Source organism: Channa argus, chromosome 5, assembly GCF_033026475.1.
Source record: "Channa argus isolate prfri chromosome 5, Channa argus male v1.0, whole genome shotgun sequence".
Classification (NCBI taxonomy): domain Eukaryota; kingdom Metazoa; phylum Chordata; class Actinopteri; order Anabantiformes; family Channidae; genus Channa; species Channa argus.
The window spans coordinates 10,900,387-11,135,515 of NC_090201.1; the positions used below are offsets into that span (position 1 = coordinate 10,900,387).

At 39.4% G+C, this 235,129-nt stretch overlaps 12 protein-coding genes across 37 annotated transcripts; 5 read left to right on the plus strand and 7 right to left on the minus strand.

Annotated features, from left to right (window-relative positions):
• The first annotated feature begins 8,877 nt into the window (after positions 1-8,877).
• On the plus strand, positions 8,878-46,413 carry LOC137127297 (histone deacetylase 7-like). Of its 6 annotated transcripts, none has more exons than XM_067504104.1 (26): positions 9,073-9,214; positions 22,604-22,663; positions 24,690-24,873; positions 25,470-25,557; positions 26,076-26,190; positions 26,413-26,492; positions 27,465-27,578; positions 27,779-27,876; positions 28,956-29,054; positions 29,525-29,669; positions 30,363-30,598; positions 30,846-31,091; positions 31,685-31,880; positions 32,122-32,255; positions 32,360-32,480; positions 32,591-32,640; positions 34,057-34,164; positions 34,385-34,440; positions 35,500-35,587; positions 36,175-36,294; positions 38,810-38,907; positions 41,953-42,071; positions 42,269-42,402; positions 42,503-42,587; positions 43,748-43,895; positions 43,973-46,413. In XM_067504104.1, the coding sequence occupies exons 3-26, from the start codon at positions 24,742-24,744 to the stop codon at positions 44,022-44,024; spliced, it is 2,862 nt and encodes a 953-aa protein (XP_067360205.1). In that variant the 5' UTR covers positions 9,073-9,214; positions 22,604-22,663; positions 24,690-24,741; the 3' UTR covers positions 44,025-46,413. The 6 variants fall into 6 exon arrangements, with proteins under 6 accessions (XP_067360203.1, XP_067360201.1, XP_067360202.1 ...); XM_067504103.1 differs by lacking the exon at positions 9,073-9,214 and adding an exon at positions 14,877-15,142; XM_067504102.1 differs by lacking the exon at positions 22,604-22,663 and having other exon boundaries at positions 8,878-9,214; positions 30,885-31,091.
• Positions 46,414-46,587: 174 nt separating this feature from the next.
• Positions 46,588-52,983, minus strand: LOC137127299 (twist-related protein 2-like). Its single transcript, XM_067504106.1, has 2 exons — positions 51,806-52,983; positions 46,588-47,643 (listed from the first exon to the last, which is right to left on the minus strand). The coding sequence occupies exon 1, from the start codon at positions 52,698-52,700 to the stop codon at positions 52,128-52,130; it is 573 nt and encodes a 190-aa protein (XP_067360207.1). The 5' UTR covers positions 52,701-52,983; the 3' UTR covers positions 46,588-47,643; positions 51,806-52,127.
• Positions 52,984-62,394: 9,411 nt separating this feature from the next.
• On the minus strand, positions 62,395-68,657 carry LOC137127923 (heme transporter hrg1-A-like). The gene is made up of 3 exons (XM_067505487.1): positions 68,226-68,657; positions 64,732-64,899; positions 62,395-63,496 (listed from the first exon to the last, which is right to left on the minus strand). Exons 1-3 carry the CDS (start codon positions 68,353-68,355, stop codon positions 63,360-63,362), a joined length of 435 nt encoding a protein of 144 aa, XP_067361588.1. The 5' UTR covers positions 68,356-68,657; the 3' UTR covers positions 62,395-63,359.
• Positions 68,658-69,028: 371 nt separating this feature from the next.
• Positions 69,029-72,307, minus strand: LOC137128158 (uncharacterized). The gene is made up of 4 exons (XM_067505951.1): positions 72,020-72,307; positions 71,050-71,492; positions 70,774-70,817; positions 69,029-70,690 (listed from the first exon to the last, which is right to left on the minus strand). Exons 1-4 carry the CDS (start codon positions 72,195-72,197, stop codon positions 70,129-70,131), a joined length of 1,227 nt encoding a protein of 408 aa, XP_067362052.1. The 5' UTR covers positions 72,198-72,307; the 3' UTR covers positions 69,029-70,128.
• A 1,219-nt stretch (positions 72,308-73,526) lies between these two features.
• On the plus strand, positions 73,527-79,618 carry phf13 (PHD finger protein 13). Its single transcript, XM_067503273.1, has 5 exons — positions 73,527-73,978; positions 74,911-75,012; positions 76,603-76,782; positions 76,871-77,294; positions 77,391-79,618. The coding sequence occupies exons 1-5, from the start codon at positions 73,934-73,936 to the stop codon at positions 77,621-77,623; spliced, it is 984 nt and encodes a 327-aa protein (XP_067359374.1). The 5' UTR covers positions 73,527-73,933; the 3' UTR covers positions 77,624-79,618.
• A 92-nt stretch (positions 79,619-79,710) lies between these two features.
• Positions 79,711-88,504, minus strand: dnajc11b (DnaJ (Hsp40) homolog, subfamily C, member 11b). Of its 3 annotated transcripts, none has more exons than XR_010914366.1 (16): positions 88,331-88,504; positions 87,476-87,605; positions 87,271-87,353; positions 87,087-87,188; positions 86,753-86,881; positions 86,482-86,604; positions 86,240-86,313; positions 85,934-86,123; positions 85,677-85,762; positions 84,967-85,083; positions 84,705-84,860; positions 84,237-84,306; positions 84,018-84,075; positions 83,261-83,403; positions 83,046-83,171; positions 79,711-82,937 (listed from the first exon to the last, which is right to left on the minus strand). XR_010914366.1 is itself a non-coding variant. In XM_067503263.1 (16 exons), exons 1-16 carry the CDS (start codon positions 88,403-88,405, stop codon positions 82,918-82,920), a joined length of 1,686 nt encoding a protein of 561 aa, XP_067359364.1. In that variant the 5' UTR covers positions 88,406-88,499; the 3' UTR covers positions 79,711-82,917. The 3 variants fall into 3 exon arrangements, 2 of the variants coding, with proteins under 2 accessions (XP_067359364.1, XP_067359365.1); XM_067503263.1 differs by having other exon boundaries at positions 83,046-83,175; positions 88,331-88,499; XM_067503264.1 differs by having other exon boundaries at positions 83,046-83,175; positions 87,280-87,353; positions 88,331-88,495.
• LOC137126998 (calmodulin-binding transcription activator 1-like) lies at positions 88,483-143,060 on the plus strand. 6 transcript variants are annotated; one of them, XM_067503246.1, is made up of 22 exons: positions 91,337-91,489; positions 93,444-93,539; positions 97,891-97,994; positions 114,955-115,022; positions 117,503-117,638; positions 119,974-120,045; positions 121,894-122,047; positions 125,367-127,237; positions 128,387-128,513; positions 129,002-129,136; positions 132,288-132,436; positions 133,014-133,198; positions 133,277-133,355; positions 133,636-133,903; positions 134,022-134,551; positions 136,329-136,474; positions 136,581-136,827; positions 136,951-137,019; positions 137,600-137,745; positions 137,824-137,895; positions 138,072-138,102; positions 138,649-143,060. In XM_067503246.1, exons 1-22 carry the CDS (start codon positions 91,465-91,467, stop codon positions 138,679-138,681), a joined length of 4,743 nt encoding a protein of 1,580 aa, XP_067359347.1. In that variant the 5' UTR covers positions 91,337-91,464; the 3' UTR covers positions 138,682-143,060. The 6 variants fall into 6 exon arrangements, with proteins under 6 accessions (XP_067359349.1, XP_067359347.1, XP_067359348.1 ...); XM_067503247.1 differs by having other exon boundaries at positions 137,827-137,895; XM_067503248.1 differs by lacking the exons at positions 91,337-91,489; positions 138,072-138,102 and adding an exon at positions 88,483-88,575.
• Positions 143,061-144,217: 1,157 nt separating this feature from the next.
• On the plus strand, positions 144,218-160,576 carry LOC137126999 (homeodomain-interacting protein kinase 1-like). 4 transcript variants are annotated; one of them, XM_067503250.1, is made up of 18 exons: positions 144,219-144,566; positions 147,497-148,230; positions 148,882-149,073; positions 150,154-150,335; positions 150,495-150,618; positions 150,862-150,981; positions 151,146-151,232; positions 151,319-151,503; positions 151,588-151,738; positions 151,828-152,014; positions 152,578-152,696; positions 154,048-154,182; positions 155,410-155,567; positions 155,810-155,878; positions 156,162-156,332; positions 156,539-156,753; positions 156,838-156,920; positions 157,842-160,576. In XM_067503250.1, the coding sequence occupies exons 2-18, from the start codon at positions 147,499-147,501 to the stop codon at positions 158,307-158,309; spliced, it is 3,378 nt and encodes a 1,125-aa protein (XP_067359351.1). In that variant the 5' UTR covers positions 144,219-144,566; positions 147,497-147,498; the 3' UTR covers positions 158,310-160,576. The 4 variants fall into 4 exon arrangements, with proteins under 4 accessions (XP_067359353.1, XP_067359354.1, XP_067359351.1 ...); XM_067503251.1 differs by having other exon boundaries at positions 155,413-155,567; XM_067503252.1 differs by lacking the exon at positions 154,048-154,182 and having other exon boundaries at positions 144,218-144,566.
• Positions 160,577-160,883: 307 nt separating this feature from the next.
• LOC137127008 (E3 ubiquitin-protein ligase RNF186-like) lies at positions 160,884-162,027 on the minus strand. The gene is made up of 3 exons (XM_067503275.1): positions 161,874-162,027; positions 161,356-161,736; positions 160,884-161,233 (listed from the first exon to the last, which is right to left on the minus strand). Exons 2-3 carry the CDS (start codon positions 161,733-161,735, stop codon positions 161,143-161,145), a joined length of 471 nt encoding a protein of 156 aa, XP_067359376.1. The 5' UTR covers position 161,736; positions 161,874-162,027; the 3' UTR covers positions 160,884-161,142.
• A 148-nt stretch (positions 162,028-162,175) lies between these two features.
• Positions 162,176-170,351, minus strand: ube2j2 (ubiquitin-conjugating enzyme E2, J2 (UBC6 homolog, yeast)). The gene is made up of 7 exons (XM_067503274.1): positions 170,196-170,351; positions 168,333-168,463; positions 165,137-165,177; positions 164,806-164,908; positions 164,567-164,705; positions 164,403-164,483; positions 162,176-164,314 (listed from the first exon to the last, which is right to left on the minus strand). The coding sequence occupies exons 2-7, from the start codon at positions 168,461-168,463 to the stop codon at positions 164,024-164,026; spliced, it is 786 nt and encodes a 261-aa protein (XP_067359375.1). The 5' UTR covers positions 170,196-170,351; the 3' UTR covers positions 162,176-164,023.
• A 332-nt stretch (positions 170,352-170,683) lies between these two features.
• Positions 170,684-222,738, minus strand: LOC137127001 (arf-GAP with coiled-coil, ANK repeat and PH domain-containing protein 3-like). Of its 8 annotated transcripts, none has more exons than XM_067503258.1 (26): positions 222,502-222,738; positions 199,810-199,867; positions 195,746-195,865; positions 195,355-195,408; positions 192,223-192,281; positions 190,811-190,994; positions 190,540-190,584; positions 190,307-190,402; positions 189,951-190,025; positions 188,579-188,590; positions 181,735-181,847; positions 181,288-181,339; positions 181,009-181,109; positions 180,702-180,813; positions 180,365-180,618; positions 179,640-179,709; positions 179,356-179,450; positions 178,862-179,082; positions 178,620-178,709; positions 178,292-178,384; positions 177,809-178,032; positions 177,272-177,381; positions 176,617-176,727; positions 176,223-176,284; positions 172,449-172,498; positions 170,684-171,652 (listed from the first exon to the last, which is right to left on the minus strand). In XM_067503258.1, exons 1-26 carry the CDS (start codon positions 222,546-222,548, stop codon positions 171,584-171,586), a joined length of 2,577 nt encoding a protein of 858 aa, XP_067359359.1. In that variant the 5' UTR covers positions 222,549-222,738; the 3' UTR covers positions 170,684-171,583. The 8 variants fall into 8 exon arrangements, with proteins under 8 accessions (XP_067359359.1, XP_067359356.1, XP_067359357.1 ...); XM_067503255.1 differs by having other exon boundaries at positions 178,292-178,392; positions 178,619-178,709; XM_067503256.1 differs by having other exon boundaries at positions 178,620-178,712.
• Positions 222,739-223,695: 957 nt separating this feature from the next.
• On the plus strand, positions 223,696-234,166 carry pusl1 (pseudouridine synthase like 1). Of its 4 annotated transcripts, none has more exons than XM_067503267.1 (9): positions 223,713-223,760; positions 223,905-223,984; positions 224,058-224,118; positions 224,486-224,673; positions 227,975-228,124; positions 229,787-229,957; positions 233,390-233,444; positions 233,677-233,868; positions 233,990-234,166. In XM_067503267.1, exons 1-9 carry the CDS (start codon positions 223,743-223,745, stop codon positions 234,062-234,064), a joined length of 990 nt encoding a protein of 329 aa, XP_067359368.1. In that variant the 5' UTR covers positions 223,713-223,742; the 3' UTR covers positions 234,065-234,166. The 4 variants fall into 4 exon arrangements, with proteins under 4 accessions (XP_067359370.1, XP_067359368.1, XP_067359369.1 ...); XM_067503268.1 differs by having other exon boundaries at positions 233,677-233,839; XM_067503270.1 differs by lacking the exon at positions 229,787-229,957.
• The last annotated feature ends 963 nt before the right edge of the window (positions 234,167-235,129 follow it).

Consider the following 235,129-nt stretch of genomic DNA (forward strand, 5'->3'; position numbering starts at 1 on the left):
AAATGCCTTATTTTTTTATTTTCAGTTGTGTGTGTGAGTTTAAGGAAGTGATCGCCTTGGAAAATAATGGCTGTAAAGTCGCATTAGCAGCCAAACATTTCCTCCGTGTTTCCCCTTGTCCTATATTTATACTTTCAGCGTGCATACACAGCATGCCACTGTGTTTATTCACTTTTTTAGCTGTCTCAGTCATGTGGTTTCTATAATGGCCCTGATTTCATTATATATTGAGTTCAGGTGGAAAGTCCGAAATGCTCATTTATAATTAAGTGTGTGCAAGAGCTAAAAGACAATAATGTAATAAGAAGTAATTTCTGGTTGGACTTCACAGTTAGTTTAATGTGGTTTTTCAGCTCAACTAAAACAGTTGCAAACAAATGAAAGGTCACTAGTTTCATTCTTAGGAAGAAATGGGGAAATCTGGCACTGAAAGTGAACAAACAGCTACCAATGTGCTGCTGCTCTGGAATAGTTTTAGACCATTTACACCAGACTTTGTGAGCATCTGTGACAATCAGAGGTCCATGCACTGCAGAGCTTCTCTGGTCAAAAGGTCAGAAAATAACGATCTGCCCTAATCGGAACACAATCAACAGCCTTTTTAACATTTCTCAATTTAGGTAAAATCCCACATGAGTGAAAAACCTGCTTCTTAAACTACAGTGATGCACCCACAGGTTTTAGTTGTTTTTTAGTATGGAAATAGATGGACAGAATCAACTTGCTTTTGCGGTCTGCTCAACATTTTCTTTTGGTGTTTGAAATTTCATGTAAGTTGAGGTTTGAAAAGAGTCTCTGTAGTAACAAGTTGAGTTGTTACTTGGCTGAAAACCAGAAAAACTCTTGCACCTATTTGAAGTCAAAAGAAGCAGTGAAAGTTGTCTTTGTGTTATGAAACTGAGAGCATGAGAGTTTTTTGAGATTGCAGCAAAGTTGACTTCATATTTAACACTGTTCTAAGCATACAGTAAGGGTCTTGAGCTGAGGAGTTGTTTTACAGGAAATGCAGTCTTTCCCTCCATTCAAAGTGTACAAAATTCATTCTAAGTGCACAAACGAGAATTAGTCTGTGAGGTTTTTAGCGCTTTTTCTGTCTTCTCTGTACAAATAGATGCTGTGTATAACAGTAAAGCCTCTTGGGACAGAGGTGTATTCACAAACATTTACATTTAAAGTATTTACATTTACATTTACATTTAGTCATTTAGCAGACGCTTTTATCCAAAGCGACTTAAAAGTGAGGTACAAGGCAAGCAATTAATAATTTAATTATTCATCAATCATTAATAATAATGATTATATGTCATGCACATTCTTTGCAGCACAGCTGATGGGACGTCCATCAGTCCAGTACTTTGGTCACCACTGAAAGATCCCAACAAAACCAAATAGTTTATGACCAAACGCCTGCAAAAATATTTTATATTGCCATCTGCCTTACACTTTGGGTTTAGAGCTAAGTCATGTTAACGCACTAAACAGAGAGAGTGAACATGGTTAGGCTACTGTTTGCACGAAGGCTACTATTTGTACGAAGCATCACTGCACATTATTACAGCCTCACATATGCACACAAAGAAACATCTTGTTTATAATATGAAAAGTTACATAAGTTAAATAAAGGAGAACATCAAATGATATAAAAAACTTTTCACAGTAACATCAAATACATGTGGTAAGAAGTCAAAAATAAACATTAGCATCACACATCATATTAGTAGTATAACTATCTTTCTGCATATATAGTTTTGCAGTAAATACAAAAACTGAGTAGAAAGGCAGCCATCTGACTAGTCTGTGCTCATTGCATGTGTGTGTGTAGTGTGTATGTGAGTGTATGAATATGATCCTAAATGTCATTCTTTGGTGCTCGAGCTAAATGTCTCTGTGGTTTCCTGAACATTTCACATCTCAGGCTCGACTAAGATCACAGACACACGTATAGAGCATAGTACACATTGCTGTAAGAAGAGCCACATGTCAGATGAACACGTTTTATATTAAAGTGTGCTACTGGGTACCCGAGTGAGTCTGTGTTTATGAAGGTTTTTTTGGCTGTGTGATGCTGGTAAAGCGAGCCAGGTCACTTTGGGTCAAACGCTGTAAGTTTGTTCTATTTGTATATGTGTGTTGAGGTCAAGGTGTGTCATGTGTGTGTCCTCTTTTATTTTTAACATGTTGTGGATGTGTGTTATGTTGTGTAATACAGTATGTGCTATGCTAATTGTCAGTTAGATGGAGCGTTTAAGTAAAGCTAACAGCAAAGAAAGCTATGTGTTCACGCCTCTGCAGCGGGACATGTTCTCAGTAAAAACCACAGAAAGTGTTTCTGATCACAGCTGTGAGGCAGGGGGACACCTGCTGACCTCTTCATTAGTCCTGTGTTCACCCTGTTCTACATACTGCACAGATACATTACACAGAGTCATCAATGTCATTATTATGTAGAAAAGCATGGGAGAACATGAATTGCAGGTGCAAGGAAAATACAAATACATACAGTATAGGAACTTTTTACATATTGTTGATTCACCATTTACACAAACAGGTGGGAGTCTTTGTGTGAGTGTATGATGTGCAGGCATTTGTTTTTATAACATGGTATGAGCCAATTTTCGTATAGCTTATTTTCGTATTGCTTATAGCAAAATGTTTGAGTGATGATGTGGTTTAAGGTTAGGATTAGTTAAGTGCTGGTTATGGTTAAGGTTAGGGTACGACTCCAAAAATGAATTCAAGTCAATGGAAAGTCCCCAGAGAGTAATAAAACCAAATGTGTGTTTGTATGTGTATGTGTGTCTTACTTTCTGTGAGTCTGTGTTTTGCTGTTCAGATAATAAATTAGCATGTTTACATTCTTAAACTTATTTACACTGATAACGTTTAAGCTTTTGCAGGCAGCAGAAAGGAAGTGCAACCACTTTTAGCTGCTACACAAACACACACACATATGTAGACTTTTCAAGCTTTTAATAGGTGTATGTCCTACATTGACTCTCCTATAAGCTTCATGTTGGGCTTGATGACCCTTGAGGGAAATACACATCTCTTTAGCTTCTAAACGACCCACTAACTTCACCAGTTAGTTAATATTGTTGTGTTTCATTTGGTACAGCTCTGGTGCCTTTTTAGAGCTTTGTAAAACTAAATAACTGTTGTAATCAGGTTACTAAGACAAATGTGTTTTTAGAGTAATCAGAGAGCAAGTTCATATGCACTTAGGAAACTTGATTACTGGTAAATGATGCATACATATGCAGCACATGTGCTGTTAAAGAAAGCTGGTTACAAACTTGATCACTCATGACGAGAAAAAGTAATCTACCTGTGGAAATCCGGTTTTCCTAGTCCCTGACCCCGTTTATGGAAACCAGCTTTCCCATTTACATGAAATCAGTTTACTTGAGACATAAATTTAGTTACTTAAGTGCATGCAAACCTGCATGAACCAAAATAGTAACCATAAACAGTTGCAAGTTGATAAAATGCTCTGTAGTATATCGCACTTTCATATGTATATACATATATGTTGCATTGTTATCGAAGAAAATATCATGTAAAGCACCTTAAAAGGAAAAAATATCACTCATTTTGCACAACGATTCACAGAGCAGTTGTGTACTGTCTATCTCAAAACTTCCTTTGAAATACTACCTCCACTGAAATCACTAATTCTGTACACTGAACATTTATGTAACAGCCTGTTCCTAAAAAATCCCCTTAAGGGTTTCTATTACTCTGGATATGTTGATTTTAATTTTATGTGCACTTAAGCAATTTTAGTGATTTCTCACAAGAAAACAAACATGCATCACATTGGGACATGTGACATAGGTGCAGTCACAACAACTTGAGTATTAAGGTTACAAGACAGACAACAGGTGGCCAATGTGTATGTATGAGTGTGTGTGTGTGTGTGTGTGTGTGTGCGTGTGTGTGTGTGTGTGTGTGCGTGTGTGTGTGTGTGTGTGTGTGTGTGTGTGTGAGTTGTGGTGATGGGGGAGCTGCATTTCCGGCAGCGCACAGGTGCATTGTGACATGTAGCCCCAGCATAAACTTGATCTCATACACACACACCAACAAACACAATTGAGATGTTGTGATAAGTGTCATCTCAAACCACGGCGACGGTGGTAGTTTCAGTGGAGATACGAAGAGCAGGGGATTTCACAAGATGTGGTGCCTCAGAAGTAGAAAAGTCTCTAAACAAAGTATACACGTGTGATCCAGGTGTGAGTTGATAGTAGACTGTCGATATTTCTGGGGTAACACAAATAAAATAAATTTGAACTTATGCTGAATTATCTCTACATCGGACCGAAATATTGGGGGCAACTTTTGCACATCTGTTTTGTTTCTTTGCATGTGTCACCTTTCTTGCATGATTTCGCATGTTTGTATCTATGTTACATGTGTGGCACTGTGGTCTCTGGGCTGTATTTCATGTTTGTGGTTTTGCCATGCAGTTTTTTTTCATGCTATTTTCTCTTCCCACACTGTTGTCATGCACAACAAAAATGTAGCCCGTCTTCTGAAACATGGGAGTGGCACAATAAACCACATGCAGATGCTTTCTAGCATAAAATTATAGTGACAAAGACATGACGTACAAATGTATATCTTGGCTACGTCTCAGCTTGAAATAGGGTTTTAACAACCCGTAAAAGTGCTGATGTGTAAACTTATCTGGATAAATACATAGAAAATCAACAATGTGGAGAAGTTTTTCCATAGGCCAGTTTTAATATATGATGATGTAGCACAGTGCCAAAACCATATAACCAGTACCCTCTCAGCCAGACTGACTTCATGTTACTTTCCTCCTACCTCCTTCCACACACACAAACACACACACACACACACACACACACACACACACACACACACCACACACACACACACACACACACACACACACACACACACACAGGGATCTGCAGTTTGTTGCATCTGCTTCATTCAGCCTCTCTCAGAAGTTCAGGTTCCCAAGGCAATTTCATTACAGAGAAACCTCTTAATCAGAGGCACATCCACCCAACAGTGGATCGTTTCTGCAACAGCTGAGCAAAACATCTGCTGGGCTCACGATCCCAGCCAGGACGTTCGGGGGTTGATTTAGACCAATGTTTGACATAAACCGATAAATGTGTTGATACCACTTCCAGAAATGTCCACCCTCTCTACGTACTATTACTGTCAGAAAGGTTTTTCTCCATTTTTCATCCTCTCTTCAGTGGCTATACCTCGCCCCCTCTACTGTGAATTAACTGCCCCCCCCACCCCACCCATACAGCTGTTCCTTTGCCTCATGTTGCACATTCTTTCATTTTTAAGGCTCTGCCTGTCAGGGTCCCATTACTCTCCGTCTTGTGTGTGTGTGTGTGTGTGTGAGAGAGAGAGAGAGAGAGCAAGAGAGAGAGAAACTGAGAGAGAGAGCGAGAGAGGCAATGTAACAATTTAAGAGGGATCTAGAGCCTGAAAGACAGAGTACAGCTGCATGGAGTTGAGCCCCCTCACACACACACACACACACACACACACACACACACACACACACTCCCCCAGCTGTTTGCCTCTTACCAATTACTGCAGCCCCTGCTGGTCCTGTCCCCTCTAGTCCTCCCTCCAGTCCCATAAGCACCTTCCTATTCCTACTATTTTTAGCATGAGAGATGAGGGGCCCCTTCCCAGCTTAATCACGGCATCTACCGTGCGATTGCTGCCTTCATATTTTCAACCTCCCCCTACTTTGTCTCCCACTCTTCATGCTTCCCTCCCCATCTTTTGGCCACAGACTCAGGTAATATACTTGGGAATGCTAAACAAAGGAAAAGTGCAACACAAAAACAGGCACCAACCCGACAAACAACAAAGCAATTAGCCAGTGTTTGGTCTGGCTGGAACAACCGTGACCTTTCAGGAAACTCTCCCTTCCTGTAAGAGATTGGCTGACTTGCCGCTCAGGTCGACTGAAAGCTCAGAAGCACAACAGCCATGGATGTATGTGAGCAGGTTTGACACAGTTGGTGGGTGACTTTCTTCAACTTTTCTAACTCAACTTCAACTAACTTTTGGAGGAAAATCTGACGCTGATGCAAAGATTGAAGTTTTGAAAAGCTAATTGAAATTTTTAATAAAGGCCATGAGGGGCGATCCTAATATTGAAGCAGCCAGTGGAAAAAGATGGTCATCCACTAGCTGATAAGACAAGACATGTCCAATATTTTCCTCTTCATGTGATCTGTCTTTACTGTTCCAAAAGATAAATGTGCCCCCCCCCCCCCCCCCTTCCTCCTCCTCCTGCTCACTCTGATCTTTAGGATCCTTTAAAAGTGTGTGTGCACCGCACATTTCCAGATGATGCTGAACCCATTGTATTCCTCAAGGACTCCTAACCTGCTCCTTATCAGTGTTGACGTCTTTTGTGTGTGGGTCCTTTTCCTCTCCGTGCTCGAAGAGGAACATCTTAGCTATTTGTATCAATTCAACTACAGTCTCACGGGTGCACAGCTCCCACCGATTACGCCAGATTGTAAGAAATTTGTCTTTACAGGACTAAAAAAACTGGGTCCATCTTATTTAAAGTGTTTCTTCTGTGTATAATTAAACCCACATGCTCTCAAGTGGAAATTCTGGGAGAGGTTTGCTTAAAAATGTTGGAACACAGACAGGAATTTATTTAAATTTTTTAAATACTTGTTCTATTGAACCAAAAGATGCATCCGCTGTTTAAACTCTTCAAACATCACAATCGTATTTGCTTTATAAAGTTTGTTTGAGGAGAAACTAAGACCAGCCTCAGAATCCGTCTCACTTGCCATGAGGAAAAAGAGTCACAACCCCCAAACATGAGTTTCCTTTGGTCAGTATGTTTTCCCAAAGGATGAAGTTACATTTGAACCAGAAATCAAATCCATAGCTGCTAGCGCAGTAGCGGAGGGAGCCAGACCACACAGCAGTTTAGGTCAGGAGGGTTGTCGACCTTTGAGCTGCTTTTCTCTTTCACAGACAGAAGAAACCATGGAACATGCACTACCCAAAGCAACACAGGTTAATTCAACAGCACTAATGTGCGCTGGCTGCTCTGCTGCTGACTTTTTCTGTCTGCTGAACTATTTGTGTTGGTACAATAGGAGCAGAACACAACACTAATAATATTACTACTGTAGTATTAATCATGGTAAGTGTCATGTATTCATCATTAGTTTCCAGATGACGAATCTGTACATCTGGGTTGTCTTTTAAGCCAATGTGCTGAAGAAGATTAGACAAATTTAATTAAGTCAAATTGCTGGTTTTCAATGACACCAGATTGACTGCAAACGTTTTTTGCATCAAGGTGAATAATGGTTTAATTCCTTTACAATTCCCGAAGTTTTTAGCTGCTGCTGCTGAAGTTTTTTTTTACTTACCTCATTATCTGTATTTTTGTCCTACAATTTTGAGAATGCTTTTGCATTTTTATATTAGATTAGGGTACTGACCCTAACAGTATCACTAACTACCTGTTATTAATAAGTCTTTGTAGCTATGTGTTATGTTGCATGAAGACATACATAACCCAGACTTTCTGAGGTCTGTTATGTTATAGTTTTATATGAATGAGTGAATCTCCTGCTCCACAAAAAGCTCAGTGGTAACAAGTGTGTGAGAAAACCACATGCAGTCACTCATCTCTTCCGCTCGCATTTCCGGGGAAATTTACGTTTTTTTAGAATTGCTATATCTAGAAAAAATTTCAGTTTCGTTGCAAGTGAATTGGTTACTAGATTTAAAATGCAAACCAGGAATCCAGAAAGTACTTTGAAATATCCATCCATTGTCTTTTATTTATGTGTTAATCCCAGCTAATCCTAAAATAATCCCAGGGTGAAATTAGTCCCACTTGGTGGACCTGGACAGTCTGTCACAGCACTGACACATAGACAACCTTTCACTCCTACTGGCAATTTAGTTTGTCCAGTTAACCTCATCTCCATGTTTTTGGACTTTGGGAGGAAACCACCACAGGTATGAGGACAACATGCAGTCTCCACCCAGAAAGGGCAGTTGTATTTAAATAAGCTACCATAATTAGTGAAAAATACACAACAATGTTGAATTGTTATTTTCTAAATCAGCAACATCCTGCCTGTTTTCTCCCTTGTTAATTTCACTCAGCCTCAAATGTAATTGCCCCGGTGAAATATGTTGCCTTGTCTAAGTAATCTCACTGAATGCTCTATTTGTGTGTTTACAGAGAAGTGAGAGCTGGTCTGGGTCATAGCTCTGAGCTACATGTGTATTACAGTTACCTGACTTTAACAAGAGCCATGAGTTATTTATTTTTGAATGGAGTATGTTCATATACTATTCATATACTATATTCAATCCTAAAAATTAAATTATACCCTAAACAAGTTAAGACTCTATTTCACCTGAAAAACACAGGAACAAACCATAAGTGGAGATCTTTATATTTTGTTTTGATGATTAGTCTGCGTGTTTAAAGACTTCTTTAGAACAAGCACGAGTTGCTTACTACAAAAAGAAATTATGTTCTGGTGTCAAATAAAACACGACTGAGGGACATCAGCAACATATTTGCTTAGATTTTTCCTGTGTACTACTCTCAATTACACAGACATCAGCTAATGCCACTGTTTAGTGCAACTTTCTTATTTCAGCCCACGTACTTTATGTATCCTAGGACAATACTTCCTGCTATTGTCCTTCAGACACTCGAACTATATAATCTGTCGCTTTCTCTCTCTGTTTTCTCTCTCTCTCTCTCTTACACACACACACAAACGCACAGAGACACATCCCTCCTTCTCCCCTCCCTATCCAGAGCTTCTGGTGCAGGGGCAGCTCTGACAAAAAAATTACAGGGGGGGGTGATAGGGCAGAGCAACTGTGTCTTCTCAGAAAAAGAGATTGTGTGAGAGTGAGTAAGTGAAAAAAAAAACGACAAAAAAGAGAGCGATAGTCAAGCTCACATGAGAGGAAGTGAAAGACACAGAAAAGTCAGAGGGAGCCTGTTGTGTCAAGCAGTTGACTGTGGTACTCTGTCAGTGCACAGCCGGGCTCCAGCGCTACAGCACCACTCCCCTGTCAAAGCAGGATATATCTTCTCTCCGAACCTCTCAGCCTGTCCAACCGCTGCCTCTGTGATTGACTGGACTGCTGTGGGAGCACGGAGCGTCCTCTCCCTGGATGTCAGCACCCAAAACAGGTAGGAGATATTGCAAATTTGGATTGAGTGTATATCTGTGAATAAAAAGTGTGAAAACAGTTGCATATCTTCTTCAGTGACTGCACAGTACATAAGGTATGTCAGTCTGTTTTGTTCTCGTCTCTGAAGAAAGGATTCTGGCTGCACATGTTGACACAGTTTTGTCCAGACTGAAGGGTCTTAGTTCTGCTGTTGCTTTGGCTTGTCTTTACTTTTGCTACCTGTAGATGGTCAGCTTTGGATGGCTTTTGTTCGGGATTTAAAGTAGAAGCTGCTCTTCTCATTCTTATCAGTGTAAGTACAGCAAAACCATGCAGACTTATAAATGATCAAGAATGTTCAGAGGAATACTGTGATCCGCACCAGAAAAAAAAAAAAAAACACTGTACCTTTTTTTTATTGTTTGATTTGTTTGGTTTGGGAAGTGTTGTTTCTCAGCAATGGGAAAGGGAGAAAATTGAAAACAGACCCACCCACCCAGGAGAGCTAGTCTGTCCATGAAAAGTGCAAAGAATGAAGAGACACACAACAGTCCATCACTGCAATACCGAAGGAGGCAAACACAGAGAGCCAGAGATGAGAAAGAGAGTTCATTCCAAAAAAGGCTGGAAAGAGGTTTGGTTGATATAGCTAGCCTTAATTAAGTTGCTGTCACAGGAATGCCCGTCCTCAGTACTGATCCCTTTTTCTCCTAAGCAAGAACAGTGCAAGGCGTGAACATTGAAATTGTGTTGACATGCTTGAGTTGGTAAATTCAGTTTGAGTTGCTTAAGTTGACAATTGAATACTATTATTATTTAAAAACCCAGACAAAACACTGCCACATGTTTACAACTGATTTCTTTTAGAAAATAGACAAAAACTTTGTGGAGCAATGTGTAGCAGGTTTAGCTCTTAACCCCGCCTTATGGGTTTTTGGAGCTGTGGGCTACATAAATCTTGCTGTGCAAGATGAAATGCTTGCCTCAGCCTTTGCATACTCTCCTGTCCAAAACATTAAACTGTTGCTCTATTTTTACTCTCTCATGCTGCTCCATTTTTAGAGACTTGTCTACGTTGTTTGTTGGGCTATAAATCAGACTTCAACTGCTCTGTGTCCTCTCCAAAAATAATGGGTGTCATGATCCACAGCTTGGACTTTGTTTTTGTTTTGATTCCTTGCCTTCTCTGCCCTTAGGTCATAGTTTCACACATTTAGAGCCATCGGTCTGCCACACACACACACACACACACACACACACACACACACACACACACTCACTATCTCTCACTTAACCCCACCATGCTCCTTTCTCTGACTCCAATGTCTCTGAATATCATACCTTTTTTGAGTTGATCACTGATCACAGTTGCATATAAAGCCACAACATGTAGAAACTTGGTGCTGGGAAGTTATGTTTATATATCACATTCTTGTGTCTGGCTTCAGTCATTGAGTTTTTGCCTTGCCATATATATATAGATATATCAGATATATATCTATATATATATAACTACAAGTTATCATTTATATTGTTTTGATGCCAAAAAGGACAATCACTTTGAAAATGAATTAGCTGTAAAGCATTTCTTAAGCATGAGTGAAACAATTTATTATAGTAAAACACAATCATTCCAGGCCTTAAAATGAAAATATATTCTGGTTTTCTCAGTCCACTATGATAATAAATCTCATTCTTTATATATTCAAAAACTGGTCAGTGAAAACAACATGTAGTGACTTAGGATGGACGTTTTACAGACCAGGTGATTAACTGAATGATCAATACATTAACTGACCTATTTATTGGCAATAGCTAATAGTTGCAGCAATGGTGAGAACACTGTAATCTTAATTTATTCAGCGTTGGACAAACTCTATAAATAGTTTGAACTTGATGGTCATTGTGATAAATCATCAGACTCTGCATTTGTTTAGTTTGCAAAGGATGAGGGCAGCAGGTTAAGAGGCCAGTTAGCTGGAAGTGGCCCTGAGGGGACATAACTCTCCCAGTGAGAGTAAATCACAGTGCGGATGTCTAAATTAAACCTAGTGGGTGTCAACAAATGGCACAGAAGGCAGACAATGTTGTATATTCCAGTCCAAAAAATCCAGCACTTGTGTACAAGTCATTATTTGTCTTCAGAAAGAAAAGTTTGGCAATCCTATTAGGTCCACTCTAGTCTGAAGAGGGCTCTTCATGACAACAGGATCAGCCAAGGGAGTTGAAGTGGGCAATGTAAAGGAATGAACAAGGAACATGAAACTGGTACATGATACTAATGAATGGCCCATAGTGAGGCTGTTCATGTAACACCTACACAGGCTGCAGTCTCTGTTTGAAAAATGAACAATCCATACAGGCATTTATTAGAGTGCCACCCTCTCGTGGAAAAGTTACAATACTATAATATTTTGTAACTGTATTGTCTTGATTGTCAATTGTCATTCTTGTCTTGAAGGAAGCAGCTCAACTATATAGTTTCAGAAATTAATGTTCTGTGATGGAAACAGAACATTTAAATGTAATTATATTTTGTTCTTTGTGCTATACATTATGACTTATCATAAATGTAGTTCTCCCCTTTATATCCATGTCAAGTCTATAAAGGTTTCATAAAAACATTATGAGACCTTACCAACGTGTTTGCAGCACCTTCATGTTTCTTCAGTTTGACAAGTGTAGGATTCAAAAGCAATGTCACATACTGTAACTTTTCAAAGATCCAAACACTCTTCTGAACTCTGTGTCGAGGCCTGTTTTCCACACGTGTGCACACAAGAGTGTGAAGGCGTTGTAAAGCAACACTTTCCAGCATCACAGTCAGTTTCCAGAGAAACTAGGCGAGCGCTGAGTGCTCTCTCTCCCCTCTGTGGGTTGACATCCCTTTGCTGCTTGGAGTGGAAAGGCTTTAGAGGCAACCCGCCACTGCGAGCAGCCTTCAGCAACTTCTCAGTTCAAAGTTACCACACAGCTGCTACGGCTCGAGCTACACGGGGCCTACCTGAACAAGTGCGGTGGTCTTTATGAAAAGATGGAAAGAAGAAAGTTAACAATCTTTGCATTTCAACAACCACTATTTTACATATGAAAGGAAAGTTTCCTCTCTGTGCACTATGTGAAAACATTGTTTGTGGAATTTTAGTTGAGCTGAATTGTAGCTGTAAGTCTTTGATGCTGTAGGATAGTACTAGTGTAGTATCACTATTACTACTTCTGTTTGTTCTGTATATAAATGACATCTATTTTATGTTTGTCTTTCCTCATTTGTTGCTCTTCCTCTGAGCACTATGTAGATCATGTCTTTTCTAAAATAGGCACACGGTAAAATGATAGATGTCTTGGTATGCTGTACATCTTGTAAAGCCCTCTAAGATACATATTTCTTTTCACTATAAATACAGCTGATGTTATTTGACTTGTCAAGAAACCCAGTAGTTAGAAATTTTCAGGACAAACTGAAAGCTAATAGCATAAAATAAATGAAATGTAGGCTCTGTGTTGGTATTCTTTGTGTGTATCTGTGCGAATGATTAGGTAGGATGACCCCCTGGAGAGTAAAATCCAAATTCCTGTTTGTGGACCCCCAGCCTCAACCCGTTACCAGGAAATCTGTCCGACTGATAACTCCACACATTCCATGCGTCACACTAATGTGCTGGGGCATTTCTGTCAGTGACTCCTTCAATATCATGCACATTATGCACACTAAACATGTCAATACCAGAGAGAACAATTACGCTTGCACCACACGCAGCTACAAAGTCCTCCGCTGGGCGTTTGTTTTGGTACAGTATGTGATCATGTGAACGTGGCTTTGGAGGCATGCCAGTGTTGACTTTTGCCTGTATGTGTATTTTAATTATTCGCACTCCAGCCCCATCCACTCTCTAATCACTTTCTCACTCGTGCTATCTTGCCTTGACTCCCTCCTTTTCTTTCATTCATTTTGGCAATCTGCCTTGCAACTGCTGCTCCCTCCATCACCGTGTTGCTTGACTGCATTCCTCTCATTCCTACTGGCTTCCTGTGACTGGAAGAGGAGTAAGCCCTACTGGCCACAAAACTCCACCTTGGAGTCCTACCCATGTATGCCATATGTGTCCTTTCTGGTCTTCACTGTTCTGCCTCTTGTATTAATTCTGTCTACGAGAGGCATCATCTCTTTAAAACACTCATGTGTTGAAGGTCTAATGACTCTCCCCCACACTCTGATCCACTCAGTCAGACATGAACACGCACAGGTAGACTCGCACCCCCACAAACATTTCCTAAAATTGTGTGATTGTTTTGTTTTACATTTCGTGTAAATTCCTGTCATATAAATTGCAGAAATGTACGATAATGCAAACAAATTAGCAAAGAAACCTTCAAGTGTTTTCGATGGAAAATGGCTTATTTTCAGGGAAATTACAACATAACTAGCAACCTTTCCAGGCAGTCTCTACAGCTGAAAAATGAAGACGCTCTGTCTCAAGCATGTGTTGTCCAAACTGGAAGCTGTCCTACAAAATTGAATTTGCTCGTAGGTATCTTAAATCATTCAGACCCGCGGTTAGTCCCGTGATGTGGATGGCCTGCCAAGAGCACAAGGCAAAAGACATACTGTTGTTAGAATTAGACTGAGTGTTGTTGATAGCAGGTTTTTTCGCTCAGGTCATAATTTCCCCTTAGGTACACAATTTAACTGAACAACATCAAACCCACTAAATCATGGGACTGGCCTGGGTCACATGAAATAAAACACTGCCTCAACTAACAATCTTTTAGCAGTTGTTGTGACCTAGACTGGTTTATTTTCATGGATCCAATGATGTGGACTTTAGTGTTAGCAGAGTGTGGATTTGATCACAAGCAGATGAGGAAACAGTGAGAGTTCAGCTTGGGAGAGACCATGTGAGACCAGTGAGCACTGCGTAAATAAACTAACTTTCTGTGTGTGTGTGCGTAAATATGCACATAGAGACGGGTGACAAATTAAAGGAAAAGGTGTCTTAGTAAGATGTTGGGCCACTGCCTGCTGCCAGAACATTTTCAATGCACCATGGAGAGAAGAAGCACCAGTGTTCCAAAAAAATGCAATAAATTTCCCATATATGGTGTTTTGATGATGGCGGTGGAGAGCACCTAACACGGTGGCCCAAAATCTCTCCAAGCGCTTCAATTGTATTGCAATTTACTGAATACATATACCAAAGCATAAGATGTGTATTTCTGTAATCATCATTCAGCATCTCTCTCTCTGTACTATATGGGGGAGCTCTTCTCTTTCTCCCCTTAAACGAACCCACCACCTTCTAGTTGTGAGCGCTTATTTAATTCCACTAAATACCTGTATGAGGTTTTACAGCATAGACAATGACAAAACATGTACTGTATTGTACTACTTAGAGAAATTATGTGTTATTACACTGTAAATATTGTAATTTAGTTGACACTGTACGCAGCTGTACAAAAACAGTGTTGGAAAGGGGAAAGATGAGGAGAATCTGCTGAAAGGAGGTAGGGGACACCTTCAATAAGGGGAGCATCTGCGTCCTTGTCTCCCCTTGTCCATCCGCCCCTGACACTCACGAACACACACACACACACACAGCATCCTTACCCAGCTGGGTGCAGCAGGTGGAGCCCTCACACCAGCAGCACACACACGGATGAAAGTGAGACTTGCTTATCCGCGTTTTCACCCCCAATAGACAGACACTCAGTGAGGACGACACACATAACGTGGAGAAGAGGCTTTCAGTCCCCTCTCTTCCTGTCTTTTAAAAGTGCAGGTTTTAGCGCACTGCGTGTCTACAAGTCTCGGAACCATCTCACCAACCGTGTAGTCAGAAACACTACGCTATGACAAGGACAGGGGGTTGGACGTAGCGTTGTCTTTTGTCTTCCATCCGCTGCTGCCTCAAAGTGAAAATGCGTCGTTTTTGAACTTCACCTCCAAAAGGTAAGCGACGTTTATTAATGACTGTGAGACCTCTAACTTCTTCGACAAACCTGTTACGACTTTATTTTAACATTGTTGACGCTGTGTTTTTTTTTTTATTTCGTGTACGAGAACTCGGGTCGTGAGATAATTTACCGCAACAAGTGTTAATTAGTTAGAAAATTAGGATAAAAGATGTCAGCAGTCCTTCCTGTGTTTCTTCCTCTGGCTTTTGTTCACCTGGCTGATATTTTCCTGTCGCAATGTGATGATTCCATCATTTTCATATTCAGTAAAAAAAATCTTTTACAGAATCAGTGTAAGTAAAGATGTGAGGTCAGTGTCGGATGCTGCAGTATGAAATAGTACACGGCTCACTACCTGCCACATCTGACTGACTGGAATTTCCTCATAATGTATCCTCATCTGACAGGCTACAGGAATAAAAATGTAATTATGATTTAGGCCTTATTGTGAGGTCAAGTGTAGAATTTGCTGCTGAATATATTTCTACCCATAACGTCATTGAAAAGTTTGACTCATTCACTACTAGGCAACAAATGTTTGGTTGTTTGAGGACCATAGGGTGGGTAGCTGTGTGTGTGTGTACTGTAATATGACAGACGTCATAAAAATTCTTATTTCTCACAGAAGTTTTTTTGGTCCCTAGAAGACACACACAAAAACACACACAAACACACACACACACACACACACACACGCAGCAGCCATGTGTGGAATAATGTTCTCATATCTCCAGGTTCCCTCTCTGGACAGGATGAGGTCATAGCTTCATCCATGCTGTGTGACTACAGTTACATTAGTTTCATGTGGGCCACAAAGGAGTCAGTACCATGTACAGTCCTCTAACTCCTTTCTGTGTCCGTGTACATCTCTACACTGCTCCTTAATAATTTCCTTTCATCATCTCTGATAAACAGCAGTAATCTTTACAGTGATCATTGCATGTATAAATATCTACCTGTCTTCATGGGTTTTAGTTACAGCGTGCAAATATTGTATCCAGGTGTGTGTGTGTTTACAAAAGTACATTATACATACAAAAGAAACACCCGTGTATTCTGCATGACTGGTGTCATCTTACCCAAACTGTTGTTCACAAATCTTTCGTGCTCCTTCTTTGTCATGACAGCCTGTGGGTTTGTCTTATACGGCTGAAACATTTAGCACCAAAATAGAACATGGTTAGTTACATATTGCCACATACACTGTTTCTGTTCGGGGGATTTTCTGAATTCTACATGCTACCGCCACCTAATTTCTCCTCTAGCTGGCATCAGCTGTGCCTCAGGCACTGATCTAACTAGTTGTAAAGTAATCAGTTCTGCAGTTTGCAATTCATGCAGGCTATTTCAGAGCATTTCAGGCTATTTCAGCACTGCAATGTGGTTGCTAGCAGCCAGTGTTTTGACTTGCTCTCCAGGCATGAACCTGAGTTTCACTTTGCATACTGTAGCCGTCTAGGAGACATTCATGTTTATAAGAAACACGTAAGACGATCTGGATCGCTTAAAGCATTTTGTTAGTTTTAAAGTTTATTTGGTAAAAGTCACTGAGCCCGAACTTCACGATCTTAAACACTTTAATTGCCTACATAACTCTCTCTTTTTACAAATGTATGTTAAATCTGAGAACATAGTTAGAAGTGGAGCACCAATAAAGACTGTTGTCACTATCACTTAGACTCATTATTTAGGCAATGGCTCACCCATTTTGTGTATAAAATATCAGAACAAAGTGAATAATTCCCATTACAATTTTCCATAGCCGAATTTGATTGTAGAGGACCAAACAATTTTTTCTATAAAAACAGGGTTTTATTTATTCAAGAATGCACAAATGAACAATACTAAATTTCCAACAATTTACAACTGTCTACAATACTAATAAACTAAATTCCAAACCAAACAAAACTGTGACTGTGTTTTATCTGACATCTAAATGAGGTGTAAATCAGTATACCTCAACATGTGATAATGCTTTAGTTGAGTGCATGAAACCCTAACCTTTCATTGTGTAACTGTGACACGACCAGGGATCTATTCAATTTGCCTGGTTGATTTGACCATCAGTCCAAAACTTAAAGACAAACAATTTGCAATTACATGTTGCTCACAAAATTACAAAAAACTTAAGTTGCTGTATGTAGATGTTTGAATGTTAGATTGTCTGTGCATCAACTAATTGATTACTGTTTTGGTGAGATTAGGCTAGGACTGCAACAAATTACCTGCTGATGAATCAATTACCTATTTGGTCAGACAATAGTAAAATTAACCTGTTAAAGTATCCTAAAGCCCAAGCTGATGTGATCTGTCCAAAACGCAACAACCATTAAAAACTGTCATATAGGAGAAACTGTAGATCCACACAGCTGTGAAGCCAGAGCTAGGAAGGAAATGTCAGGTGTTATTTAAATTGTACAGATAATTATCAAAATGGTCATCAGTTATTTTAATTAACTGTCTTTATTGTATTTATTGGCTTTAAATGTTCAAATGAGGATATTACCATTTCAGTGGTTTGTTTTATTTTCACTTTGCATACTGCATGGATGACTAAGACAACCAGTAAGTGATCTTTCAACACTTGTTGATTCATCACCCATTTCCATTGCCTGTTTATTAATCTTAGTTAAGTAAACACTGAGAGAAGTAGAAGTACAACAAAGACAAACCATATTTAGTGATCAGATCATCATCAAGTATCCATTTTGGATACTCCATTGTGTTGCAGGCTAGTTGTGAAAGTGAATATTAACCTTTTCCCAGGACAGATAACCTTTAAAAGTCCCCAGTGTTTTCCCAGTGTGAGCCACAGCAGTACACTTACAATAGGGATAGTGTTCTGGATCGGCCAGAGCCCCAGATCACATTTCCTCTTCCTGATTTAACATCAACTCAGCTGACTACTGACACACTCTGCTCCTCAAAAACAGCAGTGGGATCATCACTCTCTGCATCACCCGTGTGTGTGCTTTTGTGTGAGAGAGGGCAAAAGATGAAGCGTATTAGGAAATTCTAAGTTAAGTTAAGACAGTTTAAATAATGTTTTTAACATTATCAAAACCAACAGTAAAAGCAGGCTAATAGGTGGCAGTATCCTCATTCTGACTGCAGGGTGTAACCCAATGTATATGTATGCTGCAGACACGTTGGTGTTTCAAAAAAGGAAGTGGGCTGAGAACCAGTTTACCAGTCATATCATCCTGGTGCTAGGTTTTTGAGTGTTAAAAGCAAATGTGTGTCTGTGGTGTCTTTGTGTGTGTGTGTATGTGTGTGTGTGTGTGTGTGTGTGTATGTGTGTGTATGTGTGTGTGTGTATATATATATATATATATATATATATATATATATATATATATATACACACACACACTGTATGTACTTCTCTCAGTGAGAGCTGATCATTTCAGGATCAGAGCACAGATGTGGATGTTTGTGGGAGGAGATGTGGTGCACAGATCACTGACCTGAATCAGTCCATGCTTAGATCATGAGCTACTGTTTCTTTTAAAGTACAGAAAGGAAGTCAGCTGGTGTTCCTATCAGGTTAAAGGGTAGCCCATGTCTTAATTTGCATATTTAGCACACAGGGCTATGTGAAGTTGTAAATCTGTGTGTGTTATGTCTGATTGAGAGTGTGTATTAGTGCTAATAAAGTCTCTTAACTCACTCTGCTATGAACAGTACATTAGCATCAACTCGTTTAGCAGTATCTGTTTTGTTCATCTTCAGCCAAGTCAGTTTCAGTCCAATTTTACAGTTAGTCATTTGTCAGGGTTAGGGTTATGCCAACCATATGACAGTACCATGAGCCAAATTTAGCTCTGTTTAGTCCCACCAGGAAAGATGCCTTTGGAACCCACAGGAGAAATAATGAAACAATTCAAACAATTGTCCATCTGTTTTGGCTGTGAGAAATCTAGCTGGAGAATCACATTAAAGGGCAGGCAAGCTTGTGACACTCACCTTTTACCCTCGGCACCTCAGGGACACAGCATCAAGAGAAGTCTTATATCTGTCTGACCTCTGACCTTTTGGCTGAAGAGAGTGCCAGGGATAGTACAAAACAGTACTGATGAGGAAAGAGAAGACTACACAGTGAAGGAATCTCATGCTAATAACCTCATTGTTAGTCAAGTCCGCCATCGGATAATGAGTAATTTGTTACTTCATGACAAGGAAATTAGCTGTGTGGTATGGCTCTACATACTGTAGTTTAACTGTAAGGATAAACAAATGCCAAACATCCAATAATGATAGATTGGTCTTTTTCTAAAGATTTGTATTACATTTATCTTATCATTCTTTTGCTAAGCAATTAAGTTAATGGATTCCAGCTTCTCTAAAAGGAAAATTAGCAGTTTTTCTCTCTCTTTTTTTCGATTCATTGTAGACTGATTTTCTTTGAGTTCTTGACTGGTGGAAGGACAAAATCAGTTGTTAATGCACCAAATGACTGACACAAAAATGGGCCCACATCCAAACAAACCTCTGCAGGTGCTGGATTAAAATGCAGACCATTGTCTGATATTGGCTGACAAGGATCTGTGTTATTAAACTTTAAACTTAAACTTTTAAGCTGGGACTCTCAAGTGCAGTATGCCATCGCCCCATATGATGTAAATAAAATCCATAGTTGTACAGGTTCTATAGGTAAACACCATTGAAGATGTAATTCTGAAAAAGGGGGTCAGAATTCCTAACATTATCTATATTTATCTATCATTATGGTGTTAAGTTATATACAGTCCAGTTTAAGTTCATATTTGCCTTTGTGTTTGACTTTTAACATAGATTATTATAGATATATATTATAATATTATAGAATATATATTATAAGGGCGGCTATAGCTCAGTTGGTAAAGGCAGTTGCTTCCGGACCACAGGGTGAGTGGTTCGATCCCCGGCCCTGGCTATATGTCGAAGTGTCCCTGGGCAAGACCCTGAACCCCTAACAGCCCATTCCTCCCTCCCCAGCGATGCAGTGCCGGTCCAAGCCCGGTATAAATTGGAGGGTTGCGTCAGGAAGGGCATCCGGCGTAAAAACTGTGCCAAATCAACATGCGGACAATGATCCGCTGTGGCGACCCCGCCCGCAATGGTTTACCAGCCATTTGTACATAGACAGTTTGTACTTGAATACTTCATCTGTTCCCCGTTGTTGTTAAAAACCACTGAGCTTATGAGCATGCAGGACCACACATTCAAGAACAAAACTTGAGTCATTTCACTATGCATTAAGGTTAAGCAGTGACACTGGCTGAACATCTGAACTCCAAATGTTGCTGCAGATATTAATACCAGTCCCATCAGCTGAGCACAGATGTAGATGGTCGCTAACCTTACCGTACATCTCTTGTGTGGCAGCTTTAGCAGTAGTGCATAATGACAAGGACAATTATTTATGACAGAAATACTTCAAGTATTTCAAAGTTGTAATAATATCAGATACTAATGGTTTATTAAATTGTCTCCATATAGCCTCCACATTCATTCAGGGCCGATACATTATGAGGGTGACATGTTATATTGCATGCCACTGGCTTTCACACTACGCACGTACTGAAGTATATGTTGGTAATTGGAAAGGCTATTAATACATTTACAGCCCCACACAATTGTCACACATTCGAAAACAAGTGGTGTGATGCTATTAATGTGTTGAAACAGCAATGCACAAACTGTTTTCTGAAACACATGTGCACCTGCATGATTACAAAGATGACCACATGTGTTCACTGACAGGTGACACTAAAAATAAATCAGCTGCATGCATATAGCGAAGGTTGCACAAAGAGCCACAGTGTTTTTCAAACGAAACAAATGGGCACTATTAATACACTGGCACCAACTCACTGATACACATCCACTCTCAACTGTCACACAAGCAGATCCTACTTATGCAAACACAAAGACCTGCTGTGTACGCTCAAAAGAAACAACTGCAAGCTATTAATATCTGGGTGTGCATGGGATTGACACACACAAACGAGTGCACACATTGATGCACACACGAGGAGATTGATACTCCAGCTGCTCGGAAGCAGAGACACAGAATGTCCCCAACAGCTGTGGATTCCTATAAACGTAAGGACAGAGGAGAAATGGAGGAAAGGATGGAGGAATAGGTGGTGAAGGGCTGCTGAAGGTGGCCAGCATGGAGAGAAGTGTTTGTTAATACAGTCCAGTGCCCAGCCGGATTATAAACATAATAAATTTAAAGTCTTGATATCTACCTGAAAACATTAGTTTTGTTTGTTTGTAGTCATTTTGTTTCTGAACTCTTGCTCTTTCTGCTTTATTGCTCATCTAACCAGGTATAAACCTCAAAGCTGCTGCCTACATTTGAATACACAGAGCTGTAGCTGGTGTTTGACCTGCCTCTTCCAGATCTAACTCATCTAATACTACTATGGAGCTCACTCCAGCCTAAAAATAAACAAAGCACATTTTAGGACGACACTGTGGATATAAATATTGCTAAAGGTCTATAACTCTCTCAAGCTGTAGAAGTGAGCCAGTGAAGCCATTCAACCAAAATAGCAGCTTCTGCTTGCCTAAATGAACCAAGAGGATGTTATGGTGCAGGCTAACTTTAGAAACAGGAAGTTACTGTTTCTGTATGCGTGTGTGTGTTTGTGTACATGTCTTTATTGCCTTGTGTGGACAAATTGTGTTTCAATAGCATTGTTGTGAGGACATTTTGTCTGGTCCATATAACTTGAAAGGGCTTTTTGAGAGTCAAGACTGGGTTTTAGGGGAGGGTTAGTATTAGGTTTAGGTTAGGGTGAGAAGAAGGGTTAGGGATTGCATTATGTCAATGAGTGTCCTCACACGTATAGAGAGACATGAGTCTGTGTGACTGTGTTTCTGTGTGTGTGAATGTGTGCATGGAGCTAGTGCATGTGTTCAGGCATGCCCACTATGTGTGTGTGTGTGTTTGTCAGTTCCTTGGTGTGTTGCTGCACAAGGCCCACAGAAAGAGGATGATGGTTGTGAAACAAATATGCTATTACAGAAACCAGAAGTTTGTCTCCTGCCTATTTTTAGCACCACAACGCTCGAATGAGAGACAGAGAAGCATGCACACTGATCTTATCTAGACACACTTCTCCTTATTTTTAAAATGTTCCAGATTTTATCTTATGATCATCTATTTTTTTCAATTTTAATATGTATCATTTATTTTTAGAGCAGAGTTACTTACATTACTTATACATTACTTATATGTCACTTTTATAGTCGTCACAACATCAGTGCATTACAATTAGCTTTGAACATAAGCCGATATATATTTGTTTAAAATGGTGGGTTTTTTCTCACAATTTGCAGAAAAGAAAATGGTAGTTTTTAAAGTGAGTAGCATTGAGAAACTGTACATGTGGTTGCTGCAGCTTAGTCCTCACTGTATTTTCACAGTGAAAATATTAACCACAGGTGTTTCTTTTCTGTTTAGATGAGAAGTAAGACTGACTTCCTGATCATTTCCTCTCTCTCAGGGGAGCTGAGTTGTTTGGTAAGCATGTTTTCGTATGTCTGTGTGAGAGTGTATGCAGATTATTTTAGTCCCACCTACAACCACTGTCCCACTCTTTAAGTGATTGTCTGATTTCCTCAGCAAACACGCAGACATTCTTCTGGTAGGGCTGTTCAGCTGAAACTTGTACTTCCTGTTGCACCTCTTTCTTAAAATATTAAAAAGTCCTAAAAAAAAACAAGGCCAAGTAATTTTCAATAGTGGCATGCAATCAGAGAGCTGAAACTTTTATCTGACTTGTCTTGGCTTCCTTGTGTTACCTGGAGGGGTGAGATTCCACTGACATAAGAGAGCCATGGAGAGTAAGAGGTGTGTAAATTGCAGGCATAGTTTTGACAGGAGGCTTTTCGTGGTTCTCTATTAGAAACCGTACAAGTAATCCTGCCTCTCATTGTTGTTCTCTGTCTCACTTATATAGAAAACATGAAACCACAAAGCTGCCCCCATGATCTAACAGTGTTGTTATTATGAGCTCTCTGTTGGGCTATCAAGAAGGGCAACAGAACTGAAATGACTTGGCTTAAATTGCAATGTTATTATTGTTCTTTAAATGAATCTGGTCTTATTAACCCCTTGCCACACAACTTCACACACATGATTATTTCCCTTGTTGTCAGTCTCTCTGTCTGGAACAAGGGGAAAGTAACGTAGCCTGCACCTGCATCTGTTTGTTCAGGGCAGCTTTGGGCCAAAAATTAGATGGTATAACTCATATGTAAATGCTTCATCTAAGCCAATGCACCATTTCCACTAGAGCTGCTGTTAATTTTATTGGTAGACACTGAACACGAAGCCTCCACTTACAGGAATTACAGAATATGAGTAATGTTGAGTAATATTTTGGGTTACAGTCCCTCAGTATGCAGTCATTTAGTATAAGTTCAATAAATTTCCACATACTTCCCTCCCTCCTACTGACCCTCTCGCCGCAGAAGGAGCAAGGTGTGTCTTTCTAAACTGTATCTGTCTTTTCTATTGTACTATAAGATTACTCACCGCGTTTATTGGCTTCAGGTGTCAAAAGCATCGACCCGTGAAAATAATGATCTGAGAGTTTCTATGTTGTTTTTCTAGTTGATATAATGCCCCAGTATCAGTTATTAATAGCCTTCCCGTCTGTCCTCTGTTTACTAGCTCGTACCATCAGGCCCACATTAATGTGTGCCAATGTGTGCAAAATCATTAAATCATCCATGGCAAAATGTAAGCTTGCTTGAATATATTTACACAGTGGCCTTTGGATTACATAAATGGATTAAAACTTTTTCTCACTCCTGTACACCTATAAAAAGACATATGTCTTTAGTTAGGACACTGAGGCTGGGTTCAATTGTCTCTCTCGTGCTATATTTAGCTATTTCTTTCATTTTAGTAAAACCTGAAAGGGATTTGACAGATTGATGTATCTGACCCAAATGCTGTGACCGCACAGTGTTTAAAAACTCCCTAAGCCACTTCCTCATTCTTTCTTTCCTTTGTGCCCCCTGACCCCAAACACACAAACACCACTCTCATTTGCTTTCCTCATTGCAATGTTGGACAAAGGCCAGTTGACTTCAAGCAGGAAGACTTCAATGAAATGAAATACGACTGGTGAACCTGACAAGTTCAAGTACAAGTACACATCTGGGCATACACGTAGGCCAAATAAACTGAGTGCACTCTTGATAATGTTTACTTTAATCACAAACAGTAAAGGAGTTTCCAATGATTCTATAAACTTTTTCTGTGAATATATGTTTAAAATCTACCTCCTCAGCCGTCCCTTAGTTTTAGGAACTAGACATCTAAGATATTTGAACTACTTTGGATACTCCTAATGTCTGGCGATGATGACCTAGCTATGATCATCATGCGAGACATTGACACATTATTGCATACTGTATGAGGAAGGTGTGTTGAATGATGCATAAATAATTCTGGCACCCACACGCATAGACAGTCACTGTCTTTTCACAAAGTAATGTGTTATTATCCCTAATCTCGCTCTCTCTCTCTCCTGTAGTGGATGGATCATCAGTAATCAGCTTTCAGTACCCATACCCAAGGAGCAGTCCATGGATCTAAGTGTGACCCAGAGGTTACTGCATCCTGGCCCAGATTCGGCCATGCTGGCTTCCCGTCATCATATTTTCCTGGGATCCTTAAAGTCTCAGCATTGCCCCCAGTTTTCTGGCCCAAATTTTCAGGTGAGGAAAAATCTTTGTGTTATGAGGACACGTTGCTTTACCCAGCAGAGGTGGAGGTTCGCATCATCAGGAAAAGCACCTCAGTCGTCTTGTATCACAGCATTCAGTCACATAGAAGGTTTTCATCATTGAATATGATCTGATTATCAAGGTGGTACCTCTTTTTTATTGTTTTGCTACATATGGCCCCATTTTAGAATTTAATTTAGGTGAGACACTTAGAGTGAGAGGCAGATGGACCTCCTGCAACAGCAACCGCAAGAACAATCAAGCTGCTTTTGCCACATGCCTTTACCCAGGATGAACGCTCAGCAGAAATGAATAGGATGCAGGTCAGGTTACTATAAACAGACCACCTTCTCAGCATCTGAATCTGATTGACGCAGCAATTTAGACTAGCTGAAGGATGCAACACTCTGAATACTCGAATATCTTTCTTTTGTGGAGACTTGGGAGCTTATTGAGCAACCTACAGATGTTTGTCAACAACTGTGGTAGTGGCAATGTTTGTCCCTTTTTGTATAAATCTCACACGACAGTTTGAGCTGACTAAGCTGGCCATGGATTAAAATGACTCCATTGTTTTTCATTTTCAGTACAACATTGAACAAAGACACAGAGATATGGAGGAGGAGCAAAGAGAAGAGATACAACAGCTGATTCGAAAGAGTAAAAATGAACAGAGTGAGTATATCGTAACATATATTGTAAATCTTCTGTCTGCATGTGTTTTCATTGCTTCTCTGTACTTTAAGATTACAGGGTTGTTGACATGCCCTTTTATTTGAGTCATAACACTGTATCTTTCAGAGAAAGGAAAGGGGATTTCCAACAGTACTACGATGTGCTTTCCAATTCCAAGAAAATTTGTGTTTATATCAAACAGAAGTACAAACATTCATGCTAGTTTCAGGAAACACTGTGCTGTTTTTATTTTTACCGTATACCGGAAATGAAGAGAGCATAGAGGAAGGTGATGAAAATATCCTGGATCCCACTTCTTAAGGCTCCTGTCACCTTGACACTACAGTAATATATAGCAATTTGTGAAGTAAAACAGTTTTAAATTGTAAATATTTATTATTTATTTTAAACATTTTAAATATTTGGTCATTATTTTAGATTATCACCCACTGTTTGTTTTCGGTCATTGTGCATTAGAGAAATCGTCTTTTTACTGGAGTGATTTTACTCATTGGCAGGTGCTGTAGCCAGTCCTCTGGTAAAGCAGAAGCTTCGGGAACATATAATTATGAAGAGCCAGCCAACGCCTGACAGGGTCACTCCCAACCACAGTAGTCCTGCACCAGGATACAGGTGAGAGAGAAAACAGGCAGAGCAAAGCTGCACCATCAAAGAACTCAGGCAATGAGACCTGCAAACACCCAAACACATTGTGGTAATACCGCAGAGCTCCACAAGCATATTTAGGTGGTGTGGCTCGACTTTTCGGACTTAAACATAGTGTATATTTAAAAATAAACCATGCAGCCAGACATGAGTGACGCAGTAGATCTGATTTTGTTTTTGGTTTACCAGGGTACCAGTTCCTGAAATGTCCCCAAAACCTCAGCCCTCACCCTGTGACCAGCGTAAGGACCTCGCCCTGCGCAGAACAGGTGACATGCCTCGAGCTGTTTGTGTCTGAGATGAGGTTCCCATCATGAGGTTAAAACTGTAAACGTCACTGGTGCTTTTCCATATCATGTCTGTTCTTTCAGTGAGAGCTTACAATAAAGTTGCATGGTATCAATCCCATGTGGTGCACTCTGTGTAATTTGAGTTAAACTCAAAGTCACCTAGCTACAAAAGTAAGTGTGATATTTTATGCAATTTGGTATCACAGCAAACTGTGATTGTGTTACATACTCTGGATTAGACAGTAAGAAAGTGAGGGGGGGAATAGACATACAGGATCATCCTGTCAGCTTAGATGAAGGGAACTCATCAAGCAAACAGCCTACAGGGCCAGAGAGAACCTTTACAGTCAATGACAGAGAAAGGGAGACACAAACCCCAATGCAGCTTTACTAAGGTATGTGAACAATGAACTGTGTTACAGCTCAAAGCAGGTCTGTCTCACCGTCAGAATGACAGTGGGAGTGGTCACATCTTCTTGTACACATCTTTACACTAGCCATTGAAAAAGCTTCTATTTATTTGCGTTTCCCTAGAACCCTTAAGTGTCAGCACACACACACCCTTCAATGTTTTTTCTGGCTTGGCGACAACACAAAGCTGCCTTTTATCTGCTCTGCCAGCCCCTCATTGATTGTTTTGTTTAGGGTTATTGGACCCTGACCAATGTAAACATAGAAAATTTTTATTCTATTCATCAGGGAGGAGGTATTTGCCTGCTTCAGCTGTGATGCATATTGCTTCATGTTGGTTTTATTCAGGAAATTGAGTGCATCATTATTATTATATGTGAGTCACTTGCTCATGTATGGGATGTACAGTATAAGTAAGTTCATCAAGAAGTTCTGTGACTTTCAGAGGTGTACATATGTTTCCAGTTAATAAAAGCCTATGGAGAGTTACGTCTATTGTTTTCTGTTTTTGCTTATTTGTGTAATAATTTGTGTATGCAGTCTCTGAACCCACTCTGAAGTGGAAGCTGAAGAAGCTCATAACTACAAGGCCAAACCCCCTGCAGCGTAAGATCAGTGCCCCTCCCACTGTCAAGCACAGGACAGAAACTCTGGGTAGGGCATCTGCATTTATCAATCATTCACATGATATTATGCTCCAGCCAGAGATACTTGAGAGATGTGTTTTACCAATATACACAATGTAATATAACAGTATGATTCTTTTGACAGTTTGCTATGTGTGTCCTTTCTGTGCTGTGTATAAGTGTTGGATGTGTGAGTTTATGGGTTTATCTCTCCACTCTGTCACCCAGACTCCTCCCCCAGTAGCGGCAGTACCCCAGCATCGGGGTGCAGCTCACCAAACGACAGCCTCCATTCAGATAATGGCACTCTCCCACTTGCACATGAGGTAAAGCTTTCTTCATATAATACAAATTTTGCACACTTGCTGTAGTTTTCACACTAACACATAATGGGTGCGAGTAGGTTAAGTTTCAGTGTCCAGCCGAACCACAGGCGAGGTCAATAAAGGTTAAACTGTTTTAAAATTCGTGCACCTCTACTTTTATATTCTTACTGTGGACTAAAACAGAAAATTTTTCCTGGAAAACCCTTTAATTTCTTTTCTAACAGTAAAAAAGTATAAGGTAGCAAATTAACTCCACTCTGCTTGAGCCCAGCATAGCCATGAAATTACAGAAAAAAAAACTTCAACACCTAATTAAAGCAGAAATAATCGAATTCTCTGATTGGTTAGAAGGAAAAGTCTCTCTCAGAAACCTATAGAAGCAACTATCTCTGCACTACCACCAGTGCTGTTTATTGAGTCAGTATGACAGTTTCACATTTGTCAAATAGAGATTACTCGATGAGCCATTGAAGATTAACGGGCAACTTTTTCATATTTAACTTGCAACCAATTGTTCTAGTTAGGGGAGTACATTTATGTAAATATTAAACTTCTCTCTGCTTTCCATGTATTAAAATAACTGAAGACCTCTTCAAATTGACATAATCTAGAGGAGACTTCCTTTTAAAGTGATGTCATTTGGTTACTCATAATCCTTAGTTTGTCGTCTTGGTTGATCTGTTCCTGTTGAACTTCTCCAGATGACTGGGAGATTGTCTGAACTGAAAAAATCTGCATAAAGTTGTCCAGAGGTTCTTAGCCAAGACTAGGAAAAGGTTTTGACATGCAGGAGGAAGTTCTCTACTAGTCAGTTAAATGCATATAAATAGAATCATAAGTTGCCCTTTAATATACATTTTTATTATACTATATTTACCATTATTTTTCTTGCTGGTTAAAACAGTATTGGTGGTTTGATACACACCTTGTATATTAACCATTTTACAAGAATCGCATTTATCACTTAGGTGAACCTTGATTTACCTAAAGTCGATGTAGTTATTATTAGGATTTAATTAAACACCTGTCTGATTATCTGTAGAGAAGATCTGTATAATGAACATTTGTGATTCATTCAGGCACAGAGGTTGCTGTTGAAGGATGGTAATTTAGCCCATTTCACTTTGCCTCCTAAACCTACTGCCATCCACAACATCACTGCTGGACTTCCTGCACCGGTGAGCAATACCCTCTAGGCTCCCATCAGCATCAGTGTTTAAAGTGCTAAAGTTTTATTTAACACCAGGAACTACAAATGAGTAACTGCATCATTTTAAAAGATAAATTAGGTCCATTAAAAGATTTGAGGCATGAATTTGTCTATGTGTATTTGAGATGAAATGTCTAAGATAGTGCTGAACACTTATAGCAACATGTGGTGTTTTCAGGCTTTCACTTCCCTCTTGAGCTCCCTGGTACTTTTACATCTTGTGAATAAGTGAAATGGTAGTTTACTTACATTGTTAATATGTTTGTTAATAGGTCAATTAAATCCTTACCTTATTCATTAACCATCTATTCTGATTATTTGATTAAGTAACAGTCACAACAGCTTTCCTAATTCCTGGTAACACCTCCAGCATTTCTTACTAACACATTTTCACTCCTCTTTTCTACTCTCTTGTCCTCTCTGCTCCTCTCTCCCCAGGCTGACCTGCAAGTAGCCAGGCCCCTGGCAGTATCTGCTTTGAATCAGCTCTACCTGCCCTTGGAAGGAAGAAGTCCAGCTCTGGCTCAGTGCCTGCAGCCTGTGCTTATACTGGAACCGCATGGGCACTCCCAGCTTGTCTCTCGTGAGTTGTGTAACTGTAAATGTGTGTAAAACAGAAGTAGAAACACTTCAGGAAGCATGTATACATATATATAAAGGGCTTGGATTTGGACGTCAAGGGACAACGCAAATTAAAAATACTGTATGTATACATGCGCATATAAATAATCGTAAGTGTCGTGCGACGTGACCTTAAAGGATTAGACTTTTATTACGTTTTTTTTAAAAATGTTGTTAATATTTGATATTATTTATTAGTTAATGCACATTACATTAAATGACTAAACCAAGTATAGCCAGATTTTACAGTATCTGGATTACAGTTGCAAAATTGCAGCTGGGCAATTACCTACAAATGAAACATTAGCAAATATTAGTATGTACATTTCATTAAAGTTTTACAAGTCATAAGTTTGCACAATTTTGATGTCAGGTGTAATGAAAAACAATAGTAGTAATTGTTCTCTGTGCTGCATGTGTTCTTAGTCTTGTGCACCTTTCAAGGCTCACTGAGATACATCAGTGTAACTGATTGTTAATGTAATTAAAAGAACAGTTTTTTGTCACAAAATTATTTCCAGCCTGAAGACCCCCTCTACTGGGTATTTAAAAGTAATGCAGTTTCACTGCTAATACAGGAGTTAACCATGTTTTTGTCATGTTTTGTTGTGCTTCATTATGCTTCTCTGCCTCCTCTACTCCCTTCTCTCTGCAGTTCATGGTTTGAGCTCTGTTCCTCTGCAGCAACAGCAGCCTCACCTGTCCTCCTCCACCAGAAGAGAAGGCGTTGTCACCTTGCCCTCACACAGGCCTGTAGAAAGGACTCGCTCTGAGCCCCCGCCTTACAGTCACTCACCCTTTACTTTGCATGCCAGTCATCCCTTACAACAGCACCAGCTGCTTCAGCAATACCACAAGGAGAGGTTCAAGCAGACTTCACACCTGAGCAAGGTGAGAGGAGGCAGGCATGGCCACAAGTCATTTGAGTAGCTACAATACAGATGTGAGCTGTAGATCATATGTGATTAGTTCTGTGGAGTCTTTGTGAGAACTTGATTTTCCCTTTTAACAATCCTAAAAATATAGAAATTATTTAATTTCTTGTTATCAGTTGCAAAGCACAATTATCAATTACAAATACATGTTTAAGTGAGCAGTACCAACTTGTAAACATTGTAAAACTTTTACCTTACATCAGCCAACAAGCAAGTTCATTGAGAAGCCTCGTCTGACACAGATCCCCTCGGAGGACATGGACCTGGAGGAGATTGGATCAGGATCAGGCTCAGAGCAAGGGTCCCTGTGCAGCTCAGAACCAGGCTCAGTTTGTGAGGATGGCTACCGCAGGAGACAGAGCACTGCCAGCACAGACTCAGTGTATGGCACAGAGTCTTCAACATCCTCATGGGAGAGCTTGATTGAGCCCTCACATTCCCTCAGTCAGGTAATTACAGAAATCCACTCTCAAACACATACAGTGAACCTTCCAAAGATGATGTGTCAATTATTGTCCCTAAAAGAAAAGTTGATAAGTGATCGAGTAGATAAGTAAATTCTCATAGTAGACTGCATTAACTAACTAGGTTTTAAACTAGGTTTAGCTAGGTTAGTCTAAGCTAACATAGATTCTCTGCTCATTCAAATATTTTAGTAATGACCTCAGTAGCATAGCTGATTATGTAAAGTGCACCTTGATGGTATCGGTAATCAGCTTATAAGCTCAAATATTGTCAGTTTGTTTTAATTAAAGAAATTATTGGTCTAGTATTGTACTGATGACAAATAAAAAAACTATTAAAGATATGTATCCCATGTACATAAACTTGTTTGGAAGATGTTTTTGACATCAGAGGGCGCTGTAGCTTTATTTATGAAAGATAAAAAGAGTGAGCGTTACAGTTTTGTGGCAGCAATATATTTGTGGCAGCAAATAATGAGTAGTGCAATTTACTGAAAAAAGGCACTGGGTTTATGAGCACATGGAACTGCCATTAAATGCTCTTCGCTGTTCTACACCCACTTCCTTGAAAACCACAGAGACATATGATCCTTAGACCAGGTCTTCAGCTGGACTCCTTGGCTGTACCCTCCTTAATTTGGCCTCACCAGCCACTGGTTCGGACCCGGTCCTCCCCAGCTTCCACCTCACTGCCCCCACCACATCCACCTGCCATCATACCATCTCTGTCATTATCCAGCCCTGGACCAGACACCCAGCTTCGCTTTACCACAGGTGAATGACACTTTTTGATCAGGAAAATGTATATAAAACTTGATCATCATCACCTGGCAGCATATTTCATTTAGAATTTGTGTACAACTGTATCATGAAATACTCAAAAGGTAAAAAAGTGTTAAGAGGTGATGTGTGTGTGTGTGTGTGTGTGTGTGTGTGTGTGTGTGTGTGTGTGTGTGTGTGTGTGTGTGTGTGTGTGTGTGTGTGTGTGTGTGTGTGTGTGTGTTTGTTTATTTAGGTCTGGTTTATGATGCTCAAATGCAGAAACATCAGTGTACCTGTGGCGATAACAGCCGCCACCCTGAGCATGCTGGGAGAGTCCAAAGCATCTGGTCAAGACTGCATGAAAGAGGCCTCAGAAACCATTGTGAGGTATGGTGGACACACATACTCACAAACAAGTATACACATAATAACAGTTGTATACCTCCAAAGTTAATATTGTGTGCAGTAATATATAATGTTTTTGTGTGCAGCGTATCCGCAGTAGGAAGGCCACTCTAGAAGAACTGCAGTCAGTTCATTCAGAAAAACATGTGCTTCTCTTCGGCACCAACCCACTCAACCGCCTCAAGCTGGACAGCCGCAAGCTGTCTGGTAAGAACAATAATACATATTTAATCATATTTTAAAATAAACAATAATAATACAAAAATAAAAATTAATACTACTACTAATAATAATACATAAATTATGGTCTCCTGCAGGAATCCTATCTCAGCGGTTTTTTGTGATGTTACCATGTGGAGGAGTTGGGGTGAGTGCAACACACACAGACACATACACTCACATCACAGGCCACATCTTATGGGAATCTTTTCACTTATGTAATTGCACAACTGAACAGCAAACATTACATGCCTGATTACACAACCAAGCTAATAATGCTACAAATTGCTAATGATGTTGTTTTTGGCTAAGATAACTTTTAAACGGAGTAAGACATTAGGAGCAGTGCAAAGGTGAGATGTGGAAGAAAGAGAATACAATTATGGAAGAAACAGGGCACATGCAGACAGTGCAGTGCAGGAATGCAAGGGAATGTGGATGTAGAAGAAGTGCAAAAGACACCGATGTGGGGAAACACAGAAACTAATGTGCAATGCGAATGTTGTGAAGCACTGTGAGAGGAGAGCAGAGGAGAGGAGGCAGGAAAAGCAGAATGGGGGTGGACATCAGTTGATAAGACGACTGATCTGCCCGGATTTCCGGCCCTTGGCTGTTCTGGTGAAGAGGGGTGATTGGAACAACATGGTAAAGTCGGTGATAAAAGAAATTCTTCTGATTTTATTGTTCCACTCTGACACACCACCAGAAATGTGAGTTTTGAAGCATTGTGCAACAAAGACAAATAAGAGGAGGTTTATTCCGAGAATAGATGAAACTAATAGAAAGTGGATGTGAAAACGTGAAAACATACATTTCTCAGCAGTTGTTAGCATCCGCAGAAGTTATAGGTTCAAACTAAAGGAATAAGTATTTAAGTAACTTCTTTATACCAACTAGCCACATTAAGTAACATTAAGTGGTGTTAATATAACAAAAATTGTAATAGTAATATGTAATATGAACTAATAAATGCTGATATATCATTGTGTTATTTTGTTTCATTAAATGGTTAATCATCTCCACTTTTACCAACAATCATCTTTGGTCCACATGTTTTATTAATTACTGTACATGTTTTGCCACAATCACCATCATCAGTATTGGTTAAAATACATTGTTTTCTTAGTGGAGTTTGTTCACTTTTGTACTTTCAGTAAAAGGTAGATACTATGCCCAGTACTTTGAGAATTTTTTAGGCCCATACTTTATCTTTTACTGACATAGTACTGATAGAAGTAGAAGTACTGAATTAGTACTTCTACCACCTCTGCACAGTCTGTCACATTTTGCTGCTTATAGGTCTGTGTAGCTGCAGGCTGCTCAGACTGGCCATGCTGACCCTTGTGCTCCATGACATTAAGACCACTGGTGTTAAGGTTGTGCATGATCGCTGTATTTCAAAACAAAGACAACAGCTGAACTCTTTATGGGCCAGCAGCTCAGCTAAATCGTGTGGTGCTTACATGCTTAACCTTAAATGTGCAGTGACAGTGACAACACAGAGAGCATCTTTATTTAGCATCTGTGACTGATTTTTAAACTGACTTTATATTTCTTATCATAGGTTGATATCGATACAATCTGGAATGAAGTTCACACATCAGCAGCTGCACGTATTGCTGCAGGATGTGTTACAGACCTGGCACTGAAAGTGGCACAAAGGGAGCTAAAGGTGTGTCTGTTGAATTGCTAAATATCTTAGCTGCTGTGTAACAGTTTATGGGGTAAACACTGCTTTATACACAAATTTATTCTTCAGTAACTCTACTGGATATTTCAGCCAAAGACTATAATCTTAAATGTAGCTGCAACAGCATGAATATGTCAACCCTCTTAAGCTGTTTGGTTTTTGGAATTAGCAAGGTGTTTAGGTTTATGCTCTATTTTTACAGAATGGCTTTGCAGTAGTGAGGCCCCCTGGACACCATGCAACCCACTCTTCCCCTCTGTAAGTACAGCAACATACACTAATGCACACACACACACACACCAGGACCCAAGGGGTCTCTGCAAAGTGTTTTAAATGTATTATTAGATATCAACTTCACTTCTGAGCAAGAGAGAGAGACTGTAATCTAAAAGCACCCATGTCTCTCTTTCTTAATGTTTTGATATCTGTTACTCCTGCCCTAAGTTTCTTTTTAGCTTTAAACTTCTTTTATGTATTTGTGTGCATGTCTTTGTGTCTGTGTCAGGAGGTATTATCCAAGTAACCACATTCAGCTGGGAGTGTGTGTGTGTCTGTGTGTCCATGTGTGTGTGTCAGCAGTGCTTGTCACTGGTTATTTATGGGACAATAATTACTTTTCTTGATGAGCAGTATTTGGACAGCATATAAGATATGCCGTCCACTGACACACACACGCACACGCATATTCACACAAACAGGCACTCATAGTTTACGACCCATGCTGACACTGCCACTTTCAACATTCCTCTATTGTTTTTCATCCATCAACACTTTTTATTTTGCATACCTTTACTGTAGACAGTGAGTGTTGAGGGAACGACTGTGCCAAGTTGTGAGTTCATTTCTCTGAAATCTTCTCAGATGTCCTGTTGGCAGTTCACACTATGTTATCATTTGGAAAGTGGGGTGAATTTTATGATAAGTTTGGTTTTCTGTTTGTCACAAATTCTGTGGGGCCTGCTTTTCTCAATAGGACAGGATTTTCAGACTCAGCATAATATTGCAATGTGAAATGCTATTCTTGTTTTGTCAGTAGTGTAAGATGAAATACAAAATAACTTTAAATAAAACATCCTCATTTCTCAAATACTTGCAGCAAAGGTTTGCGTGGCAATAGTTTACCTCAGCGACTTGCGCAATGGAGTCAGTGCAATGACTGTCACAACCTGGCCTGAATAGCAAAAAAATTATGCCAGATAACTGGAGACATGTCAAAGAGATTCCTGAGGTCCATATGGTGTTTCTATGATATTAATTTAGTGAAGATGTCCTGATAAACACATGTGGCTGCCTTTCTTCCTGTCTGTTTGTCCACAGGGGCTTCTGTTTCTTCAACTCTGTGGCCATCGCTGCCAAGCAACTCCAACACAAACTCAACGTCAGTAAGATTCTAATCGTAGACTGGGTAAGGACCCACTACATGACCACCTGTCACTGGTCCCCATATGGGCAGGAATAAATACGCTAACATAGTGCCAGAAGCAAAGTAGTCCTGTACAGTAGCACTACTATTTATCATTAAGTTCATTTAGACATTGTTATCTCTGGCCTCCATGTGTGATCTAAACTGTCGTGTGTGCTTAGAGTCTGCACAGTCACACGCCGAACACACATCCATACACATGTGTGCGCAGATTATTGATATACAGCCAGGTTGTCGTTTCTGTTCACCATGTGTGTATGTGTTTCTGCCTGCACCACGTCTTTACACAAATCGCTCTCTCTCACATATTATTGCATTACCCGATTCATCAAAAAGTTTTAAGGTTAAACAAAAAGCTGTGCAGGTTCTACACACGCTGCTTTCAGCATTTTTAGTTATGATGTATATATTTGTTAGAATGAAAGAGGAGACAAAACCATGAAAAGATTCTATCATATTCATTATTCAACTCTATTGAACAAATATGTAAATTCATCACAATATTTATGGGTTAAATGTCTGTCTTGAGTTTTGTCAACTTCCTCCTCTGTCATCCAATCATTGTCCAGGATATTCACCATGGCAACGGCACCCAGGAAGCTTTTTATAATGACCCAAGTGTGCTGTACATCTCCCTACATCGCTATGACGATGGCAACTTCTTTCCTGGTAGTGGACATCCCAGTGAGGTAGTTACAAAACAGTCTCCCCCAGCAGTACTGTGTTTTTCTGCTTTTTGTTTGTATCGCCATGGTGATGTCTGGGAGTTATTGTGTGTTTGTGTCTCTGCACCTACTTTTTTGTGAACACAATAACTTGAGAACAACGCATAAGAAAGCTTTATACTTACAACACAAGCTCTCTTTGTAGAGTGGATAATCTGAGTCGGTCCTGGATATATAATGGTAAATTTACTTTGACTCTTACATTCACAGAGTTCACAATAATACTACTTGTGTCTAATGTGAAGATTGAAATGTTGGCATAGACATATTTGGTAATTATCTAATTCTAGTGGGACACCAGGGAGCTCAAGAGCCTTGTGTTTAACATTTACTTGTCAAAACACAAAGAATGATTGTAACAATAAATCTAGGAATAATCTACATGATTTAAGCCCCAATTATAACCTCAATTTAGGCAGGATGACTGATTTTCATAATTGCATAGTCTGCACTGCACAGATGAAAATAGGACAGATTACTCTGGATGCATTATCCTGCTTTGTACAGGGGTTTCAGATTAACAATATTTTCTGAATGTGTTTTAGACCAGTCAGCATTTTCACAATTAGATGACAGCTCGATCACATATTTTACTATTTGTACCGGAGGAATTTGAACAATTTGATCCTGTAATTTCCTTTATAGCTTAGGTTTGGCATTATGGTTAGTGTATCATGTTATCTCATCCACTGTTGTCCATTGTTCAATGTGGAATTTCAAAATGCTGCAAGTGTGTTTATCCTCACTGTGAGATGATTTCATCTGCATTCTTGTGTATCCACTGTAGGTTTATTTCCCTAGTTCAGTTTATTTGAGAACCTTCAGGGCTTTGTATGTTAGAACTTCACAACAGGATGTGCACTGTGGAACTGCATGCTTATGTTTGCATTCAGGAAATTGAGATGCCTATGAATTCTGCCTGTGGTCTTACCAGAAACCAAGTGTGATGACTATCCACAGTCAGATGAAGTGACCCCAACCCACGGTGGCATTCACCACCCATCCTATCCCCCACATCTCCTCCGCTTACTCTGACATCCTCCCCCACAATAATGAGGATAAAATAGTCAATGTTTTCCCATAAAATCCCCTGACGAGGAACGGTACATAAAACGCTTGGCTAGCTTGGATGTGGCTTTGCCTTAAGTGGCCCCTCAACCTCCATTGAGCTGTGTGGTAAACCTCTGGAGTCTTGCTGTCCCCTGTGTAGGTATATAACACACCATGGGGTAGGGGTGTGATGTCATAGCCATAACAGAGAGTGCCGAGTACCACACGGAAACCAGCGAAGGCCTAATCCAGTCCAGCAACTCTTGAAACATGAAAGAGAGAAAGAGGACAGAGAGGAGGAGCACAAGACACTTGGAGCAATAGCAGGAACTGTATGTGTGCGCACGCGTGTGCACGTACATGTGCATGTGGGTACATTAGCAGTTGGCAGAGGACAGTAAGCCTCATGTGTTTTTTGTTTGCCCTGTGAACATCCCATCCACCGAGAGAAGAATGGAGACAGACGCTCTGCGATGCTCATCAGCATTCTTTCTCTTTAAAACATCCTCTCACACCCATACACGCACACACACACACACACATACACACAAAGGAAATTACCACGCCTTGTTGCCAAGAGCATGTCAATCACCCTCCTCGTTCTCCCCTCAAACTGACACTTTGACTGATGGTGAAGGGCTTAGAGAACAGCTAAATGGCTGCTAGCACAACTACAAAGAGAGAGGCAGGAATCCTTAGACCTTCTTTTCCAAGACCCAGGCCTCAGTTCACTCTCAAGTATGTGAGGTCAAACTGAGATGAGCTGCATCGACTCTGCCTGACACTGTGAGAGTGAACGTCAATGTCAGCTAAAAGTTCTCAAAAATTCTAGAATTTAAAGTATATGGTTAATGGGAATCAGCAGTATAGCATAGTACACCATGTTAGCAAATATATACAGTATACCGACATACTTTATAATTGTATTTATATATATATATATATCTTTTTAATACAACAGGGGCGTGTTTTATAATACACAATGTGAGATTCAGGTAGCAGTTGCCAAAAGTGTAAAAAATTTCCAGTATAGTTGTTTCGTAAAGCCAGGGAACCTTAAACGCATGTAGCTCTGCTGTGGCTCCAAGCGATTTATAAGGCCATTTGACAAATTGTATCAAAATCAAAATGGAGGGACAGGGGTGCCGAATTAATAGCCACCCGTCTTTCATTTAGGAATCATAATCAATCCCTGGTGTTGCCTTAAAGAGATGCAGTCACTTTCCCTCGATTGCTGCAATCTGAAGTTTTGCAACAGCCGAGCTTATTTTGTGAACATTCAACACAAATCTGTCACCGTCACTCAGTTTCTCAGTTTTCACTGCGACTTGTTAACTTTCTTGACATTCAAATGAGACTCTTTTTTTTCCCCTCCCTCTCTTTTTTCTCTGTCTCTCTCCGGCCTGCTTCTTTCTCGATTTTCATTCAGGTGGGCATGGGTGCAGGTGAAGGCTTCAATGTGAATATAGGATGGACAGGGGGGTTGTCCCCCCCCATGGGTGATGCAGAGTACTTGGCTGCATTCAGGTAAAGATTTTAAGTGCTCAACAATTTACTATCTAAAGTTGAAAGTTACAGTAAAATAGAGTTTTGATTTTAAGGGTTTCCAGCTTGATCACACACGCTCCCGAAGAGTCAAGTGCAATACCCCTTTAATACAACTTGACATATTCCTTTTCATAATGAGCATTTGCTTATTGCTGTAATCTCCAACTTGTCATTGACAAGCTACCATTATCATCCCAACTGTTTTTTGAGTAGATCACCTAAAGGTTCATAGAGTGTGTATTAAAGTAACAAAGCAAAGCTACACCCAGTGAACCTGTTCCAAATTTTAATTTAATCCTGCTTCCTTTTAAAATGATTATTCATGTGTCAGTTGTTAATCAAATGCATTACCCTGCTGTCGGGGTTGTTATACATGTCACATTAGTTCAGTGATGCCAGTATGCAAGTTTATCAAAGATAAATGCCAGATTTAAACATTTTATTTTGTAAGGAAAAGCAAAACATGTTGCTTTACCACTTTCAAATTAAGGTGCACATCTCAGTAAATCTTTATTTGTCTCTTCCTGGTTCAAGCCAACTTACAAATTGTGGAAGTGAAAACTTCCCATCTGCACCAGCATGTAAAACTCTAGTTTTATATTTTTTTTTTATGTTTTGTGAAGGATATATCTCAAGAAGTCTTTATATCTGATTCCGAATGTCAAATGAGAAATGTTTGGTAATAATCAGTGTTTGGTCTACACATTTTGTAGTGAGTAGGTGAAACCCTGAAAAGGGTTTTTGACACTTGTCTAGCAATGACTCTTGTTGAACTAAAAATGAAAACATGTGCAGATGTTACTTAGGGTCACCTTTGCTCTCCCCACACTTTCCATTTCATTCAAGCTATTTTTCCTGAATGAACTTGGTTTGGTTCTGCTCTATGCTGCAATGAACCCACAGTGTTCCTGTCAGTAACACTGGCTCGCCAACAGATGATTAAATAGTATGTGAGCTCTACATGGTGCTGTATGCAGCACACACAGTGGGTGGGCCCCTCATCAAAGGAAAGATACTAATGAGCTAACCCATACTTGTAAAGTCCATAGACCCAGTATGCAGACTCGGAAACACTAAGTCCAGTGTTTACCGGAGCTCTGGATGCTAATTAAGAATCAACTGGTCCTTTCCTGAGCAGGCGTCTGGTTTTGGTATTTTTCATCCAGTTTAGGAAATGGCAAGTGTTTTCATGTGTAAAACTTCCTCAGTTTACCACAGTAGTTGTACTGTAGTGTGTGTTAATTTTAAAAATGTTGAATGATAGAACTGGTTAGATGCACATACTGTGTAGCTGTAATGTTCAGAGATCATATCCAGCCTGTGAACTTTGTTATGTGTCATCATGGAGAACAACCTCCTATTTGCTGCCACTTTCAATGATCTAATTGAGGGAAATGTCATTTGGATTTGCAAAAACTGCAGCGAGACATCTTAGCAAACAAAATGCATGAAAGAGGGCGAAAAGGATTTCTGACAAAACTATACAAACGTGTTCAGCGGCCACTGGCACCATTCTGTGGATCAAGTGGTGCGAATAAATACATAACACACTATACAGACAAAATTTAATGCATCGTGCATTCATGTTTATGCAATTAAGTATCCAGTCTGGTGCCAGTTCTGTAATTCAATTTGGTTACATGATTTAGATGACAGGGTGTTCCAGACTCTCTGTGTTTCTCTCCGGGATGGAACAGAAAAACTAGCCAGAGTGTGGCTGTTGATGATGTGCGTCTCTGTTTTTGGGTGTGTGTTAGTGGCAAGCGAAATATTGTGGTCGAGAGCAGCGGTGGGATGCTAGTACATTCAGGAGAAAGCTCAGCTATAGTGTGTGTATATGTGTGGATCTAACCATCTTAAGGTGTTCAGAAATTCAGTTTAGTCTTATTATTGGTGGCACACACATTTGTACATCCAGTTTCAAACGAAGAGCATACATGTACGTATTTTGGTCTTTGCATAGTATGCATGAGTGCATGCACATAATTTCCTGTGTATTTCTAAGAGGCTACTGACGAATGAGAAACTATTATGGAGGAGAGCAGAGGAGAGGAGAAGAAGAAGTGGGGGGTGCATTGTTAGGGAATCCAAAGGCGGCGTAATTAAGCCCAATGGATCCCAGATGGCTGGCTGTCAGTGACGTGAGAAGAGGGACGAGCTCCTAATAGGAACCAGACGCACAGAAACGCCTTTGAACTGCCGCGGAGAGAGAGAGAGAATCACATACGGCATGAGCCGTGCGCTTTTGCTAAATAACTCGCAGCAGTAGATGAGAGGAAGTGAGGACGAGAGCATAGAAGCGAAAAACGTGGTCTCCCCTGAGTAGAGTATGTAGTAGTAGTAGGCATCTTAGTCCACATATGCCATCCCATGCCTCGTGTTTTTCTAAATGTGTCATTCACGAAAATAGAAACTCTTTAGTGCAAGCCACCTCCATAAAGTTGTAAGACTGTAGGTTTGCAGAGCTCATGCTTCTTTTTTCAGCGGTGCTCTGGTTCACATTTAAACAGTTGCACACATTCACACCTGGGAGCTACCCGTCCTTCTAGTGTTGGCTACTTACCAGGAGTAGGTCAAGAACACAGATTAAGGACTTGGAATGTGGCCTTTGATAATTTATCATTTTTAAATAGAGGCAGTTTACAATTGCATAAATGTTTGCAGTTAATCCAGACACAAGTCACTTTCAGATTTTATGTATGTGTCAGTTGCAGATCAGTCGTCTCAAATTTTTTATTTCTTTTTTTTCCCTTTACAGGCAACTTAAAAAATTATATCCATTACGATAACTAATTTTTCTCAGTGTATGCCGATGTTGTATTAATCCCACTTCTTGCTTCCTTGCTCACATTGTTGTATTATATCCACTCAGTTCCTAGTTCTTATTTTCTCACAAATCACAAACACCTGCTGAAGACTCGACTTCTTAAATGTATTCAAATTTTTGCTAGGCCACAGGGCTTGAATGAATAATCATGTAACAGTATTGGCTTACAGCCTGTTGTTTCCTCTCTTCGTCCTCAGAACTGTGGTGATGCCCATAGCACATGAGTTTTCCCCTGATGTGGTGCTGGTGTCAGCTGGTTTTGATGCTGTTGAAGGACATTCGTCATCACTGGGAGGCTACAAGGTCACAGCCAAGTGTAAGGCTCCCTTAGCTCTTCATTTACATTACATTTAGAGCACACATTGATGTCAACATAATCTTACACAAGACTGCTTTTCTTTAATCTTATTCATCTACAAAAAGTGTAATGCAGGAGTTTTTAACAAAACAAATTTTTTTAAGTATAACACCTACAAATTAAACCGTATCTGGTTCAACATGTGCAATGTTCAGGTTTTGGCTTCCTGACCCGTCAGCTGATGTCACTATCTGGGGGTCGTGTGGTGCTGGCTTTGGAGGGGGGGCATGACCTCAAGGCCATCTGTGATGCCTCTGAAGCCTGTGTCAGTGCCTTGTTGGGCATGGAGGTGAGATTTGCATGTGCACATACAGTACATGTCTGGATCCAAAGACACTGTAAATATATTATGTTACACTCTGTCATAATATATTTGGGTTGTGTCTCAGGTGGAGCCACTGTCCCAGTCGGTACTGGACCAGAAGCCTTGTGAAAATGCCGTCCTGTCGCTGCAGAGAGTCATCCAGGTTCAGGGTGAGAACGGAGAACCAGCGTTTTTTGCATTGTGAAAAAATACATATTGATATCTTTGAGTATCGCAAGTGTTGGAAACCCTGAGAACAACAACAAAAAAGAAAACTCCTTCTTTATCTTACCTGTAATTGCACAATTCCTCGTGCTCTCTCTATAAGGTCTTTCAGTTGGCAAGCAAAAGCCAAGTACACCTTTGAAACATCACATGAAACTGTAAACTACAGGAAACTGTAAATCAGCTGGTTTGATGCTAATAACATGCGTATGATGCACATCAACAAAAAAATATATCGTTTTTAGAAAGTTTGCGGTAGTTACTATTGGCGTTGCACCTGTTAATAGTCATATCACTATGTTTACCGCCTTATAAGAGAGAGTTTTAGGTCAAGAACCTTTGTATAAATATACCCCAACATCACAGAAAACATTACAAAGAGCTGTTCACTATTTCATCTTTAGATTCTGCTTCTCTACAATATTCTTCCTGTCTTCTCAACACTCCTGTGCTCTGGTCACCTCTCCTCCTTTACATCCCTGTCTCCCACCCCTCCCTCCAGCCGTCCCACACACAGACAGACACACACACATTCACACACACAGCCGCCCCTGGCTCCAATTATCTTCAAACACTTCTCTGGCACACGACCTTCGCAACATCCCCTCCTGATTGCACACAAATGTTATCCCAACCAAATTAGATTAATTAAAAATATTTGCAAAACCACAAGAATGTTAAGCCCATAATTTAGTACCGGGGTAAAATATATGCGAGTTGCATGCACAGCTAGAAATCACACACGCTCATAGATGAAGACACGGGCAAACACTGATCGATTTTTACTTCCACTGTGTGTCACGGGACTCAGGCCTGCAGACCCTGAGAGAACAGATTGAACTTGAGTTTATGTTTATGAAATGATCAACATGGATTGAGTCTAAGACCACAGGCTGTTTATATCACAGTCAATGCTTATATTCAGCTCAAACAGTTACAACTGGTGGATCAAACACCATGTAGTGCTTTTTATTAATGCTGCCCAGGCATTTTCCCTCAAGGAGCCATTCAGGATGAAAACAACATTGAAATACCAAAGACTAAGGCCATTAATCTTTTACCCTCTTCCTCTCTCCTGTCTCCTCCATCCCTTTGCTTCCTGCAGGTGAGTTCTGGCAGAGTGTGAAGGATTCAGCCACCACAGTGGATCTCTCCTACCTGCAGGCACAGAGACGACGGCTGAGACGAGACTCAGACAGCGAGGCCGTCAGTGCCATCGCCTCGCTGTCGATGGGATCCCTCACATCTGAAAGGTAAGAGCGATTTGCATTTCATATGCCCAGTTCTGCAACGTCATATCACTGTATGTTATGTATCATGAAATCTTTAGCTTTATTTTGTTTCTAAAGGAAACAGGCAGAAAAACTGGCAGAGAAGTGTGATTCTCTTTGAAGAAGGAGTCTCCTGACAGCGGCCTTTAACCACACACATAGACACACACACAGACATGCACTTATACACAGCAATGCATTTAGACCATCACTGGAACCAGATGTCCTTCTCAGTTCGACCACTGTATCCATTGGCTCACAGAAACCCCTCCACCTGCATTATTAATGGCTGCAGTCTGACCACTCTGGTTCAAACACACACTGAGGACCAAGAGTCACCTGGACAACATTTGTGAAGTCTTCACAGTGCTTTCCTGAAGAGGACATCACTCATTAAAGCTGAAAAGACAGACACCCAGAGGCAAATTATTAACGGACCTTCAGTCCTGTACCTTTTCGAGATGACGTAGCATAAACAAACAGCTCCGTGAATTCAACCATTTACCTTGTTAAAATCTCCCACAAGACCTACGCGAGACCACTGTTGTATCCTTGAGGACAGGTCAAAGGTCACCTCAGTTTACTGGAGCCAATCACTAAGAGCAGAAGGAGGTGTCCCCTCTTGACGTGCCTGTGAAGGAGAACAGACATATCCTGTGCACTTCAAATTGGCTGTGCTGGTGTCATTTGTTTGCAAGTGACAAAGGTCCAATGAAAGAAAAGGTCGTCTCTAATCATTTTGCACTGTATCATTCAGCAATGTGAACTGGACAAGATGGACGTGGCGCATGTCTACAATCAGACGAATTGTTTGCTTGTATTTGTTGTTCATCTAAACATACAATTATTTGACCTATGGCACACATTTTTGTGAATGTCAGATTTTTTTGTTGTTGTTTAACAATCCAGTAAATCCAGAGTGAAGCTACATTGAAGTCTGAGATACATATGTTTCATATTGTTTTGTATGTCCACATATTTTCTCTTTTTTTGTTGTTATTGTTGTTTCTTTCTTGGCCTGTCGGACGAGCACATGCAGCAACGCCCTGGACTGCTGCAATTTATTCTTATCGCTCCCCGACAGATAAAAGACGACATGTCAGTCTTTGATGAAGTGCATTTTAAATGTATAGACATAATGTAGTTTGTTTTAGTGGCATTAGTCACAATCAAGAGCTAATACCTCTAGTCATTGGAGTGTCAGTATCTCTGAGGAAAGCAGTCGCTCTAAAATAGAAGCTTTCCACAACAGCAAAGACAGACATTTCCCATGATGCCTCAGCGTAACGTGACCACTCAGAAATGATTGTACATGTGACAGTGCAGATCTTTTCTGTCAGGAGGTTGATTTGGAGATTTTGGATGAGACATCCAAAGACTTTTTATGCCAATCGCACACACAAAGTGCACTTACAGTATGGTGCCCTCAGGCTTTGAGGGTCACAACAACCTGGGTCTTTACATCTGAAGTTTTATCATGTTTGATAAATGGACCAGTGTTTCTACCTGTGGATGAGCATTCCTGCTGTGTTTTGTAAATTTCTTTTATACATTTATTTCTTTTTGGAATAAGGACAAACTGAACTGACCTTCTTTTGTAATTTATGTAGCACCATTCTGTTTCCTGCTCACGTCACGAGTATGTTTCGCTCCCTGGACCAAGTTAGGATGGAGCGAACGTACTGAGATAGTTGATGATCCACACAGTGCAATTGGACACAGGTTAAGAGCAACCAAAGTTTATGAGAACAATGTGCCGTCCCTGGAGTGGCATGGCTTTAAGAACTTCAAAGTTCTTGAGAGTTTGTGAATGTTTCTTTTTTTATCCAAACAGTTGAACAGCACCAGAAGCACAGAACAGATATATAAACAAATTCATTTCTCAAACAAAAAAACCTGAATGACTTCTATTTATACATACATCTGTGTCTTTGAAGTGCTTTTTGCATGTCTAACACAATTTTGACGGTGCTATAGATTATTTTTTTAATACAGTACGTTTTTTTTTCTTTCTTTATGTTGCATTGCAACTAAAAACCTGTCCAGTCTTTGTTAATGTAAAAAAAAATGTGAAAGCAAAAACCAGTTAGAGAAAAGGAGCTCTACATCATGCAGGACACTCCAAAAGAGGAGCGTAGCTTTTTGTAGTTTAGAGAATATTCAGTGACAGTGACCTAACTGGTCACACATCTTCACTTCTGTCTTAATTGAAGCAACTGAAGAAACTATTTTTGTATTGGATTTCAAAAATGAATCCAAGACCAAATCATCATCCTTGTGCCTTAATGTATCATGCTGACCAGCCTGTGTGAAGGTAGCCTTAACAGACTGGATGTTAATTCAAATTGAAAATCCAGTCCACTTTTATCTTAAATGATTGTCTGGTTTTGTTTCTGTACAGTTTGTACATACATTATGATTTTCTGTTTTTTGTCTGCTTTCTGTCATTTCTACTATTTGAGTTTGCAAAAACATCCTTAATAAAGGTAAATTATATACATTTCAGTAAGATTATTTATTTCTGATGGCATGCTCCTTTAAACTTTGCCAGTAATGTATTGCTTTATATAAGGTAATTCCTTTTTATAACGGAATTACTTGGTGCCGTACATGTAAAGCATTACTGCTTTGATTAAATAAATATTGCACTGACAAAATTAGACATACATATATATAGCATCAAGAAAATTTTATTGTCCACAGGATCTGACACAACAAAATGATCAAAAGCAAATGCAGAACAAGACAAAAGGAAACAATCAAACAACTATTAGACTAGTTATGGTTACAAATGGATGCTGTATAATGTGGCTGTAACCACTTCATCAACATTTTGGCACATCTTATAAGAAAGGTTTGAATTAAATTTTTGCATTATCACATCAAGTCTGCAGAGATATTTTTAAAGCTGCAAAAAAACAAAACACATAATTATTAGATTTTCTTGCATTTAAAACAACTTTCTGTAATGCTCACTAATAGCAAAAAAAAAACGAAGGATTTAAGTTGAGTAGTGGCTGAACTGTGATCAGTGATTGAAGACATTTTCCCATGGACATTCCTCTTCAAAGCCGAGTTTAATGCATAAGCACAGTTAAAATAATACAGTGTGCATACACCAAATTCACAAACAGACACGCTTAAAAAAATACACAAAAAGCTACCCAGTTACTACAGCACAACAAAGTATCTGCATCAGATTCCTCGTGCTCTTCTTTTTCCCACAAGACGGGGCTTTGAGAGCCAGAGCGATTAGCTTATTAGCATTTTAGCTGTAAACATTCATTGGCTGTGACCGCCCTCTAACCATCACTGTGCCATTATCATTAGTCATCTTAATGTCTGTCTGGCAGTGAGTCATCCGAACGTGAAGAGTGGGTTGGATGATGGTTATTATGGTGGAACCCAAGGCACTCGAACCAGCAGCCATTTTGTTTCATTGTCACGGCAGGCCAGCTGTTTGTTTGTTTGTTTGTTTGTTTGTTCTTTTCATCATTTAAACTGTTCACTGGATCGTCATGTTTCCTGGCCAGTGTTTCAGAAACACATGAGGAAAACTGTTGCAAGTCAAGCTGCAAGAACATATCTCAGTGTCAGGAGTCAAGCACATGTCCAGAGAGACACAAAAAGAGTTCTTTTAAAGAAAAAACTGGTGAAAAAATGGTGATGACTGGTGAGCCAGGAGTATATTTCTTCTTTGAGCATCGAGAATTTTCCATTTGTCAGTTTTCTGCAAAGATGACAAACACAGATGAGTTAAAGTTATAACACTTTTAGATAAGAAGGTCTTCTAATGTGTATAGTGGTCTGAGGCGGTGGCATGTTTGTACTAACAAAAAAAGAAAAAGAAAAAACTCCAGTCAATGTTTTTGAGCTGTGTGTTGAGGTTATAACATTTGTGTACAAACCAACAAACATTTCTGTTTTGTGGAAAGTGGAAAAAACCCTACAGCTCCTTAACTTCAGCTTCTCTTGTTTTAACAAGCAAACATGGGATCTGGACGTTTCTCAATTCTCGCTAATTACAATCTGCTATTCTGCGCTTCAAGGAAGATAGAGAGAAAAGTTCAGCGGGCAGAAGATAAACGTATGTTTGCGGGTGTTGTCTCATCACATGACTTTCATTATGCCATAAAAGCATAAATGTGTGAATCAACAAAGGCTTTTTATTCCTCTCATTTACAATTTTAAAGATTTAAACTGACACTAAGATTTTCACTAAAGTTTTTAATACCAGTGTTTCTGTGAGTTGCATGTGAATATTTGACAGATCCTGATGCATTTTGTTCTACTGCTATGTGATGTTTTGTTGCCTACGTGTCAAACCAGAAATCAGTCCTCCATGGCTTTCTGTACATGCAGCTGTCTGAGCAACAGAAACACATGCAAATGCACGCGCAAGTACACATGCACGCACACATACACAATGCTCCCACCTGTTCTCAGCCCATAGTTTGAATCTCTAAAAATAAAGATGATGATGATCAGAAGCCACAACTTCTGGATCGAGGCTTTTAAAAACACAGATGAACCACAAAGGACTTTACATCTGGTCCCAGATCAGTCCAGAGTGAAAGCCAGAGATTTAATACGCACAGAAGTGCATCCAAAATCAGGTCAGTCCAAAGTGTATAACACACTCACACACATACACACGGATGCAGCACATCCAGAGGTTCCGGCAGAGGAAAAAGCAGTGACAGGCATTTTGATTATAGTATAAACAGAAGAGAGAGTATTGTTTTCGTCCAAATCAAACAGAACAATCTTGAAAGCTGAAAGTCTCAAGCTGAGCCAGATGTCCACATGTCCCAAAAGCATGCTCATCAAAATGCACAAAACTGTTAGCTGTGAATTTGTGATAAAAATCCTTTGCATGCTTTGGCCTTTTAAGTAAAATATTGCAGGCATGTTGTGCAAAGAGAAATGTAGAAAATACTAGTAAAACATGTACATTTCCTGAAATATACTCAGCAAGGTAAAACTATTATTCTATCCTCTCTAATTTTATTTATATATATATATATATATATATATATATATATATATATATATATATATATATATATATATATATACACACACACACACACACACACACACACACACACACACACACATATATATATATATATATTCATATAAGTGTGTGTGTGTGTGCAGCAAGATATTTAAGCTTTTAGAAAACTTCTTCCATCTGTGTCCTGAGATATTTTTTGGGTAATTCTGCATACAACTGATGATAACAGGCAGAGTAGGCAAACTGGTAGGTAATAACTACTACGCTGCGTTCAAGGACACTCAGCTCCACATGCAGGGGCCTTGGCTTTCTATCCAAAGTTCTTACTGAAGCCTTCGACATCTGCTGCAGAGGCCACTGGGGGTTTAATAATAAGGCAGAGCGGAACACCTGCATCGAGCACATGGCCAGTGCATGTGTCTGGACAATGTGATGTATACATTACACCGTATATTGATTGCAGCCTGTTTAGTAGGATCTTGTAATATCAATGTATTTGTAATTTACTGATTCCTGCTTGTGATAATTTTGGTGTCTGCTCAAAGTGTCAGTGTATGTGTCTGTTTGCAATGTGTTTACCTTGAACTGTCATCTAGCTGATTAATAGTGTGTATTTGCTCCAGCACAGCAACACAGACTATATCTAATTATATTTCAGCCTGTTACACTTATTCCATTGAAATTCCTCTGTTGTTGTTTCAGTTTGAAGGACTTCCTAAGTATCTTTTTGCAGAAATTAAAGTTTAATTCTCAGAAAACTGAAACCAGAAGATGAGTGAAAATGAGAGTATTCCTGTTTACTAATCTGCAGATGTGTTCTCAGTAACACAGTAATCAAAGTCCATCTCAAACACATAACACACATGCACTGACATACACAAGTCCATGTGCCTGACCCTAACCCTGGTACACACACCTTCCTAATACCTCACAACTGTTTCCAATCTAAAGGTTCCTGCTTGTCTGGGCCTTGGCGGGGCCTGATTGCACGATACAAGATCCTGAAGAGAAAGGGCAAGACTGCAGGGGAGAGGGAGAGAGAGAAAGAAAGAGATAGATGTGCCTCCACTTTTTTTTTCTCTTTACACTCCCCTTCTTTCCTTTCTTTTATCCTGTACCTGTGCAGGAATCTGGTGTCTGTTAAAACAGTTGAAAAAAAAAACAGACCCTGTGTGAAGTTAATCCTACAGATTCTGGGACAAAACATTTGTCTTAAATACTTCGGAGGTTTGTTGAGCACTGGAGCTAAAGAGTTTAGATTACATTGATAATGTGCTTTAAGATAATTTTTATTATTAAAGTGAAGCTACAAACATGCTCAAAGAGAATTATTTTACATCTAAGCTGAATAATTAAATACATTGGGTGTAGGGGTTAGTGTTACTTATTATGGCTTCATATGTTGTCAGTCTAAGGAAACATAATTGTTTCTGTTGATCGAACTTGTTGGATGCACAGAGATTCATTCAGGGACTAAAAGATTTATAGGTTCAGGTTTATATGCAGATAAATTGGCACTTATGGATGTGTTCGCAAAAACTACAATGGACAAAGGTACAACATTTTTTTTTTTTACTGAGTATATTTTTTAATACTGTTTTTTGATTTTAAAATTGATTTTTTTCATTGTATCTTCATTGCTGATTACTGTCTATTGCACATTTTAAAATTTAATGGGAGACTTTTTTAAAATCTTACATTAAATATTTGATACAAGCTACATCACAAGTAAGTTAAGTTTATTTGTATCTGTTTTTTGTTTTTTTTGTCTGTTTGTTTAACATGAAAGGCCATGTGATATTCCCACTTTAAATGACACAATAGGTTGCAACACAAAACATAGACCCAACTTTTGATTTGATCTTTTAACTTTATCGGAGAAGCAGAACATATATTAACCAAATAGTTTTTACGTAAAAAAAATTATAATAACAATTAACAGCATTTTATGCTTCTTAAAAAATGATTTTTTAGTCAATCATTTCTAATGGTTACTAATTAAAAGTTATTTTGTTTCATTAAACAGTGAAATAGTGAAGCTAACCTGAAGTAGTGCAGGTGTGATATAGATAAAAATACTCACATTAAAACAGTTATTTTATTTTGAGTTAAGTGAAACACAGTTTTTAAAGTTTCTACCACAAATCAGATGAAGTTATTTTTTAAATATTATTCGATACTATAGAATACAATTTATGGATCATTCATCATTTGTTTAAAAATTAAGAATTTTGAAATGTTAAGATTATTTGTTTTTTTTACAACTGAATTTAAATTTTTTAAAACTGCTGGCTGAAAATGTGTGAGTCTAGGCCAGTTCGACATGTGTTGATATGTTGTTATCGCTCATATTTTAGCTATTAGAATTTCTGATTAGTTTTTAATAATTTATTAATAATTTTTTAATACATTTAGGTTTTATGCAAAGTTGTCTCTTGTTGAACTTCAAAAGCACACAAGAAAATTACCTAAAAGATTCGGGTCTGTGATAGAGTCTACCAGAGACATTTGGTGAATTCTATGTTTTTCACAAAAAATTTAAATACTAACATTTTGAATTTTATATGGTTGCAGTACTTAATGTTTAAATCCAATTTATTTTTTTTAACAAATTTGCTGTTGCTTTTTATCCCATTCTACTTGTGCATTTAGTACATTATCAGCATTTATTTGCTGAGCTGAAAAGCTACAAATAATGTTATGAAGAGCTATTTTAAATGTAAAATTAATATGAACAAAAATGAAACATGTTTTTAAATGTTTATGTGCTGATGACATAGAGAAGCGTGGGTATGTTTGTATGAATGGTGTCTGTGTGTTAGAGTGTTGTTGTTGTTGTGTGTGCGTTTGTGTGTGTGTATTTTGTCCATACCTGAGGGGCTGGAGTGAAGCATCTTGTTGCACGGGGACTAAACTTTGGGACAGACAGGGGAGAGCATTGAAAACAACCGAGGGGGACACAGACCCAACTATGGATGTTAACACTGATGTAGACTTGGAGTGAAGCCTTATGGAGCACAGAGATGGAGCAGGATGAGAAATGTATGCAAATGTTTGTGATAAAAAGATTAACATCAGAAAAAGAGGAAAGTATTAAGAAGTTCAGAACTCAAGAAATGGGTGCAAAAACAGACAGAAGTGGTGGGGTGAAGATGTGGACACAAGAGGGTGTAGAAGAAATGTTTGATGGGGTCCTAGTGGCTGGTGGACATGGCCCAGGCCCCCTCCATCCTCCAGACGGAGAAGGCGTAGCTGAGTCTTTCATGGGCCAGGTAGTTGCAGCTGGCCAACTTGGCATCCATTTCATCACTCTGCAGCACCTGGTAGAGGAAGTCGATGTAACGAGAGGCCAGCTTCAGGATCTGGATCTTGCTCAGCTTGTCTGAAGGTAGTGTGGGGATGATCTTGCGTAGAGAGGCAAAGGCGTCATTGAGGGACTGAGTGCGCTGACGCTCCCGCACGTTTGCAATAACACGCTGTGAGTGGAGGTCCTCGAATGGCTGCTCTGGCCTGGGGCCCAGTGACGTGGGGGCCAATGATACCACGGTCGAAGGGCTTTTCTTCAACCTCTTCGGCCCCGATGGCAGCAGGCTGTTGGGGCTGCCAGTGCTGCTCTCCTCTGCCTGAACTACCACGTCTTTCTTTGGGTAAGGGGAACGCTTTCGGTTTCCTGGCTGGAGGCTTTTCTTCGATCCTCTCTCCAGTTCCTCTTCACTGGCCCCCAGACCTCCTTCAGGGGAGTTGGTGCAGGACACCTCTTCTCTCATTGTACTGTGCACCAATGACTTTCCTCACTCCACTACAAAGACGGGACACTGTAAGGCTCTTTTTTACTATTTACCCCTAGTGACAGCTTCAACAAACCTGAAATGGACAAGCTTGTATAACAAAAGTCTTCTCCTCCGTCACAGAAAGTTACGGTTGCTGAAGCTCCATCGGATTTGACGTTCCTCTGTCTGTCCTGTTTCCAAGTTACCTTGTTAAATATCTAACTTTAGCATTTCCCTCTTAACCTGGCAGGCAGAACAACAACAAACCATCTGACAGGCAAGTCCACCTCCATCTCTTTTATACCTAAACTTCAACCCTGAGGGTTGCGGCGACTTCTCATTGGCTCTGCAAATTTCCAAAGGGCGTAGTCGAGCCTGAGAAAGGCAAGGAAGCAGGAAGTGTGCATTAGCTGTGCAGGCAATAGGGGAAGGGGGTAAGTGGCATTCCCAGCCAATGAGAAGTGCTGTGTCTAATGTTGCAGAGAAATTTGAGGCTTTATCGTTTCCAGATTTGCGCTGTAGTGTGAGTCCACATGCAGCCTCGTGTCTGCATTCTCGTTCATCAATTCATTATGCAGACAGACATCAATCTTAACCTTTTGTTTCTGATAGTTGTCAGTTTACGAATTAAAACTAAATACTCACACAGTATTTTCATAAGTACGTATTTTTAGAACATTTTGTACAAAAAAATATGCAACACAAAAGTTAGAAATCACATGATATATTGCTTAATGTTTTTGGCATTTTCTCTTTCAACACGAGAACATGTGTAAATTCATACTAACATTTGTCCGCCATGATCTTTATCATGCCAATAACCAGACACTATAAAAAGAAATCTGTTAAACCGCAGGTCCCAGTATGGACAGAATCAGCAAAAACACTGGAAATTATAAGACTGAAGGAGGACTTATAGGTTAATGGATGAATTTTATGTTGTGGGATTTATGTTTATAAATGGCATAAATTACAAATTATGCCGTGACAGACCATGAAGTCCTGCAAACCAAAAAAATTATTTTACACAAATCAGTTTGGCTGCAGGCACTTCAAGTAGATCTGGAAGAAAATGTGAGGTTGCGAAAGCATGTATCCTGGGAAGATTTTCATAGGCCGAGCTTTGTCCTGACAGATCATTGTTTCTGTAAACACTGATGTACAAACAAGGTGAACACCTGAGAATTGCTTGATTTAGAAAAGTTTGAAGTGAGCTAAGATCCATGCTGATGTTCACTTTAACAGTCATGTAAGCTGGATCAGGAAGGCAGTGCAGACAGGACCCTAAATAACCCCTGACTTCAGTGGCCCAGTGACCTCAGTCTGCAGAGGTGAGAGAGCACCTAATTGTGCCATCCATGGCCTCAAGGCAGAGCCGACACATGTTCTGAGTCTGCAGTCACTTAAACACATTTTCTACATGTTTGCATCCATGACACAGAAGCAGGTCCCCCTTGAGAAAATGACAACAAGCAGCTCGTGCATATGAGTGTTCAATCTGTGTTTTGACACCAAGGTAGAACAAATGACTAAGTGTTACGTAAAACTACCTTCCCAATCAGTTTCCCAACATTGTGTCTGTTTATACCTTCATGCGTCATGACATCAGTGACTCATGTGCGTATCACTGCAGAAAAATGTTGTGGGAGTTTTCCGCTGCTTGAAACTGAAGAAATACTGTACTTTTTGATGAAAAAATGCTAAATGGTTACCTGTAAGTATCAGCAACTCCATGAAAACATTTGTATTTCCGTCACCATCCCGAGATGTTATATGTACAGATACAATTTTTTTATAGGCTGTAACCAAAGCTTATATTATTCTCTACATTTCACTACATGCATCTTGACAGTTCCTCAAGTTGGGTGTGATTGTGGCAGCATTTGAAGGGCTATATGTGCGTAGTGTGGTTCAGAAGAGATTTGATGAGCCCCATGATTGCATAGGTTTACATTTCATTCAGAGAGCAATGTTGAATGGAAAGTAGCTCAATCTCAGTTGGGTTTAATCAACTTAAAACAACAGCAAAAAAAAAAAACCTCATCTGGCCATTAAAGTTAGGCTGTGGACAGAGACAGCACATTATATGAGATTGTATTTGCATAACAGGCCAAGTCAACTTCAGGATTATCTGGCTTATTGGGAGCTCTAGAGACAGTGGAGGGACAGGAAAGTCATTGTTGCAAAGGCTAATCTCGGGAGCTGCCACTTACTTTCAGCAAAATCATGGCTCTGTTCCGCCATCATGGAAAAAATGAGCCAACGAAGCAAGTAGGCCAATAGGAATGTCGTGGCACATTGAAGAAAAGAAGAAAGAGAAAGAGAGAGAGAATGGGGGGAGAATAAGAAAAGGGGAAAAGAAAAGGAGAAGAAAGGAGAGGGAGAAAGGGGGGGAAAAGAGAGGCTGTCCAAACAGAACCAGATGCAGGAGTGTGGAGGCTTGTTTGATCTCTATCCTCATAGGCTGATTGATGTTGCACATTTCATTTCCTTGTCAGAGTCTTGACATAATGTTTCACTAAACACTCAAACCCTGCTCGCCTCTTCGTTTTAGTTCCACGGGGGTCATAATCAACCATTTCTTGAGCTGAAAATAGATCATACACATATCAGTATATATCAATATATATAGACTTACACATGCACTGGGGGGCTTGGATATCAAAGAAGGCCAATGTATTGTCTGTTTCTGTATCTACACCATATGGTTTGGCCCTAAACTGAAATACGGCACTAAAGAGGGGCTGTGTGGATACTTTGAAGTTCAGGGAAAAAAATAGTTTCTTTTAGTTCGTAATGCAGTCAGTTCAATTACTGTCATATACCAAAAGGTCCATGCACAGCAGTGACGTACTCAGATGGTAGGAGCGCTACAGTGTGACCAATCGTAAGCGAAGTGTTTAGAAATCCGCACTGGCTCCACAAAAACAACCAATGATTAAATTCCTCCTCACCTTCACCCTGGGAGTTTCTTCACCCTCCTGGCTGCTGTTATTGATGTTTGCGCACAGCATAGTACACCCTCCTCCCCTTCTCATACCCATCTTACCATGGCTCCATCCCTCCCAAGGAGCCTATAGTGGCACAAAAGCACACATCTGGGACCCATTTCCCCCCTGGAGAAGCCCTTCCTGTGGGGTATCCACTTAGAGGGGTTCAAGAGAAGGGGGGTGTGTGGGGGTGAAGGTGAATGGTAGGTGGGGGTGGTGGTGATGGGACTGGTTTGATGAACGGTGGAGGCCTGCCAACTAATAATGAGGTGCAATAAGGGTGTGGATTTGAGCAGCAAGGTTCTTGAACAATCTATTCTTTGCCTGCCTTTTCTAGTTGATGACCAGCTGCATTAAAATGTGTTGAAATACAGCGTGGCTCAATCTAAAGTAAGGCAGGGTGCCGTGGCCTATAAATAATATTACATTATTTTTATACATGAGATATATTTCAATACTTTAAAATATTTTTTTAAAAGCTAAAGTTAAAATTTAACCCTGTGATGCATATAATCACACTTGTGTCATGATTCTTGATGAGTCCCTACAACAGATGTCTACTTCAATTGCCACTGTCTGAATCTGGATCACACTCTACTGAAAGCACTGCTGAATGTAGATCATCCACTCATCGATTATCCTTAACTGCTTATCCTGTTTGGGGAAGTGTGTGTGTGTGTGTGTGTGTGTGTGGGTGGGGGGTTGGGGTCAACCATTCACACTCCCATTCACACCTATTTTGGATTTTGTTACACACCTATAGGCAATTTAGAGTCACCAATTAACATGAATGTCTTTGAACTGTGGGAGGAAACTCACGCAAGCATGAGGAGAACAGGCAAACTCCACACGGAAAGGCCACGGTCAGTTGGGGACGCGAACCCGTAACCCTCTAGCGAGGCAGCAACCCCTTGCTGCCCCTGAAGGTAGATCAGCTGTTGTTGTTATTTTTTGTTTGGTTTTTTTCAAATAAAATACCAAATTAAAACTTTTTTTCCTAGCTTCAAAATAAATAATTGATAATTTAATTGTAATTGTTAAAGACATAGACGATTTACTGGAAGATGTTTAGTTGTCATTACTAAACAGCACCTTCTGGCACAACTTCACCTGTTGCCAAGGTGCATGAACAAAACGAGTGAAAACTCCTGCTACACCTACATAGTATTATACAGCTTTACTTTGTTGTTCAAAGAAAATGGGTGATAATGTATTATTTGTGCTGTAAGTATTGCTAAAATTTTGTCCCTCTCCAGCTTCCGGCGCCTATGACCACCATTTGATAACAGCAGGCAAACTGCAGATCAAGATCATAGACCAAAATTTGCTCAAATGGACTTTGAGATGAGATTGTTTTGTCAAATGTTTATAGCTATGTATGTCTATTCAACTATAAAACCACAATTTTGCATTAAATAACTGTTCCCTCTCCCACTGCGTGCAAGTCTGTATTGTTCTTGTTTAGCTATGACTTATCTTCCCCTATTAGACCGTAATTTATCATAATATTTAGCACTCAAGCTTCCTTCAAATGTTCCTGCTTTCATGTGTAATTTAGCCAATATCCTGCTCTGGCTCTGATTACAGTGTTTAAGTGCTGGGGTCCGTCCATGGCACATTACAAACAGTCCCAGTGGAGCTCACAGTTGAGCTGGGAATACAACATGCTTAGCTGTTGTGTGCTGAGCAGCAGGTTAGGCTGTTTAAATTCTCATTGGAGAATACCACTGTGGATTGGACACAGCTTTCCCTAACCTTTATTCAAGGCTATAGGTTCTAACTTATGTATTTATTAATTTATCAATTTTGAGGCAGTAATAAGGGCTATTGGTTCATTCATCATTCACTATTTGGCATTTATATATATATATATATATTAAAAAACAAACAGTTTCAAACAGACATAGGGTTTTTTTTAAATTGCACAAATTTGTACAATTTGCCGATAATTATAACTTATAAAAATCATTGTTTCTTATATTACAAGTGTACTTCCTGTTGTGCCATTCATTTTCACACCAGAATCTGATTATAAGTGCCACACTGGAAGACCTCCACCTGACAAATACATTAGTAAACAGTTGCATCTGCTTACAACTACAATTCTTTATAGTCTGTTATGATATTTTATTTGGAATTTACACGTGTATGTTTTTTTGCTTGATAGCAATTTAGTTATGTGGCTAAATATGACACATGTTTTGATGTTGATTAATGTTAGTTGTCCCTGATAACTATCTGAGATAAATGAAATCCTGTTTATTAATGAATAAAATGGGGGCTTCAGGGAAAAAAATGCTATCAAAGAAGTCCCTTTGGATATTGTTTGTTGCTTTTTTTCTATTAATAAGACCCCTACAAATGTTAATAATTTGTTAACAAATACTAGAAAAGTTATTAATAACTTACATTTCCTGTTTCCAGACCATCCAAGTTCACACTGGCTCATCAACCACAGCTCGCAATTTAAAACTTCTTATTAATGGTTCAAAATTTGATCACAAAGCAGCAGCAGACTATTTATTAACAATTAATTTAGAAATTAGCCAGACGAGTCTTTACAAATCAGCTTTCTTACATTTACAAACATTTAAAACTTCTAATTTAAATTTTTATTGTCCCTAGATGTGTCTGTGTCATCAAGTCTGTGAATGTGAAAGGTGGCTTGAATGTTGCGTTTTCTCATGTTTGCCTTATTGCCTAAGAATCTCTTGTACGCATGTGAAATTCTGATACAGGCACATTGCGTGATGTACAAACCAACTGACAGTCATTTCTAAAAAGACAAATAAGAGAAATGCGTGTGTTTATTAGAATCCATGCCATAGATGTAAAACTCTGAATACTTCGGTTTAAGTGAGTCAAATCAGCGAAACAAGAAGATACTGAAGTTATATGGCTATATATAGCAAATCATCACATGAAAGTCATTTTCACTGCTGAGTCAGCTGTTCAGAATCAACGTTAGTTTCATCTGTCTTTGTAAACATTAATAAGGCTGTCGATGAGTCAGGAGATCCATGCTGAACATGTGGACCCTGGGGTTGGAAATCCCTTTTTCAGCGCGAACTTCAGCAATGAGCTTATCAAACTACGAGACTGTTGCTTACGGGTGAATTTTTCTAAAAAATGTGAATGCTTGCAAAAAAATAATGACAGTCATTCACCAAAAAGCTGTATGTTGCCAAAGAGTATAAGCGAATCCACCATTAAACTACATTAGTCTTTTGCTGCAGTATATCTGAAAATCTTGATAATAAAGAGACAATGAAACACCTTTTTTGGAGCTAATAAAAACCAATACCCTCACATCGTAAAATCAGTTTTAAGATAATTTCTTCCGATAAGGAGCCCACCAGGAAGTCTAACAGTGCTGTTTCCAGCCTCACACTTCAAATGCTGGTTACTGGAAACAGTGTCAACCTGGGATCACTGGGATTAGACGCTATCACGCAGTCCTGTCAAACGTACAGAGCAGCACTGTCTGCATGGTAAAGAGGAATGCTGCCCTTCAGACAAACAGAGCTGGTGCATTGGAAACATCAACAGAACCAACTTCAAAGGGGTACTACTTCACATTGAATCAATCCCCACTTCCATTAGATTAGATGACCTTACCAAAGTTACATTGCGCTAACGTTACTTTATGGTTTCTCTCTGGTTTCCCCCACTCTGGTTCTTGTTCCCCCTGTGAAGCCACTTCAAACAGCCTCTGCCATGGCATATCCCTTTGTGCTCTAAAACAGCAAATATGTGTCTCTCTAAAATGTTTCAGATGCGAGCTCACAGTGGTCCTAGAGGCACAGACGGCATTAGACAAAAACACAAGGGGAAAAAACAATAGATGAGTAAAGGTGGGGCATCTGCAAGGCTCAAGGGAAGGAGTTTGACTGACTGGCGATGACTGATGTGAGAAGATGATGAAGATGGACAGATGCTGAGAAACTGGGGAAAAGAAAGAGAAAATTGGGTGGAAGACATCCTGCAGCAGTAAATTTGTGAGGGACAGGAGGGGTGTGTGTGGTGGGGTGCAGAGGTCTAGCAACATATGTTTCAGTTTGTAAATAAAACAGTAAATTGCTATGGATATTGCCTAAATATCTGTGGGCTTTGTACCACGCTTTGCGGAAGTTCCTCGGAAATCAGTCCGAGACTGCCTTCTTAAAATGCCAAAGAGACTTCTTAATGTCAAAGAGGCCATCTGGTTCTCCACCAATTCAAGATGTTTGGTTTTCATTTAGCTTTTTTTCCTCCTGGTGATTCTTTTTATAGATCAAATGCTTCGCTTTAGTATTATGAATACCAATGTTCATATTTTGCAATCGAAACTGTTAGCCATCACAGACACAGAGCTGTGAATCCCTTCTATCAGTCTTGTGCAGTTACAAAATGTGAACAAACTACATTTTAGCGGTTGATATTCGTTTTTACTACTCTAAGTTTTTGTGAAAGTAGAAGTTGGAGAGATTTTAGAGATAAAACATTTACATATGACCATCAGGCAAAACATTACGACCACCTGTTCAATTTAAAGCAATCCAGTATAGTGGCTCCGGCATTAATTCTACTTTTACAAGATTATAATTTATCAGTTTTTAGGTTGAAACTGTCAGTAAAATGATAATTCTACTATGTGTTTATTATTGAGGTCAGTGGGTAGTGGGTAGTGAAGTCGTACTGGAGTGCATTATAAGAAGAGGCGGTTCTAAAGTTTTGGCCGCCTAATTCTGTTTAAATAGAGTGGCCACTATACTACTATAATGCATGATCGGTGTTTGATCAGCGTGTAAATTATGGTTTACTACCAGAGCTTAAAGTAACAGTAAGTCAAGATAATTTCTTCATCTTCAAGCATCAACAATACCTATTTTTGCAGTAATGCATCATTATTAATATACAATGCTCTGAAAAGGTAAAGCTCAATGCCTAATGAGTACATTTACTGAAGTAAACTTAATAAAAATTATTATACTGAGGTATGAACTTTCTTATTACTTATTATAGAATAGCGTATTTTACTCCAGTGAGTATTGAATTAATTTAAAAGTAGAAATACAATAAAGACCCCACAGCACATGAGGAACTTGTAATTATGCAGATTGGTGTCCTCTATGAGAAAAGCTAGTGACAGGATGCTGTATAGCATAGCAGTCTGGTAACGAAAGAACAAGGAAAAAGGAGACATTCTGTAGACATTTTACTGCTAGGTGCTTCTTTCACCTCTGTTATATCAATGGTTGAATCCCCCAGCACTGGTGTAACTTCTCAGTTTAATGTGTCTGTGAGTTTACATAAACAGGCCTGAGAGTAGACAGGTGGGTATTCGCAAAGGTGCAGTGTGTTGGTGTCCGTTGCAAATTACTTCAAATACTTGGACTCTGATGTCATCTGTTAAACAAGTGTATGTGTGTAGGAATTGTTTCACTGCAGGTTGTTTATTGTTGTTCTGCAGTATCTAATTGTACAGGAGGTTTAGGATGCTTATGTTATTTCAATTTTTAAACTATTGTTTCCAGTCTCACCACATTCTGTCAGATTGCCAGTCAACACTCGAGACAACTTCCTTCCTTTATTTGAGTAGAAAAGGCTCCCATAATTGAATAAAACGAAACCCCTCCCTGTCTTTACATACCACGCAAACACACACACACACAGACGTTTTACAGGCTGGTGTATAAATTTAATAGGACACATTTGGTTCCAAACCCCCAGCTTGCTCAGTGGAAAGTGAGTCGGATTGTTTTGCAGTTTCTTACTGCCGAAGTTTATAACGGCCAGATAAAAAATGTTGCCATGGTGATTTAACCACAACATCACAATTACCTTGCACTGAGACTCTGGGGGCTTACAAACAAACGAGGGTAATGCAATTAAGAAGTACCACCAAAAATGTCCTTAAAACCCAGAGGAAGGATACAGGAAAGTAACAGAGAAAGTGAAATGATAGTCGTTTTTTCGTGGATCAAAGTCACTGACACTTTTCACTTTTCCCAGTACTTCGCACAGCAAAAGGTTTTTTTTCTGCACAAAAGCTGCAGGATAAAATAAAAACACATTTTTACACCAGGTAAAGCAATCATTAATTAGAATGCACCAAAAACTAACAGTACTGTAATATTTTAGTCCTATTTTTTTACATCAACTCCAAAGTCCTCCTATCAGTCATCTGTCTTAAAAAAAACATACACAAAAAAGCTCTCTTCACCCACCCCTCCGTCTCCTTTGAGGGACAAAATAAAAATGCGAACGGATGGAATGATTGTATAACTTCAAAGTGCAGGTTATTGGCCTGCATTTACTGTTGCGATTGCAATGCTGTGGGTGTTTTCTCTTCATAAATGTGGCTTGGGTGGGAAGAGTGGTTCATTCCTCTCATGGTGTAAATCCCACACTAATGCCCAACACTGACCCTCCTGATCCAGGCTTACTGGGAAGAGGAATGTGTAGCACCATCAGTCTGCCTCCATGACAGTTTCTCAATTTACATGAAAATCACAAGCCATAAAAAGAAATTATTAGGGTTTTTGTTTGTTTGTTTGTTTTTGTTTTTACATTTTCTTTGAAAACAAGAAAGGAATTAAAGGAACAGAAAATGTAAAAGATGCTGACACATTCCTTCCTAAAACTAAGGAACAGTCATTAGCCATTGGCATGACTGTTTTCATATTGCATTCCAAATGCACAACAGCACACAGAGCATGTCAAAAAACACATTATATTAGTATGACATTCAGACACACTTGTGTACTAACACACATTTCTACATTCAGGCAAGTCGATACAATTGGACTATCTTAGACTTCATTTCTAACATGGTCGTGTGCAAAGCTAAAGGAAATACAGCAAAAGTAATCTCATTAAGCAATGATATAAAAATATCATACGTGGATCTCATAAGGGCAATATTACCCAAAAGAATTACTTAAGCATGTACAGGCCATCCTTATGCTTATGACATCTAATGTCGCTTTCTTTTAGTTGTTTTTTCACACTGACTAAAATATTACAAAAATTATTAATAAAATTTAAATACAATTTCACAATTTTGAAATATATTTAGCCAGAACATGTGGTGCTTGGAAATGCACATAAAAGTATTCACATTAATCTTGATGCTGCAAAATGTGGGGGTTACCAACAACGCTTTGATCTACATCAACTTTAAAGCAATGTGTATACATTTCATCATTTGTATGAGCAGCTTGTGATTGAAAAATGTCTGTAAAAGAAAATATATGTAAATGTTATTCAGTTGTTGGAAAACGGACTCCCTCTAGAGGCTAGTGTGTGAAACTGCATCTAAAATTTATTTCACTGATTTATGACTAAAAATTGCCTTATTTAAATTCATATTTTCAAGAGGAAGTTGCACAGATGCATGACTAAGCAGGATGTTGAGGAACTGAAAAAGTCAAAGAACAAAATCTATCATCATAAAAAACGGACCTGGAGTTGCTGATAAAATGGGGAAGTCATCAACAAATCTTATAAAGAGGAGGTTTGGGTAAAGACACTTTTTTTAATCAACAACACAAAGTATTTCAACATTTCTCCTGTTTTCTGTTGATGTATCCTCTGTCACTTCCACACTATTGTCAAGTTGACAAGCTAGGAGATTGCAAGCATCGCAGAGTCTGTGTAGGTACTGTGAGATGTTTAAGTGCCCTCAGAAGTCACTGAGAATACTGATGTCAGCAAACTCTTTGTGATAGCGGTGAGCGCTCAAGGCGAGTACGAAGGACCACTTGAGGCTCATGACGCTCCACACACATGACAAGTAGAGACTCTGAGGGTCAGTGAGGGCTGTGGGACAGAGAGACTCGCAGATTAGCATTCAGATCAGACTTAGTGGTGCATTTCTCAAATGCATGCATTTGTCCATCCAAACTGTTAAATGTGACTTTCTAAACCATGAGATTTACATGTATGTAATCCAGCACATACTGTGTTGTTGGACACTGATGTTGTCGGATGACTCCAGGATCCACATCTCATAGCTATACACCAGAAAGCTTTAAGAGTCTAACTTATTAGTTAAATTCTATATCTACAAATGAAAAATATTGATTTTATTATTATCTTGTGATTCGTGGTTTCCTGCATATGCTTCAGTACCAATTAATGCCAATCAAATAGTAATCTCTGTAATCTTTTTAAAGGTATTACAAAAGGATAAAATAAAAGGAATTTGGCTAAAATGGAAAAAACAAACAAAAAATGAATTCAGCTGCTGACATGATATATTAAGGTGAATGTCAACACAGACAAGTGCAGACAATCAAAATCTATACGTCATAAAGAAGAAGAAAATCAGTTAAAGCTGCCAGCTTTATTTTCTGCAGACAGCGTATAAATATCATGAACTTGGTATAACACTTGTTCAAATGAAAATGGAAGGTTAACACAACCATTTTTCTTAATTACATGTAATGCTTCAGATGACATATTAATATTATTAATCATAAAGATAATACATCAAATATATGTGTGTAACAAATCTAGGAAGTGGACTGGACGATCTGTTTCTGTTTTACAGCCTCCTAGAATCCACTCTTAGCAAACTAAACACTCTTCTGGAGCATTCTTAAAGTTACAAACACTTACTGATTTTTAATCGTTTTTATTAAGCTTTTTCAGTCAGTATAAAAGTGAACCATTGAATTGTGTCTCTCACCTAACTTTAAAATAGTACATTTAGCAGTTTGAAAATATAAGCCCTGACTTGCAGCTACCATTTTCACACGTCCTAGGGTCAAGGTGATCAACATATATATTGGGAATAACCCTTTGGGCAGAAATAACAATTGCTCCATTGATAGTACCCATGAAAATGAGATTCCCCATATATGTTATGTTTTGTCTAAGAAATGAAAATTGCTATGTGAATTACTCACAGGGTTTTCAAAATCTGGCTTGTCAGGTTTATGTTGTGATCAGTTACAATATTGCAATTGTAGTATTTTGTGTTTGATATGTCTTGGCAGAGACTGTGAACACACACACATAGCATTACTGTATGAAAGAAATGTAAAACTTACACTCTTTGTTTTTGATGGCGACAGAGAGGAAGCTAATAAAGGCTATAACTGCAATGAAGGACAAAAAAACTCCAATGAAGAAGAAGAACTTGAGGCCCCTAAGCCATGTCCTCCAGTAGTCGCGTAGGTACATGATGTGTGTGATTAGGGCCCAGAGTGCCAGCACACCTAAGAGACAAAGAGATATACACAGTGATGTCTAAGTGGACAAGGCAGCTTGTGAAGCCATTTGCTGGTTATTCTAACCATACATGTTTCACCTATAAACCACACGTTTGATAACATTTGAGCACATCAGATTATTATTATTATTACCATTATTTCTATGTTAGTATGCAGTGAAAATCCACTCCCAGAAATTTTATTTCTGTTGTATTGTTTTACAGTTACAATGGAGGTCATAATGTTCTAAAAACCTAATGTTGAATGTTACAATATTGATACGAATGGGAACCAGTGGCAGCCTCAACATAATACGAACATAAATATGAAAGACTGTAATAATATATTTAAGTTTAAACAATTGGTTAAAAGAGAAATTCTATATAAATACAATAATATGAATTGAAAATTATTGATTGATTCTTGTTGCACTGAAATTTGGAATTAGTTAATTTGATGTAAATATATATTTATTGAGTAATGTACATTTTAGGTAAGGTTTCAACATACACCCTTTTCAGTTTGATTGATTTTTTTGCAGTTGTTGGTGTATGTATCCTTTTTTTCATCTGATCATCTCAAACTGACATGAAGTAACTACTTAACTAAAAAAAATATAATTTGGAAAACTAATTTAAAAAACTGATATTAAGTAAAAGGAAACAATGATATAAGATACAACAACAACAGCAATATTAATAAACAAAAAAACAAGAAATTTAATTTAGTTCATTTAATTTAATTCATAGGGGTTTTTCTCACATCAACACATTATACTTACAGGGTCAAACATACATCTACAATTTCTCTAAATGTCTCTAAGCAAATTCATCTTCAGCAGACACTTTCAGTAGCTACCAAAAAGCCTCTGACAGACCTTTGGTTAAATATTTGACCAATCTTCTTTGCAGATCTGTTGGAGCTCAATTAAAGTTGCTGGTTTTGTGGCACAGACCTGACTATTAAACACAGTTTCATATTTCATTATTTTCATATTTTTAAGATCAGGACTTAGGAAAAGCCATTCCAAATCTTTTCTTTATAAATTCCACAGACAATGTTGCATTTGGGGTCACTGTCCTATAGGAACATCCAAGCGTGTCCAAGTTTCAACCATCAAGCTGATAGTTTGAGGTTATGCTGAGGAATTCTAAGGTAATCTCCCTTTTTCATTATTTCAACCACTCTGTGCAATGCACCAGGTCCACTGGCAGAAAAACACCTCATTGTACTGTGGGTTCGTCAATCCAATGCTGTAAAACACAGCTTTTTTATGTTGGCACAAAGAAGCCACCAGCTGTTGTCAATCATTATCACAAACAGGAAATTACCAGGCCTTGGGCTTGTAAAACTAAAAGACATAACACATAATTACCACTGAATTAATAATTTGAGTATGTGTAGTTTTGTGTAGAATTTTTTTTTTATAAAGGTTTTATATTTTGATATATTTTGTCTAATAATTTTCACTCAGCAGAAAAAACTAAAAGAAATATTTAAAACCTCAATGCTGCCATGACAGTCTCGTGTATGTAAACTTATTATCACAACTGTACAAGGGCTACAAAATATAAAATGACATTTTAACGAAAAATCCTTTAAAGCTGATGTTGACTGACAGAGCACCCACTGCCTTGAGTCTGGGCTGTCATGAACTTGACTGACTGATGGGTGATTGTGCATTTTTCAGTGGCTCACACAATATAACATGACACAGCATGATGCTAAGTGATGAGTCAACAAACTCCTTGAAGTTATGTTTCCCCTTTTTTAGTTGTTTTTAGTTGACTCGTGTTTTCAACCTACAGTGTGTCTGACATTGTGACAGAAGGATCTGAACTGTAGCAATCTTAACACAGCTTCTACCCAGTTTGAGTGAAGGTGCACAACGTTGTACAGCCTGACCACTTTCTGAATATGATGATGAACATGCTTAAAGGGCGACTTCAGCAATTTCGACTTGCTTTCTATGGCTTTAGTTTACTGTGTAAATGCTCATTAATGCTTTTAAACTTCCCTCTGACTACTCTGTATTAAAATATTACTCAGCTTCTAGCTGAAAAACTGTCATCTGGAAGAGCTCTGAAAAAGCAGGTTGACCCTGATTACAAACTCTATAGTGTGAGCAATGAGACGACATAATCTGAACTGGAAGTTCCTCCAAGTGACATCATCTGGAGGTGAATTTCATATAGAAGTAGAGAGACATTTTAATGGCATTTATCAACCATCCTGTTATTTATTCAAGGGGAGTAAAACATTTGATTGTCATGTAATTTAACAAAGCAGAGATGCAGCAGCCTAGGCACATGAAAACATGAAAAGTTTTTAGCTGTCAGGGTGTATTCAGATAATATTTCAGATTGTTAGAGAATACACATTACATTACACATTCTTTTTTGTATGGAAGAATAATGTCAATGCTGCACTTGTTGTTGTGTGAATTAAAAAAGAGCTTACTCTTTGAGATGTGATTGCAGTAAAACCAACAGCTAAAACTGATTAATGCACATCCTCTGAACGGATGAGTGCAGAGGTCATAGGTACAGGCTTGATTAGTTTTAAACCAATTTCAACAGGGGCTCAAAGTTCAGATCTACCACAGGCTATTGCATAACTGCACATCAAGCAAAATTACAGGATGTCATGATGTTAATTATATTGCCACACTGTGACAATGTCATCATAAACTCCATTTTAAAAGTGTAAAATCTGATCCACATTGAGAAATGACTCCAAACTCAAAGGATCATACTATTGTTGTTATATACAATTTACAAGATTCCATATTAATAGCAACCATCAGCCTTGCAGGCAAATTGTGGTTTCTATAAATGTCTAATAAATTATTGCCTATGAACGTGCAATTGACTTGACAATGAACTTTGTCTATAAAGAATAAGTGATTTATGGCTTTCATGGATAACATGAAAAACAATGACAATGTCTATGATCGAATTCAATTATACTGTAAGAACTAGGAAATGTGTGGTTAATACCATGTGTTTGAAGGTTTTCGCACCTTATAATGCTTTTCATTACTAATATATAATTACTAGTACATTTGTTTCTTATTGATAATTCTTGGAATGTTTTGAAAACAGCCAGCTGAAACCTGAATAAACCCTCTCTCTAGTAGTCATATCCTATTAATAGAAACTAATGCTTTCACTTGAATGACACGTCCATCAGTCTCTCTGGCTTTCAACATAATCTGATCTGCGATCTCCGTCTAACTTAAGAATAATTTGGCAAAGCAGATTCAGTTAACTAGAGCTTCTCCAGTCCCAGCAGACTGCTCATGCTGTACTGTAACTGAAGACAGTGTTTACCTGACAATCCTCCCATGGCTGCGGTCCACGGCTGGTCGAACACGATGTTCCACGCGAGGAAAGCCGAAAAGCCGACGAGCACACCAAACGAGGCATAGCCGATACTGAAATATGTTTTGTTTACAGCCATTATCGCAACAACACAAGCAGTGTGGGGCAAAGCAGACACTGGCTGGACTACAGGAGACCTGTGTGTATGACAGTGTGTGTGTACGAGAGAGGCGAGCTGATTATTTCATAACTGCATCCGGTCAGTGTTTGCAGAGGGAACAAACTACGACTAAATATGTGTCTTGCTGACTAATGATTTTTAAAGCGCGAATCATGACTAAGCATTTCTAATGAGAAGTTTTCTTCTTTCCAGCTGCAACAAAATCCTCACATTGCTTAACTCAACGTCACCTTGTACTAACCAAAGCGATCTGCTCAGTCCTGAAACACACGGCGAGTGAAAACAGCGCCTTCAAAAGGCGGACAAATACATATCAACTATCGACACATGGACTCTTGAACTTTTGTACAACCGAGTGTTTTGCTGTATATATATTTACTTACTGAACTTATTGAAATATAACACGTACTAAAGTGCTAAAGCTGTAACACTAAGTGAGCTTAAACCTTTCATGAAGGTGACATTTATCAGACATCACTGTATACATACACAACTTGGACAGTACTGCTTGTTTTTAACTTAAACTTATCCAGTATCAGTAATAAGACACATTTTGAAGACAACCGAGGGGTTAGGAAAGATGCTACAACAGTACTATGCAATTTATAAAATAAATGAAACCAACTTAGAAATAAATTTTATTTTTAAAAATTCCAACCTGCTTTAAGTCATGCTCTGTTTCAGAAATACAGTAACATTAGAGCCTTGCCTTTTGAAATGCTGATTTTATGCCAACCTTTGAACCTGTGTCATTTTTAAAGTTAGGATACTTCATTGCATATTAACCAGAATGAGACAGGCCAAATCCAAATTAAAGTATTAGTGGATTTACAGGTACAGACAATACCCAGCAACAATTTTAGTCAATATTTTATGTAATTATTGTAATTATGCCCTTGTTTCACATTCTGACATTTTGTAGACTAAACTTATTGATGAATCCAACAATCAAAACGCATTGTTTAATGAAAAAGAAACATGGCTCTTGAGCAACGTTTCGATAGAGGGGTAAACATGGAAAAAAGCCATTAAATCTCAAATTATCTCAACATTCAGCTGTTTTACAAATCATCTCAAGGCAACAAAACATACAAAAGATCGAAAATGTATGCACTGCTAATGAAAACATACATGAATGAGGGAAAATAACAGTACACGTGAACACAAAGTTCCTATTAGCTAGACTCAATTTAACTGGTGTAAGTAACATTCACCAATGCCACAAGAACATCATGAATCAGGAAACAGATTGTGAACATTGTAATTATTTACAATCTGTTAAAACTCACAACCATATGACAGACCTATATGATAGACTTCTAACAATCAATCTGAAACAAGACTTGGCAGGTATTGACAGAAAAAGAAATAATGCAACTTCTTCTTCATGATATCAATGATGGCTGAGTCTCTGTAGATGCGTTGGACCAGTAGGTCTTGTCTAGAGAACACAAGCAGATCACACCACGAGGTGCCCGTCACCATCATCTCTCCTTGGATGTGCCAATAGTATGAATGGTCCGTCTTCACTTGCAAGACTCCTTTCCGACAGACAAGGAACCTGCATTCATTGAAGCTCTGGAGACTAATGAATTTAATATGCACAAGACCAAAACTGGGATTCTCCTCTGGGTCATACACCAACCCATCGGGCACTGCCCCCAACCAAGGAGCATTTGGGTGCACAACCAAACCGCAGGGCGACCAGTTGACACACAAATTCTCACAGTATTATCGAAGTACTTCAGCTTTCATTTCCTCCTCTATCTTTGCTGTCTTGCACTTAGAGACTCCTTTGCGTATCTTAGAAATCAACTGCACTGCATGGCTACATCCTGGTTTAAGTTTGCAGATCTCCCTGAAACGACAGGTCAAGCGCTGCTTCCGCAGGTCGTCTACAAGTTCCTTGTGTTCGCGTGTTGATTTCTCCAAACTGTGTGCTCCATCCCAAGTCATCTGCATGACATTCATATGTTCCTGCTCCTTGGGATTGAGGGGAAGAAAGGTCAAAACTTTCTCTAACCTGTTATCAGTAAGAGGAAGCTGTGGTCGGGGGGGAGCATCGTCATGAGTAACGTAATCCTTACTTGATGGCAAAGGGCACTGATATGACAGAGGGCAACCTTTTGGAACTTTACCAAAAGCACAGTCCACTAACTCCACGTCTGTTGTCAGGTCCATTTTGGTTATGAGAGGCTTCTTGTCATCGGGTAAATCTTTAAAGGCTTCAGTAAGTCTTGCCAAAAAGGACTTGTAATCAGGTAAAGCAGTAAAAGATTTGTCGAGCATCATCCTGTTTGAAACAGATAATTATTGGTTATGTAAATAAATTGGTAGCACTGCATCAAAAGAAACACAACCATCCACTACTCTCACCTTGGTAATTCTACCTTGGTCTTCTGCAGGCAGAGCTTTGACTTCTTCAATTTTGTAGAAAGATTTCCACCCAAGAGAGAAAAATAAACTTTATTTTATGCTTCAACTGTTAAACACAAACTAGACTCACAATGTGTATTCCAGTCTAGAGTCTCAAGATAACTGGTAAAACAGAGGGATTGACACCTTTTTTAAATATTAAAAGCTGTATCATTAATTTGCAGTTTATTTAGTAAACGTTCATAGATAATTACAATCAAACATTACCAAGTTTACCTTTTTTGTTGATGTATTGTGTTTTTGAGATTCCCGGCTTTCACTTTGCCCTTCTTCACTCCTGAATTGTGTCGAACTATCGGTGGCTGCATCAGAATCCAATGTGGAACTGTCCTCGTGTGCATGATTCTCTTCCTCAGTTGAATGATTGACTGAGAAGCTCGGGCTTTCTTCCATCACTTTTATGTGGAATGAGTCAGTGATGCAGGGAATGTTTGCGTCATTTTCTTCTTCATCTGGGTCACTTTTCACACAATTTGGAATCATTAAGTTTCTAGCTCCAGAGACTTCTTGTTTTTCTGATTCCCAACTTATGTCACATTCAATTTGTTCTTCTTTTAATTTTTTTGGCAGTGGCTTTGATATTTCCTTGTTCAGCCATGTGTTTAGCTCAGGGGGCTGCTCTCTGACATCAGCTGTAGCTCCAGTGTATCGATCCACATCTATTACAGGGCCAAAAACAAAAAACACCAATATTTATCAATTACACATTTTTGCTTTAGTTTAGAAAAAAAAAACACTACTGGAAAAAAATAGGCCCACACTGAACTCTACTATATTTAGTGGAATAAGTTTTGTATGCAAAAGCCTAGTTTCCAAAAAATCACGGTAACAAGTGACTTTTTATTGTATCATAATTGCATTTTTATGGAAATTTAAAGTTGTGTTTAATTAAAATAAAATGTTTGTGTGATCAAACAATAGTCATTGGTAAGATTATTTGGGGGCTTTAGTGACATCCTTACATTTGGAGTGATTGTTTTTTGTTTTTTTTTCTCTTTCGAAATTGTGCCAAGTATGTATGTTACCGACATAATCGCTGCTAACTACATACAGCTGGTTCACGTTGGCTTATTTTCCAGTCGATATAGAGCCACAACATAACGCCCCACTGCTTTCTGTTAAGTAATCCAGTTTCATGTTTAGCAACGCCTGATAATCAGTGTTAAATTACTCGAAAGTGACAAACCTAACCTCGACAACTTTATCTCGGGGTTAAGGACCATGTGCAATACGTTTCGCAGCCGCTTGTTTTCTTCGTGATGTGCCTCAAGCATTGCTTCAACTTCACCAAATACATCCACAGCCACGGCAGTAAATCGTTCAGTTAAAAAGTTCCGAAAGGTCTGAAGTCTGGTGTTAAACATTCTGACACTCGTGTTGTGTCCAAATATTTAGAGTTTGACTTCTTTAACAGCTGTAGAGAACGCGCGTAGTACCTCAAAATACGGGAAGGAGGGGCGGCGCATTAAAGAAGAGCTTCCGTCCAGCTTCTTTTTTTTTCTACTTCTTCACCGCCACCATCTGGATTTGAAATGTATTAAATGCTTTTTATTTTTGCAAATTTCAGTATTTTCTAAGAATTTGAAGATGGTCCTGTACCATAGATATACGGTGGTCTCTTTTCAATCCTTTGCCACGAACCTTTACTTGTCTGTTTATGTTGTCTGTATTTGGGATTATTTTAAAACATATGTTACACTGTTTCCAGTATCCCACAATAGCCACAGACTGATAAATTAATAATCGCACATTATTCAGTTATATCATTTAGTTGTATATATGACATAGTGTTTCATTTTTTTCAGATAAATTGAACAGGACACAAAAAGAGTGAATTTGAGGTCATTGGTCGACTGAGAGACGGACAGGGGCAGCTGTCTGCTCTTGCCAGAAAAAAAAAAAAAAAGAAATACAATAACAGCCTTGGTCTATTGTTTTAAAGGTAAGTGTCAGTCGGATTATTAATAAATAAATAAACCGGGATAAATAGATAGCGCTGCCACATGATCATCATAGAGGACTCATCAGTATATTTTAAAATCAGACAGCATCCTTCATAACATCTGCATTACCTAAAAAGAACGGGAAAAATTAGTCATGTTTTGGTATTTATACATTGATATGTTAAACACGAGCAAACCCCTATATTTATACCTTGCTATGTTAAAAAAACAGCAAGGGTTTTTTGGTTTTAGACTTGGGTTTTACTTGTGAAGAATGAATGCTCCGTGTATAAAACCTGAACCTAAAAGAAAAGAAAAGGCCTTTCCAATCCAGTACTTTTGAAGAGGACTATATTCTACTATCCCCCTCCATTCATGTGTTTTGGTTTTTAATTATTGCATTTGAATATTAAACGATGTGAAGAATGGCAACATGCTGAGAAAGGAAGGCTTTTCATCTGCAGATAGAGAGGAAGTTTTTTATGCTCACAGATATGACTGCGTGCCATGACACTAGTTTGGTGACCACCTGTGCTTGGAAAATGTTAACCTTCAAAGTCGGTGAGCACACTGGCAACGCTATTTTCATGTGACACTGTCTTCAGTAGTTACAATAATTTTTTGATTTAACAAAGAAATATCATGTTCGATTTATTTAGTTGTTTCTTTTTTTGGTCATTTATATAAAAACTACAAACCAAAAGGTGGCGGTAGTGCACCCTTTGGTTCACTAGCATCGACACAACCCAAAAAGAAGAAGGAGAAGAAGAAGGGCAGGTAGCTGGTGACAGCCGAAGTGCTCCGCTAACCCAGCAGCAGTCAGCAAACTGATTCTACGAAGACATCACCGGACAGCTCGATGAAAACACAGCAGTTTTCTTTATCAAACTTCAGGGTTCATGGGAGAGCCGTTTTACAACTTTAGGTGGTTAACTACTTAGTTGTTGCGTGATCGAATCCCAGCGATTGGTGTTATCGCTGGAACCGATGGCGAACTGAATGAACACTGTTGCTTCGAGTTTTAGCATAACGTTAGGTACCTGCCAAGCAAAGGCTAGAGAATTTCAGTGTTTACGGTCACGTCGAGCAGCCCAGTTGCTCTAGCCTGTCACATTCTCGACAAACCAAAACGCCAGGTGGACGCATACTAAGGAAGGATGGGTGACATAAACCCATCGACATCCAATGCATTTCAGTCAGAGGTAAGTGTTTAATGTAAGTCTATCAGTTTTGCAGTGGGTAGTTCGCGGTTATGATTATCGTTTGCAAACTTGCCCTAGGTTGTTACCACACGGCATAGCAGCTGGTGGTTAGTTAGCATTAGCGTGCTGTGCTAATGTTGACATAATATTAGCTAGTGGGGCTGAATCTATCGTTGGACAAGTTACACACGCCAAGAACTCAGGTCCAACTTCCAGTACTTAACATTGTGAGAACGAGTCACTAACATTAGCTCCGGTGGGACTTTGTAAGACCGATGTCGGTAAAGCTAGCGTTAGCTTAACGTTTTACCGAAAAGAAAACATTCCATCATCATTGCTGAGCGTGCTAACATTAACGTTGGCTAACTACCGTTAAGCATTACATTAATGTCACCTGCTTTCATTGTCATAACTTGGCCAACCCTGATGTTTTTTATAACTTTCTGCGTCTCTTTGGTAGTTTTCATTACGAAATAATTTAACGTTACTCCTTCGTAGCTTGGTTGACCACCATAACTCCAGTGACACTAGTTAGCCAGAAGCTAGCGACCTACCGCTAGCTTTAGTTAACTTATTTGCTGTCAAGCTAACGTTTCTGTTACCGTTGACGCAACCTACCCGACCTAGCTAACATTGGCTATCGTTGTTAGTTGGTTAATCGTTGGGGGTTGGTCGGAACATTCACAGTCACGATGCAAGATCACAGAGAACTATCCCCGTGAAGTCGATAAACTTAAGTCCGTGTTTGACAACATGTTATTTCTTAGTTTCCTGCAGTTTTGCTACGTTGCATCGAGCCAACGCTGAGTAGCAGCTCGCAGCCACACTCCGAATAATGGTTGTGAGGCGATACGCTCTGGTCGATGTCAACGCCATGTCAGGATGTGTAGGTTTGATGCAGCTAATGTTTCTATGTCGTGGCTGTGTTTCAGGGCTTCAGTCCGCCTTACAGGAGGAAGAGGACAGTAGAGGATTTTAACAAGTTTTGCACTTTTGTCTTGGCCTATGCCGGTTACATACCGTACCCTCAGGAGGTGAGTACATTGGGCGACTGCATCTCTTATTGTACCGGTGCGTTAGGCTAATAAGAACTCTCTTTATGTTTTCACATGTAATTAAACACGGAATAATACACATACTATGGAACTGTAAACTGTAAAAATCAATATATTAGATTCAGTGAAATCAAGATGTTTGCAGTAAAGGAATGCAGCTCATAAATAGCTCAATAACATGACAACAATTGTAAAATGACTGAATTAAATAAACAAATAATAAAATACAAGTAGAAGCAGATATTTACTGACTATCATTGACCAGAGTATTGAATAGTCTTGACTTTGTGATGGTGAAAGTTATTGTGTAAAAATGTGTGGTGAAACAAAGTGTTTAGTTTTTTTTTTACCTAAGAATGAAATTTGTTTACTCCGGAACTTAGACATAGTTTTATGCTCACCAAGTTGCATCAGCTGTCCATATAGTATGTCTTTTCTGGCTTTAACTGTTAATTGTAGTTTCAGCACGCCTTTCATTAATTACCCTGAGCTTTTTTTTTTTTCAAATAAAACAGAAGTTAATTTACACTGCAAAAAAGCTTTTTTGTATTCTAAATTTTAATTACAACGTCCTATCTATGTTAGTGCCTGTTTTTTATGTTATGGACAAAAAATATTTTAGGAAAATCAGGGTGTTTAAAAACATGCACTTACACATTAACACAATCCTATCAAGAGACGCTGTTATTATCATGTTGAATCCACTCTTTCATTACAACCACCCTTTTTTCTCCCCAAAACCTCAACAGATTTGAGGCAAGAATGTTCTGGTAAAACTGTCCCACCCTTGATAGCTTTATCAAAATTTCTTTTACTCTCTAGTTTTGCCAAACAAAACTTTTTTTTTTGTGAAACCAAAACAGGCAACAAAGGGTAACATATTTTTTCACTAGTGCAATTTCCTTTGTGAGAACAGATGGTGGACAGATTTCTTCACCTTTTTCACCATCAGCAGCGGGGGTTTCTACATTATGGCTCATCTTGCTCTAACCTCATTTTAATTTTCTGACCCCTCTGCCTATGCACATGAAGTGGTGGAAGAGTATCTTGTCATTTGTTAATTAATGATGATGGCTCTTGTGCTCCAGATCTCCCTGCTAAGGCAAATGCACCATATCTGTTGTTATTTCGAACAGAGAGCTCATATAGGTCTTTGCTAAAATTAAAAAAGTAATATAAATAGAGCAACCTAACATTCATGACACTACTTTACAATTACTTTGCCAGTCTCATAATAATAATCGTTGGTGTATTTTTATACAAGGGGAATTTCAGACACTTTGTAAAGCTCCCTGAGGAGAGTGACACTTATACAATTGATATATACCAATAGGAATAATAGGTAGCCACATCTTCCTACTTGGTAGTCCCATATTACCAGCACATAGACCTCTAAACTACTACTTGTTTCAATGGGAGCTTACTGATGGATAATCAGTAATATTATAGAATATTGTTATGTGTTTGTTGAGTGGATCAATATTTGCAAAGAATTGTCAGACAGACTTTGACTGTTAATCACCAGCTTCTGATATGAGTGTGACCCTTACTCTTCATTTATTGTCACAGGACTCTCCACTGCGCAGTAGTTCCAGCCCTCCCAATAGTACAGGCAGCACAGCTGACAGTGATGCATGGACCCCGGGACCTCCAACCTCCTGCACTCAGCGTCCTCCCAAAGTCCCTCAGGACAGGGCCAGGAAACGTCCACAGCCAGGAACCACACTATCCAGTCACACCAAAAAAGATGTGAGTTGAACTGATGTAACATCAGTAAACTTATGTTTACCTTCAACTGGTGTAGCGTACAAGTTTACTTTTTCTTTCTCTTCTGCAGCACACAATCACCACCCTGCATCCAGATGACCGCAGGAAAGCTGAGAAGCTGAAGAAGAAGAAGAGAAGGAAGGAGCGAGAGCATCAGGCTGGTGGGGATAGTGTGGGTCAGCAGTCCAGTTCAGCAGTCCCAGAGCTACAAGGCTACCCTCTTTCCTTTGGTGGTCGAATGATTAAAGAAGAGCCTGAAGATGATATCACCATTCCCCTCCACCCCCAGCGTCTACCCACCCCACCTCCATGCAAGGAGGAGCCTAAAGAGGAGCATCGACACTGGGATGGTCGTGACTTGGAAGAGGGGGTTGTAAAGGTACAGAAAGTAGAGGGCTTTTCAGGAAGCAGAACGGTGTTCCGCCAGGGGAAACAAGTGGTGTTCCGAGACGAAGATGGTTCAGGAGAGGACGAGGACATCATGGTGGACTCGGGTAGGATCTTGTATTATATTGTATTGCAAATATTGCAGTATTACAAGTTTGACAGTGTTATCAAACCTTTCTGGGTATTGTCTCTCGTCTTTTAAGATGATGACTCGTGGGACCTTGTGACATGTTTCTGCATGAAGCCTTTTGCGGGCCGGGCCATGATAGAGTGCAACAAGTGTCACACCTGGATTCATCTGTCGTGCGCTAAAATCCGCAAAAGCCACGTGCCAGAGACATATGTGTGCCAGAGCTGCCGAGAGACACACGGAACTCCAGATACCCGCCGTTCACACCGCTCACGTGTAGGCCCACGCAAACATCTGTTGGACTGACCCCAGGCCACACTATGAACTCTGACACCTTCCTCTCTTGCCTTCCCCTCCACCTGTTGCACTGACCCTTCCTCACATTCAGGTCTTGCACCCTTCAGAGTCTGTCGTGTGTGGTCGGCCATGAATCCACATTTTCTATAAACACTTTGGTGGACCTATTCCATGCCCTTATCCCATTTGAAAACCGTTTGAGATCTATTTTAGACTTACTAAGGTTTGTTTCTGCTTCCCTACAGACTCTGTGCGTAAAGCAATCACTGAATGGATGTCTGTCTGTAAATGACGTTAGCATAGCAGCAAACCGCTACTGTTGGGACATGGTGTCTTGTGAACACTGGAAACATTTGAACTGCCATAAAGAGAGAATACCCTCACAACTGCCACTCACTTTGGTGCATGCTGGGATTTGTGGGAGAGATGGTTTGCACTTGTACTCAGATACTTGTTTTTTCCTTAAAAAAAATCCATCTGACCTTTCTTTCATAGGCACAGTTATGTTTTTTTGATTAAACTGGACTTCATTCTAAGATGCCTCTATTAATATTACATAATTAACCATTTAACATGAGAAAACAAGTCAAGCCTTGTGTTAATAGCTTCAGATGGTGCTATAGTATTAAGCTAAGGTATAATCCATTAGAACAAAGATGTGGAATAAGGGGTTAGAATCTGCATCTGCTTCATGTTTGTTGTTCTGTTTTGTTATTTAAAACCTTGTGAAAGAATATCATTGAGGCTTTAAGCTTGTACAACTGATTTAAGTGCTTGGTTCTCTCCGCTTTTACTACCCAAGCTGTCTTCCAGCCATGGTTACTTCTCTGAATCAAGATGTTACTTAGCCACACATGGAGCATTCACACGCTATGTTCCTTGTAATTGTTTTAAACAGTGTTCCTGTGTCAGCAGAATTTCTCTCACAACAAAGAATTTATTTTACATCTAAAAAAGCTAAATGACAATATTTAGATAAAATTACAGTTTTCCGTAAAGGTGTTTTATGTTTCCTCTGGTCAGCTTGATTTTGCTCCATTTCATGACAGCGACTGACAGTTGTATTGCTCAAAAATACTTTTATTTACAAACTGTTATTTAATTTTTGTTAGTTTTCATCTGTTTAATGCTAAATATAGAGTGTCCAGAGACAAATATATTTATCGAAGGGAAATCCTACGGCCGTCCTTCTCAAATATCTACAGAATAAAATGCTTTGTTGACTGGAATAGTGTTGTTACGAGAGATCCTCTCAAGGATCCAGTTGAAATTTATGCATGGATGACATTATGTAAGGGTGTTTGCAATGCATGTGCTGCTAGGAGTTGTCTCAATTGAGCTCCAGAGTCTGTAGTTATGTTAAGATTGAGAAATGGATATCTGCAAAGTACCATGGGCAGATTCGGGTTGTTTGTCTCTGAAGAGTTCGATCAGAAAAACAGATCTCAGAAGTTTATCACTTTTCACAAACCTCTTCACTGCAGCATACAGTTACATCATATGCAACAGGCCTAATAGAAAAATGTGTTTTTTTATAATACATTTTTTTCCTCTCAAATTCCTGCAATTAGGATGAAAGATTTTAAGCTTTGTTATTCATGTGCCATCTGCTGTTGAGCCTGTCTGTGTAGGCTACATATTGTTTGTGATTAAATAAAAGCCATACTGTGACAGATATCCAGAACCTTGGGTATTAGTCCAAGATGAAGTTTTACAATGCAGAATCAATGACTCAACCAGAGAACAATTAACAAACACAAGGAACATTTGCAGTTTCTCAGGACATTCACGTCTTGAAGAGACCCTTAAGACACCTTTAGAAACAAATTCCTTATGTTTGTCTGCGTCTGAAAGACATCAGTGTAATTAATGTTAACAATGCTCATTACGATAAAGCTATTCTGATCCTGGGTTGTCCTGTCTCCTTATTGAGAACGCGTTGTCTGTACTGTGGCGCAAACTTGTTTCTGTGAAACTACTGTAAATAAAGAATTATCATTTTAACTTTGCAGCATTTTGTCTTACACCATCACACAGCATTCTCACCATTCAAACAATGCTCACCTTAAACAAAGCTCTTGAAATCAAACACTGCATCTGATTTGGTTATATTTATTGCAGTCTCAACAGGACAGGGAAGACAGGCTCGTAAACCATACAGAACACTTACAAGTAGAATTGGGCCAGTTTGAATAGAGGTGTGGAATGTAACAACAGGGAGAAGTCTTTCTTCTGGCCTCATGGTGGCAATAGAGCAGAGGTGACCAACTGACCTGTTGGAACAACTAAAAGAAGAGTCAAACTACAAATTAAGTGGCTGCTGTAATGGTGACTCCAATCAAAGGGACTGATTTTGGATTTCACTGGTGAGATGGTCAGAGATGGATGTACCTCCAAGCAAAATCAGAATCAAAAGAGAAGAAACCATACAGTGTTAAACCTGTATTTTTTCAGGTGCATTCTGTGCAGGGAAGTGTACAGCAACTATTAGAGGCTTCGGTATCACTTTCGTGACAACAACTGTAGTGTCAATGTTTTGCTTTAAATAGTTATCGTTATGTGCAGAATATTACTTTAGTATTCAATAAAGAACCATTTGTATCCTACAGTGGTGTTTTTAGCATTCCCCAAAGAAAAATAAATACATTATCAACATTTGTCCTTCCCTCTATTCACAGTATAAATAACTACTGACAAAAACAATGGATCAGTAAAATCATTAAAATGTATTTACATGAGCACTTTTTATATGAAACATATTGGGACATCTGTGCTACAGCTATAACCTATATTTAAAAACAAAGGGCATCATAGAATATTAGATCCTAACCTCATGTAAGTATAGAGCTTCACCTAAATGGCAGGCATAATAAAATTTTTCACATTTTATACATTACTTTGTATAATACGTTGCATGGCATTTAAGAATAATTAAGTTCTGCATTTTTGAATAAAAGGGACAGACAAAATTATCTGATTAACACATACAGCAAATTCATTTTACATGGTTTCACAAATTTGACCAAATTGAAAACATAAATATGCCATCATTCATAAAAAGTGTTTTGATGTGCCTTGTGTCTATGGTAAGCCCATTTAACATTTACCATATTTATTGAAAACTGTAATTTAAGATATCTGCAACTACATTTTAACAAGTCAGAATTTTAATTAAAGGTATCTGTAAATCCATTTTGACTAATCAGAATGTTCTATTTACTTAAATGGGAAAACAAATTTAAGATATCTACAATTCCATTCTGACTATCTGTAACGTGAATTCCAGATATCTTTAATTGCATCATGACAAGTCAAAATTTAAATTAGAGATAAGATATATTTAATTTATGACATATCTTTAATTAATGACATTTTGAATAGTCATAATTCCAATTGAAGATATCTTTTATTATTTTTTTGGGTGTCTCAAACTAAGATATTACTAGTCAAAATTCAAAAAAAGATATATTTAATTACAGTTTTAACTAGTCAAATCTGTATTGAAGAAGTTTTAAATGTATGTACAACCTATTCAAAATTCGAAACATTTTAACATAAAACGTAAAAAAGTAATTGCATTTTAGATATCTCAATGGCATTTTATATATTTAAAAGTACAATTTGACTAGTTAAAATTCTAATTTGATCAGTGGGCTGTTTTAGAACATTAGATTACATTAGACATTAGAACATTAGATTTCTGCAATATATTTCCGACTAGTCAAAACTGAAATGTAAGCTATCTATAATTACTTTTTGACTAGTGATAATTTCATTTTCAGATATCCATAATTTAATTTTGAATCTTAATATCTTAGTCTGGGACATCCAAAAAGATAATAAAGATATCTTTTATTGGTCAAAATGTCATTAAAGATATCTGTCATTTAAATGTTGACTAGTCATAATGTAATTAAAGATATCTGGAATTCACATAACGGATAGTCAGAATTGAATTGTTGGTTTGAATTTGTTTTCACATTCAAATCAATGGAGCATTCAGACTAGCCAAGATTTAATTACAGATATCCTTAATTAAATTCTTACTAGTTAAAATGTAGTTGCAGATTGTATTTGGAATTCTAACTAATTGAAAAGTAATTGTAGATATCTTAAATGGTTATTCTTACTATTCAGAATGCAGTTATCTGTATTATAAATTTGACTAGCCACACTGTAATTTGAACAAGTCAAAATGCAGTTCTTGATATCTGAAATGTAATTATGGATATTTAACTGAAAACTGTTAAATGTTAAAGCGACCATATGTGTCTGCCCCAGTAACAAGTTATTGTCTGTGCAGTGTTTGTTGCAGAAAGCACGGATCTACACCCTCTATTGGTCAAATCCCAACCAGAAAAAATATTCTTCGTTTTTCTATTAAAGAAAACTTCAAATATGTTGTGGCTGCAACAGCACCAAGATAATCGATAAACACTGAGGCAAATCCAATCCAAGTGGAATTTCTGCCCTTAAACTGCTGTCTAGACTGAAATATCCATAAAGAGAATGTATTTCTGTCTCTCTCCTTGGTTGAATCATTACGATCAGAGGGCATAGCTTATTCCCTCCCCAACTCTGTGTCTCATCCCTCAGAGCACCAGTTTGCACCTGCTGAGTGGCACCCCAATGAGCAGCATGTGTCATCTTCATGAATAAATGAGGATCATACATTGTCAGTAGGTAAACAAAAACATGAGTTACACAATCAGTACTGGCCAGGCTCAGGTCACTGAGACATGATCCTGCATAGTATTACAACATTTACAGGAGTTTTTGAAATGACTAGTATAACATTATTAGATTCAAAACTACCATTTTGACACACATAGCACAAAGACTACAATGATATGGAGTAGAAATTACATTTGTGTACAGTAACAAATGTCAAGAAACAGATTTAAATTAATCTGTACATGTCTAACTCGTGATGGGAGTGGTCTCCACATTGACCATGATTCTTTGTAGTGTATATATCAAACTACGTTCAGGGCCAGTGGCTGATCTCCTGTAGCAGGCATTTATGCAGCACTGTCAAGTAAACCCAACTAGAAACCCAAAGGGTAAACCCTTGTAGAAACTCTGAGCTGACTTCTGTACTCTGCTGAACCTGGGAGACCGCTCACAGGACAGGGAGGAGAGGAGGAAGTTGATAAACAGATTCACAAATACCATGGCGATAAGGATGAGAGGAGAAAAACTGACTTATTTCGGATGTATCCCCTCCACTCACAGGTTTTTCTGTTTGCACAAGGTCTGTTTTATCTGCATTTGCCCTCTGGTGCTCCAACAGTGGTGAGCTCCTAGGACTCAATTCTGTGAGCTGAAAAGACAACAAATATATATAATGTGAACAAGGATTCATGCATGTACTGTAGCCTTTGTTAAGTTGCAGCTACATAATGCTTTGGGGAAATGGCTGCACACTAACATTGCTTGGGTATCCGTAGAGCCTCAGTGTCTGCAGAGATGACTTGGTGCATCACACCTCTAAACTGGTACAGTAATTTAAGACTCTTCTCCTCTCCCACACAAGGGTCATAGAAGCCCGGCAAACCTGTCTGCACAAAGAGAAACCATTTGTCTGCATACCTGTAGATTTAAAGGTGCACGATTACAATGACACTGACATGTAAATGCACACACTTTAGAGGCCTCTGTAAGGATGAGTTTAGAGTCTTTGACCAGGCATTGCAGAGGCACAGTGACATCGATGACTTTGGCTTTCTCCTGCTTCTGGCTGGTGTCCGACACAAACTTCCCATACCAGGCATTCAGGATGATCAGACCTAGTAGTACATGTTAAAGACATTTTATGACTCTCAGTTCGCAATGCATTGTATTTTTAAAAAAACTGAAAAAACAGAAAACCAGGCAAAAAAACTGATTGATTATTAGTATGTGCATACATCCTACAGCTGTCCAAACACAAAATCTATGTCAAGCTGTGCCACTGTTTTTTGCTAGTATGCTAGTTGGATAACATGATCAAATTTCTACCTTGACTCTGTGGACATAGAAACTAGAGTGCAAGTGCAGTGAACACACCCAGAGATGAACTGCTGAAAACAAGGTTTTGAGTGCGCGCGCTGGTTTTCTTTGCAGATTCCTATGCATGGCCTATGCAAACATTGTAGCAGGGAGATTGGTAATATTATCAATATTATCATCACTTGCTCCTCAGCAGCATAGTCTGGAAGTCAGAAAAGATTCTGGTCCTACAGTACATTATGCTGGTGACAGCGACCACAAGAAATGCATTTGAATTACGCATTTGGATTTGGAGTTTTGACTCTCTGTAAACTAAAAAGGTTTTCAGGTTCTCACTCTGGTATATATATATATATGTGTGTGTGTGCGCGTGTGTGTGTGCGTGTGTGTGTGTTTGTGTGTATAACCTCACCCATCTTGGATTCTTCGGCTTCTATGATTCTCCTCACAGACTCCTGCATCAGCAGAACCTGCAGGGGAGCCAAGGGAGAAGAGGAGGAGGGGTGAAGGAGAGAGAAATAGAATAGGATAGGAGAGGAGAGAGGTTTTGAGAGCTGGACTTAGAAACAATGATCAATGATCTCCCACACACAATGAATAACTGTGTTTGGATAGGATTGTGAGTGCTCACAGCAGACTCTGCCTCCTGCTTCTTCTTGGCAATGTCTGTGGCAGAGCTCTTCCTCTGCAGCTCCAACTCTCTGAGAGGCACAGAGACAGACAAAAGCAGACGTCAACAATCACCCGCTGGGATTTGCCGTGGAGGCTTACTCTGATGACAGTGTAAGTGTGAAAGAAATCCCACTAGTATTAGCAACACCCTTAACTGAAATACTCCATTTCTGCCCAAATCACGAATGTGTAGTTGAAGTAAGTGGAAATTTCCAGATGAAACTATTCATTTATGTACACATTTTTTCATAAGAAAACCAGAAGGAGAACTTGGTAATCCTTAGTAATTGGTTAGGAAAGAACTATTCACTATTGTATTGACTCTTTACCATTCATGATGCTTTATTATAATTCAGCAACACCAAGTGAGCACCAAGATTTTCTACTACCAAGACACCGTAAGATGCAAATTAACAAATGTACTGACTGCTCTTTCTGTGCTTGTGTATATGGGATGATGATCAGTCTGTGGATGGCCAGGTAGACCAGTAGAGGTCCAACAGTGGCATAGAAAACAGCACTGGGCAGCAGCTGATCTGTCAGGTGGATTGGAAAAAGGTATGTTTGACTGGCACGTGCCAACCTGGATGGTAACACAAGCATAAGCATACAAAGGTGTTAGATGCTCATGTGTTGGGATATAAAAGACCGGAAATAGAGTGACATCATATTTTTATGGTGGCCAGTACTTGATCTTGACTGTGACTCCCTGTGGGACGCCGATGCTGACAGTGGCTGACAGGACACTGTGTCGGCTTATCTTCCTCTCTGCTCCATATTCTACTACAGTGCCAAACCAGCCTGTCCTGCAAAAGTACAGAGATATTCAGAGGAATGCTAGGCAACTTCTAGAGACTATAACACTAGGCAGAATGCACAGAGTAGCCTACATAGCCAAAAAAACCATAATAAATATTTTTGGAATAAATGTGTGTGACTATTGTTATTTTTTAAAACTTTTTATAAATACTAATACTTTTTATTAACCTAATTTAACATGTTACACATATGTTTATCCCCTTCATATATTTTAATGCTGATATATCCTTTTGTCTTTATTTAAAAAAATATATGTTTACCTAAAAATATACTCTAAATAGTAATTTGCAAGGCATAGAATGAAATGGTTAAAATAACGTGTTCAAGATGTAAGTTTCAAAACAGAATCAACAGAGCAGACACACTAGATTTTGTTTTTTTTTCTACATATATAGGAACGTTGGCATTGTTTAAATGTGGACACTTATTATATCAAGTTAAGTTACAACCTAAAATAGAAAAAAGTGTTGACACTGAATGCAATCCACAAAATATATGTTTTTTTTTTGCATTTGCCTTATAGGGAATAAACTGAATAAAGTGTAAAGTGCTTAAAAGGGTCGTCTGTAGACAGACATACTTGACAGAGCCTTTAACTTTAGTCTGGTCTTCATCCTGGAACTTGTACTGGTAGGTCATCATCAGGTAGGAGTGAGGCACACCTAGCTGTAATTTAAGTGGTTAGGAACCCACAAGAGTATTGATCTAAAAGAATTATATAATAAGAACAGAATTATATTTAAAGAGGAAAAATACAAAATCACAAAAATCCTGAAATAATGTAGCTTTGCAAATGCCTGCCTGTGTATTGGTGCCAATGGTCATGTTTGCATGTACCTGCAAAGCTAAAGTAAAGTGGCTGCTCTTTGTATCCCTGACCAAGCTGGTGGTCATGGCGCTGTTGGGCCCCCAGCGCCACTGAAGGTAACCCATAGTGTTCTGGTCCAGGTGGCGTGCCGTCATCATTGAACAGCTTGGTCTCAAACCTCTAGGAGAGAACTGCAAACCACACTGGGCTGTCAAAAAACTGGAAAGACAGGACAGGGAAGAGATAAAAAGATTATGTTTAAGAAAAGGAGAATATTTTCCATATGTTAATACAGTGTGTATCCTTGTTTCTTGTATCATACAGCCTCGCCTTACCACCGCGGAGTGAGATTGCGAAACACTTTTAACCCAGTGAGGGGTCCCAGTATATCTCCTGCACCAAATTCCACCTGTAGATACAAATGCAGAAAACGATAATTACAGAAGGAATGTGCAACCTAGCATCAAACACACAGCATATTTAAAAAAATAACTCTCTCGTAAAAATGACTTTATATATTGTAACTATGTTTTGATACCTTACAATTTCTTTGTAGTTTGTGTGCGTGTGTGAGTACCTCTCCCCAGCCCTTGGCTGACGTAACCCTTCGTACAGTCATGTTTATGTTGCCGCCTCCATTTCCATTGTGAGTAGAGAGCGAACCAGACAGCATAGCTGTGTCAGAGTTTGTCAGAGGAGCCTGAGAAAAAGACAGCAAAGTCGTGTCTGATGGAACAGAAAACATTACATGATCTGGCACAGAAAAGAAGCTGTGTGGAAGGGAAATGTAAGTGTTAATGTAAGTAAGTAAATGTAAGTTAATGTAAATGTAATGTGAGTTGTTTTACTTCTATGGACTGGGAAATGTGCATCTTGTTGATTTCAATATGAGGAAAGCCTCCTCCTGGCATCTCTTCAAAGTCCTCATCATAGCGGTCAAACAGGTCTGTTGCATCTACTCCCACACTGATGGTGCCCTGAATAATGAAAGAGTGAAGGAAAGAAATTGACAATTAATTCAGAAAGAAGGAAACGGGCAAGGGACATAATAAAATGAATGAAACCATTCAGAGTCAAAACTGAGTTGTGATTGACTTAATAATATCTGCTTAAGAGTGTTGGTTTAAAGAAATAGAGTGAAAGTAGTGACAGTGAAGTAATATGCTGCAGTTATGAGAAAACCTTGGGGTTAGTTCTTTGGTGCAGCCTCCTCTCTTCTCGCTCTCTTTGCAACCTTTCGTACTCTTCTCGAATTTCTGCTGGAGTCCTCTTCTTCTCCACCACCTGCAGAGAAATCATTACAATAAAATACCGGTAAAGAAGATGTGGCAATGTTATATGTAAAAGTACAGGAATACATACATACAATACATACCTCCCAGCCTTCCACCTCCAGTCCTTCCTTCCCAAAGATGTCATAGATGGCTCTGGAGTGATCATCACTGAGCACTGAGATGACATGAGGGGAGTTACAGTACATTTAGATTAAATTTTTATGTTTTTGCCAGTCGTCATGCCCTAGTCTTTAAGAAACACACTAAAAATGTGTATATAATTACAAGGATTCTTACCTTCATATGCCTGGTGCACCTGGTTGAAAAGCTGTTCAGCTTGTCTTTTGAGCTCTGGATCTCGATGTTTGTCAGGATGGTAGAGCATGCACAGCCTCCGATAGGAAGCTTTCAATTCTTCCGATGTAGCCTATAAGGAGGGTGAGGACAGATTTCACTCCTGTATGAGGCTGAAACTAGCAATTATTTTGCTGATAAATTAATCTGCCAAATACTTCAGTGACTATTTTATTTATTTGGGGTTTGTAAAATAACAAAAAGAAAAGTAAGGCCTTTAAATTGTTTTGTTTTGTTTTTTTTGTCAAGGCACACTTCAGGTCAATTTACTATAGTATACTTAATTCGGGAAATCAAAACTGCCGTTATATTAAATACATATTTTGCAAGTTAGGATAATTTATTAAGATCTGACCATACCGTGATGCACTAAAGCGCACAATTTAAGAACAATGAACAACCACTACCGGCCTACTTACATTATTCAAATGATTAAAAAGGCGATAATACAATTCCTGATTGGTTAAGGTGTCAGTTTCACTACCTAACGCTATTAAGATAAATACCCAGGTAATATCCTTTTAGTGATGTCTGCACTAATGTTATATGTACCTAAATCACATTTAGTGCACAGTTTGCGTCATGTAAAGTACATGGTTAGACAGCCAGTTCGCCTCTGTTTGCAGCATCAACCGGTTCCCAACCACTGCGGAATATGGTAGTGATGGAAAAGACCGTTATTCAGTTGACGGATGATGCATCGACTATTTAGCACTTTAAGAATGAAGATCTACCCAGCAATCATAGAAAAAGTCGGTTATGTTTGAGCTCCACTGTAAAACACAGAATAATCCATACCTCTTTCCTGACGTTGAGTAGAGAGTAATAGTCCTGGTTGTTAAACTCAAAATCATCATCTAAGGACGCCGCCATGTTTGCGTTTAGGCGGCCCAATCCTCAGTGTTCTGGAAGCTGATTGGTCAGCTGTGAGAGAACCGGAAGTTGTTTGGTCTTCGTTCCCTGTCGTTTGGAGCTCAGCGCGAAAAAGAATTGCTAGCTATGTACAAGAAGTGACTGCGAGGACTGTTATGTCTTTTTAGAAGGTATTTGTTAGTGTGCAAATTCTGTCAAAGTGTTTTCCTTCCTTTTCAGTTAAGGCAGCTAGACTATCGTGCTGTCTAAAGCTGATAAATGTCCTTTAACATTACTGTTAATGTAAGCGATAGATCTAAGATGAGATTACTTTGAGGTATAATACAATCAGAAAAATGCAAAAAATCCAAGCTAAAGTTAAAGTTTCTCTTCCCTGTCTTTGTGTGTTTAAAGCGACCACGAACCAGATTACACTGCCAACATCTGCCACACTGCAAGGGTTTGGAACCCCCTCCTCCACCCAGCAGATGGAGTTAACTATAGGTTAGAACTAGCAGAGGTAGGCTAACTAGTTTGAGTTAGGGTAAGGCTGGCATGAGTGTGGGATCATCTAAGCTGATGCTGTGTTAGTTCACATTCCCTAATTAGTTGTCATGCTGTGATCCTGTGGCTTCTAAGGCGTCTGTTGGATGTCATGGTCTTTGGGCAGTCTCCTACTTACATTAACATTAAGTCGCTACACTGGATCTCTGTGGCAGATATCTGTACTTCATCTTTTCCTTGTCAAACAGAATTTTTCAGATATCCAAAATGGCCTCCTTCTATCTACAATTGTGATTTCAAATATCCACATTATTTGTACTTGGACAAATGACGTAACTTCTGCCATTCATGTGTATCACGCCATGCAGAAGAATATACTATAAGTATCTGCAATAATATTCTTACTAGGAAATTTCATTTTAGATATCAAAAATGGAAAAAATTCCCGACATCTATAATGTCATTGTGAATATTCAGAATGAATCTTAACAAGTAAAAACGTTAATACACAATACATATCAACAATTATTATTATGACTAGTCAAAATTTAATTTCAGATTTACAATGTTATTCTTCCTGGGACAAATTGCGTCACTCTTGCCATTCGTGTGTTGAGAGATTTCCTGTTCAAATATCTACAATTTAATTTTGGCTATCCAGAATGAATATTGTGGATATTTTGGAATTAAAAATTGAAAAGTCCTATTGAAGATATTTGCAATTCAATTGTCACTTTTTTCAGATATAGAGGTTTACGAAACTTACTTTTTAGCATTTTATGTTACTTTTTTCTTATATGCCACCATTTTGGCAAATACTCCACTGCCAGCTATAGCCCAGTTTGTTTTCTTCTTTTTTCTGTTCTTTCTTTCTTCCTTTCTCTCTCTTGCTCTCTTTTCAGATTAAGATTCAAATAAGATTTTAAACTAAACACAGTCTTCGGTGCAGGCTCCTCTCTTCTCGCTCTCTTTGCAGCCTTTTGTACTCTTCTCGAATTTCTCCTGGAGTCCTCTTCTTTAGTGTTTGTATTCTTACCTTTCCACATAAACTTGAATCCAGTGTAATGCATACAATGTGCAATACAAATACTGTTAAGTAGCTTAATGCATATAAAACGTGCGTATATGTGTTGAATGAACATTGTTTATACTTATTAGTCATTAAGAGTTTGGGCCAATAACTTGTGCATCAGGCTCCAGCTTTGTTGTTTATGACAATGTCTCATTTTGCACGTCACGTTTTTGCTTGCAGCATAATTACTTGTATCAAAACATCGACGTTGGCTATATCTCCCAATTATGTTCTCCATTGTCATTCATCCTGCTCGAACTGTTTAGATGCCAAGAAGCTTGTGTGCCAGTGCACTTGCTTGGTTACGCAAAGCATACGTAGCTGAGGTCGAACCATTAAAAACATCAGTTTTCCGTCAAGCGTGTCTACGGAGAAGATTGTCTCACAGTGTTTAATCGTTAAGGCGATATTCTGCCCCGAGGTACAGCGTGACAGTGTGGGACTGAAACAAGAACATAATGATCCCGGTTAAGCCACACTATTTAAAAGATATAGCCTAAAACGGTAGAATTATAAATACCCTGGCAGTGTTATATTGTGAAAGGCTCATTATAGACTTAACTTCATGGTCCTTTCCCGGTTATTATAGCAAGATGTGCTATAGCAATGATAACAATTTCTTGAGATAGGCCGAGATAGGCAACAAGAATGGTTAACGGAGTCACATTTTCCATTTTATTCTCTATAAGTTTTCACCCGATCATCATTTTAACCCAATAGCACGCCTTAAAGAAAGCAGGTAGTGAGTGCGCGCAGCCCTGTGTAGGCGCGTGTGGAGCTGTCCTTTCAGCACCGCGGGCTTCAGCACCACGGCGAATGACAGCACCCACCAGCCCACGCTCATCTGAAAAGTCTCTCTGAGGCAGTTCTTTTCATTGAAATTCAAGTGCGGCTTCATAATTTAATGCGAGACGAGACCTTACAACGTATTTTCTCAACAGTCCGCTGGGTTTGCATGTGCAGCATTGAGCGCGAGTGTGTATGTGTAATGTATACGTGTGTGTCTGCTTTGTGTGTGTGTGTGTGCGTGTGTGTGTGTGAGAGAGAGCGAGAGAAAGAGAAAGAGAAACGAGAGGGAGAAGATGATGATGAGCATGATGATGATGCTGTGGGAGGCTGTCAAGGTGTCCTCGAATACAGACGTCGTTCAGTGACGTGAGAGGAGAGAGAGGGGGTGGGGGTGGGGAGCGCAAGGAAGAGTGCGCGTGAACGGCAGGGGGCGGAGCCAACGGGAATAAACGGAGGGATGGAGAATTCCGCGAGTCACAATCACGGATCCCCGCTGCCACTCTTCAGCGTTTGGACCAATAGTGTCGGTGAACGCGGCAGGCTCGCCCCCCCCACCCCTTATTCTTAGCACCTCCCCCCTCCTTGAGCTGTCCTCTCTGTGCACGCGCAGAGAGGACAGCTCCCCTCCCCTCTCTAACACCACTAGGTCGAGTCGAGGAGGAGGAGGAGGAAGAGGAGGAGGAGGAGGAGGGATGAGGCGCGCGGCGGAGGGGAAATGGCTGCCGAAAACAAGCCGGAAGGTAAGGGATAAATAACGGTTTTTATTTGGGACGGCAGAGTCCCGCTATTTGGGGTTCGTTCGAGGCAACGAAGGGACAACATATAGAGGAGGAGAGAGGTAGCGGCAGGGCTTTCCCTTTCTGCTAGCCCGTCCCGAAAACACGGACGCTGGTGCTGAACCAGCGACTGTGTGGAAGCACGGTTAACCGACAGCAAATAAATAACGGAAGGAGAGTTGCCCTGTCGGTATGCTCTGAGTGAGTCGGGACAGGGTAGTTTTTCATCGCCCTATGCTCGGCAGCGTTTCGCTTGAGTAAATGGTTTATGAATGCTTTTTAAGCGTTTCGCATAAAGGGATGAGATGAGAGTGGTTCACGCTAAAGGAATTCAGATGCTCTCTGTGTGCGTGCGTGCGTGCGTGTGGTTTTATCTGTCTCTTTAAGCATAACATAGAAATTTGGGTATAGATTTCCTTTCCTGACAGGCACGCCACCCCCCTGCCAGTCCAGCTGTGCATTTATTTAGTCTTGAGGTTTGTGTGTGCGTGCGTGCATGTGTGTGTGTTTATGTTTGTGATCATTTGGTGCTGTGATCCTAGTTGTTGAGGCAGTGAAGGTGAGAATCTGGCTGCATTTTGTGTAGTGGGATGCAGTGTATGTGTGTTAGCTTTAATTCATAGAATCTAGTTTAAATGTATACTCCCTCAAATAAAACTCTTTGTTATTAAATTATTGTTATTAATTCGTTTATAAATTATTTAATGGATGACCAAAATTACCGTAGAAATATTATCCCAAGTAATTTCCCAATTAAACTTTTATTCCTTAGTGTGTTTAACATTTGTTTATAAAAATCCCCTGGTTGTTAGTTTACTCCCGAGTATCAATTTCTTGCCTCTTTAAAATACTGTTGATGTCACAGAGGGTTACGTGGGCTGACCAACACAACAGCTAAACACGTTGTTAAGGAGAAGACACACTCCCATAACAACTTAATACCTGTAATGACTTACAGAATTGAAAAATCTTCACCAGCAGTTTGATTATTATCCTAAGATTTTTTTTCCCCCTATTCTTATCAAAAATATATTGAAAATACAGGTGGAAGCCTTTAAGCCTTTCACCACTAGGGAGTGATGCCAAACCAAGATTTCTCTAAGGGGCAATTTGTGGAAAACTTGAACTACACAAGTAGTATCCTACATTTGTGAAATATCTTTTCAGCCATGCCGTACTTAAAGTTAAGCACACATTCATACATGCATGCCTAGGTAACCAGAGGCAAAAGGAAGACCGTGGGTAGAGTCCCATGAGTGAACAGTCTAGAACTGTAGATGAGACAGAAGGCCCGTGCACCAATTGGTAGGCAATGTACGACTTAAATATAAAATCATCCCCTGACCATACTATACTGTACCAGCACACATTCCCAGTATAAAGGGTTTTGTCCATTGCCCTCTCAGTGTTATGTCGTGAGACGTTCAAAAAATGCAAGATTCAGAATAGAAACTAAATTGTGACAATGTAACAGGAGACAGATAGCCATGCTTTCCGTTCTCCGGTAGGTTTGCATGGAACTGATGAACAGAGTACACCAGTGGGCATGAGAACAACATCCACCATATAGCCTGGAAGACCATGTCCCTCTGTGCTAGTTGGTCTACATTGTATCATAGCAACAGTGGTCAGGGAAACAGAAATGATGAGAGAGAAAAGAAACTAAAGCTAGGTACAAGTTAGTCACACACAGAGGCAGTGTATCTACTGTGGCCAATCAATCAGGGGACAATGGATGCAAGTTAGTGGATCAGAAAATGGATCAGCCCACATGCATATCACTTGGAGTTTTGTTTCTGGCCTTTATTGGAGGGAGAATGAGTTGAGGTGTGTGACTGCCAAGGAAACTAAAGTCTGGAGCATTTACTAAGTATGTCTATGTCTTTGTCTCCTACTTGCTCTTTTACTGTCTTTGTAGGACTGAAGAAGATACGAAATCCAGAGCGAATGGTCAGAATTGCCGTTGGTTACACAGGACATACCCCTCCCAAGAGTGACGACACTGACACCAACAGTAAGAGACAAACAAACACTCTTCACACTGTTAGCGTGTGCATGCAAGGGTGTTTAAGTGCCACGCGCACATTTGTCTGTAGCACTGGGTGACTCTGGGAGCAAGTATAAAAGCCTTCTGGCAGAATGATGTGATGCGGGGACTAAGGTCTCTCATCTGCTCTGTAGCAGATCACACTTACACATACACGCACACACACAAAACAAACACACACTATCACTGTGTGCCTCTGCTGAGACGTCATTCCAATTCAGCTCTGTTGCACATCATGTTTATTCATGTATGCCAGTACAGTATCAGTGGCACACGCACACACACACACCCACACACACACTCTGCTGCACATAGCCATAGAGAAGGCAGAGCTTACTTTGGCTATCAGTACTTTATTGTCATACCTAATCTGTACACATGGCATTATGTATCTATAATCCTCAATGGGCCTGGTTAAACTAGCAGTGAGATGGAGTGTGTAATCTAAGGTCGCTGCATGGTTGTGGATGTACGTGAGTGTGTACTGGGCCTGTGTGTGATTGCTATAGTGTGCTACAGGAACAATAAAGACAACGATTGCTCTGATTGGTAATTGATTCCAAAGGATATGCTACAGATGTGGCAAGTTTAGGAAGTGAATGTCTGATGTATGTATAAAAGCAGTCCCACCCCCAACCCCCACCAACACACACTTCCATTCTTTTTACATTTCAAAAGGAGCAGATGGCTTCATACCTGCAGCAGACCCTCTTATTTTTTTAAGAGGGATGCAAGACAGTTAGACTGTCACAAAATAGCAAGTATGGAATTAAGGGAAAAACAATAGAAGAGAATAGAACTGAGAGTTCTGTTTGGGATGGCTCTTTAATATGAGCTGAGACTTCCTGAGCCTATCCTTGTCTCCTATCTGTTCCTACGTCCCAGCTGGAGGATTACTGGAGGAAAAGTTTATCAGCAGAATGATAAAATTAGCATGCATGCCCATCTCTCTATCACCCCCCCCCCACACACACACACACACACACACATATACACCCACTCTGCTTCTTTCTCTCGTCTCACCCTCCCTCTCCCTGCACTTTTTCTCATCCCATGCTATGCTCCCCCTTTCTCCTCCCTGCCCTCCCAGCCTCCTCTTTCCATCCCACCCTCCTCCCCTCCATTCCCTCTATGTATCTGCTGTGCAATGAGCCTTTCTTTCTGTCACATTAATTTCATCCTGAAAAGGGGGAAAATGTGAAAATTTCCCCTGATACCTCCTAATATCAGTAGGGGGAGAGTTAAGAGTTGCATTTGGAGCATTTTTCTCTCTCCTTACTGGGGAGAGTTTTATAATTAACTGACAGCCATCTCACAAGGGCATTGGCTTGTTTCTGTGTTAAATATGGAGATGACAGTTTTATGAGGTAAAATATTCATCAGTCGGAGGCTGTTCTTCTGTGTGATTCCAGTCTAAATTATGGCATTTGATAGGCTACCAAAGCAATGTTTCACTTTGTTCGAACATTTTCACTTTTTACCACGCATACCTCTATATGACTTAATGAGCCATCAGTTTCACATTAGCATTCAAGCTTTGTCACTTTTTTAGACTCTCTTTTTCTAGATTAGCAATTGAGTGAGTGATCTATGTACAGCCAGAATTTGTGGCTTGGTGCTGAGGGACTTGCATGAAGTGATGCAGGTAGTGAAGCAGTTTTATTATTTCAAATACAAATATAAATGGGAGAAGCACTGAATTTACATATTTAAATTTATTTTCAACATGTCCCTGGATGATTTATTTTCAAGTTACCCCTAAGTTTTTGCCCCACGTCAAACCAAAGTACAGCACCACTGAGAATCATTTGGAATAGATGGAAAAGACAATCGCGACAGTACCAAGGCTGATTTATTTATTTTTTTATAAAATGATACATTTTCTGGTTTATGATTGTTAGAAATACAAGACAGAACTGTTTGGGTTGTAAAAGCTCTTCAGCATTTACCAAATCTGCAAAGTTGGTCTTCCATTCCTCATCAGCAGAGAGCGAAAGTGTGACGATAGTTTAAGATGATGGTTGTGTCCATGAAGGTGTGCTTTGAGAGAGATTTCGGCACCAAGGTCACTGGAAAAAGACGCCGCTCTGGGACAAATACTGTGATGTGTGTTCTTTGATCGATAGGCACTGTGTGTGTATGTGTGTCTGTTTGCAAGTAAGTGTCTGTGTGTGCGTGTGCGCAGGTCTTTGTGTTTGTGCCTACACATGTGCAGCAGGCTTGTTTGATGTGGTGGTTCTGGTACATTTCAAAGGCGAGGCTCTGATGAGAATTCTTCAGAACAGTAAGGGGAGGGGGGGGTTATAGCCAAGAGGGGTGTGGTTTAAACGCTGATTGGCATTCATAGCAGAGAGGCTGGAGTGCTGCTAAAAAAGAAATTAGGCTTTAACTAAGCTGCACCATTCAGCTGTTTAACTAAGCTGCTGCACTGTTCAGCTGTTTGAAATTCTGTCTTCTCAGGCCTTCTGTTAATAAATGCATAATTGATTAGGGGGAGCATACGTGCCTGAACACACTTACTAGTGACACAAACACACACTTCCTCACCCACCTACATGAGCACTCACACATAGACCCAATTTGTGTCCTGCTACAGTTCTTTTCTCTTAGTGTGTCTTTGAGTTACCTTGTTCTAGCTCTTGTCCTTGCAGAATTCCTACTTTCTGATTCTCTCCCCCTCTCTAAGTTTATTTTTTCTTCATTAACTGTCTCTCTCACCCAGACCCTCCCACCCCACCTATCTCTCTTTTTTCTCTTGCTCTCCTCTGCCCTCAGGTAGAGTATAATTCCTATCTTCCCAGGGGAGTTATGAATGAACGCCGTCTACTCAAATGCTTATCAGTAACCTTTGAGTGCTTGCTCTCTTTGACTTCTGAGTGGCACACCCATTGGGCACGCACTCATAAACAGGCATATGCACACATACACTCACGAAAGATCAATCTTTGTGTGGCTGCCCTGTGTTGGTGAAGTGGTATTTTCCTGAGGTCTAGTGGGATTTGTTTTCCTCACCTGCACATATTTGATATTTTGGTGATTCTCTTTAGACTGCAATAGAAAGAGGGGAACAGTATGGGCAGTGTTATGCTTCATGCAGTTACATGGGCATTACCTTTTAGCCATATAAATTCCTAATTGGATTAATTGATAATAAAGAAAATCTCAACAATCACCAGAATTTATTCTTAAGGGCAATGATGCCACAGAGGTCAAAATTAACATGTATTTCATGTATTTAACAGGTGGATAATTATCATTCTAAATAAAATGGAACGTTTACCTCTTTTCAGAAACATGATTTAGACTTCAAATTTATCATCACCTCTCTGTAGCAGCAATTGCGCTAGTAGGGAGTCTTTACTTCCTTACAGAACTGTCCATATAACACTTTGGGGACAGCATTGCTTTAAAGCAAAATAAAAAGGGGGTAAAAGGGGATAAAAGATGCCCATGTGATTTGCAATAATGGTACCCAGCCTCAAATGTACTGATAATGTATGATAATGGATTCTCCTTAATCCAAATCTGTTGTTGCACAGTAGATGTGCTGTGCACCTCTACCTGCTGTCCAAAAATACGTGCACTGCCACTCCTTCTGTGCACTGCATACTTCACTGCTGTTTACACCCTGTACCTTGGCTAACAACCTTGCCTGTCTACATCTATGTGAATCACCCATAAAGGAATAATATATAACAAGATTTACTTATGTACATAAAGATGACATAGAAATGTCAAACATTAGTGAGTGTGCAATTTAAAGCCAAATCATTTACTGTATTTTCAGTACATTTCTGTATAAGGTTATGTTTTCTCTATTTTTCTCACTTTACAACCTTGTTTTTAAATAGCATATTTGTTGTCAAGTTGGTGTTTTCATAGTTTGCTTTGTTTATTTGCTTGAATTTTGTGGCAGTACACTGAGCTGTCAGGGCCACAGTATCAGCCTGACATCTCTTTTATTGCTATGCCACTATTCTCTGCGGTATTTAAAAAAAAATCAGAATTCCCACTAATTTATTTAAGATCAAGTACTGGATGTACCAAAATTAATTAAATCTCATGTCCTTCGTAAGCCTAAACAAATCTGTTTTAAAATTCACTTACTTAAGGTCACATCAAGTCTTTTAAAATGCTACACAATAAAAGTTTGTTTTGATTTTTTTAAGCCAAATCCCAGAGAAGTTGGGTGTTTAGTATTTTGCTCTCACAGTGTCTCCGTGTCTGATGAGACATTTCTCTCCTCTTCCTACTCACCCCTCATTTACCTTCCTTTATCTTCACCCCCTCTCCTCCTACATTTTCCCTTCTGCTCCAGATGAGCCAGGCCAGTTGAAGATCTACCTTCCTAAGAAGCTGCTGGAGTGTCTACCAAAATGTTCCTCTCTGCCCAAGGAGCGCCATCGCTGGAACACCAACGAGGTGAGAATGAGAGAATGAGAATGAGAGACGAGGTGAAAATGAGAGAAAAATATCCATGACAGGGAGATGAACTCAGTGTTTTCTGCTGGTGACTCATTTCTGGTTAATGTCACATTGAGAGATGAAGAGGAGGTAAACAAACACAATGGCAGCGTTTCATTATGGGACCCTAAAACTGTGACACTAGGAAATAAAAAAACCTGTGCTCCCAGCCAAAATCCCATTGGCTGTACATTTCAATTGCGTTGTTGCTGTCTACTTTTCTTTGTAATCTAAACAACTCTGGGCTCCTGGGTTTAACACTATAGGGCTTAGAAGCTAAGCAACAAAAAATGAGACTACTGATTGAATGTTTCCACTGCCGTGTGTTGCTGGGTTCAAAAAACCATGGTCAGTAGGATAAAAATTGTTATATCTGAACTTAAAATTGTTGCTATGCAACTATGTGTGGCACATTTCTGTTCATAGTTGCTTTTTTCTGCTCTGTGTTATGTGTGAAAATGATGCTCTACTTACAGTGTGTAATGTTGTCCTCCAAAACAAAAACAGAGAAAAAAATGAAAAGCTGTCTGCAACAACAAAAGCAGTGACCGTGCACCCATAGGATTTGATCATAAAATTTACTTGAGGGCTGGTTTGCAAATTATTCAATGTTAACAGCATTTAGTGTGCCCTGACTGATAAAGGATTCACACAAAACATGGCTACTACTCATTAATATAGGGCTGAGGTTGCCCTCCCCTGGGCCAAAATTAACATCATATTTCCAAGCATGAACAATGCATAACTTAAATACTGCTGCTGGCTAAGTGGTACAATGTTAAACTGGGCCAAAATAGGTTGGGACAACTCTATATTCAGGGCCAAAGATAACCCTGAGCTAAACATTTTAGGTGTGAAAAGGTTTTTTAGAGTTACATGTTGTTCCAGGTTTAAGCTGTTAGCTTAGGGAAGTGTTTGATGGGTGGAAATGGATGCAGGCGTTTGTCATCAATAGCTCTTATTTATGCATTGCTCTCCGGCTCTCCATTGGTGGTTTGCTCCATCCATTGTGATGTGGTTGGCCTCTGCTGAGACATTTTCTCCATGTGCAGGCGGTGCACTCCATTATAGATGTGTGTTTGTGTGTTTGTGTTATTGATTACCAAGTCTAACATTATTATGCAATGCAAAGCTGATTTGGCCTGTGGTTTTTCTCTGAGGAAAGTCATTACATTTTTCATGCAATCCATCTCAATGAAGGTTATACTGGGTGTTAAGCACAGTGCCTACCGAACAGTGTGCTCAAATGAATATGGTGTATGTGTGAGTGTGCACGTGTGTGCATATGTGGTTCATAACAACATGGCCACTGCTGGTTAGGAACATATCAAGCTAACCAAGAGCAACTGTGCACCAAGTAAAGGAACTTGGCCAGAGCACCTTGTTGCTGTCGTGTCTCCTACCGTTCCTTATTTTCTGAATCAGTCTCCTTTCCATCTTACCATCTAGTCCTCTCCATCTTTATTGTTGAAGCCCCTCCACTATTTCCCTTTCCATGGTGCTCTCTCTTTCTGATGAGGAGGCACAGTCTCAGTTCAGCGGGAGGTTGGGTGTCCCTCAGTGGATTCTCTCAAAGCTCCTCTTCCACCCAGGCATAAAGTTTCCTGCATACTTAAACACTCCATTGTGTCTGCTGATCCTCTTGCTCAGTGCTTTCATAAGGGGAGCTGTGGGGATGCTTGCTGTGCATCTAGTGCATGTATGTATTTCAGTCCTTGTATGTGTTTCTATTAATGCTTTTGAGTGTGCCTGTTAAGAATATGCAGAGCGCCATAATATTGCAGATTAAGTTGCTGCACCTGAGAAAAATGAATAATTTATTTATCTATCGATATTGCAGAGATTGCAAAAAAGTATATTGAAAATTGAAATCATCATCTGTCATTAAATTGTGCACAAATTAGGTTTGTACATTCACCATAAGTTGTTCTGTATCACAATTTTATAATAGGGATTTTCAGACCAATCATCTATCAACTGTCAAGTCAGCTGTCAAATTTGAAGCTTTCAGTTTCATTATTCAGTTTCTTCCCCTGACTGTGTGTATGTGTTTGTGTTTCTTATCGTAAAATATAATACTGTTCTGGTCTAGATGTTGCCCATAAAATGTGGTGATGCGTTATTGGCAAATGGTGTGTTGAAAATGCCCAGTAGTAGCCTAATAATTATTCGGTGTGTACATTGGTGTGTCAGTGTTTGGGTGTGCATGTGTGCTTGTTTGGTTTCTATTCGTCTCGTCAAGAATCAAGAACGAGCTTTGTGTTTCCCTTTCCTCACTGTTGAGCCTTGAGGGGTTAAGATTTGGCTTTAGGGTTAGGGTTAAAATTGAGTTTAGAGTTAGGCTAAGAGGCTAATGAAGGAGAATAGAAATCTGCGTCTGTCTTTATGTTTGTGTTTGTGTGTGTGTCTGTGGGAGAGAGAGAGAGAGAGAGAGAGAGAATGAAGAGGATAGTGTATTAGATAAAATGATCTGTGCAAGGATGAGTGTGTGTTCATGCATATGTTTATTTTCTTGCACATGTACATGATTGCATATGATCCTCTGTTCACCGATTTGTCATGCATGCCTCTCCACAACACTTTGGCCACCCATGAGCATCAAGTTGTGACCCTATACACTTTTACTCCATCCATTTCTCCTCCTCTCTGTCCTTTCCCCTCTTCCTTCCCATCCCTCTCTTTTTCCTCCCTCTCTCTCTCTTTTGTGTATCTAGTGATGTGTGAAATTATTCTGGGATAGAGGGATGGATTCCTCCCCAAAGGGCTGAGCAGAGGCGTGAGCCTTTTGTTCAATAATAGATTCGGGGTGTATGTGTATCTGTCCATGGTAATAGACTATAGACTAGTTTTAGATAACAAACCACACTCAGGTGGACAGACTGATGATGGAGTAAGGAGGGTATCAAACATTTTCAAATCTAGACAAAGACAAACTTTAAAATCTGGTCTGGGGACTCCATCTCATAAAAGATATCATTACTCTTGTGGGGACCCTTGACATCCTTACTCATATTTTAGAAAACCGGAGTGAGTTAAATGACAAATAAAAATTCCTCTGAAAAGATTAAAATTAAAATATGAAATTTGCATGCATATGCTATGTGAATGTGTGTACGCATTGTGTGATCTAATGTCTATTTTAAAGGCTTCTGCTTCAGAGCATCCCCACCCGCTGTGATTCAAATGATGCAATTGTCAAATGTGTTCGTACAGACTTCAGTACATCACATAGACAACAGTCACAATGCTTTTGCATGTGAGACTGCTCCACATGTCGCTCAACTTTATGAAAAAAGTGCAAAAACAGAAAGTGTGAAGAAAAGACTTTACATTTGTAATGATAAAATGTAATATTTTTTCAAGAAATATGCAGTGTTTTATTGTGTAAGTCCATTTGAAGTGATATATTGGTAGCTGTATGGTGTGAAGGCAGCTAGTTGACAGTTCACACACGATCATGTCTGGCTGTGCCGCTGCATGATGCTAACATAATTGCTTATATTAGAAGTATATACATTTTAGACCACTGCCCCATCTGCTGCCTGCATGTGTGTATTTGTGTGCATGTGCACGTGTGCGGGCATCAAGGGTTGGTGTTGCTATGGCAACAGATTATGTGTGTTTGTGTCTGTATTCCTGCTAATAGTATGATCGATGTTGCATGTGTGACACAAACGCTGTCCATAATTGTGCAGTACATCAAAGGTGATAAGAGAGTTGTGACATTGTCATTGCATCTGCTTGCAAAACCAGACCTGTCAATCAGATAAAATGAGTGACGGACAAAACCATCAAGAGCCCATTCACACTTACCTATGTGTGCTGTGGTGTCTCAGCTTGTGTAAATTCCAATTTCTAGCCCAAACAAAGCTCAGTGCACATGCCTCTGTGTCTGTGTATGTGTTTGAGTGTGTGCATGTTTAATTGATTTTTCATGCCATTATTGTTGTTTGTGAGCCATTAAATAGATACATTGAATTAAATATGCATGCATTGTATTCCTACTTTTCTTCCTAGAGAAATTTCCCATTTTGTCCCTGTAGGTGAAACATGAGAAGAAGTTTCTGGAAAGGGAATTACAAAAGCAGGATGACATTAAATATTAGTTACAGGACTAGATGAAAAATACTAAGAGTCCACTATGGAAATCCAGAGCCATACACTCAGCAGAACAATACGGGAGCACCCTTCCATTTATACTGTGGTGAAGGGTGCCCTTGATTTATGACTTTGATGTGTGAATTGGTAATGTCCAGCTCACACTGGCATGGGGCCGGGACAGGCTGACACTCTCCATTTTGTCGGCCATGTCAGAACAAAGACAAAAGCAACGTAGCTTTGGAAACTTTTTGGAAGTTTGTTTTTAATATGAAATGGGTGTGCCGTACTGCATTCGTTAGATAAAATGTTTTTGTGAAACTTGTATCTGTGTCAGTGTGTTTGTGTGTGTGTGTCCCAGAGCCTGCCCATGGCTGTAACCTCTCCAGTTGACATTGAGCTCTGTGCTGTTGCCGTTTACCAGAGTAAAGCACTGGTTTAATGAGGGGGTGAAAAAGCCAATTCACACACTCAAATGTGCACACACATATGTGTGCACACACAGGCAACATAGTAAAGGGGTGTTTCACTGCTCCATGTGTTTGATTCACATTCTTTTATTTTTAATCATTCCTCTGTCTTTTGGGTTGAGAAATATTTTATGTTTGGAGAGCACCAAGTTATAATCACTAATTAGTCCTCTAGGCTCTCGCTCTCACCCTCACTTTTTCTCCTCCTATTTGTCTATCTCTCCATCTCTCTCTGAGCCAAGCATAGCCCAATTAACATCCAACATCATTTTGTGTCTGTTGTGACCCCCACTTCTGCTTAAACTCTGCATATCCATACTATCCTGATGACTGAACTAGTGATATGAACCAAATGTGCTGCTATGCAAAGAATTAATTAGATCCATTCTATTCATAAATGTAATTTCCTTGTTGATACATGCAATTATGCAGGAAGCTTTTCACTTGCAAATGGGACTCATGGTAAATTGGACATGTGCGTAGATGACTCATAGATTATTGGGATCAGTATTTCAGTGAGTTTCAGTCATGCAGATATTTCAGCAAGATTACAAGTGGCAGGGATTAACCAGGTTTTACAAGTCTAGTCAGGAAAAGCCAGGTGTCTGAGATAGGAGTTAGTGTTGTCTTTCCTCTCTCTTCTACTCTCCTCTATGCTCCTCACACTGCCTTCCCTCTCCCCTACTCTCTGCTGCTCTCCTCTCTTCCTAATCAACTGGAAGCCCCACATTTTCTTCCTGTTCTATTTTCTCCATGTTGCACAGACCCACTATTTATCTTGCCCACTATAATTTGACACAAAATATTGTTAACTGGAGACACAGAAATATATTAAACAGTGGGAATCTGTGAGCATGAGTATATGCCTGAGCTCGTTTGTGTGTGCCTCCGTGTGTGTCTTTTAGTGTGTCTTTGTGTTGTAACTTCTTGTTAGATTCAGTGCCCAACCAAAAAGAGCTGAATGACCAGCAGTGTCTAAGGAGCCAGGCAGTAGAATGGACACAATATTTTTTGAATCCTTAAATGTCCACACATAGAACCTCTGAAATATCTGACTCCCCTGTAAATTAGATTTAATTAATTGGAGACAGATAAAGCATTAAAATGTGTGTGCATGTGTACCCACACGCAGATGGTCCTTGTACTCCCATTTTCAGAACTTGTGTGGAGCTTTGTCTAGGTAACTGTATAACTTTATTTAACTTTGATAACTTTCAGCTCCTCAGATTTTGCAAGGCCTTTAGGTGTCAAATGTATTTTACAGCAGCACAAAGCAACTTTGGTTACCTCCCCCAATAACACTGAGATCTCAACAAAGCATATGAAAGTAAATCAAGCACCACAGGTTATGGATTCCTATTGATTTTGAGCTTTTCTTGACTTTAGCATCTTAGTTTGTGACCTAATAATACCTGCAACCTCAAGACTTAAACAGTAATATGCGTTGTTGAGGATTTCCATTAAATAGGTACTGACGTTAGGCATGTCATTACCTATTTAATACTTAGCTCATCATTTTTTCTCACAAGGCACAAGGAGTTCCAACTTGTCATGTTGGGCTTGATGCAAATAATCGCAAACAATACTGAACAAGACAAAACAATATCAAAATTCCCTCAAAATCCTTTTCCCAGTATTTGTATTATTGTTAACTTATGTATCCATTTTGTTCTTCATGCTGATTTGCTGATGCTCATTCCGTGGCAGTCTCGAGATGTAGACTTATTTAACAATATTTCACTGTAAATTTATATCTGTAGAAACCTGAGACTACATGAGTTCTACATGAGTCACTTGAGAGTTATTTGCAGGTGACTGATACTTCTTCAGTGCATTAATGGGCTGAAGATACAGCTCCAGTGTGGAAATAAAGGGTAGATCGATGTGAAGCTGTAACCCACCTTCTGCCCAGCAGCTTTTGCTTTGTCACATGTTTTGATATACTGTAAACTATATTTAAAATCTGTCTGAACGCTTTGCCGTGTCTTTATTGAACACACCCATTAAACATCCAAAGTGATGGTAGAAAAATTGGATTCACATGTTAGCAAACCTGGAGTCCAATCAATGAAACAAGAATGGAGGTGTGGTTTTGAACTACTCTGACTTAAAAAAACACTCAAACGGTGTCAGTGAATCAACTGATGTGAGCCGTGACTAGCAAAGAGATCTCAGAAGACCTACAATCAAGAGTTGTTGATTTGCATGTAGCTGGAAAGGGTTGCAGACTAATCTCAAAGACTTTAGATATCCATCAGTCCACAGTTAGACATACTGTCTACAAATGGAGATGATTTGGTACTGTGGCTACTCTTTATATAAGTGGGCACCCAGCCAAGATCACTCCAAAGGCACAATACAGAATACTCAATGAGGTAAAAATGTACCCTAGAGTATCAGCTTAAGATTTGAAGGAACTTATGGAGTTGGTAATATCTCATGTTCATGATTCAACAATAATAATAAAATAATAATGATAGGACACCACAAAGGAAGCTATTGCTCTTTAAAATTAACATTACAGCACACTTAAAGTTTGCCAAACACCACCTTGAAACTATGCAACACTAGACAAATGTCTTGTGAACAGATAAAACAAAGGTAGAATTGTTTGTGAAGAACACACAGCACAACATATGGTGTAAAAAGAGTACCACATACTAACATGAAAATATCATGGGACCATGGTGGGACCATCACGATGTCGGGCTGCTTGGCTGCCCCTGGACCCGGACAGCTTGCCATTTTGGATGGGAAAATTAATTCCCAAGTGTATCCTACAGGATAAAGCCAGGGTGGGTGTCTGCTAGCTGAAGCGTAGAAGAAGCTGGGAGATGCAGCATGACAATGACAATAAACATCAATGTAAATCTACTACAGAAACACAAAATTTGTCTTTTAGAGCGGCCAAGTCTGAGCCCAGATCTCAACCCAAGACATCCTAAAAGTATTTAAGGAAGAATGGACCAAAATTCCTCCTGAATACTGCAATTTAATCCAAAGCTACAGGGAGTGGTTTCTTGAGTTTATTGCTGCAAAAAGTTGGTTCAGCCAATTATTGAATTACTGTTGCCATAACATTTCCACATCCCTCAATAGATGTGGTCACTTAAGACACAAAAGATAATGACTGTGTTTTTATCGGTTTACAAATTTTGTGTTTTTGTTGATCTTTGTCACTTTGGTGAATATTTTCAAAGCAGTTTTTAAAGACAATACAGTGTTTTAATGAATATATCAGCCGGACATTTGCTCTATACCATAAGTATTGTGTCAAACTGCCTACCTGGATCATAGCTAATCCAGGCAGTTAATACATGTAAATAATTTTACAAGACACAGCAATTAGGTTGACAGTGAAGCTGTGCAAACCCAAAATATTTAATAGTAAAGCGAACAACCTTAACATACTTATTTGGAATGAGACTACAAAGTGTATTAGACTATATTGGGTTGAGCTCAGTAAGGTTGCTGTGAGGTCAAATTGTCAGTTTTGTTAATGTGATATCACATGGAGCAGAGTCTGTTGGCCTCATAAGCTTCAACCCACTAATGGCCACTTGCAATCTGTAGCTTTATTTTTAATTAAAACTGGTAAGATCATGCCGTTGTTCAATTGCATTGTCAGTACAAAATCAATTTTTATTAATGTTTATGTATTGCTAAACAAAAATACTAAATGTCAGCTTGTTGTGGTGTTTTAACAAATTAATTTCTTCTCACTTATTACCAATTTGCTCTTTACTTATTTCTTTTATTAACTGGTGTGTGTGTGCGTGTGTGTGTGTTTAGGTGTGTGTGGTGGGGAGGTTGTATGAATATTTAGTAGTAAATGTGACAGATCTACCATGCAGTTGGTTAATGTTTAAAATTCACTGGAAGCATTTGCTTAAAGTAAATCCAATAATGTATGTTTCCCTGTTAATAAGTTGAGTAGTCATATTATTGTGGGACTCTCCTGCTGAGTTTATTGTACTCTTGAACAGTGTTCATCATGTTTTTGGCCTCATTAAGTCTGCTTTTACAAAAAACTTAAAAGTCACAATTAAATGCTTAATTTCTGAAGCAAATATGTCATGCTTTTATACATGATGTGAATTACATCAATCCGTTATGTTAACTGCTTATGTTGTTAGGGCTCTCAGGGAGGCCATTGCCAATCCCAACTGACATTACCTAGAGGTGTAGACAGGTAGCAAGTTTAAAGAAAGCCTACACAGATACAATCACTGGGAGAAAAGGCAAACTCCACAATGAAAGGGCCCAGCCAACCAGTGAAGATTGCATTCAATGTATCTGAAAAATATCAAAATCAATTCTTGGTGACTCTCATTCAACTCATCCGCTTCTTATATATCAAGAGCCACAAAAATTACCTCAATTGTATGCCATTCTCATAATAATCACACTATGATGTAGGTCAAATTTAATGACCTGTGTCCTGTGTTCACAGATATTAAAAAGACTGAGCCACTAGCATACATTGCATACAGCATCATAACCACAAAAATAATGTGAATCTTGTGAATCTCTATGATCTACATTTTCCACTAAAATTTTCCTGGAAATGTACACATTCACATCATTCATTTGCCTTGGAAAATGTGTGCATTTACTAATAAAAATAAAATTTTCTACATTTATCATACGTACAGTAAGAGATTCTGTGCATTAAGTGCATGTGCTGCACTTTTAGCCTGAGTTAAGATATCTTAACAATTTCAAACAGACCACACAGTGTGTGATGAGAGTTTTCTCTTCTAAAACTGCAGTGTTGTCATGTATTTCTCCATTGGCCGTTTCTCTGTCCTCCTCTTACTCCTGTTCCATCCTCCATCCTGCTGATATATGGAATGTCTACTCTCATATGGAGTATGTTTGTAAAAGTCATGGTAATCAAATTTCACAGATTCCTGGGGGATTAAACAAGGTGGCATATTTGTGTGTGTGTGTGTGTGTGTGTTGGTTTGTCAGTGTGTGAGCATGTGCATGTGTGATTAGTTCTGTCTCTCTGCATATACAGTATTAGCTGTGTACTGAGTTGTGTATTGTAATGCAGCTATGTCATTAGTCCAAGAGAAGCTTGGCTGTAATACATCATTCATCATCCTGTGCTCTAAGGAAGAAACTGTATAAGAGATACTGATGCTGCATTTGCATACTGACAGTGCCTATATTTAATTGTTTGAATATACAGTAACAAGCTGTGGGTGGTGGGAATGATACACACTTAATATGGAAGGGAGAAGATCTCACTTGTCTCGCTTGCATATTGGCCAAATAACAAAGACTGAAAATAGTGTTCATTCATTCTTTTAATCATTAAACAGTGACAAATATTGCCAACCCCATCATTGTCTCTCCAATTAAGCCAAAGTCTGTCTAAAATATTAGGTTATTAACCAGTAAAAATAGCAGCTTTCTAGTCCTGCAAAAAGGTAAAACATGGCTGCAGCAAGATTCCCCAGCACAGACCCAGGTATTAGTGATAGGCCTAACTGCATACAGTAATTGGCTCCTGTTGGCAGCATGTGTACATTGTCCAATACACAACATCAGCCTCATTTTCTCTGTGAGACTCTAAGCGCCAGTCTCTGCCTGCTCTAAGGTATCATTGCATGTTTAACTAGAAAGCCACGGTCCATTAAGGTTCATATGAGGTTGGTCGTTACCAGGACAGCTCGGCGGGCAATGACTGATGTCGGTCTCTCCCTCAATCTCCAAAAGTGCCCTAAATTAGTGCAATTATTAAATGTCTTTTCCAGACCTATATGAAATAAAAACAACTGGATTTAAGCAAACAAAATATCTCACAAAGGTTTCAATAGGCAACAGTTATATACATCAATAGCTACTGTGCACTCAAAACTATAAAAAAAAATGTACATGCCTTGTTATTTATTTATATACATGTCTGCATCTTACATTATATAGATGTTTAAAGATAGTTAACATACATGGGTGCCCACTGCATGAGTCATAATACTTGGATGTACTGTAATACTTGGAGGATGATAACACTAGGCTGTACCTCGTACAATGTGTCATCCCTGTACTGTAAATATATAGTGAAGAGGAGCCCATTTGCACCTATTAATACACTATACCGTTAACTTATGAGCTAATAATGGCGCAATATGTGTCTTCAGATGTTATCATTTACAGCATCTCACTGTTTGTGTACTTTATTAGCTATGGATGAATGCAGTCTGCCATTCATGCAGGGTTTTTTTGCAAGGTGAAACTGATTAAGAAATTGCAAGATGAATTGGTTTACATCAAGCTGAATTTTAAATAAAATAATTCCATACTTTTACCACAAGATGCTGACAGAAGATTCTGACAATGGCCAAATTCTGTTGTTTCCTAATTTGTGGTTATGACTCTGTTTAAGTCAACAAGAAAATTAGTAAAGCCTTTTGGGTTTTCAAAAATTATGTATTGAGCCAAAGAAGAGAAGAACATATTTTTAATTAAATGCAGTTGCAGAAAAACTGAAGGTGTCAAATTAGATGCTACATCAATCTTTGACTCCTTGAACCACAAGCTGGCAATCACCAGAATTGTGAATTTATTTGGGACACCTTTATTAACTATGTGAATAGTATATAACATTTTGGAATACCCTGAAAGAGTGAGTACAGGGCACAAAGTAACAGTCTATTCATTGCTACAGCCCAGGGCATCATCCTAGGTAGAGACAGATCAGACTGCACAACAATGAAATCCAGTCCCTGGAGCAGGGCTGATAACCTTTCATGTTTACTTTTTCTTATGATTGTTTTAACTTCACCTGTCCATCTCCCAGTATGAAGCCTCCCGGTCAAATGTCAGATAAACCCAAGATTGCAGACAATTTGTACATCTGTAAATTGGTGTTTTGCTTTGGCAGTGTATTTTTCAGGCTTCAAAAGAGCTAAATATTCATAGCTTCAACATGGGTGGCTCCAAGTTTTTTTTTTCCAGTACAACAAACAAATGACATAAAATCTTTATTTGGAAGAGACAAACAGAATTCTGAATTGATTTTTATATAGAGGCCTTCATACGAGCTCCAGCAGTTAACTAGATTTGTTTGTTTCTTCTGAAATGAAGCTACACTGATATTTACTGAGAGCATGGATTCACACACTGAACAGGTGCACAGCCTCTCACTCATACACACATACAGGCTTGTATTTCTATTCTTGTTAGGACCTTAATTGACATAATGCATTTCCTAGCCCTGTACCCTAACCCTAACAATCTCAAATAAATGACTAACCTTAACCATAACCTAAATCTAATTCTACCCCAACCATAAAACTTAGTCTTAAACTTTAAAAAGGCCTTCAAAGATGTTAGGACCATCAAAATGTACTCAATTGCCAAAAGGTTCTTTGGCCCCAACTAGGTAACAAATGTGAGCACACACACACGCACAAACACATATGCTCCCATCTTGAGTTAGTTGAGGAGGAGACAAACCTTAAGATCGCTACAGAGACCCATCTTTCAAATTTATTCATTAAACTCCCAAATGCTCCCCTTAACGAATGTAATTAGAATATGGTAATGAGAGAGGGCTGAACCAGGGAGTGTTGTAATACGCTTAGCAGCACAGAGGGATAGAAGAAGACAGAGAGAGACAGATAGAGACACAGGGAGAAAGAAGGAAGTTGGAGGAGAAAGAAATAGGAGAGTGACTGACAGGGTGCCAATTCATGTCTTGTTGTAAACAAGTATTTATGCCAATGAGAGGTGGCACATACTTTTTCTCCCTCTCTCTCTCTCTTCCACCATCCATCCATCTCTCTCTCTGTCTTTCTGTGTCCCTCTAAGTCAGTCTGTTTCTCTCTCTTCTTAGCATACCAAACCTCGTCAATAACAATAACATCACCAATAACATAACAGAAACAATCCTTGCAGAGCAGAATGACTCACACTGAGATGAGGCATCATGGGTTAAAACAATCACTGGAGACTCCTTCACTGAAACACCCCCTGCCTTCTCTCTTGCTCTCTTACTCTTCTTCCACCTCCCACTGGCAAACGCACATTCGTCATTAGAGATTTCAGATATATTTCTGTGTGTATATGTGTGTGCACCCTTTCCTGGTTAACTTTCTGACAGTTTTTGAGGACTCAGACAGCCTTTATCCAAGACGCCCTAACACAGTGGGGGTCCTGGCATTGTGTTTGACACCACACACCTGTTGCCGTCTTTGATGTGTTCACTCCCCTGCTGGGAGAGAGGGGGCCGTCTCCTCAAATGCAAATACAAGACAGGAGGAAGAGGACAGGTAAGGTGCGCAAATTCTTCGAAATGTGATTGATATTCCCTCAGTGGGTTAGGGTTGACATTTTCTTGCTCTCAGGCCTCTACTAAAAAGTTTGTGTTACTTTCCATACTGTGAGTGTGTGTAGCGAACTTTGCCATTTGGTCTTCTTAATGTTGGGAAATTAGAAATGAGAGGGAAAATAGAAAGAAAAAACAGGTAGTGGGTGAGCTGAATGGAGGACAGATAGGGTAAGAATTTAGAGGGGTCAAACCAAGATGAGAAGGAGTGCGGGAGAGGTGAGAGTGACAATTTCATTATAAATCCATCACTTACATGAGCATCAGCCACCACACATTCACACTCTTCTGAGACCAAGCCTCTCTGCCTCTGACATCATAACATCAAATGCATTCTTTATTCATTTCAGACATTCTTTAGGCATTCTTTTCTTTTTTTTTTTTTTGTATGTGTTATATGTCTGAGTCAGTGCACATGTGTGAATGAATGTTGTGAGAGTTGCAAAGTGACAGAGATAAATGTGATGTATGTATCTCTTTCCCAGCCAGGTGACAGGGGCGGGTCCCTGTTGAAGGTCAGAACTGATCCTCCACTGATAAGCCAGCACTAAGTGTGTGCGTGTGTGTGTGTGAGCAAGCCTGTGTGTGTAGCAGTGCAATTGTCCTTTGAGCATGCAACTCATAGAAAACAAGAGGAGAGACAGAGAAAGTCAGGAAAATTTTCATTTTTTTTTTTTTTTTACACAAGCAACTTTGTGTATTAATAGATATGTATGCAAGTGTGTACAAGATTTTATGCACATGGAAGTGTGTGTGTGTGATGCCCACTGTGTGATGAGGTGTTTATATGATAAACACAAGGAAAGCTTGAGTGGAATTCTGATCAGGGGCTTTGCAACAGTTGTTATGGAAACAGCATTAAGCAGTTGTATTAGCCAGTGGAGGTAATATAAAGGCTGTTGAAAGTAACACACAGTGGGGATCGAGGCAGTTTGGGAATATAATACAAACTATGCAGTATTACTCTGGTTTACAATAGAGCTGAAATTTTATTGTGTGGCTAGACCAGAACAAATTCTTATTGTCGTACCTCATTGTTTGACTCTCTTTCTTTTGAGTGTTACACATTTTAATTAGCCAGGTTAGAGGAACATGGTGCAAACAAGACATTAGAAACAAATTATAGCATCAGCACACCTCCCCTGGTAATGCTAATGCAGTTCTTTCCTCCATACAGGTATACAAGACCTATCACGCTCAAGGAGAAAGCCAGAAATGGATTCTGTATTTGAAAAGGACACTTCAGTTGTCTACCTCCCTGTAGCACCAGAATAAACTGTTCAATGCCAAATGATTTCTGTGGTGAGAACCAGCATCAGCTATCATGTGAGGCACTTCAAATGGATGTGACAGTTCCAGTTTACAGACAACTCTGTTTTTCCCAGATCTCTGTCAGTGTGATGCTCATCATTAGACTTCAAACATGCACACTCAAACTCACACACACGCACACACACACTAGCCTGTGGCCAGACCCTATAACGGAATCTCCCTGGGGAAAGCTCCTGGATAAGTCTGTTGCAGTGTAGGCGACCACCCACCCACCCCTTCCCTCCTTCCTCTGGAAATCTCCCTGAGGCCTGTGAGTGTGCGTGAAAGTGTTTGCGTGTGCATATATGTGCGTCTATCTGTTTTTCTGTACATGCCACCAGTTTCTTCAAGGGACATGGTCTCGGTGATGCGTGAGTGGGAGGCTGATTTCCCCAACTGCTTCATTCGCTTCAATCTTCCCACTCATACACTCTGCTTTGTTAGATATTTCTTAAGTAACTCTCCCTGTCTCTTCCTCACATTCTTTCTTAGACAGGCATAGGTTCATGTAGGGAAAAGTGTGTGTGCATTCAGCTGGGCTTATCGTAAAGTATTATTATGTAGACTTACACAGACATGCAGAACGTCTGGGTTTCTGGAGTAGATCCCAGGAGAAAGATACTTGTCCCTGTCCCTGTGTCTAGCACAGCTAACACAAACTCTCTCTCTCTCTCTCTTTCTCTCTCTCACACACACACACACACACACACACAGTATTCCTGAAGGGTCAGTGTGTCGCCAGGCATGCTCAAAGCGCTCCATCACTGGTTTCCACTGGGACAATAACTGTGACTTCCTGTGGATCGACCTTCACCATCTCACTTCTGTCAGTCTTCACATGGGCATGTGTGTGTGCTGGTTGAGGGAGTGAGCAGCACTGTGTGTCTCCACAGTGTGTGTATATGTGGGTGTGTTTTAAAGTGTGTGTCAGGCTGCCGATTCAGCTGACTCTTTTGTTTCTGGCTTTTTAATGGCTCTTATGGGGCAGGACTTTAATTGCAAGTCTCTCTCCCTCCTTCTTAATCCTCCCATCCTTCTGTCTCTTGCAGCCCCTTTTCTCCTCTCTGCTCCCGCCTCCCACTGGCTGACAGTCACTAGGGGAGCCCGAGTGCCTGGCCAGGGCTGTGGAGGCCATATAGGATATTGACTTGCTGCAGAGTGGTTTGGGAGGAGGAGAGGTGGCTGCCTGTCACAGCTAATGAATAGATCCATAAATGAATGAGGCACTTCTTGTGTGTGTTTGTGTGTGTGTGTGTTGTTATACCTAGCTATTGCTAAAAATGTGCCTGTGTGTCCAACCTAAACTGGGCTCCTGGCAGTTTTATGTTCCTTAGACAATCAGACATTAACAGTGGCCAGCTTGATAGCAATATTTATTAACTGTGTGATGACCCTCCCCCACAGACACCACACACACATACACACACACGCACGCACGATGTCACATACACACATAGATAAAGACACAATATGCAAGATTAAGCAGTGGGGGGTTGAGACTTGAGGATCGAATGGATGATACTAAAAAACAATCCAGTTAAGTGCCAGCACTCAAGCTGCTCTCTGTTTTTGTCTCTCCTTACTATTCCTTTCCTCTGTCCCTCCATCTTGTTTGATCGGTGTGGAGCTCGAGTGCTCTCATGCCAAACTGGGACAAATACCTAAAACCACACATGCACACAGAGTGAAAAAAAGAGAGGGAGAGGAGACTGTTGATCTGAGGGGGCAGATGAAGGAGTGCTGGAGTGTTGTCTTCTTCACTATTGCTTTGTGCCACATTTCAAACACTGATTGCCTAAAGAGGACAATTTACATTTCATAGTCTTTCACAACAAGTGGGTGAGATGGGAGTCAGAGATAGGGGGAGAAAGAATGATGTTTCAAGGAGGAATCCAGGGGTGAGAAAGTTCACTGAGCAAAGGGAAAAGGCGATGTTGTGTGAGTGAGTAAAAAGTAGTAGGCATAAACAACAGTTTCTTTTGGCTGCATCTCTGTGTGTTTCCGTCTGTGTGTGTATGGACATTTTGTTTTTTCTGCTCTCAGTAGAATGCACCTGTATGATTTGAACTTTCTTTTTCCTTATTGGATTCATGTGAGTGTGGAAGAAGAATAGAAACAGTGTGGAGGGGAGAAGAGAGCTGAAGAGATGAAAAGAGAGCCGGAGGAATTAAGAATCAAGTTAGGAGCATGCTTTATCTGACGGGAAACTGTGAAACTGCAAAGTACAAGAAAACTTTTCCTATCAGTGGAGTCTCTCACAGCTAGTGTAGGGGTCTGCACCCCTATTGTGTTTGTGTGGGTGTGTATGTGTGTGTTAATGTGGCGTGTGTGTGTGTGTGTGTGTGTGTGTGTGTGTGTGTGTGTGTGTGTGTACGTGTGTGTGTATATAGGAGATAGCTTTTCCTCCCCAGTGGAGGGAGACACAAGTGTGTCGGTGAGGGTGATTGGTTGTTTGTCCCTGAGGGTCTGTCTTCTATATCTGTCTCTTGACTGGCTGCTCTGTGACCAATCAGGTGCCCAGACCTCACCTTGGCAATCAGATAATGACATACACTCTGTGGACATCATCTGGTCATCTGGAAAGACCTGTTATGTTTTATCTCCCTGTGACACACACACACACATTCTTGTGCACACACAAACACACACACACACACACACACACTGATATAACCTTTCCGTCCTGTCTTTGTGTCTCTAGGAGATTGCTGCATATCTCATCACTTTTGAGAAACATGATGAGTGGCTGACTACATCGCCTAAAACCAGGTGAGGAGGGCAGACAATGGTTTCCACAACCAGGCACGTACAAACATACTTTCTCTTAATCAGCCAGTGACTCATATTGCTTTAATCTCAATGACTGAGTGTTTGTGTTTGATAAAAAAAATTTGTGAAGTACGTCGACGCTTTCCAACGGGTCCTGCCTACTATATATGAAAAATACAGTCTAGAACATGGTTGGACTCTAAAGCCCCTAGTCAGCTGGAAATAGAGTATTAATGAATGTAAATGTATTAGGATAAGTGATGTATAATTCAGATATAGAAGTGCGAGGGGGCGTTTAATGGGAGGGGGAGTATGTGTGTATAAGATGGGGTGTGAACAAGCATTCACATGCCAGAACTGAATATTCATCAATCTGAATGAACCATAGATAGCGACTTTCCAAAAGTAGAGACAGGTCATAGTTAGGAATGGAAAGTAGGAAGAAGGCAAAGACAGAAATGAAAGCTGAGAGAAAAAGGGCAATATGAATAATTGATAAATCACCTTATTGACATTTATTTTAGTTAATACAGATGTAAGTATGATAAAAAAAAGGGAAAAGAACAAAGTAAAAGACAGAAAATGAGAGAAAAAAAAGAAGACGAAAGAACAAGTAAAAAAGTCAACCGGTCACCTCACGGTCCCATTTCTGATTACTGACACCAATGAAAGCCCAAGGTGATGCCTCTGTGCTCCCATTGTGCGAGCTGAAGGACTCAGCCCGAGGCCAGTAGCACAGTTTATGTTGTGGATGGATTTCTCATTGATTGGTTGTGCTGCCGTATAGCCTCAGCCTCCCAGCAGCAGCAGTCATATTGGTGTTATTGAGCAGCAGTTAGATATAATCCCATTTACACATGACACGAGGCACGATTAGAACAGATTACACCTAATCCTATCAGATGGAAAGGAGCTCAGCTCACTGATTCATTTATATGCGTGTGTGTATGTCTGTGTGCATTTGTATCCATATATATGTATGCATTTTCAAACTTGTGGGGGGTAATATTAAGATAACAGTCAATGACCTTCATTTCTCCTCTTACTAATATACCTCATCAGTTCAAAGTAAATCTTACCTCTTCTCCCTGTGTCCTCTTGCTCTTCTCATCTACTCCTCCTTCTCTCCTCCCCTTACCGGACTCACTCACTCGCCCACTCTGTCTCTTTATCTTGCTGTCTTTTTTTTCCCACTCTCCTCCCCTTGCCTTCTCTGTTTTCGCTCTGCTACAGTTTGGAACTGTGGAAAAGCTTTTTATGTCCCACACATCACAGCCCAGTTACAATCAATAGCGTTTATGTCTGCTTGAATCAGAGGGTTTGTGAGGCACACAGCACTGTCCGCACACACATACACATGAACATGCACGTATTTCCCACCCACCCACACACAAATGTGATCTCATCCATCTTCTCCATAACATAATTAGAATCATCAGTTCTGAGATGACTCACACAGCCCTAAACAGACTAAACTCGGCTTTGATCAGAAGGTGGGGGTCTCCACTCCGCTAAGAAACTGGCAAAACAGAAACATATTTGAGGTGTCAAAGACAATCAGCTCAAAGTCAATTCAATTCTGCTACATACAGTGTTCTGAATTATTTGCAATAATCTCAGTCCATACAGATGTTTTTACATCACATTCTAGCAGAATTGAGAAGGGAAGAAGAGAGGAGACAGACAAAACATAAGCAGAAAAAGAGGTTAGGAGTAGAAGAAGCTGATGAGATGAGAAGATGAGAATTAATGGAAAAGAGTGGTCAATGGAGGCACTGAGGAAGCAGTAAAGAGAAAATGAAGAGACAGAATGATAAGAGGGATAAAGACTGGGGGTTGATCGAGAGGAGAATGGCAGGGAGAGGACAGACGAGTGCAAATTTTTGTGTGCATGCCTGCACATGACAGAGCAGTTGTGAGTATGTGTTAGTTTATATATTGTTAACATACCTGTTCTCTTTCTGTTGTCATTTGATAAGGCAGAGAAACATTTTTCCTCCACCTACACACATACACCTGTCCTTAACATTTTAAAAGTGAAATGAATGACTCCTGAGCAGAAGGCTTCACATTGAATCCAAAGAATGCACGTTAGTAGGTCCTGCCATCTCTGATATCTCTGCAATATCTCTGTCTTTCTACATGTTCCTGGAATGTTCCCTCTCCGCTGATAAATTACCCTACTAAAATATTAACACGCAGGAGTGTGAGTCTATGTATGGGGGGGCTACATGCGACCAGCTAACTCGATTGTGGGTGAGAGCATTAACTTCACTGCGTAAACCAAGAGCATGTTTTTGCTTTTTCCTACCCGTTGGTGTTTATGATTCTGCACTGTGGGGGAATGTACAGTATGAAAAACATTTCTGGTCAGTTTCCATGGAGTTGAGTTGCTGTCAGTTACAATAAAATTACAATGACACACGTGTGTGTGTCTCTCCCTCTCCCTCTCCCTAACTCTCTATCCTGTCTTCCACCAGGCCTCAAAATGGTTCTATGATCCTCTACAACCGTAAAAAGGTGAAGTACAGGAAAGATGGCTACTGCTGGAAGAAAAGGAAAGACGGGAAGACCACCCGAGAGGATCATATGAAGCTCAAAGTCCAGGGTGTAGAGGTGAGAAGCTGCAGTAGAATAATAAGTCGATGATCTTGTTTGGCGCTGAGTGCGGTTTCACTGCCAGTCTTGTCCTTAACGTACTTGCATTCGCTCTGGGACACACATGTGTAACACAAATATACACATAATCACAGGTGCTGAGGCTACAGGCCTATGTTTTAGTTAAGAGCGAATGGTGCCCCTCTCTCTTTCCCTCCCTACCTGCTGCTCCTTGCCCTGTTTCCCTTCCTTTCTAAGTCTCCCGCTCTCTCTTTCCAAAGGATAAGAGTATGTTTGGCGTGAGGCCAGGAATGATGTCAATGCCTCCTTCAGCAGAACAGAGAGGGGTATTGATCCAGTCTCAAGGCAGCGTCTGTGCATGAGTGAGTGTATGTGTGTGTGTGTGTTTGTCTGTGTGTGTGTTCACAAACTGTTTTGTGTAATAGCGAGCGAGTGTGTGTGAGTCACATCAGCTAGCTCAAAAATTGATTATTCAGCAGGAATATACTGTAGCAAGAGGTGAGAGGAGTGAGCATGCATGTGTCAGAAGCAGAAAGGATGAGGTAAAAGGAAGAGCGAAGAAGAGACAGTGAGGAGGCACTGGATGTTTACAGAGGGTTCAATATTTTTGCATTAGAGGTGAGCAGGAGACAGCCAAGAAGATACAGAGGGAAGGAGAATAACTGAGATCAAGTATTGCCATCTGCACCTTTATAATTTACAACCCCAAACACTCATTGGCATTCATCTCACATGGTTTTTTTACTGTATTTGTGCATGAATACTCACTTACACACACATACACACATATACATACACAAAGGCTTCCTCTCTCTGGTAGTTGCTCAGTAATTGTTTGTGTCACCTCTTCCCAGGACCCTCCAAGCAAGCAAGCAAGCAGGGTATAGAGCAGGGGATGGGAATGAGGGACTGAGCAAAGCAGTGAGATGAGCAGAGGGAGGATGGTGAGAGGCAGGAAGCAGGAGAGGAAAACATAACACTGGATGGAGAGCCTCCTCATATCAAATGGAAATATATGGAAATGCTCTCTGCCTTTGGCAAAACACACTTTAGATAGAGGGCGGGCTACTTCTGAGAAGAGACAAAAATGGCGAGAACATATAAGTGCACAAGTGTGTATGAGAAAGAAAACAACCCAAGTCTTAAGTGTTGATTATATACAGCCTGATTGTTGAGTATTGGTGTTTAAGGGTGCAATTTTGTCTTTATACACAACCAATTTAAATGTTGACATGTGTAAATTTGTTTGTGGGGGAGTGTGTTTTTTGATTTAAGTGCATGTGAAATAGTGGCAGTAATGACCCTGATGAAAGGCTTTTCTGTCGTTATTTCATCCTTCTTGTGTCAAACAAACAAACGTTTCTTTAGGACTAGGTATTGAACGACAATACTTTTTGAGTAATTTCCATGGCACAAAATATAAAAAGAAAAACCCACAACTGGAACCTGGCTTCTAATCCAGTTTCATTGTCTTTGTCTTCCTAACTTCTACTTCTTTCCAGTTTCAACCTGATTTAAATGTAAATTTTGCTCATTTTTGATTTTGTAATTGACTCTTGTCATTCGACCATCTCTTGTACAGTTGTACAGCCTTGCATTTGTAAAGATTGTTACCTTTAGTAAAGAGGCTGTATGGAAAACCATTTTAGTATTCTTCGACATTCACACTTCATATCAAAGCAACACCGCACCAAGAAAAATTACACTTTGAAGCAAATCTGTATACCAGTGTCTCTAAACATTCTTTATACATTTTCTACAAATATGTATACAGTCTTTTGTATGTATGTAATAATCATCTGCTGGATGGAGTCCATGCTGAACTTTGTCCACCTTAACACTCCACTTCTACTCTGTACTTCCCTCACTTTTTTCTCCTCATCTTTGTCCTCGTCACTTACCAGTTTTGTGTGATCTTGCAGTGTCTATATGCTGACAACATTGTCACTTTTTGTGAATTCCAAGTAGGTTGTGTCAAGTCATGCTGAGGCAGTAAATTTCACAGTCTATTGTGCTGTAATTGTCATCTTCAGATTTATGGTATTTTAGAAAGACATCAGGAAAAAAACAAATACATCATGTATAAAATTTACTTTAAACATCACATTCAATACAGCCTAAGTGGGTATAACCTGAGTTCTCCTCTCCTGTTCTCTCCTTGACTGTCCTTTTCTCCTCCTCTTTCACTTTTGACTTGCCTCCTCCCTTTTTCTTGTTAACCCCTTCAATCTCTTCTGCTCTCCTATCGTCCCCTTTCCTCTCCACCCCTCTCCTTTCCTCACCCATTCCTTCCTCCCCTCTACTCTCCTGTCCTCTCCTCTCCTCTATTTAGTGTCTGTATGGCTGCTACGTCCACTCCTCCATCATCCCTACCTTCCATCGTAGATGCTATTGGCTGCTGCAGGTAAGGCCACCCCCTTACCCACCTTGCCTTTGCTCACAAATTTGAGAATAAAAACAAGACTTAGACAGCATTTATTGTGTGCTGATAATCTTTGAGTACTTTTGTCTGTAGTTGTATTGGTTATTTCAGACTCCTAAAATTTTGCTTATTCTGTAACAATTATTCTACCTATGTTAAGGCTTTATTCACCATTCTCCTCAAAACTAGAAAATTTTAAATATGTAATATAATATTAGTTTACACAATGTTTGTGTTAAACTGTTTATTAGATTTTCAAACAGAAGACAGAGCAAAACCATAAACCAGTAATAAACATCCTCCTCTTCAAAATTAATGAGGCATACTATACTGGCAATATTATTACAAAACTAGGCTCATAATAACAGTTGATGTTGTTTGACTCAGACACACGTGCACACACACACACAACCACCAAGTGCCAAGAATACACAAAGAAAATATTAATGTACAGTGAAGAGTAGTATAGCATCTATTTTCCAGAAGTTGACTCTAACTCCCAAGCACAGTGTGTTATCTAACTCTGACTCTATATAGTTATAGTAATCATCAAGGACTGAGGCATTACTTTATATGAGGGCATCTTCAAAAAAAAACCTGGAGCTACAAAAAGCACACAAATACACTGAAATGCACAGGCACATGTGTTTTTCATAAAGATGTTGGACTCACTCTACTACTCATGTGAAAGACAACACAGTTACACAAACACACACACACACACACACACACATAAAGTAGTCTATATTGGCCATACAAGATGCAGTCAACAAGAGCTCATCAGCTTCATGCGTTACGTTACATAATAAATGCATACATTTACACTTCCTCTCTCTTCACTTCTCTCTGTTCATTTAAAAAGAAAATATTCAATACCCAGCGATGTTCATTGAAAATATGGAAATGCATATATATTTATGTATTTTTTGACAGTATTTCCTGCATAATTTGTCACATGAAATTTTCAAAGACATTCCAGCCACTGGTCGTAAATTGAATATGCCCTTAGCCAATGTATTTTCTTTTTCACCATGCCCAACTAGTTACACCCCTGCAATCTAAAATCATAAAGGGAAATATTACTTGCTTTATCTGTAGTGAGCCATTTTCTGCTCTTTGTGCAGATATCAAAACACGTGAGTGAATATGATCATAAATCAGTTTGTGAGTGCTGCAGCATTGCACAATGTCATGCTGTAGCAGCCCACTGTGCCACCCTCTTTTGGAAAGAAAAGTGTTCCACCTCAGCAGGTCCTCCCCCTCACCTGAGTCTGTCTACTGAATCTTTCATCAAGAGGAGCTTCTCTCTCACACACACGTAGGCATACTAACTCACACACATACAGGCACATTGGTGGACCTGTTGAATCATTTATGGGTTAGAAATTCCATAAGTCTGTTGTTGGCCTACAGTATACTGAGAACTACTCTGATCTGCTCTCTCCCTTAGTTTCCCTCATTGGTTCACAGACACATACACCGACATACACACATAGATGCAAACACACATGTAGACACTTCCACTGCCTCTGCAAGGTAAGAGAGAGTGATGAGTGGGCTTGAGCTGTTTAATCTTTTATAGGCAGGTGAGAGAATCTTATCTGACTCACTATGTCTGACCTCCTCCCTGACCTCCACTTTCTCTGCCATTTTCCTTATCCGTTTCCCCCCTCTCCACTCCCTCTGTGAATATAGACAAAATCGTTTTATTCTCTCTCTCTCACCCAAATGTAGAACATAACAGTGAATTAAAGAATAAAGGCAATTTAAAACTTTATACCAACTGCATGTATGCCTCTGTGTGTATGTGTTTGTGTCTCTGTGCTAAAGAACCCAGACATTGTGTTGGTGCACTACCTGAATGTACCAGCAGTGGATGATAGCGGGAAGCCATGTGGTCCTGTACTCTGCTCCATCAACACAGATAGAAAGGAGTGGGCCAAGTGGAGCAAGGAGGAGCTCATTGGACAAATCAAACCAATGTGTGAGTTATCTTTACATGTCTCAACCCTCACAGTTTCCCTAAAACTGGGCATACTATTCACCTCAGGTCAATAAGAATACCACTTGTCATAGCAAAGTAGTAGCCAAGCCTAAAAAATAATTTATAGGAATTTAAATGAAAAACACAGACAATTTTGTTCACAGGCTTTTTTATAAACAACTTGGCAGCATAGTAGTCTGACTCAGTTTGGAGTTGAGCCATCACTTATCAGATGAGACAACAGGTGCTTACATCAGTGCAGGCGAGATTACATGAAAATTTCTCTGTTGCATGAAGGAAAAAATCTAATCTTGGCAGTGTTTAGCACAAACAACTCAATATGTTGCTGAATATATATTGTACCGACAAATAAGCAAACAAGTAGTTTCAGGCATTTACAGTGTTGCCACACTGGCGCTGTAACCACACCCATAACCTTAGTCATGGCCATAGCCACAGCAGCTGGTGTAGCTGCTGTACAGGCAAGGCTACATATTAGTTCATAAAGATAAATAATAACGCATCATGCCGTGCTCACACAGACAACGCCAAAACACCATTAGTTATGATGCATTTTATAGCAAAATGTGGAAACAATGTGCTTTTTTCCACAGCTTTTTTTAATTAGTGCACTCTATATAATACAATGTTACAATTTTTCTGTTTCATTTTGTAACAATTTAACTAATTGAACAAAGTCAACACTAAACAATCTCATACAGTAAAATGGACTGAACACAAAATTGTAGAAAAGATAAACCAAAAATGACTAACAAACAAAACATGAATTAAGTTTCTACATTAATGATTAATGATAGAATGGTCTCTAAAGGCGTTTTTTTTTTTTCTTCATTTTACCACATTCAGAGATTTTTTCCTTTTGGTTCAAGAATAAAATACCTTGGTTTTAAGGATATTACCCTGCATTTGTAAATGTAGAATTTACCCATCAGACAAATACAGTAAATTGCAGAAATGTTTCCACCGTTAAAGTAGAAACAACACAACTACTTCTTTTGTATAAAGTAACTTATTAAAGTAAGAATTAAACCAGGCATTTCAGCCCAAAAGGATTTTGGAAAGGAGCATTTAAAAATTAAATGAGAGAGTCATTTATTTTCAAGGCTGCAAAAACACTCTGGTGAAACATAATTTATAAATTTAGATAAGAATTATTTATATGTAAAGAGCTACATAGAAGTTGTGAATAATTTTTACACGAGCTTCTTTTACTTTGTTAGGAACAATTAATCTGTTAGATTCCAAACCTTGTTAAAAATAATGAATGGGAAAGACTGTTTCATTATAGACAGACAGCTTTGGGAGCACCACCAAATTAACATTTTACTTATTTGTTTATTATACTTGTAATCTAAAAAGTCTGTTTCACCACTCATCAGAGGCTGTGATGCTCCTTTTAAATTGTGTGTATTGGAAGATGATTTTAAAAAGGTGTGGAAGTTGGACTCCTTTAATTACCCTTTAATTACCATTTTTATATATCGTAACAGTAATATCAACATAGTTCATTCACTGCATTTTATCAAAAAAATTAAATAGATAATAATAATCTTGTTTTCCACACATTATGTGTGAAATAAGGTTTTGCTTTTATACAAGAAATAGTGATTGTTCTTGACAATCCATTTATGAGGTAAAATAAAATGTATGTAAGCCAGCTTCCATCTTGCTTGTTTATCAAAAAGTTATAACTTGGTCAGTTTATTGAGTTTAAAGTAACATTCTAATATAAATTTGAGGCCACCACAGTTATCAAACACTACATAATAACTAAATCGAGGACAGTTTTCACCTAGAGGGCAGTGTTTGATCCAGTTGACCTTAAAAAGATTCAAGATTCAAAAAACTTTATTGATCCCATAGGGAAATTGTGTAGTTGATTGAGACTTTAAAAATCAATTGCATTAAAGCCTCCTTCACAATAGTTTTTTTAATCATTGTAATTCTTTTGACATTTTCCCTTTTGTTTTTTGCAAAAATAAATAAATAAAGGTAATTAATTGCAGAGGTTTTTTTGTCATATATGAAGATGTTGAATACACCAGCCTTAAACTCCTTTTAGCCTTTGAGAGTAGATTTTGTACTCATGAGGTATTAAAGATGCGTTTTGATTTTTGAATTCATGGAGAAAAATTATCATCCAATCTGTTATGTGTTGTTTTGTCTATTGTAATCCCAAGGTATTCAATTGAATGTTTAACTTATCTGAGGGCATTTTGTAACTGTTGTCTGTGTGAGCATGAGCATGTTTTGTAATTCTTTATCTTTATCTTGGTTAACTACCTGTTATAGCTAATCTGTAGCTATGACTACAGCTACAGCAACTGCTATAGACATGTCCACTTGCAGCTGCCGGAGTGTCAACTGGTTTGGGGTCACAGCAAGTGGCTGTGGCTGCTGTTGGAGCTCGGCCTCTCTTCCATCAAAAGAGTAAAGTGATAAAACAACATTACAAAACAGACGCATGTTTAAAGATAGTATTGTCTTAAAAGAGCAACATTATGGAGAGATCTTTGTTCCAAACATGCTGTAGCATTAAGCTGGGATTTATAGATAATTATTATGTCAGATTCTTTTTAGATTTTTAGTTTTGGATAGTTCAGACAGTCAATGCCATGCTGCCACCTAGAGGTAGATACAGATTGGAGTCAAAACAAAAAACGAAAAAAAGAAATACAGCGTTGCCTGAAATATCCAGCATGTATTATTCATAAATGAGCATCAGAGAGTAGATAATTCCACCACACACAATAACAAAAATACACACACATATGCAAATCTCATTTCACCCATCTTCTGATCTGGTTTGGAGGGACAACTAAGGACAGAAAGGCCCAAAAGGTTTTTTTTAACTGAGTAGTACCTCCTTACCCAATCATTTTCCCCGTTGACCCTCTACCTTCTTTAATGTGCTCACACAAAATAAATGTGTGCTTTTCCCCTTCCCAGATCTTCTTTTGTGGGAGGAACTTTGGAGGAGTTACTTAAACTGTCATTTGGGCTTGAAAAGTGGAAGTACCCTTTCATCAAAATCTTGTAGTAGAAGCTAATGGTCCATCTTGCATGTGTCTACTTTAAGTTTTTGAATACTAACACATCTGTAAAGTCGTATCAGTATTCATGAACTCAGTTGTCAGTGTAGCTTCTGAACACTTGAGGGCGCCATCACATACGGTCATGTGTGAGATTATGCTTCATTGCTTGACAGATTGACCTGAGCAAATGGCAGGACAGAATGTGACAACAGTATGTATTCTTCTAAATGCTTTTTACTTTGCTTTGATGTCTCCTCTGTCAGGTGCTGGGAGTAGCCTGCACCAGAAATGTTCGAGTGTCAAGCAAAGGATCATTTCATCCAAGCAAGAGTCAGGGACAGCAGCAGGAGGTGGAGCGGCAGTGGGTTCTGGCGTAGCAGCAGGCCAGAGAGTTGAGGAAGCAGATGGCACAGAGGTCCAGAACAGTGATGTGTCAGAGGGCCAGACAGAGCCAAGTCCTGGAGGGGGCAGGAGCAGAGGAGGTGGAGGAGAAAGGAGGAATGGCAGGATAAACAAACCCTCCTTACTCCCACAGAGCAGCATGGAGGTGTCCTCCTCTACTTCCGCCAATCAGGTGGAGGTTCCTGACACCACCCAGAGCTCCCCATTGTCAATCACCAGTGACATGGCTGACAGCCCTGCTCTCGCTCTTGGGCCTGGCTTGTCGCAGAGCACAGCCGTATTTATGTCTGAGGTCACCACGCTGACAGGAGATTCGGTTTACTCTGCTGGCCACACCCACCTGCTGGCATCCACCCACGACAGCAACTCTACTGGCATCCTGTTGGCTGTGGCTCCAGAAAACCAGAGGTTTGCATCATTTCCTGGTGGAGTGGGCTTAGGGGAGGGGGGAGAGTTGGTTTTGTCCAGCTCTCTAGACTCTGGTGGAGGAGTCAGCCTTCCTGAGACAACAATGACCTTTGACCCTGATTGCTTCCTCAACAATCCCAAGCAGGGCCAGACATATGGAGGAGGTGGAGGCAAGACTGAGGGGTGTAATGGTGATGATGGTGTGCTCCACTGTTCCTCTAATGGCTTTGTCTACAACCCAGCCCTTGTCAACAACATCAAGACAGAAACTACACCAATGGAGCAGCCGCTGGCCACTCAGAGTAGCTATGTGGGAGAAGGGACAGGCCTTAGTCCCAGCACCACCCTGGAGCAAATGGACTTCAGCGCTGTTATGTCATCAGCCTGTGTTCCAAGTCTCAGCCAGCCTGCACACCACGCTTCTCCAAGCCTGTTCCTCCAGGCCTCCTCCCAGACAAGCCAACCCTCCCAGCTCCAGACAGATGGTACTGACACAGCCCAAGAGTCAGGTGAGGCCCAGGCTTACATAGGCCTGTCCACAGTGCCAACAGAATCTCCTGTCACCAATGGAGACCCACATATACACCTCCAACAAGCCAGCCCAGACCAACAGGCCATGTGTGGAAGGAATGGACAGGGAGCTGCAGTGGCCTCTTTTCCTCTAACACCACAGGACACTACGGTGGACCAGTCCAGCAGCAGGGGACATCGAGAGGTTGGGGGCTTAGAGAAGGCATCTGAGAATGGAGGAGAGTTACTACTGAAGCCAGGGGATCCTCATGAGGCATATGGGAATGTGGACACACAGCACTACTTGCAACACACTGACAATAACGAAGGAGGAGAGGAGGGAAGAGGAAATGGTGGAGGAGCATCAGGAGGGGAAAATGAGATTCTCTGTAATGGTGTTAGCTTGTCAGGGGCTAGCAGTTCAGTAGGGGCCAGTCCTCAGTCAATAGCTGCTGGTGCAAGCATTGAGGGGTCACTCTACAGCTCTCCTCTTCCTCAGCAAGGTGGTGGGGTGTCAGCTACAACAGCTGGCACAGGAGCAGCTATCAGTCTTGAGGGGTTTGAGGCTTCTTTTGGAAGCCAGTTCTCCGATCTTATCAATGATTTCATCTCAGTTGAGGGGTCTGGAGGTGGGGTGGGAGCAGCTGTGAATGGGGTTCTGATGCCCCAAGAGGGGACAATAGGAGAGGAGCAGGGCACAGCAGCAAGCCACCTGCAGGGCTCGGAGGTGGACCAGGGAACTCTGGGACTGCTCCAGGAGACTGGGAGGCTGTTTGGTGTGACAGACTACTCCCCAGAGTGGTCTTATCCAGAGGTTAGTAAACCCAACATGATTATCATTCATTATTTATTCATCATTGCTCCCTGCAGCAAACTCCATCCTTCTAACACATGATTGACGGTGGCCTGCACTCATGTTAAACTCAGAAATCAGGCACGGCACAATTTGTACTAAGATGCTAGCCTTGCTGTGTGGTCATTAATGACCCACAATATCTCAGACTCAGCTAATTGGTTTTTGATGAAATTTCAATATTATGCAGATACCTCAGTGTGGCTTCAATAATATACCCATGTACCACTTTTTCGGTCAACAGTTCTGTCACAGAATTATGATGAATTGATAATTTGTCACATTTGGTTAGTGGAAAAGAATTATAAAAATGAACTTTAATAATAACTTTCCATATTTCTAACATGTATATGCATCTGGATAATATTTTTCTGCAGCCTTCTTTTAGGATTGTCAGTGTTACATCACATTGCTTAATCCACACTTGAGTTTCTTACAAAAATCAGCAGAGGGTGATTTCATAATGTTCAGAATTAAATAAAAGGGAAGAACAGCACTTAGAAAACTACTACCAAATTCTCATAAACTGCTTTAATGATCCTGTTTTCTTATTGTATGACTGTAACTTCTTGGCTCCAATATTGGCTGGGACAATATTTTGGTTGTATATTAGTTTTAGCAACACTATAGGGAATATGTGGCAATGATGTTCAGATGGCTTAAATTGCTTTGTTCCGCTTGGATTTAGGAGGCAGCACAGCCTCTAGGGGCTGCTAGCAAGTATTTTAGACCTATGGGTTTGTCATTAACAAAATAGTAATTACGTAGTAAATGAGGCAGGATATCATATCTGTCAGTTCATATTTATATGGTGGAAAACAAAAAGTTTCATTTATAGGATACTGTGTCTCGGCGGTGTGTTTTTGAGACAGATGGAATTTGGCTATATGATGAGCACATACAGTATTTGCAAGATGCACAAACAAACACACACATATTTACATTCATACATCTCAAAGGTAAATAATGACAGAAGGACTTCAGTAGTCATGTTTGGCTTTCTGGTATCACTGTGTTACCTCATGTATGCTAAACCCTGCACGTTATAGTTTCCTGTAGACAAATAAGCAGCACTGTGTGGTATAAAACAGAGGTATTTGTGTGCTGTAGGGAGGAGTCAAGGTACTGATCACAGGTCCCTGGTTGGAGTCAAGCAGTGAGTACAGCTGTCTCTTTGACCACATCAGTGTACCCGCTGCCCTCATTCAGCCTGGAGTGCTGCGCTGCTACTGCCCAGGTGGTGTATGCACACACTATCAAACAGCACACTCTCATCACTGTCTGACCCATTGTAAAACATTTTCATTTGTTTTTAAATGTAATCCTTACACTAGCCTTAACCCCTTTAATTCCTGTAATAAGCAGTTCTGGCAAAATCTTTCTTAAGCAGACAAAGAAAGCGCCTTATCAGTAGCCCATTTTATACAAAATGATAAGAGCAATAGAAAAAGAACATTGTAAGAAAGGACGCTGTCTGGTAGGCACAGTACTTGGAAAAAGGTTTTAGGATGGGATAAGGGATACACATGTCATGTCCTGCTACATTAAGTTTGGTTAGGGAAAAAGTACAAGGCATATAATCTCTTGAAGGCACACTTGGGAAAAAGTAACACAAGACATTTGAAGTCAATAGCTAAAATACTGTCCTGAAACTGTTTTTTTAAAAGGTGGTTATCTCGGCATATTGTCAGACATACTAATACAGTACATTGCATCTGTTTCCAGCCCATGACACAGGACTGGTGATGCTGCAGGTAGCTATGGGTGGCGAAGTCATCTCTTCCTCTGTGGTGTTTGAATACAAGGCGCGTGACCTTCCGGCCCTGCCATCCTCTCAGCATGACTGGCTGTCCCTGGATGGTGAGAGCATTTGTTTGTCTGTTGATACTTGATCGATAAAAGCATAAAGCATAAACAAAATGACAATTTTCCATAATTGTGTAAAGCCATTGCATGCCTGGATTTTGCCTGAGTGCCTGAGTCAAAAACCACTGTATGGGGAAACAGAATCAGTGTGTGTATTTTAAATAATATTTTTCATAGTGTATGTATGTGTAAGGTCATGCATAAGACTGAAAAGGTTTAACCCCAAATTATCATGCAAAATATACATATAATATTCTTCTTCTTTTTTTATGGTATAATAGCCTGTTCATCTAGCCTTCTGACATGTTTGAACTTTAAAAAACCTGCTTGTTCATGTGTCTGTTTTACTGTCATCTTGTGAGTTTTCCTGTCTACAGCCACTGAAGTACTGACCTGCATTGTGTTTTTGCTGCATTCATGAAGGCTTTATCTATTGTCGTGCTGGACTTGTTTAGGACACAGCCATATGTTGGAGAGAAAACGTTAATATTTTGTTAAGCTAATGATGTGCGTGTGGGAGTTCAGTAGCACTGAATACACTAAGGTGTTGGAGATGTTGTGATTCGGCGCTAGGGAATTGCTTTTAAATGTACCACGCAGAACTGGGTGAGAGCTCTTATGTGCAAATATATCTCCTGATGCATATGCAGCTCGGAAAAACACGGGTCTCCTCGGGGAGGCATGTCCTGGGTTACTCTGTCTTTGCCCCCGTCTCTGCGTTGCGCAATGCGGCAATGCGGCTCTACAGTCACAGGAGGCTGGCTGTTTGCTGGAGTGAAGGGCAAGGACATCATGGCACAGTCGTCGGTCCATTTGACAGAGAAAATGTTGGACACAACTGGCAGTGTGCAGCGCTATATATAGACTCTAGCTAGACTTTTAACGATGATGCGCGCCCTATGTATTTTCGCCGAAGTCCTTTGTTTGGCCTCAAAAAGCACATCAAAGGATCACTGCTTGGGAAAGAAGACAGATATAAATATTTTTGAAGTTTATATGCGTCAACACACGAATTTGTGACATGTAATTGCTCCAATTAATTTTGAATGTATGCACTGCAGTCAATTGTTGTTCCGATGACGACCGAGCCTCCTGCAGCTCGAGTCTGGCGGGCGGATTTGAAGCGCTGGTCCCCCAGACACAACGTGGAGCGCCCCCCCCTCCCTTTTCTCTCTCTCTCTCTCTCTCTCTGCACTAAGTTGTGTTTTGCTTGGCCAGAGCAGCAATGTGTGAGTCGCGCACATCAAACTAACGGGGTTGAACAGAAGCGGGAACAAAGAGCAGCAGATAGAGACTCGCTGTTTGGGTTCGTAGCTTATTTGATTTTAACCTGATGATAACTTCAAAACGTGCTCTTTTTTCCTCGTTCAAGTCTGTGTTGTTTGTAGATAGGTCAAGTTTTTTTGTGATGCTGTAAATGGACATAAATGTATGTGTTGTTGGTCTGAATTTCCTCAAGCTGTAAAGCCTTAGGCCACTTTTCCATCTCATTTTTCAGTCAAAATATTTGTTACATGTGCTGCTCCACCGCTGTCGGTTTATAACAAAGAGACGGTAGAAAAGCCACAAGTCCTCGCGTTGTTTGCACGCTAGATGTTTGTACCAAAAGGTATGCAAAGGTCCTGTTAGGTTTTGGTTGCAGACTTGATTTACAATCTCTGTTAGCGGTTTTGGTTTTTGTGGGCAGTTTCAGCACCTGTCGGACTGGACAGCTCCACTGAACATCATACCAATGTGGCTCCTTCAGAGGCCTACATAACAACAGACATACATGCACAATGCATCTGCTTGTTATTCTCCCAAAGCTTGAATACATAGGCTGTGTTGTAGTTGTTTCTATGTTTTAGATGGTTATTTATTAATTTTATTTATCATGGATATTGTGGCAGACGTTTGTCTGAAATGATGTCCAATTAAAACCATGATCTTAGAACCACGAGTTAGTGAATTTATAAAACTACCGATCTACATATAACAAAAAATGTTCACCAGTTGAAATTTTATGTCAGTTTGCTTTTGTGCTAAGTGTATCAAGTGGGAAAAAAATTTGATTTTTGACTTTCAAGTGTATGTAAACATTAGGATAGAAAGACCAACTATGAGAACTTACCTAATAAACATTTAAATGGCAAAATGACACTTTTGGTTTGCAGTACACACATATTTATTTTGTTTGTTTGTTTGTATTATTTATTTATTTTTGTTTTTTAATTTTCTTGGTGTTTTCGACTATGGTATGTGTCCATGTAGAGCACTAAATGGAAGAAAGAGCTTAAAGCTGGTTAGTCTATCCACAGGTGCTCAGGTGTAAAATAAAGTAATCATCAATCAAAGTTTGAAAAGCAGCTGGAACTGTGTTCAAAAGCAGGATATAAATGATCTGCAATTCAGCGAAGCACCACTTTTATAAAACCTGGATTGTGTCACTCGGAACAATTTATAGTTTAGTTTGCTGCCAGTTAATGTCTTATCTCCTTGACGTTTTGTTTTTCCTGCACAGTTCAAATATGGTACATTTGGGGTGGCACAAGTCTATTAGTAAAGAAATTATTGCATTCTAGTGACATGATTATAAATTCTCTTTTTTTATGTTCTGTAAGCATTGCATGCTTGTTATGTGACTAGAAATCTACTGTAATTTTCTTTTTTGTGGATGTATTTGTGCCTTTAAGCATCTGTATTTGGATCCCTTATGTGTTTGGCAACTAAAACAGTGGAGTGTTTTGCTTTAAAAAGAACAAATAGCAGCAAAATGAAAAATAGAGACTTAGTAAGAGAGCAGCAGGTGGGATGACATAATGTGCACTGCAGCAAAACTGCAGCAGCACTGAAACAAAGGGTCACATTCACATAGAGACATGCCACAGATATGCAAATCTTCCATTTTTTTGTAACATGTGTACTCTCTCTCACACACAGACACACACACCCACACACAATGTCACAAGTTTTTATTGTTGGTAAGGGGATTTATTGGGTTTCAGCCATGGTTTATTCCCCAGCACCGAGCACTTCAATGAAAAGCTTCTTTCTAAGCTTCTCTAAGTAGGATTTACTAAAGTATAATATTGATTTGCTTAAATGCCTCAAACAACTTGAAAATGCTAACAGTTCTGCTGTATATGTCCAACCACAATTTCTGTAGATACTCAGTTCAGGATGTCCATCTTGGAGCGCCTGGAGCAGATGGAACAGAGGATGTCAGAGATAACCAATCAGAACCCCAGTTCAGAAACCATGGCAACCAAGGGTGGAGGAGTGGAGGGAGGAGGAGCCAGTGATCAGGAGTCTCAAGTAAGACAGAAAGAACTTATTGAATTTAAGGTGACAAATTTTCAGCTACTTAATCTGAAAACATTATTAAATGATCAGTTCAGTGATTACAACAAGAATTTATAAGACCTTGTCATAGTCACAAAGCAGGTGCCCTCTACCTCTCAAAGACTTAAAGGCTCAGCATTGTTTTAAACTCTAGACTCTTTCTTGGTAAAGTTATACGTGGTGGAGTAGTTAGTGTTGACGCTTCACAGTTAGAATATCTCTAGCTTGAATCCCGGCTGGCTGCAGACTTTCTGTGTTTGCATTGTCTCCCTGAGCTTGCGTGGGTTTCCTCCTGGTAGTCCGGTTTACTCCCACAGTCCAAAGAAATGTATGTTAGCTTAATTGGTGACTCTAAATTGCCTGTAGGCGTTAGTGTGAATGGTTGTCTGTCTGTGTATGTTCTGGCCCAGAGATAGACAGGTGACCTCTCCATGGTGCAGGCCGTCTCTCAGCCAATGACAGCTGGGGTAAGCTTCAGCCCCCTGTGACCCTAAACAGGATAAGCACTTACAGATTAACTCATAATGGGCTATTCCCTCCAATCTTCCAGATTTCTCCCGATCAGGGTTCATTCGAGGGTCGTGTGGTAGTAGTGTGTGAGAAGATGATGTCTCAGCCATGCTGGGCTTCTTCTAATCAGCTTGTGCACAGTAAGAACTCCAGAGGAATGACCTTACTGCATCTGGCTGCAGCTCAGGGCTATGCAGGGCTCATTCAGACACTCATTCGCTGGCGGTGAGTAACACACAAACATGTCACACTTTTATGAATGCACAGTACCAAACAATTGAACTTTTGTTGTCTTCTGTGCAGCACTAAGCATGCTGACAGTATTGACTTAGAGCTGGAGGTGGACCCACTCAACGTAGACCACTTTTCCTGCACTCCATTGGTGAGTCACTAATATTTTTAAGTGTTTTGGTCAGTGTCTCGAGAAATTTGCGATGTTGTGATTGCAACAAGTATTTTTAACAATCCCCTGCGAATTCTGTGCAACATAAAAACATTGCAACGTGTATCATTTATGATTTTTATTTAGATAGCTCCATAAAATCAGGCATTTTAGCCCACAAAGATAAAAAAAAGGTATGTGAAATCCTGGAGGGTCTGTTTGGTGTAAGTGTCTTTTATTTATGCCTGGGTGTAACTTGTGTTTATTATGATCTCTCCAGATGTGGGCCTGTGCACTGGGGCATACTGAGGCTGCGCTGGTGCTTTACCAGTGGGATCCAAGAGCTCTAGCTATTCCTGATTCGTTGGGACGCTTGCCACTCAACATTGCTCGATCCAGGGGCCACACTCGATTAGCTGAGCTCTTAGAGCAGCTGCAACAGTCTCCTCAAACTCAGGGCCAGTCTACTGACATGTGGATGGAAAGGTGGAGAGGAGACTCACAAACCAGTGGAATTAGCAACAGCCCAACTCCAACTTCTAATTCAGGTGGGGAAAGCTCACTACTTTGTGGTTTTTCATTTAAGAACTCGCATTAAAACATCATCAAATTGCTAGTTTAATTGAACACAAAAAAGATCATTTTCCATTATGTTTATTTACCCAGAGCTGAGAAGAACAAGGACAGAGAGCCAACAGGATATCCAGAACCAGAGCTGGAGCCAAACAGGACACAGAGCCCCACAGGGAACCCAGGGGGACCAGGGAGGTCCACCCCCAGCTAAGAGACTCAAGCCCAGCCCAGACACCCAGCACCATCTAGCTAACTCAACCACAGGCACCAACACCCTCAACATTTTACTCAGTTCCTCCCCAAGCCCTAACCCTCAGCCTTCTCCCCTCCCCAACACCATACAAACTCAACCCTCCAACCTCAGTTGTCAGAGCGCACCTCCTGCCAGCTCCAGCCCTAACCAGCCTCAGCTCCCCAGCACCGCATACTCCCGCCTGCAGGCCAGGATAGGGGGGTCTGGAGGGGGCACCAGGTGGAGTCTGAGACAGACTCTGGGGCAGCGTAGCCTAGCTAGAAGGATTCTAGGAAAAGAGCGACTGGCCATTCATCTGCGCCAAAGAGTACTGTCTGACAGGGGAGAGGAAACAGAGCTGCTGACTTATCAGGACACTGAGGATTTGCAGGTACGGGGAGAAAATCTGTAGCAGCAGTTTTAATCATGTTCCTTAAGCCAAACTGAACTTTTTATACTGTAAATGATTACGATTGTGTACTGCTTGCTTCCACGTGTGCCATGTTTTTATTAAAATACATGAAACAATGCATTAAAAATCTATGAATACAACCCTCCCCAAACGTTTGCCCTCAATGTGAATAAGGGAATTCTCCCATCATAAGCATTGGTCATTTTCTAAGTTATTTGTATTGTAGACTATCCCCCCACAGAACTAAAACCAACACTGAATCTTCTCTTTTTTGACTCATTTTTAGCCAGCACCCTGAATTAGCTTGTTCGTCTGTGACATAGACCTTTGTTGCTGTCTAAAAACTATAAATATAAACACATCACCCAGATACACAGCTTCACTAGATGACATATTTATTGATTCAGAAACATTTGGTCGACATAAATATTGGATGAAAGAAATGCAATGTTTGTTGAAAATATGTTTACTGTGTTTTAAAATGAAGAAACATGTCATTCAGTGCAACAGTGTGTCTGGCTGATGTATTTTAATTTAGTTGTAATAGTTTTTGGACAAATTGGAGGTCTATGGCATACGAACAAGCTAATCCAGGCTGCAGGCTGACCAGTGACCAAATGTGAAAAGAGAAGATTCAGTGTGGGTTTTAGTGTTTGTAAGGTTATTGTGGACAATATGATTAGAAAACGAAAGAGAAAATATTTAAAAAATCCAAACTTGAACAGTAAGAAGGTGAATATTGAGATTTTACATGAGATTAAGGTGATACTCCAACTTTTTCTACATTGAAAGTGACATTCTAAGAAAGCTCACAGTGTAGTAGCACCAGTACTACTTGACTATTCAGTTACACCTACACAAACAGACACAAATATGAATAGGCACTTCCAAGTAAGAGAAAAGGCCACAAATACTAAGTTCCTATTAGCAAGAGCTTGGGCAAATAATAATAATATTAAAAGAATAACTTTTTTTGTTTTGATTAGCGGTTTGCAATGCTTGTCTTAACTAGAAATCTACTACAAACAAAAATATTTCATTATATTTTTATAATGAATTTGTAATGATAATTTGTCAGGCGGCTTTACATTTTATGATGCATTTAATATGATAAAAAGTACAAGCCCACCTAACTTTAGCAACCTGTTGTCATATCTAGCATGACAAATGGCTCATGAAGACAGAATAGATTTACATGATCAAATTTTGTTGTTTGTGTCAATCAGAGCATCAAGTGCCAAACCATAAAACAGAAACTTTAAATGAGATTTTTACTTTTCCATTTAACGATATTGTACAAAAGTACATTAAGTACATTGAATAAGACTTGTTAACATTAACATAATTGCCACAATTAATGTTAAAGAGTGACTCCACCAAGTTTCAACTTGCTCTTTATGGCTATATTTTATGGTGTAAATGTACATTTATGCTTTTAAACTTCCCTATATTAAAATATTTGTCTGCATCTAGCTGAGATGACAAATTATGTCATCTAGAAAAGCAGGTTGACTATGATTACAAACTCCATAGTGTGAGCAACAAGATGACATAATCTAAACTGGTTCCTCCAAGCGATGTCCTCTGGAGGTGTTTCTCAGCTAGAAGTAGTGAGATAGTCAAATATAGGAAAGATAAAGGGAAATCATAACTAGAACCAAAAGGAGCAAATTCAAAATAAGGGAAGATGTCCTTTAATTTTTTTAATGGCAATGGTCGTTAAATATATGTATTAAGGACTCTGTGTGTGTTGCAGATGGACATTACAATGCTAGCTGATGTCATGGAGGCTTCAACTGGTAGGCTTAAGCAGGAGGTGATGGAGAGCGAAACAGACTCTGCCAAGCTGGGGATCGGCAGTGATGTCAGGTTACTCTCTGGTTACCTTAGTGAGGTGGAGAGGTGAGTCAAAGAATACCTGAAATCACCCTGAAATGTATTCCCATAACTAACCAAACCAAAGCTTTTTAACTATAAGTCTTTTGTTTTGTTCTTCGCTTTTCTCCAGGTTTCTAAACTCCAACTCCCAGATTCCTAAACACAAACCCCACTCTCTCTCAGGGCCTGAGGATCAGCAGAGTCCTCAGGCTAAGAAGGCACCATCCTCCTCCTTTGACTGGAGCTCCTTCCTCTGTGCAGCTATTAAAGAGGAGAGGTTAAAAACTGGCTCCTCCTGTCTAGCCATGACTGAAGCAGAGCAGGGAGAGCTGTATGAGACCATCAGGCATGCTCTACACACCCTCAGAAAACACAAGGTATTTATAGCCTTCATTCCTTTAGGAACAATAAGGGATTATAATGCTATTTCTGGAATACAGTATATGAACCGCTTAAACGTGTATGATGTTTTTACAAACTCCCACTGCGACTCTCCTCAGGGGCCCATTCAGGAACAACGTAAAGAGATTGCAGCAGTGATTCAACGCTGCTATAAGAGATACAAGCAGGTGAGATATGACTTATGGCTACAAAGGTTGATTTATTATTATTATTAAGGATTCCCCACCCACTACCTCCTAAAATATTACAGGCAACAAGGTTCAAAGTACTAAAACATATTAATGGATACAACACTGTTATCAAATGCAATATATTAATACATATGTCCTCACAAATCATAATAAAATAATCTGTGCCTCGATGTTGGAAGCTATTCAGAACCATTAAAACAAAAGTCCATTAAAGTCATTCACATCATGATTTTTGTTTGCCATTGTAGAAAGTTTTATTCTCACCAAGTCTAGCTTAACCGCATCAGACAGCATAATATTACCCGTCAGGAATATTTATTAATCTTTAAAGTCACTAACACTGAACACTGAACAGTTATTGGTAATAATTTCTGAGCATTATGCTTGCAAGGACACGAGTATCAGGGTTACAGGAACGAACTAAAGATTTACTGCATTTTCACTGTATTGTTGATTTTATGAATTTGAAAATAAACTTACAATATCTATGTATTCATGATTCCAAATTACAGTAGTATGGGTAATGATGTACTTCATACACTGTTTTCTTTCTCAGTATGCACTTTATAGGAGAATGACCCTGGCAGCTATTCTGATCCAGAGTCGTTTCCGGAGTTTCCATGAACAGAGGAAGTTCCAACAGAGTCGTAGAGCAGCAGTTCTCATCCAGCAATACTACCGCTCTTACAGACACTCCCTCAGGTACTTTACATCCATTCATACACACACAGGCATTAATACTGTTATAAAAATGTCTTAAGCTTGTGTCTTTGCCTACAGCAGCCTGCTAACTAAAAAACAGAACCAGGCTGCTCGCAAGATCCTGAGGTTCCTGCTCCGATGCCGCCACAGGTAAGGCGTAAAACTCTAACATGCCCTACAAAAAACACTGCACAGCAGACATCCAAGGATGCATGCTCTCACACACACAACCACTCACACCCACACACACACACACAGCCCACAGCCACACTTGCGCTCACTACATTGGTGCTAATAGTTGGTGTTGTTTTACTGTTCCTGTGAAGCCCCTTGATGGACCATAGGCCTCTGAAACGGGTGAGTCTTTCTCTCTCTCTTCTGTCTCTCCCTCTCTCCTGTTGGCTGATGCCTGTTTGCATGTCAGCGGAGGGAGGGGGAGAGGAGATCCTGGGTTATCATCCTTGCCTCTCGCTCTCTCTCTTCTTCCCTCCCTATCTCCCTGTCTCTTTATATATCTCTCTACGAGGACTGTTGAATGATGTTGGCTATCGTGCATGACTGACAGATAGATAGGAGTGATTCTTGCATATGGTCTTCCTGGGGGCATGTTCTGACTGACATTACTAGGAGGAATTTGGCTTGACCTGCTAGTCTTTTCTCTTGCCTTGATTGGTGGCGAAAATAACACGACTTGTGTGTGTGTGTGAGTGTGTGTGTGTGTGTGTGTGTGTGTGTGTGTGTGTTTGGTGGGAATAGGAGGGGGGATTGTTTCATAAGTTTTCCTGTTGCTAATTGATATGATATGATATTTAATTTTATATTGATTACAAAAACATCTACAGTGGGACACAGAAATAAAACAGAAATTTTATTGATTCTAAAGTGTATTTGGTTTCTCCTCAGGGCCAAAGAGCAGAGAATGGCCAGGGGTCCTGAGAGCCCTCCGGCAGGCCCCACACAGAGCCCCCTCACCCTGTGAGCAATCTACACATTCTCTCAGCCCTTCTCCTTCTTCCCCAAAACTATCTCCCTTTCCATTTCCTAATCCCTTTTTTCTCCTAGCCTCTCCTTTTCCTCCACACTTTCCTTCCCTCTCACTTTCTCCCCCCTCTTCTTTCAAGAGAAAAAAAAAAAACTCTTCCCAGACAGACTGAGGACAGGATAGGTGTCCATCATGGCAGCTCAGACAAATAGACTGCTGGGTAAGAGCCCAGGGACCTGGCTCTGCCCACAGCACTGATCCTCCTCCACAGTTTCACTGGGAGGCCATCACATTAACCTCATAGCATTCTTTGCACTCTTCATGGGTATGTTTCTTGCAAGAAAAAGCTGTCGAGTCAAACGAGAGAACACAGCTGAAGAGAGCATCTGGCCGTTCAAAGAAACGACTGGATGTTCTGAAAGGCCCCGGCACCGGACAGCTGGCTCAAGATGAAGGCTACTTCGACATGCAGAAAATATACAAAACCTGTTGTGTTTTGTATCCAAACAGTAATCCATGAAAGAATAAGAAAACATAAACCAAAAAACACACTTCTATGTTGCATTTGCATGCAAAGTTTTTTCGCTTATTCCTCCTCTCCATCATCCCGAAGAGCTAAAGGCTAGTGGCAAATCATTCTGATGATTCAGTATATCACAGTATCACCAACCACTCTGACTCACAGGCTTACAAACCTATTATTCAGTCACAAAAACAAAAGGGGAGGAACTCTACTTGAATGTAAGAGGGGTATTGTTAGCTAAAGGTTTGGGGCCTGAATAACGATGTCTTAATTTGTTACATGGACTTTGTATGGAGTCGTTCTCAGAGGCAGCACTTTGCTCGCCTGATGTGGTGTGTCCGTGTTTGTTCAATTCAATGCATGTGATTGAGCTACGAGCTCCTGCATGCTTGCCAAACTGCTTTAGTGTTGTTTCTTTTGTATTTTATGTGTAGTTGTGTCTCACTTATGTCCTCATCAACTTATCCTTGCCCTGTGTAATGTGAACTGTGTAAGGACAAATGACTTATTTTGGGTGCTTTTTTTACTTTATTTATTTAGGGTCTAATTATTTATTTAATTGGCGGAAGAGTGGTTTAGCTTGAGACTGGTTTCCCCCCCTTGTGTGGTTAAAAAAGACATGTTCCAATGGTTAAATGTCTCTGTTAGTTTGTTCTTCGCGTGAACCTCTAAATCCTAACTGTGGTTTTGAGGAGAGAGTCACATACCATTGCCTTGACTTTTTCTTGACTCTGAGAGGTCTCTATGCTTGCTGTGTACAGGACATGGGTCTTATACCTGCCCGTCAACAGGGCATTGGTCCCCATATTAGCCCACGAGGGCAATCAAATCCATATTTTGGACTATTGCATATTCCTGTATATAAACTGACGAGGTAAGGGGATATGAGGACCCTGAAACTTTTTCATAAAAGGACTGTATTTAAGATTATAAATTATTTTACTCCCATAATAAGAACCTAAGAAAGAGACCTGGGTATACAGGATGGCTGTATTGCTTGTAAATAATGTAGATATTACAAACGGAGTAATGTGCATGAGAAACAGCAAAAAAGAACATGTTAGTGGCTATGGATTTTGAGAGGATTTTAACTGCTTCACTTTAAGAGTATCCAGTATAAGTGTAACTGAAAAGAACATTTTGTTAAAGCATGCAATTGAAAAATCTAATGTTAGAATTATAAGTGGGAAACCAATTTAGCTAAAAAAATGATCTTTCAGACAAAACATTTACACTTTGTGCTTTTGTTTCATGGCTAGCAAAAATTAAACCCTTTTTGCCAGTAGTGCCAATAATTATGAATGCTATTTTGCCTAACAGTATGTTATCTTGGGGAAACCAACACCCAGAAGATATCAGTAAGATCCACAGAGACAACACACAGACAATAAACCGTAGAAAAGATATAGTGCTAGCTCAACCGTAGACCTCCTACATGTTCTGACGTTTGTCTGAGGCATACTTATGTATAGATGTTGATGGTGATGATAATGACGAAAGTATGACAAATGGTGATGAAAGATGATCATTTTAATGTGGATGCAAAGAGTGAAGACCCAACCAGGAAAGAGGGTGCTACATTCTTTACAATGTGGTTGTGCTTCAGCAACATACTAGCTTTTATTAAGTCCATTATTCACATCTACAGTGGATCCAGCCTGGCCTCCAGTCAAAGCTTTCCATCTGTAAACAAAATGTGTCCTTCCCACTTCTTTACATGTCATTTGATTACATTTTTGTTTCTCCTCATTGTCACTGCCATTACTGTACAACATGTACTCTAGACTTCTGGAAAGCTCTGTTTAGAAAGTGCCTGCTCAATAACAGAAAAGTGCAAGCTAATATCAGGAAAATAACTATTGTGTGTCCTCCAAAATGATGCCAGTTACCTTTTTATTTTCCTAAATTGTGTGTTACAAATGAACTTGATCTGACTCTAAGTTAAAAGCTCTAATTTATCAGTGGTATGAATGAATGTCCTGATTGATGCTATGTGTTGCTTTTTGAGACAAACCAGTAAATACAGTATCACTTTATGCCCCACTTGTCTGTGCATTATACGGTATTAGAGGAAGGAAACCACTGAATTCTGCCTCTTCGTGTGAAAGGCACTATCGTAAGTCTGTTCAGCATCGCAGTGTTGCTGGTGGGATGAACGTGTATTTTTGCATGGACTCACTTTGTCTGTCTTTCCTAAAATATGTTCTTGCAACATTAAGACAGAAGCGCATAACCCAGCAGTTTTCCAGAGGACCAATTACCTGCCATACACACTTTTCTTTTTTGTCTGTCTCTTTTATTCACTCCCTCACAAGCTAGCGCACACATGTTAACACATACAGTGCAACACAAGTGTTTGCACGCAGACACAAAAAAGCCACATTCTTTCTCTCTGTGCTTATGTCTTAGGGAAAAATTAAATCTCTCCCTTAGATTTTACTCAGGGTTGAAGAACAGGGAGATGGTATGTGGAGTGTATTAATTGCGGACACAGAGTTGTACCATTGGTGACTGTGTACATTTGTGTATGCGTATGTATGTGTGCATAGTTGTATATGTTAGCTTTACTCCAGTTGTTCATTCTCTATTTATCTGCAAATTTTGAAATAGTTTTCTTGATTGACAACATCCTTTCTGGTATACTAGTCTTATTTTGTGAAGCACCAAATGCAATGTGTTTGCTTCCAAGCTGTATCTTGCATTACTTTTTCTACAAAAAAGAATCTCCAAATCCCTTATTTTATAGGCTTTTGCTTGGATATACACTAAATTCAAATCAAATAATAAGTGAATTTCTATTTATACACTTGTCTTAAACGCACAAGATTCTTAATAAGACAATTCTTGATTAATGAAAAACTAGGTAATGTCAATGGATCAGCTCAGTTTTTTAATTTAAAAGAAACATAGTTTTTTAATTTAAAAGAAAAATTGAAATAGATAGAAAACTGAAAGAGTTACAATTAGAAGCTCTCTTATGTTTGTTTCACATGTTTTGTGACTTTTCATCATATTGAGAGACAGCCATGGTTAGGATAGCGCTGTCGTGAGCTCTCATGCTACGGTATTACAAGCCTCCTCTCAAACCGCCCCTCCTTTTACATCAGCACAAGTTAAGAATACTGATTTGGGCTTCTTTATATATTGTGCAAACCCACTAAAACATCCAAATGCTTGCACTTGCACTCAACACACTCAAAACTAAAACATAAATTGCAGAGGATCCATAAGTGTGTTTATGTTTTTGGAGAGGATGGTGACTGTAAAAAGAGTATGTAGTGGGAAAAAAAAAAATTAAATTAAAGAAATATTGCCATAGTAGACAGCTGTTAGACATGCGCAGAGATGGCCTCTGTTCTCTTAATTCCGCCTAGACATGAATGGTATAACCTTTCAGGCCTTGTTTTGAAAGGGCGTGGCCAAACACCACATTGCATGCTAGAATCCTAGACCCTTATAGATAATCTATGGCTAGACATTCTCCTTGCCTTCCTCTTCTTTCACCCTGCCTCCCCCTTCTCTCTCATCTCCTGCTGTATTCCCACCTTGCCTGCTGTTGTGTTCTCCATGCCTATCTCAGTCTTTCATTCCTATTGATTTTTTTGTAGCCTAGTTTTTACTTATTTTGTTTTACAAATGTGCATGCACAAGCATCACTAAATTGTTGATGTTTTTAAAAAAATCTTTTGTTGCTGAGGCCATGCAAAGTGTTTTGAATATTGCCCTTATATGTGGAAAATGTCTTCTGAATGCTTTACATAATTTCTGCTGTAAAATGAAATCAGAATAAAAAGAAAATTTGCACTTTAATTTATTTTTTGACTGATTTTTATTTCTCTCATTGTTCTCAAAAAAGTTGCAGTGTGTCTTGTTCAGCTAGGCTGAGGATTATCGGTTTTCTGGCAGACAGGCAGGGGGATATCTCTATAGTAACATATCTCATAAAAACAATTATCTGCAAATAAATGTTTGGAAATAACTTTTCAAACGCATATGGTGTTTTTTAAAGTGTCTTTAATCCATTCTTCTGGCTTAAAATAAAATTTGATTAAAAGAAATTTAAGTGGATGTTATTTTACGAGTGAAAACCTTTATAACCTTTATATACCTTTATTATTATAACCTTTGCATGCCTCTTAATTCAGACACTCATACAGTTACACTTTTGCAAACAGCTTCAACTGTTTGCGGAGATATTAGTAATGTTATTATGATAAAATGTTTTTAAGGTAGATTCTTTCAATATATCTTTTTCTCATCTATCTTTTTTCAGGTATCATGTATTTGACACAGAAGTCATAATATTGGGATTATGACTGTATATGTATCATTTGCACATTTGTACCTGAGTTTGATAGGTATGTGGAAATAGATTTTTTAAAAATACATGCCATGTAAAGGTCCAAAATGAATATGAAGCTAATAATTGATCATTAATCCCTGGTATAAAGTACATAAAGAAAGCTAAATTTAAAAATATACATAATCAGTCATGAGAAGTTAAGCAAACGTAGGCTGTTAAAAATATTAATTTTGTCGAGAAAGTTGAAGATCACCTCTATCTAAATTCACTTTGAAAGTATAATATTTTTTACTTTATGTTGTTGTTTGGTTTTGTATACACTGAGTTACAGACACAGATTATGGAGTCCGTCCCGTCAAATTTATGGAACATATTGTGCCTACCGGAAAATTACTGGTACATCCTACTTGCCTCGCGTCAATTTATTTTTACCGTATAAAGTGTTGTTTACCTGTTTCTTTTATGTCCAATCCATTCCAAATACGACTTGATCAAATCGTCCGATCACGGAGCAAGCTCAGAATATTTTCAAATTACATCTTCTGTTTTGAAAGTCCTAATAAAGTCTTAATTTTGCTCACAATTGCGCTAATCTCCGTGTACAGTGCCTTGTAAATCCATGGTAATTACGGTAATAACCGGAAATGCCGTAGGATTCGCAGCTGATATAAGGACGTGGTTTATTCCGGTGAAAGTGGATTTTACTGCTTTAAGGCGGACGGTTTTAGAGTACAATTTATTATATTTTAATTAACAAATATACATAGTTTTGAACTAGACTATTTAATTTAATAATATAATGAAACTATATTGTTTTTCTTCTGAAAACTCGGCACTGTAATGCCTTGTTCTGCTACTAGCTGTCTATCGACTGAAGAAACAATGCAGGCCTAGCTAGCAGCTAGCGCTAGCCAGCTAGCGGAAGCTACTCGGATAACGCTGGTCAAGCAGACTGCAGTGGGATTTAAACCGTGGACAAAGCCGTTTTCGACGCTGTAATAACACCCAATCCGGTATGTTAGTTCTGTTTCTATATTTTGACTTGCTTCTGAAGTAGTTTGTGTTAAGTAACTAACTTAACTATAAGTGTTAGCTTGTTTATGGGAGATGAGCAGCTAAACATTTAACGCCATATTCTCAGAAAGTTAAAGCGTTAGCTTGTTAGCTTTAGCGGGTTAAGAATCAAGATTTAAATAACTTAATTGTGTTGGCTTGTTACAGCTGCTCTCTACGTGAAAAGTAGAAGAGAAAGGGACAAACTTCCATCAAACCAAGAAAATGTACAAGTACAAACGGATTAATAAGTAAGACAAAAAGCAGATTGAGTAGGAGTAAACATAAATAAAAAAAATGAAATAAAAACAATAGTATTTGTCAATTTTGACCATTTAGTCCCCCTTTTTATAGAAGGATGATGAGTTGAACAGTTTAATGGTCACTGGGAGAAAGGATCTCCTGTGGAGCACTTGACTGTCATCAGTCTCTGGATGAAAGTGCTCCTCTGTGCAGTCAGCACGCAGTGGAGTGGGTGGGAGGGATTGTCCATGATTGAGAGGAGTTTGGACAACATTCTTCTCTCAACCACAACATACAAAGGGTCCAGCTTCTCCCCCAGAACAGAACCAGCCCTCCTTGGGCATGTTGTGGTCAGACCTGCCCAGAGGTGGAAGGGCAGAGAAGCTGTAGGCCTCCTTAACATTTGAGTACATCAGGTCCAGTGTCTTCTCCCTACTGGTGTGACAATCACCAAGGTGGGCAGGGTCTGGGAGAGAGTTGCATAATTAAAGTCACCGGAGATCATAAAGAGGGGATTAGGTTTTGGAGTCTGGTTGCGACAGAGTTTATGATGTCACATGCGCTGGGAGAAGCTGCAGGAGGAATATAGATGGCAATCAATATAACATGAGAACTCTCTGGACATATAGTATGGACAAGGGTCCACCGCCGATAGTTCGATGTCCAGGCGCAGCAGACTTTCTTTCACAGTAACATGACCAGTATAACACCACCTATTGTTGATGTAGATGACCAGGCCCCCTTCTTTCTTCTTTCTGCTTTCCTCTCTCCTCCATTCCACCCGCACTCTGCTGAAGCAATCAATACTGATTCATGTGTCAGGCATACTGTCCTAGAGCCGTTCCGCTTTGAAACACATTAGACTAAACTCTCGAAAGATATATTTTCCTTCCTCACCAGTGCAGTCAACTCGTCCACCCTGTTGTGCAGAGACCTCAAATTGCCCATAATCAGAGATGGGTGATGCAGCTTCAATCTTTTCTCCCTTGCCCGCCTGTTTACTTTTCCACCCCTCTGCTTTCTAACAGCTCTGTGACCTCTCGCTGTTTTCCTCCTTATTTCGTCCTGTATGTTTAAAGTCCAAACGAAATTTAAATTCACGGTGCCAGTCTTCTGCAGCACAATCAGCTGTACTGGAATATAAACAAATGAGGCAGTTCCAGCTCCATACAGCTGTTGTGTGCTGGTAATAGCTAATAGCTAGAGATAAAAACTCCCCTAACCGCATGATGAGGGAGGGTAACTTTACCATACTGAAATACTACAATAAAAAGGAAGAATAAATTAAAAGAAAAGGAGAGCAACTGGAACAGGCTGTGGCTTGGCCTGCACATAGAAGTAATGTTACCGTTACCCTGTTGATTTGATCTTAAAACTCTTTAACAGTTGTACAAACTGATGGCCAACAAAATGCCTACAATTTTAATTTAAGTATATCAAGTTTATAAAGCAAATGGTCTCATTTCATACAAGTGATGACTACAGCTTGACTTTGACTGCACTTATTTGAATTTCCCTCAGCATCAGTCTCTCAGGTAGCCTTCATCTTACCACACTTTCACTGCATAGGCAGTCTTTGTGAAAATCGTTCATGGTTTCACTTAGAGTTAAAGTATAACATTACCATACACTTTCATTTGATGTTCTTCTTGATGTTTTGTTTATCACAAGCATACATGGCATCTCCAAACTCACATCATTCCTGCAATTTATGTCCCAACCAATCAGCAAAGGATTGGCCACTGGAGACCTCAATTAAAAAGCATTTTTTATGATGAAGAGAGAAGAAAACCGCACTGAGGAAATCATTGTAACCGGTTTACTTCCAGCTCATCCTTTGCTGCTACATTTATGATAGAAGTCTCTTTAATGTCTTTACTAGGATTAACTTGTGAAGTAATTTCTTTCTGGATTAAATCTGAAACAATGAGTCAGTTAACTAGTTACATGACGAAGAGAAAACTTTTGCAAACATGCTAATAATTCTCTTACTCTAGCGTGCAAGTGAAAGTTTGCCGAGCAACATCAGCTATTTGAAAATTTACTTTGGTTTTGGAGAAGTAATTGGCATTTTCCTTTTGAAGACTGGTTTTTTTGACAGAAAAGTTGACTAATAAAGTGTAAGCAATAGAAATATATCTATAAGTAATAATAACTAATAAATGATGGTTTGTGGATGCTGCTCAAGCCGAAGCTGTACATTTAAAGATGTAATTTAGTATTTACACCCAATTAAAATCAGAAGGTTATATGAATCAACAAATCTTACCTTCTTAAAATGAAAACAATAAAAAAAATTAATGTTACAAATGTTAAGTATAAGGCTATAGCTAACAGTTTAAATATAAAATCAATTTCTTTATTTTCTTCTTTCTTTCTTATTATTATTATATTTATTTTAATTCATTTAGTCAGTAAAATGTAAAGCACCAAGGTGACTATTTTAAAATGCTTGTTTTGTCTAACGGTACCAAATAAGTCTATGGACTGATGGTTCAAATTGTTTTGATGAAACTGATTGGTAGAGATGCTCAACTTTAGCTGTTTAATACATTGTGAAGTCTGTAATGTAAATGTATTTAAAAAATATATTATTTAGATAAAGTTCTTTTGAGTACATTGATCACTCTCCTCAATCTCTTTTCAGCTATGAGCTCCCAACTCCAGGTCTTCTCTCCTCCCTCAATCTCCTCCAGTGCCTTTTGCCGTGTCAAGAAGCTGAAGGTGGAAAGTAATGTTTGGGATGTTTCCACCACTGAAGCGTACAGCGCCATAGCAGGCCAGTCAGCATACACCTTTACTCCTGCCATGGCTGTACCTCCCTTTGCACCATCCCTGGTCTTCCCCCCTGCAGCTCCTGGCTCCAGGGGTCAAGTGGTAGTAAGGGCAGCTGATAGCACTGGCAGTCTTCCCCGTGGTTCCAGCCGGCGTGTCAGTGAGCAGGCAACATCCACCTCCTATGCACATGTGGAGACATGCACTGAAACAAGGGGGCACAGGCACGGACAAAAACGAAAGATTGAGGAGGTGAATGAAGGCAGTGGTAGTGGATGTGGCAGTGTCCAAATATTAGAGGAGCTCTCAGCTCCTGCAGCAACATATTCCAACCGCACTGGTGGCGGCGGTGGTGGAGGCACAGGCCAATCTATACCTCATTCAGCTCCAACCACCAAGAGCAGCAGCTCCAATGGTGAAGGGGATTATCAGCTAGTCCAGCATGAGATTCTGTGCTCAGTGTCCTGCAGCTATGAAGTGCTAGAGTTTTTGGGAAGGGGCACATTTGGACAAGTTGCCAAGTGCTGGAAGAGGGGCACCAATGAGATTGTGGCCATCAAGATTTTGAAAAATCATCCTTCCTATGCTCGCCAAGGCCAAATTGAGGTAATTAGACATCATTTTGTTTATTAAAATATTTGTATGTTGTGCTTTGGAAATGAAGCTACTGGTACAGTGGTTACCACTTTTGACAAACTTGGCTTTGCTGAGAGCGTCTTGTTTTGCAGTATAAGTATGACAGTACTTACAATGTGTGTTTTTGATCCAAAAAAAGAACAGTTAGGGATAAGAATTTGTTGCTGAACATCAGGGAAATGCTGCATGTTGAGTTTGAAAGCTTTGTCTGGTAAGATGACTTGGTGCCAAGCTCGGGTCCCTATAAAATGGAAGGGTTGCAGCAGGAACAGCCTCCGACGTAAAAAACTCATGTCAAATCAACGTGGGGAACACGTTCCTCTATGGCAACCCTTGAAAGGACAAGCCGAAAGCCATTGATACATGGGATTGGTGGATTATAGGATTTGTTACTGTTTACCAATAATCAATTGGTCTGCCTGCATGTGCTTCACAAATGTTGGGGCTGTTAAATAGGAATATAGTGTGTTTATAGTAGTAGTTTCTCAAATGAAATCTATCTTCTGGGCCACACAAGTTATCACTGTGGAATTCATACCACTTGCATTCTTAAAATGTTACATATAGGCAGGACTTCATTGGAGTTGCATATTTTTTTGTTTTGTTTTCTTACATTTATAGGTGGGCATCCTCAACCGGCTGAGTGCAGAGAATGCAGATGAGTACAACTTTGTTCGTTCATATGAATGCTTCCAACACAAGGGTCACACCTGCCTGGTGTTTGAGATGCTGGAGCAGAACCTGTATGACTTCCTCAAGCACAGCAAGTTCAGTCCACTTCCCCTACGGCACATTAGACCTATTTTGCAGCAGGTTAGAAACTTATTTTGCTTTCATTCATATTTTTAACATTTATCTTGACCTCACAATTTATGTAATTACTCAGGCTGTAAAATAACATGTTAATTTTAATTACATGTCAGTTATTTCTGACCAAGCAATTTGATTGGATGAGAAGCATTTTAATAAGTACTGATAAAGCATATAACAGCACTGGGACGTTTAACTGTATCCCTTTGCTTCACAGCTGTTCTGATGACCGTTAATTACTCTATTGGTTGCTAGCTTACTCCTACATTCTAACAAACACCGATAAGATGAACCTCTTTCCGGAACATTTGAGTTAAATTAAGAATGGTAGTCAAGAGAGGGGAGGAGAATGAAAGAAGCCAGGATAGTTTTGTGTGATATCTCGTGCCTATGACATCGGTATAACAGCACTCTCTTGTGACTATTGCTTATTTAATTTAAATCTTGCACCACCACATTTAAGAACAATTTTTGTCGATGTATCATTAGAGAGCTGAACTTAATATCCAATGCAATCCAATAAAGTAACTCTGCCATGAATTCAACTTTTCCAAGATTATAATTTATCAGTCTTTTATGTTGAAACTGTTGGAAAGGTGATAGCTCTGTTTACTATTGAGGTGAAAGTGGGTAGTGGAGTCATTATAAAAAGAGAAGGCTTTAATGTTTTGGCCACACTATTGAAAATTAATGTGGTCTTTTATTGTTATGATTCTTTACGGTTATGTTCTTTAATTAACGGTGTCTCTTGTTCTTTATGTTGTCCACTAGAGAAATATAATTTTGTTGCACGTGTTGCAATGACAATAAAGGCATTATTTATTAAATACATTTTTTTTAATCGCTTGGCAGCCCTAGTAAGTAAAAATTGTGATCATATTATTTCTATGTTGTCACCAACTGAAGCTGCAGTTGGTTACTCTATTAACTGATTATCAGATCAAAAGAAAATTAATTGGCAAATATATCATGTATAGATTATTCACAATAAGTAGTTTTTGTTCAAATTAAGACGATTAGAACTTGTTTCCAATCGGTTTTAGATTAGTAATATTTGTATTATTTGTGTGTTCATATCTGTAGGTGGCTACAGCTTTAATGAAGCTAAAGAGCCTCGGACTTATTCATGCAGACCTGAAGCCTGAGAACATCATGCTGGTTGACCCTATCAGACAGCCATACAGGGTAAAGGTCATTGACTTCGGCTCAGCAAGCCACGTTTCCAAAGCTGTCTGCTCAACTTACTTGCAGTCTCGCTACTACAGGTTGGTGGCAAACAAATTCAGATGTGTTGCGTTAAATGCATCAACCCTTGTAAAATGTAATGAGTGGAGCATTGAGGGGGATGAATAAACTGTTACTCTGACAACTTTCTTGCTCTTTTTTTTTGTTCCAACCCATCCTTCAATTTTCTGTTTGACTAGGGCTCCAGAGATCATTTTGGGTCTGCCGTTCTGTGAGGCCATTGACATGTGGTCATTAGGCTGTGTTATAGCAGAGTTGTTTTTGGGCTGGCCACTGTACCCTGGAGCATCTGAGTACGATCAGGTCAGTACCAAAATTATTAAAGACAAAACAATTCTCTTGTTTTCCACAAGAGAATTGCTGACTATGAAATAGATGTTTTGCTGTTAATTGGCAGCAGATCATGGAGTTACTGTAGAAACTATATATTCTGATCTTTTAGTCGAGATACTAAAGTCCTATGTTAGTACAAGCGAAACTATAGGGTTTTGCACTTCACTTTAGTCAAATCAGCTGCTCATTATAAATTTTTTTTATTGTTTTCAGATTCGTTACATTTCTCAGACTCAAGGTCTACCAGCGGAGTACCTACTGAGTGCCGGTACTAAAACCAGCCGTTTCTTCAATCGAGGCCCTGACTCTAGCTACCCGCTTTGGAGGCTAAAGGTGAATAAGACCAGATACAGAAGCTTGCTGTTTATGGTTTGGATTTATTAGAATATCACAAAATTGCTTAAAATGTCACCATGTGACGTTTGTTTCATTTAAGTTAAATTAATTTAATGTATATGCATTTTAGCACAGAAGATAAATGCACATTCTATTCACAGACCCCAGCAGAGCATGAAATGGAGATGGGCATAAAGTCAAAGGAGGCCAGGAAGTATATCTTCAACTGTCTTGATGACATGATGCAGGTTGATACACTAAAAGCTAGAAATTGCTTTTGGTACATCTCCCATCATTAATTTGAATAGGTTAAGTTGTATCATGTGAATTCCAGGTCAACCTGTCATCTCATTTGGAGGGGACTGATATGTTGGCTGAGAAGGCTGATAGACGAGAGTTTATAGACCTCTTGAAGCGAATGCTCCGTCTCGATGCTGACAAAAGGATCACTCCTACAAAAACTCTGGGTCACCCATTTGTCACAATGAGCCACCTTATGGATTATCCCCACAGCTCCCAGTAAGTGTGCTTAATAAGATGCACATATGTTGGTTTAGACGAGTTTATTGAAATGTAATAGCTGAAACGCTATTACCTCTCCAGTGTGAAGTCGTGCTTCCAGAACATGGAGATCTGCAAGCGCCGTAGCTCCTATGACAGCAGCAAATCCCTGTACTCCAACAATGCAGTCCCCAGTGCTGCAGCAGGAAACCTCACTGTCACCTTCAGTAGCCAACTCAACCAGCATAACCAGGTACCGATCTTAAACCAAACTCCTGCATTTATTTAGGAATCTGTTACCCCTCTAATATTAATTGGTAATATTTTACATTTTTGTAACAGGTGCCTTCTGCAGGGGGAACGGTGCCTTTGCTGAACTACCAGCCAGCTCTGTACCAGCAGGCGACCATTAACATTCCTGGGCTGACTCAACAGAGTGTCCCAATTCCAGCACGTCCTGCTGGGCTGTGTAGCCAGACCGAACCCTTCCAGCAGACTCTCATTGTCTGTCCACCCTCTACTATTCAAGGTACTGTTGCATTATGTATGTAAAATGGTAAGAAACCATGTGATGGTTTAATTTCTTTTGTTTTTTTTGTATTAACAGAATCTTCAATAAATCACCCACTTTGATGTGTGTCGGACTGTCTGTACTGACACTCTGATAATTGGATATAATATCTTAGGAATTACCGCATGATTTAACTTTTCAAAGAGTGATATAGAGCCTCAGAATCCAGAAGTTCTCCAGACTTAATTCGGGGATGGTGTATGTGAGAATGCAAATGTCAATGTTATTTTATTTTTTTTGCATGGCTCTGATGTGCTCTAAGCCAAACACTGTTTCCTGCAGCCTAATTTTGCTATCATGTTGTACCTCCTGTATGCACTGACTCCTCAATGAAATCAACATTTCATTAGAGAACACGTCTGTAGTTCATATGTGAAAGTGGCTTATGTCACAGCCTGCATAGTCTATTATTTTTTTAACCAAAATCCTTTAAAACATTTGATTATTAAGGAATATGCATTGTGCATGTATTTATATTCTGGGATTATTTTCTAATATCCTTTTGTGCGATTGTTTTCCAGGGCTACAGCCATCCAGTAAGAGTTCCAGTTTCCCTGTAAGGATGGAGAACTCTGTACCTATAGTACCTCAGAACCAGTCTGGCCAGTCATTGCAGATCCAGCCAAGCATGCTTACACAGGTTTGTAAAGTGTGCTGATGTCAGTTTTAAATGTCTTTTGGGTGATGATCCTTTATATATTTTATATACCATCAGCGATGCTAAAAGAGACAATGATTTCTGTTTGCCAGCGTTTTCCCATTTCCAATTGATGTGATATTCTCATGTTGCAGTGGAGATATTGATATCACTGTTATTGTACAACAACTTCACAAATAAAACCAGCCCTTCAACAGCCTTTACCTAAGGCATTATCTATTCCTGCTTTTGTTTCCACTACAGCTGCAGCCTAAGAATAATAGGAAAATCCCAGGTCCAGCTTTCTGAAGTTAGCACAATAAACATTTCTACCCTGTTCACACTAACACAGTGACATGGGGAAAACCTGCAATGGCAATTGATCAGAGCCTTACTTAGTATAGCTGTCATCCACAAGACACAGGGTCAGTGATTTGTTGTCATTTCCCCTAACTATTTCGTAGTGTCCTTGGGCAACACACTGATGCACCAAGTTGTCTTTGGTTTAATAAAGCGTTAGCCACAGCCAGAGGAACAACTGTCTCCTCTATCTAAAGTGGGCTTGGTAAGAGGAGTCACCTGTGGGCAGATGAGAGATTAAGTTTCATATTTGAAGGGGGTTGTAGCTTGCCATCATACACGTATGTGAGTTTGGCTGAGAAAGAAGTATTCTCCTTCATACTGGTGTGACTACAATTTGTTTCACAGCTGTTTCATTCAGATTTTGTTGATGCTGTGTACATGAGCATGTTGTTGTCATCCATCATTCAGTAACCAAACTCAAGGTTGCTGAAATAAATACTTGGCACCAAGCTGAGAGCTCTGATGCACAGTTTTGCTCATTCATGAATACATGTGGTGCATCCAAAAACTCTTTAAGGTTCTTTCATGGTCAACAAAAAATAACTTTCACTGGAAATATTTAAATGCATTTCCTTTTGAAATCACAACAGATGTGGCTTGAATGACGTCATCCATGCTGTATTTGTGTGTTTCTGCTGATTGCATCCTGCCTTGGATTTGCTTCCAGAACTAATTGGACTTTCAAATCCTGGCCAGGCCTTTTTTTGTATTCAGTCTCTTGTTTGGAATGGAGGCAAGAGTGGAGCACGGGAAACTCATTTGGCCTAAAAAGCTAGTTCATTGCCATTTGCTAAAATTAGGACTCATTGCTGCACACTGCAGAGATCAGGTGTCCAGATGACCAGTGGTAAAAATGTGCAGCCTTTTTTTTTTTTTTTTTTTTTTTTTTTTTATCTGCTGTCCTTTTGTCTAAACCAGAAAGGACCTTGAAGGACATTACTTTTCATCCTGCCATAACACTGCCCTTCCCTATCCTCCCTCCCTCCTCCAGGGTTCCTGCACACCCCTGATGGTGGCCACCCTGCACCCACCCTCAGCAAGCATAGCCCCCCAGTATTCTCTGCCCCTTGGGCTGGGCACTGGGGTGGGTCGACCCACTCTCCTGGAGCACACAGCCACAGTGCTGGTAAAGCAACAATGACAGCTCCAAAGAAAGACATGCACACTCCCTCTACTGCTAACGATGCCATCTCTCTCCTGCCCTACTCTCGCTTTTGTTTTTATTTGTTTTCAACCATCCTCTTCCTCTTTCCCAGACATTGTATTGGGCTAGTCTCTATTTTATGCACAATTTTTCTACATGTGGGATTGTGTTGGTTTTCATAATAATAATCGATAATTGGAAAATCTAACTTTTTTTTTTTAGTTTTTTTTTTTTGGTCAATCATCACCATTACCCTTGTATTAATTTCTAAACATCCCCCTTGGGACATCACATCAGTCTTCAAAAAATTTCCACTCTTTTCACTTCAAAGGACTCTTATACAACCCCAATTCAAAAAAAAAATTGCGTAATATGTGTAAATTGTGTAAAATGTAAATACAAACAGAATGCAACAATTTGCTAATTTCATTAAACCATATTTTATTCACAATAGAAAATAATGTGGAACATATTAGCTCGTTTTGAGTTTGATTGCAGCAACACATTTCAAAAGTTTGAACAGGGCAATGTTACACATAGTAGCAACTTATAAGAATTAGGGTTGTACATTACTCAACCGTGTTTCCGTCACTCCCCCACAGGCTTTCCCCTTAGGTGTGCTGAGGGCATGGAGCGCATGTGTCGCTGAGTTAGTCTGAGCTTTGCTTGCAGCTTTTTCATCCTGTCCTTTCAGTTTCAGCAGAGGAGTAGCAGCTACAAAGTTCACTAAAATCCATACGCTACATCCTGACTCTGATACATCTTTTGTTTCAGCCCCTGAACATGTGGCATGCCTTTTTTCCCCAAAGACAGCTTATCAGCAGACTTGGCATCAGTGAACTGAAATAAACTAATCATCAGTGTTTCTTCTAAACAGGCACTATGGTTTTGTGAATACTTGTCCTTATACCAGAACTGATTGTTTTACAGTGCTTTGTTGTTCGTGCTTTGCATGATATCATCTTGTGGATTTGTTGCAGGGCTGTGCTGTAATAAGGGAATGGCTTGGGAAAGGTTGCTCGCATATCTAGCTTTATGCTTTTGCCTGCAGAAAAGACTGGCCAGTTGTTTGCCTCTTTGTCTTGGATTTTTTTTCTTCTCAGCATGGGTTGTCTGGATAATTCCAGCAACTAAATAATTTGTCAATTCATAAGTAGCTGATCCTTCATACTACATGTACTGATGTAATTTTTTTCCCTTTTCCCTCAGCAGGCCTGGCCCACTGGCACCCAGCAGATCCTCATACCATCATCATGGCAGCAGGTCCCAGGCGTGGCTATTCACAATGCTCCCCGCCAGTCAAATGTCACATCCCCTCTGGACACACTTCACTCAGATGCTGCCACACAACAGGGACACAGCTGGAAGTGGGTTAACCAGTAGCTGTTTAGTTGCATACAGATTGAATTTAGAAGCTCACTGTTTTGCAAAGATTTTTATACAATAATACTTAAATTGTATATTTTTATCTAAAATTTGTTTTGCCAAGTGTCTTCACCTTTACTTGGGTTCTCTGTATGTCTAGCTTGTCTTTGACTAACATGGGTCTTCACTGTAATTAGTTTGGAATATTGAATTTCCCTTTAATTATTTGTTTTCCTCCTTACAGGAGCAGTAACCAAAGCAGGACTCAAGAGAGGAAGAAGGTGAAAGCTAGACGCGGAGAGAACAGAAACAGGTTAGTACAGCCCTGGGGTTTTTCTCTGATCACTATTTGCATTTTTGAGGCATATGGTGTTTTTCTTACACAAAATGATCACAGTTTGTAATCACATAAAACACAACTTAAAAGATTTGTTTTTTTAAGAATAAAACTTAAAAAAACTATTCTATTGTAACTTGGGTTTTTCATTTCCAGTAGATTTTTACTGACACAGCACTTTTTAAATAATGGTTTTAATAATTATCACAACCAAAATCAGTTTTCTCATGGCAAACTTCAATATTTGCTTTTTGTATAGGGGTATAACTACTGCTTCATTACTCGCCAGTAGTGGTGTCACCCAATCCAGCTCCAGTGCTACATTGTCCCAGCCAATCATAATCTCTGACACACCCAGCCCAGCGGTCAGCATCATTACGATTCATAGTGACACTGACACAGAGGACGAGCGCAAGTTCCACCCCGCCAGGTAAGGAAGAGATGCTCCTTTTCATTAAACAAAGCTTTTTTTGTCTGGGTTCATATTAGCTTAGACTGTACAAGTCTGACATATTTTTTGTTAGCAGATACAGTCTCAGTTATTAGACAAGGGCTTTATTCAATTAGACAAAATTAATTTCAAAATATTTCATTGTATGGATAAGATGTGTGAAATAATACATTTTGTGTTCTTAGTGTTGGCCTGAGCCAGCGCACCAATGTTATCAGCTGTGTGACTGTGCATGACTCGGACTCCTCCACAGCCAGTCCCCTGACTCCTTTGCCCCGCACAATTAACCCAACTAACACCATATCAGCACGCCAGGCCAAGTCTTTGGCAGTGGTGGCCCCTTCAGTCAAATCCCAGGGCTGTGAGAGAGGAGAATCTTTACGTGGTCGCTTAGAAACAGGTGATTCATTGATTCTGTCAATAACAAATGTAAGTTTGTGTGCAAAGGCAGCTAAATTTTATTTCTGTGACATTAAATCCTAAGTGAGCTACATGAAGCCTAAGAGATCTAACAGACAGCCTTGCAGTTCAGGGGAGAACATGGAGCACCCTTTAAACCTCAGCCAGGTGAGAGATCTTTTGTGTTGTGGGTTTTGCCAGGTTGGATGTGGCCAATAATAGGCTTTAGTATGTAATCATGTTAAACTGTTAGAATGTGTTGGCAAAGACATGGTGCTGAAAAAATGTTGTTCATACCTGATAAAGAATGTAAATTCCTAAACCCAGTGACAAACGCTGTTCCTGTTTGTATCCTAATTTAAATCTCCTCTCCAGCCTCTTGCTATGACATGCCCTTTTTGACTTATGAATTTATTAGGACTTACTTAAGGAATTACTTAAAGATGTTGATTCTGGTCTTTTTTATTCTTAATTGGCAGTTTGCTGACAATAAAGGAGTGGGCAAAAAAACACATTTTGCTAGCAGTGTTCAGGTTAAACATCTTTGTTCAAGCTGCAGGTGGATTGGTCAGAAAATTGCAAATGTTTGTTGTGTGGAATAGACAGGAGCAGCAGTCATTAGTTGCAAAACACGCACAGAGAATTAATAGGGATATTATCCACACATGAGGACACTTATCACACACAAACATTTACAGTAGGAATTGTGAAGATATGGTTATTTAGTTGCGGAGTGTAGAAAATATTTTCTGTGGCAAAAAATTTCAGTGGAAAAACAAACTTTTTCCCTGTATTGTAATGAGTGTGGAAATGATCTGGAGTGGAAATTACTTAAAACAACGTGATAAAACATCAGAAGCCATTTGCTCTCTATCCATAATGTTGTTTTCCAAACTACATAAAACTAAAGCAATCTGAGAAGGAAATAATGTTAATAGGCTGGAATGGTATAGATGAAAAGTAAAACCAATTTGGGAACCAGTTTTTAACTTGCATGATTTGGATTCGTACCGGTTTGCCACAAATGGATATAAGAAGACTCCCAGTATAATCAAAGTGTACTGTCTTGCTGAATGTTATTTCTTACAGGTTCAGCCGATGGTTTCCTCATCTCAGGAGCGTTCAGGGGAGTCCCACAGTGAATTGTCGTTGCGCCGCCAGCAGACGTTCCCTCCAGTGGCCTCAGCTTCTCACTACAACTTCCCCGAGGTGTCCAACCTGACGCCAGCCTCGGTCCCTGGCCCCAGTCTATACACCTACCCAGCCTCCACCGCCCTGTCCTCAGCTTCTCAGGCCATGGAGCAGCTGTTGGGTCGAGGTCACAGTAGCCATGGACACTCCCCCTCTGCCTATGCAGCAACATACACCTCATCCTCCTCTAGGAGAGACTCCGCCAGCCGCAAGGATTCTGTCAGTAGTCTGCTGCACAGCCTCCCTGCAGCCTACCAGCATCAGTTTGCCACCGGTTCTCCCTATGTTAGTGTGACTCCCCGGGCAGAGGCATACAGCGCCTACCAGCTGAGCCCCAGGCGCCTTACACAGTACCCCTACCTGTAGGGAGGCACGTATCTGCTCCCCACATAATATCACAAAGGGACATTTTAACTGTATTTCTAATGGAATAACTGTCGGTCACTTATTTGCTGCTTTCTATTCATTACCTGCTACTTGGGACTGTTTTATGGTTTCTGACATGTTCTTTGGTATTATTTGATGAGTATTGTTTTATTTTCCATAAATATCATTTTGTTTTATCCCCTTCTTATCCAGATGTACAATTTAAGGCTATGTGCTAACTGTATTTTATATCTGTTTAACTTGAGGGTTTTGTGTGAAGAGAGATTGTCCTCCTTTCACAAGCTGCAACAACACTTTAGGCAAGCTCACAAATGCCTGACTCACAAGGCTGGTGAAGTCGACAAAGTTACAAGTCACGAACCTTGATTAAGTTTTCACACTAATCTAGCATAGCCCTGTGGTTTTAGCTAAACATAACTGTACCTTTCCCAAGTCCCTGTTGACGATGTCTTTTACTATGTTTAAATTATGTTTTGTCAGTGTATGGTAAAAAGAGGAAGGCCCACAAAAATGTTGAATATGAGTGAACTGTGGCGAAAACTGTGATGGATACATATTTAAGTGCACATGTGATAGTCTGTTAATGTAGTGTCAGTATTTAGGCAGGATTAATCTTTTTTTTTATTTTTTATTTTTTTGGTAAATGCATCAACTGAGTGCTGAGTGTATTTATAATTTGTAGAGGAGTGAGATCAACCACGCTGAGTAAATGCTTTTTCATTGTGTTTGGGGGGGAAAAATGTCCTTTTTCCAAATATCTCTGCTCAAAGAATGAAAAATGTAGTTTCACATGTACTGAAAAAATAAATTATGTATTAGTGAATCCTGATTGTGTAGGACCTACTACTTATTAACATACATTTATGACCAGATTGTGGAATTTGTAATGATGTACCCACACTGTCACACTGTGGTCCAATGACTGACGGATGTAAGACTTCCAGTAGATCAGCTTTTCCTTCTGCCATTTTTGGTTTAAGGAGGTGAATCTGTGGAGGGTTTCTGTGGGTTATGAAAGCTTTTTTTTGTCTTAAATCATGTTTTGTTTTGTGTTGTAATGTCTGAATATTTAACTGTATTTCATCTTAACTTGGCATAGTTAGGAGTCTATCTGGTAGAAGTAATTCAGGGAAAAGATTTTGGTTCAAATACTCCACTATCAAGGTTTTAAATAAAATAACCATAAACTTGTAATGATTCTTACAACTCTGAGTCAGTGTAGTTATTTCTACAATAAAACTGAGATAAGGGGCTATGGCCTTGTTCAGGAAACGGATGTCAGCAGTAGGATAGTTTGTATACAAATACTTGAACAAAAATGAGCTTGCTGTGTAATCTTGCCAAGTAATATTCATATCTAGATATTCTAGAATTGCATATAAACTGTTTATAATATTTTATTCCACTTATTGCAGGTTAATGCAAGACAAACGAGTTATCTGAACTAAAACTATCAGAAATGCCTACGTTAAATGTTTGGAGCCAACATTTAAGGCTTTTATATGTTAAAATGTTTAAATCGTTTGAATAAACAACCCTGACTTGATTATGTGAAAGACCTTAAATATTGTGAAGAATCAGCCATTAAATGTGCAGCTAATAGATGAATGGAAAAAAAAAAACGTTAGATGTGAACGTGTCAATTTTGTGTCGTTGTGGCCTTTTTGAAGTTCTACTTTATTCCACATTTATTCTGTTCAGTTTGACACCATTCCTAGTTATGTGGTGCTCATTATGTTTTCGTGTCTTTGGGGTGGTTTTAATAGTTTGCAAACGTTTTTGATAATTGTGTTTATTTTCCAGCTGTTTGTGCTTATGTTGTGTGTTTAGTGATTTTATAACCGTGTTTGGTCATTTGTTTCTTAACTGAGCTTCAGCTCTACAGAAAAATCAAATAGCCTGCAAATACATAATTTCAAATTACAAGTCCTACATTTCTAAAGGTACGACGAAAAGCAATTTCAAAACATTTGTACTTTTTCCATCTATCAAATAGTTTTTATCACTTCACTTGGCGTAATTACTTTTTGTTTCAACAGAAAAGGTAGAGCGGTCGTCCACCAATCCTGCAGTTGTTGGTTCGATCCCCGGCTCCTCCTTCTCTTGAGCAAAACACTGAATCCCAACTTATTTTAGTGTTGGCCATCGGTGTGAGAGTGCGAATGGTTGAAAAGGCAGAAAATAGGCAGAAAAGCACCATATAAGTACGGACTGTATTTACTTTATTTCTCAAGGCTGAAGTAAAACACTGGACAGGAGATGTTTGTCAATAACTTTATTGTTCTTAAATATTTTCAGAACAACTTATATGTGAGTACACAAATCCTTCGTGATACATTGAGTTAAAAAATACTGATCATCAGGTGCTGATTTCCTTACAAAACGTCTTAAAAAATGTTCACAATATATACGTGTGTATATATATATATATATTAATAATTTAGATCATATATACAACAAAACACCCCTGACTATTAACACTATAACAAGGGTTTATGTCACAGTTCTCTTTACTCCTTAGCTAAGTGAAAAGAAAATTCCATTGATGCAGTATTGATTCACAGATTTGACACAACAACTTTAAAGTTAATTATTAATTCACTGATTAAAACTTGTTGACTTACAGTGCAGCCATTAGGTTCAGCTCTGAAAGAGATTCAAACGCTCCATACAAAGCTTTACAGCTCTTCTGGCCTTTGCTCCCCAGAGGCTTTTGTTTCTGTTAGGCACAGCCCGGGAGGGTCTTGCAAGGATTGTCCTGAGTCATGAGGTCCTTCAAGTTTAAGTTTGTTAAGCATAGATTGTCTGAGTCTCAGCAGCTCTCCATTTCGTGTCGGTTCCGCAGCAGACGCTTGAATATTTTTTGGAGTGTGGACACAAATCCAGACTGGTTTTGATCGCGGCTGAAAAAAAAAAAAAAGATTTGTTGAGATACTAGGCTTGTGTAAATTATTAGGAAATGTGCAAATATCACCCTACAGCTGCTCTTAAAGAAGCACCACACAGTTTTGAACGACATACTTACAGTTTTGACTCGATTAGTTTTGCCCGTATGACATTCAAATCCTCCATGTATTCATCCTCTTTCCCATGCTGCCCGTCTGGAATCAAATCCCAGATCTCTGTGTTGACATACAGGGACCCGGGCAGGCTCAGGGTGGGCGGGGTGCAGGTAATCCAGCGACATATAGGGCAGCTGACAGTGCGGACGGCGCCCTGTATCTTGGACAGTTTCTTCAGGCAGGAGGTGCAGAAGGTGTGGTTGCAGTGGAGCACTCGCGGGATGCGGTCATCGCGGGAGTATTTGTAGCAGCACACGATACACTCAAGTTCTTCACTGAGGACCATAGGGACTGGTAATATGGAGGCTGGAGCCGAGAGTGGGCAATGTTTGCACACCTGCATCCTGCAGCACAATACGTGTTAAGAAACCAAGATTAATAAAAATCCACATTGAATAAAAATGAAGACCTGATAATAAATGCTCTTAAATAATAATAATAAACACACCACTGATTAAATCCCCTTAGGAACCAAACTTACTTTAGGACGAACCGAGGACCTGCTGGGCTACAACAAGAAGCGTTTTTGATGAACTGCGTGAGCTATACTCGCTGGGCTGCTTTTAAAGCAATTTCCAGTCAGGTGGGGAGGCCAGCATTTCCTGGGAAGAGTTAACTTCAGGTAGAGGTGGTTCCGTGGAATTCCGCAGAGTGCAAACAAATACCTGACGTGTTTTATCACGCGATCGCCTGCAGTTAGCAACATGATATGAAACTTTGACCGTGATAAACGACATGCTGCTAAACATTAGGCACACATTAAAGAAGGGAATAACAGGAAGGTTTTCTAAAATGCCCCGCCAAGCAGGGTAATTTATTTGCATTTACTATGAAATCGTACAATGTCACACAAGATAAACTGAAGCATGGAAATCTGAGCATTTGCTGTTTATTCACACAAACGCACTCCCATTGACATCAGTTGGTCTTTTTTTTTTCTTTTAAAAACGGTGCCAAGAAAAGAAGAGCAATAGAAAGGCGAATCTTCTGCCTTCAGACCACTTTTCTGTTGAAACAGTAGATACACAGTAGAACCATCTCTACTAACTGCAATGTACAACAGTAAATTATGAGCAATTATGTGAGTCTGTGCTGTAGGCTGTATGTGTTTACCTGCACTGCTTAGCAAACACTAGGCTCCTTAGAACCATGACAGACAAGCTGAAACTGTCCATAAATAAAGAGAATAAAAAGACAAAGAAAAAAAACAATCAAAGGAGAAAAATAATATACAGAAGCAAAATCTTGTTTCTCTTCATGTGTCTCCTTATTTGGACCGATATAGAGTGGTGCTATACTGTTCATTTAAGCCAATTTCTAAAAGGTACTGGTCTCTATTTACTTCTGTGCAGACACAGGGGTCACTGCTTGGCTCATGGGTTGGCTGGAGAGAACATCTGGAGACATTAGAGTACTTTGTTATAGGAAGACTATTTTATAGTAGTAGTAGCACTAGTGGTACATTCTTTGCTACTTGCTTGCATCATCAGGGGTGAAATTTGGTGCAGATACCCTTTACACACAGAAGCACCAACAATGTTGTATTTGCTTAGCATTGAAGCGTGTTGTATTAGGAGCTTTTTGTTGTTGTTGTTTTTTGTTTTTTTTAACTTCTGCTTTGTCATCTTCCTTTTGGTTGTTCAACTTACCAAGTGTATAAACGTGTGAATATTTGAGAGGTATGAAGGAGTAAAGTTGCAAAATCGTCATCTTTTAAGTTGTGTGAAACATTTGGAGCCTAACAACCATGTCTGTGGATTTACCATTTCTTTTAACTAGCATGAGCTACGTGACACACAAACTCATAAACACGCCCACTGTAACCTAATTCAACTGGGATGTGGAGAAACTGGTTATTGAAAGTAACTTCCATGTAATTTCAACTCGGCAATGCATATGAGGGAAAAGCTGGATTAAATACCAAAGGGTACCGATGAAATTAAACAGAAGACTGTTCCAACTCACATTAACCACAGAAATAGCATAACTTGTCTTTGCAGCACCACCTTTGACTTTAAATACGTGGTGCTCAGTCTCCATGAGCTGATGACAATCAGGAAACGTGACAGATGGAACTACTTTCTGTGAAAGTGATGGGCAGAAGGGACCTACTTCAATAATTATCTACATAACTTTACCAAACTATTAAGCCTTTAACAGTAATGTTCATGATAGAGCAGAGCGATGCTTCTTTTTCTTCCATTAATGCTTTTCCAGTAAAGCATTTCTGTTGTGAGCAGCTCCTCAGCATAGTGCAACAAACTTTGGCCTGTCTGCATGTTCCCACTTCTACAGTCCTCCACAACCCATGAGCCAAGTTTGCTCCTACAACCAACATAGACCACTGCAGCACAGAGAGAATCACAACCATTTTAATAAGCCCCTCCAATCCCCTGGTCCTAACGCCACTCCCGTCCACTCCCCCACCTCCTCCTCTAAAACCTTCCTTGGTGGGTTGGCTTTGAGTTTACCTCTTTCAAAAGTCCGTGGTGGTGGTGGTGGTTGTGGTGGTCGTGGAGGGGTTTAACCCTGGACTGAACATCCCTCCCCCACGTAGTGTGTTTGCAGAATGTGAGTCCACTAGCTGGCTCGCCTGTAATGGGGAGTGTCAGCCTCAGACACCCGCTCCTCTCACTCCTGGGCTATGCTTCTCAACACATACTTGACTGTGTAGGCAAAAGCTGCAAAGCCTACAATTACAAACAGGTTGGCTAGAGCCCCCCCTAGAAGTCCGTGGTTGCGATTAGCCTGCTGCAGGGCAGGGGGCGGGTTTGCAACCCCAAGTGGGATAGGACCTCCATTGAGGGCGGGGAGCCCGTAATGGGCCTGTTGGGGGTCACCGTCGGGCACCACATCGGGTAAGGGGAGAGGCTGAGTACGGGCGCTTAACTCTTCTTGGGCCTTCTGCTTCTGCTTTATCTCCTGTTTCAGGCAGGAAACGAGATGGAAAAAAAATTAATAACAAAAACAAAAAAGGAGAATGACAGGTTAGAGATGACCTAATACCTACATCAACTACATCAGGAAAAAGCTCGCAGAACACTTTATCCTTCAGGTTGAAGGCCAGGCTTTGGGCTGACAGCTGTCTTTTCTGTAAAAAGAATAAAAAGGAAATAAAATATTTGAGGGTTCACAGATTGGTAGCTTTTGTGATCAATTAGTGTAAGTATTCACCGTGTAGTCCGAGGTTTCGATGCTACCGAGGGTGGGTCCTTTCTCTACCATGAAGCTGAGAAGACCTGTGAGGATCGTGGAAACTGACCATGCAGGGTTCCACGTGTCTGGATGGAAGTCTGTGATGGATAAACATAACCTGCAGAGGAAACAGATGTTAAAAAAAAATAAAAAATAAAGGGAGCAAAGATGCAAACAATCACCAAACAGACAAAAAACATGACATAACCCACTTTTACCTTGTATTGCATTTAAATCTTCCATTTGGTGTTATCATATAGATACTTGGTGGTTTAAAAGGAAACTCCCGAGGAAATATGAGTTTGCCATGATAATATCCTCCTAATAGAAAAAAACATAAAATTATGTAGAGGAAATAAAGTCAGTGAAAACTTCAGACAGAAAATGTGAGTAAGATGGAGCCTTTTCAGTTTCAGTATACTTCCCACACTATGACACATCATTTGCAAACCCCATAGATCAGGTATCAACAGGTCATAATGCAACCATTATCAAATGAAAGGTGCACAAATGTGTAAAACACATTTCGTTTCATCAACTAGGTTTTACCTTCGTATGGAGTTTTCTCAGGACCTCTGACCACATAGTGCCTAGAGAAAGGAAGAAAGATTTATGTTAGCCAGAAAAAAAATTATAATTTCAGTGGTTAATACACATACCAGACCACCAGAGATGGAACAAATGATTTCTTTCCTATAATAAGTAATGTAAGTAATTTGGTCTATAAAAAAACAGTGACATATCTCAGAATATGTTATTACAGCTCCTGTTTTGGAGACTCTAGGACTATCGAAGTTTTGGCATCAAAATTTTTAGCTTGATAATCAATGAACAAAATGGTAATACCTATATTTGACATATATACTATGAGAGTCTATCAGTAACACCTGGACACATATACAATAGCTACAAAGCACAGATTTACCCTGGTTATGTATATAGTATATCTTTTACATTATTTAAACGTTTGGCCCTGAAAAAGATCCAACTGAAGCCAAAATGCCAAATAGCAATAATTTTAATAGGAAATAATGGGATGTTTCTGATCAAACTACACAAAGTTTTGCCAAATTTAACTTGCTTCATTATTATGACTTCATTACTACTGAAGCATTTTTGCCACTGTGCATCTTATTCTATTTTTAAACTTCTACCTGTTCAATTAACTTTAGGTGGTTTGCAACATTTGCTAACATTTAGGCTGAAGTTCTCCCTTTACAACATGACTTTATTGGTTAAATAATAAAACTGAAACACTTGACTATAAACAGAGCAATTACTTACAATATGCACTAACACATTACATCTGAAAAGCTGTGATAAGAGCACATATCTATAAAACCATATTCCATCATATAAAGTAAGGAAACACAACCACTAACTCTACACCCATTCCAGAGAAACAAATCAGTCAAAGTTTATCAGATAGCCAAGGTAAACAGGCATGTGAATATATACTGCATATAACAAGGTACAACTTTCCGATGAAAATTACAACAGGAACCAGACAGGTGGCCGATAAAATGGGTAATTTTCTTAAAGCATAGCAAAGGATGTTTTGTGGAAAAATCTACAGTCTTTTCAGATGTGGCTGCTATTGATTACTTGGCTTCAGTTTATCTTTGTGAATTCACAAATTCCACTAAGTTGTGGTTTGTGTAGTAGTGTTGCACAAACACATGCTTAAGATCATTTGTCTCCAGTCATGCAGTTTTGATTGTATTAGTTTAGATTTTCAGGTATCTTTATTTGTAAGTGAGGCTCTACCCAAATACAACAAAGAATTGTATTTGTGTTGCAGCAATGCAAAAATGTAGCCAGAAACAATGCCTTCAACTGGTTTCATTTTCAATATTTAACGAAGAAATTTTGTGGAATGTCAATGGAAAGGTGACAGTGTTACGTCACCACTAAATATGGAAAAATATGTCCACACACATTTCTGCATATACAACATAACTAACAGGAAGAAACTGAATCAAAACTCTGTACTTTTTCCAGCTTATATGAGTCATTCTAACAATGAAATTCTCATAACTCACTCCAGCAGAGTTTACAGAACAAATGATACAATCATCTAGTCTGAACTAAATAGGTGATAGACTCAATCCATCATTTCCAGCATTTGTCCAGAGATGGAATTTGAAGAGGCCACCTTTTTGCCAGTCCCAAGATAAAATGGGAGGGTTTTGGCAGGAAGGGCATCCAGCGTAAGAACTTATGTCAAATAAACGTGCGGAACACGTTCCACTCTGGTGACCCCTGAAGGGGCAAACTGAAAGCCATTGATCTTTTTTGATCAGAGATGGACTTTGAGCATGGTGACATACACTAAAGCTGTATGTACAGCTAAATCCAAGAAGGAACTACTGCTTGAACAATTTAACTACTTTGTTGCAGTTTGCTGTAATGTAAATGTGTGAATATACTTCATATATATTAATTATATATTATTGAAACCTTGTAGAGATACACTTGAAAGAAAACGTTTGGAAACACACTTTATTTTTGTTTGTTATTTGATCAAATGGTTGTAAATGGCTCACAAAACTTACCAAAAAAATAAAAAACAATTTAATTTTAAGTATATGTGAGCACAGAATGGTGGTCAAATCAAATTAGCATGTTAAACTTTACTTTCATAAAACAAATGCCCTTTGCATCAATACCTGCATGAAAAATCTGATTATTGTACTGATCAGTTTTTGCTAATATTCAAAAGTAATTTTCTCCCATGACTTGTGCAGAACATCCAAAAGGTCTGCTGAGCTGGTTGGGCCGAATGCCTGAATTCTTTGTCCAGCTTCTTCCACACTAGCTCAATGCAGTTTGGATCTAATGATTTCTTCCATCGCCAAAGCATCCCCAGACAAATCTACAAGCTTTTAATGAGCTCAACATCTGACAGGTTCTTTGCTTGGATCCAAATAACTCAAACTTTGACTCATCAGTCCACGAGGCTTTGTTCCTATTCCTGTATCTTGGCCCACTGCAATTTTTTCGCACAATTTCCCAACCTTAGTACGCTTTTTTTCTTGGCAAGTCTACTCTCAGTGTGTATGCATACAGATTTCTTGGTGGTTTTATTCAATGGTACAGCCAATTCAGGAGCAACAAGGCCTTTGTTTATAAAGAACACTCAAGTATTTTTTTTCTTCATGGCCTTCCACTGTGCCTTTTGCCCTGATTAGCCTCAGTTGCAGCATGTCTCTGGGGACTGTAGTGCACACCTTTTAAAGAAATCTTTAATTTCTTGGCTGTATCTCAGAGAATAACCTTGACAGTTATTCACAAGTCTAGACTGACAAGTTTCTAATGAAAGCTGTTCTTGTTTGGCCATTTTTAATTTTAATTTAAATGAAAACTCTGATTATTGGTTTCAGTAGAATACCACAAATTTGTCAGGTCAATGCTAGAAGTAAAGTTTAACATGCCCGTTTAATTTAAACATTATTCTATGCTTGAAAATTATTTTTTTCTTTTTTGTGATACGTTTGATTGAATAAAATCAACAAAAGATTTAAAAAAAAATACAAAAATGTGTATGTGTTTCCAATTGTTTTATTGTCAGTATACACTAACAGCTGTTTGCTTTTTAAAAAAGGTCACAATGCTTTGTGACCTAGTTACAAAGCATCAGGTTTTACTGAAAACATACATACATAAGTCCATATGCGAACATTAAAATGCAGCATGTCTTGGTGGTAATGTCTGGCTCTGGGCCTCACAAGGACAAACAACTTACCATTCTAGGATGTTTGAGGGGAGAGGTTCTGCACAGATGTAAGGCACAGGGTCTTTCTTAATCCTGAGGTAATCCTGCTTAAGTCGCTGAGTGGCTGTGGTTGGAGCTCTTTTATTCCCGTTGTTGTTCATCTGAAGATTTATATAGACATGCAAAAGAGAGATACTGAAATTTATTTTGGTATCTTTGGTCTAGACATTTGTTACATAATTTGTTACAGTGAAACCATTATTAGGATGTAATACTTTACACAACTAGTTATCCTTCCTTTGCAGCACACATTTAAACACACAGCTGTTCAACTGATAATCAGATAACTGTAATTATTTAACACTATATCACCGTGCTGCTATAATGCAGTAACCATGGCAGACATTTATCACTTTTGCCAGTGACTCTGTGGATTATCTAGATTACTGTGTTACTGAATGGTTTAGTCAATAAGGAGGCAATTTGCACTGATTAAAAACAAAACAAAACAAAAAGTAGGCCTAGTTTTCTGTTGAATGACAAAAAGAATAGCTAAATGTAGAATCAGGAGACAAGTCATTCTATGTAGACTACTGATACAAGGCATCGATTATTTATGATTTTAGCCCGTTTTGGTTGGAAATTTTAATTATTTCTTCCAAGTTTATATCTTCATCTCTTATAGAAATGTATATTAAATTAATTGTATTTACTGTTATTCTGATTTATTCTAAATCAGTGAAATAAACATTCTATTTTCAGGTCCTCACATCGGAAGTTTGTTGCTTTTCTTTGACAAAATACAATAATAATTTGGTTGTTGAACAGCTTATGTTTCCTTTTTAGTTAACGGATTCGAACCCACGACCTGGTGGCTCAGCTCTGTGGCTTGTCACTTCAGGGGCAGGCACAGAGTAAAGTGTTCAGCACGTCGATTTAGCATGAGTTTGTATTCGGGCCTGGGACCGGCTCAAAGGTGGCCCTTGGTGGTTGGACGGGGCCACACTTGGTGGGGTGGGATTCGAACTCATGGCCTTCTGCATCCCAACCCAATGCTCTGCCACTAATTCACCAGGTCCCCTAGCTTATGTTTCCTTTTTACCTTAAGTCTAAGTCATAAATAAAGTCTAGTAAAGCACAATGAGTTGTTTATATTGGAGCGGTACTAATTAAACTTCCCGTGTCTAAGATAAATATTTACATGGAAATGTGCGTAAACTAGTATTTTAAGACATTATGTAGCTACATGTAAGGTTACAGATGACATGGCATGGAGTTAAATGTACTGTATTCCAGTGGAGCCCAATGAAGTCACTGTTTGCCAGCAGCGCCACTAACCCATTAACATTACCATGTGGTCAACAGCTTACATTTGGTGCCAATAAGCTAAGAAAATTTAAATTATGTCTCTTACTTGTTAAATAACAAGTTAATACTCAACGTAACTTGCGTTTGCTAAGGCTAATCCGCTAGCCTACTTGGCAAGCTACGTTAGCTAATGTTAAACTAAACAAATCGATAACTTCACGTTGATAAGCATAAGTAAGACAGTTACCCAACGGCAGACAGAAGACACAAAGGGCAAACCAACTAAAGGATGACATCCTGTGTGTCTATGGTTTTACTAATCGGGGATGTCAGTAATGGCCCGTCAGGCAGGCTAACAAGACTAACCGAGGTACAGCTAGCATGTACAGCTGGTTCAGTCCTGTCTGTGGAAAGCAAGTGCGTTAGCCAACAGAGGCTAATGCTAGCTAACCCAGGCCCTAACTAAACTATGTGTAGCCAGCTAGCGTTAGCAGCACCTAGCACAAATACTTCTCTTACTAAGAAGAGCTGACCCCCACATCTCTCGCCTTAACAAACTAGAGGGTGTGTGTGGAACAAACATACCTCTCCAGAGACCCCAGTGACAACAGGTACCGTAGCTAGACACGAAATAAGGCAGTTATTTCTGATGTCAAACCCCAAACCGAGAAGTGGATGGCACCTACGTAGCTTTAGGTTAGCTATCGCCAGGAGCAGGAAAAACGACACTTCCGGTTTTCTTCTTCGTTTATCCCATGGTCAGTAAGATAATGGTATAAGAAGCGCATTACTGACACCGGTTGATCTGAAATAGTGTCTATTTATTACAAACCCTCAAAAGTCCGATAATACATTTTGCGGAAAATAATTCAATATCATAATAAATTAGTAATTTCCTAACTGCTGTTACACGGCTGACACAAACTGTGGTGTTTGATTATTTTAAACACTTCCCTTCAGCTTGGATGCCCTCTTACTGATGATTCTGCTACTGAATAAAGTTTCTCGTTACTATGGGTGTGAGCCAAGGTCTCAAAGAAATCACAATGAAATGCAAAAAACACTCTGGAGACTGGCCTTTTAATCGTTTTATTTCTGCCACACAGCAGCTCTGAAAATCATTTCACTGGACATTTGCAGCTGACAAAATAAAGATACACAAAACAACAAAAGGTGCGTGTTACTGATTTTAAGCATTAAGTTTAGTTTACTCATCACAGAGAGTATGGTTAAGCCTTTTGTGACATTTGAATAAGATTTTCTTATACCTGTGAAGATTTTCTTCTACCCAAGGAACCCTTCTTGTTCTTAAAAATAACCCAGCTGTTGTCACCACTTATTTTGGCCTGAGCATAAAAATTAAACTGTAGAAGCGACATGGGGTTTAAAAACAACGAGGGTTCACCATTGATAATCAAACAAACTAAACTTTTATGTTATATTATGGCAAATATAGGATCCAGTGTTTTGCAGGGCTTGATACAAAGTCTCTGGCTCGGCTGCTTCGGTTTTCAAAAATGTTTAAAAATATACAATATCTCTTGTGAGTTCCTTAACTTTATGAAAGTGCAAAACGCCCACAATATTGCTGGAGTTTCATTTTTAATGCAACATGGTATGTTTGCAGATATTCTGGTGTGCTATCAGAATTCTGCTACTTTAGGTCAACAAAAATAAGACCTGTGCATATGAACTCTTTACACTAAGTAACATGCTGACATGACTCAAGTCTATCATTTGATTAATTACTGTATATGTACAAAAGAAACTGAAAATAAAGCTTGCTATAACTTATACCAGAGTTTAACCATTTGTGAAAGTCTGAAACACTCACTTCACAGCATCAAGTCTTTTTAAAAGACATGTAGCTGCCTCTCATTTGATACCAAAGGGACTGAAGAATAGTTAGAAGAAGTGACAACCAGCAGTGGCCACTGGATTCTTGCAGCAGCTGAACTGTATGCTCCTTCTCCTCAACTTCTCGGGCTGGAGAGACGCGAGGAGAGAAAACTCGCGAAAGACATCAACACTGGAGATGTCACCTGTAATAGGGAATACTGACATCAAGGAAAGTTTTGGCCCACAGTGGGTCACGGTAGAGACTGTAGAGACCTCTAAACAGGTTTTTCTAGTTATCAAAACACCAGTAACCAGCACATTTCACTATTAAGAAAGAAAGACAAACCCTGCTTGTTGAAACCAAAGCCCCTGCAGACTATGGAGTGAAGCTCTGCAGTATAGTTTGGTGGTACAAAGAAATCTTTTCCTTCAGGATAAAGTGGCTCATTGCTATATAATATTTATTCTGATTATACAAGTAAATCCTTGGTAGATGTCACACACTTAACTTGTTTTTTAAGCACATTTAAAAAAAAAAAAAAAGACTACTTTTCTTGATGAGATTTTCACCCAGTTTCCAGAGCTTTAAATTAGGAATTTACAGGGAAAGAGTGGTGAGCATCCTGTCCATTTCACTTCTGCATCATTCAAAGATTTGTTCTCCTACATGTTTAAGTGATAACCGGATAAATGTGCTTAATATACCAATTCACATTTCTTAATAAAAAGTGTAATGTACTTACCCATCCTCTTTGGCCCACTATATAAGACGTTTCAACATTTTGGGGGTATAAAATATATGTGAATGCTGCATTATAGCGGTTTCCTGCTTACATCTAAATGCATCATGCACAGAGAGAGACAGAGTGTGTGCATATTGCATAACAGAAAGGGCGACAGACCAAGACACCTTAAAGATTGCCCACAACCAGCAGATGCAGAGATAATTATGGTATCACACTAGCTCGCTAATAAGACAGCACAGGATGCTTCACTCACTCTATCCCGAACATCCTTGGCCTTAACTCTCCTGCTGCCCGAGTCAACCCCTGTGGTAACGAAAGCAATGATATGTCAGTCATTGTTTATTTCTTCAAAGGGAAATGTGATTCTTCAATTTAGTGTAAGATGAGGAATTAGGCACATTAAACCATATAAATGTTCTACACACTGGAGACACTGAATTATTCAAGGCATAATGTTGTTACTGCAAGCTAGAAACTGAAGCACTATTTAATAATGTATGTGCTAGCAGTCTGGGGATGTCCAAGTTTACACCTCAGTTACATTTACTGGCCTTACAGAAAATCATTTAATTGCTTTGAATAAGCCAAGTGCTACCCAAAGGTTGGTTATAGAGCAAAACAACATTCTAGACCAGATTGTAAAAAGTAGCATTGTCCTTACATTAAAGCATAACTAAATGTCTATAAAAAGCTCCTTTTTAAAAAAAAATGTATCGTCCAGAGTAACAGATTTTAACTACAGTATATTGCTGGAATGTAAGAGAATGCTACAGATAAGACATGAGATAGAGACAAGAAATAGGAGCAAAAAGCAGGAAGCAAGGTTAGTTCATCTGGAATTTCTCAGTTTTATTGTATGCATTTTGTTTTTTTTCCCCTTCATTGCTTCTAAAGACAAAAAGAACGTATTCCAAAGATATCCAAATGTCAGTGAACCAACATTTCCTCCAAGTACTGTAGTGGAAAATCTTGTGACAGGTTTTGTTTTGAAAGATAATAAAAGGAGAAACATGAAACAGTCCAGACAATCAGTATCTGTGATTGAATGCTGACAGGCAGGCAGTTGGCGTCCAGTTAAAATACACAAGTGTAATATTTACAGCATCTTTACTTTGAACAGCACCTTTAACCAATTTTCTGTCTCTACACACAATGGACACAACATTTAATACTCCCTCTAAGCTGAGAACCCTTAACAGTTTGGTCTCAGTAGCTTCGCATCACCCCCTAGACTGGTTCTACTTGCAGCACATTACACTATTGCAGAATATGATATCTTTCTGGCCACAGTTCTGTAACATCTTTTGATCATGTGAGCACACTAACAGTGTTTCTAACACACAATCACGATACAAAGAATGTTACAACATAGTCTTATCTACTCTGAACAGGTTCAGTTTAAAAGTCGTGATATCATACAACAATCACACTTTCCCTTTAAAAATTCTTTGGCCAAGGAAAATAAAACCACAATATATATAAAAAATAGTTTATGTAGGAAAAAACAAACCAAAAAAAGACAAGAATGAGAAAGTCACGAAAGATTTGGCCTGTGGATGGAAGAACAGCACAGAGGTGCAAAAGGAAGAAACATCTGACACCAGAGGGGTCATGGTGGTGCATGCTCATTCCACAGGACTGCACTGCACAGTATGATAAAACCATAGAAAAATATTTTATCATGCTCATAAATGGTGATGCAAATGATGTTGAACATACCAAAAATAATTCTGGCAAAGCATGCAGATAATACTGTCAGTACTGACCAGTGAGGGAATCCAGATACAAAAGTACATCCAAGACCAGAGCTGATTAGACATTTTTTGCTCTTCACGCTCATGCTGTGGTTTAGCACATTCAGTTTGAAATAAAATAATCAATACAGCATTAAAGTGCCAGCTTTGAGTAGCTGTAGATCAGCAGAGAGAGATCTGTGTTTGAGTTTTTATTTCAAATTTTAAGTGCTGTAGCACTGAGTCTGAAGAACAAAAATATCTCTGACTGTAGGAAAAACTTCCTGTACATCGTTTGACCATTGTGTAACAGTTTTAAAGAAATGTCCTCAATAATCTCACTAGAGACTATAACGTGGATGAGTTTATACAACACATGCAGGTGTTGTTCTATGCCCATGCGACAGGGTCTATGCCCAAACTGCAGTGAACAGAAGAATTGTTTGAAAAGGTTAAATATAAATCTGGTCATATATCTGCCCTGCATGATAAATTATTTTCCTCACTAGTAACCAACTAATGATTGAAAATCTCTTTCAGTGATATCTTTGAATGCCAATAATTATAATCAGAGCAATTTAAGGCTATTCCAGAGGGAAAATGAAAGCAATCCTTTTGTCTGTAACGAATAACTGATGATGCACATGATGTAATCTAAAGATGTCCATTTCCCTTGTAATTTCAAATAATCCTTTCAGATTAAAATGACAATCACGAACAGAAATGCAGATGAAAACTGCATCCATGAATTGCACTAGTCTTCTGGAGAGATAATCACAAATAAAACAGAAATAAAACAGATAGAGTGTAAATGTCACACCAAGTTAAATGAAAATTCTAATACTGTAGATGGGAAAAGTGCAGTTTCTTTTTATCCTTTACATAATGTATCATAATATATTATTTACTATACATCTGTCTCTCAGTATTCCTTGACACATGCACCCATTTACTCTCCTCATCCATTCACTTACATCAAGTATCTTACATAGCAGGCGAGGGTCTTTTAACATAAGCCCTTCAGTATTTTTGTCACAGTATTACATATAATTTCCCCTCCTGGCCCCTTTGTATACACAGTAAACTACCCTGTCTACCTCTACCATAGCATGTCACTGACTCCTTTTTTGTAATAGAAAAAATACCATTAGGCGGCACACGCGCACACACAGAGCCACGCACGCACGCAGGCATACGGGCATACATGCACACAGCAAGAAGGTCCTGGGTTCAGACCTGCCGGCTGCAGTGTGCATGTTCTCGCAGTGTCTGTGTGGGTTTCCTCTGTGCACTGTGGTTTTCTCCAACAGCCCAAAGACATGAACTTAGATTCACTGGTAGCTTTAAATTGGCTGTAGGTGTAAATGTGAGATGAATGGTTTCCTGTGTGACCCTTAGACTGGCAATCTGTGCAGCTATTCCTTGCATCTTGCTGTGATCAGCTCCAGCATCTCTGCGACCCTCAGCAGGATAAGTGGTAAAGATAATAAATAGCTGGATGGACAAATACCATTTTTTTCACCTCATGCCACAGCACAGTTTTACGATTATCCCTATAACTTCTAAATATGTATATTTACATGTCCAGCTAAAAAGAGATGATTAGGGAGGATGTCACATAAATGGTGTGGATAGATATAAAGTGTAGATGGTTAATGCAGTAGGATGGTTTAGAAGTAAGAACTGTTACAGTAAAACCACACCCTCACATGAGAGGTTATACCAAGTTATTAGTTAGAGGATGAACCTGTTGGAAAACACCAAAATGTAGATAGTAGTAGTAGTTATTTTACTGTGTGTGCATGTGATGCAGCCAGCATAGCATGGGTGGTACCGAATAAAGGCAAGCAAAAAGATAGTGGTGGTACAGAGAAGTGGAGGTGGTGACAGATTCATGAGTAGAGATCCATCAGGGGTTTCCTTATAAGACTGAACACCCCCATAATGAACAAGATGTACCCTCAACTCTTCTCATATGCCCCCAAGAAGTTGCCTGTAAGCCTAGATCTACATACCGTAAATAGGAGCCTCGAGATCAGTGTCTAGGGGCAACTTCATCTACATGATTATATTATGTTCGAAGTCAGGAAGAATATATATATATATATATATATATATATATATATATATATATATATATATATATATATATATATATATGCAAATATATATAACCAGAGCACATGCCCTTGGACACAGAAGTGACCACTAGCATTCTTCTATGGTAAGGCAGATGAATTCCTGGATGCACTTCCTATACTGCTGTTCAGTGGGGCTACTGCTGGGATATTGACCTGGTTGTCCCAGTGGAGCCTCGGCCTCTCGCATCTCCTCGTTCATTCGTGCTAGACGCAATCTGTAGAGAGGTGAGAATGGGAAAGGCACAAGACAGGATATGGACAGAAGCAGAAGGGATAAATGGGACAGTAAAACAATAGGGTCAGATGCTGTAAGCATGCACATTGTATTCATCAAAAACAGCAGTAATTACTGCATATGATATTCATTTCTACCGATCTGCAATCAACTTTATTTATAAATTAAATCAACTGCAGATGTTTTTCATGCAGTTTGCAACTGCTTGTTGCAGCCATCAGCGTTCAAGCATAAATGTTTGACAATGTATGAAACAAATTAAAAACTAGGTCATAAAACATATCAGGCCTTAGAAAAATTAGTATGACTTACAGGGTGACGATGTCTGCGTTAGCAGCCTGCACAGCGATACTTAAGGGGTCGTGGCCCTGCTCATCCATCTCCGTCTGTGATGCTCCTCTCTTGAGGAATAGACACACCTGACTGTACAAAACAAAAAAAGGGAATAATACTATCATTTGTAAAATAAGAGTAAATAGCAGAAAGATCTGATTTTTTTTTTACGCAATTAATAGCTGTATTTGCCATTCATTGATTTGTCTCTTTATCTATGTGTTTTTTCTGAGGAAGCAAGATGACACATGTAGGTCCTTTCACTGAAAGAGAAACTGAGATCTGGTATTTTTGTGTCAACAGTGCTGTGTCCCCAGGTTTTTCATTACTAAAACAATTGTATCCTCCAGTCAGACAACTTCAAAGTGGATTGCTTTAGAAAATGTAGTTGTGCTTTCAGAGGAAAACGTTTACCTTATGCAGTTACATGGTAAGACTTGAAATGATGGGTATTTGTCATCACGAGTTGAGTGATTACATGGAACTGAGTTCTTGTTTTTGAAAGGTCATGTTTACACCTACATTACCACATGCTATTGTATTTCATGCAGGCTGCAACATGAACTGGGAGACGCAGAGAGTGCAGAGACAGGTTCCTTGTAACCGGTTTGTTCAGTTTGCTGCCATTTCTTACCCAGTGTGGCCCAGGTAGGTTGCGTGGTGCAGCGGCCCTCTGCCTCTCATGTCCCTCTGGTTTACATCGGCTCCATTCTGTAGCAGGAACTCACAAGCTATCAGAGATCCCTGACAGAGGCAAAGAAATGCAGGCAGTTGTTTAGGAGGTAAAGCTTAATTTTATGGGTTCCTTATCTTTCAGATAATTCCCTGGAAAAGTTTGTCATAATTTCCGAAGACTGAACTGCTGTTGGTAGTTGTAAATTATTAGGATATTGTCAAGAAGGTTCTACACAAGTTGGTACTACAAAAAAGGGAAAATACTGCAGTAAAATGGTAAAACAATACTGAAGATAAAAATGTAGACAAAAAAGTCCATTCGACAAATATGCTTTTTTTGATCTGAAGAAGGGTTGTTATTGAAACTGATACAAGGATAAAAAAAAACAAAAAATGTCAAAGCTCTTTCAAACGTTCCTAGGTAGTTTCCACAAGGCACATTTTCTGTTCTGTTAAAATTTAGAAATGTTACCAGGCAGAACAAACATTCTCTCACCCCAATCACCGCCTGTATAAGTGGCGTTTTGCCTTCCTCCTCCTCACTTGCAGCGTGTACATCAGCACCATGAGCCAAAGCCTCTGCCATGAGGGGCAGGTTGTGCAGATGGGATGATCGGTGGAGAAGTGCGCCAGGATGTAGCTCCCTGGGGTCATCAGGATCTGAAGATACTTCCTGTTCGATTTCCACCTCACCACTTGAAGACTCTTCCGACTCCTCCTCTGGGGGTAAGGTAAGCAAACAGGATGTCAGTAATATCTTTCTGGGTGAGGGTGCAGTTTATTTCAAGTTTTAGCACCAAAGTATGCATTTTTAAACAAAACTGATTAAATGAATGTAACATATTCACATCACATCTATGCTTTACCGCACAAAAGTCATTAATGGGTGTCCTGACACCAGTATTCTTCTTTTATGCACTTTTATATTGTCAATAATGTGATAATATTCTTGCGTCAACACAACAGACTCCAGACACACCTTCTTCTGTGACACTGTCCACCACTGAGCCAAAGACCAGGATGTCTGTACTGCCGTCAGTACTTCCTCCCAGGCCACTGTCACTGCTAAGACCTGCGGGGCCAAGCATCGCCAAGCCGCGGACACGTTAATCATTACAGAGCAGATACTGTACTGTTTATACACACACCACCATCACTATTAAGACTGCAGCATTCATAGGAAATGGCCAGAGGAACTTCAGCTTGTGGGTTATTTTGTCTCAGCTAGAAGCCCTTAAATACATTTTCATAAATCTCTACAATATTCTTAAAAGTATATTGTGGCTGTATTGGTGTAGAGGACTTACTACGAGGACCAGAGCCTGTGTCGAAGTAGGAAAAAAGGGAGTCCAGCTCATCTGGACAGAACAGTGAGTCTCGACGAAACTTTGCTGCTGCTGCTGCCCAAGGACAAAAGATCGCAAGATTTTATTCTGGGCCTACTGTGCTGTATGCACTGTATGTGCTGCAGTTCTTGATTTTTTAGTGCTATGGTTACATTTATAACAACATGCATTATACTTCAAACACACGTTAAGTCCCGACTAACCTGCTGAGAGGTTTGCAGGTGATGCGCTGCCTGGCTCGTAGCGGTGGTATTTTCTGCGGGCTTTGTTGGGCGCCCGAGCAGAGCTGTTGCGTCTCTGGCACTTTTTCACTGTCCACTGCCTGGACTTCCTATCACCCTCAACCAATGCCGCACTCCCACTCATTTTCTTCAGGAACCGCTTCTCCACGTATTTGGACTTAATCCAGGCTTCTTTCTCCTGTCTGGAGGAGATGATCACAAACATATAACTCAACTTTAATAGGACACATATAGTTGGGAGAGTGTAATCTGGGCTGAAGAATACTTTGAAATAAGATTGTGAACACTGAAAGCCAGATATTAACTGGCATTATTAATTAATGGAAACGCTTCCATTAACTTAAATAACTTCAAATTGGTGATAAACTTACACACAAATGCAACTAACAGTAGGATATACAGTACATAATTATGTGTTCCCTTTCCAGATGCTCCTTTAGGAGTAAAACACTGACCTTGAACTGGAGGGTCCAGGTTTTTTTGCTCCTAGTTCCTCACAACCTCCCTCATAAATCTGATTAATCACGGTGTTCCCCAGTTCACACATCAGCTAAATGTTACAGAAGCAAATGGGAGAAGACAGAAGACAGGGTCATTAAAAAAACAAAAACAAAAATACTCATCAAGTTGGTAATAGCAATTCACTTAAAGAGTGAAAAATGTAACTTTGGTGGGGAAAAAAAGCACTGCACAGAAAAGAAAAGCTGTAAATGTCTTGTATGGCAAATGTGTTGAGCACCTTGAGTAACTCTGGTTCCCACGAGTCTAACGTCAGAGAGCGCACTTTAGAGCAATGGACGCCTAAACTCCTGAAAGAAACATTTAGAGGAAGATGAGATTATATAAAGCAGTTTATGAGAGTTTACATCTTACTAGAAGATGTTCACAGGTTGGCCTGTGGTGCCAGACAACTTCTGTTTCTCTGCACTCAAAGAGACTCTGGAGGTCTCTACAGTTATGCTATGTTATTACCCACACATCAACTCTGATGACTTTAGAAGTTTAGTTTGGCAGATTATTCCCTTGTTTTTCAGTTTCACACACTAATATTTTTATAACATCCAGGAGGTATGCTAAAAACTGTTGGTGTGTTTTCTATATCCACAACAGCACTTTTTGTGGTGGGACGACGAGACACTGAAATGTTATTTCAAAATAATATGGAATTAAACATGCTTTAATGCAGTCAGCTGTTCATATGAGTTGTATAAACAAAACAAGCAGAAACATGAAAAATGTGCAGTTTGACATGTGAGAGGAGAAAGATCAATATAAAGACTTCACCTTTGTATAGACATAAAAGCTATAGGAATGCTTATCCAAAATTTAGGTTTTAACATGACTGATGATAAAGATTATTTAACCCTCACAAAAGTTTGTAGGTTAAAAAATATATTCTAACGCATCGTTCGCTTCATCTCACCTCTAATCTCAAAACAAACTCTCAGACTGGGGAGCAGTTACCTGTGGATCCCTGAGCACTCGATGCACAGCAGCACACCCAGGTTGATGGAAGCCCAGCACGGAGCTGTTTGGCCACAGTCGCAGCAAAGCTCATTGCCCGGCAGGCTCTGTACCCTCTGAAGAAGGCTATCCCCCCCTCCCCGAACTCCTCTATCAGCCCTCTCCCCCTTCTCTCTGGGCTCACTGGCAGAGTCTATGCTGCTTGTTGAGGGGGAGGCTGTCCGGTCCAAGCGCTGCACAGAAACACACAGAGACTTTGTACGCAACAAAGATTAAATAATTAAAACAAATTACACCTAAAACATCATGTGTCTGTGCACCGAGGTTCTCACCGTACCTCAATATAATAATTTTCACCGATGTCTTTGTAAGCAGAAGCGATGCTTGCCTGGACTGCCTGGATCCAAGCCTGGCGCAGCTTCTCAGACTCAGCCTGCAGCATACAGCTCCTACAGGTTTATTGAAGCTGTTTATTTAGTGCATCAGCTGTCTTTTTGTTAAAGTTCAAAGTTTTTTGTTTGTTCAAAGTGACAAAGGCAATAAAGTGAAAGTGTGGAAAGTCATATCAAAATAAGAAAGAAATATTTTAGAGTGGATGTCTTTTTGAGTCAAACTTTATCCTACAAAACCAAACACACACTTACTTAGTGGGGGAAACCACCTCAAAGCAGAACCTCCTCTCATTATCTTCACATGGTTTGACTGAGCACAGCCTCAGGTCCTCCACCACCACGGTCAAAGAGTCCTGACATTGGAAGAAAATGATTTTTTTTTTTAATTATTGTAAGTTTCACAGAAAACAGCATCAGTCCAAATGACTTTTTGAAAACTGAACTATTCATCACTGTTTTGATCAGTGATTAAAAAAACTTGAAAACATGAAAAAAAAAAACAATAATCTAAATTTAAAACATCAACTGTACCTTGAACTTCTTTTGATAGACCAGCTGGCTGTTTTGTATGGAAAACCACCGCCTGACGGAGGGGGGGAGGGATAGGAAATGATTTTTTGAAAGAGAGATATGATCAAATGCTTGCCTGCTTAAATCGGTTGACAATAAAACAGTTTGTCAAAATGGTAATTAAAAATGTACTAAAAGTTGGCAAAAGATTGTTGAACAGGAACATGTAATAAACCTCCTTTCAAAGCTCACTGAACAACAAAATAGTCATAGACTGAAGACTAAACTTTGGCCAGGTCATTTGGGCTTGTAATAGTTGCCGATTGTTTTAAAAAAAATCTAAAAATTTAAAAAAGAATGAAGAACAGAGCCTTTTCCCTTTTCTAGTAGATGCAAGTTTTCTTCTTGTTCACATTAATTAGACTCCTACTCTTTTATGCTCTGGCCTCCTTTTAACTTTGCTTTTACCTGTTCCAGGTCTTGAAAGCATTGCTGGCCCTTTTGAAGAGGTAGCCCTCCATGACCACACCGTTGGGTGCATCCACATTAAACTCCAGCCTGGGGTCATCATATGCAAAGTCCTATGGAAAGATCAAAAAGGCACATATGATTCATATTAAGGTCCACCTTTTTCTGCTATGCAGTCTGATTTGTAATAGTTCTCTTGAAACAACACCTCTGTAATCATCCAAAACAACCGATGTGATCCTTTCAGCCACATCCAGTTTCATGATGGCTCAGAGCTGATCAGCCTTAATGAATTGGCTGCATAAAAGTCATGTCAGGTGACACTGTGAAATGGTGAAAGTCCACCAGGACAAAACAAGAGGGAATAGAGATAGGGCTACACTATCTGTGCTGACACAATGCTACCACTCAGCTTTCCTCTGTTACGCATATCTTTACATCTTTTCTTTCAGATACGTCTCTGTGAGATACTCTACAAAACTATCCTCTTCACATCAGCCATCTGTTCATTAGTTTACCTCTAAAAGTAAGACTAAAGCTGCGTCTGACTACCTGTCAACTAAAACCTTCTCTTATTTCTGGTCTGCTCTGCTCTGAAATTCCCAGAAACGACATTTAAAGTCAGGCAGTGTTTCACTATGGTTTAGGAATATTAGGCATGGCGCGCGCACACACACACTTAATACCACTGATTTTTTTCTACCTTTTTTAGAAAAATCCACTGACTCTATAGCCGCACAGTGTACAAATTTTAAAATTCACAAGTCGGATGTTTTAATACTGCTACAAATGAAAAATTAATATCTTGGCTTTCAGTTTCAAAAAAAGAATCTGCTACAGCATGTGGTATTGGAATACTAGTAAAACAGCAGATTGATCACAAGCAACACCCTGTAAGCTGTAGGGTCTGTATGAAAATATTCAGGAAATGTGGTGTAAAAACATAGTGGGACGTGACAAAAGTGTCTCCCAGCTTTTGAAGCAGTCAGAGATTGAGGTGTTTCCACATTATCAAACTCTTACTTTTTGAAACAGGCCACGGAAGATTGAAAGACAACTTTCCTCAACTTTGCCGAGATCAAGGCAACAAACAAAAAAAGATCCTGTCTACCCAGGTTCCCTATGATCAAACAGAGCAACATCTGTACATGGAGACAAGGTTACTATTGGTCTCACCTCTGTCTAATAGCACCAAAGTGCATGTGTCAAACATCTGCACTGATAAAAACTGAGTGCAGGTCCATTAAAATCAAAAAACAACTTCCTCACCAGAGTATAATCCAGTTTGCCAAATATCTTCTTCTTGACCACACTGGCGTCCAACAGCATTTCTAATTAAATAAAAATCTTTATATTAACAAATTAATTAGACAAAGACGCTTTATAGCATTGATTTCGGTCTGACAACCCACAGGTTATTTACTCAGCGCAGCTGATGAACCGGCAGAAACACACGCGCAACCCACGCGAGACCATAAGAGGGACTGGTCGCACACCACCTCCACGGGGATCTGCCGTGAGCGCTCATTAACAAACAGCTGCCAGCTGCAACCCCATTGCGGCTGCCCGGAGATCAAACATTACATTTTACAGCGGGATGGGGTGTGGTGGGCAGTGGGCTTCTCCCTGCCCAGCACCGCGATTTAAGGCTCCTCTCTAACCCCTGAAGCTACTCTCAAAGCCGGGAATGTCTGCCACATTTTGGGGGGAGTCAGCTTTCAATTTGTCTGTTCCTGTTCAATCAGGCTGAAATTATTGCTCCCCAAACAGCAGCCCCCTCATCCCACCTTAAATCAACCAGGTCAGTGAAAGAATGCACAGGGCTCCAAAAGCATATGCGATTGCAAAGCATCAATCAATGCTAGGAACTCTCAAAGATTTTATGTTCGTTGCGTTTCATATCAAAATACCTGTTGGTGTAGCATACACCCAATGATTTGCATATACCAAGATGTGAAAGCTTTGTTTTTGCCTGTACAACAAACCAGATATACAACAGACACTGGCGCAGAACAAAGCCATGAATATCAAAGTGTAAAAAAGGTGTTGGTCTGCATGCTGTGCACCTGCTAATGTAAGTGCCTCTATCTACTTATACTGTAGGCCTATGTTCTTCAAAGGCCTTGCATTGCACTGCCTATGTTCTTCGAGGAAATAAAACAATCAAGAAAAATTAAAGAAGCGTTCTGAATGTGGGCTCATGTGATAGTTTTAGTCTATTCCCTAATTTACTAAGACAAAATGTATGAAAGAGCATAGAGAAAAATTAAGGGCCCAGCCTGTAATGTACCAGGACCTTTGGGATTACATTGTGTGTCCTTTGGACCACATGAGACAAACTATTTGCGGGTTTTATACAAATGCATTAAAAGACTTGGTTCTGGTGGGCTACCTGAGATGATAAACACCACCACAATTATAAGGGATAAACATTTTAAGTTAACGTTCTGTTAAATTCTTTGAATAGACACAAACCACTAAACTCAATTGTATTGTATAAGATCAGTTTAAAGAATATTAACTTTCCCATTGACCACAGTTTTACCTACTTTCTAGGAATTCTCCATGTTTTCGCTTATTTATTTTATTCTGACTTCAAAATGTGTTCAGCCGAAACCTGTAACAACAGAGACGGGGAAAACTGAGGCAACATCCACAGTGAAGTGCTGCACCAATAAAAGACTGTTGTCTGAGCACAAGAACCGGAGTATGAGGCAGCATGTGAGCTGTGGGGCGACACAGGACAATACAAAAATGCGAAGGGTGCAGCCACGACGACAACAGATTTACCAAAATAACTGAAAGTAGGGCAAACAGAAGAAGAACATGTTTCTGACAGTCACAGACAAAGCTTCTTCAGTTAGGCTGCTGAGTTTGCAAAGGCAGCTCATCCCACCATTGCGAGAACTAAATTATGAACAACACGGTCACATAAATCTCATTATTATCACAAAAAGATCAGACTATGACAGTAATAAAGTCTCCATTCAGTGGCCCCATTCTGCTCATCTTGGATGCTTCACATAATGACAACATGAACAGATTTAATTCTTTAAAACATGAACTGCAGAGACACACTGCATCTTCTTCTTCTATCATTTTATTCTCTTCCATACTCTGTCCCTGTCTGGAACTTTAAACTCTCCCATTCCCTTTTTATATCTTTTTTCTTCTTCTCCATACATCCTCCACTCTTTGTCTCGTCTATTCCCTCTGCTGTGTGCTGTCATGCCATCTGTTGACTTTGGCTGCTGCTGGCAGCCGATAGTGGAGGGAGTGCACTGACTTGCTGGCATCATGCACAGGCAGATTTCTCAAATCTCAAGTGCCATGTTGACCCTCTGTGGCTCTGTGATTACCAGAGCTGGAGCAACTGCACAGGAAAACATCAGAGAACAGTGACAGTTGTGCTCAGATCGTTGTCCTACTGCTTCTGCATGCTTATTTCACGGGATTAGAACAATTTTTCCATTCCTACGTTGACTGATAATGATTATAAGGATTTGGAGCTTTCAAATAAAATTCGTTTTTACAAGGTATAACACAAGTACTCAGTATAGAAGAGCTAGTTGTGATTATTTCTTTACAGAAGTGCATAGAATTGTGACATGTTCCAGTAATTCCCCAGTTCCAGTTAAGTTACTCTTAACAGTACAAATTACAATTCTGAAATAATAATGAGACTTAGCCCTGAATTATTCCTTACTATATTTTACTGAACCCACACGTCCCTTCTAAAAGTCTGAGAATAGAAAGATACATTTATTTGATTTTACTATTCCGTAAGGACGTTTAAATTCAAAACATGAATTAGTGTTTGGAAAAGATGGAACATTAGCCTTTTATTTGCTGATATTTACAACTAGATATGTTGTCCACTGACTCTATAACCGCACAGTGTACAAATTATAAAATTTCATCACTGATGAGAACTGAGTGCAGGTCCAGTAAAATCAAAAAACAACTTCCTCACCAGAGTATAATCCAGTTTGCCAAATGTCTTAGTCTTGACCACACTGGCGTCCAACAGCATTTCTAATTAAATAAAACTAATTAAATACATTTTTTAATATTAAAAAAATTAATTATACAAAGATGTTTTATAGCATTGATTCTGGTCCAACAACCCACATAAGAGACCGTAAGAGAGACTGGTCGCACGCTTGTGCCGTCCCTACACTATGCCATCTGCACGGGGATCTGCCGCGAGCGCTCATTAACAAACAGCTGCCAGCTGTGACCCCATCGCGGCTGCCCGTAGATCAAACATTACATTTTACAGCAGGATGGGGTGTGGTGAGCAGTGGGCTTCTCCTTGCCCAGCACCGCGATTTAAGGTTCCTCTCTAACCCCCGAAGCTACTCTCAAAGGGGGAATGTCTGCCACATTTTGGGGGGAGTCAGCTTTCAATTTGTCTGCAACTCTAAACTCTGTTCCTGTTCAATCAGGCTGAAATTATTGCTCCCCAAACAGCAGCCCCATCGTATCACCTTAAATCAACCAGGACAGTGGAAGAATGCACAGGGCTTCAAAAGCATATGCGACTGCAAAACATCAATCAATGCTAGGAACTCACAAAGATTTTATGTTGCTTAACTGTTCGTTGCGTTTCATATCAAAATACCTGTTGGTGTAGCATACACCCAATGATTTGCATATACCAAGATATGAAAGCTTTGTTTTTGCCTGTACAACATACCAGATATACAACAGACACTGGCGCAGAACAAAGCCATGAATATCAAAGTGTAAAAAAGGTGTTGGTCTGCATGCTGTGAAAAGAACGGTTCTGAATGTGGGCTCCTGTGATAGTCTACCATACGGGAATAGTTGCCATTTTACTTATTATAGGATTTTGTTTTTTGCATAATTTACTAACACAAAATGGATGCAATTTAAGTGCCTAGCCTGTAATGTACCAGGAGCGCTGGGATCACATTTGTGTGTGTCCCTTGGACCACTCGAGACACCTAAACTATTTGCGTGTTTTATACAAATGCATTAAACGCCTTGGTTCTGGTGGGCTACCTGATACTGATTTAAGATGCTTAAATTCAAAACATGAATTAGGGTGTGGAAAAGTATGAATATTTCCTTTTATTTACTGATATTTACAACTAGATATGTTAAACATTAAAAATAGCAGCTTTTTATCAGAGGACACAAATTTTAGGTGAGCAAATCTACTGGATTATGTGACTGAAAAGTTTTTATTTTAGCTAGGTGTATCTAGTGAGACTGATTCATGACTTCAGTGTCCCGCGAACACTTTTGGAAAGGGACTGTATGCCTTATTCAGATCTTTCTCAACATACAGCCACAACCCAATAAATATCGTCTAATGTTAAATAGACCTGTCAGTGTATTTGATCGATTGAACAACTGCAGCAAATATCAACTGCTGAATAAAAGGCGTTATAAATAAAAATGTGTTTGTTGCAAACTTAAAAAATGATAAGCTTAAAATGCAGATAGGGATGGAAAAATTATATAAAGGTAGACAGAAAGTAGAGGAAAGAATGATAAAATAAAACCTACTGAAAGTATGGAGATTTATTGTATGTGTATTGTATTTAAAAAAGACCAAAGAAAAATAATGATGCAAAATACTGCTTGAACAAATAAAAAACATCATACCTGGGAAACTATTTTAAGCTTCGACTGTGACAAATCCCCAGAGCTTTAATTTCAGATGAAACCAATTCGGAACAGCAAAACATAGCAGGAAGAGATCTGGGAAAGCAGCTTTTTTCAAAGACAAAGACGGGCAGAGGGGAGCGGCATGAGCATGTCTACACTTATTAGTGTATTTATGAAAGGAGGGTGTGATTCTTTACACACGGTTGTACATGTAAAGGATAGAAAAAGAAGGTAAAGAACAAAGACCTGGGAAAATCAGTTAAAGAGTTAGTGTTTCTATAATGAAAGTGCATTAGATGAGGCAGACTTGGTGATGTGATGTGCACAAAACTACGACATGTTATGGAACATGCAAACTTCACTAAGACAAAGATACGACTACAGAATAGGAAGAAACATCTAATCAGTCTTCACAAACAGGCTAAGAGCATGAACAAAAGCCAAACAGACACACACTGGAAACAACACAATAAGCTGCAGTTAATAAACAATGTTTTTTTATCTTCTACATCCTGTAATGCTTTTAGACAAATACTATAATACACACACACACTAACACAAACACACACAGAGTCAAATTTCTAGAAGAAGAAGGGATAACACGCCCAACCCACCAATGCACTACAGCTCCATACAGCCTATTGACCACAGGAGAGAATGTGATGGCCACAAAACTGCTTTCAATACATCAGTCACTAATCTGAAAGACATAGGGGCTGGTACTCAGGTATCTGCTACATTTCATGGTGCACCATTATATGAGCTAAAGCTGGAGTTTGATGTAAATGTAAGAGCAAGCAGACCAGGAAATTTGTGTTTTGCAAAAGTGTAGAGAAAACTGCCACAGAGGTATTAACGTATAAAAACCATAAGGAAGAAAATATTTCAAATTAGTTTAGGAATACGCAGTTTAGTTTTTTGCTTACAAACACTGTAATCTAAGTTCTAACTCAGAGACAAATCTCTAGGACCACATCTAAAAAAAAACTCTCAGACTCAGATGCGCAGGAAGAAATGAGGTCTAGATTTTTCCATATTTCTCCTAAAGTGGCATACAATGTGTTATTCCACCTACCACAAACATTACATTTGTTACATTAATAAAATTAAACAGAAAACTTGCACTGTAGCAAAGTTTATCAGTTACCTACTGCATGTAGATGTTGTAATAAATGTAATTGTTTATAAAGAAAAAAAAACTCACCTGCATCAATGTCTGGCAGATGAAGAATGCGGTCAGGAAGTGCAGAAGAAGAACAAGAGAGGGAGAAAAAGTATTAATAAAGAAAACAACACTGCAGTACTAGAATAAATTGAATCAATTAACACACAAGGCCTCCAGGAAACTGTTTATTTTATTATAAGATCCCTGACAATTTAGACAAAGCACCTCAGACATTTCTGTTTGCTTAATTGTTTAAATCTAGAACAGTCTGAAATAAAGTCAAGTAGCATCACTCCTCAGATTAAAGAGGGAGGTTTGCTGAAAGGCCTCGAGGTTGGACACAGAGCTGTGTCTGGCAGAATGCCTCCACTTGGCAGATACATTAATCAGATGGAGAGTCAAGTCAGGGAGGAAAACAGCCATGTTTTTGGCATCTCTTCAGGTAACAGATGGATGAATTTTGTGCATCTGTGTATGACTGGGGGGCGGGTTGGAAAGAACATTTTTATTCAGCTGAGTGACCCATGAAATAAATATATCAAACTGTCCTTGTGGCTTTGCTACTTGAACCTCTTTGAGCTTGAACAAACAAATGCACTAAACACATTCTGGTTCTATTTATTTTGGAAGCATTTTGTGTCTTGCTGAATTAAAAAAAAAAAAAAAACAAAGGAGCAGATGCCAGGTTGAGCTACACAACTGATGATGTAAAAATAATTCAAAGTTTCCATGGAAAGTCTTATTTTAACCAAAGAATGCGATGCTACTTTTAAGATAAGTTTCTGTTGTTATACTTGTTTTAGTTTTCAGGTTCCCTGAAAAATATCTTTCCTAACACTGGAGATTTTATTGAATTAAGAGGAAGCTGTCACACTCACTGAGAGTGAAAAATGTTCATAACACTTTTGTGGTGGAAGAAAAATGCAACACCGCAGGTTTATGAAACATATCTAATCTCCCCATGACAATGTTAAAGTACAATAGTGTAACACCTAATCCTTAATTTCAATGAGGCAAATACGTACTTTAAGAAAGGAGGAAATGTTCATTTGATAAAAAGTTATATGAGAGGCTATAAAAGAAATAAACCCCGTACTATGTAACCTTTGATCAAAGGCTTTCACCTGAAGAAATACAGAGGGAAAACTGATGTACGTAGTAACTTTGTTTTTTAGAGGTTTCAAGAACTACTTGAACTGGTTGTTGTAGTTTTTAATATATTCAACCAATAAACTGCGTCATCAAATAAATAAATCAAGTCTTAGTACTTAAAAAAACACAATAAGCTTGTTAATTTTCACATGAACACTGAGCACTATTTTTATCTAATTGTAGAGCCATGTCTCTATATTTGTAGGCGACAAAGGGAAAAAAGACACATTGTGAATCAGGGGTGGTGCTGTTGTCTCACTCTTTGCTGGATGAGGGCGTGTTTGTGCTCCATCTCTCGCTTCTCCACTGCTGAGTCAATGACCAGCTGATCCAGCTGCACAGAACAGAAGTCAGCAGAGTCAGTAAGATGGGGGAATGAAGCCAATGCAAAGGTGAAAGACAGCTACCAAAAAAATTGTATAAAGTATATGTCATTGTATCGTACTTTGGCAAATGAAACAATAGTAAAATTACTTTTGATTTTAATAATGGCAGCGACAGAGTATAAAAGCAGTTGTCCATAAGGGGAGCACTATAACAGTAAGACTACTACACTACTACTGTGTACAGCATTTCCGTGTCAGATTGTGCATTATGTCTCTGCGGTTCTCTTACCTGTTCTGCCAATTTTTTCATATAGGGGTCAATCTCGTCCAAGATGTTGAAACCTTGTTGGAATAAAGTGTACTGCGCTCGCATGAAGGACAGCATCTACAGCACAGGAAGACAGGATGACCGTAAGTTAACTCTAATCCTTGTCAAAAAAACACACTGCAGAGCTTTGACACACAAAAATATTACAATGTACTGTCAACATGAGATCAAAGACACAAATCTCGGCTACTCACTGCATCCAGGATTTCAAACTTCTTTTTGGCCTGAAGCACATTGATCTGAAAAAAAAAATAATTAAAAATTAAAAACAATAACAAAAGCAAACCATTTTAATCTGCATGTCTGAGATTTGCATGCGTGATCTGATGTGCTCGTTTTTAGAAACAGTCCTGTCTGGTCTTCAAGGACTATCAGGAGTAGTGATGTATCTGGACTCAGCAGTTGTTGAGTGTCAGCGCCACCTAGTGGACAAAACTAATGATACATACTGTTTGTGTGCTTCACCTGTAGTACATAGTCTAGAGCCAGGTGTCTGAAGGCTTTGCGGCTGAGGATAAGGGCCTGTGTGGCCTCCTCCGCTTCATGGACTTTGTTCCTCGGTGCCTGGGCGTTCTTGACCTGGGCCAGCTCCATGTCCTCACGCACACGGTCAAACTGCTTCTTAGTGTCTTTGAATTTACGCACATCCCTGGTGGAAGAAAAGACACAAAGAGACAGTGATTAACAAGAGCGCATCAGTCCCTCTTTTTTCCTATATGGAACATAGTGCTTGAGTTAAAAACCTATTATCCAGCTATAATCTGACAGAGGCAAAAGTCCTATGGAAACACTCAAATAGGATTTAAAGTCTGATTTTTATGTCTTTTATTACTTAATTTTATTTTTGTCAGCTGCAAGTTTTTTTTAAAGATACTGTATGGTGTTGTTTTTCCTATGGAAGGGAAGCCATCAATTTTCTCTACGTCTGTAAAATGTACTAGTTTAAAAGTTAAAAGTCTATATATAGACCTGTGAATATTGTCTGACCCAATAATAATGTAAAGGTACACATCATTTCCAACACGTCAACATGATAACTATGATGAGTGTAATCAACTGCGACAGGAGAAATTCTTTTTAATAGATTAGTGTGTACAGTCGGCTGATGTATGGCGAATGTTTCAGTGCAAGATGACTGACTGATAAACTGATTGTTTTCTTATAGTCCACAGAGCTGCAGCATTAGAGTAATGGACAGTGAATGTAGATTTTATTGTACCCAGAGAAAGAATCCACATTTTCTAATGAGGAAATCAATGAGGAAATAAAATGCATCTTCAGAGCCCAAACAAGGGAGGAGATGGAGAGAAGCTGCTAGCAAGCAGGTTAGGTTTACGGAGAAAGCTACCTCTGTAGCTGACTCAAAGTTTGAGTGACCCCTGATTCTGGAACTGAAAAAAGTTTCCTGAAATGCCACCCTGTAGAAGTTATAGAGAAACAAGTTGTCCAACACTACAACCTCCATAGTCAGAGCAATAAGATGGACTGAATACTGCAGAGGATGTCACTGGGAAGAGTTTTTTCTAACCAGAAGTTGTGACATATTTTAGTATAGCGATATTTTCATTAATGTAATACTCTCTAAACTTGATACACAGGATGTAAGTTTAATTTTGTTGAAACCCTTTAAAAGACCAATTAGGTCTTAAAGACTGACAACATATGATTGTTTACAGGTCGATAATACACTTATACATAAATTCAATACATACATTTTTAATACAGTAAGACATTTTTATTGTAGATTTGATGTATTGCTTTAATATCTCACAGAAGTACGACAGGTCACTTGTCCAGGAAATAAAAAAATCACAATACCATATATGCAATTTTCATCGTTGTTTCTTTAGCCACACTTACTGTGATAAGGTACTCACTCTTTAATGAAGGTATGAAGCTGCTGCTTAATCGATCGCTGAGCCTGGTCAAACAAAATCTGCGGGCACAGAAGATGATAGGGTTAGAAACATGGACATGTTATGTGAGCAGTGTTGCTTTGACAGCGGAGGCTTCATCTGACCACAAGGTGGCAACATCAACCTGTCCACATAATGAGTCTATAGCTTTATCCCACAGGCAGAGGAGGGAAAAGAAGAGAAATGTAGACACACATAGCTGCTGTCTCAACAGATTTTTAGTCTTATACAATCCCAGATTTTTCTTCCTCTTAACTGTAGGGCTCTTATTCCTCTTCATCTTCCTCATCCTCCTACGCTCTATGCTCTCCCTCTACTGCCTTTCATTATATAGTTTCCCTCCATTTCTTCTGCATGGTGAACTGATCTCGTTTCTATCTAGACAGTTTCTCATTAATGACAAAATATACTGCATCTCACTGGTTTAACCATGTGCATGTACAATGACAATAGACCAGTGAGCTCCTTAGCATGCATGCAAAACGCTCATTAACAGACACACACAGATATGGTGTGGATTAGACAACAATCACTGACAGCCTGCGGATTAACCTTTCTATAGCAAGCCATATTTAAAAAGCACAAACATTGAAGATTACCACCTAAGTCTGTGTAACACCGTAAGCCAATTTATTAAATAATTAATTGCAACTGATTGCAACTTTGCTGTGAAGGACCACATTACATGGTAAAACAAAACAAAAAAATAGTGTTTTCCTATCTCAGAACATCGTCTCTGTTTGCACCACAATCTGTCAAATAAATGTTTTTATTATCATGAAATCATTATTTATTTGTAAGTATTATGAAAGCAAGGATTTGCTTCTGTAATTACAGTACTAAAAGATGGTGAACAATGAGGGAAACTACCCTCTCTTTTGTAAATTGTAAATCAGTCAGACAACTTGTGGTATGCACTGTAAAAGTTTGGTACTTTCCAGGTTGGTGTAACTTATCTGCCAGTTCCACAGAAAAGTCCTCATTTCCATCCAACATGTAGTTGGGTAGAACTAAATGTTTCACCTAAACCAGCTCTGGATCTTGGGCACAACTCAACAGACAAACATGGTGTCAACATTTAAATTCCCCGCAACTCTGATCTTAATTTTGAAGATGCTAAGTGTTACTTAAGCTATTAAACTCTTCTGTGTTTATTCAACATGAGAATGTAAAAGAAAAAATAGCAAATCAGTATTTTCTTTTTTCCTACTAGATCAGCAGGAGCTGCACAATTGGGTTAGATGAAAAACTAGAATTTCTCAAAAATCAGTTTGAATCCACTTCACAAGATAATTGTGAATCTGTTAAGATTTATGGGAGGATTAAGATTGTAAGTAATTTACTGGGAGATTCCTTTTGGCATTTCATTGCTTGTTTTGTGAGAACAAGAGCTGAGAAGGTGCAGAAATAGTCATTGGTGGGTGGTCGAACAAAGAAAGATTTCCTTTCACTACATCTTTCCCTCCCCTCCCTCCAGCCCTCCATTCATACTGTCTGCCAGACAAGCTATTAATGTAATTTCTGGGTGTTAGAGTGGAGGAGTGGGACGCCTGTGGTAAAGGATAAGTGAGGCAGGAGCAGAAGAAGAGTGGATAGCGAGGATGGATGGAAGGCCAGAGGAAAAGAAACAGGTGGTGGCAAAACCAACATAAAAAAAAAAACAGTCAATCTAAGATAGTGACAAATTGTACTGCATGGAATTTAGGTAATGGGTTATGTGATATGACTGAAAGCTAATAGATAAAATGTTATTAGAGAACAAGAGAAGAATGCCTCCTAAGTTGTGTGTAGCATTTTGATTGGATTTAAAAAGCGCTGAATGAAAGAGAAAGAAAGAGAGAAACTGAATCTTATCAAAAGAATGAAAAATAAGAGAAAAGAAAAGTGGATGGGAACACGTTTTATTGTAGTCACTGGTGTTTGTGCTGTGATGAACACCCGCTGATTACATGCCCTTCAAGTCAAGCTCATTTGAATTCGATATATAACTATACTTATTTAGTATTTTATGCTCTTCTCACTACAAAACAAAAATAATTAAATAGAAAAATCCAAACACTGAAAAAAAAAGGACCCAAAAAACAGGAAGCCTCCATTTGATGCTCAGATAGTTGTGTTCAATAATTTAGCACATAAGTGCTACAATTAGCAAAAAAGGGGAACTCCGAGTGTCTGATGAGGTCAGAGTATAATAAAAGGGTGTCGCTTCAATGCAGCACAACTTTCTGACAGCGGTAGATGGATGTTTTGCCATGCTGGCATAGTGGATTGCAGTACATTGCAATACACTTGTTTCTGTCAAATACAACCTATGGACTGCAAGACATCTACTCTGGGACCAGATTGACAGTATGATTAAATGACCTATCAACAAATATTGGATGAACTGACAAACATCAAACACAATAACCTTGTGTATACAGGTATATAGGGACAGGAAAAGTGGTAAAATATGGATTTAAAAATGCATATCTTTGACTGGACTGCCTGTGTGTACCCCCTTCATCTTGACTATACCTCCTCTTCCTTTATTCTTCTCAATTTCTCTTTGTCTCTAATGTTTATAGACAACCACACACACACACACACACACACACACACACACACACACACACACACACACACACACACACACACACACACAATATCCATGCAAGCACTTCAAAGCACTTTCTTTAATACCATAAATGTTAATGACTTCCAAACATTTAAGATGTGACACAGTGGCTTTAAATTATATTTCCAAACTTGTATCAGTGCCCAGTTCAGTTCCCAGAAATGTAAATTTCATAATCACATTTAGTCATGAAGAGACGTCAAAAAACCTGTGTGTGTGTGTGTGCACCTACGTGTTGTAAGTGTACAAATGTGTGTGCATTGAAGCTGCAGTACACATTTGGTTTAGCATATGGTTTAAATCAGATACACTCATGTGCACTGGCCAGTGTGAAAGGATTCACCGTCACATAGTGAAGTCACAGTCAAACGGCGTATGTGTGTGTCGATGTCTGAAAGCCGTTAAAATACCACAAGCACCTGGGTGTGTCCCAACACTAGTGCTGTGTGTGTGGTTGTGTCATAGGACTGTTTTACCGTGTGATAGTTGACGATCTCCTGGAGGCTTTCTCCACACTTTTCAAGGCATTCCTGCAATAGTGACAACACATAAATTGTAAGCATACATATAAACATAAAAGATAAACTGTCTCAGTAGCTACTGATGATGAAGCAGTTACCCTGAACATACAAACATGTTATATATGTTATAAATCTCTGTTTTCAGAGCAAACCTATCCTTTCTTCATGCGGTCACAGCTGGTTGACTCAGTGTCTGGACAATACTCATTATATTGCTCTGCTCTTACTATTAATTAGGCGACTCACTGCAGATGATTGGTCATTTGTTGCGAAGTCGACCTTTAAATATTCCTCAGGGGATGTGAGATTTGGACTCAGTTTTAGAGACAGTGTCACTTCCACTCACCGAAATCATCTCCTCTTTCTTGCACTGCTGGGACAAGTCCCTGATGCCATTGACGAACAGCTTGTTCGCGCTGACATAGGCCCTGCCAGCCTCAATCATCCCACTGCACAGCTTCACCAGCTAGTGAGGGGGAGAGAAAGATAAAAAATCCTCATCCATCTATAAATACAGTCTATTTGAGTAGTCACGTTTTACACAATGTGTTCCTGTGGTATCAATAGTCCCAGTGCTGACGTAAACCAAACAAAGATTTTTTTAATCACATGCAGAAACCTGCAGGACACTCAAATTCAGAATAATCCTTGTGCTAGTTTGTCTAATGTCCAGATGACAGGTGAACATTTATTACTGTAAGCATTCAAATGAGGATGAAAACAAGAAAACATACACGGATAAATGATTAGACAATCATGAGCATATCACCCAAAATCTATGGACAGTATATAGCTGATTTGTTTGCCATGCAAAGCTCACAACTCAATACATAACAGACGACTGTGGCGCAGGAAGGTAGAGCGGTTGTCCACCAATCTCACAGTTGTTGGTTCAATCCCCGGCTGTCACATGTCGAACTGTCCTTGAGCAAGACACTGAACCCCAACTTAGTTGCTCCCGATGAGTGTTGGCCAGCTGCATAGCAGCTCCCCCATCGGTGTATGAATGTGTGTGTGATTGTGAGTGTGATTGGGTAAATAAGAAGCAGTGTAAAGCGCTTTGAGTGCCAATAGGTAGAAAAGCGCTATATAAGTGCAGACCATTTACCATTTACCATTACACCCAAAATTTGAACTGTGTAGAGCAACACATGTGGATTTCAGACACACTTAAAAACTTATAGAAATGTTGTTTAAACACAAAAGTAAATCACACAGTGTGATTGTGTAGGTTAAAAAAGTAGTATAAATGTTCTAAACACACTTCTTTTTGTTTAGGACAATATTGTATACTTAAGGGTTTATTTATTTTTTTACATTTTACATTTCAGGCATTACAGTTTGAACAAAACAGGACATTCTCAGTCCTTAGACCCTTGGATCAGATGGAAAAAGGTCCTGCCAAAAAGCTTGTTAACAGAAGTTTTAAAAATTATTACAGAGGGTTATTTTGTACCATTGCACAAAGTCAGGTTAGTTACTTTCCCCTTTTCCAGACTTTAGGCTAAACTAGGCTAAATATTTTCTTCCTTTAACTCTCCATTAAAAAGAGAATAAGCATAGTTCTGTTTATGCCAGAATATTTATTTAAAGCAGCTAAAAGACCTGAATGAAAAACAGAATTACTGCAAGAAACAGATTAGAAATAAAATATATATTATTAGTTATAAAAACGAGGGCATAAAGCACTTTACAACTGGTTTTTAAGTGCTGTAGTAGCACAGTGTAGTAGCACATAGTAAGGTATTTTATACACATGCCAAATGAGATCAGAACCAAACTGTACAAGTGTATATCACCAGGTACAGTCAGTTCTCAGTCATGCTATGCACCCATTTTAACACCACATGAAGTGGCAACCATTACACTTTCCAACTTAATGGGTAATATGATAAGATACAGGCTGGTACGCTGTTATTACCACTGTACTGACGCAGCTGTGTATGTTGGTGAGGGATGTGGGGTGTTAGGTGATGCAGATGAGAGAGTGCTGTAAACCTTTAATTATCTCATTTAGAGCAGAAGTTCCCAAGGTTGTCGCTACGTTAGTGCGGTTTACTGGGTGGCTGACAGACCTTTATACTGCACAGCTGAGGGAAGATAAATGAGATGGAGAGGAATGATATACATGCACAGTATACAGCCCCCTTAAGCCCATTTCAGACATACCCCGGAATTCATACGTCAAAATACATTTATATTGATATCAACGTAAGAGCAGCCAACATTACTGGTAAATGGGTAGTCTCATCCACCACCTCTCATGTACTGGAAGAAAAACACTGTCACTTCCACAGCTTTGTTTTTGCGCCATGTTCTGCCCCCTACTCGAACTACCACCCTTGTCAAGTTACCCGGAGTATTTCTTCACAAGTGAACGCATCTCACACGGACTATCTCCCGATGTTAGTTACATGTCTGGAAGGGAAACTCGAGACAATGTCAGGAATATCAGGTCCTCTCTAGAGTTCATGAAAACATGACAAAATATAACTGCTGTTATGTAACTGTTTATGTGTGCACTGCAGAAATTTGCTGCTGGCTCAACAGTGTCATGTTGATTTGTACAAAATGTAAAGTATGCACACTATCTATAGATGGAGTTCATGCAAGGCACATGTTTTCCACTTGTATATGACTGACACTGTTATAAATCCTCACAAAATACAATCAGCATGATGCCTGCTCCCAGGCTGGTCTGAAAACATATCAGTCAACCAACCGGCTGATATGGAGAATGTGATTTCATTCTGTGCTGATCCCCCAGGGTTTGAATGCGACCATCAGAGGCACAGGGTACAGTATGTGTCAGGATTTGTTGTTAAATGGGCTGGAAGAACCACAGGGAGTCCACTTGGAGACAAATGCCACATCTGGTACCACATTATACACCTTGTGTTCATCAACTTAACAAATTACAGCAAATAATGAAGTAGAATCAACAATAAAAGCGACCCTTAAGATGCAAAATGGATATACCATTTTCTGCTGCTGCTCCAGAGTTCGATCACTATAGTATAAGCAGCATAGTGGAAGCAGATGTAGCGCAAATAAGGTAGTCCAGATGTCCCCCTTTCCAGAAGCAGTGGGAGATGGAAATCTATCCAGATGATCCAGAAGCATTCCCAGACCTAATGGGACACAGTATATAATCTCTCCAGCACATTCAGGTTCTACTTTGTGGTCTTTGTGGTCTCCAATGCGAAGCTCCCAGGCATCTTCATTAGATGATCATAACACTTCAATTGTCTGCTTTCGATGTAAAGGAGCAATGGTTCTACTCCCATCTTCCAAAGGATGTCTATAGTCAGTACCCTGTCTCTGTAAAGCTGATCAAGGCCACCCTACAAGTGGAGCTCAATTTTCCATCTTAGTTCAGTCACTACCCAAAAGCTGTTATCAACAGTGGCACCAGAGATTAATATCACTCTGGCTGAGAGGTTCAGCTGTCATGAGACTCATATATATTCCCCTCTAAGAGCTTTCAGCAGCAAGACCAGCCTCAGGGCATCCTATCAATGCGAGAACCCCTGCTGAACAGAACAAATCATCTTGATGGAAACCTCTTTTCAGATGCTGTATGGTCATCTTTCAGTGGTGCTCATATGAAGCTCAAAGTTCAATACGGGGTCCTGACCTGTTGGGCCAGAAATAATGTGCAGATGTGTGTGTGTGAATGTTAATGAGTGTGACAGTGTGAGGGCATGGGCATTAGTCTGAGATGTTGCCTGTTGTGTTGCCAATTTAATAGTGGGGGCTGTACCTAAGTGGGTCTATTGATAATCCTGAGACTCACACAATACCAAGAAAAGGTTGCAACCATCTATACAGCTTGTTCATCACTTTAACTGAACCGGGTTGTGCTTTAGATTACAGCCTGTGACTTACAGGGTAACTACAGTGAACTTACTGTGTACTTATTAGCAAAAACAGTGTCTCTCCACAGTACATATATATACATATTTGGTGTTATTGGTGATAAAAATAAACAAACTTTTGGGAATAATGAGATAACAGGATGTGAATAAGAAAAATATCTACAGTGTAAGTATTTTGTAGTTAAGGGGTACTTATTAAATATTACTTTGTAGCACCTGTTTGTGTATGTGTGTGTATAACTCATGTATCAAATAGCCTTCACATTTACATAGGAGTAATTAAGAGGATCACCAACAGAAAAAGACAATTATAATTAGACAGACAGATGAGTGTTATGAGAGTCTAAAGAAAGTACATGTTCCAGACAGCACTGAAGGGGTTTCTCATTCAAACAATATAAATCAAACAAAAAACGTCTCTTTATGTATAACACAGGAATAATTACGATGGAAACATGCGACATATTGGTTTAATTTGATATGTTAATGAGCAGCACAGTCTACAGAGCACATTCACATAGTTAATTCATACCTTGTCAAGCTTTGCCTCAATCTCCACGACGTCTGTTTCCACATCATCAATGCCAGCCCTGCAGAGGGAACACAAAGCCAAACAGTTAATCAGGTCTGATCTTCAGTAATGCCAGATCCTGTACAAACCAGAAGGAAAACCATTTCTGAGAACAGGAACCACAAACGGAGCTGAAAACCATTACAGTCGTAATTTAGAACAAGCTCCATATTCTGGTTTTGGAGAGATTCTTGAACTAGTGGTAAGCCACAATATCATAATGACTAATAATATAACAAAAATGATATCATTAAAGTTTGGAATGCACTCCTAAAACAGATCAACTCTACTTCTGTTTAATCAAAGCTACACAATGTAGGCAATGTACAGCATCTCTATTTCCCCCTCAGCAAATTAAGATGCAATCAGTCGCCACACATCACAGTCTCACAGACACAAACGTTAATCCTGATGACTGGATCGACTGGATGCTTCACCCTGGAAGATTAGTGGCCAAGGACTAGCGGCAAAATCAATGAATGATGTCATGCAGAGATGCAGGCTGCTTCCTAAGTAGAGAAACAGACACTTAGGGTTTAATACAAAAAAATAACAAAAATGCAACAGTAGTACTACAGGGTTCGTATTGTTTGAATGTCATTTTTGTTTTGTTTGTTTTTACATTATACTATAGTTAACTATAGTATGTATATGAAGCTAATGGCCTTCAGCAGGGTGAGTGTGTGTCAGTTGGTTTGGTTGGGTGAGTTTACCATCCTCCCACCCCTAGGACACACACAGTGTGTTTTTTTTTCTCTGACACACACAGCTAGATATCCAAATACCCCAAAATAGCTCCCAGGTCTGGGCTAAGGATAAAATAATACCTAATATCTCCTAAAATAAATAAACTTATTTCCCAATATCTGGTCCTCACGATCACCTGAAGCTTTATGGCCTGATCGAGCCAAAAATCAGCCTCACACCCTGTATGTGCTGGAACATGTCGATCATGAGCCGTAAACCGTGGGAGATGATGATCTCATCATACAATCTTAACCCCACCCTCATCTCCAGCTCTGCACTCCAAAACACCCTGACAGCTGGTTTTATACATCATTGCAAAAATGTTGCAGTGCTGTAGCCAGAACATGCAAACGATGAGCCAGAAACGACTGCCTTTCTAGTTTAATATACAAAGGTCATGACCTGATGTGTTTTTGTTGTAGAGGGGAAGTAAACAGCAATGGCTGAGATGTCAGTTGGTGAGTTTACCACCTGCTCCAAAAAAACATCATTCCCAGAATTCCTTTACACTTCTGAACTTTAGATGTTTTTTTTTTTGCTAATTCTTGACTTATGCCTGACTCACACTTGTCCTCTTCTTCTCCCATCCACACTGTTTACACAGGCGGCACTACACTACACAGTGCCACACTGACACAACCAGCAGGAACATGTGGGTGGTCTGCACACAAGGCTGATCAATATTTTTTCAATAAGAGAGGAAAACAAAGATGAGAGGAATACAGACAATTTATTAAGTTGTTTGTATCATTTACTGCACCAATTCATCAAAACTGCCTTAGAGTTTCTGCTCCTCAACTAAATGTGAAGTGGAAATCAAGCACAACACACAATGGCAATCCCAGGCTGTAACTACACACCCAACAGCAGCACATGACTGGTATTTCTAGGCAAAAACATTGACAATATAATTATTTTTCTTAATTTTGCTATTATTATTATTATTATTATTATTATTATTATTATTATTATTATTATTATTAAATTAAATAGTTGATAACCAATTGATCAAAGTTCAGCACAAGTTTCAGAAAATGGGATAACTGTGATAATAAATGGACTTTGTGTTGCAGGCTGCTGAATGTTAAACATACATCTTCAAGATACATGTTTGTGCATTTCTGTCAAAGTGCAGTGGGAATTGTGTGGAGAAAATCAATGTACTAAGAGGCCTGTTAGCTCTGACAAGATTAAATACACATACACCACAATGAAACACTGCAGAAAAAAATGTGTGTTTGAGTGCATGTGTAAGCTTGAAAATTTGTCCTGACCTGCCCCTTTTATTACTCCACTATACCTCCTGTATCTTAGCACCTAATGGGTTTGAGAGCACTGAGAGCAACAGGGAGTTATGGGATTAAAGTGAAATGGTGTAAAACTTACTTGCAAAGAGGATTATAGGTATGCTGCAAGACATAATGGCTGAATGAGGATTGCCATAGCAGAAATTACAGTGTGTGTCTGTGTGTGTGTGTGTGTGTGTGTGTGTGTGTGTGTGTGTGTGTGTGTGTGTGTGTAGACATTAGAGAAACACCCCAAAGCTACCTCGATGATGATGATGTAGCCCAGTGAGAAGGGAGGATGGGCTCATATGTGTTGGCAGTGGTAGCATACAATACTATAACATACAGTATATGACATCACTTGTGAGGGGGGAGGGGAGCCTCACATCAGCCCCAACAACCATCTAAGCCCATCTATAGTCTATTTTTGCTCACAATGCTGTGAGCACACTACACGCACACAGACACACAGACACACACACAGGACAGCTTCCAGCCCAGAGACATGTCTAAACCCCCTATGTTGTCAGACTCAGTGTGTCACATAGCATCACATCCATATCAGCATCACTTGAAGGCCCAGAAGGACAAAAGCAGAGGGGAAAACAAGTCCTGTGATTCCAGAAAGCCAGGACCTAATGGCTAAAATACTCACAGGCATCTGAAGATGGATGAAAAGTAATTCATCAGAAACTTTATATGCCTCAAGTAAAACAACCTTGCTCCAGGACATTACCTTGTTAAATAAGGGGACTGCAGCAAAAGAGAACAAGCTACAACTGAAAAGTGTTAGCTTTTTACCAACAGTGTAGCCTCTCATCAGGAATCAATGCAATGTGTGTGTGTATGTGTGTCCTGGATAAGTCTTAATTTAAGGTCAGTCTGCTCTGTGGCTCCTCCTAATCTCAGCCACTGACCTAAAATGCACATATAGTGAAACACTGGCAGATGTGATTTCATTGAATACACGTATAGTTCAATTTACTTTGTACAGCAAAGTTTATTGCATCTTCACAAGGTTCTTATTCCTTAATGTTTAATTTTACTGTACTGAATATGATTTCTGAGCTGACTCAGCAGGTAAGTCTGTGGTTGTCGATGACCTAATTTTCTACTGACATCAGGTGGATAGAAAGCAAATCCACTGCCACTCACACATGCACACACACATGCACACACACAGACACAATGATAGATCTAAATAAATATATCAGATGTAGGACACGTCAGGGATAAATACAGACACATGAAGGCACATGGACAAACCGAAAAATCATACAAACAAAAAATAAATCACATGGCGAATGTGACATCTAAGATGTCCACTGACCCAGAAACCTACAAATGCATGCTTTTATCAGGGAGTATCTCAGCCTGTTTGGACAAAACTAGGTTGGTAAGCATCCAAAATGCCCAATTGTGCTACATTAACACACAGGTACCTGACTTTTCAACTCAGTTTTAAGGCTCCAGCTACTGTTAACAACTGTTTGATGACAGCTGGAACGTTCTAACCCAACACAAAAGAAAATAAATGGCAGTGAATAGTAAACCTCAGAAACGTTTACTAACAATCTTCATGCATATTTTCTGATACTGTAATAAGATTATGGTTGTGTTATATGGATGTATGTAAATCCTCATGGACACTAATTGCCATAACATTTCGGACATGGCCTTTAGGCAGTAGCTGATATTAAGAAATCAAGTTAGTCAACTGTCAAAATATCATCATACTATTTATGCTGTAGTACTTGTAGGCCAATCGTATCTGTAAAAATAGACTGTTTTACTACTGTTTTATGACAACATATGATTTTTGTGTCAGTGTGATAAAGCACCTTGATTTCAATGATAAAAACACATTTTATATCCCCCCCACACGCACACAAACACACGTGTAAATACACATCAAAATATCCACTTTCCAGAATTCCAAGTAGCGAGCTCCATGGCAACCATTCATTGACGCCAATCACCATGGCAACAGGCATTAGCATTACTCACACTTTTTTTACTGACCAATTTCCTCTTTGTCTGATGAGTCTGTCCCTGCGCATCCCCCCTTCAGTCCTCCAGTTCTCTGTTTTTACCAAGTACTCATTCTCCCATTTATTTGGTTTTACTGTCTTTTATGTTCCTGAGAGAAAAATCACCCAAAACACGGCAAACTGCTGATATAATCTTGGTCACAGAGAGGCTAGTGTTTTACAATGGTGAACTAGTGTTGTGTGGTTCATCTGTGGTGTCCGCTGCCATAGGCTAAGTGCCTTTCAGTAGTGTATTGATCTCCTAAAAGCTATGTGAACAAAGCTCTGTCGTCTGTCCTCATCTTATTCTCTCATAACTCTGCCTTAAAACACCTCAAATATTTGTTTACTTCTTTTGAATAAAAATACTTCTTGAATAAAGCTACATTTTTTAAGCAATCATACAGTATGGGCATTATTATCATGATTATGTGCCCCATGCCATCACTTGTTGCAGAACAATTCTAACAAAAATGAAACTGCACTAAAAACATCAAATCTGACAATCCTATTGTGTTTTCTGCTCTCGTCTTTGAGTGAGCAGATGCAGGTGGTTTTTGGGTGGGGACAGTAACTGCAGCCCAGCCCTCATCTCTTTGTTCTTTCATCCAAAACCACACACAAGCAGTCCATATACAAAAAAAAAAAAAAAACTGAAAGAACAGTTTAGTCATCTCAAACAAATATTTATTTCTTTTAAATTCATCTGACTGCATCATCAAAGGCTCTCAGTCTCAGTTTTCTGCTCTAATTTTTCTCCATGACATCATTCTGCTGTCAGAAACCATCTCTTTCCTTTCTCTCTTTGTTTCATTTGTGCATGCCTCCTTCTGTCCATCTAACAGTCTGTCTGTCTGCTTTCTCTCTTCTTCATTAGCTGCTGGCAAAGAGAGACAGTATAGTCAATATAAAAGATATAAACCAAAAAAGGAACAAGAAGCACACCGATGAACGTTTGCTGTGAGTACGACAACATAAAGATTACATTTTAGTAAATCTTAATGTAAATTTAAAAAATCATTTGAAAATATCTAGCCATAATACAAATTACACACGTGCTTAGACTCAATTAAAAGAGCCTGTGGTGAATGATTCTCACACAAATAAAACACACACACACCCAAACAAACTGCCTTTTCACATGAATAACAAGCAAAGCCTAACACTAGTATCTTATGTGTGCCTAACAAAGATGCCTTCACTGCTTTCCCTTTAAACCCCTCCCAACACACAACAAACATCACACTCATTCCCTGAAAAAACATCGACTGCCGCCGATGGCGGGCGAGACAAAGAGACTAAACATGATGCTGACAAAAAAGGCAACTCTTACTTGTGGCCTCAAGCTTTGCTTTAATGGTATTACGCACAACTGAGCTGACTGAGGCAACGCAATGTCTAGCTCTATAAATCAATTCAGCAGTAGCCATTCAGGAATATTATGCTGACTATTTCTTTGTGATAAAATCACATTTTAATTTTTCATGATAGCTAACATTAGATAGGTGTTCACAGGGACTGCAAATACATTGTACACAACTACAAATAGCTATCACTGATTTATCTGTCAATTATGCTTTGCATTATCAGAGTGTTTATTTAAAATGTAAAAACAAGTTAATTTCCAAGTGACATCTTCCGAAAGCATGTTTTATGCAACCAGGAATCTAAAACCAAAAACATTCCTTTTAAAAGTAATGAGATAACTGTTAATGGAGTGTAGCACAATGCAGTGTCTGGGCGCATCTTTGTCTGTGCAGTAGCTGTACAATTCAAAAAAGCATTTCCACACAGTCTCTATAAAGAGAAGACACAGTCTCTCTGGTTCCAAGCAGCTGTCAGACCACCTGCCTGCAGCCCTCACTAAAGCAGAATGTTCGCCCAGATATACGTTTTTGTTATAATTACTCATAAGTAGACGTTCTTTATGCCACTTTCTCTAAACACTATGCATTTCTAAATATTTGGACTCTGGTAGAGGCATCTGGGAAGTGGAAACGTCATTATATCATTCCAGAGTGCATTCCAGCAACAGGCTAACAGGAAGCTTGCTGGAAGATTCAGAGTGCACAGCAGACAGAAATAATTCCTCTCAAATGTATTGTAACCACAGCTCAAGCCAGGTGGAACTGCTTTCTTTTGGAAAACATATCATCTTCTCTCGTTTCTTGCCAAGACATGAGAGCAGAGAGCAAAACAGGGAAAACTCAGTGACCGCTTTCCACAGGAAGCCACACTGCTGACTTTGTTAAATGCACCATAAGTTACATCATCTTCAAGTGACACTAATAGCTCTATTGCCAGAAAGTCTTAAACCTGTGTAAGAGAATGAAACAGTGATTATAAAATTACATACACATGATGTGCCTCACCAAAAGTATGCTTTATAAACACAGACACACATCCTGTACATACACAAAAGCACAGCTGTCTCCCTGCCTCCTGCTGATCCTGACGTTTATCCCTGCTGTGCAAGTGGTACCAGTTTTCAGATTTAACAATTCTGATTACTACTACAAAAATCCTTCTTAATGTTTCTCATGGTGTGGCGTGTTGGGCTCATTTCTATTTCTGCTGAATCCTCACAGCAGGTGGCAAATAAACTGATGTGCAACATTAAAGACCGACTCTCATTGCTTATGGTGAATCTTTCATGTTCAGTAAAAAGTGGTCCAGATCCAGCCATTGTTTAGTATGTTAGTAGATAATTTTTAAACATAGAAAAAAAAGCATCAAAAAGCATTCAGTTTTACTTATAGTTTTCACCAAAGATTAGACTAGAAAGTTAAAATCCTGCAGCCTTGTGTCATCTGCCACCGAGTAGGGGCAGCTGTGGTCTGGGTGGAGCATTTCTGGTGTTGAAACATTTAGAGCTCGAAGATACTTTTGATCATGCTCCACTCACCCTCCGAGAAATGTGCGCTTACAGACTCATTCCTCAAATATTGTAAATGACTGGTCTCATCTTTTCAAATTAGAGGGTTGAACACATCTGTGACTCTGATCAGTGACACCCACTGTGTATCAAGAGTGAAGCACTGAAGTGTGTTGGTGATTTGAGAAACTGCAATAATGAACATAAAAACGCAGAGCAGAGCTCCCACCACAGACTGAAAGAAGCAGGGAGCCAGAAAGGACATAAAGAAGTGTAACTGCACGCTCATCCCAAACTCTAAACTCTTGCTTCCTCCAACCTTTGTTGACCTCGCAATGGGGTATGAGCAACAGCTGACATGCACCAAGATGCAGCCTACATGAGAAAGGCAGGGGAGGAAGTGGATCCCATGTGGTCTGTAGCCACATTTTTCCCAGGGTTCTTTTTGCGTCTGTACTTTTAACATCCATTCAAGTACATTCTAACATCCATAATATTGGGGGTCGTTTTAATGATTGTTAGAATTTATCATTAGGACTGTTTTTTTTTTGTTTCTTTCTTTTTTTTAAAAGACAAAAAACTGTGTGTGGTAAACAGAGTCGCTCCCCATGTGTACAAAAAGGACATACAGTACAGTTTGGCCTACAAAAGGTCAGTATCAGTATGCAAGCACAATTGGCTTTGGCTCAAGTACAAGTCAGTAGTTGAGCCATAAATTGATGCTGCTGCGTCTTTTGAATTGCATCTATACAATGGCAGGATTCTCAGGAGTGGGAATCAATTCTGCATTTATAAATTTATAAATTATTTTACTCCGGAATATGTGCGCACTAGGACTCTGTACAGAGGTGTGATTAGATAAAATCACAGTTTTAAACTGTGAAACATACTTGACATACTCTCCACATTGTGATGACTCTGCATTGAAACAGCTCAACAGTTATTATGATGATATGATGCCAGTGACTAAGCCAGCCATGTATCACAACTCCCACACGCCGGGAGCGGGAAGCCAGAAAGAGAAACTAAAATCAGAATGAAAGTGCATTTTGTCGTTTAATAATAATAATAATCTTTTTCCTTAAAAACAGGCTTTCCAGGACATTGTGCATGCACCTCAGGAAGGAAAGAAAGAAAACCGGTTTGTAAAATGTCCACATTACAGGACTGATACGGACAGGTTTACAGGTAACATAAAACTGCATTCCTCCTGCTGTGCTAGTCACAAGGAGCCAGAGTTTCTATCAGCTCAGCACAGAACGTGACTTCTTTCTTAAAGAATGTCTGGCACATATAAGGCCTTTAGTTTTAGCCCTGAAACACATATACAAATATGTACATATATAAGCTGAAGCACTTTGGTTGATTGGCAAAGTCAGATATATGATCTCCTGTGATGACTGCAAGTCATCTGATATGTTCTCAGAGGTCTGTTTAGATTTAGTGATGTTGTAATGTTATTGTTTTAAACTTCTCCTTTTAATTATATCTTGCCAGATTTTAGTATCACTATATTGTGGTTTGAGTGGGTTTCTTCAGGATCTCTATCTCAAATATTTTGACTTTCTTTGACAGTCGCAGTGCAGAGGGACAAACAATTCTAGGGGACAGCAGGCCAATGTTCTGTATGACACAGTGATCTAGATATTGAGTGAAAGCAGGTGCAGCACAGTCATGTCAAACAAATATCATCAAGGGAGTGCAAAATATCTATGTCACAGCAAAGAAGTCATAGTTCAGTGCGAAAACAGGTGAATGCAGCAGCATGTTTAAATATTTATTCTCTCTTCATACATACTCTCTGCATAAGCAGAAGTAAAGATATGTGCTAAGTTAAGGTGTCCATTTTTGGCTGTATGTGTGTGTGTGTGTGTGTGTGTGGCGCATGCATTTGAATGTACTGTAAATGTGAAAGAGATGAGATGCTGCTTTGAACCAGCTGTGCACCAGAGGAAAGAAATGAGCTTTGCCCCCCAGCCCTATTCCCTCCTGACATCTTTGGCAGCAATGAGTAAGCCTCTTGCTGACAGCAGGGTCAGATCTGCCAAAGAGGAAACAACCAACGATTTACATTTTATCCATCTAAGAACTGTCTGTCATTGCCAAAATCTCAGGGGGCAGCCACAACTAAACTGGCAATAAGTAGTCAGCTGATCGTGTACCTCACACTCATGCAATCTTATCAGATCTTGGCTGCAAAGTAACTCTCGGCCTAGTTTTGGTTTTCTAGGTTTAGCTGTGATACTGTATACCTACATTTGTATACCAATGTATATTAAAAAGTACCTCATATGTAAATGGTGGAGCTCACAATTTCCGATTTGTGGTGGTCTGTTTATATGTATTGTGTAAGTGGGTAACACAGGAGTGATCAACAGGAGTAATCCTGTTTATTCATTCAGTACGTTGCAATAGCAGTAAGCAGTTTCTTTCCACCGTGCAAAGACGTGTAGGAATGTCATAGGCACAGAAAAACGCGTCATTGTTTGGCTGCAATGATATCTAATCATAAAAGTTAACTTTAAGCCAATATGAACAGTGATCAGGCTGTTTTTATGTTCACACACTGAGGGTTACTAATGTCTCACTTTACTTGAGCCCTCCAGCAAACACTTTGTTCTCAAGTTTTGAGTCATAGTTCACATTTGACACATAAAAATGTCAATACTCCAACAACCTGAAACAACAGCTACACACACACACACACACACACACAAGTGTTCCAATTACAACAAAATAAACAAAATAAATAATGGTCAACAACATAAACTCTGTAATCTCAAAATCCTAAATGACCCATGAGCACATTTTTAAAAGTCACAGACACCTGAATGTTTTCAGTGAGTGCCTGTTCAATAAATCACTCGCACAAAAACAATTCCTTATTGTTGCATTGTCTGCTAAAGAGGTGACACTGACAGTCTGGGAATCTCTGGACACGGACCTCACAGACCAAACAAATGTAGTTTGGAATAAATACATATGCACCTAATGAACATACAGAACATCTGATAAGGTCCTTTATTCGTGTTTACCTGGTTTCTGCTGGCAGATAATTCACTCCAGACTACCACTTAATCTAATAGTACAGCAATTATTTTATTTTACAGTTGAGGACAATGGCCAGATTTCTTCTTCCTTTACATAATTTGAACCATTTTCCTAGTGCTGTTCACTGGAAGACAATGATGGTTTGTGAAGAGCACTGAATGCGTGGACGGGCACCACTGGTGTTGTGGGAGAAAGGAGAAACCGGATAGAAAGTGGAGGGATGGTGCAGGGGCTGAGAAAGAATGAAGACAGGTTTATATTAACACAAAAGGTGGTCTTACGCAAGACCCCTGCAGTCTGAGACAGCTAGAGAAACAAAGCATGCAGGTCAGAGAGCTGAGGTCAGGAAATTGGATGAGAAAAAGTAAGTTACAGTCTGTTGGAATGTTCTGTAGACCTGCTGTACAGTAAAAACCTTAGGTTACACAGTATGCTAATTGGAATCAATCATTTGAGTAGCAAAGTGAATACGCTCTCTGTCGTACTCTCTAGATTCCTGAAACTACAGTGTAGGGGAACTAAAAAGATTACATTATTGTTATACAAGATCTTTAAATGCCATTAAAAAACTACAAGCAACAACAAATAAAAATGCATAAATAAATCAATGATTATTAAATTATTTAAACGGTATGTTAATCCACAAAAACATGAATATTGATTCAGCGAACATCATTCATGTTTGCTTCATTTCTTTGCTGTTTATGCACTGAGCTGAAAGAGTTAAAAGAGTTTAAAAGCAAAATTCTACTTTTGGTACATGATGCAAACTGTTTCACATCTGCAAAAAAAAAGTGTGTTTGACCAGAATGAATCCAGAGCCTTAACCGCACAGGCTCTGACCTGTCTTTGTGCTCTCTTGTCCAAAGTAAACCACAAGTTGCAGTCACCATGAAACGTTTAGTTACGCTTGTTTCATATGCTGTGAAGCCCTAATCTCCTTTCTCTCTGGCTCTTACAGAATCTCCCTGTTCAGCTGGCTACATCTGTCTCCTCCACAGTGACACACAGCTTATCTACAGATGCACAGTAATTCTACCATGTCTCTAAATCAACATACCAAACCAAGGGCATGATCATTCTTCCTTCATGCTCCAAGACATATTGTCCATTATCGACTCGATCACTGATTTTCCACTTGTGTGCAATGGGCAATCCATCGAACAAATGGAAGTAAGCACTCCCCATGTGAACAAGTGTAGGTGGGAATGATGAATGCAGCACTGCTGATACAGCAAATGGGAATGGTTTCATTTGGTTACAAGGAATTGCACAAAGATCTGAGGTTATGGGACAGGATCAATATTGTAAGGAGGAAAAAGGGATCCATCAGCTTCTAGTTGAGCAATCAGATTTCTCTCCTTATGTCTCCATAAAAGACTGGGTTGTCAATCACACAGGTGTGCTGGGCTGCCAAACACACAGCCAGCCTGTGTCAACAACCTGAAACAGAATGGTCAATGACAAATGATTCAACTGGTTAAAAATGATTACACAAGAACATGTGAGCATATGAAACAAATAAAATAGCAGGTGAATGGTGATATGTACTAAATACACCGGAAACTGAAGTGAATTTTCAAAAATTGTGATGTTTAGCTTCCTCCACAGAGCATCCCACTGGACAAAGAGAAAAAAAGGGAGCGAGGGGTAAACAGGAAAAAGAAATGACATATGAAGCTGAAAATGATACAAATAACAACAGGATTTGAAGGAAATCTACAGTGCACAACACCAAGAAAGCAGAGCTAAAACAAAGGCAGAGAAAGTTGGGCCAAATCCAAACCAGCTGCTCAACTGGATCCCAGATGTGAAAAAGTGAGAGTCTTTCGAGTTTGCATGAGATGGCTGTGAGCCAGAATGAACTCTATGACTATTTCATTTGTCACCTCAGGGAAGCTGCGTCCAAGCAGTACTCGCAATTCATCAAGACAGCTGCCCGCTTCCGCTGTTGGACTACAGCTTGGTCCTTGTTTTTGTGGTGATTTGCTGGGAATCTTTTTTGGCAATGTGTTTTCATTCATGCTCAGATGCCTGGATGTGTCTTTAAAGGATAAGTATGTGATATATCAGGGAGGTTAGCAGAACAACACTGCACTGCAGTAACAACAGAGACTTTTAATCTTCCACTATTTTATGTGTTTCTCTTGCTGCCTTTTTAGTTTACACAGGTCCACCTATCGTCTTGGCTCCAGGATCCTTCTCTTCTAGAGACATCGGCCCCTCAATTATCTACTCCATCTTGTCAGCCATCTATCTTTGCCGAAGCCACATTTTCTTCTTGCCACGTTCCCTTCAAACACAGTCAGACTCAGGCAATCTGACCTGCCGCCACAGATCTGACATTTAATAATTCCTTTCCCAAACCTTTATTGCCAATAATGGATGAAAGATAGAGAACTAGTGAAAGGAGGTGGAGGAGAAATAAAGGCAAATGGATGAGAACAGGATGGAATACCTGCAGGACACTGTGGATGTCAAAAAAACAAATGTGTGCAACTGCTGCAGCAAAAGACAAAGTCACTGAGAAGAGGAGTTGACAAAAGAGCTTGTTCTGTCCTTCAGTTTGTTGAACCATTTGGGTTGTTTTTGAAGGTGAGCTGGGCTCAGTGACACCACATAATTCCCACATGACAAACATCCACTTACGGCTTAAATGTCTCTTTTTAGAAGAACACAACTTTTAGTCATACTAACGTCAGAGGGAGGGATTTCTTTGACCATCTATGATCTTGAAAAATAAACAGACGAATGTGTGTGTGTGTGTATATGTGTGAGAGAGATGAACAGACAGTCTTGTGGAACCGGCCTGTCCCAGTACAGTTCTTAGTTTTGACAAGAGTAACTTGAACTGGATGTAAACAATGAAGACAGCAGTTGATTTTGCATGGAATACTTTGGTTTTTAAAATGCTTGGGGATGAGAAATTATTTACTGATCTTTCAACTCTTCTGTATAAAAGAATTGCAAAATTGTGTATGAAAGATCCAAAACAAACAAAAAGCCACCATGAAGATAAAAGTTCTGTTTCCTCAGACAGAAGAAACAGTTTTGAGTCTGGGTTTTTTGGCATCCAAAAAGCAAGTTTGGAGACATGTTATCCTCCAGGACCTTTTAGTTTGCAGTGTGAGAAATCACCGGCTGGTTGACCCTTTCACCCTGCAGAAAACTTCCATATAAATGGTTATGTCACACAATAGTACCATATGCTGCATACCAGCAGTCTTCCTGGGCTGTACTGCATGAGTTAACACACATGCTGCCTCATGTTTTAACAGCTTTTTTAAATGTGTGCATACAAGTCTTGAGAGGATTTACCCATGCATGCCTAAATGTGCAGCAGTCAGCACTGAAGTCTGGCCACCACAGATGCATTCCACATATCACATGCCAACTCGTTTTGCTCGTTTCCCATTGTGTGTTTTAATGATTTCCTGGGGAGGGAACTCTCCAAGCCAAATTTTGGGGTTCACAGTTCAGACATGATTTCCATTTTGAGTGTGTAACCTCTGTACACCTAAATCAAACATAACTCTGTTTGTTTGTCTTCCAGTGGTTATGACAAAAGATAAACGGCCTTAACTCGCCTAACCAGCATAAAGGGATTTGAAACCGGAAAGAAATTGAAATCTGCAGCTCACTCAAAACAAAAGAAGTGTTTAACCAGAGTAGGACACCCAAGGCTAGACAAATGTTTCTTGCTGAGAAAATGCATGTGGCGCCAAAATGAAGAAAGCAGCCCAGGAACAAGATGCGGGCAATTTACTTGATAGTTTTGATTCAAGTTTCAACAGGCCTTGGCAGGATTTTAACAAGCTTCTGACCAAATCATGATCTCAATGGGGATGAATGATTGCCATTAGAGGTTGAGCAGTGAGAGCTGAGGTATGTCGAATTTCACTCTTTTTACTTGTGACAGGAATCAAATTTGTTAGTCCCACTGCTTAAAAGTAAGAACTAGAAATATCTGGCAAAAACAAGTGACTTGGTGAAAAAAGTTGTTTGCTGATGTTTCGTATGAGGTAATTTCAAACTGAGCATCCTTTTCACTTTGTCTTTCGTCCCTGAATTGTGCTATAATGACTGCTGTGTAGTCATAGCGCTACATTTCAGAGTGAATGCTGCTGCTGATCATGTCTTTATTGAAAAGTCATTTGCCGTTGCGACATCAATCGTTGCTCATGTTATATGTTTTGGAGATAAAGTCAAAGAGGCCAGATTGAGGTGGTTTGGACATGTTCAGAGGAGTGACTGGGAATATATCGGTAGAAGGATGCTGAAGTTGGAGCTGCCAGGCAGGAGGTCTAGAGGAAGACCAAAGAGGAGATTTAGGGATGTAGTGAGAGAGGACATGAAGTTAGTTGGTGTGAGAGAAGAGGATGCAGAGGACAGGGTTAGATGGAGGCACATGATTCGCTGTGGTGACTCCTGAAAGGGAACAGCTGAAAGGAAAAGAAGAAGACATCAATTGTTGCTCTGTAATGGTGTTGCAGTTAAGAACATCAAATAAACCTCTGCCCAGAATTATGACTTAGTGAATATAACCATGGTCCCACGGAGACGGAGCTGTTCAGCCTGCATCCTTGGGTGGTACCAATGAGCATATTGAGGGCTGGTGAAGAAGATTCCTCCCTAGAAAATGGACTTGGACAAGTGATACAAAGATGAGTTTTGTGCTTTTTCTGAAATGCATTCAAAATGTATTTTTCAGTTTTTGAGAGGAGTAAATTGGTTGTTTTAGCAAATATGTCCCCTGGTTAACTGCTCCACCTGCAGCTGGTTAACAGCAGCTCTTATACAAGTTCCAGGCACTTCCTGTTCCCCTATTCCATAGTAAACACTTACACAGTCTTGTGTTATAAATGTCATAATATTACTGTACTACACTAGAAGGCAAAATACATGACTCTGTGGCTGTGGCTTTATTTAATCAACTGTGCCTACAGTTCTACATAGCCCTGTGGACTACTGCAGAATGGAAAAGCGGCCAATGGACTGTGAGCTTTAATGTGGTCTGTAGACTATCCAGTTGATTTAATCAGAGAGTGTGGGTTACCTATAATCCTATTTCATATATAGGTTCCACACTAAGTCCCTCAGAGTGACAGAAAATCTCTTACAAGGTTTCAGTAGAACTGTCAACATGTTGGACTGATGCTTAAACTTGACAAGCTGGCACAGACAGGAATATGAAAATATTATTACAGCAGGCATACACATGCACTATATGCATGCACATGTGGCACAAATGCAAACTAGGCCAATAAATCACAGTAAGAACACACAGCATCATTACTGTATGATGCATGACGATCAGCGCTTGCTGAAGATGTTGTCAAAGAACATGCACCCTTACCCTAAATAGTTAAGGAAATATTTAGGGGAAAAGTGTTAACTAAGAGTTAAGCAGGTTTTATCATGTTAAGAAGGGCAACATTCTTTAAGTTTGAATAAATACATGTAATAATGTTTCTGAACAGTTTTACCTTTTAGAGCACTGAAATAGTTCTAATGATGAAATAAATTCAGTTTTAGCAAATAAAAAATCTAATAATGAACTTTGCACAATATATATCTCATAGAACACACAGATCTATATTTTTTTTATCCTATCTTTTAGTGTATAAGGAAACGTTATAGTATGTATACTATAGCATCCTCTGATTACTTGTGCAGGTTCATATGAAGGTATAGATAATACAGCACAAGCAGATTCATTGTTTCCTGAATTTCCTCGGAAAACCAAGGATCAATGCCAACACTAGTGACTATAAAAAGCCTTGATTTATTAAAACACATCATCTACTTAAAATAGGTAGTGGGTGGAGGAGTTCTAATGAGGCAGAAAGGCCTGTTAAGTTTTTTTATGGGTGTTGTACTGTACATGATCGGTGACATAATTTATTCACTTATCAGTGACAGAAGGGCTGCATTGACACACCTGCTCTTATATGATTCATATTCATGCAAAGCATGAAATTCGGCTCTAAAGTCTCCGTGCAGTTTATTATTATTCGTTTGGCATCAGAATTGAGCTTCTGTCTGAATAATCACCATACTAAGCCATCACATTTTGTTAATTTGTAAATACCAAATATCAGACGAAGCATACAGGCCAGGAAGTTGGAATTACAGATTTGTGAGAAAATAAAACAGTTGTGATCTATACTCACCACGTTTCCAAGCAAGCAAACTGTTCAGATACTGTGTAAGTAAAAATGTAAATTGCAAGCTCTGGAACTGTTAAAAACTCTCAAGTAAATAAAAATATTAACAGTTCCAAGCTTTTTGGAGCTAAAAAAACATCTGCAGGCAGCTGCAGTGTGCAGGCTCTCCTTTTGCATTTTGTTATTTTAAAGTACCTTCAGGAAGTTAGATGTGATGTGACATTGCTCTGTTTTGCTAAAGCAGTGCGCTCATTTTATGCACCAATTAATTATCAATGAGCAGTTGGACACACACAGACACATACAGCAAAAATCACTGACTGGGACTTCCAGTCTCTTTGTTCTCCTAGTTCACTGTCCAACTTTGAATTTCTTTTGTTAAGGAAGAAGTGACACAAATATATACATTAACAGGTTGAACAACACACTGATTTTCAAAAATGGCCCAATCTAGCAACCCCAATCCCCCTACCCATGAACACCACATCTCCACTGCCACTGCTGCTTTGAAGTACCCAGAAAGCAATTTTTTATACCTCTAACATGAAAGACATGTTTCCTGCAGCTCCCAGTTGGAGTGATCTACCAGGGCCTCTACCTTTACTCACACATTGTGAACTAAAATATTAGTGTTATCTGATGAGAGGATGTCAGATAATTTTAGAGCTACAACTCTCTGCGTTGGGTTTTTGAGACACTTTGATTGTAGGTGAAATGGTTGTTTTCCAAAGAGAGGACATTGAATCTCACCACTAACATCATTTGAAGTTTATTAAAGTCTACCCACTGCCTCTGTGAATCTTGATCTACTGCAGTTCAACCTTTTACAGCTTTTATCTCATTATAGTGTGCACATATGAGATTAGTGTGCGAATATTAGCAGCACTTGATGTATTTAATAACTATTGTAAGTCTGTATTTCCATCTTTATGTCTGATAGAAATGTACACAATGTTTAAATTGATCACAGTTGCTTACATTGAAGTCTAGACTGTCAGATATGTCCAGTTACATCCTGTGTTTTGCACTTCATACACTGTATAAAAATCTCACATTGGCAAAAATAAATTACTTGGAATACTTCTGGAAATGCTCTACATTCCTGGTGACGCATAAGATCCACCAGAAAGATATTAAATCAACAAAAATACATCATCCTCATGTGTGGCACTATGTCAAGCATAAATAAACCTTCCCATACTTTCCAAGAAAAACCTATTTCCTTGCAGGGGAAATCCCTGGAGATTAGGGACAAATGTGAGAGATTTGCACACTGCGTTATGGTGTTTATCAGTAAACACTGATGGAAGTTCTTGTACTAAGCGGTTTAGAGAAAAGACAGAACTCTCAAGCAGAATAATTTTGTTTAAGTCAGCATAACAAAAAAAAAGAAAGAAAGAAAAACAGGACTGATAAAAGCTTTAAAATTGATGGATAACCTCAATATATGGATGATAAGAGGATAGGAATTCTAGGCCAGTAGGTTCATTTTTGTTCTGAGCACTTCTCCTGCCTACATGCATTAGAGAGCGGTTGGATGGGAATAAGTGTCTTGACATTAGCAATTTAATGTGAGGGGTCTGGAATCTTTTAAATGCTTTGTCAAGGACTTGGAAGTTGTGGAGAGAATCTATTTCTGGGAACATTCAGAGGGTCACTGTGGCTCCGAAAGAGGGTTTCTCCAAAACAAGCTAGAGACAAGCAGACAAGAACAATAGGTTTATAGTAGAAAGCTGGCACTTCATTCTGTCCATGCTTCAGCCTGGGACACTTTCCAGGCATCATCACATTAGAAAACATGCAGTACATCAATGTCAATGTGCTTTGGTAAAAGGTGATCTTATTCAGCACTTTAATACACTTTCTAGTCTACTCTAAGATCACTGGGACTCTTTCAAGGTCACCATGTGCCGTTCCACTTACTCCCTGAGAAATACAAATGTGCTCCTGCTGCTGCCACATGCACACACACACCTGCCTGCTGGCACACACTGCAAACAGCTGTGTGTGTTTCTGTGCTAAAAAGGACAGAGCCTTTTCTTCCATCCTTGAGTGAGACAGAAGGAAAGGTAGCTGCTATGCTTGACAAAGCTACCGATCACCCCTGGCAACAGCAGTGCTACTCTCCCTCATCTGGCTGGAGGAAGCTACATGGTGGATATAGGCGTTTCACAGGTGACTGACCAATAGGAATTCATTATCTCACACAAGCAAAGTGATGATTTGCATAAAAGGAGGATTATAGGTGACAATGATGCAGGTAGAGAATAAAAATCCAGACAGTCAAGAGAAACCAGGCCACCAGACAGATATCTAAAGCATCAAAAAGCACTTTAATGTGCCAGTAAATCAGACATGCTTTTAAAATAAATTAGGAAACCAGAAATAGGATGGTTGAAAGCCTCTTTTATAAACAATGCTTTTAAATCTTTTACCAACTCCAGTTTTCTCATGAGCTACTATATATAATCTCGGGTCCTTCTTTACCTACCTGTGTTATCTTAAATAAGATCTCCATTCTACAGATGGATGTTCACTTTAAAATGTACATTTAATGCAAACAATGCCAACAGGCAACTTTGCTGTCAGATATGATTGTAAGTAAAAAGGCATTTGTTTGTTTCTTTTCCTGGCTACATCATGTGACATGGAGCTACCTGAAGCCCAAAAAGATTATTTGATTATGAAAAGATTATTTGAATAGGAGTATACAGGGTTGGAAATACAGATATGAAATTGGTCTCAGTGCAACATCCTTATCTTGTCAAATGGAAAAGTTACTGTTTGCTTCACTGGCCACATCTCCTCCATCTCTCAGTCATGCAGATTTGCCCCCTACAGTATCAGAAAGATCAGACCCTACCATTCTGAAAGCACTATTCAGCTCCTTGTTTAGCCACTGGTCAGATCACATGTTGACTATTGCAATGCCCTTTTGACAGAGCAACCACCATGCATAAATAAACCACTCCAGATGATTTAAAATGCAGCAGCAGCACTTATTTTTGTTCAGCCAAAAAGGACACACATCACACCATGTTTCAGGTCTCTGCAGTGGCTTCCAGTAGCTGTTTGCATCTGGTTCAAAGCTCACACTTTCACCTACAGTGTGGTCAACCTCTAAACACTCAGGGTCCAAAGTCCCTCTTACCCACTGTCCCCTGCTAACAAATGACACTCAGCACAGCATTCTCATAATGTTGGAAGTATCTGTACACTCAGCAACCTCACTCCTAGCATTCAAAGAACTCTTGAAGACAGAACTCTTCTGCAACTTTTTGCGGGTACTAGAATATCTACCGTATGTATTGGCAAAAATGATCTGCTCCAGATCAGGAACCTGGATTTGCATTTGTAGATTATTATTACACTGTTTAATATTGAGTAACACATTTTAATTGAGTAACACATCTGCATAAAAACAAGTTGTCATTCTCCTCTCGCGGTCTGAATCTTGTTGAGTCACTCACTCAACCTAGTCTATACAGTATGTGGGTGGGATGGAAGTAGACAGAAAAGTCTGAAAGGGAGAGGCAGGCAGGTGCAGCTATCTGTTAAATAAGCAGTAAACTCAGAGCACCACGCACATAACCAGAAATACCGACTGTTGGATGCAACATATGTCTTTTCCATCAAGTTTTCTTTTTATTACTAGATTATACATACACATACATTTGTCAAAGTGTTGTGGCACCTATTGCTTGCTTTCATTATAACTGAAGGTTTTAACATGGGACACAAAAATAACCTTGAGCTGAAGGAAGAACAAATGATAATGAACATAACTTAACTATCACAATTAAATTCTTCTTTTTATGGGAAAAAATTAGATTATGATGGTGTCTTGTCTCCTCTTCGATTCTTATATTTTCTTTCTTCTTTTCTCCCAGCCTTCATTTGTCTCCCTTACAGACACTGTTGCTAAGCAACAGCTCACACCCACATGTGCATATTAGGAGGCTACTTATATCATAATAACATAGTCAATGAAAGCACCAAATATAAATATAGGAATAATGCAATACTTCCTTTTAGGATCACTGGGTCTGTAACTGTAAGAATTAACTGAAGAATTAAATAAATTAAACACATGTTTGTACAGTAATGAATGTGTACTGTGCCCATCATTGCTAATTACTGCTAATTAAGTCAATGGATTTTAGTTATTAATAGTAACCTTGGGTCAAATCTGTCAAGTGATACTTCTGCTCTTCCATTAGTTTAGTTTCTATTAATTATTATTATTATTATTAATAATAATAATAATTCATTTTATTTATAAAGCACTTTACATTTGTTAACAAATCTCAAAGTGCTACTAGTGATGATTCCTTCTCTGAAACATGACTGCAGAAAAATGAAAACAGGTGCACTGGTAGCAAATGTCTGAATACAAATGCCTCAAAGGAATCAGATTGCACCCAAGTAGAACCACTATTTGTAGACAGGTGCACAGGCATCACCTCAGGTTTTGTTATGAGCACAATGGAAGCAGCAGCTGACAGCTGAATAAAAGGCAGGGCAAAGGAAAAAAGAGCTTAGTGCAGTGAAAGGATGCATGAACAAACACATGTTTGTTGTACATACTCCAGCGTAGCTTACATATTATTCCATGATCCCACAGTTGTGCATACACAACCACAGACACATAGCAAGGCACAAACAAGTTAAGACCTGCAGTGAGAGGGTGTGTGTGAACTGCTTTAGCACCATGTGTAGGGAGACATACAAGATCGGCTATCTGTTCTTCCGGCTCCTGTTTGTCTAGAATGACACAACACAAAAAGGAAGAAGAAACCTGGAACAGCAGTAAGTCTAGTAGAATGGAAATTTCAGCCATGAGACCCTGAAAATATCACATCATAATGACAACACACCTGTTGTTGGATTAGGTCCTGTTACCACTTGGTAACAAGTGGTTCCTTAGATATGTTACTGTTACATCAATATGTCTTGAGGTAAAACTGTGTTCTGGTTGCAACCATTACTATCATTCTGTGTAAGAAAAATGACTGCCTTTGCTTGCATACCAGTACAATGAGTCCTGTTCTTCAAGTGTTGCTTATCTACGGTAGCTCTATGTAACACACTTTTATGTAGCTGGTATAATTCTTTTAGTTTTTATCAGAGAAACATCATCAAATGAGGATAAGATTCAAAGCTGGGAAATTACAGTGTATGTAAATTTTCAGGAACACAATCTCTGTCTCTCTGTAACCTTACAACTCAGCCATCCATCCTCACTCAGGAGCGATTTAAGCAGTGAACTGAAGGTCAGTCTCACTGTGTTTCTTTTTTCCAATGTCTGCTTTCTCCACTCAAATCAAATGCAAGCTGTTAGTCTGTGGACATACATCATTTTCAACAAGAAGGATAAGTTGAGTGTGACAGCAAGAGGGAGAGGGAAGCAGCAAAAAGACAAGCAGAGAGAGTACAGGGCAATTAGGCAACAGATGGTGATATGAAAAAACTGAAGAGTAGACCAGTATATTGAAAAACCAAACCAGTATATTTCTCTGTCTGTAAGCAGAGCATTCTGCTCCCTCTAGGTAAAAACACTAAAGAAAAGAAAAAACGCTATTAGCACCCCATCTGAAATTAACAGGGGATCCCTGGAATCTCCTCTGCTAGTTTTCCATCATGCTGCACAGGAGAGCAGCCAGACTGGCACGTGCACTAAGTGTGGCCAGTGTGGCTACAACCCTCCAGCGGGCAGGCAAGGGGCCAAACAACTGGAAGCATGCCCAGGATACAAGCTCCATCCCTGCAGAGAGACAGTGTAGTCCAGTCCCTGTTGCCTCTTTGCCAGCCAAGCCACTGCTACTGCTACAGGAGCATCTCATCTTCAGTCTGCTACCATAAAGACTCATGGGTGAGTACGGGGAGTCTATGAGGAAATGAAATGACTTCAACCAGTGTGCATGCCATGCTGCAATACTCCCTTAAAGATTCGTCCTATACACGCTCACGTGCCTTATGTAAAAACAAGTAAATAAGTGCCCCTTTTTAGAAGTACTGTTAAAACCTGACACCAGGACGAAAATCCCTTATAATTTCTACAATCAAGCAAAATGGATCCTCACCGTGCGTGGCAGTGAATGTCCCTCCTCTCATGTGCGCTGAGCTAATGTTAGAATCCACGTTAAAAATCACTGAACCACTGAAACATCTTTCAGCTAATGTATGACAACGCATATAAATGTTTATATAACCAACAAAAAGATGACACCTCAAAAGATTCAGGTAATTTAAGATTTGAGCAAACACGCAAAAAAAAGACAAAAGGAGACAGAAAAACGCTGCTGTTTGATCATGTTGTTGAACACATGGGCGAATTCACACAACAATCTCTGTATCTTGAATCATTCACCCTGTTGATGCCAACACAAATTCAGCATGAGCAGGAGCTTTCAGCGTCTAGAATAAAACATGCGTAAAAAGAAGGTGTGCCATTTTTTTCCCACCGTTGTGATGTGCCCAAGGAGGAGCAGCCTTACCTGAATCGGGGTGAATCTTTTATACATTCTTCAAAGTCCACTGTCATTTTTGCGTTTTCTCGTGTATCCCCACCTCAGTGTACCAATGTCATTGCCCGCAGTGCGATGGCGCTTGATCCTCGTGGATGGTGACTGGTTTCCCTCTGGCGCGCAGCAGACTGTCGCCCCTCTCCCGGTGGCACCGTGACACAAAACGCGAACTGAGTGCGCGGCAGACGGATTACTACTACACTGCTGCCGAGACAGGGGAGAGGCGTATAGGCGCCGTGAAAGAGCAGAGAAGAGCGCCGACTAGTTTCAACCTGCCGCAACACCTCAGTACAAATTGGAAGAATATGTGGAAAGCCTAAACTGATTGACAGTGCAAAGCAATAACTCAAACAAGCTTGTGACGGCTCAAATAAATTCTAGGCCCACGGCCCCAACTCATCCAATTAAGATGAAATGCAACCAATATATCAGTAAAACAGCGAAACAGGAAAAATATCAGGAAAAAGGCTTGAGGAAATCACACAATCACAGCGTCATGAGTCTGACTGTATATTGCATAAAGATGAAGTGAACCAAAAAACCAATTAGTGCAATTATGAGGAATTTTTAATAGAAGATTCATGTTAAAACTTGTCATTTCAGTGTTGCTCTGATTCTCTCGATTCGGTGTTAATGTTGACTATCTTTAGCCCACTCGCAGCTGATCCATCTTCATAAAATTATATGTTTTTTTTGCATTCAATGATTTAAACGGCCTTGGGGCTAGACAGTAACGAGCCCAGGCCAAGGCCCCGCCCCCTGTATATACTGACGCAGTCAAAACGCGACCGACACCCTTAAAAAAATTAAACCACAAGTAACGCAAACACTGCCCTTTTAAAGACACATTTGTAAATTTGTAGTACTTTCTCTGATTATAAATAGTACTCAGTAACGGGCAGAAACCACGCTGCACACACTGCCTGTTGATCAAACATGTAGCCCAAGACGGCCAGAGGCGGGTGAATTGTTCAGCTTGTGAGACCTGCTAATTATAATAGTATTTCATACTAAGCGCTTTTATTTGTTCTATCTAGTTCCTATTAATAGTAAGACGCTACTGAGAGCTAAGCTTCTCTGATAACACACCTGTGGAGAAGCTTTATAGGCGATCATCGCCATACTTCCGGACTACAGTTAAAAGCACGAGACCAGTCGGAAGTGCTGTTTGTGTTGTCTTTCATTCGTCTGTCGCATTTAGTTCGCGACACATGAGCGATTCATTGGAGGTCTGTGAAAGTCGACTTTTACCATATTGTTTTAAAGATTAAAATAGTCAAGTTAGGGGTATTTGTTATGTCGACGTTAAGCCATGTTTAGGGAATATTAATGTACCCTTTCAATGTTGCAAACACGAACAGTATGATTAATAGGTGCCCAGGATATTTGGAGATAACATGCACAACAGGGCACGTTACCTCATCTTTTTTCAATACATCGGGACAAATTACAGGTGGGTAACAGTCCAGAATGACTGGTTAGATTTCAAGCGGTGTTGTTATTTATTAATAGTACCATTTTTGCAGTGGCGCAGTGAAAGTGCCTACACATCAGCTTGTAAGGAAGGGGGTCCAGGACCATTTAGAGGTACTGTAACGTAAGATTGAATTACTTAAAATATCTATGTGTGTAGATTTACACACTCAACACTCGGACACTACTACAAAATGGGGAAAACACTATATAGTGCAGTTTACAGAGATCAGGCATAACATTATGACCACTTGTGTTTATTTAATTTAATGCAATGCAATACAGTGGCTCTGCCATGAATTCTAATTTTACAAGGTCATCATTTCTCAGTTTTTAGGTTGAAACCCTATTTAAAATGAATAAGGTGGAATTGCATTCGGTTGAACAGGTGGTCATAATGTTATGCCGGATCAGTGTGCAGTGAGCAGGGGATCATTTTTACACAGCCATAGACTTTAACGTCTTACGTTTCTTTGTGCAGGATGCAATAAGAAGACTGAGGCCACTCAACCCAGTGTCTTTGTCCATCTCCAGCAGGACAGACACAGGTGTTCACGCCCTCTCTAACTCTGCCCATTTCGACCTCCAACGCAAGAATAACAAGCCGCCATTTACTGAGGATGTTCTTGTTGAGGCTCTCAATTTCCACCTTAGGACAGAGCAAATCAGGTGAGTCAGGTTCCCTGACATGACTGACTGAATTTCTGTTGACATTTTATGTAAATGAGACATCAAAAGCTGAGTAGACAACAAGTAGTGTTGCTCTCATTAAATCCCAGTGTCAAACAATATCTGTGATGAATTCCCCGTTATTTGGTTGTCATATTCATTTTACTCTTGATCAGCTTTAACAATTTATTAAAACAGCTCTGGGTATGCGGTAATATTGTCACCCCTTTTTTTTACATTGTACTGCCCAGTCTCAGTAAACCAAACAGCAGGTCTCTGTTCTGAACATATTAAACTGATACTCATAGGACACAAACAATGAAATAAAGGCCACTGAGGGAAAATATACCATATAGGGTTTTTGTCAGTATTTAAAATCCTTATTTAACTATTAATTTTCTTAATCCTGTTATAATCCATCCATTACACATTCACTTTGTCATGACTGCCTTGATTTATACTGTTGTGCTGGGATATTTTGTAATGCTTAGGCATGGTACCAAAGAAGCACAAACACAGTAGGATGAAAGAGAAAAACAGAGATACAGATAGTGAGAGGGGGAGAGAGTCAGATTCAGCAGGATTGGACAAAGGTGAAAACTGATACACTCTAAATAAAGACAGAGATGTGAGAGAGTAAAGCAGAAAAGCATACAGGGAAAAGGGGAGGGAGGAAAGGGAGGCTCCCAACATCCTGCTAATCCCTAAATCTACAGAGAGAAGGTTAGAAAGGATTATCCCTGCTCTGCTTTTTGATCTATAGCATCCGTTAGCACATACACAAATACACTCATGTAGCTTAATGAAAATTACTGTCTTGATTAGTATGTGAAACCTGTTATGCAAAATAGCTAACATGAACACGCTGTATACAACCACAATGCTAGATTTCCTCTTAACTGTCTTTTATACACACCAGCAAAGCATATATACCGACACACTTGCTATGTGGGAAATTTAAATTTTTTATCTGTCATGGAAAAACATTTCAATGCCATAACCCATCATTTCACACAATTTTACTTGTTGGGAGATGGAGCCAAAAGCGTACAATCAGGATGGCTTCTGGTTTGTGGTTTTGGTCTGCTGCCTCCTGAGATGCACAGCCAAAGCAACATTTAAACATAGACTGCACACTGTAAAAAATATCTCTTCAGTCCTGGTGTATGTGGCTTTCTGAGAAAACAGGCTACAATTAAAATGAATGTTACTTTTCCAATAAAGGGGAAAGTGCTGAGTAGCAAAGTGGCCCTATGCCAACAGCCCTAGTTCTCAAATGTGTGAGGCCATGCTTTATAGACTGCTTATGAAAATTTCATGTGTGTGCGTATGTGCAAGCATACGCACGTACGCAAGGGTGTGTGTGTGTGTGTGTGTGAGTGTGTGTGTATTTGGCGGTCAGGCAAAGGCTGTCACTTCACATGGGAGCAGGCACTGAAGGCAGATGCAAGGGTTTCCTCTGCCATGTGTCACAGCCAATCTCCTCCTCTGGAAGCCTAACCTATTTTCTCTCACTATGCTCAGGCGGCACAAACAGATCTACCTGTACATGCACTGAAACCAAAATGCTTGTGCAATTTGTTCTCATAGTTCTCGTAGACCTGTTTCTACAACTCGTCATCTCCCTTCATACAACACACACAGAGTATCTTATGCAGAGAAAGAGCCATATGTGGTAGAACACCATATGGTGCTAGAGTGCTTTGTGCAGTGACAGACTTGCACAGCACTTGTACAGCTCTTTGGTCTTTTGGCTCACAGCATTAAGGGTTATCTGTTTTTTACTGTACATTACTGTCTTTGACCTGTTGAACAGAGACAGCATGGAAGTTTTGTTTTTATCATTGAATGATTCTTTTCAAACCTTTATTTTCTATCTTCCTTTATTGTGAAATACATTTAGCTCTGACTGTTTGTTTCCTCAATAGGAGAGATAATTTTGGTCATGCATATAAAGATTTTGAATAAAAGACCATTATTGTTAGTTTTGTAGCGTTCATCTCCTGTGAAATTAGTTGACAAAATGTTGTTTTGTTGTTGCCACTAAATTTGCATTTTAAATAAATAAACAAAAGCTTTCCTTAATATGAGCGTAAATGAACATATTCCTTTTTAGTTATTTGACAAATGCTTTTATCCAAAGCAACTTACACATGTGGGACACATACAGGAGTAACTTGGAGTTCAGTGTCTTGCTCAAGAAAACCTTGGCACGTGGAGTAGAGGAACTTGGAAGTAAACCACTATAATGTAATAATGTAACCTCTGTAATTTATTATGTGGAAATAGTTCATTTTTCTGTATTATTTATTACTCTCTGCATCTCTGTACAGCTCCAGTTTTACAGTCTGGTTAAAGTGTGTGTGAGGCCTTGTTGTGCCACCATATCATCACCAACGTATTAAATCCAGCATTATTCACTGTGTTGAGGAGCATCATGTCTTTCCCCATGAACTCCTCTATTTATGCAAATGTATGGTGGCATTTCAATTCCAATGATTTCATTCCAATGATGATTTCATTCCAAATTGTAACGTGACAAAATGTAGAAAATGTCAAGGAGAATAAATAATTTTGCAAGGCATCGTAGTGAGAGTCAAAACACCTGTCCTATCCCCACACTTACGTCCTGCCCCAAGTTGTTTGTGAAGCGCAATTTTTTTCTATCATTAGCACTGAAAAGGTCAGGGAAAAGAGCGGAAATTGCACCATTGAATATAAAAATTGTGTTCTGTGAAATTGTAATATTAATTTGGAAACAATTAATTGTTTTAACATGTGAATTCTTGTGTTGAAAAGAATGAATTATTTGACATTTGTCATGTAATGTATTAGAAATTGAAGATTTGACATTGCCAGTGAATTTTGAAAGGTTTTCGAAAGTTAAAGATCAACAGCTTTTCTCTGTCTCCAGCAGTCTCTTTGCAGCTCTTTTAGCACTTACAACGAGCGTATCCTTGGGTAACAAAGTAAAACATTGCTGTTTTAGAGATTTACTTGTGCACAGTTCTTTGCCAGTAAAAATATTGGTATTAAAGCTGTCTGTGTCTGAGGACTCGTAGAATCTAATGTGAGTACTGTGCTGTTTGGTTTTTGTCACAACATCCACCTCTTCAACATTAATTATGTGCTTTTTAAAACACAGTAACATCAGAATAGCAGCAGCATAATACATTTGTGGAGAGGATGTGCTGCATGTTGTATTAATTAATATTATAAATTAAAGAATATTGCCTATCATAGTTTAGCCAAAGAGTCTACAGGCCTGTTAGCATTTAATGCTCTTTTGTGACACTGCCAGGATCACCCGTGCCCACCAAGTGCCTGATGATTTCCATGCCCGTTACTGTGCCCAGTCTCGGACCTACGTCTATCGGATAGCCCTTGGAATCTCCCACTACTCTCAACTCCCCCTTACAGAATGCAGTCTGTGCTGGAACCTCCGCAACATGTGCGTTACCCCAGTTTCTTCATTTACTCCTCTTTCTTTTTATCATTCCTTCTAGTGTGTTAATTGGATTATTATAAATCAAACCAGCTCAATCTATCAAGTAGGTGTGGACACACCACACACACACACACCCCAACAGACCCCCTTAATAAATTCATGGTAGGTCTTGTGGAAACAACGGTGCGTAAAACACATGAATAATCCACACATGCCATGCCAGAACAGCAAATTAGGGCCAGTCAAAGGAAGTGTTTTATATGAGCTGACATGCCAAAAACAAACAAAGGAGAAGGAGGGAGAGAAAGAAGACATGGAAGGACAGAATAAAGACTGCAGGAAAAGGACAGGGTTTTCACACTTATCTGATGTTCAGCAGTGTGGAAGGTGGGAGAACATGTAGTATTTGTCTGCTTTTCTCTTCACTTTTTTGGGGAAAAGTAGGCCAAGATAATCTGTACACATGCACAACAACACCCACGCACATTACTCTACATTACTCTGACTGTGTTTTTAACCCTCCCTCTCTCTTCTCCCCATTTGTCTCCATCCACCCCCCTCCTCCTTGTTTCACTCTCTAGCATTTCCACTGCTTTATCCCCTACTCATTTTCAGTATCCATCCCGTCCTTCCACCCCTGAGCATCTCTGCCTCAGCAGCCTCTCTCCGTTCTCTCTTTGATCTGCCTCTCTCCCCCTTTCACATTGTAAAAAATATTAATGTTCCTAGTAATGTGGAATTTAGTCTGAAAATCATGTATCTGTCAGAGCATGTGAGCTTGTCAGATTCTGAAACTATCAGGCACTATCAATGGAACTTTTTGACCTTCTGAAACTGATCTTATTACAACAGAATTTTTGGATTTATTAAAATATGAATTACATTATGTAAGCTACCTTGGACCATTTTTAGCAGAACCTGCAGTATAAAATGCAAATGGCCTCACTTACTCCTATACCTCCACTGGAGCTGTTATTAACTATTATTTCACTGTTCATTTATTTATGGTTCTTTTGATCGATCATTTTGTCTTTAAAATGCAAACAATGTCTATCCCAGTTTTGCAAAGGTGACCTCTTGCTTGCAGCATTTGACTAACTTCTAAACAAAATTATACGTTTGATTTTGCAAGAATTTAACAAATTTGTTGTTCTAAAAAATAGATTGATAGCCTTTTAAACAACTAATTGTTAATAGACATAGAATACCTAGAATTGTATTTCACCTTTGAACTTAATGTAATGTAAGGTTGTGAAAAGTTATTGTTGTTAAAAGTGCAAGATTTTAAATTAGTGCATTAAGATTTTAATTAGCAAGTCACAGCTCTTTCTTTCTCTCTCACTCAGTCTGTCACATCATATTTAGACTGTGACAGAAAAATAAGACTGTAGAGAAACTGAGCACCACTTACACTTTCTCCCTTTAATGAACCAGTCAGTCGCCAACATGCTCTGCTCTCACGTGGCATTGTGCCTCTGAAATTTCATATTTTAGAAGTTTGCAAATAAATTATTCTACTTTGAAAGCAGAAACATGGAGCCCTGAAACCCATCATACTTGCACAACCGGCACTTTAGTCTGTTGGCCTCAGCTTACTGCGATTAATGGGCGTAGAAAATGTAGTTTTTCTTGATAATTTCATCCTCTATTTATGTCTCTCATCAGGGAGCTGGATGTGGGTGCTATGCGCGAGGCCGCTGCCATGTTGGTTGGAACCCACGACTTTAGCAGCTTCAGGGCAGTCAGCACCGACTTGCCTTTTAAAAACCCTGTCAAGACGCTGGATGTGGTGAATGTACTACCAGGCAAATCTTTTCCACATGTACACTTCCACAGGTAGACTCTACTGTGTAGCAGCCTGTACATACAATAATATATTTCTAGTAAAACAAAAGAGCTGAAAGAATCTGAAAGGCTACTTCTTGCTACCTTGGGGTAGCTGTAGAGCAACTCCAGTCCATAAGATCCCTGTCCCCCTTGTTTTTCCAACTATCCCCAACCACCCAACTGCTTCCAGCTTGATTGACTGAACATACCTTATCCAGCTAATCATCAGTGGAGTGGGTGTATATAGCTAGGAAAACAAGCAGGACAGAAAGAGAGTGGCTTTTTCGGGTTTTACTTATTTGGAGCAGGTCTAGAGACAAATACTAGTTGGTTTGGGGACTCTGCAGGGAAGGGGTGAACTCTAGCCCCTTTAAGACATGCTCTTGGAATTCTAACATTCTCCTGATTTGTTTTGGAGGGGGTACATTACCTGGACTATATCCTTCGAGCCCCTTAGAGCAATGTCTGCATTATGTGCGTGAAATGCCACTCTGGACTATGTCTGAGGCTGAATTCTTCTAACATTGTCCAGAGTTCATATGGGAAACAGGCTTCTGATAACATAAACCTCTGAGCCCATTGTACCCTCCTAGTGAGGCAAACTGTTCGCTAGGTAAAGGCAGTGAAGAAGTCAAATACAGCATTAGCTGCAGCATTGAGACCAGCGAACTGATTATCCCAAATAGGAGAAAAGCCAAGAAAATAAAGAAATGATTCATGTTTTTCACCTCCCAATAAAGGTAAATCTCATCTTTCTCAATCTTGCATCAACTGCGGCTCGAGAAGCCAGATTCAAAGTTTTGAATCATTTACAGTCTCTCCACTCAGCCAACTCTGCATGAACAGACTAGAAAAGCTCTCTCAACCTGCAATTAGATTCAGCGGTGTGTTTGATGTGATGTTTAGGTGAATCACAGGTCAATCAGACTTTGATCTAGAATCAAAGTCAAATTTTCCTAATGAGTTGTTGACAAACTGAAGGCTGTGTGAGCACTGACTCATATGCAGTTGACAACAATTATTAGATCACTACTAAATATGTTTTTATCACCAAGGCAACAAAACCTTAGATTCCACATTCAGCTCAGTCCAACATAATAGATCATACAGGTAGAATAATTTTTATGTTATTGTGCTCTGTGTGTGTGTGTGTTTAACATTAAAATCCTAATCCTTAACAGAGATGGGGATGCTGGGGCTGGGAGAGAAAGACAGAGAGAAGAAATAAGCCATGTGGGCTTTGGGGATTAGGTGCCCAGTGGGTCGCTCTGCATGTCAAATATCTCTTTCATGGGAATAAATTATTTGCCCAGCAAATATAGTGCACGATATGGACATAGGCAGATCTCATTGTAAATGCCACATAGTCCCTTAACCCCAAAACATGTGGCACATTAACAAGCTGTGAGCATCAGGGTAGCTGTTATATATTTCCCACAATTCCTATGTATGGGTCCATGCTAACTTCAGGCCCAGTTAGCATTTTTTCTGATAGAGGGCCTAAAGTTGGGGTGTGTGTTTATTTTTTTATGAAGTTCACTACTCTTAAGTAACCGTGATAAAATGAGAGGAAACTGAGTGGTGAATTATTGAAAAGCCGATGGTTGAACAATATTTCTGATCCTAAAACAGCTGTGGTATCCAACGCAGACTTTTTTCTTCTCCATTAGACATGAAACTAATTTCCCCTCAGAAATGGTTGATCTCATTGTCATACATAAGTGAACAGTTTGGTCAAATCTTGTTCAGTAGTGAATGTACAGCTCCATACAACTGCACAACTTTGAGTTTACTGTAAATTATATTTGGATGTTGGGGATTTATCCCTATTGTATAAATTGGATTATTATGTTCTTGTCCTTTTTCAGTTTGGGTGACATAAACCTGTCCTACTTGCATTGGACTTCAAACATTACACTACAAGTGATTTTCCAAGTTTCAACTTGAACTAATTTTCATGAGCAATTCTTTTGTTTTCTGTGGTCCTCTAACTCTACACCACTGAGTTATGTGACTTTCTATGAAATGACTCCAAATATATTGCATATATTACTATGAAGTTGGTGCAGACCTTCCTGTTCTTCTCAGTATAAACTATAATAATTTGATACCTTTAATTTAATATCTTATCATCTTATTGAATTTGTCAGACACAGCACAATATTGTTTTGCCTGCAATTTTTGTTGTTATTGTTGTTCGTTAAGCAAGTTTTTCTTTTCTAGCACTTTAGATTGTGATAGTTGAGCCTAGGAATTGTAACTTCAGTATCAGCATTTTAGCATTGTTATTGTGAACAAGTTAGCATGCAATAGCATTAGCATAGCTGAACGCACTACTTTACTTTTTTTAATTTAACCAATTTTTGTTTAAACAATTCTTCTTCTTCAAATCTTTTAGGTTTCAGAAATGCTTAAAAACTACATTTATCACTCTTAAATTTACCAGCACATTTCTTAAGAAAAATATTCTTCCTAAAGTCCATTTAAAGCAGGTAACACCCATTTACATCCAGAGCACACTTGGTAAATTATTTTTACAGCAATATTTTTATCATTAACTAAATTGTATCTGTCCTTTTTAGCATTGGGTTTTTTTAAACACACCATAAATTTAAGAAAAACTTAGAAAGATTCTGGTCCATTCTCTACAGTCTTATTTTACTGTCACAGTCTAAATATTATGTGACAGAGTGAGTGAGAGAGAAAGAAAGAGCTATGGTGAGCAGGTAAATGGAGGGAGTATGCTGAGACTTGCTAATTAAAATATCACTGCAAAAGTAATCTCTCTCTGAACTTTATATGTAGCAAATGTAGTCAGACCTAATCCTTCCCATGGGCCTGTTGGCAAAATTCACTACTTTCCCATCTTAATGTAAAGTCAGTCGTTTCGATTTCAATGTTCAGCTCCAAAAAAAACAAGAAAACAAAACATTTTCTATGGCATTACCCATAACCCTGCAGGGCCCAAGGTAAAATGGCAGAGTGACATTTAAATAAATCTTTGCACAAGAGTGCCAACCGATGTCTGTCATGAGCATGAATGTGATATCAGCTGCTGACTCTGTTCAAATAGTGGAGGGAAGATTGAAATATTTCACAAAAGAAAATTTGAGAAGAATCTTATTCAGGTAAAAAATTAAAAATAAACATACTAGACATGAATGAAACAGAAGCCATTTTTAATTAAAAAGAACCATTGATTTGTTCCAGTAAAATACACTTTTGAAAGATCATAAAATTTCTTTTGTAGTTATCCTTTTGTGACAGAGAAGTGCTACATTACATCTGAAGAATGATTCGAGATTCAGGTTTTTAATGCAGCATGTACTTATGCCTTTGTGCCCATATTGCTTTATATATGATTAGTTAACAGCTGTGTATGTTGTTATTTATTGCTGTTTAGCTTATCTTTTCTAAAAGTTTTACCAATTATTTTGTCAGGCAGATTCCGTTCTGGGAGCTGACTTTTAGAAGCAGATCTTTTCTCTACAAGCAGGTAAGTTCCTTTCGAATGCCATACACTTTTTTTTGACATTTGTGAATGTTGCAATTTAGTGTAAGTATTGCCATCTGCTGGTGATGAAAAATGCGAAGCCTAAATAAGGAAAACCCAGCAGATGGTGTACAAATAAAGTAAAAAAACAAGACCAACCTTTTCCCCACTATTACTGTGCTCTTTTCCCAGTATACATTAATGTACATGCTGTTGCTTTGGGCCTGTGCTATAGGTGCGGAGAATGACAGGGGCTCTGGTGGCAGTTGGCCGGGGGGAGCTCTCAATGCCTCAGCTAAAGGACATCTTGGAGGCTCGGGACAGTCTGGCTTACCCACAGGGCCTGACTGCTCCAGCTCAAGGACTCTTCCTCACCCATGTGGACTACAGAGAGGCAGGTGAGGATGAAAGCAACTCCAACAAGAAGGTGACAGACTAGGTGACAAGCTAGTGAAATGTGATTGTTAATTTGCAATAGGGCTGTGTCTTATTTTTGCGCTATTAGGACACATTTCAGATTTATGACCGCTTTTTCCCTGCCTCCTTAGATCTGCAGCTTTCATGACAGACATCAGAGGAGCGGCTATGAAGCACAGTCACATCAGAGCTGTAATTTTACATGACTAATTCATTTGTGTTAATGTATTTCTACACAATTGTATGTAATGTGATTGTGAGTTTTTAATAATAATAATAAATTTCATTTTTAAGTGCCTTTCAAAACACTCATGGACACTGTACAAAACAATTGACAAACAAAACCATAGACAATGACAGGACAATACAATTACAGGTTATAGTAAGTAGTCCATCTTGAACAGGTAGGTTTTGAGTCTGGATTTGAAGTCCAGAAGAGAGTCAATGTTTCTAATGTCCAGTGGGAGCGAGTACGGGAGTTTGGGAGCAGAGCGGCTGAATGCTCTGCTACCCATGTTGCTGAGGTGAGCGGGGGTCACAGTGAGCTGGATGGATGAGAAAGATCTGAGAGAGTGGGAGGAGGTGGCGATGTGGAGATCAGACAGGTATAGAGGGGAGAGGTTTTGAATGGCCTCAAAGGTGTACAGCAGGATTTAGAATTCTATTCTGTATTTAGCCAGGAGCCAGTGGAGTTGCTGTAGGATAGGGGTGATGTGATGAAATGAAAATGTTTTTGGTGATGATGCGAGCAGCTGAGTTATGGACCAGTTGGAGTTTATGGAGGGATTTACGGGGAAGGCCAAAGAGAAGATGGTTGCAATAGTCAATACGGGAGGTGACAAGGCTGTGAACAACGATGGACGCCATATGGGGGGTGAGGGAGGGGTGGAGATGATTAATGTTTTATAAGTGAAAATATGCAGATCTGGTGATGTTATTGATGTGGGATTGGAATGATAATGAGCTGTCAAGGATGACCCCCAGACTCTTAACCTGAGGGGAGGGGGAAACAGAAGAGCTTTCAATTGTGAGAGAAAAACATCTTTGGATAATGTGGCTTTTTTTTACCAATGAGGAGTTCAGGTTTATCAATGTTAAATTTCAGGAAATTTGAGGTGAATCAGGAATTATTTTTCCAGAAAGGCAGTTGGTAAGGGGTGTGTGGAATGAGTTTTTTTATATATGTAGAGCTGGGTTTCATCAGCTAAGCAGTGGAAAAGTATATTGAATTTGTGGAAAATATTGACAAGAGGAAGGAGGTAGGTGATGAA

Excerpts from the sequence above, each read along its gene's own strand:
- pusl1 (XM_067503267.1), top strand. Across the intron at positions 228,125-229,786 it reads TGCTGGAACCTCCGCAACAT|GGAGCTGGATGTGGGTGCTA; the intron begins GTGCGTTACCCC and ends GTCTCTCATCAG. Across the intron at positions 229,958-233,389 it reads CCACATGTACACTTCCACAG|GCAGATTCCGTTCTGGGAGC; the intron begins GTAGACTCTACT and ends TTATTTTGTCAG.
- LOC137128158 (XM_067505951.1), bottom strand. The coding sequence starts at position 72,197 with ATGTTTAACACCAGACTTCAGACCTTTCGGAACTTTTTAACTGAACGA. Across the intron at positions 71,493-72,019 it reads GATAAAGTTGTCGAGGTTAG|ATGTGGATCGATACACTGGA; the intron begins GTTTGTCACTTT and ends GCCCTGTAATAG. Across the intron at positions 70,691-70,773 it reads ACCAAGGTAGAATTACCAAG|GATGATGCTCGACAAATCTT; the intron begins GTGAGAGTAGTG and ends TGTTTCAAACAG.
- dnajc11b (XM_067503263.1), bottom strand. The coding sequence starts at position 88,405 with ATGGCGGCGTCCTTAGATGATGATTTTGAGTTTAACAACCAGGACTAT. Across the intron at positions 85,084-85,676 it reads AAAGTTAAAGGCTCTGTCAA|GACAGGCTGGTTTGGCACTG; the intron begins GTATGTCTGTCT and ends GTACTTTTGCAG. Across the intron at positions 83,176-83,260 it reads TCCTTACAGAGGCCTCTAAA|ACAGGTTTGCCGGGCTTCTA; the intron begins GTGTGTGCATTT and ends CTCTTTGTGCAG.
- phf13 (XM_067503273.1), top strand. The coding sequence starts at position 73,934 with ATGGGTGACATAAACCCATCGACATCCAATGCATTTCAGTCAGAG. Across the intron at positions 75,013-76,602 it reads ACATACCGTACCCTCAGGAG|GACTCTCCACTGCGCAGTAG; the intron begins GTGAGTACATTG and ends TTATTGTCACAG. Across the intron at positions 77,295-77,390 it reads GGACATCATGGTGGACTCGG|ATGATGACTCGTGGGACCTT; the intron begins GTAGGATCTTGT and ends TCGTCTTTTAAG.
- LOC137127001 (XM_067503254.1), bottom strand. The coding sequence starts at position 222,548 with ATGACAGTGGACTTTGAAGAATGTATAAAAGATTCACCCCGATTCAG. Across the intron at positions 195,409-195,745 it reads AGAAAGAGGAGATGATTTCG|GAATGCCTTGAAAAGTGTGG; the intron begins GTGAGTGGAAGT and ends TCACTATTGCAG. Across the intron at positions 179,710-180,364 it reads GAGTGCTCAGGGATCCACAG|GAGTTTAGGCGTCCATTGCT; the intron begins GTAACTGCTCCC and ends TGTTTCTTTCAG.
- LOC137126998 (XM_067503244.1), top strand. The coding sequence starts at position 91,465 with ATGGCTGCCGAAAACAAGCCGGAAG. Across the intron at positions 120,046-121,893 it reads GATGCTATTGGCTGCTGCAG|AACCCAGACATTGTGTTGGT; the intron begins GTAAGGCCACCC and ends TCTGTGCTAAAG. Across the intron at positions 133,356-133,635 it reads ACTTTTCCTGCACTCCATTG|ATGTGGGCCTGTGCACTGGG; the intron begins GTGAGTCACTAA and ends TGATCTCTCCAG.
- LOC137127299 (XM_067504106.1), bottom strand. The coding sequence starts at position 52,700 with ATGAGAGAAGAGGTGTCCTGCACCAACTCCCCTGAAGGAGGTCTGGGG.
- LOC137127923 (XM_067505487.1), bottom strand. The coding sequence starts at position 68,355 with ATGGCTGTAAACAAAACATATTTCAGTATCGGCTATGCCTCGTTTGGT. Across the intron at positions 64,900-68,225 it reads AGCCATGGGAGGATTGTCAG|GTGTGCTGGCACTCTGGGCC; the intron begins GTAAACACTGTC and ends TTTGTCTCTTAG. Across the intron at positions 63,497-64,731 it reads CGCCATCAAAAACAAAGAGT|CCCTCACTGACCCTCAGAGT; the intron begins GTAAGTTTTACA and ends TCTGTCCCACAG.
- LOC137127297 (XM_067504100.1), top strand. The coding sequence starts at position 8,979 with ATGAGAGGAAGTGAAAGACACAGAAAAGTCAGAGGGAGCCTGTTGTGT. Across the intron at positions 34,441-35,499 it reads GCAACCCACTCTTCCCCTCT|GGGCTTCTGTTTCTTCAACT; the intron begins GTAAGTACAGCA and ends GTTTGTCCACAG. Across the intron at positions 36,295-38,809 it reads GTAGTGGACATCCCAGTGAG|GTGGGCATGGGTGCAGGTGA; the intron begins GTAGTTACAAAA and ends ATTTTCATTCAG.
- ube2j2 (XM_067503274.1), bottom strand. The coding sequence starts at position 168,463 with ATGAACAACAACGGGAATAAAAGAGCTCCAACCACAGCCACTCAGCGA. Across the intron at positions 164,909-165,136 it reads TGAGAAAACTCCATACGAAG|GAGGATATTATCATGGCAAA; the intron begins GTAAAACCTAGT and ends TTTTTCTATTAG. Across the intron at positions 164,484-164,566 it reads TCGAAACCTCGGACTACACG|AAAAGACAGCTGTCAGCCCA; the intron begins GTGAATACTTAC and ends TTCTTTTTACAG.
- LOC137127008 (XM_067503275.1), bottom strand. The coding sequence starts at position 161,735 with ATGCAGGTGTGCAAACATTGCCCACTCTCGGCTCCAGCCTCCATATTA. Across the intron at positions 161,234-161,355 it reads AAACTAATCGAGTCAAAACT|CCGCGATCAAAACCAGTCTG; the intron begins GTAAGTATGTCG and ends TTTTTTTTTCAG.
- LOC137126999 (XM_067503250.1), top strand. The coding sequence starts at position 147,499 with ATGAGCTCCCAACTCCAGGTCTTCTCTCCTCCCTCAATCTCCTCCAGT. Across the intron at positions 149,074-150,153 it reads TTAGACCTATTTTGCAGCAG|GTGGCTACAGCTTTAATGAA; the intron begins GTTAGAAACTTA and ends TCATATCTGTAG. Across the intron at positions 150,336-150,494 it reads TTGCAGTCTCGCTACTACAG|GGCTCCAGAGATCATTTTGG; the intron begins GTTGGTGGCAAA and ends CTGTTTGACTAG.